We start from the raw sequence: 288358 nt of genomic DNA, 5'->3' as shown, positions 1-288358 counted from the left end.
TATCGGTCCATGTTTTGATATAGCTGCCATATAAACCGATCTTGGGTCTTGACTTCTTGAGCCTCTAGAGTGCGCAATTCTTACCCGATTAGAATGAAATTTTGCACGACGTGTTTCGTTATTATATCCAACAATTGTGCCAAGTATGGTTCAAATCGGTCCATAACCTGATATAGCTGCCATATAAACCGATCTGGGGTCTTGACTTCTTGAGCCTCTAGAGTGCGCAATTCTTATCCGATTGGAATGAAATTTTGCACGACGTGTTTTGTTATGATATCCAACAACTGTGCCAAGTATGGTTTAAATCGGTCTATAACCTGATATAGCTGTCATATGAACCGATCTTGGGTCTTGACTTCTTGAGCTTCCAGAGGGCGCAATGCGTATCCGATTTGAATGAATTTTTGCACGAAGTATTTTATTATGATATCCAACAACTGTGCCAAGTATGGTTCAAATCGGTTCATAACCTGATATAGCTGCCATATAAACCGATCTGGGATCTTGACTTCTTGAGCCTCTAGAGGTCGCAATTATTATCCGATTTGCCTGAAATTTTGTACGACGGATCCTCTCATGACCATACACATATGGTTTATTATGGTCTGAATCGGTCTATAGCCTGATACAGTTCCCATATGAATCGATCTCCCTTTTTTTACTTCTTGAGCCCCAAAGGGCGCAATTCTTATTCGAATTGGCTGACATTTTACACAGGTCTCCAACATATAATTTAATTGTGGTCCAAACGAACCACATTTTAATATCGCTCTAATAGTAGAGCAAATCTTTTCTTATATCCTTTTTTGCCTAACAAGAGATGACGGGAAAAGAACTCGACAAATGCGATCCATGGTGGAGGGTATATAAGATTCGGCCGGGCCGAACTTAGCACGCTTTTACTTATTTTTTTTTAGTTTATTTCTATTACAACTGAGTATAAAGTTCATCTAGTAATTTTACAATATTTGTATAGTCTGCTTAGTACTAATACTTATCAATAGTAAGCACAATAGTTGAGAAGTAATTCGACAATTACACTCTAATTTTTATGATTTGCTTAAAATTAGTTGACCAAATCCAACGGAACAGTCCTTTGCAGCCTCTTGTGGTGGAATAGTTGTTGTAAACATCTTTCAGATCCGAGTTTTCATGCATATTTAATTTATCTGCATGCTTTTGGGCATTGAGAGATATTTCTTCGACAATGGTTTTGATTTTGAGATCTTTATGAAGATCACTATTTCTTACGTACCATGGTGCATTAACTATGGTGCGAAGTATTTGGTTCTGAGTTTTCTGAATTCGGTTAATTTCGTCTCTAGCTGCACATCCCCAAAGTTGTATGCCATAACACCATATTGGCTTTATGATTTGATTGTAGAGAAGAAATTTGTTTTCTGTAGAAACTCTGTTGTCTGTGAGAATCCAGTAGATTTGACTGAATTTTATTTTTATTTCCTTATTTGTATACCCTTCACCATAGGATGGGGGTATACTAATTTCGTCATTCTGTTTGTAAATCCTCGAAATATGCGTCTGAGACCATATTTGTCATTTTAAGTCGATCTAGCCATGTCCATCCGTCTGTCCGTCCGTCCGTCTGTCTGACGATAGCACGCTAACTTTCGAAGGAGTAAAGCTAGCCGCTTGAAATTTTGCACAAATACTTTTTATTAGTGTAGGTCGGTTGGTATTGTAAATGGGCCAAATCGGTCCGATCTTGGGTCTTGATTTATTGAGCCTCTAGAGGGCGCAATTCTCGTCCGATTTGACTGAAATTTTGCACGTGGTGTTTTGGTATCACATCCAACAACTGTGCTAAGCATGGTTTAAATCGGTCCATGTTTTGATATAGCTGCCATTTAAACCGATCTTGGGTCTTGACTTCTTGAGCCAATAGAGCGCGCAATTCTTATCTTGTTTGACTGAAATTTTGCATGAGGTGTTTTGTTATGACTTCCAATAACTATGCTAAGTAAGGCGCAAATCGCTACATAATCTGATATAGCTGCTCTATAAACCGATCTGGGATCTTCACTTCTTGAGCCTCTAGAGGGCACAATTCTCATCCGATTTGGCAGAAATTTTGTACAACGACTTCTCTCATGACTTTAAACATACGTGTTTAATATGGTCTGAATCGATCAATAGCTTAATAGAGCTCCCATATAAACCAATCTCCCGATTTTGCTTCTTGAGCCCCTACAAGGCGCAATTCTTATCCGAATGAACTGAAATATTACACAATGATTTTTTATTCAGTATTATTTGTTTGCCTAAAAAGAGATACCGGATCGACAAATGCGATCCATGGTGGAGGGTATATAAGATTCGGCCCGGCCGAACTTAGCACGCTCTTACTTGCTCTTCTTCACATGTTCTATCCATTTGATTTTGGTATCGAGCGTCATACCTAGGTACTTTGCCGTATTTGGAAATGGCACAATTGTGCTATTTATGTATAAAGGGGTATGTGTCGTGTTTCTGTCCTAAAAAAGTATATGCATTGATTTATTTTTATTTAATTTCATGCGCCATCTGCTAAACCAATGATAGCTGATAACACTATTTGTAGCTTGTTGGTTGCTTCTGCTTCAGTTTTAGCAGTTGTAAGAATAGCGGTGTCATCTGCTATTTTAGCAGTAGGCGGATTAGTGATGTCGTTAATATATAGTAGATACAACACCGGGCCAAGGACACTTCCTTGTGGGATTCCGGCTTCTATTGGTTTTAAGTTTGAATACGCATTTTCTAATTTGACTCAAAAATATCTATTGTCGAGATATGACTCAAGTATTTCGTAATATTCTCTAGGGAAATCATTATAGAGTTTGAACAGCAACCCTTGATGGGTTGCTTTATCAAACGCTTGACCTGCGTTAAGAAAAACAGCAGAACAAACGTTCTAATTTTCCATAGCTCTTTCTGCTACGTTTATGATTCGGTGAACTTGTGTGATGGTAGTGTGCTGGTTTCTAAATTCAAATTGGTGACTTGGTATCAGCTGTCTTCTTTTTATTATAGGTTGCAACCTTTTCAGCAAGATTTTTTCAAATATTTTTAATAGAATTGGAAGCATTGATATTGGTCTATACCATGTTATTTCATGTTGTGGTGTACCTGGTTTGGGTAAATAAAATGATATTTGAGAGTAGAGCACGATTCTGATATATTTTTAGGGCTAAGTGTTTGGGGGACCACCACACTACCCAAAACACCCCTAAATCGGGCATATTTACCAACCACGTCAATGTGGGGCTCCAATGAAAATTATTGGGGAGTAGAGCACGAAATTGATACTCATTTCGGGACAAATTTTCTGGGGGTCTACCCCTTCCCAAAAGCACCCCACAAACAGCAATTATTTATTGACCCTCGTAAAATGGGGCTCAAGTAAAGATATTTGGGGGTAGAATACGAATCTGATATCCAAATGTGGGACAATGTATTTGGGGCACCGCCCTTTCCCCAAGAGTACAAATTTACCCAACAAATGAAAGGTATTTGAGATTAGAAAACAAATATGATAACCAATTTTAAGGCCAAGTGATTGGGGTACGCCTCATCCCTCTAAACAATGGCAATATGGGGTTAAAATAAGTGGTATTTGAGGGAAGAGCACGATGCGGATATTTTTTTCATCGCCCAGAGTCTGGGGACCAACTCACCCCGAAAACACCCATAAATCGGAGAAACATATTTACGGGTCAATATTGCCTTGACCTCAAATTAAAGGTATTTGGGAGTAGATCACGAAATTCATACCCACTTGCGGGACGACGTTTCTGGGGTTCCACACCACCCCCTAAACCCACCAACCGCCAACCCTGGGAGCCTTCTTACTCCCATAATTCCCAAGAGAATATCGGTCTCAACTGTTAGCCAAGCGATATACATACAAATACTATTTTCGTATCATGGTTATTCACTAAAAGCTCTCTAATTGTCGAAAATAAATATTAAAAGGATAATTTTGTTCGTATAAAGTAAAAGAACGCGCAGCGGAGCGGGCATGGTTCAGCTAGTTCGCATATATATTAAACAATTGCTCATTGGTTTCGTATCGGCTGCTATTTAAACCAATTACGTCGGCTTTTATTGAATCATGTGAAACCCGACGTACAACAAATGTGGGACAATGTATTTGGGGCACCGCCCTTTCCCCAAGAGTACAAATTTACCCAACAAATGAAAGGTATTTGAGATTAGAAAACAAATATGATAACCAATTTTAAGGCCAAGTGATTGGGGTACGCCTCATCCTTCTAAACAATGGCAATATGGGGTTAAAATAAGTGGTATTTGAGGGAAGAGCACGATGCGGATATTTTTTTCATCGCCCAGAGTCTGGGGACCAACTCACCCCGAAAACACCCATAAATCGGAGAAACATATTTACGGGTCAATATTGCCTTGACCTCAAATTAAAGGTATTTGGGAGTAGATCACGAAATTCATACCCACTTGCGGGACGACGTTTCTGGGGTTCCACACCACCCCCTAAACCCACCAACCGCCAACCCTGGGAGCCTTCTTACTCCCATAATTCCCAAGAGAATATCGGTCTCAACTGTTAGCCAAGCGATATACATACAAATACTATTTTCGTAGCATGGTTATTCACTAAAAGCTCTCTAATTGTCGAAATTAAATATTTAAAGGATAATTTTGTTCCATATAAAGTAAAAGAAGGCGCAGTGGAGCGGGCCTGGTTCAGCTAGTTTGCATATATAACACAATTGCTCATTGGTTTCGTATCGGCTGCTATTTAAACCAATTACGTCGGCTTTTATTGCATCATGTGAAACCCAACGTACAATTAAGAAATGCATATATTCTCCTCTGACTTTCATGCGATTTGTTAAAATATTCTTGTTGCCTTTTAATTTGTCCCTGGATGCGTACGGAAACTCATTATGACAAGATCTAACGAATCTTGCGAGCATGAACTCGTGGCAATCACATGGCAGCCGGTTGTATGTACCGGATCGACCCGATGGAGTCATCGGCAAGGACTGCCCACTCAGTGTACTACACACTGCTACGACAACGACGACAACCAGATGTGGAAAGTTCGGATGTCAACGAAAGGGGTGAGCTGCTTATCGAATATATTATAAGTTGTAACCTGGGCGATTTGCAATATTAACAGGAACTTTATTACCACAAACAAGCAGGACGTTCTAGATATTACATTTGTATCGGAATATGTAAGCGCAAGAATATGCGAATGGGAAGTTTTGGATGACCACAGCTTCTCTGATCATCGTTATATTAGTTTCAGCCTTGGAGAAAATACTGCAGAAGTGGTCCCTCGGCTTAACAGAAGAAAGGCGGGTTGGGATAAATTTCGGCGCAATTTCTGTACGCCTATCCCTTCTAGACCAGAAAATGAAGTGGCAACTGGGCAGGATATAGACATAATGGTCAAGCGGACCACGACGATCCTGAATGACTCGCTAGTGTCAGCATGTTCTAGTGCCAAGCCAAGGGGCAAATAGCGACAGCCATGGTGGACCCCAGAGCTGGTTAGCCTAAGGAAGGACTGCAGAAAACTCTTCAACAGAGCGAAAGCCACAAGAGCACAACACGAATGCGACGTCTATAAGGCTGAGCTAAGAAAATACAAAGGCGAGCTGATAAAGGCTATGAACAAATCCTGTGTAGAATTCTGTGGCTCTGTGGAGGATACCTATGAGACCTCTAGGCTAAGGAAGATTTTGCCCTTGATACCTATTACTGTGGGGTTTATCAGAAGTCGGAATGGACAATGTCTATTGAGGAAACACTAGAACTACTCTTTGAAACACATTTCCCGGGAAATTCTCTAACGGACAACGTGGCGCCAGCAGAGGTTGTCACTGGTATGTATTCGTCGGAGGTTATTAGAGAAATTGTGTCTGAGTTGAAAAGTTTCAACTTCATAAAGTTACCAGACCCTTATGATATATCACCGATTGAATTACAAGCTCTGTCCGATAGACTGGCTCCTTGGCGTAGGGAGATATACTCCGCTTGTATCAGCATGTCGTATATATCTGTGGGATGGACAGACACAAAGGTATTGTAGTTTTCATTCCGAAAGCAGGGAAGCCGTACCATACGAAAGCGAAAGATTTTCGTTTTATTAGTCCGTCATCATTAATGCTGAAGACTCTTGAGAGGTTGACAAAAAACATATCTTAGGGCAAAGATCCCTGGAGATCACCTGTCTCGGCAACAGCATGCATATAGTAAGAGCAAGAACACTGAAACAGCTCTTTATGGTCTAATCGCCCACGTAGAGGGTTCTGTCGCGGTTAAGGAATACACAATGGTAGTATTTCTTGACACTGAAGGTGCTTTCAATAATATAAATCCGGCGGAGCTGAATTTTAGTGGCCACCAAAGCGGCCTTACAATGGTGGAGATTTATCTGCAGAAGACGGAACGGATTCAGAATTTCCTACACAGTTGCGTTAGCCTCGTCTTCATCCTCACAAGATTCGTTTGATCTTGTAATGTAAGTTTCTTTACGCATTCAGGGGCAGTTGAAAAAGCAATGGAACTACTCTTCTTCAGGACACCGGACACTGCGGTGTGGACAATTCCTCTTTAGATGTTTCAAGTTGCTGCTGTCGAAGTACCTTTTGAGTTCTGCCCTTCCCCGCTGGCGCACACCTTCAGCTCAATCCAATCGGTTGATCCACCCACACAGGGCTTGTCGGGTCCCGTTTCGTTGCCTTCCTCTCCGGTCTCAATTCTGGCAGGGAGATTTTTTGTCTCTTGCAATCCGCCAGACTTTAGCGATGTGGACCTTTAGTCTTAACTTGTTGAATCCGTAGGATACAACTCCTTGAGAATTGTTGAGGTCTGCGAGGCAGCCGGAGTTTAGTACGAATACTGCATGTCTCCGGTCACCATCAGCTCGTCCAATCTACCAACCTTCCAGTCGGTGGTTGAAAGATTGAGATTACATTCTCTTAGTCATTCAAGTATCGATTCAGGATCTGAGGGAATCTCTGGTATCCAAGCATGCGCCATTAGTCGAGAAGGAATATCTTCATTCTTGACTAAATCTAGTGCTGCACCTGGCCAGATCTCACCAATCTTCTTTAGCGCACAATGATACATTTTTTTAATTGAGCATTGATCCCCGAAGGCAAATAGTCCGTATCGGCTCCGATACCAGCGTGCATCGCCACAAACTGGAGGAGACCCAGGAAATTCCGCAAGAACATCGGAGTATACTGATGACAGTCCATTGACTATCCCATTCCAATTATTCTTAAGTATGCAGCCCTGTTCTTCTTCCATGTTGACAACTGCCATCACCAAACTGTCCTTAGCGACATTAGCAAAAGTTCCTGCACCTATCTTACTATTGTTCGCCCTAGTTCTTTTAGGCATGGGTGCCCTCTAGGTGACCCCATCCTTTTGGCTGACTGCGGTGCAATTTCCGTATCTAGACGTGCAGGCCTGTGCAGCGAATTTACTAGCCCAATTTATAGTCTCTGTCCCTTTAAGTGAGAGTCTTAGGATCATTCGCACCAAGCCTCTCAATAAACCTGAGAGCGATGCATATTTTATTTTTCCAACATCTTGAACAGCGTGTTGGCTTGCCGGGGAACGCCCATGGTCTAGACAAATTATAGATATAAGAGGTTCGGCCTTGTCCCTTAGATTCGAACCAGGTGTCTTCGTTAAAATCCTCAGCTGACTAGTCGTCTGTCGGCTAGTGGAGCCTGGAGATGCTGCTCCACCAGTCGAGGTTTCAGTAGCAGACAACATACAACGGCCTGATACCACCACCGCAGCTGTTGGGCCTTTTAAGTTCATTGTAAGCCTACCCGCGGGCTCTAGATCTGCCTCTCCACTGAAAACAGACGCAGATCATCAACCGCCTAATGGAAACCACTATCGTAGCTATCCTTGAGTGACTTAAATTTTTCTTCCCAACACCTATTCCCAATGACCTATTACGAGTTACAGAAAAATTCTTGCAGAGCGAAATAAAAAAACGTCCGCTCCACTCAACGGTTCAAATAAGGTTCAAAGATAAAAGATTGCAGGTACCGAATTCTGCAGAAACTTTGATGGTATTGAGGAAACTATAGAATATTCTAATTGTAGAGTTATTTTCATACCTTTACTTTTAAAACTCCATCTCTCATAGAAAAAAACCTGGTATTTTTTTAAAACGCATGCCTCCATTATTTTCCTTTGATTCCGATAAGCAAAATAAGAAATATTATGGCGGTTGGTTACCGATGACCCGGGCCGCCACGACGCGCAGTGGGAGAAAATAAGAAAAAAGTTGTAAAAAATATGATGTGTGAAATCGGGTAGAGATATGTCTTTGAATTTTGAAACGGTTAGAGCTGAGGTGCTAGCGAGATCCAGTGCAAGAGATCCAGTAAAAAAGAATTTTGAAAATAGGACCACAAATGAAGATTTGGCAGCCCGAATAATTTTTCGAAATGCCGGGGTGTCCAATTTTAGGAGCCTGCCAAGAGGCGCCTAGATCACCCAGGGCCGTGAAATTGCACACGATCTTTCTAGCACCTCAGCTCAAATCATTTCAAATTTCAAAGACATATCTCTACTTGATTTCACACGGGAAATTTTTTCTACTTTTTTCGATTTTCTTCTACTCGGTCAAAAGTTGCGGCTTCCAGGGGCTCAAGAGGTCAAATCGGGAGATCGGTTTATATGGGAGCTATATCAGGTTATTATCTGATTTGGACTGTACTTGGCACAGTTGTTGTAAGTCATTACAGAACACTATGTGAAAAATTTCAGCTAAATCGGACAAAAATTGAGGCTGTTAAGAGCTCAAGAATTCAAATCGTGAGATCGGTTTATATGGGAGCTATATCAGGTTATTAACCGATTTGGACTGTAATTAGCACAGTTGCTGTAAGTCATAACAGAACATTATGCGCAAAATTTCGGCCAAATCGGAAAAATTGCTGCTTGTAAGGGCCCAAGAAGTCAAATTCGGAGATCGGTATATATGGGAGCTATATCAGGTTATAAAACGATTTGGACCGTACTTGGAACAGTTGTTGGAAGTCATAACAAAAAAAACACCACATACGAAATTTCAGCCAAATCTGACAAAAATTGTGACTTGTAAGACCTCAAGAAGTCTAATCCGGGAGCTATATCAGGTTATAAACCGATATGGGCCGTACTTAGCACTGTTGTTGAAAGTCATAACAAAACACAACGTACAAAATTTCAGCCTAATCGGAAAAAATTGCGGTTTGTTAGAACTCAAGAAATCAAATCGGGCGATCGGTTTATATGGGGGCTATATCAGGTTATCCACCGATTTTGACCGTACTTGTTACAGTGGTTGGTAGTCATAACGGAACACTACATGCAAAATTTCAGTCAAATCGGTGAAAAAATGCAGCTTGTACGGGGCTCAAGAATTTAAATCGGGCTATCGGTGTATATGGGGGCTATATCTAAATCTGAACTGATATGGCCTATATGCAATCCCCAACGAGCTACATCGATATTAAGTATCTGTGCAAAATTTCAAGCGGCTAGCTTTACGCGTTCGACCTCTACCGTGATTTCGACAGACGGACGGAAGGTGGGGTGGACGGTGGACATGGCTAGATTTACTCAGAACGTCGAGACGGTCAAGAATATATATACTTTATGGGGTCTAAGATGAATATTTCGAGGTGTTACAAACGGAATGACTAGATTAGTATACCCCCATCTTATGGTGTTGGATATAAAAATTGTGGTTATGCGTTTCTCTATTTGCAAATATTTTGTCTCCTTTATAGCATGGGACGGTCTAATGTATATATACAAGGAAAAAACAGTCTCACAGAAACTACTTCAACTATTGGTCGAGAGTAATTCAACATGTTTGTCCATGGAAGTCAAACTATGAGTAAATGCTACTTTGACTGCTTACGCAGATGCCTTGCTGAAATACCATAACTAAATGAAGGCCGACTTGACCATTATGAGGACAAATGGACAAATGCATTTGACTTCAAACTTCCATGTGAATGCATTTGAGTGAGTTGTATTTTGGGAAATAAATGTTGTTGCTGTTGTGGTGCATATTGGCTGTTGCAGTTGCAGTGAGCACTTTTGCCTAGGAATAAATGCAGCTATTGTAGGTATTTAGCCTATGCAGGCTTAGAATATGGGAGTTTTATTGGTGGAAATGATAAATGACAAAATTTAAACAGTTTTCACAGGCAATGGCTGGAGCAGGGCACGAGAAGAAATATTGAGCACACAGTAAGAAATTGGGAAAAAAAATTCAAATTCGGTTTCTTTAAAATACACCTCTAATCAATCAACAAAAACTCAAACACAAGTTAACCCAGTTGTTAAATTTAAGGAATATAATGAGGTTTTCAGGGAATCTAGAAGTCAAATTGGATAATTGGGTTTAACGGGAATAAAATCTATCAATTTGTAAAGTAAAATGCAATCAAATAGGATATAGATGAGAGATTATAGAGATCTAGCTTGGAGGCCACCTCAGTGCAGAGGTTAGCATGTCCGCCTATGACGCTGAACGCCTGTGTTCGATTTCTTGCGAGAACATCAAAAAGAATTTTCAGCGTTGGTTATCCCCTTTGAATGTTGGCGACATTTGTGAGGTACTTCATGTTAAATCTTCCCCCCAAAGAGGTGTCAAATCCGTCAATACCTTTAATGATAAATACATAAATAAACTACATGTCGTTCGGACTCGGCTTTAAAGAGAAGGTGCCTTATCATTGAGTTAAAACTTGATTCGGACAGCTCTCATGGATATTCGAGAAGTTTTGTCATTTGCAAATTTGTATACATATATGTTTTCTTCAAAGGTTTCATAATTAGCAAAGTTTTAAGCGGATATCGTTATTCCTCATATACTTAGGTATAATGAATGCGTATCCATAATCAGGTATAAATCTCATCTAATTCTTTTTGGAACCGGAGGAAAACGCAATTCTAACCCAATTCTAAGTGTATTCGCAACATTTTGTTCAGTATTTAACAAATATTCTGCTAGTCTGTCTTCTATGGATGGCGTTTGCAATTTCAATATACAAACCTCAATGCAATGAACCAAATCCAAAAACCAAATGAAAAGGACAACATCTCCCCAAGAATACACATCACATCTGATGGTGACAGAAAACATTCTTTGAACAGATCCCACTTCTACGAAGATAGCAATACGAACAAATACGCACACATACAATATGAAATCTATTGGTATCCTTAGTTAGTCAATAAAATAGATATTAGGGCAATGCGACCATAATTTTTCAAATTTCAAAACATTTGAGTCATAAGTTATAACTTGTAAAAGTGCTAAGTTCGGCCGGGCCTAATCTTGGGATAATCTTCTGCTAAAAATGTATGCAAAATAAATTTAGTTGAAGGGCATAATTTCATTCACATGCCAAACTTCTGTTAAACCAGCAAACATTAAAGCCCTAGGAATCAAACAAGGATGATCGAGAGATCGGTTTACATGGGACCTATATCAGATTATAGACCGATTTGGACCGTACTTGACACAGTTGTTGAAAGTCATAACAGAACTCCACATGCGATTAGTCATTTTAGTCAAATCGCACAAAAATTGCGGCTTGTAAGGGCTCAAGAAGTCAAATCGGGTGATCGGTTTATATAGGAGCTATATCAGGTTATAGACCGATTTGGACCGTATTTGGCACAGATGTTGAAAGTCATAACAGAGCATAAGTGGAGACGTTTCAGGACGCTTGAGTTACATGATGCCTTTCGCTCAGCAAGAGACCACATCAATAAGCTGAATAAGATAGCGAAGAAAGACTACTATTTCAGACGCTTTACTTCTGCAATAGGCTCCAAGAGAACGTGGAAGGTTATTCGAGACATAGGAATTGGGAAAGATACTAATAGATGTTCAACAAACTTGCACATCAATGGGCTTAATGATGCCTTTGTTAATGTCTCACAGATCCCAGTTGATCCCAATTTCTATGGCTGCAATATCTCCCCCTCTCTCGATGACGACTCTGGTTTTGGCTTCAACTGTGTTGGTCCCACCGATGTCCTTTAGTGCGTCGCGACTGTAAAGTCTAACGCTGTCGGATCTGATGGCATTGATCCTAGATTTGTAAGACTCTTGCTCCCCCTTATTATTCCTCATGTAACCTATGTTTCCAATAGGATTTTGACCACGAGTTACTTTCCATTAGCGTGGAAACATGCCAAAGTCATCCCACTGCCTAAAAATTCCAAGGAATATAGACCAATTGCGATTCTTTGTTACTTGTCAAAGGTCTTTGAGAAATTGTTGTATTTGCAAGTGTCGTCTTTTGTCAACGAGAACTCTTTTTGTTATATGTGAGACAGTCCGGGTTTCGACCTAACCATAGCTGCGTAACTGCCTTAGCCGAGGTCACTGAGAGGATCAGGGTCAATTTGGAGAATGACAAGATAAATTTCATTGTTCTTCTTGACCATTCTAAGGCATTTGACACTGTGGATCATTTCTTGTTATGTGGTAAGATGGGACATCTTTAAAATTTTTTTCTCTACGTCCGTTCGTTTTATTTTGTCGTACCTATCACACCGCACATAGTCCGTCAGTTTTAAGTCTTCTGTATCGTCACCTCTGCTTGTTTTTAAAGGTGTTCCTCAGGGATCAATTCTGGGTCCTCTTCTCTTTTCATTGTACAGTAACGACTTGGCGAGTCGATTGTCTTATTGTGAGGTACATTTGTACGCTGACGATGTACAAATATTTGTCGGCAGTCCGAGGGATGAGACTGCTGAAAACATACGTCTTCTTAATCATGATCCGTCAAAAGTCAGCACGTGGGCGAAAGCCAATGGCCTGTGTCTCAACCCTGTAAAGTCCAAGTGTGTGGTTATCAGGAACAGGCTGTTTCGTTTTTCATGTTATGTCGGTATATTCATTAACGATTCTAGATTGGAAATCATTCCTCATGCAAAGAACTTGGGCGTGGTTATTAACAGCACTCTGACTTGGAGTAATCATATCGACTCTGTCGTTGGTCTGGGATATTCAAAATTGCACGTAAGCTATACACCTTTTTATACCCACCACCGAAGGATGGGGGTATATTCATTTTGTCATTCCGTTTGCAACACATCGAAATATCCATTTCCGACCCTATAAAGTATATATATTCTTGATCAGCGTGAAAATCTAAGACGATCTAGACATGTCCGTCCGTCTGTCCGTCTGTCCGTCTGTCTGTTGAAATCACGCTACAGCCTTTAAAAATAGAGATATTGAGCTGAAATTTTGTACAGATTCTTTTCTTGTCCATAAGCAGGTTAAGTTCGAAGATGGGCTATATCGGACTATATCTTGATATAGCCCCCATATAGACCGATCCGCCGATTTGGGGTCTTAGGCCCATAAAAGCCACATTTATTATCCGATTTTGCTGAAATTTGGGACAGTGAGTTGTGTTAGGCCCCTCGACATCCTTCGTCAATTTGGCTCAGATCGGTCTAGATTTGGATATAGCTGCCATATAGACCGATCCTCAGATTTAGGGTCTTAGGCCCATAAAAGCCACATTTTATATCCGATTTGGATGAAAATTGACACAGTGAGTTGCGTTGAGCCCTTCAACATTCTTCGTCAATTTGGCCCAGATCGGTCCAAATTTGGATATAGCTGCCATATAGACCGATCCTCCGATTTATGGTCTTAGGCCCATAAAAGCCACATTTACTATCCGATTTTGCTGAAATTTGGGACAGTGAGTTGCGTTGAGCCCTTCGATATCCTTCGTCAATTTGGCTCAGATCGGTCCAAATTTGGATATAGCTGCCATATAGACCGATCCTCCGATTTATGGTCTTAGGCCCATAAAAGCCACATTTATTATCCGATTTTGCTGAAATTTAGGACAGTGAGTTGCCTTAGGCCCTTCGACATCTTTCTTTTATTTGGCCCTGATCGGTTCAGATTTGGATATAGCTGCCATATAGACCGATCTCTCGATTTAAGGTTTTGGGCCCATAAAAAGCGCATTTATTGTCCGATGCCGCCGAAATTTGGGACAATGACTTGTGTTGGGACCTTCGATATTTGTCTTCAATTTGGCTTAGATCGGTCCAGATTTGGATATAGCTGCCATATAGACCGATCTCTCGGTTGAACAATGTCTTGTACTTATAAGCATTTGGTCTAAATCGGATGATAGCTATAGAGCTGCTATGTGGCATAAGGTATGCATTTTTCACTGGATTTTGACGAAATGTGGTTCACATATATACCCGAGGTGGTGGGTATCCAAAGTTCGGCCCGGCCGAACTTAACGCCTTCTTACTTGTTTAATAGCGTATTTGGCTTGGGACGGCGCGATTCCATTTCTGAATACTCTTTATCCCTGTATGGCGTCCCCTTGCAGCACTTGTTGTACCTGAGATCGCTTACTTTCCTGCATAAACTGATCTACACGCAGGCACCACAATATCTGTATGGATTTATTTATTTCGCCAGATCTATAAGAGGAAAAACAAGTAAAAGCGTGCTAAGTTCGGCCGGGCCGAATCTTATATATCCTCCACCATGGATCGCATTTGTCGAGTTCTTTTCCCGGCATCTCTTCTTAGGAAAAAAAGCATATAAGAAAAGAGTTGCTCTGCTATTAAAACGATATCAAGATATGGTCCGGTTCGGACCACAATTAAATTATATGTTGGAGACCTGTGTAAAATTTCAGCCAATTCGTATAAGAATTGCGCCCATTGGGGCTCACGAAGTAAAATAGAGAGAACGATTTATATGGGATCTGTATCGGGCTATAGACCGATTCAGACCATAATAAACACGTTTGTTGATGGTCATGAGAGGATCCATCGTACAAAATTTCAGGCATATCAGATAATAATTGCGACCTCTAGGGGTCAAGAAGTCAAGATCCCAGATCGGTTTATATGGTAGCTATATCAGGTTATGAACCGATTTGAACCTTATTTGACACAGTTGTTGAAAGTAAAAATAAAATACGTCGTGCAAAATTTTAGCCAAATCGGATAAGAATTGCGCACTCTAGAAGCTCAAGAAGTCAAATCCCCAGATCTGTTTATATGACAGCTATATCAGGTTATGGACCGATTTCAACCATACTTGGCAAAGTTGTTGGATATCATAACGAAATACTTCGTGCAAAAATTCATTCAAATCGGATAAGAATTGTGCCCTCTAGAGGCTCAAGAAGTCAAGACCCAAGATCGGTTTATATGGCAGCTATATCAGGTTATGAACCGACTTAAACCATACTTGGCACAGTTGTTGGGTATCATAACAAAACACGTCGTGCGAAATTCCATTCTAATCGGATAGGAATTGCGCCCTCTAGAGGCTCAAGAAGTCAAGACCCAAGATCGGTTTATATGGCAGCTATATCAGGTTATGGACCGATTTAAACCATACTTGGCACAGTTGTTGGGTATAACAACATAACACGTCGTGCTAAGTTTCATTTCAATCGGATAAGAATTGCGCACTCTAGAGGCTCAAGAAGTCAAGACCCAAGATCGGTTTATATGACAGCTATATCAGGTTATGGACCGATTTGAACCATACTTGGCACAGTTGTTGGATATCATAACAAAACACGTCGTGCAAAATTTCATTCTGATCGGATAAGAATTGCGCACTCTAGAGGCTCAAGAAGTCAAGACCCAAAATCGGTTTATATGGCAGCTATATCAAAACATGGACCGATATGGCCCATTTACAATACCAACGGACCTACACTAATAAGAAGTTCTTGTGCAAAATTTCAAGCGGCTAGCTTTACTCCTTCGGAAGTTAGCGTGCTTTCGACAGACAGACGGACGGACGGACGGACGGACGGACAGACGGACGGACATGGCTAGATCGACATAAAATGTCACGACGATCAAGAATATATATACTTTATGGGGTCTCAGATGAATATTTCGGGTAGTTACAAACAGAATGACGAAATTAGTATACCCCCCATCTTATGGTGGAGGGTATAAAAAAACATTCCTAATATGTATTGGAGGCTTGTTTCTGAATGGCATATGTTCATATTCGCTGTACGTCAATTACTCAGTAACTCGGCAACATTTAAAACCAGACTTTGGATACATTTTACTGTATGAAGTTGATGAATGTTAAGACTCATTTATTTATTTATTTATTTTTATTCTTTTATACTTACCTTAATTTCTTTTTTTTCGGATCAACTAAGTCTATTAATTCCTCTTTAATTGATAAATTAATTTTTGTTTTTTCTTCTAAATTCAAATCTACAAAGCCACAAATGTCAGTTTTTTCCGTTTGTAAGTTATTCATTCAAAATCTGAGATGTATTGTATAGCTATAGATTCTTAGTTTTAAGTGTGTGTTTACTATGTACAATTGTTGGAGATATTACCCACACTTTAATTATAAGAATTTTATATTCTTGTTGTGCGGGTGTAAGTAAATAAATTACAAATTACAAATAACATGCAATATTTCAGACCGGTTTATATGGGAGCTGCATCCAAATATGTACCGGTATGGTCCATTTGCTATCAATAGTAAGTATCTGTGCAAAATTTAAAGTGTCCAGATTTACACGTTCGACCCCCTATCGTGATTTCGACAGACGGATGGAAATGGCTAGATCGGCTCAGAACGTCGAGACGCTCAAGAATACATATACTTTATGGGGTCTTAGACGAATATTTCGAGGTGTTGCAAACGGAATGACTAGATTAGTACACCTCTCGTCCTAGGTGGTGGGTATAAACAAGTAAAAATACATTAAGTTCGGCCCGTCCGAACTTTGGATACCCGTGACCTCGTATATTAACGTTAACCACCTTTCGTCGTAATCCGGTGAAAAATGCATCATTTATTAACCCATATCAGCTATATAGAAATATGACCCAATCTGGACCAATCCAGATGGAGGCCATATTGAACGCGGGTGTCGAAGACGTAACACTGTGCCACACTTCAGTGAAATTGCTGTTTTTATTGGCTCAAGGACCAAAATCGGGAGGTCGGTTTATATGGCACTTATATCCAAATATAAGCCGAAAAGGAACCACACAGAGCACGTATGCAAAGTTTCTGCAAAATCGAATAATAGATGCTTCTTTTATGGGCCCAAGGCCTTAAATCGAGAGATTGGATTATATGACAGCTATATCCAAATACAGGTCGATCATGGGCTCGGTTGGGATGTCGAGGAGCTTAACGCAACAGGTTGTTTCAAATTCCGGCGATATCGGATAATAAATGCGCTTTTTATGGGCCCATGATATATGGCCAATATATGGGATATATGGCAGCTATATCCAAATATTTATTGATCTGAACCATATAAGGCACGGATGCCGAGAAGCATAACATAGGTCACTGGGCCAAATTTCAGCGAAATGGGATCATAAATGCGCTTTTCATGGGTCCAAGAACCTAAATAAACAAATGTGGCTTTAATGGGCCTTAGATCTTAAATCGAGAGATCGGTATATATGGGGGCTATATCAAGATTTAGTCCAATAAGCCCATCTTTGAACTTAACCTGCCTATGGGAAAAAATAATCTGTGTAAACTTTCAGCTCAATATCTCTATTTTTAAAGCGTGATTTCAACAGCGAGATGGACAGTCGGACGGACATGGCTAGATCGTCTTAGATTTTTACGACGATCAAGAATATATATACTTTATAGGGTCGAAACTGGTTATTTCGATGTGTTGCAAATGGAATGATAAAACCAGTAAGGAAAGGCAAAAGTCGAGCCGTGTCGACTATATAATACCCTACACCTAACCTATAAATACAAAAGGGGGGCTTTAACTAAATCTGAACCAATTTTGATGGACCTTGGCGGATGTATTCAGATGGGTTATTAAAATTCCTGTGTCAAATTTTGAGCAAAGCAAATATGTTCAAAATGTAATAACTACGGTTGATAAATGACAACAAAGTGTCCAAAATCTCACGATATATGGGAGCTACATCAAATCAAAATCGATTTATTGTGGAAAGCGTTGTGCACAATTTTGGTGGGATTGGTCAATAAATGCCTTTGCAGTGGCTTTAGAAGTGAAAATCGGGCGATATATATAACTGACAGGTATATCTAAACCTGATAGAATTTCTATGAAATTCACCAATAATATTAAGAATCATAAGAAAATCATAATTTCCAACTTTCGAGATAATCGGTTAACGAATAACCATTTTATTGCAGTATTACTGCAAATCGGACGAACATATATATGGGAACTATGTCCAAATTTGAACCGATTTTTCCAATTTCAATAGGCTTTGTCTCTAGGCCGAAAAACATGCCCATACCAAATTTTAAGACGATCGGATGAAAATTGCGACCTGTAGTTTGTACACAAATTAACATGGACAGACGGACGGACATACAGACGGACAAAGCTAAATCGAATCAGACAGTGACTCTGAGTCGATTGGTATACTTATCAATGGGTCTATCTTTCTTTCCCTTGGGTGTTAAAAACAAATGCACTAAGTTATAATATCCTGTACTACAGTAGTGGTGTAGGGTATAATGAATAAACCCCATCCTTCAGTGGTGGGTCTAAAAAGGAAATAGAAAGACGTGAGTGTGTGCGAATCGAGTCAGGTATGAACGGGGTTCAGAATGAAGTCCGGAAATTTTACCAAAGAATCGAACATCAAACCTATAGTTTTGGTGCAGGAAAGGAAATAAGGAAATCTGGTAACTGATACAGATAGTGTACTGAGGATATGGAAAGAATATTTTACCCAACTGTTAGGGTTCGATGACGGCGGCGAAAAGAACACCGCAGAACCAATCCCTGATGATGGTATAGAATGTCTACCTCTTAGCCAGAATGAGGTCCAAGTAGCAGTAACCCGACTGAAGAACATTAAGACAGCAGGAGCCGATGAGTTGCCCGCTGAACTATGTGAGACCGGAGCCGACACGCTGATAAGGCGGATGGATCAGCTTGTCTATGCGATCTGGCTAGAAGATCGCATTACTGATGATTGAAACCTTAGCATACTATGTCCCGTACACAAGAAAGGAGTCAAGCCGAGTTGTGCAACTGCAGAGGAGAAAGTCTCCTCCACAATGGGTCCTGTCAATGCGGCTTTAGACCAGGTAAATCCACCATAGACGAGATATTCACACTGCGACAAATCCTGGAAAAGACCCAAGAAGGACAAATCAACACCTACCATTTTTTTTTGTTGACTACAAAGCCGCTTCGCCAGCCCTAAACGTTCAAAGGTATTCCAAGCCATGCCTGAGTTTGGTATCCCTGCAAAATTAATAAGACTCTGCAGGATGACACTTTTTGACACACGTTCCTCAGTAAGAATAGGAAAGAATCTCTCGGAACCATTCAATACAAAACGAGGTTTCAGACAAAGAGACAGACATTCGTGTGAAAATGGGTCTGGGAGTAAATCGAGATAATACGAAATGAATGGTTTCAACTCCCAAGACGCCTTGTACAACCGAGCAGATAAGGGAAATGGAGAAAGTTAGGAACCACAACTTTGAGATAGTCAGCAACTTTATCTACCTCGGCACCGCCGTAACCAAAACGAAAAACACCAGTTTAAAGCAAAGAATAATACTGGTAAACAGATGCTACTTTGGATTAAGTAAGCAGTTGAGAAACAAGGACACCTTTCGACAGACGAAGATTATACTATACAAGACACTGATACTACCCGTGTTGTTATATGGTTCTGAAGCATGGGTACTTGTGAAAGCAGAAGAGGCAGTGCTTGAAGTATTTGAGAGAAAGATTCTTCGTAAAATATATGGACCAGTTTGCGTTAATGGAGAATATAAGCGTCGTATGAACCACGAGTTATATGAGCTGTATGACGGCTGTCTTGGCTAGGTCATATGCCAGAATGGATGAAGAAGTTCCAGCGAAAAAGATTTTGAAGGCGAGGATTGTGGTAAACGCAAACCACAGCAACCAAAAATCAGATGGAAAGTCCAAGTGGCGAAAGACACTCGAAACTTTTGTGCTTTAGAAGGAGCGCAGAAGATCGAGGCACTTGGAAGCTCGTTTTAAGTTCGGCTAATGGGACAAATGTTCTGTTATAGCCAATTTAAGTAAATGGAAGAACTGATATGGTCCTATTGCAATCCCCAATGACCTGCGTCAATAAAATGCATATGTGCAAAATTTCAAGGGGCTAGCTTTATGCGTTTGACCGCTATCATGATTTCGACCGACGGACGGACGGACGTACATGGCTAGATCGTCTAGAATGTCCAGACGATCAAGAATATATATACTTCACGGGGTAGCAGATCAATATTTCTAGGTGTTACAAACGGAATGACTACGTTAGTATACCACCATAGTATGGTGGTGGGTATAAAAACAGCCTAAGAAAACGGTTAGTCGAAGTCGATAAACAACTGATCAGCTGCTGAAACCATCGACTAAATCATAAAATCTTATTTTGATAAAATTTTCTATGATAATCAAATATCAACAAAATGCCATTCATTCTTATTAGTATGTTCGCTGAAACTATCTTTATTACATTTATCGGTACATCCTATGGCAGTGCATGCGCAAAGTTAACCAATAAATTGAAATATTTTGTTATTATTGTATAAGTCTATCATTTTATTTAAAATTAATTTCGTTGTATCATGTTATTGGTTTGTCACCAAGCCATTGCAAAAAAAAGAAAGAAAGATACAACATATGGTTATCCAAAAATTGTGTTTCATTTCAGTGCACATGTTTGCCAATTTGTAAATGCTATGCAAATTAAAAATTAAAATGTTCAATCTTGTGGGTTTGTGACAGCATAGGTGTATTTCATCTATCAAATTTTAGACAAATCAGCAAAGATGCAGGCGTCAGGGGGCTGAAGAAGCCTTTTTATGGACCTTATGATGAAGCCTCAATCTTTTCCGATATCCGACTCAAATATGGTTAAGATCGGCCTGTGTTCAGATATGGCTGCCATATAAACGATCTGCCGATTAAGGGTCTCAAGTCCATAAAAGCTACAGGAGTTACTCGAATTCGCTGGAAATTGACTTGTATTAAGCCTCCCGTCATCCGACCAGCATATGATTCAGATAAGATTGTATTTAGATTTAGCTGCCATATAGACCGATCTTCCAATTTGGGGTCTTAATCCCGTAAAAAAGGATTTATTGCCCGATTTCGCTAAAACTTCGACTTGTGTAAGAGTTCTCGGAACCTGCATGAAATATGATCCATACCAGCCCCCATTTGCATATTATTATGGATATGGTAGTGGAGTTTTTATAAAAGAGGATGGTTTGTTTATCCATGGTGGTGGGTATCCAAAGATCGGCACGGCCGAACTTGTTTTTAGTTCAAATGTCCCCTAAACACATGTAAAAAAATTTTGCACCAAGCAACATTTGTAACCTCCTTATCAAATTTTTTAAAAAAGGCCGATTTTTAAAGTCATCTTTGCCCGAAATGGGTATTTTGTGGATTTTTCTAAAAAAAAACTCGGGCAGATTTATTTTTGGTTTTGTAAAATTGTAAAATTCAATAAGACTTATTAAGATATCTTTTTTCTTAAAATTTTTTCATCACCAAATCATGCATCAAAATGAAAATCAAACCACAAAGGTCTTCGTAAGTCGCAAAATACGAAGCAAATCTCGGCTAAAATTTAAAACAAGTAAAAGCGTGCTAAGTTCGGCCGGGCCGAATCTTATATACCCTCCACCATGGATCGCATTTGTCGAGTTCTTTTCCCGGCATCTCCTCTTAGCCAAAAAATGATATAAGAAAAGAGTTGCTCTGCTATTAAAACGATATCAAGATATGGTCCGGTTCGGACCACAATTAAATTATATGTTGGAGACCTGTGTAAAATTTCAGCCAATTCGTATAAGAATTGCGCCCATTGGGGCTCACGAAGTAAAATAGAGAGAACGATTTATATGGGATCTGTATCGGGCTATAGACCGATTCAGACCATAATAAACACGATTGTTGATGGTCATGAGAGGATCCATCGTACAAAATTTCAGGCATATCGGATAATAATTGCGACCTCTAGGGGTCAAGAAGTCAAGATCCCAGATCGGTTTATATGGCAGCTATATCAGGTTATGAACCGATTTGAACCTTATTTGACACAGTTGTTAAAAGTAAAAATAAAATACGTCATGCAAAATTTCAGCCAAATCGGATAGGCATTGCGCCCTCTAGAAGCTCAAGAAATCAAATCCACAGATCTGTTTATATGACAGCTATATCAGGTTATGGACCGATTTCAACCATACTTGGCAAAGTTGTTGGATATCATAACGAAATACTTCGTGCAAAAATTCATTCAAATCGGATAAGAATTGTGCCCTCTAGAGGGTCAAGAAGTCAAGACCCAAGACCGGTTTATATGGTAGCTATATCAGGTTATGGACCGATTTGAACCATACTTGGCACAGTTGTTGGATATAACAACAAAACACGTCGTGCAAAATTTCATTTCAATCGGATAAGAATTGCGCACTCTAGAGGCTCAAGAAGTCAAGACCCAAGATCGGTTGATATGGCAGCTATATCAGGTTATGGACCGATCTGAACCATACTTGGCACAGTTGTTGGATATCATAACAAAACACGTCGTGCAAAATTTCATTCTGATCGGATAAGAATTGCGCACGCTAGAGGCTCAAGAAGTCAAGACCCAAGATCGGTTTATATGGCAGCTATATCAGGTTATGGACCGATTTGAACCATACTTGGCACAGTTGTTGGACATCATAGCAAAACACGTCATGCAAAATTTCATTCCAATCGGATAAGAATTGCGCACTCTAGAGGCTCAAGAAGTCAAGACCCAAGATCGGTTTATATGGCAGCTATATCAAAACATGGACCGATATGGCCCATTTACAATACCAACTGACCAACACTAATAAGAAGTATTTGTGCAAAATTTCAAGCGGCTAGCTTTACTCCTTCGGAAGTTAGCGTGCTTTCGACAGACAGACGGACGGACGGACGGATGGACGGACGGACGGACGGATGGACGGACGGATGGACGGACGGACGGACGGACGGACAGACGGACGGACATGGCTAGATCGACATAAAATGTCACGACGATCAAGAATATATATACTTTATGGGGTCTCAGACGAATATTTCGAGTAGTTACAAACAGAATGACGAAATTAGTATACCCCCCATCTTATGGTGGAGGGTATAAAAAAAGCCAAAGTCGAATATTCCTTTTTTTTGTACGTATTTTTGAGCACTATCCAGGAAAAACTAAATTTTAAAAATCGGATCACAAATGAAGATTTGGCAGAACAAACAATTTTTCGAAATGCCGGGGTGATCAATTTTAGGGCCTTGCTAAGAAACGCCCGGACCACCTAGGGCCCTAAAATTCTGCACAGGATCTCGATACATACGCAAATCTAACCATTTTTTCTCATATGGCATATTTTTCATTTCATTTCTATGTAGGTCATTGAAGAATGCAAATGGGCCATATCGGTTCAGATTTATATATAGCTCCCAAGTAAACCGATCTCCCGATTTGACTTCTTGGGCCCGTGGGAGCCGCAATTTTTGTCCGAATTGACTGAAATTTTGCATGTGGTGTTTCGTAAAGTTTTCTGATAACTGTGACAAGTATGGTCCAAAATAGTCCATAACCTGATATAGCTCCCATATAAACCGATCTCCCGATTTGAATTTTTGAGCCCCTGGAAGCCGAAACTTTTGTCCGATTTGGCTGAAATTTTGCACATGGTGTTCGCTTATGACTTCCAATAACTTTGCTAGGTACGGCTTAAATCGGTTTATAACCTGATATAGCTCCCATATAAACCGATTGCAGAACTTGATTTCTTGAGGCCTTACAAGCCACAATTTTTGTCCGATTTGGCTAAAATTTCGTATGAAGTGTTTTGTTATGACTACCATCAACTGGGACAAGTACGGCCAAAATCGGTCTATAACCTAATATAGCTCCAATGTAAACCGGTCTCTCGATCATCCTATTCGGTTTATTTTCTATAAATTTTTAGCAGAATCCATGGTATTGGGTTCCCAAGATTCGGCCCGGCCGAAACTAGCACGCTTTTACTTGTTTTTACTAGTTTTTTTGTTCGATTCTATCCTATTGTGCGCAGCGGCGACTTTAGAATGGTGGAAATTTTTCTGCTGAAACTGGACCAAAACTTCAACTTCTACTTACTTCTTGCCTTGTCGGCTGTGTTCGAAAGGAGTCCATCTGCACACTACTCGCTTGATCTTGCCATAATAAATTTCCTTACGTATCTAGACGCCATTGTGAAAGCAGGTGTACCACTCTTCCTTAGGGCCCTACACACTTGCTGTGTGAGCGATTTTCCTTCCTTGCTATCACAGGCGCTGCTGCTGAAGTAATTTCTGAGTTCCCTTCCTACCGTAAGCGCATACCGTAAACCGAATGGTCTATCGATAAAGGGCTGTCGTATTCCAACACCGAGCATTGACCCTATTTTGATCGATGTAGGGCGATAGACACTAGTGGTGTGGACGGGTCTTCTCAGATGCTTTCACGGCTGCTGCTACCGAAGTACTTTCTGAGTTCATGACCTACACCTAAAGGGCGTCCCATCTTGGAGCATCCCCTTCTTTTCATGTAGGGAAATTTCCCCATTCCAGCAATTCGCTAATATTTAGTGATGTTTATGACAGTTTCGCAGTCAAATGTTCAGCGAGAAATTCAACCCACCTCTTCAAAATACCTTTAGCCACTTTTTATACCCTCCACCATAAGAGGGGGGGTATACTAATTTCGTCATTCTGTTTGTAACTACTCGAAATATTCGTCTGAGACCCCATAAAGCATATATATTCTTGATCGTCGTGACATTTTATGTCGATCTAGCCATGTCCGTCCGTCCGTCCGTCAGTCTGTCGAAAGCACGCTAACTTCCGAAGGAGTAAAGCTAGCCGCTTGAAATTTTGCACAAATACTTCTTATTAGTGTAGGTTGGTTGGTATTATAAATGGGCCATATCGGCCCATGTTTTGATATAGCTGCGATATAAATCGATCTTGGGTCTTGACTTCTTGAGCCTCTACAGTGCGCAATTCTTATCCGATTTTAATGAAATTTTGCACGACGTGTTTTGTTACGATATTCAACTACTGTGCCAAGTATGGTTCAAATCGGTTCATAACCTGATATAGCTGCCATATAAACCGATCTTGGGTCTTGACTTCTTAAGCCTCTAGAGTGCGCAATTCTTATCCGATTTGATTGAATTTTGGCACGACGTATTTTGTTATGATATACAACAACTGTGCCAAGTATGGTTCAAATCGGTTCATAACCTGATATAGCTGTCATATAAACCGATCTTGACTTCTTGAGCCTCTAGAGGTCGCAAATATTATCCGATTTGCCTGAAATTTTGTACGACGGATTCTCTCATGACCACCAACATGCGTGTTTATTATGGTCTGAATCGGTCGATAGCCCGATACAGCTCCCATATAAATCGATCTCTCTATTTTACTTCTTGAGCCCCCAAAGGGTTCAATTCTTATTCGAATTGGCTGACATTTTACACAGGTCTCCAACATATAATTTAATTGTGGTCCAAACCGGACCATATCTTGATATCGCTCTAATAGCAGAGCAAATATTTTCTTATATCATGTTTTGCCTAAGAAGAGATGCCAGGAAAAGAACTCGACAAATGCGATCCATGGTGGAGGGTATATAAGATTCGACCCGGCCGAACTTAGCACGCTTTTACTTGTTTCTTTTTACTTTAATTGGCTATGACAGAACGTTTGTTCCATTAGCCGAACTCAGAATAACCCTCCTAGCGCCTTGATGTTCTGCGCTCTATCTATAATCTATGACACCAAGTTTCGAGGTGTCTCCCACCACTTGATCTTTCCATGGGGCTTTTGGTCGCTCCATCTGCTTCCACGAGTACCAATGTCTCAGAACCATATTACAACACTGTAATATAGTTACGGCGGTACCGAGGTAGATAAAGTTGCTGACTATCTCTAAGTTGTGGTTCCCAACTTTCTTCATTCTCTTTATCTGCTCGGTTGTGCAAGGCGTTTTTAGAGTTGATACCATCCATTTAGTTTTATCTCGATTTACTGCCAGACCCTTTTTCACTGACTCTCTTCCCATTCTTGCAAAGTCTGCAGTTACTTCTTCCGGTGACCGAAATCTGATGTCTTTGTCGTCGACATAGGAAAGTAGCATGTGTTCTCTTGTGATTAGTGTGCCATATCTATTCACATCTGCATCTCGTATAATCTTCTTCAGCAGAATATTAAAGAGATCACACGATAGGCTGTCTCCTTGTCTGAAACCTCGTTTGGTATTAAATGGTTCCGAGAGATTCTTTCCTATTCTTACTGAAGAACGCGTATCAGCAAGTGTCATCCTGCAGAGTCTTATTAATTTTGCAGGGATACCAAACTCAGATATGGCTTCAAATACCTTTGAACGTAAAAGGGTATCGAAGGCGACTTTGTAGTCAACAAGGAGATGGTAGTTGTTGATTTGTCCTTCTCGGGTCATTGCCAGGACTATGAATATCTGGTCTATGGTGGATTTACCAGATCTAAGGCCGCATTGATAGGGCCCAATTACCTCATTCATTTTATCTTTCACACAGTACTCTTGAGGGTATCTTATATGCGATGGGATGGAGACTTATTCCTCTGTAGTTGGCACATTCCGTATTGTCTCCTCTCTTGTGTACGGGACATAGTATGCTGAGGTTTCAATCATCGGGTATGCGTTCTTCTAGCCTGATTGCGCCGACAAACTGATGCCTACGCCTTATCAGCATGTCGCCTCCGGTCTTAAATAGCTCAGCGGGTAACCTGTTGGCTCCTGCTGCCTTATTGGTCGTCAGTCTTGTCACACAGCTTTTTTGATCTCATTCTGACTAGGAAGTAAACATTCTATACCACAATCAGGGATTAGTTCTGCGGTATCCTCTTCGCCGCCATCGTCGGACACTAGCAGTTGGGTACAATGTTCTTTCCACACTATCTGTATCAGTTACCAGGTTTCCTTCTTTGTCCCTGCAGAAGGATGTGCCTCTACCAAAGCCATCGGTTTGGTGTTTGATTCTTCGGTAGAATTTCCAGACTTCATTCTGTCTCCTGTACATCTCAATTCGTTCACACTCACGTCTTTCCATTTCCTTCTTCTTTCTGCGGACAAGTAGTGCTTTCATCAAGCATTCTAGGCGCTCATAGAAAATATCCTTGATCTGCTTATCATTGTCTTCCGTCGGGGCATGGGCACAAATAAGGCTGATGTTGGAGAAGTTAGCTTTTATGTGGATTATGGCTAGCCTCTCATCCACCGGAGTAAAGCTGGAGACAAATCGTTTCAGTTTCCATCTAACCACAAATCCACAGCCAAATTCATGGCTCGTATTATGGCAGCTATAGTATAGTTTGTCACCTTTTGGTGTTGTTATGATGACATTCCCAGTCCATTGCACTTCTTGTAAGGCTGTATTTTCACCAGGGCGGATTAGGGGCTCAGCGCCCCGCATGGGGCGAGACGCTTTCTTCAGGATCCGACGCTCTGCTCCTGCCGCCTCTAACCTGGGAACATATGGTGATGTTGGCCATTGGTTATTTAAGGCGCCAATAACTCGCCTTGTGAACTGGAGTATCATTTACACTCAGTATTTAAATAAGAGTCAGTGACACCTGACCCCTCATTGAGATTGTCCTCTCGAAATCGCTGGCTGCTTGCGGCCGCATTTGCAGCTACTCGGCATAAAAAAAGCTTTCCACTATCAAAAAACCCAAAAAAAATTGTTGTTTGCTTCACTTGGTTACCATTTAGTTACCTTTTGCATACCCTCCACCATAGGATGGGGGTATATTAATTTCGTCATTCCGTTTGTAACACCTCGAAATATGCGTCTAAGACCCCATAAAGTATACATATTCTTGATCGTCGTGACATTTTAAATCGATCTCGCCATGTCCGTCTGTACGTCCGTCTGTCGAAAGCACGCTAACTTTCGAAGGAGTAAAGCTAGACACTTGAAATTTAGCACAAATATATCTCATTAGTGTAGGTCGGTTGGGATTGTAAATGGGCCAAATCGGTGCATGTTTTGATATAGCTGCCATATAAACCGATCTTAGGTCTTGAGCATCTAGAGGGCGCAATTCTTATCCGATTTGGCTAAAAATTTGCAAAAGAGATACCGCGCAAAGAACTCGACAAACGCGATCTACGGTGGAGGGTATATAAGATACGGACCAACCGAACTTAACACGCTCCTACTTGTTTAAATATTAATTTCGTAGGCTGAACACTTATCTATCATTCAATTATCTTATTCGGTACAAAAGATATGATTTTTACAACGAAAAAACTCAAACCGCGACATTGTGCAACTTCGAAGTATACCGACGACAGTTTATCGATTCCATATAATTTTGGTCAGCTGCCCTTCCTCGTGTCCAATTAAGGAAGAGTTTTATTGGTGAGACTCTTAAAAGCCGTTGCACCAAGCCTCTCGCAAAACTTGAGAGCAAGACCCTTTTATACCTCTTCGGGGACCCTATGTTTATGCCAATGAAGGGCGATGGTCTATATAAAGAACAGGCATGCAAAGATGAGATTGAATCGGTCTTGTCCTTAAGTCTTGTCTTGTACTAGTGGAGCTTTGTGTTCCACCTTGTTACTCCACTGACATCAGTTTCAATTTGTATTTCATCGAACCTATTGACACATTTTTCGCATTTACCTAGAGATTTACGTTATGTGGCAGTTCATTTCATTAGTTTCCCCTTTTTCTCTTCCACTTTAGTATCATTTCTGCTTTTTCATATGAGAATTCATAAAATCTGTTCCATTTCTCTGAAGCGGAAATAAGGCCTCACTCACATGAAGCTGTCAATCAAAACAACTCCAAAATGCAAATGTCAAATGAAAGTGACATAATCCCACTTGGGAAGTAAACTAATCTCCAAGGCTAAGCTGATGAGTGTTGCCCAAAATCATTGCAGAAGAATGATAAGCGCGAAATTCCACAGGGATTTAAACGATATGACCGCACCAAGGGACCCAGAAAGAAATGCACGCCGCACAACAGGGCAACACTGAGCCAAGTAACAAATGGCAGTATATACTGGGGAAGGATGAATGAAATCCGACTTTACCTTATGGTCCAAACCAAAATCGCTTAAATTCAATGAATACGAAATGGAAAAACAATGAGGGTGCTGCAAGGAAATCAAGAAAAATTTGCTAACAAAAAATCAAAAGGGTGCTAAATCCAAGCAGGCAGAAGGGCAGAAGGACAGACGGACGTGTAAAAGGTCACAAGGACTACTTTTGTGTTGGCAACGAGGGTGAATTATCGTCTTTTTTTGGGCCTTTGTAAATTGCATTAAACGGCTCTGAGGCCATATTTTGATTATTTATTTATGATGGTTCAATGACACCACAACCACCCCACTCTGTTGCTACTCCATACCACACCACACCATACCACTTCACTTCATTCGATTCCAATTGAGGAATTCAAACTCAATCATTCCATATCCCATTCACGCATCACTGCTGACAAAGTGAAAAGGAAGAAGGATGCCACTGCTTTTGGCGTTGTTGTTGCTATTGCTGTTGCTGTTATTGTTGCCATTGCCGTTTAATGCGTTGATAATGATGTTTAAATGTTTTGTTCAGCCACCGGAAGCAGAGAAGGTGTCAGAGATGCTCAAGGCACAAAACGATGTGAGGATTTGTGTGATGGTGTCTAGGAGGAGGGGGAGTTGGAGGAGGAAGGGGCAGCATATTTACTAAAAGGACTCTAGGTGCTTGCTGCGCGTATTACGACGACACATTATCGCCATGTGTGAATGTCATGGGCGTAGGAAAGGAAGATCCCACATAAAATTTCAATATGAAATAATTACTTATTGGAATTCTTATTGTTAGAATTACCCTAAATATGAATATTATGGAGGCCACCGAAGCGCAGAGATTAACATATCCGCCTATGACGCTGAACGCCTGGGTTCGAATCCTGGCGAGAACATCATGACAATTTTCAGCGACGGTTATCCCCTCCTGGCGACGTTTGGGAGGAGCTGTACTATTTGGTATGGCAGCCACGTAAAAACTTCTTCACAAAGAGATGTCGCACTACTGTACGTCCCTTATCATTGAGCTTAAAACTTGAATCGGACAGCACGCATTGATATGTGAGAGGTTTGCCCCTGTTCCTTAATGGAATGGTCATGGGTAAATTTGCATTTGCATGAATATTATCGAGGTTTATTTAATATTTAAGATCCAGACCGCAGGCAGGTTTAGAAAAATGCAATTTATTGAAGTTTTGTGCGGAATTGTGCGGCCTGAGGGAACTAGCCATGCTGAAGGAAGCAATTCCGAAGCTCCCTTCTGAGGAAGTTTTCAAATTACCTGGCACTGAAAACTATTCAAGATAAGATGTTCGGGATTTGCTTTCCCGAAGGAGTGTATTGGGAAGGATGCTGTGTTTGAGGAAGATGAGACCTCACTCTGCACTGTTGCTACCAACATAGAGTCATGGAGGGGATTGGGGGCCGAAACACTTGATATCGGTATGTCGTTAAGATCGTCGTCTGACAATTGTTGGAAATAAAGTTTAATTTTATTTGTCACGTAAAATTTTCAAACAAATGAATATAGCATCCCCTACAAAAAATTTCCCAACTACGCTCATGTTTATTGTTGAACAAATGGTATCGATGGTGCGTAATTTGGTTTGGCCTATGAGAGAGGGGGGGTGAAAGGCTAGGAGATGGAGAAAAGAAGATTACATTAAAGAGCCGTAAATTGAGTGTGGAAAATGTAACACCTGAGTCTAAGGATGTTGTTCTGGGCAACTGTTAATGTTTGTCAGTGTTTGGTTGTTGCTGCTACCGTTGTTGTTCTTGCAATTGTCATTAAAGTATTAGTGATGCACAACAACAAGTGCTATGAGTAATGATTTGCAGGCTAAAGATTAGGGCTTAAAATTCAAAATCCAATATACAAACAACAACAACAATAATGATAACAAAAAAGCTCAAAACCAACACAAATCCAGTAAAACATCATAAACAAATTAAGATATTTACACTTAAAACATGTCCTTTTTAATCTTTGATATGAAACATCGATTTGAATGAATGGACACTGGATGAAATGGCTTCAAGTTATAAGAAGGGAGTTAGGTTAGTCTGAAAAGAGGGTGCGGATAATAATCCGCCCTATGCCACTATGGATATATACCTAAAACGCTTGGCATGTTGTGCGCTCTAAATACTAAAAAGTAAACTCGAACAAAAACAAGTAAAAATGCATTAAGTTCGGCCGGGCCGAACTTTGGATACCCACCACCTGTGGTATATATGTAAACCCCCTTTCATCGCAATCCGGTGAAAATATGAATATACTCCCTATCCTACGGTTGTGGGTATAAAAATCTAACTCACGAGTTCCGTGCTACTAACAAAATGCCTAATTACGAGTATGTGTTAATTTCTCTTTCGAGATGAGCTTAATGATCGAAAATTTTTATACAATGGACCAATGAAAGCCACAGGAGATAAACCACACCAACCATGATTTGGCGCGTTTCGACCCCTTGGTAAAGTGGGGATCATCATCTTTAGATGTGAGGGCTTCAAAGGTCGTACATTGGTAGGTTGTATTTATGTCGAAGAAATTGCGAGAGAACCTCTATCAAATGCATACAGCTCACTAATCAATTCTGACACTTTGTCCTACTGGCTGTGTCATTTTTCCAAATGTATGTGTGTGTGTTTCATTGCAGCGTGGATTTCTTGGATTTCTAGATACCTGTAATTTTTTCCAGTTTTGGGCATCGTTAGGAAGTTGTGTTGATGACGTTAAGATGACGGCAATCGTTCATTGTTGTCCGAACGTAATGGATTCGACCCAAGACCTGACTCTGACGAGTTTTTCAATTTCTAATTTTATTTGCCCGTTAGGCCTAATTGTTTTCCATACCGCACCCCTAAGTCGGTTCATGTCTGGTATTGTGTCCGCACCTAAGTACCGATGTCTTGTCGCTGAACAAGCCCGGCAGTGACCCAATATCTAATCGTCTTCCCCACATGGCCTATACATGCTATACCCTGCTGCAGCTAATCGACATAAGTCAGCTCGTAGTCTTATGTGTCCCCTAATGATACGGAAAGCTATACTGATATCCTTCTTACTTCCTCTGAGTAATAGCCTCGTCTTCTCATGATCCGAATCTTCCCATAGGATTATCCTACCGACTGTTTCGCTGTTCCACAGTGTTAAATGAGCGTTTACCCACGCTCTAAACTTGAAAGGCTCGAAAGGCTTCGGGTTAACCAGTCCTATGTTTAGACTAAACGTCTTCGCGTTAAAACCACATCATCTGCCTACAGGACCGTATTATGGTCAGATAGTCGGAAACAGACCTCAGTTCCTGCGTTCTGAATGTAGTCCCCAGGCCCACTCCGTCCTTTGGCTATCATTCATTCGTGTAGCGTGAAAATTCCATAAGGCAATGCCAGAGTTCTGTCAATCCAAGACTGTGCCGCTGGCAGAAGTACCTCACATTCGACCTCAAGTCCGAACGAAAACATCTTGCATACCCCCCAGGTGGTATGAACTGCTCCTATCCTCTAATCATTCTCCCATCGCCTTAAGCCTCATTGCCGCAGTGGCTGACTCACACTAAATATGTATATGTCTAGAATAATCTCCAGAGCTGTAGTGGGTGTGGTTCTAATCGCCCCGCTTATGCCAACAACATGTTCTTGGAACCAGTATTATTATCCTTGTGTCGCATTTTTCACCATAGCAGTCCACCAAACTACTGAGGCCTTTGTAAGTATTGGTCTCATCACGCTATTTAAGAACCAGTGGACTATCCTCGGATTCAGGCCCCATTGCGAGCCTACGGAGTGTCTACATAGTACCAAACAGCTGTGAGCCTTCCCGGTAGGCTCCTGAATGTGACACTTCTAATTCAGTTTCCTGTCCACTATCACTCCTTAGTATTTGATCTTGTCAGAACAAGAGGGCTAAGAGCCTGTAGGAAATCCAGGCTCGAAAAGAAGTGTTCAACCATTATCCTATTCTCGTCGCAATTGCGGGACAGTGACACAACATGTGTTCGACCGTATCCAACTCCATTCCCTCCTCCTCATCGAACATCCTGCAGCCGTTTGCCTTTGCCTTCATCAGGGCGACGTCAAAAACCTGACGTTGCAATGACCAGTCAAGAACCCTATTAACAGTACTAGGTCATGCTTTTTCATCCTTAGAATAAGCGATGTCCAGTTTTTCGAAATACACGGCCACAGGGACTTTGATACCCTATAATCTAAAGCAGTAGTCCACGCCTTATTCGAGTAGTTGTGGTAGAAGGCGTCCACGCTATTAAGAAGCTCGTACAGTGGAGGTCTCACTGATTCCATAGGAAGATCTGCGGCAATCAGCGATCCATTCCTGCCCAACTCGTCTGTTGCTTCGTTCCCCGCCACACCTCGAATGCCAGGAACCCAGCAGAGCCTGACAGCCTTTCCCATGGTTCGATGAAGCTGTTCACATTTTCTAACCACTTTCGACCTCACGCAGCCCGACGCCAGAGCCTTCAGCGCCGCCTGACAATCCACGTATATCGTGACGGTCTGATCGGGCCGCCGCTCCCACATCAACATCGTCTACAGAGCCTTCCGGATGGCGAAGACCTCCGCCTGAAAGACGCTGCACCCTTTCAGACCTCAATAAGATTCCCTGATTCCAAGCAATTCCATGAAGATTCCTGCTGCGGTCCCCCATCTAATTAAGACCTATCGGTATATACATAGGATCCCGGGAAGACCGGGGGTCCTGGATAAAGAACCGAGGAACCAAACTGGCCACGTTGTAATAGATGGAAAGCATTAATCCAACGTGTAAGATGTACGATCGATCCGAGGAGCGAACATCGATTCGGATTATTACCTTGCTGCAGCAAAGGCTCGCACCCGTTTGAGCATGGCGAGAAAAGTACGATCTGACACTGCACGGAAGCTGAACATTGAAAAGCTGCAATCACAACATATGATAACGGCGTAGTAGCAATTCATTGTTAACTCCAAGGAAAATACCGTGAAATCCGTACTTGGATACAAAAAGCCTTCCAAGAGGAACCCATAGTGAGACCAAGAGCTTCGAAATGCTATTGAAACCAAGAATGCGGCATACAGAGCAACGCTTCATTCAGTAGCAGCGCACCAGATGATGGAGAGGTATCGGAAGAAAAGAAGAGAGTAGAGGAAACTGGAGAGACGAGAGTATGAGCAAATTGAGTCAGTAATGACACGGAGTCAGAGTGAAGTACGGAAATTTGACCATAGAATCAAACATCAAACTGATGGCTTTGGTGCCAGTACTTTCTCCTACAGAGACAAAGAAGGAAATCTGGTAACTGAGGATATGGAAAGAAATTTTGTCCCAGCTGCAAGTATCCGACGTTGGCGCCGAAGAGGATACCGCAGAATTAATGCCTGATGACGGTATATAATGTTTACCTCCTAGTCATAATGAGGTACAAGTAACAGTGACATGACTGAAGAATAACAAAGCAGCGGGAACCGATGGATTGCCAACAGAAGTATTTTATACCGGAGGCGACATGCTGATAAAGCGTATGCATCAGCTCGTCTGCATGATTTGGCTAGAAGAACGCATAGCCGATGATAGCAATCTCAGCATACTAAGTCCCGTATCGGAAGGAGATAAGACAGAATGTGCCAAGTACAGAGGAATAAGTTCCCTCCTCATCGCATATAAGATACTCTCGAGCGAACGATGTGAAAGATTGAAGTCATTAAGATACGTGGGCGCTATCAATGCAGCTTTTGACCTGTTAAATCGACCATAGCCCAGATATTCACTCCTCGACAAATCCTGGAAAAGACCCGAAAAAGGCAGTTCAACATTTACTATCCCTTAGTTGATTACAAACGCTTACGAGGGATCTATAAATGGAAAGAAATTTCAAGCCATGTTTGAGTTTGGCATACTTGCACAATTGATAAGACACTGTAGGATGACATTTGCTGATATACGTTCTTCAGTAGGAAGAGAAAGAGGAAGAGAACTCTTGCTACTAGCCTGTGGTATATGCAAACCAGGACGATTAAAACTGCGATGAGAAAATCAAGTGGTGAAAGACATTTCGAAACTAGGTGATTGATATTTGAATGCCACATTTTGGAAAGGGCAAAAAAGGCAAATCTTTCCTTAAACTTCTGCATTAGGATCACCAGCAAAAGTTGTGGGTTTACACCGCGTATTATCCATTGGATTTAAACCAATGAAGGGCAAATAAACACATACTTTTGCACGTATTTGTGTATGTGCACACGAACATAAGCCCATGGGCTTGGAATATTGCGCACACTAGCACATGTGTATAACACAGATGGTGTTGTAGTCAGGTGGACGGTGTTCGGCTAGAGTACCCCTACAGTTATATGCTCAGCCGGATTCAATGAATGGTTTGTTTGTGCGCCCAGCACAACACCATATACGACCACTGCTGTAAGGACGTCATGCTGCGGCTATGGACACTCTGATATTCTAGACAGTGGGGATAACACATTGCCCGAGCAGCTTTTTTATAAAAAGTAATGTACTACCATTTCAAATAGATCCGATCGGAGTTATAATAGGCTTGATGATAGAATGTACGTACCCTTCTATATGAAAGTTTTCTGACTAAACGGTCAGGTGGGCTTTAGAGAGTACTCTGAAGAACTAGCCCCGGAGAAGGTTACCCGACTACTGTTGTGAGTTTCAAGTGGATATCCTTACAATTAATGAAGTGGAGAAATGGCTCAGATATAATGTCATAACGACTATTAGCGTAAATATCTTCTATGACAGCCATTAAGTCTCTGGAAAACATATTTCGAATTCGAGAAATGCCTTGGACTACCGCAGATCTTTCAACGAGATGGCTGAACTGTTCAAAATTCACCTTGATATCTCCGTGGCCCCGCTCCCAGAGGGGCCACAGAGATATCCTGGGGAATTGTAAAGCAGACGAGCCTGCGAGACTAGGAACTACTTGACTCATTCCAAGGGTACTGAAATCTATGGGTATACCTCCATAAACATGCAATCTAAGTCTTCAGGATTGGGTCCGAAGGCAACGAATGACAGATGGTCACAAAGTGGGGGTTGTAAACACTCCAAAATTATGTGGCCCGTCTAGACTTGAAGAGGTCTACCGCTTTTCTGTCGCTGAGTAGAACAGATAGTTATTGTGTCATGCACAGACAGACTGAAGGTTGCAAACGACTTTTGCAGAAGCTGTGAGGACGTCGAAGAAGAAGAGACTATAGAACATCTGCTGTATGTGTGCTCCACACTGACAAGTGGAAGGAGTTCCCCATTAGGTTCTCATTGCATTAAGGACTTGTCAGAATTGACTCATGGGAATTTGTTGGACTTTTGAAAAAGATCTGGATGGTTATACGGTAGGAACTAGAAGGCAGATGCCTTCTCATGTTCCTGTGCTATCACAATGGACGAATACGTTTAAGTGTTATGGCAAACTGACACTTAAACCTAACCTAACCTAGACTTGAAGAGGTCTACAACTTTGCTGTCATTGACCGGAATGGAGGTCTCACTCACTATGTCCTTCAAGACATGTCACGGTCTGATGGACTGAATGTTGGAAGTAACTATTCCTGCAGAAGCTGTGAATATTCAAAAGTTATGAGGCGTTTTAAAACGATTTGTCTCATTCAAAGGTGGGAACTAGAAGGCATTCTCTTTTACCTGTTGTATCCCAGTTTAGTTTATGTTCTAAGTGTGTTGAATTGCAGACTGCCACAATAACCTAACCTCAACTTTAATTGAACATAAGCATCTCTACGATCGCAATAGTCCGTCACTACGCTCAAAGTTAAAAGCATTTTTCAAATGTATTTCGTTGCAATAACATGCGGATATGCAACCTCACATGTCCTTAATAGGGTGTTAAAGATAACATAATTGACGCCTTTTCTGTTACCAACAAACAAACGACGATGAAGATCATCAGTGAAACATACACTCCCCCGGTATGGTTGAGGCAACATTGTCATGCTGGACGTTTGCTCAAAAGGAAAGGAAGGCAACAAACACCATGGCAGTGAGTGATTGCAACGTGTCTGAAACTGCTAACATGCCTTTTCAACGGTTTGGGTTTGGCCAAAATGAGGCACATACAAAATAGCTGCCTACCATCTCAAGTGCTGATGATGATGGAAGAGAAACGAATAGCACAACATTTCTTAGGTGGTGCGACATGGACAATTGCCATTTCTCACCATCGATCTCATCATCGGCAGCAACAGTAACAGTTACAGCAACATGATCCAAAAACAAGAACAGAACCAGAAATTGGAAGAGCAGCAACATTGGGCATCAATAAAATCTTAAAAGCAACAAAAGCTAATAAGTGTTGCCATATGGAAAAATAAAATTTTTTTGAAACGGTTTTATCAAAATTGGTTTTTACAATAAATTTAGGTTGAAATCTGAAGCAAAGGAAGCGCAAGAACAAACAAATTTGCCAAAATTTGCAAAAAAATTTATTTTTTTAGTCGTGAGGCTAAAATGACTGATGACGAAATCGATAGCTGGGCAAATGATTTTTATGGCACACATCGAGAGGTCTTCCTCCACTTGATCTGCCCATCGAAAGTTTCTTGTATCTTGTTTGCGTGAAGCAGATAAATGACTTTCTTACTGGAGCAAAGCTGTAGGCCTCAAGAAACTTGGACCAACATTTCATTGTCAGATTCGTACTTAACTAATAAGATTTTTATACCCTCCACCATAAGATGGGGGGTATACTAATTTCGTCATTCTCTTTGTAACTACTCGAAATATTCGTCTGAGACCCCATAAAGTATATATATTCTTGATCGTCGTGACATTTTATGTCGATCTAGCCATGTCCGTCCGTCTGTCCGTCCGTCCGTCCGTCCGTCCGTCTGTCTGTCGAAAGCACGCTAACTTCCGAAGGAGTAAAGCTAGCCGCTTGAAATTTTGCACAAATACTTCTTATTAGTGTAGGTCGGTTGGTATTGTAAATGGGCCATATCGGTCTATGTTTTGATATAGCTGCCATATAAACCGATCTTGGGTCTTGACTTCTTGAGCCTCTAGAGGGCGCAATTCTTATCCGATTGGAATGAAATTTTGCACGACGTGTTTCGTTATGATATCCAACATCTGTGCCAAGTATAGTTCAAATCGGTCCATAACCTGATATAGCTGCCATATAAACCGATCTTGGGTCTTGACTTCTTGAGCCTATAGAGTGCGCAATTCTTATCCGATCAGAATGAAATTTTGCACGACATGTTTTGTTATGATATCCAACAACTGTGCCAAGTATGGTTCAAATCGGTTCATAACCTGATATAGCTGCCATAGAAACCGATCTTGGGTCTTAACTTCTTGAGCCTCTAGAGTGCGCAATTCTTATCCGATTGAAATGAAATTTTGCACGACGTGTTTTGTTATGATACCCAACAACTGTGCCAAATATGGTTCAAATCGGTTCATAACCTGATATAGCTGCCATATATACCGATCTTGGGTCTTGACTTATTGAGCCTCTAGAGGGCACAATTCTTATCCGATTTGAATGAATTTTGGCACGAAGTATTTCGTTATGATATCCAACAACTGTGCCAAGTATGGTTCAAATCGGTCCATAACCTGATATAGCTGTCATATAAACAGATCTGGGGATTTGACTTCTTGAGCTTCTAGAGGGCGCAATTCCTATCCGATTTGGCTGAAATTTTGCATGACGTATTTTATTTTTACTTTCAACAACTGTGTCAAATAAGGTTCAAATCGGTTCATAACCTGATATAGCTGCCATATAAACCGATCTGGGATCTTGACTTCTTGACCCCTAGAGGTCGCAATTATTATCCGATATGCTTGAAATTTTGTTTGACGGATCCTCTCATGACCATCAACAAACGTGTTTATTATGGTCTGAATCGGTCTATAGCCCGATACAGATCCCATATAAATCGTTCTCTCCATTTTAATTCGTGAGCCCCAATGGGCGCAATTCTTATTCGAATTGGCTGAAATTTTACACAGGTCTCCAACATATAATTTAATTGTGGTCCGAACCGGACCATATCTTGATATCGTTTTAATAGCAGAGCAACTCTTTTCTTATATCCTTTTTAGCCTAAGAAGAGATGCCGGGAAAACAACTCGACAAATGCGATCCATGGTGGAGGGTATATAAGATTCGGCCCGGCCGAACTTAGCACGCTTTTACTTGTTTCATTTTTATACCCACCACCGAAGGATGGGAGTGTACTAATATAGTCATTCCGATTGTAACACCTTGAAATATTCATCTTAGACCCTATTAATTATATATATTATTGATCGTCTCGAAGTTCTGAGTCGATCTAGCCATGCACGTCGTCCGTTCGTCAGTCGAAATTACGATAGCGGTCGAACGCGTAAAGCTAGCCGCTTGAAATTTTGCACAGATACTAAGTTTTAATGTAGGTCAATGGGCATTGCAAATGGGCCATATCGGTTCCGATTTGGATATAGCTCCCATATAAACCGGTCTCCCGATTTGACTTCTTGAGCCCCTGGAAACCGCAATTTTTTTGTCAGATTTGGGTATTTTTGGAAATTTTGCATGCAGTGTTCCGTTATGACTTCCAACAATTGTGCTTAGTACGGTCAAATCGATCTATAACCTGATATAGCTCCCATATAAACCGATCTCCCGATTTGACTTCTTGAGCCCTTACAATCCGCAATTTTTGTCCGATTTGACTAAAATTTCGCATGTGGTGTTCCATTATGACTTTCAACAACTGTGCCAAATGAGTCTATAACCTGACATAGCTCCCATGTAAACTGATCTCTTGATCATCCTTGTTCGGTTCCTCGAAGCTTTAATTTTTGCTGGTTTGACTGAAGTTTTGTATGTTAAAGCGTGCTAAGTTCGGCCGGGCGGAATCTTATATCCCTCCACCATGGATCGTATTTGTCGAGTTTTTTGTGCGGTATCTCTTTTTAGGCAAACAAATAATAATGGATAGGAATTGTTATGCTATTGGAGCTATATCAAGTTATAGTCTGATTCGGATCACAAATGCATTCAATGGTGAAGACCATAGTAGATGTCATGTTGAAGGCCTCTAGTGACTCAAGAAGTCATGATCCATGATTGGTTTATATGGCAGCTATATCAGGTTATGATGCGATTTCCACCATACATAACACAGTTGTATGGGGGGATCCAGATCGTGAGAAGACGAGGCTAATACTGAAAGGAAGCAAGAAGGAGGTCAGTATAGGTATTGGTATCATAACGGGATACATAGGACTACGAGCTCTCTTATGTAAAATCGGTGCGGCAATTGATAGAGTGTGTAGGGCATGCGGGGAAGATGATGAGACGTTGGAGCGTTTCCTTTGTCATTGCCCGGCTTTCGCGTCCAACAGATACCGGCACTTAGGTGTAGACACAATACCAGCAATATCGGATAGACGAATTGCGGCCTCTAGAGGCTCAAGAAATCAAGACCCAAGATCGGTTCATATGATAGCTATGGCAGGTTATGGACCGATTTTAACTTAACTAAGTATAGTTGTTAACTAAATCGGATAAAAACTGCGCCCTCTAGTGCTTCAAGAAGTATAGATCCAAGATCGGTTTATATGGAAGCCATATCAAAACATGGACCGATATGACCCATTAATGATCCTAACTGACCTGCACTAATAAGAAGTATTTATGGAAAATTTCAAGCGGTTAGCTTTACTCCTTCGAAGTTAGCGTGCTTTCGACAGACGGTTAATTACTTAGGTGTGATCTTGGACAGGAAACTGAATTGGAGGTGTCGCATTCAGGAGCGTACCGTGAAGGCTCACAGATGTCGGGAACTATGTAGACGGGCCGTAGGCTCGAAATGGGGCCTCAATCCTAGGATAGTCCACTAGCTCTACAGGACCGTGATTAGACCAATACTTACTTGCACCTCAGTAGTTTGGTGGACTGCTATGGAGAAAAAGTGCATCATAAGGACCATACAACAGGTTCAGAGAAAATGTGGTCTTGGCATAGGTGGAGCGATGAGGATCATGCCCACTGGGGCACTGGGGACTATTTTAGACTATTCCGACTTTAAGTTTGTGGCAGCCACTGCTGCTATAAGACTTATGGCGATGGGAGAATTGCTAGAGAATAGGAGCACGTTATACCATCTCTGTATAATCGAGGCGACGATTGAATACCTGGAAGAAGTGGAAGAGGTTTTCGATCGGATACCTGAGACGACACTTGAGGTCGAGCGCGAGGCACTGCTGCCAGCGGCACAGTCTTGGATTGGCGGAACCCTAGTATTACCATCTGGAAGATCATGTTACACGGATGGATCAAAGCTAGAGGACAGAGTGGGCCTCAATCCCATGGTAGCCGCCTCAGTGTACAACACACTGCTAAAACAACATTGAGAACGCAGGGACTGAGATCTATTTTAGACTGCCTTACCATAATACGGTCCTGCAGGAGATCCGGGCGATCACGGAATGCGTGAGGTGGTGTGGTGTTAACACGCGGACGTCGAGTATGAACATATTCACGGACAGTAAACAGGCCATAAGGGCAAAAAAAAAAACCAGGACGGTAAGACCGCTAACAGTCTTGGAATGTAAGAAGGAAATTAACTCTTTCTCTGAGGATCCGCATAGTTTGGGTGCCGAGCCATAACGGAGTAACTAGGAATGAAAAAGTAGACGATTTGGCAGACGATTAACTCGGATTGCTTCGACCCGAAAGGGTCCAAGGGAGTGGGCGACGACTGCTCATGCATAATTGTGGAACAGCGAAACGATCGGTAGGGTGGTGAGATCCCGGTATCGCGAGATCCAGAACGTGAGAAGACGAGGCTATTACTGAAGGGAAGTAAGAAGGAGGTCAGTATAGCTCTCGGTATCATAACGGGACACATATGACTACGAACTTACTTGTGTAAAATCGGTACGGCAAGTGATAGCATATACGGGGAAGTTGATGAGATGTTGGAGCATTTCCTATGTCATTGCCCCACTTTCGCGCCTAACAGATACCGGCATTTAGGTGGCATAGTGGCATGGAACACAATTAAGGATTTTGTAAGTAGCACGGAATTTCTTACTTAGATTTTTTTTCGAGGGTACTTTTTTAGTATTTAGAGCGCACAACAAGCCGGCAATGGCTATGCCCATAGTGGCACGCGGCGATTTAATATCCGCACCCTCTTTTTAATCTAACCTAACCTAACCTTATCCGATTTTTCTGAAATTTGAGAGAGTGAGTTGTGTTAGGCCATTCGACATACTTCTTCAATTTGGCCCAGATCGTTCCAGATTTGGATATAGCTATCATATAGTCCGATCTCTCGATTTATGTCTTGGGCTCATAAAAGGCGCATTTTGTGCCCGATTTTGCTGAAATATTTGGACAGTGAGTTGCGTTAGGCCCCTCGATATCCTTCTTGAAGACGGTTCAGATCGGTCCAGCTTTGGATAAAGCTGCCATATAGACAGATCTCTCGATTTAAGGTCTTGGCCCAATGAAAGGCTCATTTATCATCCGTCGTGTCTTATGTTAGGCTTTTCGACATCCATGTCATTTCCCATATGGTTCAGATCTATATTCGTCTATATGAGGATATAGCTGCCATATAGACTAAAATTGAACAGTGACTTGTATTATTAAGACCATTCAATATCCATGCCGAATTTGGTCCGAATATTTCGGTATATCTGGTGCATGAATAACGATTTTTTCACCGGATTATGAAGAAAGGTGGTTCACATATATACCCGAAGTGGATAGATTTTGACCGCAAAATGGCAACTCTGCTTACTATGCTTTTACATCAGCGTTGAATGAGTGACCAGTGTGAATGGGATGCATGATCTTGTTCTTATTATAGGTCTGCCAGGCCAGCAGACATTAGCAATGGTGGCGTCGACGCCGTCGAAATGAGAAAACATGCAACTTGCATTTGCTGTTGCTGTTGCCAGACATGGAGCAGTTGCAAGAATAAATCATTTGATCGCGCGCATCAATACGAGTGCCAACAACGCCATTTTAAGACATTCCTGGCGTGAGCAGCCAATATCGAATCCAATCCGAGTCATTTCAAGGAGGGAGTAATTGTGGTCAGTCCTCATGAGCTTTCGCCAATGCAGTGAGGCAGACAAACAGACATCATTGCCTCAGCAGTTGTATATTGCAAGCTGCACTATCAGGCGCCACTTCATGTTGTGATCTTTTTTCTGGGCTTCGTGGCTTCGGTTGCTCCTGAAGCCTCAGCTCGTTTTGCTGCTGATGTGTTCAACATCAAAGTGTTGCTCTTCGACTGACTTGATTTCATCGAAACTCCAGTCTAGCCATATAGACAGTCAGTTCGTCATTGTTTCACGCCATGTCATAGAAATAATGAAAAGTATTCCAAGATATGTTTTTGGGATTATTTCGATTTGTTTTGTTTACCTCCACTTGATATCCTCTTAGTTCCAGCTTAGTTATGTTGACTTATTGTTAGCAATTTAGTGCAATTAAACCATTTTCGTTTTGAGTTATCTTTGCGGTTTTATCATAGGAAAAATGCTGAAATGTTTTCATTTTGATCCAAAGCAACTTCTATTTTAGGCTATACGTTATTTTTTCAACCCCATCATACCTTCATAACTGAAGCGGGAATAGTTGAAATTTTAAATCTCAGCATGGAGTAATGTGATATTATTTCGAATTGAACTTTAGATCGGCCTTTTCAAGAGGGAAATCTTTAATTAAAAACGAATAGTATTTATAAGAAATATGTAAGCAATTGGAAATATATAGACATGAGGATATTTGTGAGAAAAGGGTTAAGTCGTTGTTCCATGCAACAACGATGGTCTGTTTCAGCAGAATATAAAAGTACTGACATGTACTAAAAATAAGTATTTTTGGGTTCTAAAATGTAATAGTCTCGATTGAGTGTCCAAATGTAGTGTTTAATGTGAAACTACAGGTATAGGGAGCACATGTAGCACATGTTCATCTCTTGTGTCTCTTTCATTTGACAGAGAGTGTGGGCGCGTAAGCTTATAAGGGCGAATGGTGATATCTGTTTTTTATACCCTCCACCATAAGATGGGGGGTATACTAATTTCGTCATTCTGTTTGTAACTACTCGAAATATTCGTCTGAGACCCCATAAAGTATATATATTCTTGATCGTCGCGACATTTTATGTCGATCTAGCCATGTCCGTCCGTCTGTCCGTCCGTCCGTCTGTCTGTCGAAATCACGCTAACTTCCGAAGGAGTAAAGCTAGCCGCTTGAAATTTTGCACAAATACTTCTTATTAGTGTAGGTCAGTTGGTATTGTAAATGGGCCATATCGGTCCATGTTTTGATATAGCTGCCATATAAACCGATCTTGGGTCTTGACTTCTTGAGCCTCTAGAGTGCGCAATTCTTATCCGATTGGAATGAAATTTTACACGCCGTGTTTTGTTGTTATATCCAACAACTGTGCCAAGTATGGTTCAAATCGGTTCATAACCTGATATAGCTTCCATATAATCCGATCATGGGTCTTGACTTCTTGAGCCTCTAGAGGGCGCAATTCTTATCCGATTAGAATGGAATTTCGCACGACTTGTTTTGTTATGATATCCAACAACTGTGCCAAGTATGGTTCAAATCGGTCCATAACCTGATATAGCTGCCATATAAACCGATCTTGGGTCTTGACTTCTTGAGCCTCTAGAGGGCACAATTCTTATCCGATTTGAATGAATTTTTGCACGAAGTATTCCGTTATAATATCCAACAACTGTGCCAAGTATGGTTGAAATCGGCCCATAACCTGATATAGCTGTCATATAAACAGATCTGGGGATTTGATATCTTGAGCTTCTAGAGGGCGCAATTCCTATCCGATTAGGCTAAAATTTTGCATGACGTATTTTATTTTTACTTTCAACAACTGTGTCAAATAAGGTTCAAATCGGTTCATAACCTGATATAGCTGCCATATAAACCGATCTGGGATCTGACCCCTGAAGGTCGCAATTATTATCCGATATGCCTGAAATTTTTTACGATGGATCCTCTCATACCATCAACAAACGTGTTTATTATGGTCTGAATCGGTCTATAGCCCGATACAGATCCCATATAAATCGTTCTCTCTATTTTACTTCGTGAGCCCCAATGGGCGAAATTCTTATACGAATTGGCTGAAATTTTACACAGGTCTCCAACATATAATTTAATTGTGGTCCGAACCGGACCATATCTTGATATCGTTTTAATAGCAGAGCAACTCTTTTCTTATATCCTTTTTAGCCTAAGAAGAGATGCCGGGAAAACAACTCGACAAATGCGATCCATGGTGGAGGGTATATAAGATTCGGCCCGTCCGAACTTAGCACGCTTTTACTTGTTTTTGGATGTTGTGTTCATTAAATGATGGTTTGTCAAACAATAGTCACACGCAAATCAAACTCGTTTGACATAAAGGATATTTTTGCCAAGTTCGTGACCTTACCGTCCTGGTTGTTATTGCTGTGATGACCAGTTTACTGTCGCTAAAGATGTTTACACTCGAAATCCCCACATTAACACCACATTCTTAGTCTGTCTAGCCATGTCCGTCTGTCTGTCGAATTCACGATAGCGGTCGAATACATAAAGCTAGCCGCGTGAAATTTTGCGCAAATACTTTTTTATTGATGTAGGTTGTTGGGGATTGCATATGACCCATATCGGTTAAGATTTGGATAGATCCCATATAAACTGATCCCCTGATTTGACTTCTTTAGCCTCTATACGATTTGGCTGAAATTTGGAAAAAAGGCTTCAATTATGACTTCCAACATCCATGTCAAGTATGGTCTCAGTCCGTCTATAAACAGATATAGTCCTCATATAAACCGATCCCCCGAGTTGACTTCTTGAGCCCATAGAAGCCTCAATTTTCATTCGATTTGGCTGAAATTTGGAACTTGAACTTGAGTTATGACTTCCAATATTCATGTTTAGTATGATCCGAATCGGTGTATAAACAGATGAAGTCCTCATATAAGCCGATCCCCCGATTTGACAGACTTGAGTTATAACTTCTAACATTCATGCTAAGTATGATCTGAATCTATCTTTAAACAGATATAACCCCCATATAAACCGATCCCCGGATCTGACTTCTTGAGCCTCTAGAAGCCTCAAGTTTCATCCAATTTGGCTGAAATTTGAAACGAAGGCTTCAGTTGTGAATTCCAACACCCATGCCTAATATGCTTGGATTTGACTTCTTGAGGCCATAAAAGCCTCAATTTTCATCAGAGTTGGCTAAAATTTGACCCAAAAATTATTTACAACATCAATGCCAAGTGTTGAAGCCAGTTCAACAAAACTATCCTTATCCTAACATGAACTACATACATATATAATCGAATTATTGTACATACATAACTGAATTACATTGAAATGAATCTTTGAAATTGTTTTAAGTATCTTTAGCTTCACTATTTTCCGCGGATTTGCTTATATTGTTCAGCTTGGCAACCCTTTTATGTATTCTATATGAAAAATGGTCAAAAGCTTTCACTCAAACGGATAAAAAGCGGCCATGTTGACCAGATTTCTAATTCGCCTTTTCCTAAATCTAAGAACTTTTCACTTTCTTGCACCGCCATTAAATCACTTGTGCAGCATCATCTCAAGAAGGCGGTAAGGGCTTGCTGAAACTGAATAAACTGTAACTATGAAATCTGATCTGTTGCCTTTTATTTCAACTGCTCTCTTATTCATATCTTACAATTTGGGAGCTTCAATAAAACCTACAGTCCACTTACAGCTACTTGCTATCCAAATTGTACACCAAGTTTTATCTGATCGGTTTATATGGTGCTACAAGCCGAACCGGACCCGCTCCGCAGCGCCTTCTTTTACTCTCTAATATCTTTTTGGGGTGGGGGACACTTCGCCCTGAATGCGGATATCGAATTGTAGCCTATGACGCTTAACGCGTTCGTATCTTGGCGATAACATCGAACAAAGCGGTGTTTATCCCCTCTTAATGTTGGCGACATTTCCGAACCTGCGAACCTGCCATGCACGGTCATTTAAAAAATGTTCCCCAAAGAGGTGTCGAACTGCGGGACGCCGTTCGGACTCGGCTATAAAAAAGGTCCCTTATCATTGAGTTTAAACTTGAATCGGAAAGCACTCATTGATGTGTGAGAACTTGCCCCTTCTCGGTTCCTGGTGGTAAAGTTCTTCCTTAGGGTAATGTTCTCATTAGGGGAGGGATGGCACCTCAAACATTTCGACTCAAATATGGATATTCGTGTTGCACTTTTAAATCCCTTTAATTTGAGCCCCATATTGCCATGGCCGGTAAATATGAACAGTTTGGAGGGTGTTTTGGGGCTGGAGCGGCACTTTTTACTGAAAGTAGATATCAAATTCGTTCTTTATTCCCAACGGAAATGAAGTTCAGTTTAGGCTGTGCTTAAGGGGCATACCCAAAACATTTGGCTCCAAAATTGGATATCAAATTCGTTTTCTACTCTCAAATACCTTTAATTTGAATCCCATGTTGTCATAATGGGTCAAATAACCCGTTTGACGTATCTATGGGGAAAAGCGCCACTTAAACTTGAACGCAAGTACCGCTGGGTACTTGGACCAACATTTTTAATACGATATTCGTTTTCTGGTCTCCAATAACTTTCATTTGATACCCTTATTGCGCCCATCGGACCACTTTCGGATATGGGTGGCGTTTTTGGGGTAAGGGGGAGGGTCCGCCTCCACCCGATATCTAAAAATTATATAGCTTATGTTTCCTTAGAAAAAAAACGTACACAATCTATGAACATTTTAAGAAAATCGGTTCAGCCAAGTATCACATAGTCATAATGGGTCTAAAGGCTTTTTTGAGGGGTGGCGTGACCCCCTATACTTCGATCTGATTTTGTATGCCAGATTCGAAATCTACTCCCAAATATGTCTGTTTGGGGAAGCTTTGGGGTTTGGGCGGCCCGATGGGTACATAGACTCAAATTTTAATACCATATTCGTATTCTACACTCCAATACCTTTCATTTGATACATATATTGTCCCAATCGGTCCACTTTTGATTTTGGTTTATGGTTTTGTCATAAAGAGGTGGGACCGCCCCCTTCCGATACCGAAAAATTATATGGCCTATGTTTCTTTCCAGACCAACCAATACAATATGCCAAAAATTTTGAGAAAATCGGTTCTGCCGTTTTTTAGTCTATACGAAACAAACAAATAGAGTCCCATATATCCGTGATTGGCTAAAGTGCCTATTTTGGGCGTATTTGTGGGGGTGGGGGTGAATTTGAATGGCAGATTCGTTATCTACTTCCGCATACTTTTCATTTGATACCCATATTGTCCCGATCGGTCCACTATTGATTTTGGGTGGTGTTTTTGGGGTAACGGTGAAGGGTCCGCCCCCTTCCGATATCAATAAATTATACAGCCTATTCCAACTTCCTCACCATATTCGCAATCTACTCCAGAAAACCTTTCATTTGAGTCCCATATTGTCATGATCGTCAAATAAACCTATTTTAAAGGGTTTTGGGGCTGGGGCGGCCCTGCAGGTACTTGGACCCAACTTTTATTATGAAATTCGTACTCTACTCTTCAATACCTTTCATTTGAATCCCATATTGTCCCGATCGGTCCACCTTTATTTTTGGATAGTACATTTGGGGAAAGGGGTGGGGCCCGCCCCCCTCCCGATATCAAAAAACTATATTGCCTATGTTTCCTTCCCGACCAACCTATATAATCTGTGAAAATGTCAAAGAAATCGGTTCAGCCGTTTTTGAGTCTATACGGAACAAACAAACAAACACAAATTGAATTTTATATATAAGACTAGCTGAACCCGGCCCGCTTCGCTGCGCTTCCTTTTACACCATATGAATTATAACTTTGTTTTCAATTACTCTTCTTTGCATTCACTAATTTACGCATATATTTTGCGGCCATGTTTTTAAAGAACTTTTGGACTATTGTGGAAGCTTGTCCCAGGTAGGAGGGTTAAACAAAAAATACCGAAACCAGTCAAAGTTTAGTTCGTTTATTCGAAGGACAGACTTGACAAAACAGTAGTAAAAAGCATATGATCAACTTTGAACACACTCTCCTGTACCTCTCGCGCTCTAAGCATCTTCGGCTTACCCATGCCAAAAATATCAGAAAAATTTGATCACTGCATATTCCTTCATAAATAGTTGCGACAATAATCATTATCCATTTATGACTTCAGTACAAAAACGTAAGGCCTATACCAATAAATTTTTTTTTCTTTCTATACCCTCCATCATGATCTAATTTCCTTATTCCGTTTGTAAAGCATCGAAAAAGTCATCTGAAACCCAACGATATATATTTTTGATCTTTTTGACATTCTAAGTCGATTTAGCCATGTCGGTCCGGATAAGGAATAAAGCTAGGCCCATTAAAATTTTGCACAAATACTTCGTATTAGTGTAGGTCAGTTGGGATTTTAAATGGGCCATATTGGACTATGTATTGATATAGCTGCCATATGAACCGATTCTTGATCTTGCCCTCTTGAGCCTCTAAACGCCGCAATTCCTATCCGATTTGTCTCAAATTTTGTATAAGATATTTTGTTATGACTTCCAACATCTGTGCTAAGTATACTTCAAACCGGTATAAAACTTGATGTAGCTCCCATATAAACCGATCACCTAATTTGACTCTCTGGGCCTCTAGAGGGCGCAATTCTTATGCGATTTGGCTAAACATTGTTTTAACGACTTCTCCTATGACCTTCCACATACGTGCCAAATATGGTTTGAATGGGTCCATAACCTGATATAACTCCCATATGAACCGATCGCCCGATTTTAATTCTTAAGCCACTATAGGGTTCAATTCTAATCCAATTTTTGCTGACATTTTCCGCAATGACATTTACTATGGTCTCCAACAGCCAAACCAAGCATGTTCCGAATTGGTTGATAACCTGAAATAGCTCCAATAGCTTTGCAATTTTTATCCATTATCGTTTGTTTGCCTATAAAGAGATATCGGGCAAAAAATGATAAATGAGATCCATGGTATATTTGACCCGGCCGAACTTTTCCTGCTTTAACTTGTTGTCACTCGATTCGTTCGTCAAGTCATTGAAAACAGCTATTTTCGCTTTCTAAAATCAGCTGTTTTCAATGACTTGGCAAACGAATCGAGTGACAAAACGAAAAAAAATGTGTGCTCATAAGCATGCCACTTGGGCTCGACTATAAAAAGGAGGTTTCTTATCTTTGAGGTAAATCTTCAATCAAACTCGCTCCACTGAGCTTTCGCTTTCAAGACGTAGACAAATGTTATCTCTGCAACGTAACCTACTCTCCAATAACTCTGATTCTGTGTACGTTCGTTGAGCCTTCCCCTCTAACAGTTTAACACAAACTTGAATATTCGCACTCTACAAAATAAATTTTTATCTATGGCAAAGATAGCCACCTAAACTACCTGAATTATCCATCTTAGGGTGGGAAATTTGAAAAAATACTACAGCAAACAACCGCAACGAAATTCCTAAATTTTCTTTATTTTACGGACCGATAGGTTGCCATAACAAAGATAAATGCTGCATGATCAATTTTTACCACTATGCCCTCTCTCTGATCGTGGTGGCGTCTTCATTCACTTGATCCATTTCCAAACATAATAGATGGCGTTTATTTAAATGTTAGTGTTGCCATCGATAAAGGAAAGGTTTAGACTTTAATACCCAAAATGTTAACAAAATAATTTAAAAGTTCTTCCTTCCATGTCGCCCTGGATGCTTAAGCAATCACATATAAACGACTGAGAATTTTACATTTCTCCCATCTGTTAGAACTTTTTCGAACATATGTTATGAATCTATAAATTTCCTTTGTTTATGCTACTCGCATGGAGCGGCTTAGTGCCTATAACATTGATCATCATGTGTTAATTGTTTATAACTGACTATATGGCTACCTGTTGAATAGTCATTATTTAGTCTTATTTTTTAATCAAATCAAATTGCCATATTAAACTATTCTCAGTGGTAGAGAACTAATTTGCCAGTCTTTATATACGGTGCGGGGGCGACAGTTTCTAGTAATTTAACCATGTAAAACTTTTCAACATGAAAGTGTTGCCCAGCAGCACGTTGTTTGGACTTGTCTAGGAAAAGAAGGCTCCTTGTCGATGAGCTAAATATGGCGGCCACCTTGACTTAAGGTTTGCAACTGCTCCTATCACACTGAACGTCATAACATTGGCGGTACGGCGGCAGTGTCCTATTAGGTTATTATAATTGATTAACTGTTTCGCTCCACTACGCTTTCGCTTTCAAAACGTAGAAAAATGTCACCTCTGTTACGTAACCTACTCTCCAATAGCTCTGATTCTGTGTACGTTCATTGAGCCTTACCCTCTAACAGTTAAGCACAAACTTGGATATTCGCTCTCTACTAAATAAATATTTATCTATGGGGAAATCTGTGGGAAATTTAAAAAATAATACAGTAATCAATCAATCCTATATATTATTTTTTTTTATTTGCCATAACAAAGATCAATGCTGCATGATCAATTTTTACCACTCTGCCCTCTCTCTGTTCGTGTTGACGTCTTCATTCAGTTGATCCATTTGCAAACAGATGGCGCTTTTCTAAATGTTAGTGCTGCCACCTATAAGAGAAAGGTTTAGACATTAATACCCAAAATGTTAATAAAATAACTTAAAAGTTCTCCGTTCCATGTCGCCTCGGATCCTTGCACAAACACATATAAACGACTGAGAATTTACATTTTTCTCATCTGTTAGAGCTTTTCTGAACAAATTGTTATGAGTCTATAGATTTCCTTTGTCTATGCTGCTACTCGCTTAGAGCGGCTTAACGACTATAACATTGATCGTCACGTGGTGTCTATAACTATAGACTACCTGTTGAATAGTAATAATTTAGTCTTTTTAAATCAAATCAAATTGCCATATTAAACGATTCTCAGTGGTAAAGAACTAATTTGCCAGCCTTTATATTAGGTGCGGTGGCGACAGACCTTAGTAATTAAACCATGTTAAACTTTTAATCATGAAAGTATCGCCCAACAGCACGTTGTTTGGATTTTTCTATGAAAAGAAGGCTCCTTGTCGATGAGCTAAAAATGGCGACCACCATGACGTCAAGGTTCGCAACTGCTCCTATCACACTGAACGTCATAACTCTGGAGGTATGGCGGTAGTGTCCTATTAGGTCATTAGAACTGATCAACAGTTTTGTGCTGAGGTGGTCCGCTAGATATATGAGCAGAATAAAGATTTCATATTTGCAGTCCACAAACTTATACTTTGAATAAAGATTGCATATTCGCAGTCCACAAACATATACTTTGAATTTAACCCCATATTGTCATAATTGGTGTATACAGCCGTTTGGTGGGGGCGTAGGAGAATTGTGCGCCTCACTCCATCTGCTACTTGAGCACATATTTGAATAACGCACTCCACTTAAAAATATCTATCACTTGATCCCCAATTGTTTTAATGGGTCAAGTAACTATTGGAGGCGACTTTTGGAAGTAAAGTACACCCGAGATTCTTGGACACAAAGTTTAATGTCATATTCGTAATCAGCTATCAAATACATTTCATTTGAGGCTCATCTAGCTATGATCGAATTATATTCTCATTTGGGGGTGGGGCGATCCCAATTACATGGACCTCATTTTTTTGTTATATTCGAAGTCTAGTCCCCAATACATTTCATTTGAGTCCCATATTGATTTTTACGTCCAATATGTTTGTTTGGGAAAGTTTTTGCAGTTGGACGACCCCTCGCATACTTCATCCCAATTTTTTAATACCATATTCGTATTCTATTCCCCAATACCTTTCATTTGATGCCTATATTGTCCCTATCGGTCCACTTTTGATTTTAAGTGGTGTTTTTAGGGTAACGGGGGAGGGACCGCACCCTTCCAATACCAACAAACTAAAGAGCCTTTTCCTCATTCCTGACCATTTTCGTAATCTACTCCCGAATACCTTTCATTCAATTCCCATTTTGTCATTATCGTCCAATAAACCTATTTTGGGGGGTTTTTGGGGTCGGGGCGGCCGCCCAATTACTTGGACCCAACTTTTAATACGGAATTTGTACTCTACTCTTGAATACCTTTCATTTAAGTCCCATATTGTCCCAATCGGTCCACTTTTATTTTTGGCTGGTACTTTTGGGGTAAGGGGGAGGGTCCGCCCACCTACCGTTATCAAAAAATTATATAGCCTATTGCTCCTTCCGGACCACTCCCCACAATCTGTGAAAATTTGACAGAAATCGGTTCAGCCGTTTTTGAGTCTATACGGAACAAGCAAATTTACAAACCCACAAACAAACAAACATACAAACAAACACAAATTCATTTATATATAGATAGATATGATTTCTGGAGCCCAAAATATTTGAAATACCAAATCAGTTAATAAGGGTATATTTTTAACAGACTTCATAGTCGTGGGTAAGATTCGACCCGGCCGAACTTAGTACGCTTTTACTTCTTGCGAGTTTTTAGGTGCGCAACATTTGCAGTAAATAAGCTTTAAATTAATGGCACAGAACTCCTTGATATGACAAACGTTATCCTCTGAATCCAATAAGACAAATACTTGCAAAATGCTTTTTTTAACCGAAAGTAATTTGATGCAACTCTTTGAAAATAACTAATCTAATCTATTTACCCAAATTACACTGAAAAAATTAATATCTTAATTTTAAAGATTCCTGCCAAAAATTTGCAATCTTAATTTAAAGGTGATCAATTTTCCAACTTTTTAAGGAGGTTATGTTACACGGATGGATCAAAGCTAGGGGACAGAGTGGACATGGGGTCTACATTGGGAACCCAGGGACTGAGGGCTGTTGTAGACTGTTTGACCATAATACGGTCCTGCAGGCAGGGATCCGGGCGATCACGGAAGGCGTGAGGTGGTGTGGTACTAACGGGAGGACGTCGAGTGTGAACAGTAAAATGAACATAAGGGCAATAACAACCAAGACGGTAAGGTCACGAATAGTCTTGCAGCGTAAGAAGGAGATTAACGCCTCTCTGAGGATGGCACAATCCTTATCGTTTGGGTGGCGGGTGATAACGGAGTAGGGAGGAATAAAAGAGCAGACGATTTGGTGGTGAAGGCCAGAGGCCTGGCGTCGATAAACTTGGTTAACCCGAAGCATTTCGAGTTGCCGCAGTCTGATTTAAGGGCATGGGCGACAAATGCATGTAATACTGGAACAGCGAAACAGTCGGTCATACGTCGAAAATCCTATGGGGTGATCCGGATCGTGAGATGACGAGGAAAGGAAGTTAACGGGGCACATTGAACTACGAGTTCACTTATGCAAAATCGGTATGGCAAATGATAGCACGGGGAAGATGATGAGACGATGGAGCATTTCCTATGTCATTGCCCGGCTTTCGCGTCTAGAAGGCACCGGTACTTAGGTGGGCACACGATACTACACATGAACCAACTTAGGGGAGTGGTATGGAAAACAATTTAGGTGTATTTCACAGTGGCCTGGGGCGGATTGATATCCGCACCCTCTTTTCAATTTGACGTAACCTACGGGTAAGGATCCGAATCAACTATGCAGAAAGGCCGAAATGGTCTTGGAGATGGCATACGACTGGGCTAGATCTAGGGGTCTCAATGTTAACCAAGAGAAGACTAAAACCTGCCTATTCACAAGGAAGACAAAGGGGGCCAATTTGACGCACTACGTTACCTCAACAAAACGATTTCTATATCTGACAACGTCAAATACTTAGGAGTAATTTTGGACAGGAAACTGCTTCAAATACTTAGGAGTAATTTTGGACAGGAAACTGCTTCAAATACTTAGGAGTAATTTTGGACAGGAAACTGACTTAGAAGTGTTACATTTAGGAGCGTTACGGGAAGTCTCACAGATGTTGGGCACAATACCTTAGGCCTTAGGCTCGAAATGGCGCTGAGGATAGTTCACTGGTTCTACAGTTGCGTGATAAGACCACAGCATACAAACGCCTCAGTAGATTGGTGGGCTGCAATGAAGAAAAAGTGCAACGTTAGGATAACAAAACAAGTTCAAAGAACTTGCGGGACCAAGCATATTCTTTTTGATAAATTACTATGTTGTCTTGTGATTATTTTGCAGTATAAATCATCTGCGTCCACCAGCAACTTTACGAGATAATGCATATTTTGGGAACAATGTCGGTGCTCATACGCAACATTGTGCAAGCCAATACAATTGGGTGATCGGCTTATATAGGAGCTAAATCTGGTTATGGATCGATTCACATCATAATTGGCACATAATTGGTCGTAAATACCCGGGTATTTACCCATTTATACCCAAAAGCTGGGTATCTAAAATTTGCAGATATCTTGGGTATAAAAATATTTTGCAAACAATTTTTGATGATTTCGTTTTCTTTTTATATAAACCAGATATTTTGATCTCATAAAATTGGATTTTAATTATATATAGCCGCAACATAGATCGATCTCCAGACTTAAAGTCTTGAGGCAATAAATTTGTATATATCGGGAGATCGGTCTATATGGCAGCTATATCCAAATATGGTCCGATCTGGATGATATTCAACAAAAGGGTTAAGAGGAGTACCAGAACTCGCTCTGCCAAATTGCATCGAATAGGGGAAAAAATTTTCCTTTTATTGGCTAAAATTACCAACTCAAGACTTTAAGTCTGGAGATCGGTCTATATGGCGGCTATATATAAAAAAATTCCGATTTTATGAGATCGAAAGGTCAGGTATTTACCTAATAAATACCCAAACATTGGGTATTTACTATTGAAATTATACAGCCGAGGTCTTTTAAACAGCAATTCGATTTTAATAGAATAAAATAATTTTTCACATAATTCAATGTACATGTAAATTCAAATATAACAAGATAAAATTAATACAAAAATACAAAGTACAAATTAACAAAGTATAAAATTTAACGTCATTCCAACACTCCTCCTCGTTCATTTTATATTGCATTCTGAACGCAGAAATTCGTGTTTTGATATTGGTAAAGGCTTTGTCAAAATATCCGCTATCATTTGCTCAATTGTACAATATTCGCATCTTATTATATCCTTCTTTACCAATTCCTTTGTATATTTGTATGTGATGTCCATATGTTTTGTTCGAAATGAAAATTTATCATCTGTAAGTATTCTAACGCAGCTTTGGTTATCATTAAAAATTGTAGTTGGTTGGCTTGGTGATTCGTCAAAATCTTGCAACAGTTGTCTTAACCTTTTTGCTTCTTTTCCAGTCTCAGACATCGAAATGTATTCTGCTTCACAGGTAGATGTTGCGACAACTGACTGTTTTTGACAGGTCCATGATATTGTTCCTCCGTTATAAAAAAATATGCGTCCACTAGTTGATTTCCTTTCTAATTGATCTTCTGCCCAAGAAGCATCCGCGTAACCAATTAAATCCAAATTTGTATTTTGAATATTACTCATATTTAATTTGAAATTAACAGTATGCATCAAGTACTTTATTACTCGTTTTCCTTGTTTCCAATCTTCTTCTGATGGGTTTGACACTTTCTGAGCGAGTATACACACTGCAGCTGATATATCAGGTCTGGTATTAACTGATACATAGAGTAAATGACCTATAAGTTTTCGATATTTGGTATTGTTTTCTAAATAACTTGTATGGCTTTTCTTTCCGTAACTGACATCCAAAGGTGATTGTAAAATTTCACAGTTTGTAAGACCAAATTCTTCTGCTATCTTTTTAATATATTGAAATTGACAAATTTCGAAATTTCCAAATGAGTCCCGTGTTATTTGTATTCCCAAATAGCTTTTTATATTTCCTAAGTTAGTCAATACGAAGCTTTTTGATTATAACTTGACTATATGTTGAATCTGTTCATTGGTTTCACATGCCAGAATTATGTCATCCACATATATAATAACATAACATCTTCCATTTAATAGATTACCAGAATAAAGACACGGGTCACTTCTGCTTTGCTTTAAGTTTGATAGTTTCAAGGTTTCATTCAACAAATTATTCTAAGATCTTGATGCTTGCTTTAATCCATATATTGCCTTCTTTAATAAACAAACATTTTGATCATTACCATCATCAAATCCCTTAGATTGCTTCATGTAGATTGTTTCTTCTAGTTTTGTGTACGAAACACTTTGAACCAAATATATGAAGGTTTGACATATCTGGTTTTTTACCATACCATAATTCATGAGGAGTTTTCTTGATTTTTTTCATTAAAACACGATTCTGAATATAGTTAGCCATTGCTGCTGCTTCTCCCCAAAAAAATTTTGGCAAATCTGCATCAAAAAGTAAACATCGGCTCATTTCAATGAGTGTGCGATTTTTCCTTTCAGCCTTTCCATTCTGCTGGGGAGAGTAAGGACTCGTAAGTTGAACTTGAATACCTTCAGATCTTAAGTAATTCTGAAGACTTTTTCCGGTATATTCACCACCTCTGTCAGACCGAATGATTTTTGGATTTTTACCAAACATGGTATGACAAAACTTGATGAACTCTTTTATGGTTCCTTCCACTTTTTCTTTTATTAAATTTTTCTTTTATTAAACGTATTAATGTAAAACTGGAGTAATCATCTATGAAAGTAACTATGTACCTCTTTCCACTAGCTGTTACTGTTTGCATTGGGCCGCAAACATCGGTGTGAATTAGATCCAAAGGTGCTTTAGATAATGTTTGTGACTCTTTGGGAAAAGGTAGACGACTCATTTTTCCTTTTAAACATATTTCGCATGCTCTTTAATATGGCAATCCACAATTTTCATGCCCTCAACTAATCCTTTGGCACACATTTTCCGAATTGCTACGGGATCTCGGTGACCTCGTTTTCTATGCCACTGGTGAATACAGTTCTCATTGTGTTGTGCCAAAGAACAAACAGTATCTGGTGTTCTCATTAAGTACATTTCTCCACTTATATCCGCAATTGCAATAGTTTTGTCCTTTAGAGTAATTTCACAAATTTCGTCTTTAAATTTGACTTTGTAACCCTCTTTTGACAATTGTCTTACTGAAATTATGTTTCCAATGAGACTAGGTACGTATAGAACTTCTTTAATTCTAATTTTCTGCTGATTACTATTTCCATACAGTACTTTCAGTTCGCCTGATCCTATGCCTTGAACAGAAATATTATCTCCATTTGCTAATTGCAAACAGCTTTTGTATGATTCATTTAGGGATCCAAAAAATTGTTTATTGTTGACAATATGTCTTGTTGCACCTGAGTCAATCAACCAAGACTCTTTATTTCGATTTCCAAAAGTAAATAGAAAATCTTGCACAGAACTTGGGGAATCTGGCCTTTCTTCTACGGCATGTACCTTATTCTTGACTTTACTGTTGACTTGTTTGCTTTTCCAATTTTTGTACTTTGCACAGCTTTTCTTTATTCGGATTGGCGACTGCTTCCATAACTGCATCATTAGAAACACCATTAACATGCAATTGTCTTTCATACTCGGCAATGACCCTTTGCTGGACAAAAGCAAACGTAATTTCCTCTTCTTTGCGGGATTCAAGTGAAGTTATTAACGTATCATAACTCTGTGGAAGGCTACTTAATAACATTGCTGCACTTCATTTATCCGTCAGAGCTTCTTCGCCAATGTCTCTTAATTTTGTGAACAAATTATTCATACTATTGATGTGACTTACCGCATCTGATTCTTCCTCAAGATTCAACGAACATATGGAACGCATTAAAAATACTTTATTAGTTAGAGTATTCCTTTCATGGTATTCTTTCAAAGCATTCCAGGTCTCTTTAGCGCATTTGAGATGCCTTATGTGACATAATTGATCATCCATAACTAGCAGTCCGATTGTTGCCCTAGCTTCGTCATCCTTATCATCCCATTCTCTTATTTCCGCTTGATTTGTACAAATACCTGATGCTTCGCGTATTATTCTTGGTCTTGACCCTTCAATAACTGTTTCCACAAATTTTGTTTCCTTAATAACAGTTCCATTCTGAATTTCCAATTTGCATAATTGGAATTATTCAATTTTGCAAATCTTGGTTTTGCCTTAGCCATTGCAAATTCCTTGCGTTGTATCCTTTATTTGACTATATCCTTAATTGACCCCAGTGTAGAATTCTTGAAGCTCTTTAGTGGCCCATAACCTATTGAAATTATATATGTAGCTGAGGTCTTTTAAACAGCAATTCGATTTTTAATAGAATAAAATAATTTTTCTCATAATTCAATGTACATGTAAATTCAAAGATAACAAGATAAAATTAATACAAAAAAAAAAAAACAAAGTACAAATTAACAAAGTATAAAATTGAACGTCAATCCAACATTTACCCGGTAGAAACCCATCTCTAGTAATTTGCAATAATTTTGTCATTTGTCAACCGTATTTATTACAGTTTGGACATATTTGCTTGAAATTTGATACTGGTTGTTTAATAACTCATCTGAAAACATCCGTTGAGGTCTATCAAATTGGTTCAGAATTAGATATAGCTCCCACTTTGATCTTATAGGCTATGTATGTTATACAGTCGACTCGGCCCGAATTTTGCCTTTTCTTACTGAGTTTCTTTACATGAAGAATTTTTTTATTTTAAATAGTATGTTAATAAATCCTTAACTTTGCGTCTTGTTATTGAAGAAAAAAATCTTAAATGAAGAACTCAAAACTCGTTGAAAGTTAGAAAAATGACTTTGGGACAAGGCAACAGTGAAGCGTAGTTAATGATGTAAAATAGGAGCGACTTTAAATGTAAAATTTTTTAGGTGAAGATGAAGTTTAGAAAAATAATTTTTCAAAAAATAATAAGTGGGCACGCAACTACGAAGTAAAATAAGAATCAACTAGCGATCAAAATTTGAAACGAATGGTCATGTCCGTTAGTACAGCGGTCAAAAAAAGTATTCATCATTAGCAAAATTGATAATAAATTCACTTATTTTGGGTAATTGAAGAAAATTTAAAGTAAACAAATAATGCAGTTTTATGCAATAGTTTATTTTTCGTAATATGTTTTGAAATAAATTCAAAAAATAAATTTAATTAGCGCAAAAAATGCAATTTTATATAATAACACCAAAAACAGAACAAAAAAAGTATTCATCATTGATGTGCTATCATCAAAGTCAAATTCAAATATTATTTGGGAATCCCCCTTTTCTGTTTTATTTAGTAAAGGAGGCTTTGCCCTTGACAGCAAATATTTAATTTCATTGAAAATATAGTTTTTGTCAAAATGGGTCGTAAGCAAAACGAGGTTTCTGATGAGGTAAAAGTTTTGATAATAAAACACCACAGGAATGGTTTAACTCAAAAAACTATCAGTGAAATATTAAATAGACCACGATCTACTATACAATCCATCATCAGAAAGTGGACAGAAATGAACACTGTTGACAATAAACCAAGATCTGGTCGACCAAAAGCACTTTTAGTTGGAGATGTGCGTTGGCTAGTGCGGCAAGTTCAGAAAACTCCGAAGACAAATGCGACCATTCTTCGTAAAAACACTATGGAATATTTAGGGAAGGAAGTTACTACACAAACAATTCGAAATACACTCAAAAGGCATAGTTACAGAGGAAGAACTGCACGTAAGAAGCCCTTTATAAATAAAATAAACCGAGTGAAAAGGCTAAACTTCGCAAAAATGTATGTAAAACAGCCCGAATCATTTTGGAAAACAGTCATTTTTGCAGACGAGAGTAAGTTTAATCTTTTTGGGTGCGATGGAAAGGTCATAGTGTACAGAAAACCAAATACAGAGCTTGAAGAACGAAACACAGTTGCTACTGTAAAACATGGTGGAGGTGGTTTAATGGTTTGGGGGTGTATGGCGGCTTCAGGAGCGGGAAATCTTGAAATTATTAATGGAGTAATGGATCATAAGTATTACATTGACATTTTAAAGAGGAATTTAAAAGATAGTGCTGTAAAACTTGGGCTTGGTAATAACTTTCAATATTATCAAGATAATGACCCCAAACATTCTGCTTTAAATACCAAGATGTGGATGCTGTATAACTGCCCCAAAGTCATTAAAACTCCTCCTCAAAGTCCCGACTTGAACCCAATTGAACATCTTTGGGAACATCTCGAACGCAAATTGAGAACGCGCAATTTTTCGAGCAAGAGTCAAATGCAACAGGTGATAATGGAGGAATGGACTAATATAGACCAAAATATAACCGCTAAATTAGTCCAATCGATGTCAAACCGTTTAAAAGAAGTTATAAGACGCGGTGGTCGAATAACAAAGTATTAATTTTTTTAAATTATGTTATTTATTTTTTTGTTTTTTTGCAATGATGAATACTTTTTATACCCTCCACCATAAGATGGGGGGTATACTAATTTCGTCATTCTGTTTGTAACTACTCGAAATATTCGTCTGAGACCCCATAAAGTATATATATTCTTGATCGTCGTAACATTTTATGTCGATCTAGCCATGTCCGTCCGTCTGTCCGTCCGTCCGTCCGTCCGTCCGTCCGTCCGTCCGTCTGTCTGTCGAAAGCACGCTAACTTCCGAAGGAGTAAAGCTAGCCGCTTGAAATTTTGCACAAATACTTCTTATTAGTGTAGGTCGGTCGGTATTGTAAATGGGCCATATCGGTCCATGTTTTGATATAGCTGCTATATAAACCGATCTTGGGTCTTGACTTCTTGAGCCTCTAGAGTGCGCAATTCTTATCCGATTGGAATGAAATTTAGCACGACGTGTTTTGCTATGATATCCAACAACTGCGCCAAGTATAGTTCAAATCGGTCCATAACCTGATATAGCTGCCATATAAACCGATCTTGGGTCTTGACTTCTTGAGCCTCTAGCGTGCGCAATTCTTATCCGATCTGAATGAAATTTTGCACGACATGTTTTGTTATTATATTCAACAACTGTGCCAAGTATGGTTCAAATCGGTCCATAACCTGATATAGCTGCCATATAAACCGATCATGGGTCTTGACTTCTTGAGCCTCTAGAGTGCGCAATTCTTATCCGATTGAAATGAAATTTTGCACGACGTGTTTTGTTATTATATCCAACAACTGTGCCAAGTATGGTTTAAATCGGTCCATAACCTGATATAGCTGCCATATAAGCCGATCTTGGGTCTTGACTTCTTGAGCCTCTAGAGGGCACAATTCTTATCCGATTTGAATGAATTTTTGCACGAAGTATTTCGTTATGATATCCAACAACTGTGCCAAGTATGGTTGAAATCGGTCCATAACCTTATATAGCTGTTATATAAACAGATCTGGGGATTTGACTTCTTGAGCTTTTAGAGGGCGCAATTCCTATCCGATTTGGCTGAAATTTAGCATGACGCATTTTATTTTTACTTTCAACAACTGTGTCAAATAAGGTTCAAATCGGTTCATAACCTCATATAGCTGCCAAATAAACCGATCTGGGATCTCGACTTCTTGACCCCTACAGGTCGCAATTATTATCCGATATGCCTGAAATATTGTACGACGGATCCTCTCATGACCATCAACAAACGTGTTTATTATGGTCTTATTCGGTCTATAGATACAGATCCCATATTAATACAGATCCCATATAAATCGTTCTCTCCATTTTACTTCGTGAGCCCCAATGGGCGCAATTCTTATACGAATTGGCTGAAATTTTACACAGGTCTCCAACATATAATTTAATTGTATCTTGATATCGTTTTAATAGCAAAGCAACTCTTTTCTTATATCCTTTTTTGCCTAAGAAGAGATGCCGGGAAAAGAACTCGACAAATGCGATCCATGGTGGAGGGTATATAAGATTCGGCCCGGCCGAACTTAGCACGCTTTTACTTGTTTTGTTTAATTTTTTGTGTTCAGCCGTAAAATGGCCCTTTTTGTTCCAATAAATACTATTTTTATACCCTCCACCATAAGATGGGGGGTATACTAATTTCGTCATTCTGTTTGTAACTACCCGAAATATTCGTCTGAGACCCCATAAAGTATATATATTCTTGATCGTCGTGACATTTTATGTCGATCTAGCCATGTCCGTCCGTCTGTCCGTCCGTCCGTCCGTCTGTCTGTCAAAAGCACGCTAACTTCCGAAAGAGTAAAGCTAGCCGCTTGAAATTTTGCACAAATACTTCTTATTAGTGTAGGTCGGTTGGTATTGTAAATGGGCCATATCGGTCCATGTTTTGATATAGCTGCCATATAAACCGATCTTGGGTCTTGACTTCTTGAGCCTCTAGAGTGCGCAATTCTTATCCGATTGGAATGAAATTTTGCACGACGTGTTTTGTTATGATATCCAACAACTGTGCCAAGTATGGTTCAAATCGGTCCATAACCTGATATAGCTGCCATATAAACCGATCTTGGGTCTTGACTTCTTGAGCCTCTAGAGGGCGCAATTCTTATCCGATTGGAATGAAATTTTGCACGACGTGTTTTGTTATGATATCCAACAACTGTGCCAAGTATGGTTCAAATCGGTCCATAACCTGATATAGCTGCCATATAAACCGATCTTGGGTCTTGACTTCTTGAGCCTCTAGAGGGCACAATTCTTATCCGATTTGAATGAATGTTGGCACGAAGTATTTCGTTATGATATCCAACAACTGTGCCGAGTATGGTTGAAATCGGTCCATAACCTGATATAGCTGTCATATAAACAAATCTGGTGATTTGACTTCTTGAGCTTCTAGAGGGCGCAATTCGTATCCGATTTGGCTGAAATTTTGCATGACGTATTTTATTTTTACATTTTTACAACTGTGTCAAATAAGGTTCAAATCGGTTCATAACCTGATATAGCTGCCATATAAACCGATCTGGGATCTTGACTTCTTGACCCCTAGAGGTCGCAATTATTATCCGATATGCCTGAAATTTTGTACGATGAATCCTCTTATGACCATCAACAAACGTGTTTATTATGGTCTGAATCGGTCTATAGCCCGATACAGATCCCATATAAATCGTTCTCTCTATTTTACTTCGTGAGCCCCAATGGGCGCAATTCTTATACGAATTGGCTGAAATTTTACACAGGTCTCCAACATATAATTTAATTGTGGTCCGAACCGGACCATATCTTGATATCGTTTTAATAGCAGAGCAACTCTTTTCTTATATCCTTTTTTGCATAAGAAGAGATGCCGGGAAAAGAACTCGACAAATGCGATCCATGGTGGAGGGTATATAAGATTCGGCCCGGCCGAACTTAGCACGCTTTTACTTGTTTTCTTTAAAAACAATGAAATTGTGTACATATATATCACACAAGCACTACTGCATCATTAGTTTAATATGTTTTTATTCCAATTGTCTTTTGTAGACTTATTAAAAAAAAAACATTGAATGATGAATACTTTTTTTGACCGCTGTATATAGGAAACTAGCAGGACCAAGCCTGCTCCGCTTCGCCTTCTTTTACTTTATATGGAACAAAATTTTCCTTGAATTATTTATTTTCGACAATGAAAGAGCCATGCTACGAAAATAGTATATCGCTTGACAAACAGTTTAACAATATAATTATCTGAATCCCATATGATCTTTATTGGTCTACGAATTTAAGTTTGAATGTAAGGTGTACTTCATTCTTAAAATACTTTATATCAGGCCGATATTCTCATGATGTCTGATTTAGGGGTGTTTTCGTGAATGAGTTGGTCCCCCAGACCCTTGGCCGTGAAAAAAATAAAATATCAGCATCGTGCTCTTCTCTCAAATACCATTTATTTATTGGTTTTGAGGGGAGTATACAGGATGAGGCGTCCCCCAAACACCTGGTCCCAAAATTGGTTATCAAATTCGTTTTCTAATCTAAAATACCTTTCATTTGAGCCACATACTGCCATGGTCGAAAAATTTTTATCCTTGGGGGGGGGGGGTGTTTTGGGGAAGGGGTGATGCCCTAAATACATGGTCCTACATTTGGATATCAAATTCGTATTCTACTCCCAAATCACTTTATTTGAGCCCCATATTGCGATGCTCAGTAAAAAATAGCTGTCTGTGGGGTATTTTGGGAAAGGGGTAGACCCCCAGAAAATTGGTCCCAAAAGTGGGTATCAATTCTTGCTCTACCCCCAATTCCTTTCATTTAAGCCCCACATTGACTTGGTCGGTAAATATGCCCAATTTAAGTGTGTTTTGGGGTGTGGGGTGGTCCCCCAATCACTAAGCCCTAAAAATATATCAGCAACGTGCTCTATTCTCATATATTTGAACCCCATATTGCCATTGGCCTCAAAATTGGATATCAACTTCATTTTCTAATCTCAAATACCATTCACTTAAACCCCTTATTAAAAAAGCCAGCAAATATGTCCGGTTTGGGGTATAGGCCCTAAAAACTATGAATATCGAGCTCCACTGTCTAGAAGACCCAAATTGTCTTGGTGAGCAAATACGTCCTACTTGGGGGTTATGGTGGTGGGACGTCCCCTAGACAATTGGTCCCGAATGTTGATATCAGATTCATGGTCTACTCCCAAATACCCTTCATGTTCTCGGGGATGGAGGGCCCCTCAAACACGTGGTCCCATATCCGGATATCAGATTCTACACTCAAATACCTTTTATTTAAGCCCCATATTGCCATGGTTAGTAAATAAGTCCTGTTTGGGGGGTGTTTTAGGGAAGGGGTGGTATCAGATTCGTATTTAACTGGCACATACCTTTCCTTTGAGTCCCATATTGCCATGGTCGGTAAATATGTTCGATTTAGGAGGGTTTTGGGGGTTAGGGGGTGCTGCCCCAAAACACAATTGGACATCAGAACTTAAATACCTTTCATTTGAGCCCCATATTGTCGTGATTGGTGTATATATATATATTTGGTAAGTTTTGGGGGTGGGGCGCCCTCTCTAGGTACCCCATCTGAAATTTGGATACCAAATTTTCGTTTGTAGGTTACTATGAGAGAGCACACAAAATTTCGCTGAAATCGCTCCACCCATCTCCGAGATCTAGCGTTAGGGTAAGGGGGAGGGTCCGCTCCCGATAAAGGGGATAAAGGTATAAAGCTAGGCGCATTAAAATTTTGCACAAATACATCGTATAAGTGTAGGTCAGTTAGGATTTTAAATGTGTCATATTGGTCTATTATTGATATAGCTGCCATATGAACCGATTTTGGATCTTGACCTCTTGAGCTCCTAACTGCCGCAATTCTTATCCGATTTGTCTCAAAATTTGTATAAGATATTTGGTTATGACGTCCAACATCTGTGCTAAGTATGCTTCAAACCGGGTAAAAACTTGATGTAGCTTTCACATAAACCGATCTCCTAATATGACTCTTTCAGCCTCTAGAGGGCGCAATTCTTATGCTATTTGGCTAAACATTGTTTTAACGACTTCTCCTATGACCTTCCACATACGTGCCAAATATGGTCTGAATGGGTCCATAACCTGATACAACTCCCATATGAACCGATCGCCCGATTTTAATTCTTAAGCCACTATACGGCTCAAATGTTATCCAATTTTTGCAGACATTATGCGCAATGACATTAACTATGGTCGCCAACAGCCAAACCAAGGATGTTCTGAATTGGTTGATAACCTGAAATAGCTCCAATAGCTTTGGAATTTTTATCCATTATCGCTTGTTTGCTTATAAAGAGATATCGGGCAAAAAATGATAAATGAGATCCATGGTATATTTGACCCGACCAAACTTTTCCCGCTTTTACTTGTTGTCACTCGATTCGTATTTCAAGTCATAGAAAACAGCTATTTTCCCTTTATAAAATCAGCTGTTTTCAATGACTTGGCAAACGAATCGAATGACAAAACGAAAAAAAATGTGTGCTCATTAGCATGCCACTTGGGCTCGACTATAAAAAGGAGGTTTCTTATCTTTGAGGTAAATTTTCAATCAAACTCGCTCCACTGAGCTTTCGCTTTCAAGACGTAGAAAAATGTTATCTCTGTAACGTAACCTACTCTCCAATAGCTCTGATTCTGTGTACGTTCGTTGAGCCTTCTCCTCTAACAGTTTAACACAAACTTGGATATTCGCACTTTACTAAATAACCTGCCTGAATTATCTATCTTAGGGTGGGAAATTTGCAAAAATAGTACAGCAAACAACCGCAACGAAATTTCTAAATTTTCTTTATTTTACGGACCGATAGGTTGCCATAACAAAGATAAATGCTGCATGATTAAGTTTTACCACTCTGCCCTCTCTCTGTTCGTGGTGGCGTCACCATTCATTTGCAAACAGAATAGATGGCGCTTATTTAAATGCTAGTGCTGCCATCGATAAAGGAAAGGTTTAGACGTTAATACCCAAAATATTAACAAAATAACTTAAAAGTTCTCCGTTCCATGTCGCCCTGGATGCTTGAGCAATCACATATAAACGACTGAGAATTTTACATTTCTCCCATCTGTTAGAGCTTTTTCGAACATATGTTATGAATCTATAAATTTCCTTTGTCTATGCTGCTAGTCGCTTGGAGCGGCTTAGCGCCTATAACATTGATCATCATGTGTTAGTTGATTATAACTGACTGTAGGCTACCTGTTGAATAGTCATTATTTATTCTTATTTTTTAATCAAATCACATTGCCATATTAAATGATTCTCAGTGGTAGAGAACTAATTTGCCAGTCTTTATATTAGGTGCGATGGCGACAGTTCTTATTAATTTAACCATGTAAAACTTTTCAACATAAAAGTGTTGCCCAGCAGAACGTTGATTTGTCTGAGGAAAAAAGTCTTCTTGTCGATGAGCTAAAAATGGCGGCCACCATGACGTTACGGTTTGCAATGGCTCCTATCACACTGAACGTCATAACTTTGGAGGTATGGCGGCATTGTCCTATTAGGTCATTATAACTGATCAACTGTTTTGAGGTGTGGTGGTCCCCTAGATATATGAGCAGAATAAAGATTTCATATTCGCAGTCCACAAACTTATACTTTGAATTTAACCTCATATTGTCATAATTGGTGTATACAGCCGTTTGGCGTCTATCACTTGATCCCCCATTGTTTTAATGGGGAGGTAAAGCACCACCTAGATTCTTGGACACAAAGTTTAATGTCATATTCGTAATCTGCTACCAAATGCCTATAATTTGAGGCTCATCTAGCTAGGATCGAATTATATTCCCATTTGAGGGTGGGGAGACCCGCAATTACTTGGACCTCATTTTTTATGTCGTATTTGTAGTCTAGTCCCGAATACCTTTAATTTGAGTCCTATATTGATATTTACGTCCGTTATGTTTGTTTAGGGAAGTTTTTGGGGTTGGACGACCCTTCGAATACTTCATCCCAATTTTTAATACCATATTCGTATTCTACTCCCCAATACCTCTCATTTGATACCCATATTGTCCCTATCGGTCCACTTTTGCTTTTAGGTGGTGTTTTGGAGTAACGGGGTAGGGTCCGCCGCTTTCCAATATCAACAAACTGAAAAGCCTTATCCTCCTTCCTGACCAATTTCATAATCTACTCCCGAATACCTTTAATTCGAGTCCAATAATGTGAATATCGTCCAATAAAATTTTTTTGGGGTGTTTTGGGGTCTGGGCGGTCCCCCAGTTACTTGGATCAAATTTTTAATATGAAATTCGTAGTCTACTCCTGAATACCTTTCATTTGAATCCCATATTGTCTCGATTTGTGCACTTTTATTTTGGGTTCGTGCTCTAAGGGTAAGGGGGAGGGTCCGCCCCCCACCGATATCAATAAATTATATAGCCTATTGCTCCTTCCGGACCACTCCCCACAATCTGAGAGAATTTGAAAGAAATCGGTTTATCCGTTTTTGAGTCTCTACGGAACAAAAAAATTTACAAACCCACAAACAAACAAACAACATACAAACAAATACAAATTCATTTTTATACCCTCCACCATAAGATGGGGGGTATACTAATTTCGTCATTCTGTTTGTAACTACTCGAAATATTCGTCTGAGACCCCATAAATTATATATATTCTTGATCGTCGTGAAATTTTATGTCGATCTAGCCATGTCCGTCCGTCCGTCCGTCCGTCTGTCTGTCGAAAGCACGCTAACTTCCGAAGGAGTAAAGCTAGCCGCTTGAAATTTTGCACAAATACTTCTTATTAGTGTCCATGTTTTGATATAGCTGCCATATAAACCGATCTTGGGTCTTGACTTCTTGAGCCTGTAGAGTGCGCAATTCTTATCCGATTGGGATGAAATTTTGCACGACGTGTTTTGTTGTGACATCCAACAACTGTGATAAGTATTGTTCAAATCGGTCCATAACCTGATATAGCTGCCATATAAACCGATCTTGGGTCTTGACTTCTTGAGCCTGTAGAGTGCGCAATTCTTATCCGATTGAAATGAAATTTTGCACGACGTGTTTTGTTATGACATCCAACAACTGTGCCAAGTATAGTTCAAATCGGTCCATAACCTGATACAGCTGCCATATAAACCGATCTTGGGTCTTGACTTCTTGAGCCTCTAGAGGGTGCAATTCTTATCCAATTTGAATGAATTTTGGCACGTAGTATTTTGTTATGATATCCAAAAACTGTGCCAAATATGGTTCAAATCGGTTCATAACCTGATATAGCTGCCATATAAACCGATCTGGGATCTTGACTTCTTGAGCCTGTAGAGGTCGCAATTATTATCCGATTTGCCTGAAATTTTGTACGACGGATTCTCTCATGACCATTAACATACGTGTTTATTATGGTCTGAATCGGTTTATAGCCTGATATAGCTCCCATATAAATCGATCTCTCTATTTTACTTATTGAGCCCACAAAGGGCGCAATTCTTATTCGAATTGGCTGACATTTTACACAGGTCTCCAACATATAATTTAATTGTGGTCCAAACCGGACCATATCTTGATATCGCTCTAATAGCAGAGCAAATCTTTTCTTATATCCTTTTTTTTGCCTAAGAAGAGATGCCGGGAAAAGAACTCGACATATGCGATCCATGGTGGAGGGTATATAAGATTCGGCCCGGCCGAACTTAGCACGCTTTTACTTGTTATATGTAAAGATAGATAGATAGATTAAACTTAAAGAATCATCTTTATTTTAAAGTTTTGTTTCTTGGGCTCATTGCTAAAGTAAAAACAAATCTTAAATTTTGCGCCAACTTTGTTTAAGTGTATTTTTATACCCTCCACCATAAGATGGGGGGTATACTAATTTCGTCATTCTGATTGTAACTACTCGAAATATTCGTCTGAGACCCCATAAAGTATATATATTCTTGATCGTCGTGAAATTTTATGTCGATCTAGCCATGTCCGTCCGTCTGTCCGTCCGTCCGTCTGTCTGTCGAAAGCACGCTAACTTCCGAAGGAGTAAAGCTAGCCGCTTGAAATTTTGCACAAATACTTCTTATTAGAGTAGGTCGGTTGGTATTGTAAATGGGCCATATCGGTCCATGTTTTGATATAGATGCCATATAAACCGATCTTGGGTCTTGACTTCTTGAGCCTCTAGAGTGCGCAATTCTTATCCGATTGGGATGAAATTTTGCACGACGTGTTTCGTTATGATATCCAACAACTGTGCCAAGTATGGTTCAAATCGGTTTATAACCTGATGTAGCTGCCATATAAACCGATCTTGGGTCTTGACTTCTTGAGCCTGTAGAGTGCGCAATTCTTATTCGATTGGAATGAAATTCCGCACGACGTTTTTTGTTGTGATATCCAACAACTGTGCCAAGTATGGTTCAAATCGGTTCATAACCTGATATAGCTGCCATATGAACCGATCTGGGGTCTTGACTTCTTGAGCCTCTAGAGTGCGCAATTCTTATCCGATTGGAATGAAATTTTGCACGACATGTTTTGTTACGATATCCAACAACTGTGCCTAGTATGGTTCAAATCGGTCCATAACCTTATATAGCTGTCATATAAACCGATCTTGGGTCTTGACTTCTTGAGCCTCTAGAGGGCGCAATTCTTATCAAATTTGAATGAATTTTGGCACGTAGTATTTTGTTGTAATATCCAACAACTGTGCCGAATATGGTGCAAATCGGTTCATAACCTGATATAGCTGCCATATAAACCGATCTGGGATCTTGACTTCTTGAGCCTGTAGAGGTCGCAATTATTATCCGATTTGCCTGAAATTTTGTACGACGGATTCTCTCATGACCATTAACATACGTGTTTATTATGGTCTGAATCGGTTTATAGCCTGATATAGCTCCCATATAAATCGATCTCTCTATTTTACTTATTGAGCCCACAAAGGGCGCAATTCTTATTCGAATTGGCTGACATTTTACACAGGTCTCCAACATATAATTTAATTGTGGTCCAAACCGGACCATATCTTGATATCGCTCTAATAGCAGAGCAAATCTTTTCTTATATCCTTTTTTGCCTAAGAAGAGATGCCGGGAAAAGAACTCGACATATGCGATCCATGGTGGAGGGTATATAAGATTCGGCCCGGCCGAACTTAGCACGCTTTTACTTGTTATATGTAAAGATAGATAGATAGATTAAACTTAAAGAATCATCTTTATTTTAAAGTTTTGTTTCTTGGGCTCATTGCTAAAGTAAAAAAAAATCTTAAATTTTGCGCCAACTTTGTTTAAGTGTATTTTTATACCCTCCACCATAAGATGGGGGGTATACTAATTTCGTCATTCTGATTGTAACTACTCGAAATATTCGTCTGAGACCCCATAAAGTATATATATTCTTGATCGTCGTGAAATTTTATGTCGATCTAGCCATGTCCGTCCGTCTGTCCGTCCGTCCGTCTGTCTGTCGAAAGCACGCTAACTTCCGAAGGAGTAAAGCTAGCCGCTTGAAATTTTGCACAAATACTTCTTATTAGAGTAGGTCGGTTGGTATTGTAAATGGGCCATATCGGTCCATGTTTTGATATAGATGCCATATAAACCGATCTTGGGTCTTGACTTCTTGAGCCTCTAGAGTGCGCAATTCTTATCCGATTGGGATGAAATTTTGCACGACGTGTTTCGTTATGATGGGGGGTATACTAATTTCGTCATTCTGATTGTAACTACTCGAAATATTCGTCTGAGACCCCATAAAGTATATATATTCTTGATCGTCGTGAAATTTTATGTCGATCTAGCCATGTCCGTCCGTCTGTCCGTCCGTCCGTCTGTCTGTCGAAAGCACGCTAACTTCCGAAGGAGTAAAGCTAGCCGCTTGAAATTTTGCACAAATACTTCTTATTAGAGTAGGTCGGTTGGTATTGTAAATGGGCCATATCGGTCCATGTTTTGATATAGATGCCATATAAACCGATCTTGGGTCTTGACTTCTTGAGCCTGTAGAGTGCGCAATTCTTATTCGATTGGAATGAAATTCCGCACGACGTTTTTTGTTGTGATATCCAACAACTGTGCCAAGTATGGTTCAAATCGGTTCATAACCTGATATAGCTGCCATATGAACCGATCTGGGGTCTTGACTTCTTGAGCCTGTAGAGTGCGCAATTCTTATCCGATTGGAATGAAATTTTGCACGACATGTTTTGTTACGATATCCAACAACTGTGCCAAGTATGGTTCAAATCGGTCCATAACCTTATATAGCTGTCATATAAACCGATCTTGGGTCTTGACTTCTTGAGCCTCTAGAGGGCGCAATTCTTATCAAATTTGAATGAATTTTGGCACGTAGTATTTTGTTGTAATATCCAACAACTGTGCCGAATATGGTGCAAATCGGTTCATAACCTGATATAGCTGTCATATAAACAGATCTGGGGACTTGACTTCATGAGCTTCTAGAGAGCGAAATTTCTATCCGATTTGGCTGAAATTTCGCAAGACGTTTTTTATTGTTACTTTCAACAACTATGTCAAATAAAGTATAAGTCGGTTCATAACCTGATATAGCTGCCATATAAACCGATCTGGAATCTTGACTTCTTGAGCCTCTAGAGGTCGCAATTATTATCCGATTTGCCTGAAATTTTGTACGACTGATTCTCTCATGAGCATCAATATACGTGTTTATTATGGTCTGAATCGGTCTATAGCCCGATACATCTCCCATATAAATCGATCTCTCTATTTTACTTCTTGAGCCCCCAAAAGGGCGCAAATCTTATTCGAATTGGATGACATTTTACACAGGTTTCCAAAATAATATAATTTAATTGTGGTCCAAACCGGACCATATCTTGATATCGCTCTAATAGCAGAGCAAACCTTTCTTATATCCTTTTTTTTTGCCTAAGAAGAGATGCCGGGAAAAGAACTCGACAAATGCGATCCATGGTGGAGGGTATATAAGATTCGGCCCGGCCGAACTTAGCACGCTTTTACTTGTTTTTGTTACCTCTGTAACGTAACTTACTCTCCAATAACTCTGATTCTGTGTACGTTCGTTGAGCCTTCCCCTCTAACAGTTTAACACAAACTTGGATATTCGCACTCTTCTATATAAATTTTTATCTATGGCTAAGATAGCCACCTAAACTACCTGAATTATCCATCTTAGGGTGGGATTTTGCAAACCTGATATAGCTGCCATATAAACCGATCTGGAATCTTGACTTCTTGAGCCTCTAGGGGTCGCAATTATTATCCGATTTGCCTGAAATTTTGTACGACGGATTCTCTCATGACCATCAATATACGTGTTTATTATGGTCTGAATCGGTCTATAGCCCGATGCATCTCCCATATAAATCGATCTCTCTATTTTACTTCTTGAGCCCCCAAAAGGGCGCAAATCTTATTCGAATTGGATGACATTTTACACAGGTTTCCAACATAATATAATTTAATTGTGGTCCAAACCGGACCATATCTTGATATCGCTCTAATAGCAGAGCAAATCTTTTCTTATATCCTTTTTTGCCTAACAAGAGATGACGGGAAAAGAACTCGACAAATGCGATCCATGGTGGAGGGTATATAAGATTCGGCCCGGCCGAACTTAGAACGCTTTTACTTGTTTTTGCTTAGAATTGACCTTTCCTCTTCACCATTTATGATGCAAGAGAAAACGAAATACCACTAGACATTTTTATAACTCCATTAAAAAACTATAAAAGTTTGCAAAGTTTTCCATTAATCATAGCATTAAAGATTTTATTTATATCTACGCATTAAAACTACATAAAAACTCGCGAACCAAAAGCAGCCATGAAAAATGTGACACTTTTTGAAACTACTAAGAATAACTACAGTGTCATCATATCCCATGTTGACGATGAAAAACCGTAATGAACTTATCCAAAGGAGGTGGTTATATAGCCTGGATGGGGGTGGACAGATTCTGCCACCTAGGTGGACGATACGCAGTCTGCTTTTACGAGGCTAAGCTAATAAAAGGCGAATTAGCCTATAAAAAAAGCCAGAAAACTAAAGGAAAAAAAAAGCAATATGTAGTGTGGTGCGTAAAACAGGAGGAGGTGATGGCAAGAGGTGGCAATGATGACAAAATGCAAAAAATGGAGGAAAAAAAAACGCTGAGCCACAACATGAGGTCTAAGCGGGCGGACCCTTAGAAACGACCTCCATGGCAAAAAGGAAAAAAAACCGACAGCAAACATATAAAACAAGTGAAAAACTCAATAGAAAAGGAAACCACAGAAAAAAAGAGGCATACTTACATACAACTAAAGCTTTGTTAAAAAGGTGTTTCTGTGTGGTGGTGTAACTCACATTGCCATTGTTGTTGCTGTTATAGCGGCTTGGTGTTTTATTATTTTACACAAATGAGAAAACATGTTATACAAAATAAATAACAAAATTTTCCACAAAACCACAAAATGGCATGCGGACACATTAAAGCTTCCACATGTCGTTTTACATATGTATATGCATATGTGCATATACATAAGCAATGGTAAATGACTACATATGTATATGTGCTACTTACATATACTCGTACTCGTAGAGACCTAATACCATTGCAATCACATACATAACGACCTATGCAAGGGCATTTGTATCAAAGCATTTGCTCGTAAGAGTTTTACATAGGTGTAAAACATGCTACAAATGACCACAAAAAAGTGTTGCTCACCTTCCGCAATGACATTCCATATTCAAATGTCGCCTTTCCCTCTTAAGTGTGGCAGAAATTATGGGAAATATTGCACAGTGGCATTTAACTTAGAACAAGGTGTCATTTTTATTTTAACACAATTTAAACAGTGGAGGCCACCTTATCGCAGAGGCTAGCATGACGCTGAACGCCTGGGTTCGAATCCTAGCGGGATCTGGGGTTGAACGGCCCATCAGCCACTGCGCACCAAATATATGTGTGAAATTACCATGGTCGGTAGATATGTCCATGTTGGGAGGTGATTTGGGCTAAAGGCAAACCCCGAGACATTTGGTCCCAATAGTTCTACTCCCAAATACCCTTCATTTGAGCCCTGTATTGCCCTGGTAGGTAAATACGCTGCTCTTGGGGGTGTGGCGCCTTTATGGTGCCAAGACTTTAAATCGAGATATCGGTCTACATGTCAGCTATATCCTAATCTGGACCGATTTTAGTCAAGTTGCAGAAAAATGTCGAAGAGCCTAACACAACGCACTGTCCCAAATTTCGGCGAAATCGAACAATAAATGCGCCTTTTATGGGCCCAAAACCTTAAATCGAGAGATCGGTCTATATGGCAGCTATATTCATATCTGGACCAATCTGCGCCAAATTGAGGAAGGACGTCGAAGAGCCTAACACAACTCGCTGTCCCAAATTTCCACAGTGTTACATGTGCGTTCGTCGTCCACGCCCTTAACTCGGACTGCGTCCCATATAAACCGGGCTAACCAAATTTATTGACGGTAGTTTTCTGGCCTTCGCTGCCAAATCGTCTGCCCTTTCATTTCCCATTACTCTGTAATGGTCCGCTACCCAAACCATGCGGATTGTGCCATCCTCAGAGTAGGTGTTAATCTACTTCTTACACTGCACGACAGTTCGTGACCTTACCCTCCCGGTGGTTATTGCCCTTATGGACATTTTACTGTTCACACTCGACGTTCTTCTGTCGGCACCAAACCACCTCACGTATTCCGTGATCACCCGTATCTCCGCCTGCAGGGGCGTATTAGGTAGGCAGTCCAAAACTGATCTCAGTCCCTTGGTTATAAATGTAGACCCCCAGGTCCACTCTGTCCTCTGGCTTTGATCCATCTGCGTGAGATGATCTTCCAGATGGCAATACTTGGGTTCCGTCAGTCCAAGACTGTGCCGCTGGCAGCAGTGAATCGCACTCGACCTTAAGTGTGTCGTGTCCGACTGGAAAACTCTTTCATTCTTTCAAGGTTTCCTATCGTCGATTATACTGCAATGATATGACCTGTTGCTATCCTTAATCCATTCTCCCATTGCCTAAAATCTAATAGCCGCAGTGGCTGACTCACAATTAATCTGTATATTAATGGGTCGGATATCTAGAATAGTCTCCAGTGCCCTAGTGGGCGTGGTGCCCATCTCTCCGCCTATGCCAAGCCAATATGTTCTCTGAACCTGTCGTACTTTTTCTTATGTTCCACTTTTTCTCCATAGCAGCCCACCAAACTAATGGGGCGTATGTTACTATTGGTCTAATCACGCTCCTGTAGAGCCAGTGGACTATCCTCAGATTCAGGTCCCATTTCGAGCTTGCGGCCCGTCCACATGGTTGTTGTTGTTGTAGCCACATATTCATGTGGAGGTTGTGATCCTCGTCAAGCTCTTGTAGGTGAGCAAGCTCATTCCGGTCCAAAGGACCGAACGCCGTGGGAACAGGGTGGCCATTGGTTATTCAAAGGCGCCAATAACTCGCCTTGTCACATCGAGCATCATAGGCAATCAGTATTTGCGCAAGAGCCGGTGCCGCCCGACAAATCACTGAGACTCTCCGCTCGATATCGCTGATTGTTCGCGACTGACGTTGCTGCTACTCCGTATGGAGCATTCCACTATCCGCAACCTGTGGACGAGCCCGGTAGCTCGCAGCTAAGCTTCTGGTGATAGCAATGAACACCACACAGATCGGACCTCAATGTTCCGGCCTATGTGAGCCTTCTCAGTACGCTCCTGAATGTGACACTTCCAATTCAGTTTCCTGTCCAAGATCACACCTAAATATTTGACCTTGTCAGATATCGAAATCGTCTTGTTGAGGAAACGTGGTGCGTTAAATTGGGCCACCTTTATCTTCCTCGTGAACAGGCATATTTCAGTCATTTCTGGGTTAACATAGAGACCTCTGGTTTTAGCCCAGTCATATGCCATATGCAAGACCCTTTCGGCCTTTCTGCATAGCTCGTTCCTTACCGCTTAGAAGTATTATAACATCGTTTGCGTAGCAGACGGGCTCAAATCTCGCCTCAGTCAGCATCCCTAAATGGTAATTTATGGTGGTCATCCATAAATGGAGTGGCGAATAAATGCCCCCCTGTGGCGTGCCTTGTGCCAGATTCTCCCTTATATTTATGTCATGGGACCCGCAATTTATCCACCTGTTCCTTAGCATATGGTTTATCCAGTCTCTAAGAACCGGGTCCACCCGGTATTGGCCTAAGGATTACATCAATGTGTCGGTCCGCACACTATTAAACGCCCCCTCCATGTCAATGCAAACCGCCAATGTGTACGTCTTGGCATCGAAGGATTCTTCTATTTTATGCAGAACCTCTTGCAGGGCAGTCTCCACCTACCTTTCCTTGACATAGGCATGCTGCTGTTTGTATTTGAGCAGTTCGCTGGATTCCTACTTATTATCATGGTGTCCACAATACGTTCCATGGTTTTGAGCAGAAAAGGGGTAAGGATTTTAGGTCTGTAGGCCTTTGATGTCGCATAACTTGCCTTCCAGGACTTGGGTATAAATACAACCCTTGTCTCCTGCCAGGCTTTCGGAGTATATGCAAGTGCTAGGCACGCTGTGAAAATAGTGGACAGATGAGGTTTGGCAGAATTTTGGTACTTTGAGTAAAATTATGCCGGTCAAATAAATTTATTTGGAGTAAATTTTTAACAGAATCCATGGTGGTGGGTTCCCAAGATTCGGTTCGCCTCAACTTAACAAGGTTTTACTTGTTTAAATTTGGCATATTGTCTTTATTTGGACAGCTAGCTCCGTATTTTATTTGTTTTTCATCCTCTTAACGGTCCATTTCATTGAATTGTTAGGACGTATGGGTCTTCGGTGAAGCAAAAGATTAAACTGTATTCTCGTCTTTTCTGCTAGCTGTGATTAAGGCGGCAAATGGGCCGCCTTCTGCAGTAATCCAGGAAGTAAGTCGTCCCTGGTGACTTTTAAAGTGCGGAACTATCTTTTGTCTCTATGTCCACAGTGATTGTGATGAATCCTGGCGAGATCATGAGAAAAAATTTTCAGCGATGGTTTTCCCCTCCTAATGCTGGCAACATTTGTGAGATGCTATGCCATGTAAAACTTCTCTCTAAAGAGGTGTCGAACTGTGGAACGCCGTTCGGACTCGGCTATAAAAAGGAGGCCCCTTATCATTGAGCTCAATCTTGAATCGGACTGCACTCATTGCTATGTGAGGAGTTTGCCCCTGTTCCTTAGTGGAATATTCATTGGCAAATTTGTAATTTTGCTAAAGATCTAGAACTGGTCATATCAAAAAGGTGACCCGATCACTGCAGTGTGTATCAAGCGGGGATCTTGCAATTATGGAAGTAGTGGAATGGCTAACGACGATTGCCAAAAATAATCTCTCAGACAGCCAGGCAGCCACCAAATCCCTTGAGAGTGTATTTCTGAATACAAAAACCGCGCTCGACTGTCGCAGATATCTCAAAGAGATGGCAGAACAGCTCGAAATTCACCTGGTCTGGGTGCCGGGCCACAGAGATATCTCAGGGAATTGTAAAGCGGACGATCTTGCGCGACTAGTGACTACCTTACACATTCCAGGGAAACTGGAATCTGTGGGTATGCCTCTAGCGAACTGTAAGCTAAGTTTTCAGGACCAGGCCCGAAGGACAACGAATGATTTATGGTCACAAAGAGGGGGCTGTGAGCATATGGCGTAATCTAGACTTGAAATGGTCTACCGCTTTGCTGTTATTGACTAGAACAAACATCTCAGTCATTGTGTCCGTCATGACAGGTCATTGTCTAATCGGAAAACATGCTGCCAGGCTGAAGGTTGCCAGCAACGACATTTGTAGAAGCTGTGCGGTCATCGAAGAAGAAGAGACTATAGAACACCTTCTGTGTGTGTGTCCCACACTAGTAGATTGAAGGAGTTCCACATTAGTTTCTCATTTCTTTGAGAACCTGTCTGATTTAGCGGATGTAAACATTCGCAAGTTGTTGGACTTTTTAAAGCGATCTGAATGGTTCAACGGTAGGAACTAGAAGGCATTTTCCTTCTTCTGCTCCTGTGGTTTCACATTGGATGAAAACGTGACCAACTTTAGAGGCCTGCCAAGAGGCGCCCGGACCACATAGGACCTAGGATTTTTGCACACAATTCCGATAGAAACTCAGCTCTAACCAGTCCAAATTTCAAAGAGATTTCTGATAGTGTATAAGGTACAACAATGTCACTGGTGAAAGATATTAAGTCAGCTACGAGTGGTACCAAATTAGATGTCCATGTTACCATTTAATTATAATCTAATGAACTGGGTCTGGACAAACACGGAAGGTTACTTTATCATAATGGAGATCCTTGTAGCTTTAAAAATTGCCACATCTCATATCCATAGAAAACTACTGTTCATCACTAAAATATTAACAACAAAACAAGTAAAAGCGTGCTAAGTTCGGCCGGGCCGAATCTTATATACCCTCCACCATGGATCGCATTTGTCGAGTTCTTTTCCCGGCATCTCTTCTTAGGCAAAACAGGATATAAGAAAAGATTTGCTCTGCTATTAGAGCGATATCAAGATATGGTCCGGTTTGGACCACAATTAAATTATATGTTGGAGACCTGTGTAAAATGTCAGCCAATTCGAATAAGAATTGAACCCTTTGGGGGCTCAAGAAGTTAAATAGGCAGATCGATTTATATGGGAGCTGTATCGGGCTATAGACCGATTCAGACATAATAACCACGTATGTTGATGGTCATGAGAGAATCCGTAGTACAAAATTTCAGGCAAATCGGATACTAATTGCGACCTCTACAGGCTCAAGAAGTCAAGACCCAAGATCGGTTTATATGGCAGCTATATCAGGTTATGGACCGATTTGAACCATACTTGGCACAGTTGTTGGATATCACAACAAAACACGTCGTGCAAAATTTCATTCCAATCGGATAAGAATTGCGCACTCTAGAGGCTCAAGAAGTCAAGACCCAAGATCGGTTTATATGACAGCTATATCAAAACAGGGACCGATTTGGCCCATTTACAATACCAACCTACCTACACTAATAAGAAGTATTTGTGCGGCTAGCTTTACTCCTTCGAAAGTTAGTGTGCTTTCGACAGACAGACGGACGGACATGGCTAGATCGACAAAAAATGTCACGACGATCAAGAATATATATACCTTATAGGGTCTCAGACGAATATTTCGAGTAGTTACAAACAGAATGACGAAATTAGTATGCCCCCCATCCTATGGTGGAGAGTATAAAAAAAAACTGAAAAGAAAAAACAAATATTCCCTCCATTTCCACTTCAAGCTGTGAAGTTCAAGTGTTGACTGTGTTATGATTTCTATCGGAGTGTATTCCCACTTGACGGCGCTCGAAATGGCTATACAGCGTGATGACCGTGATGGTGATGCTGATGGCGATGATAATCCTGATTCAGGGTTCGTTTTTTTTTTTCTTTATGTAAACGGTTTTCATAACTTCCAGCAAAGTCAGAGTAGATGCTATGGCATGGCCAAGTGAAAATGAAAACAATTTTGTGGTCTGTTGTCATTGATATCCTGGTGAGAAGAAACAAAAGGAGTCACTATGCTACTCGGGGGTTACGATTTTACTTTTTTTCACTCAAGTGTTTCATTTGTTTTTTTCGTCACATCCTCTTTATATGTCAACATATGGTTGATTAGTAAGTGGCATAAAGCATTTTTACTCACCGCCACGAAAACTTCACAGCTGGGAAGGTATAGTTAACCAATTCCAAATGAAAACATTAATCACCAAGCCAAATGATTTGCAAAATGGCAATCTTACCGCCCATTGTGATATGAAATTGCACACTTTTCTTCATGGTATGCCAATGTGTGATAAAATTTATAAAAATTTTGGTTTGTTTTATGAATGAAAATGTTAACATAAGTCAAATGAAATGATTTTTTTTTGGCTTTTGGACAATTTTTCAACAATTTTTTCACGGTACTTTTAACTGTTTTGTAGCACTATCAACTGACAGACCCTTAGGGTAAGCATGCTGAGAGGCGCATAGCAGTGAAGGTTTGAGATGATCAAGTTTATCTTAATATGACCTCCTTTTACGGCAGAGTTTGAACGGCTTACCGCTAGACAACAACTCATTACCTAATACCTGACAAATGTCGCCAGCATAGTGAGGGAGGGAGGGTTAGGTTTAAGTGGCAGTCTGCCATCAGACTCACTTAGACGTTTTCGTCCATTGTGATACCACAGGAACAGAAGAAGGAAGATGCCTTTTAGTTCCTACCGTTGAACCATCCAGATCGATTTTAAAAGCCCAACAACTTGCGATTGTTCACATCCGCTTAATCAGACAGATTCTCAAAGAAATGAGAATCTAAAGTGGAATTCCATCTGTCTGCCAGTGAGGGATACTTACAAAGCTGGTATTCTACAGTCTATTCTTTGTTAACGTCCTCGCAGCTTCTGCAGTAGTTGTTACTTGCAGGCTTTAGTCTGTTAGCATGTTTTCTGATCATACAGTAACCTGTCATGATGGACACAGTAACTAAGAGGTCTGTTTCAGCCAGCGATGTGGCGGTAGAGCTCTTCAAGTTAAGATTGGGCCACATAATTTTGAAGTGTTCCGAACCCTCGCTGTGTGACCATCTGTCATTCGTCGCTTAAAGGTATACTCACCGATTCCAGTTTCCATGGATGTGTAAGCGAGCTTGTCTGTTCTACGAATTACTGGGATATCTCTGCGGTCCGGCTCCCACAACATACACCATGCCACTTTGGACATACACCTATGCCAGTAATTGGCTTGTTGTGCGATTTAAAAAATATGAAGTAACCTCTAAAAAGAAAGATTTAAATTTGGAATTCCGTGATACTTACAAAAAATCCTTAATTGTTTTCAATACCACTACCCTAAGTAGGTTCATATCTGGTATTGTGTCTCCATCCACCTAAGTGCCGGTATCTGTTAGACGCGAAAGCCGGGCAATGACAAAGGAAATGCTCCAACGTCTCATCATCTTCCCCTCATGCTCTACACATGCTATCACTTGGCGCAGCGATTTTACAAAAGTGAGCTCGAAGTCCTATGTGTCCCGTTATGATGCCAATAGCTTTTCCGACCTCCTTCTTACTTTACTTTACTTACTTTAATTGGCTATGACAGAATATTTCTTCCACTAGCCGAACGTAGAATAGCGTTCCAAGCGCCTCGATCTTCTGCGCTCATTCTAAAATCTCTGACACCAAGTTTCGAGGTGTCTCCCACAACTTGATCTTTCCATCGGGCTTTTGGTCTTCCCGGTTTGCGTGTACCACCGTGTTTGCCTTCAAAAGACTTCTTTGCTGGAGCTTCTTCATCTATTCTGACAACATGACCTAGCCAACGCAGCCGTTGTATTTTGATGCGTGTAACTATGCTATCGTCGTCATACAGCTCGTGGTTCATACGTCGCCTATATTCTCCGTTAACGCAAACTGGTCCATATATTTTACGAAGAATCTTTCTCTCAAATACTCCAAGCACTGCCTCATCTGCTTTCACAAGTACCCATGCTTCAGAACCATATAACAGCACGGGTAGTATCAGTGTCTGGTAAAGTGTAGTCTTCGTCTGTCGAGAGATGGCCTTGTTTCTAAACTGCTTACTTAGTCCAAAGTTGCATCTGTTTGCCAGTATTATTCTTCGCTTTATCTCAAAACTGGTGTCACTCGTTTCGGTTACGGCGGTGCCGAGGTAGATAAAGTTACTGACTATCTCAAAGTTGTAATTCCCAACTTTCTCCATGTTCTTTATCTGCTCGGTTGTACAAGGCTTTTTGGGAGTGGAGACCATCCATTTCGTCTTATCTCCATTTACTGCCAGACCCATTTTCACTGACTCTCTTTCGATTCTTTCAAACGCTGCAGTTACTACTTCCGGTGACCGACCTATGATATCAATATCGTCGGCATAGGCAAGTAGCATGTGCTCTCTTGTGATTAGTGTGCCATATCTATTCACTTCTGCATCTCGTATAATCTTCTCCAGCAGGATATTAAAGAGATCACACGATAGGCTGTCTCCTTGTCTGAAACCTCGTTTGGTATTAAATGGTTCGGAGAGATTCTTTCCTATTCTTATTGAGGAACGCGTATCAGCAAGTATCATCCTGCAGAGTCTTATTAATTTTGCAGGGATACTAAACTCAGAAATGGCTTGAAATACCTTTGAACGTAAAGGAGCACGTCCTTCTTACTACCTTTCAGTAATAGCCTCGTCTTTCACGATCTGGATCCCCCCCATAGGATTTTCGCCCTCCTACCGACCGTTTCGCTGTTTCACAATGTTGCACTCCACTCCCTTAACTCGGACTGCGTCGACCCGAAAGGCTTCGGGTTAACCAAGTTTATTGACGGCAGTCCTCTTGCCTTCACTGCCAAATCGTCTGCCGTTTCATTTCCCCCTACTCCCAACACTCAAACGATACGGATTTTGGCATCCTCAGAGAAGGCGTTAAAGACGTATGGTCCTTATGTTGCACTTTTTCTCAAACTACTGAGGAGCCAGTGGACTATCCTCGGATTCAGGCCCCATTTCGAGCTTACGGCCCTACGTATTGTCCAACATCTTCGAACCTTCTCAGTACGCTCCTGAATGTAACACTTCCAATTCAGTTTGAGTGAGACGTTATTAGACGACAAGGTAGTGAGATCAGAGACAACGGAGGACATGCTGAATCTTTTGATGAAAACTCATTTTCCACGGGATACGAAGGGAATCACGGAGACACCGGCATCTTGAAATAATGGTGTTGATCGAAGGTTTATCATTACAGAATATATGATGAAGGAATACTTGAAGAGCTTCAAACCATTTGAGTCATCAGGACATGATGGAATATTTCCGCTGTTACCACAGAAGAAGGCAGACTATCTGGCGCCCCACCTGGCCAATATTTTCACAGTGTGCCTGGGGTTTGATTATACTCGGAAAGCCTGGCAGTTGTCAAGGGTGGTATTTATACCCAATGCCAGGAAGGCAAGTTTTACGACACCAAAGGCTTACAGACCTGTAAGCCTTACGTCCTTTCTACTCAAAGCCTTACGTCCTTTCTACTCAAAGCCTTACGTCCTTTCTACTCAAACCAGTACCGGATGGACCAAGTCCTTATAGACTGGATTAACCATGTGCTAATGAATTGGTTGATAAATTGTGGGTCCCATGACATAATGGCGAGGGAGAAAGTGGCACAGGGTACGCCAAAGGGGCGCATAAATAACCAAAAACGGATACAGACTGAGTAGAGATTTAAACTCGTCTGCTATGCAGACAATGTTATAATACTTCTAAAGGGTGAGGATCCGAATCAACTATGCAGTGGGGTCAAAAGGGTCTAACATATGGTATATGACTGGGGCTAGTCCTAGGCGTCTCAAAATTAACCCAGAGATGACTCAGTTCTGCCGGTTCACGGGGAAGATGAAGATGGGTCATTTGTCGCTCCACATTTCTTCAATAGAACGATTACGATATCTGACAAGTCCAAATACTTAGGTTTGATCTTGGAAAGGAAACTGAATGTGAAGTGTCACACTTAGGGGCGTACCGAGAAGGAATGAAAAAGAAGTCTTGGATTAACGGAACTTTAGTATTGCCATCTGGAAGATCATGTTACTCGGGTCGATTAAAGCTAGAGGACAGAGTTGGCCTGGGAGTCTACATTGAAATCCCAGGGACTGAGATCTGTTTCGACTGCCTGACCATAATACGGCCCTGCAGGCGGAGATCCGGGCGATCACGGAATGCGTGAGGTGGTGTGGTGTTAACGCGAGGACGTCGAGTATGAACATCTTTACGGACAATAAATAGGCCGGTAAGATCGCGAATAGTCTTGGAATGTAAGAAGAAGATGAACGCCTTCTCTGAGAATGGCACGATCCGCATCATGCCGGAGATCTGCTGTCAATAAACTTGGTTAAACCGAAGCCTTTCGGGTCGACGAATTCCGAGTTAAGGGCGTGGGCGACGAATGCGCATACAACACTGTGGAATTGCGAAACGGTCGGTAGGACGGCGAAAATCCTATGGGGGATCCAGATCGTGAGAAGACAATGCTATTACTGAAAGGAAGTACGAACAGGGTCAGTATAGCTTTCGGTAACATAACGGGACACATAGGACTACAAGCTCACTTATGCAAAATCGGAGCGACAAGTGATAGTATGTGTAGGGCATGAGAGGAAGATGGTGAGATGTTGGAGCATTTCCTTTGTCATTGCCCGGCTTTAGCACCTGACAGATACCGGCAGTTAGGAGGGGACACAATACGAGACATGAACCATCCTATGGGCGTGGTATGGACAATAATAAAGGTTTTGGTAAGCAGCAGGGTAATCTTAACTTATATTTTGTTTTTCGCGGTTATTTTTTAGAATTTAGAGCGCACAACAAGCCGTTACTGGATATGTCCATAGTGGCATGGGGCGGATTAATATCAGCACACGCTACAGCACACTACAGCGATCGGGTAACCTTCTCGATATGACCAGTCCTAGTTTTTTAGAGTACACTCTAAAGCCCATTATACGCATAGAAGTCTATGTAACATCTACTTTCAGGGATATCGTAGTTTCAATCGGTTCTATCCGGAATAGTGCTACATTACTTTCTATTAAATAGCGGCTCAGGCAATGTGTAATCCACACCACCTGGAACATCAGGCATTGCATCAAGGATAACACATGACAATAAAGAAGGCTGCCTTAGCCTCACAGCAGTGATCGAAACAATTTATGTTGCACACAATGTCCAGAGGCATTAAGTGTAGCATTAAATTCAGTGCATCCGATGGTGTCGCCCTCAGTGCAGCTGTGATGCACATACAAGCCATCCTATGGATCCGGTTGAGTATTAAACAGTAGGTGGACTTTTGAAGCGCCGTCCACCAGACCATGACAATTGCAGTACATACCCGTTGCATGACGCGCGGTCTAAACACCCAACTTTTGCCAATGGCTCTCTTGCAGGTGTATAGGGCAAATGTTCCTTTCCAAAATGTTGGATTTGAAGTTCAATTTTCTGTCCGGCAAAACACACAGTAAACGGAACATTCTTTCCTCTCAAGGAGACAGGTGCCAATGTAGGCATCTTGTATCTCCTGCTGAAAAGAACTACTATTGTCTTGCACGGATTTACGCCTAGACCACTTTTGGTAGCCCACTTCGCTGTTGCACGTAGAGCTTCCTAAAGTATATCTCTTAGAGTGCTGGGAAACTTTCCCCTAACCGTAATTGCCACGTCATAAGCATACGCGACCACTTTTACACCTTTTTCTTTCGGAGACAATAATATATTGTTAATGGCCATATTCCAAAGTAGAGGAGACAGTAAACCTCATTGAGGTGTTCTTTTGCTGACTCATCTTTTTAGATCCACAGATCCCAAGCCTGCCGTAATGCATCTTTTAGTAAATAAGTTATTAATAAACTTTCTTACAGTAGAGTTGATGCCTAGAAACTCCAACTCCTTCATGATTGACGTCGGATTTACATTATTGAAAGCACCTTCAATGACGAAAAAATGCTGCCATTGTTTATTCCTTGTCAGCGAGAAAACCCTCTATGTAGCCGACTAGGTCGTAATGAGCTGTTTCAGTGAACTTGCCTTTACTCTATGCATGCTGCTACCGCGACAGGTTATCGCCTGACATCTTTGCCCTAAGAAATGTTTCTATCAACCTCTCAAGAGTCTTCAGCATAAAGGATGACAGACTAATAGGACGAAAATCTTTCGCCTTCGTGAGGTAGGGTTTTCCTGCTCTCGGAATGAAAACGACATTCGTGTTCCTCCATCCCACAGGTATATATGACATGCTGATAGAAGCAGAGTATATCTCTCTAAGCCAAAGAACCAGTCCATCAGATACAGCTTGTAATTCAATCGGTGATGCATCATCAGGGTCTGGCGACTTAAAGGAGTTAAAACTTCTTATGGCCAAAAGGATTTTCTGCTCAGACCTAATAACCTCGGACGAGTGCATACCAGTGACAACCTCTTTCCCGGAAATATATATTGGGTTGCCCAAAAAGTAATTGCGGATTTTTTAAAAGAAAGTAAATGCATTTTTAATAAAACTTAGAATGAACTTTAATCAAATATACTTTTTTTACCCTTTTTTTCTAAAGCAAGCTATAAGTAACAGCTGATAACTGACAGAAGAAAGAATGCAATTACAGAGCCACAAGCTGTGAAAAAATTTTTCAACGCCGACTATATGAAAAATCCGCAATAACTTTTTGGGCAACCCAATATTAACGAGTATTTCTAGTGTTTCCTCACTAGACATTGTTCATACATTCTCTGACTTCTGAATATACCCCACCGTAATTGGTTACGAGGACAGAATCTTCCTGAGCCTAGATGACTCAGATGTTATCTCTACGGAGCAGCAGAATTCTACCCAGAATTTTTTCTGACCCTTTCTCAGCTCGCCTTTATATTTTCTTAGCTCAGCCTTATAGATGTCCCAATCGTGTGGTGCTCTTGTGGTTTTTGCTCTCTTAAAGGCGTTTCTGCAGTCCTTCTTTAGACCAACCAGTTCTGGGGTCCACCATGACGGTCGCTGTTTGCGCCTTGGCCTGGCACTAGGAAATGCTTACACAAGCGAGTTATTCAGGGCCTAAGTGATCCGCTTGAGCACTTTGCACATTTCCACATCCTTTTCTGGTCTAGAAGGGATAGACGTGCAGAATTTGTGCCGAAATTTATTCCAATCCGCCTTTCTTCTGTTTAGCCGAGGGACCACTACTTCAGTATTTTCTCTAAGGCTGAAACTAATATAACGATGATCAGTGAAGCTGTGGTCATCCAACACTTCACAGTCGCATATTCTTCCACTTATATCTTCCGATACAAAGGTAATATCTAGTACCTCCTGCATGTGCCTGGTAATAAAGGCCGGTTTATCCCCTTCATTACAAATCGCCAGATTGCAACTTATAATATATTCGATAAGCAGCTCACCCCTCTCGTTGACATTCGAACTTCCCCTCTTCTGGTGATGTACATTAGCATCACTTCCTACAATGAGGCTCTTCTTCCCTACAGATGCGGCTTCAATCAGCGACTTAAGGTTTGAAGGCGGCATCTCTGTGTGCCATATATATTAAAGCCAGCCACTAATGAGACTTGTTTATTTCAAGGCTGGCTAGTACTGAATCTTCAGTGCTTAGCAACGGAAGAAAAAAACATTTAGACTAATCATTGCAAGAATACAAGTTCTGTGTCTCCCATTCCCCGTACCCTTGAGTAGTTTGAATCCCGGAATTCTTGGTCCACTAACCATTCCTCCACACAACTACGGTTCCTGGATAAGAACCACGGAATATCCCCCTGCATTCAGAAAGACCTTTAGTGCCGCCGAAGCGGCCTTACAATGATGGAGTTTAATCTATAGAAACCGGACTATAGTCAGGAATCAGAACTTCCACCACTGTTGTGTTAGCCTAGTCATCTGATTACAACAGTAGTTCGCCCTTACAAGATTCGTTAGATTTTGTCATGATGAGCTTCCGTACGCATCCAGCGCGCAGGTGAGATAGCAGTGAATCACTCTCCCTCAGGACATTGGACACTTGCGGTGTGGGCGATTCCTTCTTAGATGCTTCACTAGCTGCTGCTATCGAAGTACTTTTTGAGTTCCGTCCTTCACCGTTGGGGCACATTTCGAGCCCAGTCCAATCGGATGACCCACTCACACAGGGCTTGTCGGGTCCAGTTTCGATCCCTGTCTCGATTGTGGATGGGGGATTCTCAGTCTCTTGCAATCCGCCAGACTTTAGCGATGTGGTCGATAGTTCCTCAGGCAAGTGTTCAGCAACAACTGCAGAGTCGTCTCCTGATTCCCCAACCCCACCGATTCCAAAGTAAAGGAGACAGTACACCTCTTAGAGGAGACCCTCTGCTCATCCATCTTTTTTAATGCTCTCCCTATCCAAATAAGTCCACCAAGTTAAACACTTATAAAGCAGACTTTAAACTTCAGCTAATATTCGTTAATTTTTCAACTGTATGTATATTGGCAATGTATAAAAACAAGGACTAAAACAACAACAACGAAGGGACCAAAACTTTGACAATGGTAACTATTTTGACAGTTGATGTGTCATGTGTCACTAAAAGAATTAATGTCACTTTTCAGTTTTCAGTTTTTTTTCAGCAATTCTGCCCATACACATTTATAGAGAGAAAGCGAGAGGGGGGAGAGAGTGAGGGAAAATGCACTCTAAAAATATGTCACGTTACGCAGAATGATTTTGCGGAACAACAAAACAAAAGTCGAATGAAAAGATCTAAGAATTCATTACCACAGTGTTGGTACATTTCATATTTATTACCATGCAATAGTTGATGGTTGTCCTTTGCACAGCCCATTCTGCTATGCCTATGCCTCTATTTTACTCCACATGCCAAGGACCGGTATCCTGTGCTCTGTTTTGCAAGGCAATTGTTTTCATATTTCGGTTACAGTATTTTAAGTGATATCGGTGACAACAATCGAGTGAGTGGTTGTCACATTCAACCATTCCACAGCATTTAGACAAACAGACAGACAGATAGACACTCTTCGATTTGCCCTAGCCTTAACCAATACTGCCAACACCACCACCATCCCTCATTCTCAAATGATCTGTGCAGAGATTTTCTGCTCTTAATTGATTCATATACCGCATTACAGGGCGTCATATGAAAACGGGCTAACAAACAGACAGACAGACGGACGGATGGAGTTACGGGCGAAAGAAAAAAACTAACTGAAGAACCATTTGGTCTGGGAATTGAGTCATTTTTATTCGCTTTTAATTGCAACATCTGTCACTGCGGTTTTTGTGTTACAGTCTTCGTAAAATTACCTTTTAAATCAAATGCATTCGCATTCAAAGGGCCAGCAAAAGGAGGAGAACAGTGGCAGAGCCCGTAATAAATAACAACATTTTTATACCTTGCAATTGTTGCCTTGTCAAAATATTGTAACTTTATTAGGGGATGCATTTTTAAATGGGTTACTACGGATCATCCATTTGTCTTAGGATTTTGTAAAAGGATTTTTGGGATTTATGTATAAATAATTATCGAATGGCATTGTCAAGGCAATTGAAATGGGATTGACTTTTATTATTGTTTTTTTGAATATTTTTTATGCTTGTGTAAGGAAAGAAGTAAATTCCAGTATCAGAGTCTTGCAGCATAACAAAAATGTTAAATTTTCTGAAACAGGAACAACAAATTTCGCATAGACAGCCTATGGTAGCCATTTTTCAATATTTCCAAAGTGGAGCATAAAGATGTGGCATCCTAAAGAAGCTTAAATATTCGTGAATACAAGTAAAAGCGTGCTAACTTCGGTCAGGCCGAACCCTGGGAACCCACCAACATGGATTCTGCTAAAAATTAGCTCGAGACGAGCTAAATGTTCGGAGATGCAAATGGAAAATGAAAGCTAAAGATAGCAACACACACCAACCACTATGGGACGCGTTTCGTCTTTGGTTAGAAGACTTTTCAACCATATTAGGTGTGATGGTTTCAAGGGCCGTGCGTTGGTATGTTGTATTTGAATCGTATTAATAGCGATAACGCATCTATGATACAATTACCAAACTAAATAAGCTCGACAACCGTGTCTATTAGCTGTACTTTTTCCCAATGCATGTATTTTTGTGTAATAACTGACATTCTTTCTGTGACAAATTACACTTCGTCCGTAATACACATGATTTTGTGCACCTGTTGCAAGTTATATTGATGGCTTCGAACGCTAGACTACGGGAACGGCTCTCGCTGTTGCTCCGTGTGCCCAGGTTCGAATCCCAGCCGGGCTCTGCCGAATTTTTTTACATTTTTCAAGTTTTTGCCTATTAGGGCGAAGATCATTACATACCAAACTTCTGTCATACCAGCAACATTAAAGCTTCTAGGAACCGAACAAGGATGATCGATAGACTGGCTAACATGGTAGCTATATCAGGTTAAAGACTGATTTGGACCGTACTTGGTACAGTTCCTAGAAGTCGTAACAGAACACCACATGCAAAATTTCAGCCAAATCGGAAAAATTGCGGCTTGAAAAGCCACAAGAAGTCAAATCTGGAAATTGGTTTATATGGGAGCTATATATAGACCGATTCGGGGCATACTTTGCACAATTATTGGAAGCCAAAACAGAATACCACATGCAAAATTTCATCGAAATTGGTCAAAAATTGCGGCTTTTAAGGGCTCAAGTTAAGTTAGTTAAATTGGGAGATCGGTTTATATGGGTGCTCGGTTATAGACCAATTTGAACCGTACCTGACACAGTTGTTGATAGTCTTAACAAAACACTTTATGCAATATTTCAGGCAAATCGAACTAACATTGCGGTTTGCAAGCGCTCAAGAAGTCAAATCAGGAGATCGTTTTGTATGGGAGCTCTATCAGGTTATAGACCAATTCAAACGGTAATTTGCGCGGTTGTTAAAAGTCATATACTTATTTCATCATTCCATTTGTAACTCCTCGAAATAGTCGTCTAAGACCCCATAAAGTATATGTATTCTTGATCGTCATGATATTTCAAGTTGATCTAGCCATGTCCGTCTCTCCGTCCCTCCGTCTGTCGAAAGCACTCCAAATTTCGAAGGAGTAAAGCTAGACGCTTGAAATTTCGCATAAATAATTCTTATCAATGTAGGTCGGTTGGGATAGGAAATGAGCTATATCGGTCCATGTTTTGATAAAGCCAAATAAACCGATCTTGGGTCTTCATTTCTTGAGCCACTAGAAGGCGCAGTTGTTATCCAATTTAGCTGAAATTTTGTACAATGACTTCTCCCTTGACCTTCAACAAACGTGTTCAATATGGTCTGAATCGATCTAAAGCCTGATACAGATCCCATATAAACCGATCTCCCGATTATGCTTCTTGAGGAGAATCGGGATATATATGCCATACAAACCCATCAGTGAACTAGACTTCTTAAGCCTCTAGAGGGCGCAATTCTTATCTGATTTGGCTGAAATTTTGAAATTTTTAACATACGTGTTCAATATGGTCTGAATCGATTTATAGCCTGATACAGCTCCCATATAAACCGATCTCCCGATTATGCTTCTTGAGGCTCTACAGGGCGCAATTCTTATCCGATTGGAGGGAAACATTACCCAAAGACTTCTACTATGGTCTTCAACATTCAATTCATGTATGATCCGAATCGGACTATAACTTGATATATCTCTAATAGCATAACAATTCTTACGTTGTAATCTTTGTTTGCCAAAAAAAAAAAGATACCGCGCAAAGTACTCGACAAATGCGATTCATGGTGGAGGGTATATAAGATTTGGCCCTGCTGAACTTAGCGCACTTTTACTTGTTATCTTTTTATACCCACCACCGTTTGTAGCTCCTCAAAATATTGATCTGCAACCACATAAAGTATATATAATCTGGATCGTCTTAACATTATGACTCGATCTAGCGATGTTAGTCCGTCCGTCTGTCGAAATCACGATAGCGGACGAGCTGGTAATCTAGCCGCTTGAAATTTTGCACAGATACTTCAAATTGATATAGGTCATTGGGGATTGCAAATGAGCCATATCGGTTCAGATTTGGATATAGGTCCCATATAAACCGATCTCCCGATTTGATTTCTTGAGCCCCTAGTCGTTCCGTTTGTAGCTCCCCGAAATATTGATCTGCGACCCCATAAAGTATATATATTCTGGATCGTCTTGACATTTTAAGTCGATCTAGCCATGCCCGTCCGTCCGTCCGTCTGTGCCTCTGTCTGTCGATATCAATATAGCGGTCGAACAAATAAAGGTATCCGTTAGAATATTTGCGCAGAGCCTTCTTATTGATGAAGGTCTTTGGGGAATGATAATGGGTTATATTGTTTCAGATTTGGATATAGCTCTCATGTAAACCGATTTCCTGATTTGTCTTCTTGAGACCCTGGAAGCAGCCATATTTGTCCGATTTGGCGGAAATTTAGCAAGTAGTGTTTAAATATAGCCGATTTACCTATGTATGTCCGTCTGTCCATAATAATTTGTGTTCAATGTACAGGACGCACTTTTCATCTGATCGCCTTCAAAATTTGCACATACATTGTTTTCGGCGTAGAGACGAATCCTACTGAAATTGGAAAAAAATCGTTTCAGAATTGGATATAGCTCCAATATATATGTTCATCCAATAATAATGCAACAAAATGGTCATTGTTAAAAATATTATAACAAAGTTAAGCACAACGGATTCTCTTGTGACTTTCGACACTTCGGGTGAATTTGGATATAGCTCCCATATATATTATCGCCCAATTTTACTTTAAAAGCATTTGTTAGAGCATTTATCCACCGATACTCTCAACATTTAGCAAAACGCTTTCATTTGCGATTAGAACAAAATGTTCGGATTCAGGTAAAAATCGGTTTAGATTTGGATATATTTCCCATATATATGTTCGTCCGATTTTCGGTAACAGTGCAATAAAATGGTCATTTGTTAACCGATTATAACAAAATTTGGCACTAAGGATTCTCTTATAGCTTTCGATATTTTGGGTGAATTTCATATGAATCGGTTCAGATTTAAATATAGCTCTTATATATGTCTTTCATCTGATATGGCCTTCTAAGGTTGTATGAGCCACAATTTTGTTCCTATCTTGAAAAACTTAGCATGAGGTGTTTAATATGACATCTCAAAATGTGTGCGAATTCTCATGAAAGTAGGTCCGGACTTATATATAGCTCCCATGAATAACTTCCAACCGATATGGAGTTTTAAGCTTTTGTAGTCAAAATTTTGGTCCAATTTTTACAAAACTTTGCATTAGGTGTTTCATTTGGCATCCCAACACATGTGCAAATTTCATTAAAATGGGTCCAAATTTACAAAAATCTCCCATGCATATATTTTAGCCGATATACGCTTTTAACACTGGAATAGCCAGAATTTAGGTCCTATCGTAAGAAAATCTTGCAAGGTTCTATTCTATATTTCAATAGGTATTCAACATTCCTTTCGAGCAAAGATGGTTTCGAAATCGGCATTTTTTCTATAATTTGATGTAGAGGCCACAAATACTGTTGAGTACAAACAATTACTTGCATGGGTTTAGGGTACATATGAAGTAAAAAAAAACGTGTGAAGTAAAAAAAACGTGTGCCTAATTGGGGGGATCTGAGATTTGGAAACTTTTTTGACCAAGAATGCAAAAAATACACTTTTTTGGACACTTAATGACTTCTAAGGTGTATAACCTTCAACTGAATAATAACGTGTGGACACTTTTTGGGACAAAGTCGTTGTAAATTTTGTCCCAAATCCAAATCTTGTATACAAATGAAAATCGAACCACAAATGCATTCGTAAATGGCAAAATACAAAGCCAATCTCGGCCAAAAATTCAGCAAATAAAAATTAAAACTCGTATTACCAAAATTAGTGGAGATATTGTGCACCTCAAGCGGATCTTTTTTAAGTAGGGATTTTTGAGCACTATCTAGCACAAAAAGTTTTGAAAATCGGACCACAAATGAAGATTTGGCAGCTCGAACAATTTTTCGAAATTCCGAGGTGACCAACTTTAAAGGCCTCCAACCAAATTTCAATAAGGTTTCTCTACCGTTCTCACACGGCATATCTTTTACTAGTGTTTTTTTTTTTTTCTTTTCTCTCACTGTGCGGCACTTTGATCCAATCTTTAAACCAGCACCAAGTTAACCACATGCTAAGGAATAGGTGGATAATTTGACATAAGTATAAGAGACAAAGTGGCATAGGGAACGCCACTTTTAAGGGTGACCACCATGATGCTAACTGAGGAGGATTTTGAACCCATCTTTTACATTATTAGGGAAATTGTGTCTCAGCCAAAAATCTTTTGGGCGATAAGAAGTTTCGATTCCTTTAAGTCGCCATTCCCATTCAGCGGTTGAATAACACGATGTGTCTGATTGACACATTGCCTTAGGAAGATATACTTTGCTTGTATCAGCATGTCATATATAGGTGATTTTCATTCCGAAAGCAGGAAAATCGAAAGATTTTCGTCCTATTAGTCTGTCAACCATTGTGCTGAAGACTCTTGAGAGATTGATAGAATCATATCTTAGGGCAAAGTTCCCTAGAGATCGCCTGTCTCGGCAGCAGCACGAATATAGTAAAAAGGCAAATCAACTGAAACAGTCGGACGGCGCATCAAAATCCCACCTTCTCAACCGGATCCAAAGGATGGCATGGTTGTGCATCACGTCCGCACTGAGGACTGCGCTATTTGATGCACTGAATTTAATGCTACACCTAATGCCCCAGTACATTGTGGCTAGACAAATTGCAGCGACCACTGCCGTGAGGCTAAGGGAGCTTTCTCTTTGGCCATGTGGCTGCTACGGATATTTTGATATCCTCGATACAAAGTCCGATGTTCCAAGCAGTGTGGATTACACCCTACCTGAACCGCTTTGGATAAAAAGTATTGTACCACTATGCTCGATAGAACCGATAGGAACTACGATATCCCTGGTAATAGAAGTTACATAGACTTCTGTACGGATGGTTCCAAACTAGATGACCAGATGGGCTTTGGGGTGTACTCTTAAGATCTAGAACTGGTCATATCGAAAAGGATACCCAACCACTGCAGTGTGCATCAAGCGAAGATCCTTGCAATTAAGGAGGTGGTGGAATGGTTAAGATATAATGTCATTGCATAAATATCTTCTCAGAGAGCCCTGGAGAACGTATTTCCGAACACAAAAACCGCCCTCCACTGTCGCAGAAATCTCAGCGAGATGGCTGAACAGTTCAAAATTCACCTGTTCGGGTGCCTTTCGAGCAAAGATGGTTTCGAAATCGGCATTTTTTCTATAATTTGATGTAGAGGCCACAAATACTGTTGATTACTTGCATGGGTTTAGGGTACATATGAGGTAAAAAAAAACGTGTGAAGTAAAAAAAAACGTGTGCCTAATTGGGGGGATCTGAGATTTGGAAACTTTTTTGACTAAGAATGCAAAAAATACACTTTTTTTGACACTTAATGACTTCTAAGGTGTATAACCTTCAACTGAATAATAACGTGTGGACACTTTTTGGGACAAAGTCGTTGTAAATGTTGTCCCAAATCCAAATCTTGTATGCAAATGAAAATCGAACCACAAATGCATTCGTAAATGGCAAAATACAAAGCCAATCTCGGCCAAAAATTCAGCAAATAAAAATTAAAACTCGTATTACCAAAATTAGTGGAGATATTGTGCACCTCAAGCGGATCTTTTTTAAGTAGGGATTTTTGAGCACTATCTAGCACAAAAAGTTTTGAAAATCGGACCACAAATGAAGATTTGGCAGCCCGAACAATTTTTCGAAATTCCGAGGTGACCAACTTTAAAGGCCTCCAACCAAATTTCAAAAAGGTTTCTTTACCGTTCTCACACGGCATATCTTTTACTAGTGTTTTTTTTTTTTTCTTTTCTCTCACTGTGCGGCACTTTGATCCAATCTTTAAACCAGCACCAAGTTAACCACATGCTAAGGAATAGGTGGATAATTTGACATAAGTATAAGAGACAAAGTGGCATAGGGAACGCCACTTTTAAGGGTGACCACCATGATGCTAACTGAGGAGGATTTTGAACCCATCTTTTACATTATTAGGGAAATTGTGTCTCAGCCAAAAATCTTTTGGGCGATAAGAAGTTTCGATTCCTTTAAGTCGCCATTCCCATTCAGCGGTTGAATAACACGATGTGTCTGATTGACACATTGCCTTAGGAAGATATACTTTGCTTGTATCAGCATGTCATATATAGGTGATTTTCATTCCGAAAGCAGGAAAATCGAAAGATTTTCGTCCTATTAGTCTGTCAACCATTGTGCTGAAGACTCTTGAGAGATTGATAGAATCATATCTTAGGGCAAAGTTCCCTAGAGATCGCCTGTCTCGGCAGCAGCACGAATATAGTAAAAAGGCAAATCAACTGAAACAGTCGGACGGCGCATCAAAATCCCACCTTCTCAACCGGATCCAAAGGATGGCATGGTTGTGCATCACGTCCGCACTGAGGACTGCGCTATTTGATGCACTGAATTTAATGCTACACCTAATGCCCCAGTACATTGTGGCTAGACAAATTGCAGCGACCACTGCCGTGAGGCTAAGGGAGCTTTCTCTTTGGCCATGTGGCTGCTACGGATATTTTGATATCCTCGATACAAAGTCCGATGTTCCAAGCAGTGTGGATTACACCCTACCTGAACCGCTTTGGATAAAAAGTATTGTACCACTATGCTCGATAGAACCGATAGGAACTACGATATCCCTGGTAATAGAAGTTACATAGACTTCTGTACGGATGGTTCCAAACTAGATGACCAGATGGGCTTTGGGGTGTACTCTTAAGATCTAGAACTGGTCATATCGAAAAGGATACCCAACCACTGCAGTGTGCATCAAGCGAAGATCCTTGCAATTAAGGAGGTGGTGGAATGGTTAAGATATAATGTCATTGCATAAATATCTTCTCAGAGAGCCCTGGAGAACGTATTTCCGAACACAAAAACCGCCCTCCACTGTCGCAGAAATCTCAGCGAGATGGCTGAACAGTTCAAAATTCACCTGTTCGGGTGCCGGGCCACAGAGGTATTCCAGGGAATTGTAAAGCGGACGAGCTTGAGAAACTAGGAACTAACTTACACGTTCTAGGGAAACTAGATTCTATGGGTATGCCCGCGACATGTAAGCTAAGTTTTCAGGACCAGGCCTGAAGGACAACGAATGGTCGATGAGCACAAAAGGGGGCTGTGAGCATTCCAAAACTATGTGGCTTGAAGAGGTCAACCGCTTTGCTGTCATTAGCTATAACACGTCTCAGTCATTATGTCCGTCATGACAGGTCACTGTCTAATCGGAATACATGCTGACAGACTGAAGGTTGCCAGCAACGACTTTTGTGGAAGCTGTGAGGTCATCGAAGAAGAGGCGAAGAGACTATAGAACATTTTCTGTGTGTGTGTGTCCCGCACTAGCAGATAGAAGGAGTTCCACATTAGGTTCCCATTTCTTTGAGAACCTGTCTGATTCAGCGGATGTGAACATTCCCAAGTTATTGGGCTTTTTAAAGCAATCTGAATGGTTAAACGGTAGCAACTAGAAGGCATCTTCCTTCTTCTATTCCTGTGGTATCACAATGGACGAAAACGTCTAAGTGAGTCTGATGACAGACTGTCACATAAACCTAAACTAACCTAACCATGACAAATAACGCAGGTCCCCGGCCGAGTACCAGTGTTAGCATAGAATAATTGGTTCAGTCCAGAAACTACTGAATTAAGGCAATATGAATCTTGGCCTTGCTGTTTTTCTCCCTCAGAGCGAGAGTAGCTTCCTCGCTCCGATGAGATTTATCTGGATGGGTTCAATCATTGGTCCTCCATTAGATGGGTTTCTTGGGAGTGAGTGATGGTCTCATCGTCTGCTCCCTGTTCTTTAGGCTGCATTGAGTTTCCTGTCACTGCACTATCTGATGTTTTAATATTAGGATCTTTGCATATCATAGTCTTTCGAATCTGTTCGTTAGGCTGTGTTGAGTCCACCGTTCCTGCACTGCTTGATGTTCCTATATTAGAATTTTTGCCTATACTAATCTTCCAAATCTTGAGTAAATGGGCTTCTTGGGAGTAGGTTATGGTCTCACCGTCGGCTCCCTGTGCGTTAGGCAGCATTGAGTTCTCTGTCACTGCATTGTCTGATGTTTCAGCATTAAGATCTTTATCCATCCTAGTCTTCCTAATCTCGAGAAAGTCGTCGATGGTTCCGTCATCGGGACCCTGTTCATTAGGATGTGTTGGTTTCTCGCCCCTGCATTTGGAGTTTTTGAGTGTCCCACCACTGCACCGCCTGATGGCTCAATATAAAGATATTTGCCTATCCTTGTCTTCCCAATCTTGAAAAAGACGGTCATGGCCCCGTAGTGCATCATGCCTTTAGTCTTAGCCAAACTTGTCACGAAGACTTGATCAATATCCAACACAAGGAGAGTTACTTCCTCCTTCTCCTCCCTGTGCTTGTTTAAGACTTCCATCATGAGTTTCGTTCCGATTTTGCCGCCCACATCCTTGATGAAGACCTTCGCCTTTGTGAGCTGTGGGATGTCCATCTTTCTCACAAGGTCGAGCTTTGCGGGGAGTGTGGATAACTCCAACGAGCTTTCTGAAGGTATCAATACATTTCGCTGATGCATAGCGCAGCGTTAAGATGTCCGCTCTATACTCACGGCTCGTGTGGGTGGACCCCCTTCAGAGATCAGTACATGTTCGATAACCCGGTAGTTTACCAAATTGCCTCACCTTAGACCGACGATCTGGTGAAATGCTACAGGATGCACAGCCGATATCGATGACTGCATAAGTCATCTCATCTCTGTTGTGTTTCCTTGCCACTCCGGCGTACTCTATTTTATTTTTATTTATTTTATTTTATTTTATTTTATTTTAATTTAAATTATTTATTTTTTAATTTTTATTTTATTTTACTCTTCCAATAAGAACCCCAAAAATGAAGCAGAAGATATAATCATCAACTAACAGACTTTTTAGCAGGCAGTCTGCTGGTCTGAAAAAGCAAACATTTTGCTATGAAAACAGAACAACTGCTGTAATAGCAGCAAAATTAACTACTTACAGTCAGCAGACTGTGTCTGCTATTATTAACAGCCTTTTTCTATGGGTGTTTGTAATCCCCAAAATTAAAGACAACGTGCAATATACAAAATTTTTTCTGCAAAGTTATTAAAAAAGATAGGTTAATACCAAACTTTTCATTTAAATTGTTGCTTTCGACATATGCTTGAACTCTTTAAATTAAATGTAGTTGTCTAAAGCTTACAGTTTTCACATAAATTTCGATTAAAAAATAACATGTAAACACACCATTTTGAAATCTAGTAAGCACACCAATGTGAGACTTTTTGAAAGAACGCCACAATTAATCATTTTTCAAATTTACCAATACACTCGACAAGATATGAGACTGTCAAAGTCTGGGAATCAACTTGGCTCGCTTACAAAGGCAATTATCTCATGTGGTGAAAAATTAAGTTTGTGTCTTAAATCTTTTGTTTGGCGCTAGACGCAAACGCTTCGATTACATTGTAGTCGTAACATATAATTACCAGCATGTTGTATTTAATATAATATTAATTATTTAATGTTAATTATTGTTGTTGTTATTATTATAGTTGAACTACAACATAAACTGCCATTATAAAAACATTCATCAAAAAACCACATGAATATATGTGTGTACAATATACCGATGTAAATATACATATATTCATCCAAAGCCTCAAACAGATACGAACTCACATGATAACCTATTAATCATTTGCTTGTTCATTACGTCTATCCTCCCTCCCACAGAAGAGAGGGTCTAGAATAAGTGGGGAAAAACGGAAGGAAATTGCAAAAACAAATGTTTTCATTTGTACTCGAATGAATATGAAATTAAACATTTTTCACAAAAAAAAAAAACAACCGAACACAACAGAATGGCTATTGTAGCCACAAATAAATTAACAAAACCGCACAGAAATTACAAAAGTCTGAAAACAAAAACAACCATGCCCTCCGCCGCAGCCAAACAAATGGGATAACAATAATAATTAACAAACTGTGAATTGAGAAAAACAAAGCAAAGAAAGATAGACAAACAAACAATGCGCTGACGACGATGACAAAACTTTTGTGGTTTCGAAATTCACGATGATGATGAAAAAGCTACAAATTTTCATTCAAAAGCGCTCGCATCATACGAAAAAAAACCGAACAAAACGAAAAAAAAACACCAAGCGGAAGGCGTGTCTAGCGTCTACCACATAGTAAAATAAACAACATCATCACTACAAAGACGACCACCAATACACAAGTTAGTCGACAAAATGTACGATTAACCCTTCTTAAGCTGGAAAATGTGGTTAAATTCATACACCCAACTCCCTACATAAATACACAAAGACTTGAAATGGCATGAAAAAAAGAAGAAAAAAAAAAACGAGAAAATACAACAACAAAAACCCCCTAAGCGAAAATTAATGGTTGTTCATCGTTGAATGCCGTCATTGCTTTGGGAAAGGTGAATGAATGAATGACAACAACATCAGCAGCTGTAGTAAACAAAAGAAACAACAAAAATACTGCAGAGTCACAACCACCCCACACATAACACACACACACTCACACGCTACTCTAAGTATACACACCTGTCTTCCGAAGGCAAAGAAAAGAAAACCTGCTTCGCTCACACAGAAGAAAAAAAATTAGAAAAAAGACAACAGCGACAACGGTGAAATGAGAGTTTCCCATTGGCTAGCATTATGAGGTGAGCAACAACAAATTGTAAAGAAAAGAGAGAGAAGAAACAATCAAAAGAAAAAACGAACAACACACAGCCATCAACTATTCCAGTATTTTTATTCACACACTGAAAAGGGGAAATACTATATGGCCAGCAAGTGTGAGTGAGAGAGCTAGAGAGCATCAATGAGTGTGAGTGGGTATTGAGCGTAGTACAATAACAGTGTTGCCACTAATTATCTTTTCTTAGATCTTAGATGATTAGTTTGCCATTTAGATTCTAAATTTTAATAGGCATGGCAATTGAAAAGTTGCTTGTTGGCATAACAGATGCTAGCCAAATAAAATATTTGAAATTGTTAAGAGAATGCATAATGTCGCTTAAATATTTTTATATCTATAACCATAGAGTGGGGGGTATACTAATCTAGTCATTCCGTTTGTAACGCCTCGAAATTCTGTTAGTCTAGTAGAGCTAGCTGCACGAAATTTTGCACAAATACTTCTTATTGATGTAGGTTGGGGATTGCAAATAGGCCATATCGATTCGATTGGACCGAAATTTTGTATGTAGTGTTCTGTTATGATTTCCGACAACAGTGCCAAGTACTGTTGAAATCGGTGTATAACCACATAGCTCGCATATAACCCGATCTCCCTATTTGATATCTTGAGCCCCTTAAAGCCGCAGTTGTTATCCGATTGAGCTGACATTTTGCACGTAGGGTTCCGACATGAATTCCAACAACCGTGACAAGCATGGTCCTAATCGGTGTATAACCTGATATAGGTCTATATAAACCGATTTCCTGATTTGACATCTCAGGCCCCTGGAAGCCTTAATTTTTATCCGATTGGGCTGAAATTTTGTACGTAGTGTTCTGTTATGACTTCCAACAATAGTGTCATGTACGGTCTTTTGTGTAAACTTTTAGCAGAATCCATGTTGGTGTGTTCCCAAAATTCGGCCCGGCTGAACGCTTTTTCTTGTTCTGTAAACGATGAGCAGAAATCTTGCTAGTAAAGGCACGTCAAGTTCGGCCAGCGTTGCTGTTTTTGAAATTACATATGGCATATTTTATCGTCTAATGACAGCTTTAGTAACACTGTGAGTGCGGAAAATTCCAAATGGCTATGGAAGTACTAGGTTAGTAGAGCAAAACCATAGAAAGGTTTTGAGTTTTCAGGTCAAACTTTTTTAGGGGCCTTTTAATATGGGCTCTGTGTGTACGCACGTCAGTTGTAATCACGCAGCAGCCTTAAAATATTGAGCTGAAATTTGGCACAGACGCGTATTTCTTTCATTCGCAAATTAAATTCTTGATCGGGCAAAATCTGACCCTATTTAGATATAGCTGCCATATAGTCCGGGTTTGCTGAAATTTGGAACAGTGGGTTCTGGGCTTTCTTGTTAAATATGGTACAGATTAGACTATCTATAGATATAGCTGCCATATTAGCCCATAAGTGACGCATACGCTTCGAGCGGACCCACTTCCTTGCCGCCTTTTTAAAAAACGCCAGGTCTCGAAGATGTGTGCACCAATTAACCTCATCCCAAAACCCATCTGGACGGACATGTTTACCGATTGGGACAATATGGGTATCAAATGAAAGGTATTTGAGAGTAGAGTACAAATTTGGCACCCTAATCGTCGGGACGTTCCCCCACCCCCAAAACACCACCCGACGGGAGGATCCTCCACCCCCTAAAACACCACCCGACAGGACACTTTTACCGCCTTGGGCTATATGGTTATTAAATGAAAGGTATTTAATGTAAAGTACAAATCTGGCATACAAATTTATTCCTCCCCACCTCCAAAAACCAACCAAAAGGACATATTTACCGATTGCGAAAACATGGGATTCAAATGAAAGGTATTGGGGAATTATAAAAAAAATTAAAAATTGGGTCCAAGTACCTAGGATGCTGCCTCAGGCCAAAAACCGCCCTAAAAGTAGCGCTCGAAAATAAAAACCCAAAATTAAAATTGCGTGCAAGTACCTAGGGAGCTGTTCCTCAAAAGTACTGCCAAAAATCAAAGTGGATCGATCGGGACAATTTGGGACTCAAATGAAAGGTATTCGGCAGTAGAATACAATATGGTGAAAAAATTGTATCGAAATACATAGAAAGTCGACCCAAGAGTACCGCCCCAAAATTAAAAGTGGACCGCTCGGAACAATATAGGACTCCAATGAAAGGTATTCGGGAGTAGATTACGAATATGACATTAAAAATGAGGTTCAATGATAGGAGGTTGCCTACCCCTTAAAACACATCCCAAAATATGAATATTTGTCATTCACAGCTATATCGGGATCAATTAAAGGTTTTTGGTAGCAGATAAACAAATTGTACTACCGAGATATATATGGTAGTAAGTAACAAATTTAGTTTCGCGTGGTGTGCGGCAGAGCGGGCCGGGTACAGCTAGTCATATAAAGGGTGAATTTTTAGCTATTCTCTTTTTGGAAACACAAGTTTCAACAACTCACACAGGTTTCGTGTTTTGTTTCACTGTCAAACATCTTAAGTTTCTTCTATAATTTAGCCATAAATCGTCTTGCAAATTATTGAATTTTATTTATGGCCGAAGATCCACTTTTTTTCGAAAAATAGTGCTCAACGACGAAGCTCATTATTGGCTCAATGGATACGTAAATAAGCAGAAGTTTGAAGTGAATTTTTGTAAATTTTGGAGTGAAGATCAGCCAGAAGCATTGCAAGAGCTACCAATGCGTCCAGAAAATGTCACAGTTTGGTGCGGTTTATAGGCTGGTGGCATCATTGGACCCTGCTTCTTCAAAGATGATGCGAATCGTAACGTAACTGTGAATGGTGAGCGCTACCGTGAGATGATATCAAACTTTTTTGCCCAAAATGCAAGAGCTTGACTTGCGTGACATGTGGTTTCAATAAGACGGTGCCACATGCCACACAGCACGCGTAACAATGGACTTTTTGAGAGGCGAGTTGGATGAACATTTTATTTCACGCTCAGGACCGGTCAATTGGCTGTCTAGATCGTGCAATTTAACGCCTTTAGAATATTTTTTGTGGAGCTATGTTAAAGTTCATGTCTATAAAGACAAGTGCGTTTCAATTGACGCATTGGAAGACATCATTGAAGCATTTATTAGTGAGATACCGGCCAAAATGTTGGAAAGAGTATGCCAAAATTGGACTAAGCGGATGGACCATTTCAGGCGCAGTCACGGTCAACATTTGCATGAAATAATCCTTAAACATTAAATTATAGGGACTGTACTATCGATTCAAATAAACATTTCAGGAATTTTTTTGCATTTTATGTTTTTTTTTTTTTTGAAAAACTTTCCTATATCTCTTAAAAAATCACCCTTTATTAGAAGGCTTTGAACCGCTGATATCAGGCCTGATGTAAGCAGGCCTTACTATTTTTCACCCTTAGGCCACCGTTAAGTTAACATGTCCGCCTATAACGCTGAACGCCTGGGTTTGAGTCCTGGCGAGAACGTCGGAAAAAAGTTTCAGCGGTCATAATCCCCTCCTAGTGTTGGCGACATTAGTACCATTTGGTATAGCAGCCATATAAAAACATCTCAACAAAGAGGTGTCGCACTGCTGCGTGCCGTTCGGACTCGGCTATAAAAAGAGGTCAATTATCATTGAGCTTAAACTTGAATCGAACAGCACTCGTTGATAAATGCAAAGTTCGCCCAGGCTTCATTAAGTTTTGTGAATACGACCGTTTTTATTTCCAGTAGACATTTAAGTCAAATAAACATACGGTAACACTACCACCATTTAACTGTTGTTTTAAGCATGCACGGGGGTTGTTGTGCTCCCTTATATATCGCAATGCGAGAGCAGAGAGCCTTTACTAGTTGCGAACCAACGAGTAGCTCATTTTAAATAAAAGGGCGGAGCTTAGGCGCCTGTATGAGAGCAGAAACTTGTTTCTGTACTGAGCAAATATCTTGACGAAAATCTAATTAGAATTAGCTGCTCTTCTTCTTTAGGCAGACTCTTTTGCATCGTAAGCATTTGTTGTTTTTGCCATGCAAGAGAAGAAAAGAGATAGCAAGTGCGATAACATTTGTTTTGTTTTGTTGTTGCCCCCTTTATGATGTCTTTGTTGCTTTTGTCTTATAAATTAACGTCATCTTTTGGGGCTATGTTGGCTGTGAGTCAACAACTGGGGCCATGCAACCAGTTCAGGTTGGACGGTCTATTGATAAACATCGTTAGTGCGCAGAAGCTGTGTCGGTATAGAGGCGCGCATATAGTAACGATAAAGCGACATTTTTGCGTATACAACGTGTGTCCTAAGGAATTTATTGCCGACGCATAAAAGGCATAACAACAACAACAACAAAACAAATTACGGTTACTTCACCACCCACCGCTCAGCTATAGAAACCAACTAAACCTTTGCTCTCATACAGCAAAAGGTTCATTCACAAAGTGCGCGCTTATTTATGTAGTTTTGTATGTGTGAGTGCGTGTGTGTATGGAGTGTTGCCAAGTGCCCAAAGTCTTAAGAGAAAAGTAAAGACTAACCACCCTGCCCACAATTCTTAAAAACATGTCTAAATAACAACAAACCCTCAACCGACGAGCAAATCTAAGCAAACATTCAACTTAACTGGCGACCTCTCAACTTTCAAACTTCGTTGTTTGTCGTTCCGTTCGATGTCAAACTGTGTTGTAACCTTGCATGCTTTAGCCAAGCCGTTGTTGTCTTTCGGAGCTGTTAGCTGTGAGCCCTGATGAACACTGGCCGGTTGCTGCGAGCTGCTAATGTGAATTTTTGTGCGTTTCAAGGCATTGCGACGTGTTACGTTGCTCTGGGGTCATTTCCAACTGCCGGCAAAGACACAATAGGATGATGATGATGCTTATGTGGATGTGTGCATTTGAGGTCGTCGTGCGTGCTTGTTAGCTGATGTAGAAGCAAAACGTGAATGTTGCTATTTTTTTGTTGGTGACAAACATTTATTTTTTGCCACAAAGAGAACATGGTTCTGTGCGAGTGTATCGGTGTGTGTGCTACGAAAAATAACAACAAACAAATCAGCTTAAACTAAACTAACTAAACCCAAAGTAATAAGAAAACAAAACATGTTTCTTTTTTTTGACAAATTTAACATTTAGTGCTCGCTCCATCTCTCGCTCTGTAAAGTTCTGATCTCTTCTCAACATCGAATACTCGTGCTTGTGTGTGTTTGTGAGATCCTTTTGGGACAAACGTATATTTGAAGAGGAAGAATAAAATGAATTCAAAACTGTTTGTTTACTAATTCGAGTCGTGCAAAAAAAGTAAACAAAATCAATACCCAATTCTTTTTGGTCAGCTCGTGACGTTGTTGTAATAACATGCATATTCAAAAGGATTACATTAAATCTCTCTAACTGTGTTGACATTATGGCTCAGTTATCAACACAAACCCAACACACAGACAGCAACCCACAGCAGAATGTGATGAAAAGCCCCATGTAAACATTGAGCTGTTGAATGCTGTAGACGAGATTAAACATGTCGATAACAAGTTTGTCTAACTAACCGTTGCTACGTTTTTTTTCTGCCGTTGTAAAAATTTAAATCAAATATCAACTTACCTATTAAGAAAACAAAAACAACAACGATTTGAGTAGACCAAACTGCAATAAATCAATAAATAAAATAACCAAAAAGAAACACATAAAAAGAATCAAGTGCAATATTAAATTTTTGGCGAAATTTAACCACATCAGAAAACCCTCAATGGCAGCTTATACACAATTTGGATATGGCGGTTATCCGTCGGCATCACAGGTGAGTGGGGATTAAAAAATTGTTTATGTATTGTCTGGGATACATTCGTCAATTACGAAGCTTATTAATTAAAAAAAAAAAAACAAGTGAAACGCGTTAAGTTCGGCCGTGCCGAACTTTGGATAACACCACCATGGACATCATCAACCTATTTTATTATAACTCTACTACCATATCCATAGTTCTATCTAAATAGGGGCTGGTCTAGATCATATTTTATTCGCGTCACGAGAACTCTTATATTTACAAGTCACAGTGTCAGCAAAATCATGCAATTAATCCGCTTTTTATGAGATTAAGACCCTAAATTGCAATATCGTCTAATCTGGTACATATTTGGGTCGAATGTTGGGGGGCTAAAAAAAACTCACTAGTTAAAATTTCAGGGTTATCGGGTAATATATAAAGCTTTAATGGCCTTCAGACCCTTTATCGGTAGATCGGTCTATATGGCAGCTCTATCTAAATATCGTCCGATCTGAACCATATTTGGGTCGGATATCGGGATGTTTAAAACAACTCACTTCTTCAAATATCAGTGAAATCGGGTAACGAATGCAACTTTAATGAGATTCAGACCCTAAATCGGTAGATCGGTCTATATGGCAGCTATATTTAAATATAGTACGATCTAAACCATATTTGGATCGGATGTCGGGAGGTTTAAAACAACTCACTTCTTCAAATATCAGTGAAATCGGATAACAAATACAGTTTTAATGGGTTTCAGACCCTGAACCAGCAGATCGGTCTATATGGCAGCCAGAGACGTAGCCAGGATTTTATTTTGGGGGGCCCACCACACATGTTTTCAAAATCGAAAGTTGCCAAAATTCTTGTTACTGTCAAATTGGTAAAGATACCTCAGATGTTTTCTTTTGAAAATTGTAGTAGTTATTGGGTGCAGGAACTGACACATCGGCGGTGACATTCGGTCATTAAGTTAGAGCTGAGTTTTACACTGATTGCCAACACAGTGCAAATATCTTTTGGAAGTTGTATTAATGACTTCGAACGTCATACAACGGTTCTTGCTACTGCTCCGTGTGCCCAGGTTCGCATTAACGACGAAAAATTACCCAAGAATAGCGCTGCCTTAGAAAAATTCTAGCTCAAGTTAGGAAAGAGATATAGTAATTAAATTTGGATTGGCGTAAGGAAGACGACTGAAACTAGTTAAAAAAATTTTCCCGTCATGTCTTGGGGGAAAATGGGCTTGTCAAAAGTCGGCAATTTTTTATATCCCAAAAATCAAACGAAAAATTTCTCTTCTTAGGAGTGAGATTTCTGGAATCCGTTTTTAAGTGTTGTTGCATTTGATGGTTAAAAAAAAAATAAATAAATTTATGGCAATAATCCCAAATTTTTTGACTGCTGGTTTTATTGTATGGCAAAATCATTAAATCCATTTTTCCTCGCCAAATGGTCATAAAATATTAAGAATTTTTTTTTTGTTGTAGGGGCTTAGAAATTACAAGTAAGAAGGCATAAGGTTCGGCCAGGACGAACTTTGGATACCCACCGCCTCGGGTATATATGTAAACCACCTTTCATCAATTTCATTCAATTTTGTACAACAAAATATTTGTCTTTTTGGTAACTATACCCAACTATTGAGCAATCTAAAACGTAAAGGACACTGATGTCGAAAAGCCTAGCATAAGTCACTGTGTCAAATTTCAGCGAAATCGGATTCAAATCGAGAGATCGGTCTATATGGCAGCTTTATCCAAATCTGAACCGATATGGGCCAAATTGAAGAAGGATGTCGAAGGGCCTAATACAAGGGCCTTACACAACTCACAGTCTCGAATTTCAGCAAAATCGACATTAAATGTGTCTTTTATGGGCCTAAGACCCTAAATCGGCGGATCGTTCTATATGCGGGCTATATCAAGATATAGTCCGATATAGCCCATCTTCGAACTTAACCTGCTTATGAACAAAAAAGAATCTGTGCAAAGTTTCAGCTCAATATCTCTATTTTTAAAGAATGTAGCGTGATTTCAACAGACAGACGGTCGGACATGGTTAGTCTTAGATTTTTACGCTGATCAAGAATATATGTACTTTATAGGGTCGGAAATGGATATTTCGATGTGTTACAAACGGAATGACAAAATGAATATACCCCCATCCTTAGGTGGTGGGTATAAAAAGGTTTTTTTTTTTTAATTCAAAATATTTTAAAAATGGCTACGTTAATATGAATTCTCTAAATTATGAATATACTTGCATATGCCCCGTCGTTTCGCTGCCCCCGATGGTACACCCAATATCACGGGGCAACTGTATTGCAATTTTAATAGCTTTAGGCTTATCCGTTAAGAAAGAAAAATTTGAAAGTTTTAGTGCCTAAATGTACTGATTAAAAAAATCTCTAGTCGGGCGATAGTCACTATTAAGGTGTAACTGTATGGCATTTTTGAGATTTTTAGCTCAATTCGTAAATAAACTACCATTCTGTAGGTTTTATTGGGTTGCCCAAAAAGTAATTGCGGATTTTTTAAAAGAAAGTAAATGCATTTTTAATAAAACTTAGAATGAACTTTAATCAAATATACTTTTTTACACTTTTTTTCTAAGCAAGCTAAAAGTAACAGCTGATAACTGACAGAAGAAAAAATGCAATTACAGAGTCACAAGCTGTGAAAAAATTTGTCAACGCCGACTATATGAAAAATCCGCAATTACTTTTTGGGCAACCCAATAGTACCTAAATGTACAAATTCCAAAACACCTGTATTCCTTTTTTCACAGATGTAGCTGAGTCTGTAAATAAAGTACCACTTTGTACGTTTTAGGATAGGACCTACCTACGGTCGGTGGCGTAAAGCTAGCCGATTGAAATTTTGCACAGATACTTTATATCGATGCAGGTCATTGGGGATTGCAAATGGACCATATGGGTTCAGATTTAGATATAGCTCTAACCGATCTACCGATTTGACTTCTAGAACCCCTGGAAGCCGCAATTTTTGTCTGATTTGGCTGAAATTTTGTGTTCCGTTATAACTTCCAATAACTCTGCTAAGTACGAAATCGGTCTATAACCTCATATAGCTCACATAAACCGATCTCCGGATGTGACTACTTGAGCCTCTGGAAACCGTAACTTTTGTCCGATTTGGCTAAGATTTTGCACATAGTGTTCTGTAATAACTTCCAACGGCTGTGTCAAGTATGGTCCAAATCGGTCTATAACCTGATATAGCTCCCATATAAACCGATCTCCCGATTTGACATCTTGAGCCCCCGAAGGCTAAAATTTTTGTCCGATATGTCTAAAGTTTTGCATATAATGTTCTGTTAGGATTTCCAACAAGTGTGTCAAGTACGCCCTAAATCGGTTTGTAACCTGACATAGCTCCCATATAAACCGATCTCCCGATTTGACTCATTGAGCCCCTGAAGGCAACACTTTTTGTCCTATATGTCTAAAGTTGTCCATGTAGTGTTCTGTTAGGACTTCCAACAACTCTGTCAAGTACGCCCCAAATCGGTTTGTAACCTGGCATAGCTCCCATATAAACCGATCTCCCGATTTGACTTCTTGAGCCCTTGAAGACCACAATTTTTGTCCTATATGTCTTAAGTTTTGCATGTAGTGTTCTGTTAGGACTTCCAACAACTGTGCCAAGTACGCCCCAAATCGGTTTGTAACCTGACATAGCTCCCATGTAAACCGATCTCCCGATTTGACTTCTTGAGCCCTTGAAGGCCACAATTTTTGTCCTATATGTCTTAAGTTTTGCATGTAGAGTTCTGTTAGGACTTCCAACAACTGTGCCAAGTACGCCCCAAATCGGTTTGTAACCTGACATAGCTCCCATATAAACCGATCTCCCGATTTATTTTTTATACATCAGAAAGCCGCAATTTTTGTCCGAGTTAGCTTAAGTTTTGGACATAGTATTCTGTATGGTCCAAATCGGTCTAGTACCTGATATAGCTCTCATATAAACCGATTTTCCGATAAGACTATTTGAGCCCTTACAAGCCGCAATTTTTGTCCGACTTTAGTTTGTATAATATTGTAGCAGAATCATGGTGGTGGGTTCCCAAGATTTTTACTTGCTTTTACTTTTATACGAACCATCATACGATGGGGGTATACCAATCTAGTCATTCCGTTTGTAAAACCTCGAGATATTGATTTGCACAAATTCTTTTTTTTTTGTCCATAAGCAGGTTAAGTTCGAAGATGGGCTATAACGAAATATATCTTGATATAGCCCCCATATAGACCGATCCGCCGATTAAGGGTCTTAGGCCCATAAAAGCCACACTTATTATTTGATTTTGCTGAAATTTGGGACAGTGAGTTGTGTTAGGCCCTTTGACATCTTTCTTCAATTTGGGCCACATTGGTCAAGATTTGGATATAGCTGCCATATAGAGCGATCTCTCGATTTAAGGTCTTGCGCCCATAAAAGGCGCATTTTTTGTCTGATTTTGCCAAAATTTGGAAATGTGAGTTGTGTTAGGCCCTTCAACATCATTCTTCAATTTGGCCTAGATCGGTCCTGATTTGGATATAGCTGCCATATAGACCGATCTCTCGATTTGAGGTTTTGGGGCCGTAAAAGACGCATTTATTGTCCGATTTCGCCTTAATTTGGGACAGCGGGTTGTGTTAGGCTCTTCGACACCTTGCTGCAACTTGGCCCAAATCGGTCCAGATTTGGTTATAGCTGCCATATAGACCAATATCTCGATTTAAACTCTTGGCTCCATAAAAGGCGCATTTATAATCAGATTTCACTGAAATTTGACACAGTGACTTATGTTAGGCTTTTCGACATCCGTGCCATATATGGTTCAGATCGGTTTATTTTTAGATATAGCTACTTAAAAGACCAGTATTTTTTTATAAACACGTGAAGAATGACTTGTACTTATATGTATGGTGCAAGTCGGAACATATTTCGATATAGCAGCTATGGGGCATAAGGTATGCATTTTTCACTGGATTTTGACGAAAGGTGGTCAAACTTAACGCCTTTTGGCTTGTTTCTCTTTTACTGGGTGTTTCTTTTCTATTGCGATAGGTTCTCAAAATTCAACCTTGCTATAGTATTTTTTTTACACCTGTTCTTAATTTTTATTTAAATTCCACTTCCTGAGTTAAATTTATGAAGAAATATAAAAGATAACGCACTGCAAAATTTTTAAATTCTCATTGATGTTGCTACAAAAAAAAAAAAAACCTTTAAACATAGATAATATAATCAGTATATACAAGATATAAATAATTATATTTGTTGTTGTTTACAAATAAATATGTTTATAATATTTGCAAAAGGTATTTGGGAATAATATTCGCACCATCGGACACATAAGCGAGTGTGAAATCATTAATCATGTTTTTAATTAATTATTTGACATATATACATACTCAAAGTATGCGCGAATAACAATACAAATATAATAAATAAATATGTCATGATGGTACTCGTATACGAGTACATAAATATAAATATGTATAAATAGTATCACACGCCAGACATGCGTTGGCATTTGCAAATATACGGGAGTATTTTTGTGGATGTGGCTTGGCATTGTTATATAAAATCATATACAGGTGCTATTTTTAATTGCAAAAAGGAATGCAAGAAGATCCAAAATATTCGAAGTGATTCAGATATTGGTTAAATGATGCCAAATGTATGATGCTATACATCGCGGTGGAGTGAGTTAAATGTCATTGAAATGTGATACACTAAAGAGATTTTAAACATGGGTAAATTGATTAATGAAAAATCTATTTACGAGCACACCCATCAATTGCTAATGTATATCCACATTCAGAAGCAAAGGCTCTTTTTAAAACAGAACAAATGTGGGGCAGCGTGGTCTATATAACACTCTAGCCCACGTGAAGAACACTGTGCCATTCTCGATCTTATAAATGCAAATCGGGCGACACATATATGGGAGATATAAGATAAATGCATATGAACTTATTTTTATTATACCCACCACCGAAGGATGGTGGCATATTCATTCTGTCATTCCCTTTGCAACTCATCGAAATGCAAATTTCCTACCCTATAAAGTATATATATTTATTTATTTATTTAATGAACACAACAGGATTAAATGTTATAGTTATAGTGCAGGCTTATAAAAACAGTCATGTATCCTTCTTAAGATATAATAAAACAAATTTTAAAGTAATAAACATTTTCAAATATCATTATAGAAAATAATTAAAATAAACTTTAGAATTTTTTGAAATAGTTAAAATAAACTTTAGAATAGCTTAGAAAATAATATTGTTAAAAAGAACAAGGAAGAGCGTGCTAAGTTCGGCCGGGCCGAATCTTATATACGCTCCACCATGGATAGCATTTGTCGGGTTCTATTCGCGGTATCTCTTTTTAGGCAAACAAAGAATATTGAATAAGAACTGTTATGCTATTGGAGCTATATCAAGTTATAGTCCGATTCGGACCATAACTGAATGCTGAACATTGTAGCAGTCATTGTGTAATATTTCAGTTCATTCGGATAAGAATTGCGCCATGTAGGGGCTCAAGAAGCAAAATCGAGAGATAGGTTTATATGGGAGCTGTATCAAGCTATTGATCGATTCAGACCACATTAGACATGTATGTTAAAGGTCATGAGAGAAGCCGTTGTACAAAATGTTTGCCAAATCGGATGAGAATTGCGCCCTCTATAGAGAAGTCGAGATCCCTGATCGGTTTATATGGCAGCTATATCATGTTACAAACCTATTTCAATCTTACTAACCACAGTTGTTTGAAGTGATACTAAAACACTACGTGCAAATCGGTCAAATCAGACGAGAATTGCGCCGTCTAGAGGCTCAAGAAGTCAAGACCCAAGATCGGTTTATATGGCAGCTATATCAAAACATAGACCGATTTGAACCATACTTGGAAGTGATACCAAAACATCACGTGCGAAATTTCAGTAAAATCGGACGAGAATTGCGTCCTCCAGAGGCTCAAGAAGTCAAGACCCAAGATCGGTTTATATGGCAGCTATATCAAAACATAGACCGATTTGAACCATACTTAGAAGTGATACCAAAACATCGCGTGCAAAATTTCAGTCAAATCGGGAGAGAATTGCGCACTCTAGAGGCTCAAGAAGTCAAGACCCAAGATCGGTTTATATGGCAGCTATATCAAAACATGGACGGATATGGCCCATTTACAATACCAACCGACCTACACTCATAAGAAGTCGGACGGACGGACATGGCTAGATCGACTTAAAACAACATGACGATCAAGAATATATATACTTTATGGGGTCTCAGACGCTTATTTCGAGGTTTTACAAACAGAATGACGAAATTAGTATACCCCCATCCTATGGTGGAGGGTATAAAAAAATAAAAATTTAAAACAGCTAATTTCGAAGAAAAATGGAAAGTCTTTGTTTTGGATGTTGTGAGGAAGAGTATTCCAAAGATGTATGGTACTCGTATAAAACTGTCATTCCGATACTAAGCTCCTTTTTCTAAAAGGGACACGTTTTTTACCCCTTCTAGAGCGGAAAAATATTAATTTGTCATAGAGGTATTTAGGTGTTTGCTTCCAAATGATTTTATGTAAGAATAGTAGAGATCTAGTCGAAGCTACAGCCATAAAGGGTAGTAGCCAAGTGAGAAACATGTTGAGTCCTTCTTATAACATAAACATACCTTATAATGCTGTTCAAGACTACATTCAATTTTCGTTGGTTTAGTAAATCGCGATAAGATCAGGAATTAGAAATGTCTTTGCTAACAGATTTCGATTGGTGTATAAGAGTGTGTTATACACAGTGCAGGCAACTTTGCATATGTCTGCCCGGCAATAGCATTTATATGATTTGACCAAGTTAAAGAACTGTTAAAAATCACACCTAAATTCGTAGCACTAGACACAATATAAATTTTCTCCTCATTTATAGTGACATTTAGGTCCCGCAAACTAAATCTTTTATTTTTGTAAATAACAATCACTTTCGATTTGCTGTAGCCCACTTAGCCCAGGTCCTCGTTGAGTTTTGCAACGCATTCACTAATGTTAGTAATAGCGCCGCTAAGGAAAAACTTAACGTCATCACCATAAGGATTTGGCTATGCACCAGCTGGGAAGAAAGATCGTTTGCGTAGAGCGAAAAAAGGATCAGACCAATTATTGATCCTTGTGGAACTCCCTTAGGCACTAGAATTTGGCAACCACTTCCCTCAAACGAAAATGTATATGGCGTCATGCCCCAAATATTTTTTCGAACTCGTGGAGTTAAAAGGGTTCTTGAGAATCTAGACGTAAATAAATCCCCGGTCCCTGATGGCGTATCAACACTTGTCTTACGCAAGTGTTCTTCGACGCTCGCTCGTCCATTACGCAACCTTTTCAACCTTGCCTACCGTTCGGGAATCTTCCCGGCGCGTTGGAAGATTGGGAACGTTCAGCTAATACCTACGAAGGATGAGGCAAATAACCCTGCGAATTTTCGTCCAATTGCGATATGCTCCGCTCTCTCCAAGGTCATGGAGAGCATGGTTAATCACCATCTTGTGAGGAATTTTGAGTCTAATAGCCTTCTTAGCTACCAACAATATGGGTTCAGTAGAAATCACTCTACGGGGGACCTCAAGGCAGGTTGTGGCTCTGGATATCTCCAAGGCATTTGATTGGGTCTGGCACGGTGCTTCGTTCGATTTATTTCGAGCTTTTTCAGTGAACACACAATTGGAGTCGTTATAGACGGGTTCTCATCCAATGAGCATAAATCGACCGCAGGTGTACCCCAGGGCTCTGTTCTTTCTCCTTCTCTTTTTCTTATTTTCATCAACGATCTGTTGCGTCAGACATCGAATCCGATCTACTCAATTGCGGATGACAGTAATCTCTGTCAAGCGTACTCATTCGACCATAGGCCGAGTCTTCGAGAGATTGAGGACAAGAGGCGGGTTATGGACGATACACTCTGCCAGGATTTGCTGGCCATTTCTGAGTGGGGGCGAGCGAATCGAGTAGTGTAATCGACTTCCGGCTAATATTTTTCCCACCCACTTTGACATCCAAAAATTTAAGACAAATCTCAATAAGCACTACATCGTTGACATGAGAGACATATTATATCGATTTCCGCATTTTCGAATATATACTTGAACTCATTAATCTTGTTTACTATACTTTGAGAATTTATGTGGCATATCTTCAAACCATCTCTTTGTGTTGTTAAAATATGCAGTAGATTTCGAAAAAGAATATTTATGCTTTCGAAAAAACATAAATAAGATAATTAAAGTTGTATGAAGAAAAGGAAAAAATAACCTTTAGTATAATAAGTTGTAAATTTGAGAATACGTAAAAATCAGCAAAATTATGAACATTCATATTGTAAGTCTAACTTCGAATTTCTGTATAAGGTATTCTTGATCGCTGTAAAAATCTAAGAGCATCTAGCCACTTCCGTCCTTCTGTCCGTCTATCTGTTGATATCATGTAACAAGTAAAAGCGTGCCCAGTTCGCATTTACCAAGTTCTTTGCCCGGTATCACTTTATAGGCAAACAAAGGATAACGGATAAAATTAGTCATGCTATTAAAGCTATATCAGGTTATGGACCGATTTAGGCCATGCTTGGTTTGGATTTTGGAGCCCATAGTGCAGGTAAGGCTAGGTTGAAAAGAGAGTGCAGATATTAATCCACCCCATGCCACTATGGACATACTCCTAAGCCAGTAATCGGCTTGTTGTGCGCTCTTAAAACTAAACAAGTAACCTCTAAAAAGAAAATGTTAAGTTACGCATTCCGTGCTACTTACAAAATCCTTAATTGTTTTCAATACCACTCGCCTAAGTTGAGAGACCATAGTGTAAGTCAACAGCAGTTACTACTTCCGCTTACCGATCTATGATGTCGATGTCGTTGGCATAGGCGAGTAGCATGTGTTCTCTTGTGATTAGTGCGCACTGAAATCAATAGCCGAGAACGGTTTTATATGGCAGCTATACCAGATTATGAACCGATGTGAACCAAACTTAGCACAGTCATCGGAAGTCATAACAAAATGCTATGTGCGTTTTCTTATGTGCCCTCTAGAGATTCAAAAAGTCAAGATCCGAGATTGGCTTATATGGCAGCTACACCAAAACATGTTTCGATTTGGTCCATTTACCAATCCAAACCGACCTGCACTAATAAGAAGTAGTTGTGAAAAATTTCTAGCGCCAAGCTTTATTCCTTCGAAAGTTAGCGTGCTTTCGACAGACAGACAGACGGACAGAATTGGCTAAATCGGCATAAAACGTCGTGAGGATCAAGATTATATATAATTTATTAGGTCTAATATCAATATTTTGATGAGTTACAAACCCGGAAAACGATCCGGGGCACGACGTAGAAGACAGAGGAGTATGTACGGGTAGCGCAATCGGGCGAAAATGCAGGTTGCTCGAAGGGGTAGAAGTAACATTCCAAGCACTTCTACGGAAGCTGGAACGAAAATCCGATCTCCCGAAGAGCATAAATCTGCAAAAATGCTGAAGAAGAAAAATAGCTCCCCGCTTTCAAATACTCTGGGTAGACCAATGCAGACCCGTCAAAAAGTTCGTTGGAAGTATCCACACTTCCTGGGGCGCATAGCTTGACCTGCAGGAGCGAGAGACCCAACACAGCCTAATGAACAGGGTCCCGATGGGGAAACCATCAACAACTTTCTCGAGATTAGGAAGACTAGGATAGATAAAGATCCTAATGCTGAAAAATCAGGCAGAGTCGTGACAGAGAACTCAATGCCGATAAACGCACAGGGAACCGACGATGAGACCATAACCTACTCCCAAGAAGCACATTCACTCAAGATTTGGAAGATTAGTATAGGCAAAGACCCTAGTATTTAAACATTAGGCAGCACAGGGAATGAAAACTCAATACAGCCTAACGAACAGGGACCCGACGATGGAACCATTACCGACTTTTTAAAGAGTCGGAAGACTAGGATAGGCAAATAACCTAATACGATGACATCTGGCAGCGCAGTGAAGGGAAACTCAATGCAGTCTAAAGAACAGGGAGCAGACGTTGAGACCATCACCCAATCTCAAAAAGCCCATCAAATGGAGGACTTATGATTGAGGTAATCCAGATAAACCTCCACCGGAGCAAGCCTGCTACACACGCTTTGATGGAGAAAATCAGCAAGGGCAAGATTCATATGGTCTTAATTCAGTAGCCATGGACGACCCGGAACCGAGATTCTGGGCTGAACCATATTAACTACCAATTATTCTATGCTAAAACTGGTACTCGCCCGAGGACCTGCGTTATTTGTCATAAAAATTTAAATTTTATATTTTCCCCAGAGTTGTCAATGTCGGATGCAACAGTGATGAGACAGAGACGGTGGATACCTGGCATCACTTAATCTGCCTTTCGACACCGCAGCTGCAACGGCTGGAGAGGAAGGCAAAACAGACAGGAGATGAGGTTCTAATAGGGTGCGATGCGGACTCTCACCACATTTCCTGCGGTAGTACCAACACTAATAAGTAATAACTTTTAATATTGGTAATACCGCTACCTTTGTTAATAGGATTAGGGAGGAGGTATTATATGTGACGATATGTTCGAAATATCTAATCGATGAGATTCAGGATTTGAAGGTCTCCATGGAGCATTCCTTCTCAGACCATTGCTACATTAGGTTTAGAATAACACGGCCAGCGGCGAATTCGATAAGCTTCCGTAATAAGTAGAAAACCAACTGGCCAAAATTCGGAAGACTACTCAGAATAAAACTTGGGCAAGATAATTTCGATTGTCTTCTATCATAGACGATAATGTCAACAGGATTATGACTGCACTGATGGGGTCCTTCGAAGATAGTTGTCCTCTTCGCGAAAGGAAATCAGCCCAAGAAAAACCCTGAATGACAGGGAAGTTTCGCAAAATTGGGAAAGAGGTCTGCAGACTTTTTAACAGAGCACGTCGTAAAAAAGCCGAAGTTTATTGGGATGTTTATTACACATGGCTCAAGGAATACAATAAGATAACAAGAGCGGCAAAATGTGCCTCCATAAGCTTTTCTGCGAACAGGTCGGTAGCGTTAACTTTGGATGGACGGATACGACGGGATTCAGGGAGACACCGGCATCTATGAATAATAATGTAGATCGAAGGTTTATCATTACAGAATTTATGGTAAAGGAAGCCTTGGGGAGCTTCAAACTACAATATTTAAGTCACCTGAACCTGATGGAATATATCTGGCTTTACTACGGAAGGAGGCCAACTAACTGGTGCCCAATCGGTCCTGTATTTTCACAGCGTGCCTAGGACTTGCATATACTTCGAAAGCCGGGCAGGAGGTATGGGTGGTATTTATTCCCAAGCCCGGCAAGGCAAGTTATGCGACACCATAGACCTACAGGCCTATAAGCCTTACGTTCATTCTATTCAAAACCATGGAACTCATTGTGGACAGCATGAGAAAGAGTAGGAGACACAGCGAACTGCTAAAATACAAACAGTATGTCTATGTCAAGAGAAGGTTGGTAGAGACTGCCCTACAGGTGGTTGGGTATAAAATGGAAGAATCCTTCGTTGACAAGACGTTCACAACGTGCCTACCGACACACTGATCTAATTCTTAGACCAATAACGAGTGGACCGGGTCCTTAGAGTCTGGATAAACCATATGCTATGGAAGAGGGGTATAAATTGTGGGTTCCATGGCATAAATATAATGGAGAAAGTAGCTCAGGGCACGCCAAAGGGGGCATTTTATCGCCACTTCTATGGGTGACCACCATAAATAACTTATTACGCATGCTGACTGAGGAGGGATTTGAACATGTGACAAAAAGTGACAAAAGAGTTCTGGAGAGGGAATACAACTGGGCTAGCCCTAGGGTTCTCAATGTAAACACAGAAAATACTGAAATTTTCCTGTCCATAAGGACAAGGGTGGGCCAATTTAACGCACCACGTTTCCTCAATAAAAAGATTTCGATATCTGACAAGGTGAAATGGGGCCCGAATACGAGGATAGATCACTGGCTCTACAGGAGTGCGATTAGGCCAATACTTTCTTACGCCTCAGTAGTTTGGCGGATTGCGATGGTGAAAAAGTGCAACGTAAGGATGAAAGAAACAGGTTCAGAGAACATGTCACACACATACAAACTAAGTGTGAGGCAGCTACTGCGGCTATGAAACTTAAGGCGATTGGAGAATGGATAGGGGTTAGGAGCAGGTCATACCATCGCTTTATAATAGAGGCGACGATGGGAAACCTGTTAGGAATAGAAGAGATAGCCGATTGCGTATCTGAAACAACATTTGAGATCGTGTGCAAGGAACTGCTGCAAGCGCACAGAGGGAGAAAATCGAAAAAAACCTAGTAAAAAATATGCCGTGTGTGAACGGGTAGGGATATCTCTTTACAACTTGGAATGGTTAGAGCTGAGATTTTAGCGAGATCGTGTGCAAGGCCCTAAAGTTGGTCATCTCGGTATTTCAAAAAAATTTTCGGGCTGCCAAATCTTTCTTTGAGGTCCGATTTTCAAAATTTAAAATTTTCAATTTTTATTGTTGGAGACTGGTCAAAAATCTCTACAAAAAAGTCCGCTAAAGGTCTACAATATCTCCACTGGTTTCGAGCGTACATGAGTTTAAATTTTTATTTGTTGAAATTTTGCCGAGATTGGATTCGTAATTTTGCAATTTATGAAAGCATTTGTGGTTTGATTTTCGTTTTTATACCCACCACCGGAGGAAAGGGGTATTTTGTTGTTGATCGTCGTAAAAATCTGAGACGATCTAGCCATGTCCGTTCGTCTGTTTGTTGAAATTGCGCTACAGACTTGAAAAATAGAGCTATTGAGCTGAAACTATGCACAGATTGTTTTTTTGGCCATAGACTGGTCAAATTCGAAGATGGGTTATATCGGACTATATATTGATATAGCCCCCATATAGACCGATCCACCGATGTAAGGTCTTATGCCTATAAAAGCCACATTTATTATCCGATTTTGCGGAATTTGGAATTTGGGACAGTAAGTTGTGTAAGGCTCTCGACATCATTCTTCAATTTGGCCTGATCGGACGAGATTTGGTTATAACTGCCATAAAGACCGATTTCTTGATTTAATGTCTAGGGCCCATAAAAGGCGCATTTATTGTTTGGTGTTGCCAAAATTTGGGACAGTGAGTTATGTTGGACCCCTCGACATCATTCTGCATTATGGCCCAGATCGATTCAGATTTGGATATAGCTGCCATATAGACCGATCTTTCGATTTAAGGTTTTGGCCCCCTTAAAGGCGCATTTTTTGTCCAATTTCGCCGAAATTTGGGACAGTGGGTTGTGCTAAGCCTTCCGACATTATTCCCCAATTTGCCCCAGATCGGTCAAGATTTGGTTATAGTATAGTTGCCATATAGACCGATCTCTCAATTTAGGGTCTTGGGCCCTTAAAGGCGCATTTATTGTCCGATTTTGCTGAAATTTGGGCCAGTGAGTTGTGTTAGACCTTTTGAAATTTTTCTTTAATTTGACCACGATCAGTTCAGATTTGGATATAGCTGCCTTATAGACCGATCTCTCGATTTAAGGCTTTGGGCCCATAAAAGCGCATTTATTGTTCGATTTCGCCGAAATTTGGGACAGTGAATTGTGTTAAGTCCCTCAAAATCTTTCAGCAATTTGGCCCACGTCGGTGCAGATTTGAATATAGCTGTCATATAGACCGATCTCTTGATGTAAGGTCTTGGGCCCATAAAAAACACATTCATTATCCGATTTCGCTGAAATTTGACACAATTAGGTTTTTGGACATCCGTCTCGTAAATGGTTCAGATAGGTCTATACTTGTTCTACAAAATTGAACAATGACTTGTACTTATTAGATCACTCAATGTCCGTGCCGAATTTGGACCAAATCGGACCATATTTCGATATATCTGCTATGGGGCATAAATTATGTATTTTTCGAGGTGGTGGGTATCCAAACTTCGACCCTGCCGAACTTAACGTCTTTTTACTTGTTATGCATGATTTAGATTTGCGACAAACTTTACAATGACTTTGGCGCATAAAGTGTTCACATCCGATTATTCAGTTAAAAGTTATACAGTTTGTTATACAAAAAAAAATCCACCTAACAATATTTGTAGCCTCCACCGCAAATTTACTAAAAAATATCGAAAAATCTTTCCCTAAAAGGGGTATTTTGGGGATTTACGTAAAAAGAAATCAAGCAAAATTGATTTTTTGTAGACACTTTTGTCTGGAAAATTCAAAAAGAATTATAGAGATATCGTTATTCGGTTTTTTTTGTCACTATTCAGCAAATTTGGTCACTATTGCAAAAATTTTAAAATCGGATCACAAATGAAGATTTGGCAGCCCGAACCATTTTTCGAAATACCGAGGTGACCAAATTTAGGGGCCTACCAAACGCCCGGACAACATGGGGCCTTGCAATTTTGCACACGTTCTTGCTACGACCTCAGCTCTAACCATTCCAAATTTCGGATTTGCATATATTTTAATAACGTTTATCGATTTTCGCCCACTGTGCAGCAGCTCAGTTTTGAATTGACTCTGTTATTACCATCTGGAAGTTCATGCTACACAGAAGAATCGAAGCTAGAGGGCAGAGTGGGCCTGGGTGTCTTTATTGAGAATCCAGGGACTGAGATCTGTTTTCGACTGACCATAATACGGTCCTGCAAGCGGAGATCCGGACTGTCACGGAATGTATGTGATGGTGTGGTGTTAACGCGATGAAATTCAGTGTGAACATCTTTTTTTAGGAAGTACTTCGTCCAACAGCGTAAAAGCGACCAGGACGCTTAGGTCACGAACAGCATTGGATGAGGATCTGAGGATGGCACTATTCTCATCGCTTGGGTGCCGCGCCGTAGCGGTGTAAAGAGGAATGAAAGGGCAGATGACAGACAAGTCGACGCAATACATGTTAAGGGCGTGGGCGACTGTGGAACTTCGAAACGGTCCCATAGGGAAAAACGAAAATCCCATAGGTCAACTTGGATTGTGAGAAGACGAGGTTATTACTGAAAGGAGGTATGAAGGAGGCCAGTATAGCTTTCGGTATCCTAACGAAATACATATGACTACGAGATCAATTATGCAGATTAGATGCGGCAAGTGATAGCATTTGTAGGGCATCTGGGGGGATTAGTTAGGGCATTTCCTATATCATTGCTCGTCTTTTACTGCTAACAGACACCTGTACTTAGTTGGGAACACAATACCAGACATGAACCAACATAGGAGAGCGGTATGGAAAATAATTAAGGATTTTGTAATTAGCACGTAATTGCTGACTTAGATTTTCTTTTTCGAGCTTACTTTTTAGAGCGCACAACAAGCCGTATTTTCAATCTAACTTAACCTAAGGCGCTAGTAAGCACTTAATCATGGGATGGATGGGAGGTACACAGGTTTGATTTTGCAGCACAAAAATGCTTATTACAATTTTTAAAAATATGTCGATGAAATGTTAACGGCCGTAGACACTTTCGAGCGTTTCGTTCACAAACAAATGTTGTTGACTTTTGAACATTTGTGGTCGATCTGATAACATTAGTGTGTTGGTTTACTTTTATGGTTATGACAAGTCCAATTGATTTGATTATTTTCTATGGGTGTAGGTGCCTTTTGAAGGTCTACAGACAATGTTTTTATAAATTTAATTTTTTTGTATTATATGCAGTTTTAAGTAGAAAAAGCCAAAAACTGAAGTTAGCAGCATTTGGTGGTATGCATGAAGTTTCCCCTCTTCTCCATAACTAAATGTTTGTGGAAAAATAAGAATGTCTGAAAAAATGTCTGAGTGCTTGCAACTAAAAACAATTAAAAAATTGACAAGATTTCAAAAAATTTTATGTACATAGAAAAAATCATCGCAAGCTGCAACTTATTCACATTTCCAAACACATATACAAACTGTTGTATTTATATGTATTGGTGTATGAATATTAATATCATAGAACATCATACATCCTTCCTTCCGTTACTCAGCTTGGGAAACAATCTTAGCTTACCATCCTGCATCTCACAAACGATGATTGGAAGAGCAAAGAAAACAAAAACACGGAATTATGAGGAATATGACAGGCCAGTCGACCATCTGATAGGTACAGATACAAGACAACATGGGCCCGAAGAAGGCAGCCTTACTAGCACTGGAGTAGAGCAAAAAAAAACCAAGTCACAAACACTGAAGAAATCCTTTTAAGGTAACACATGGTTCTCTGGTTGGATGACTGGCTTGGCAAATCCAAGAAAAGGAAGCCGAAGTTCCAGTGCTGCCAATTAATAATTCATGAAAAATCATAAGCAAAGCCAAGGAATTGAGTGAAACAACAGCCACCAAATGCTTAGCCATAAAGAACACGCACATTTAGAAAACCTAAATGCGTTTTGGTTATGCTTGGCTACGAATCAGCGACAGACGACATAAACCCACACCAAAAGTGCATCAGCAGAAACTTGAGTTGCAAAAAAACTTTGGTGGAAAAAAGAGGAAGACTAAAAAATATGTTGATAAAGATTCCCCCACGAAGATGCGGATTATATCTAACCGTTTTACAAGAAAAAGGCCCTTTTGGCATACGCCTAGATGACCAAGACGAAGAAGAACTTAGTACTTTCTTACTCAAGGAAAATAATTGAAAAATATCGTCTTCGAAACACATGCTATACTTTGATATTTGTAGTTCATGCATATGAAGTAAACAGTTTTTTTTTCGAAGACGATGTTTATTACTGGTAACAATTGCAGCTACATCACATAGTTCAAGCATCGTGTAGGTTTAGGTTGAATGCGTAGTCCACCCTTAACGGTGGACTACATTAGGAAAGAAAGAATAGCCAAATTTTTGATGTTCTTGCCAGGTTTCGAACCCAGGGGTTCAACGCCATAGGCGGTGGCCTCCTACTACTATGTTCAAAAGTTTGACAAGAGGCACGTGTGCAAGACCGGCCATAGGTGTGCCTGCCGTGGATGATCCCCTCATGGCATACTAGTCCGCCTTCTCATGTCCCAGGATACCAATGTGTCTCGAAGCCCAGACCAAGAAGATCTTGAAATTTTGCTCATGCACCCGTTTTCATATGCGATACTCTTTACTAGTTTTTTCATTTCTTTCTCACTGTGCGTTGTTTGAATATGTCTCCTCTTGGGTTATGTTCGAAGTACTATCTGAAACGATCTATGGGTCACGGCACTCGGTTGCAATGCAACTTCGCACCGCTTGGGTTCGAAATCCTAGAGGTTGTTGACTTTTGTGATACCAGATTAAGGAGTCTTGTCCGACCTCATAGCGGAAACTAGTACCAGTTTAACCCCAAAAAGTTCCGAACTGGTAACTTGAACTCCTCCAATCATTGGGTGGTCTAATAAATATAAGTCACTGTTCAACAAAATATTGGTACTTTTGGCAGCTATATCCAAATATAAGCCGATCTGAACCATATAGGACACGGATGTCGAAAAGCCTAGCATAAATTACTGCGTCAAATTACAACGAAATCGGATAACAAGTGCGATTTTCATAGTACGATCGAGAGATCGTTCTATATGGCTCCTATAACCAAATTTGGACCGATATGGACCAATATATAATAATATAATAATCATCCTTTCTAAATATAACTCCACTACTATATCCGAAGTTATATCTCAATAGAGTCTGGCCTCGATAATTTTTATTCAGGTTCCGTGAACTCATATACAAGTAACGTTTTCAGAAAATAAATCTGCTTTTTATGGGTTTAAGACCCTAAATTGGAAGATCGGTCTATTTGACAGCTGTATCTATATAGTCTGATCTGACTCATATTTTGGTCGGATGTCACTATTTCAAATTTCAACAAAATTGTGTAATAAATGCAGCTTTTTAGGTTCTAGACCCTTAAAAGGCAGATCAGTCTATACGGGAGATATACATTACTATAGGTCGATCTGATACATTACTATAGATACGATCGGATGTCGGGCGGCTTAAAAAAACTCACTGTTCCAAATTTCAGCGAAATCGGGTAATAAATGCAGCTTTATGGGCTTCAGACGCCTTATCGGCAGATCGGTTTATATGGCAGCTTTATCTAAATATAGTCCAATCTGAACCATTTTTGGATCAGATGTAGGGAGGCCTAAAACTACTCACAGTTTCAAATTTTAGCGAAATCGGATAAAAAAATCATTTTTGAGCATTAGACCCTTTATCGGCAGATCGGTCTACATGACAGCTATAGCTAAATATAATCCGACGTGAACCATATTTAGGTCGGATGTTAAGAGGCTCAAAACAACTCACTGTTTTAAATTTCAGCGAAATCGGGTAATAAATAAAGCTCTTATGAGCATCTGACCCTTTATCGGCAGATCGGTCTATATGGCAGCTACATCTAAATATAGTCCGATCTGAACCATATTTGGACCAGATGTCGGGAAGCCTAAAACCACTCACTGTTTCAAATTTTAGGAAAATCGGATAAAAAATAAGGCATTTTTGAGCCTTCAACCCTTTAACGGCAGATCGGTCTATATAGGAGCTATATCTAAATATGGTCCGATTTGACCAGTCCAAGAATGTAACCAGCGTGCATAAAAAAGACGTATCTGTGCCAAATTTCAGGTCAATATCTCAATTTTGAAGGCTGTAGAGTGATTACAACAGACAGTCGGACAGACACACGAACATCGTTAAATCGATGTGTTGCAAACGGAATGACTAAATTAATATACCCCCTATCCTATGGTGGTGGGTATAATGAGTCAAAGTGTGCCATATTCGGCCGGGCCGAATCTTATTTACCTTCCACCATGAATCGCATTTGTCAAGTTATTGTATTTGCACGGTATTTCCTTATAGACAAACAAAGGATAATGAAAAAGAATTTCTATGCTTTTGGGGGTTATGCACCGATTCGGGCCATACTCGTGAAAATTTTCAGCCAAATCGGATAAGATTTGCGACCTACAGGGGCTCAAGTAGTTAAATCGGAGGATCGGTTTATGTGGGAGTTATATTAGGTTTTAGGCACATTCTTGGCGCGTATGTTGGCACGCCATATGAGAAGCCATTATGTATAATTTCAGTCAAAACGAATGAGAATAGCGCCCTCTAGATTCTCAAGAAGTATAATAGGGAGACAGGTCTATATGGGAGCTATTTCAGGTTCTAGATCGGTCTATATGGCAGCAATATCCAAATCTGGGTCGATCTAGGCCAAACTGACAAACACAACTCACTGTCTCAAATTTCAGCAAAATCGGAGAATAAATGAGGGTTTTATGGGCCTAAGACCTTAAACTGGCAGATCGGTCTATATGGGGGCTATATCAAGATATTGTCCGATATAGCCATCTTCGATTTTAACCTGCTTATGGACAAAAACAGTGCAATATCAGGAAGCCACCGTAGCGCAGAGGTTAGCATGTCCGCCTATAATGTTGAAAACCAGGGTTCGAATACTAGAAAACATCCGAAACATTCTCCAAAAAAGGTCAGCTCAATCCGATAACCGCTGCGGCTTTTGGGGCCTCAAAATGCAAATTGGAAGATCGGTTTCTATGAGAGCTATAACATACACTATAATATATAACAACAGAAAAATTAAAGCTTCTAGGAACCGAACAGAGATGATAGAGAGACCGGTTTACATGAGAGCTATATAAGGTTTTAGACTGATTTGGAACGTATTTGCTACAGCTGTTGGAAATCGTAACAGAATACCGCATGCAAAATTTCAGCCAAATCGTACAAAAATTGCGGCCTGTGCGGGCACAAGAAGCTAAATCGGGAGATCGATTTACATGGGAGCTATATCAGGTTATAGACCGATTCAAACAGTACTTAGCACAGCTATTGGAAGTCATATCGGAACACAATGTGCAAAATTTCAGCTAAATCGGACAAAAATGGTTTCTAAGGGCTCAAGAAGTCAATCAGTCAAATGTGAACCTATGACCCACTTGCAATCCCCAACGACCTACATCAGTATTAAGCAACTGTGCAAAATTTCAAACGACTGCCATCGTGATTTCTACAAACGGACAGACGGACATGGCTAGATTGAATGTCAAGACGGTCAAGAATATATGTACTTAATGGAGTCTTAGACGAATATATCGAGGTGTTACAAATGGAATGATTAGATTAGTATACCCCCATCTTATGGTGTTAGATGGTAGATTAGTATACCCCCATCCCATAGCTCCCATATAAACCCATCTCCCGATTAGTCTTCTTCAGCCCATAGATTTTTTTCCGATTTGGCTGAAATTTTGCACGTTGTGTTCTGTTATGATTTCCAACAACTGTACCAAGTAAGGTCTGAATCGGTGTATAAGTTATACATGCAGCTGCACCAGGCTGCCCTATAAACCGATCTCCCGATTTGATTCCTGAGCCCTTACCAGCCGCAAATTTTCTCCGATTTGGCTGAAATTTTGCATGCAGTGTTCTGTTATGTCTTCCAAAATAGCTCCCATATAAACCGATCTCTCGATTTGACTTCTTGAGCCCTTACAATCCGCAATTTTTGTCTGATTTGGCTGAAATTTTGCATGTGGTGTTCTGCTGCGACTTCCAACAACTGTGTCAAATCCGGTTCAAATCAGTCTATAACCTGGTATAGCTCCCTTGTAAGCCGGTCTCTCTATCATCCTTGTTCTGTTCCCAGAAGCTTTAATTTTTGCTGTTTTGACAGAAGTTTTGTATGTAAAATAAAATTATGCCCTTCAACTAAATTTATTTTATATAAATTTTTAGCAGAATCCATGGTGGTGCGTTCCGAAGGTTCGGCACGGCCGAGCCTAGCGCGCTTTTACTTGTCCAAATTAAAAAATCTTCAACTAAATTTGATTTCTGAAGAAAAATTAATTTGGTAAACGTTTAAAATTTGTTTAAAAAATCATTAGTGTTAAATTTTATAGAAAATTTTACTCAACTTTTTATATAGAAAATGTTGATATTTTGTTTTTATTTTTTGTAGATTTTTGCTCAAATTTGATTTTCGTAGAAGTGAAAAAAATTGTTTGTAAAAAATGTTTCCAAAATTTTATTTTTGTAGAAATAGAAATAATCTTCAAAATTCATAAAACTTTTTTTTTCAAAATATAATTTTCCATACATTCTGGCTGCAGAGCATAAGGTAATTTGTTTCTATTACAAATCCTATCGACGAGTTTTGGTGGTTTCAAACGAAATTCCGATCTAGAACACCAGTCAAATGTCTATTTGCCTATTACAAGGCAAAAACACATTTTTCTGCCTAACTTTAAAAAACCATTTTTTTTTGTTTCCTATTTGTTTTAGAAGCAGATTATCTTGTAGTCTGCAGCCGGACAATAGCTAATTGTATGAATTATTTCAAGACCAAATAAATTTAGAGCAAAACATGCAAAAATCATTTTTCTTTGATTTTTGGAAATTTTTTTATTAATGTTGAATTTTACAGAAAATTTTGCTAAAACTAGATTTTTAGAGAAATTTTTGGTAAAAAATTCACATCTATTGAAAATGTTCTCAAAATAAGATTTTCATAGAAGTACCTGTAAGAGTGCCGGGAAACTTTCTCTTAATCGCAGTAGCCATGTCATCAGCATACTCAACCACTTTCTTATTTTCCCTAGTGCTGCTAGTGATTTCCTCCTACATTTTTTTTGTAGGGCCCTATGTAGCCCTCAATGCTGCAGTAGCAAAAAGACTCCAACAATTTTTGAGGAAAATTTAAGCGTATGAAAAATCCTTATCAGATGGGCAATCACAAATTAGATGCGTAGCGTTTTGAAAACTCATTTGTCCACGATCAAAGCAAACAGATGAAAAAGCCAGCCACATCAGAAATGGATACACAGTTTGCCTGTCTTGGAGATTTTGCGATATCAAAAACTAAACTCCCATACGAAAGGATTGCATCTAAACAAAAACAAAACCGAAAATTCAAGGCTTACTTGCCAGCAGAGCGTGATTGTTATCTGGAGTTGATGATAAAACATTACAAAAAGAAAACCCATAGCGCAATTGTTACCATTTTGAGAAGGCAAAACAAAAACTAAACACATGAAGACAAAAGATTTTACATGATAATTGCCATGATCAACAATGATCATCTTAGTTGGCTATGCATCATTCTCACCGTCATCTTTTGCCCCATAAGCATATCGCTAGCCAGTATTTGCCGATCATATCATTTTTCCAGAGCTACTGCAACTGGGCAGTTTAGAATTTCTCTTGCATTCCTATGCAGCTCAGCCGTTTGCTCAAATGGCTGAATACACTGAAAAGAAATAGCACCACATACTAGCTATCTGAATTGGCCATTCACGTAGTCAGCATTATTGTCGTCAACGCCATTGTCGTCACTATGTCACTCTGGAGCACGAATAACAAGCGCCATTCTATGCATAAGGATCAGGTTCAGCACACATGGCATTGCTGCATGGCTTTTGTGTTGCAGGCTGCAGGAATTTTTGTGGCTATCAGATCGATCTCCAGTGTATCTATGACGACGATGACAACGGCAATGCTGATCAACGTCCACATCATTGCCGTCACTGTAGACGTCATGAACATTTTTACGTTTCTTCAGGCCAGGCTTTGAAGAGAAAAAGGCAACAAAAAAAAACTTCCTCATATTTAGAATTTCAGTTTCATGTTACTTTTATCACTCTATTCTTTTCGCTATTTTGCAAAGACGCTAATGGATGGAAATAAAAAAAGCTTTTTTTCAATCACAAATGAAATGCTAAAAAAGCAATTTGATTGACAGATAACATAAACCCTGTTTTTTTTTCAAAAAAAAAGTTTTCAGCATGGTATGGCGGCATAATAATATTTTTTTGTTTGCCTTTGGAAAAATATCATCAATGAACTGATTGCTGTGCTCTATCCTTTTAGGGACAATTATTAATAAAAATTTTTGTGTCTGTACTTACTTGGTTACCTGTGAGAACATACTTGAGAGGCCATAGGACAGAATCTATTACTCCATAGCCGAACGAAGAAAATTTTCACAAGTCCTTCGTTTGTGGCGCGTATTTTTATACTCTCCAGTATAGGATGGGGGTATACTAATTTCGTCATTCCGTTTCTAACACCTCAGAATATTCGTATAAGCCCCATAAAGTATACATATTCTCGTAAAAATCTAAGACGATCTAGCCATTTCCGTCCGTCTGTCCGCCCGTCCGTCTGTCTGTTGAAAATACCCTACAGTATTTGAAAATACGCCAATAAAAGCCACACTTATAGTCTGATTTTGCCAAAATTTGGGACAATGAGTTGTGTTAGGCCGTTCGACACCTTTTTTCAATGTGGCTCAGATCTGTCCACACATTTGGATATAGCTGCCACATAGACCGAGCTCTCGATTTGAGGTTTTGGGTCCATAGAAGGAGCATTTATAGTTCCATGTCCCCGAAATTTGGGACAGTGAATTGTGTTAGACCCCTCGACATCTTTCTGCAATTTGGCCCAGATCAGTCCAGATTTGGATATAGCTGCCATATAGACCGATCTCTCGATTTAAGGTCTTGGCCCTTCGACATCTCTCTTCAATTTGGCCCAAATCGGTTTAGATTTGGATATAGGATTTAAAGTCTTGGCACCATAAAAGGCGCATTATAATTCGATTTCGCGGAAAGTTGACACAGTGACTTATGTTAGGCTTTTCGACATCCGTTTCGTATATGGTTCTGATCGGTCTATATTTGGATATAGCTACTAAAAAGACGAGTATTTTGTTCTGCGAAATTGAACAGTGACTTGTACTTATTAGACCACTCAATGTCCGTGCCGAATTTGGTCCAAATCGGACCATATTTCGATATAGCTGCTATGGGACCACATTATGAATTTTTCACCGAATTATGATGGATGGTTGGTTACATATATACCCGAGGTGGTGGGTATCCAGAGTTCGAACTTAGCACCTTTTTACCTGTTATATCTTGTCAAAATCTTTCTTGATCAAAAGTTACACCTCTTTAAAGTTGGAGAAATTGAAAGTGGTTAACTTTGACACCCTGTATCTCATCCTAATTAATGAAGACATAATCCAACCATTTTCCCGAAAGCCTATGTCATCCTCTTCAAACGTCTAGAACTTTTTTACCGCTCACATCAACAGGTAAAAAGTCGTGGACTTATTTTAAATTTTTCGCCGTCTGCCCCATTGTGCGACGATAGGAAGGAATATAAGAGGCTTCCGATCGTCCGGATAGAGAAAATACCAGGGACCGAATTACCGCATACATGATCGAGTGCGCTTTGGTATCGAAAGATATTTCAACTCGTATTTAATGGAAGTTATGCCACTTGTCAATACATACATTTTTACATAAAAGTTTTTAAAAATAATGCACGATTTAAATACTCGCGTTTTTAAATTTCAAAAATCCTCCCCCATGCCTTCAATTTCATAAACGCCAGATCTCGGAGATGGGTGCACCGATTTGAAATTTTGTATGCCACCTTATGGTATCCCAACATCACGAAATTGGTATACAACTTTGGGGTCAATAACCTGGGAGGACGCCCCATCCCAAAACCCACTCGCGCGGGCATGTTTACCAATCTGGACAAAAATACCTGGGTATCATATGAAGGTATTTAAGAGTAGAGTGCGAACATGGCATAAAAATGTCACTCTAAGTGACAGGGGGGTTCCTCACCCTCAAAAACGCCACCCAACAGGACACTTTTATCGCTTTGGGCAATATGGGTTTCAAATGAAAGATATTTAAAAGTACAAATCTGACATAAAAATGTATTCCTTGGTGTTCGAGGGGCCTCCCCACCACCAAAACCCCCCAGCAGGATATATTTATCGATTGGGGCAATATGGGTATCAAATGAAAAGTATTTGAAAGTTGAGTACACATCTGTTATAAGAATTTGATCCAAGGGCGGCCTACAGGCCCTCTCCATCCCCAAAAAACTCCAAAGCGGGCATGAATGTCCAACGTCACAAAATGGGTATCAAATGAAAGGTCTTTGGGAGTTGACTACGAATTTGGTATACATATTTGGCAGAGTCTGGGACCGGCCCACCCACTAAATACCATTCAATAGGACGTGTAGTTCGATGGGGATAATATAGAAATTAAAAGAAAGGTCTATGACAGTAGAGTTCGAATCTAGTGTTGATATAAGGATTCAATTAATAACAACACCAAACTGTTACGAAGGATGACCGAGAACATATTGTAGTCAAATAAAAGGAATTGTCATAGGGCAATCCCCCTACCTCCATTCTACCCAAAACAAAAAGAAATTAAAAATAATATATAAAGACCGCTCAGGGTAGAATAGTATGACAATAAAAGGTGTTTGGTAGTGGAGTATACTATTAGCCCTCAAATTAAGATAGACACAGGAAGGATCTGCGGATTTTTAAAAATGTGCTATCCCAAGTGGTAGCTTTGAAATATGATTTTCAAAGTAGATAACCAATACAAAAAAAAAAAAAAAAATAGTGTGGATCTGAACGAGACCCGTAGCTTTGAATGTCATGACTGCCAGCTTAAAAATGCTTAAAAATCCCTTTTCAAAAGGCCATTTTATGGTGGAGGGAGGCCATCGGCCAGCTAAAGTTAAAATGCTAAAGTTTTTTATGTTTTTATGTTATGATTCCACAATATATTGATAAAAAAATGCACTTTTCTTCTAAATTGGTGAAAATTTGCAAGTCTTCGGTCGGGCCCAACATTTTCTCCTCTCTCATAGGTCCAACAGTGCATAAAGTCAAAATTTTCTTAAAAAATAATTTCTATAAAGACAAAAGATTAAGAGATGAAACTGCTAAAGTTTTTCATGGATTCAACAGTATTTTGGGTAAAAACAAAAAAAAACAATGATTCTGCTCAAAATTTATACAAAATAAATTTTGTTGAAGGGCATAATTTTGTTCTACATACCAAACTTCTGTCAAACCAGCAAAAATTAAAGCTTCTAGGAACGGAACAAGGATGATCGAGAGAACACTTTACATGGGAGATATATCAGGTTAAAGACTGATTTGGACCGTATTTGGCACAATTGTTGGAAATCGTAACAGAACACCGCATGCAAAATTGCAACCAAATCGGATAAAAATTGCGGCTATGTAAGAGCTCAAGAATTCAAATCGGGAGATCGGTTTTTATGGGAGCTATGTCAGGTTAAGGACCGATTCGGATTGTACTCGGCACAGTTGTTTGAAGTCATAACAAAGCACTACAGGCAAAATTTCAGCTAAATTGGAAAAAATTGCATCTTATAAGGACTCAAGAAGTCAAATCGGGAGATCGGGGTATGTGGGATCTATATCAGGTTATAGACCGACTTGGACCGTATTTGGCACAGTTGTTGCAAGGCTTAACAGAACACTACTTGCGAAATTTCAGCCAAGTAATTTCAAGAAGTCAAATCGGGAGTTCGGTTTATATAAGAGCTATATCAGATTATATGCCGATTTGGACCGTACTTGTTGGAAGTCATAACGGAACACTAAGTGCAAAATTGCAGTTAATTCGGATGAAAATTGCGGCTTCCAGGGGCACAAGAAGTCAAATCGGGAGATCGGTTTATATGGGAGCTACATATAAATCTGAACCGATATGGTATTTTTGCAATGCCCAATGACCTACGTTGATATTAAGTATCTGTGCACAAACGGAGGTGTTACAAACGGAATTACTAGATTAGTATACTGCCATCCTATGGTGATGGGTATAAAAACCTCTTGTTATACCGTCCACCATAGAATGGCGTTATACTAATTTCATCATTCCGTTTGTAACACCTCGATGTAATCATCTAAGACTCCATAAAGTAAATATATTCTTGATCGTCATGACATTTAAAGTCAGTCCGTCTGTCCATCCGTCCGTCTGTCTGTCTAAAGCACCCTAACTTTCGAAGGAGTAAAGCTAGGCGCTTCAATTCATTTTCTGTTGTTAAAAAAAAGCAAAACAAATAGGTAACTGGAAATTTTTTATTTCCCACTGTTTTTAGATGTCTGTGTTTTTGTTTTGCCAAGCTTTAATATTTGTGCATGGTATACAATTACACACATTCACACACAAGTGTGAAATAAAAACTGTCATCATTATTTCTCTTGTATAGTGGTACAAATTTTACAAAGTTTTCGCATTAATTATGCTTAATTAGTTTTGAGATTATCTCTGTTTTTTCTGTGTGTATGTGTGTGTGTACCTCTAGTCAACAATCAGGCCTCAAAATCGCAGTTGGGTTATTAATCCACATGTGGTTTAACAAAAGAGTTACAGATCGAGATGGAGGCTCACAGGAGCCTAGAGTGCTATTGACATCATCAAGCTGTTGCAACATCAACATCCACACCAACATCATTATCATCCTCATCATCAGTATCATCGCCATAATTAAAGCATGCAATTTAAACCGCAATCGTGGCACAAATAGTAAATGTATTGTACATTTCAGTTTGCTTCATATGTTTCTTATGCTTCATATGTAATCCGCCACTCCTCCCCTTGGGGATTTTACTCATTTTCCAACGCTTTTGCAAGATTATTGTTTTTGTTTTTATATTTCAACATAAGCATTAAACTAACTGCCGTAAACAGTAACAAATTATAATGTTGTTAATGAAAATGTTGGCAAAAACAAAATAAAAAAAAATACAACAAGAAAACTACAAGAACGTTTATTGCTTTTAAGCAGTCAATATTTAATGCCACTTGCCAAGCTATGGCATCAACTGTATTCGAAAAAATAAAGAAACAAGTAAAAGCGTGCTAAGTTCGGCCGGGCCGAATCTTATATACCCTCCACCATGGATCGCATTTGTCGAGTTCTTTTCCCGGCATCTCTTCTTAGGCAAAAAAGGATATAAGAAAAGAGTTACTCTGCTATTAAAACGATATCAAGATATGTTCCGGTTCGGATCACAATTAAATTATATGTTGGAGACCTGTGTAAAATTTCAGCCAATTCGTATAAGAATTGCGCCCATTGGGACTCACGAAATAAAATAGAGCGAACGATTTATATGGGATCTGTATCGGCCTATAGACCGATTCAGACCATAATAAACACGTTTGTTGATGGTCATAAGAGGATCCGTCGTACAAAATTTCAGGCATATCGGATAATAATTGCGACTTCTAGGGGTCAAGAAGTCAAGATCCCAGATCGTTTTAATTGGCAGCTATATCAGGTTATAAACCGATTTCAAAATTATTTGACACAGTTGTTGAAAGTAAAAATAAAATACGTCATGCAAAATTTCAGCCAAATCGGATAGGAATTGCGCCCTCTAGAGGCTCAAGAAGTCAAGACCCAAGATCGATTTATATGGCAGCTATATCAGGTTATGGACCGATTTAAACCATACTTGGCACAGTTCTTTGATATCATAACAAAACACGTCGTGCAAAATTTCATTCTGATCGGATAAGAATTGCGCCCTCTAGAGGCTCAAGAAGTCTAGACCCAAGATCGGTTTATATGGCAGCTATATCAGGTTATGGACCGATTTGAACCATACTTGGCACAGTTGTTGGATATCATAACAAAACACGTCGTGCAAAATTTCATTTCAATCGGATAAGAATTGCGCACTCTAGAGGCTCAAGAAGTCAAGACCCAATATCGATTTATATGGCAGCTATATCAGGTTATGGACCGATTTGAACCATACTTGGCACAGTTGTTGGATATCATAACAAAACACGTCGTGCAAAATTTCATTCTGATCGGATAAGAATTGCGCACGCTAAAGGCTCAAGAAGTCAAGACCCAAGATCGGTTTATATGGCAGCTATATCAGGTTATGAACCGATTTCAACCATACTTGGCACAGTTGTTGGATATCATAACAAAACACGTCGTGCAAAATTTCATCCCAATCGGATAAGAATTGCGCACTCTAGAGGCTCAAGAAGTCAAGACCCAAGATCGGTTTATATGGCAGCTATATCAAAACATGGACCGATATGGCCCATTTACAATACCAACCGACCTACACTAATAAGTAGTATTTGTGCAAAATTTCAAGCGGCTAGCTTTACTCCTTCGGAAGTTAGCGTGCTTTCGACAGACAGACGGACGGACGGACGGACGGACGGACGGACGGACAGACGGACGGACATGGCTAGATCGACATAAAATTTCACGACGATCAAGAATATATATACTTTATGGCGTCTCAGACGAATATTTCGAGTAGTTACAAACAGAATGACGAAATTAGTATACCCCCCATCTTATGGTGGAGGGTATAAAAAAACTTAGATATGCCACAAATTCGTTCCATGCCACTTTGACAAGCAGGCGAGTAGTAAAACAATAAAAATAAAGTAAATACTTCATGTTATATAAGCTAATGTTAATGTCTTGTAATTATTTGCTTAACTTAGTCTTCAACTTACAGTTAATCAAGAAATGCTATATGATGATATACTTAAAGCCAGTTAAGATATTAAGATAATTAAATTAGTGTTTAAACAAAGTTTCTACATATTTTATGATTTTAATTTTACTACTAAGCTAAAGCAAACCTAACTGGGCAACAACGGATGTTGTAATTGTTTTAAGGAGTAGTAATCAGCTATGCAGAAAGGCCCAAAGGGTCATACCTTAAATATGGCTTCTTAGGAGGAAGATGAAGTTTGGCCAGATCAAGGCGAAACTTTTCTGAACCGAAGAACAAGTACTTGGAGTGCTATGAGATAGCAAACTGATTTAGAAGTCACAAACTCTAAATAGAGCAAGAATACCGCGGATAATTGACTGGTTCTGTAGAAGTGTGATTATACCAACACCAATTTGCGCCTCGGCAGTTTGGTGGTTGGCGAAAAAGAAGAAAAAACAAGTAAAAGCGTGCTAAGTTCGGCCGGGCCGAATCTTACATATCCTCCACCATGGATCGCATTTGCCGAGTTCTTCTCCCGGCATCTCTTCTTAGGCAAAAAAGGATATAAGAAAAGATTTGCTCTGCTATTATTATATTATTACATGTTGGAGACCTGTGTAAAATGTCAGCCAATTCGAATAAGAATTGCGCCCTTTGGGGGCTCAAGAAGTAAAATAGAGAGATCGATTTATATGGGAGCTGTATTGGGCTACAGACCGATTCAGATCATAATAAGCACCTATGTTGATGGCCATGAGAGGATCCGTAGTACATAATTTCAGGCAAATCGGATAATAATTGCGACCTCTAGAGGCTCAAGAAGTCAAGATCCCAGATCGGTTTATATGACAGCTATATCAGGTTATTAACCGATTTGAACCATACTTGGCACAGTTGTTGGATATCATAACAAAACACGTCGTGCAAAATTTCATTCCAATCGGATAATAATTGCGCACTCTAGAGGCTCAAGAAGTCAAGACCCAAGATCGGTTTATATGGCAGCTATATCAGGTTATTAACCGATTTGAACCATACTTGGCAAAGTTGTTAGATGTCATAACAAAACACGTCGTGCAAAATTTCATTCCAATTGGATAAGAATTGCGCCCTCTGGAGGCTCAAGAAGTCAAGACCCAAGATCGGTTTATATGGCAGCTATATCAGGTTATTGACCGATTTAAACCATACTTGGCACAGTTGTTGGATATTATAACAAAACACGTCGTGCAAAATTTCATCCTAATGGGATAAGAATTGCGCACTCTAGAGGCTTAAGAAGTCAAGACCCAAGATCGGTTTATATGGCAGCTATATCAGGTTTTGGACCGATTTGAACCATACTTAGTAAAGTTGTTGGATATCATAACAAAACACGTCGTGCAAAATTTCATCCCAATCGGATAAGAATTGCGCACTCTAGAGGCTCAAGAAGTCAAGACCCAAGATCGGTTTATATGGCAGCTATATCAAACCATTGACCGATATGGCCCATTTACAATACCAACCGACCTACACTAATAAGAAGTATTTGTGCAAAATTTCAAGTGGCTAGCTTTACTCCTTCGGAAGTTAGCGTGCTTTCGACAGACAGACGGACGGACGGACGGATGGACGGACGGACGGACCGACGGACGGACGGACAGACGGACGGACATGGCTAGATCGACATAAAATGTCGCGACGATCAAGAATATATATACTTTATGGGGTCTCAGATGAATATTTCAAGTAGTTACAAACAGAATGACGAAATTAGTATACCCCCCATCCTATGGTGGAGGGTATAAAAAAAGAAGGAATAAGCACAAAACAGATTCTGTTTTAACAAAAAAGAAGAGACATTTTTTGGGCGTCTACATTGAAGACCAATAGATCTCATCTGGGCAATAATGAATTGCGTAAAGGAACTGTAAGTGTGTGAACATCTTAAGGGACTGTTGGCAATGAAAACCAGGAAAGTAGATCAGGTAAGGTTAAAAGGAGGGAGCGGATCTTAATCTTCTCTATACCATTATGGGCATACTTGTTTTGTTTTTGTTGTTTTACGCTGTAAATACTAAAAAGTCACCTCGAAAAAAATTTAAGTCCGGAATTCTGTGTTATTAAAACCAAGATTCGGCCGGGCCTAATCTTGGAAACCCACCTACCACCCACAACTATGTGCAAAATTTCAGCCAAATCAGACAAAAATTGGGAATTCCAGAGGCTCAAGAAGTCAAATCGGGAGAACGGTTTATATGGGAGCTGTATCAGGTTCGTGACCGATTTAGACGATACTTGGCACAGTTGTTAAGGGTCATACCAGAACTGTACCTACCTAATTTCAGTCAAATTGGATGGAAAATCAGGCTTTCAGGGAGTCAAGAAGTCATATCGGGAGATCGGTTTATATGGGAGCTATATCTGGTTATAGATCGATTTGAACCGTACATGACACAGTTGTTGAGAGTTATAACGGAATACTATGTGCAAAATTTCAGCCAAATCTGACGACAAATGCTGCATCCAGAGGTTCAGGAAGTCAAATTGGAAATTGGGGTTTGTATGAGAGCTATATCCAAATCTGAACCGATATGGCATATTAGCAATCCACAATGACCTACATTAATATTAGGTATCTGTGCAAAATTTCAAGTGGCGAACTTTACGCGTTCGACCGCCATCGCGATTTCGACTGACGCACGGACGGACACGGCTAGATCGATGCAGAATGTCGAGACGATCATGATTTTATATATTTTACTAGCTGAACCGGGCCCGCTCCGCTGCGCCTTCTTTTACTTTATAGGGAACAAAATTATCCTTTGAATACTTATTTTCGACAATTAAAGAGCTTTAGTGAAATACCATGCTACGAAAATAATATATTCATATCGCTTGATTAACAGTATAACAATATAAGCGCCTTTATCTGAATCCCATATGATCTTTATGGGACCACGAATTCGCTCGGAGGGTTTAATGTCATTCAAACGACTTTTTTTCTGCCGGTATTCTCATGATGTCCGCTTTAGGAGTGTTTTCGGAGGCGAGGTGGTCCCCTAGACACTTGGCTCTGAAAAAATATCAGCATCGTGCTCTTGTCTCAAATACCATTTATTTAAACCCCATAATGCTATAGGTTTAAGTAGAGTTTATAAAGGGTGATTTTTTTGAGGTTAGGATTTTCATGCATTAGTATTTGACAGATCACGTGGGATTTCAGACATGGTGTCAAAAAGAAAGATGCTCAGTATGCTTTGACATTTCATCATGAATAGACTTACTAACGAGCAACGCTTGCAAATCATTGAATTTTATTACCAAAATCAGTGTTCGGTTCGAAATGTGTTCATTCACCGTAACGTTGCGTCCAACAGCATCTTTGAAAAAATACGGTCCAATGATTCCACCAGCGTACAAACCACACCAAACAGTGCATTTTTCGGGATGCATGGGCAGTTCTTGAACGGCTTCTGGTTGCTCTTCACTCCAAATGCGGCAATTTTGCTTATTTACGTAGCCATTCAACCAGAAATGAGCCTCATCGCTGAACAAAATTTGTCAAAATTTGAACACATTTCGAACCGAACACTGATTTTGGTAATAAAATTCAATGATTTGCAAGCGTTGCTCGTTAGTAAGTCTATTCATGATGAAATGTCAAAGCATACTGAGCATCTTTCTCTTTGACACCATGTCTGAAATCCCACGTGATCTGTCAAATACTAATGCATGAAAATCCTAACCTCAAAAAAAATCACCCTTTATAAGAAGATGGGGTCCCAGATCAATATTTCGAGGTGTTACAACGGAATGACTAGATTAGTATACCGCCATCCTGGTGGTGGTGGGTATAAAAAGAAAAAAGAAAAATCAATTTGTGTTTGTTTGTTTGTATGTTTGTGTGTTACTTATTAACTTAGAAACGCCTGAACCGATTTTCTTGAAATTTTCACAGATGGTGCACAATGACCCCGTGGTGAAAATAGGGTACTAAATTTTTTGATATCTGAAGGGGGGGCGGACCCTCCCCCTTACCCTAATTTTCAGAAACACCAGATTTCGGAGATGGGTGGGCGACTTAAGCGAAATTTTGCCGCCTCTCACCAAAAACACCCCCCAAAGGGGACAAATTTACGACCATAGCAATATGGGGCTCAAATGAAAGGTCTTTGGGAGTAAAGCACAAATTTGATATCAATATTCGGGAAAAGTGTCTATGGGGCTAATTCTCCAACTACAACACCACCCAAATAGTAAGTATTTTCTGACTATTGCAATATGAGGCTTATATAAGAGGGTTTTTAAAGTGGAACACAAATGCTATATATATTTTCAAGGCCAACTCACTGAGTGGCCGCCCATCCCACAAAATACCCCCCAAGCCGGTCATGTTTGCCGACTATGGAAATATGGGGCTCAAATGAAAGGTATGTGGGAGTAGACCACGTATCTGATATCAACATTAGTGGCCAACTGTCTAGCGGACGTCCCACCACCACAACAACCCCCAAAAAGAACGTATTTGCTCACCAAGGGTCCTAAAGAGAGTGGATCTAAATATTGATAGTTTTTTTTACCCATTTTCGGGACCAATTTTCTGGGGGTATACCCATTTCCTAAAATACCCCACAAACAGTAATTTTTTAGTGACCATCGCAATATGGGGTTCAAATAAAGGTATTTGGGAGTAGAATACGAATTTTATATCCAAATGTAGGACCATATATTTAGGCCATCACAACCCCAAAGGGAAAATTTTTCGACCATGCCAATATGTGGCCCAAATGAAATTTATTTTAGATTAGAAAACGAATTTGATAACCTATTTTGGGGCCATGTGTTTGGGGGACGCCTCATCCTGTAAACTCATCTTAAGCCAAGGGGTTTAAAAAAATGGTATTTGAGAGAAGAGCACGATGCTGATATTTTTTCAGGGCCAAGTATCTGGGGGACCACCTCTCCCCCGAAATCAAATTAAAGACAGATTTCGTAGAGCCTTACACAACTCACTGTTCCAAATTTTGGCAAAATTGGACAATAAATGCGCCTTTTATGAGCCCAAGACCTTAAATCGAGTGATCGGTCTATATGGCAGTTATGCACAAAACTGGACCGATCTGGGTCAAATTAAAGAAGGATTCGAAATGACTTTTGGCTTTGTTGTAATGTTTTCAGATTGCACTTCCTTTCCGTTACAATCGGTCAGGGCCAAGTATCTGGGGGACCACCTCTCCCCCGAAACACCACTAAATCAGACATCATGAGAATATCGGGACGAAATGAAGTATTTTAAGAATAGAGTACATCTTACATCCAAACTTAAATCCGTAGACCAATAAAGATCATATGGGATTCAAATAAAGGCACTTATATTGCTAAACTGTTAGTCAAGCGATATACTATTTTCGTAGCATGGTATTTCACTAAAAGATCTTTAATTGTCGAAAATAAATAATCCGAGGAAACTTTTGTTCCATATAAAGTAAAAGAAAGCGCAGCGGAGCGGGCCCTGGTCAGCTAGTTGAAAATAAAATTAAAAAACCGGAGCAACAGCGAAGTCCGTTGCCGTTTTCCGGCGTTTGAAGCCGTTAATACAACTTCCAAAAAATGCACTCAAATGACATGTTTATAAAGGGTGATTTTTTTGAGGTTAGGATTTTCATGCATTAGTATTTGACAGATCACGTGGGATTTCAGACATGGTGTCAAAGAGAAAGATGCTCAGTATGCTTTGACATTTCATCATGAATAGACTTACTAACGAGCAACGCTTGCAAATCATTGAATTTTATTACCAAAATCAGTGTTCGGTTCGAAATGTGTTCAAATTTTGACAAATTTTGTTCAGCGATGAGGCTCATTTCTGGTTGAATGGCTACGTAAATAAGCAAAATTGCCGCATTTGGAGTGAAGAGCAACCAGAAGCCGTTCAAGAACTGCCCATGCAACCCGAAAAATGCACTGTTTGGTGTGGTTTGTACGCTGGTGGAATCATTGGACCGTATTTTTTCAAAGATGCTGTTGGACGCAACGTTACGGTGAATGAACACATTTCGAACCGAACACTGATTTTGGTAATAAAATTCAATGATTTGCATACGTTGCTCGTTAGTAAGTCTATTCATGATGAAATGTCAAAGCATACTGAGCATCTTTCTCTTTGACACCATGTCTGAAATCCCACGTGATCTGTCAAATACTAATGCATGAAAATCCTAACCTCAAAAAAATCACCCTTTACCATGCCAGCTATGTAGACGTATAGAGAACAAGTAAAAGCGTGCTATGTTCGGCCGGGCCGAATCTTATATACCCTCCACCATGGATCGCATTGCTCACCATAACTTGACCGTAGTTGTCATAGCTGTTAGAAGTCATAGAAAAATATCACCTTCAAAATTTCAAGCAATTCGAGTAAAAATTGCGCCCTCCAGTGGCTCAGAGTGTCTACTTGGGAGATCGGTTTATATGGCAGTTATATCGGTTATCAACCGATTTAGACCATACTTGGCACAGTTGTTGGAAGTCATACAAAAAGACCTGTGCAAAATTTCAACCAAATTAGATAAGAATTGCACCCTCTAGAAGATCAAGAATTCTAATCGGGAGATCGGTTTATATGGCACCTATACCATATTATGAACCGATTTGAACCATATTTAGTACAGTTATTGGAGTTGATACCAGCACAGCACGTGCGAAATTTCAACCAAATCGAATAAGAATTGTGCTCTCTAGAGGCTCAAGAAAGCAAAACCCAAGATTGGTTTATATGGCAGCTATATACAAAACATGTACTGATTTGGCTCATTTACAATCTCAACCGACCTACTCTAATAAGAAGTATTTATGCAAAATTTCAAGCACCTTGCTTTACTCCTTCGAAAATTAGAGGGCTTCTCACCTATCAATGAGTGCAGTCCAATTCAAGTTTAAGCTCAATGATAAGGGGCTTCCTTTTTATAGCCGAGTCCGAACGGCGTCCCGCAGTGCGACACCTCTTTGGAGAGAAATTTTACATGGCATAGTACCTTATAAATGTTGCCAGCATTAGAAGGGGAAAGCCACCGCTGAAAATTTTTTCTGGTGGTCTCGCTAGGCGTTCAGCGTCATAGGCGGACATGCCAACCTATGCGCCCTAAAACCTTATCATTGTAGAAATTTGATTGTAATGTAAAATTTGATTTAAATGAAAAATCACCAAAAAAAAGAAATGAATTCGTTAAATGTATGATAGAAACTTCTATACATACTCATACTAAGCCAAGATGTCGTTATCTGAGAAGTAGCCCATTGTCCGGTATTACCAGTAGCTGTATGCATTACATCAAAGCTTGAAGGCAATACATGAAAGAAAAAACAGAAGAGGAAAACTAATAATCAGTTAAGGTGAGAGTGAAAACGCAGAAGCTTTAATCCTCCTATGTAAGTCATCGTCGTCATACTAAAGACCCTAAGGTCTACGGAATGAGCAGCACAACAAGCAAACGCTGCATATGAATCAAGCCAAGACGAGGAAGCACAATGGATATGGATGGACACGTATCATTAAAATTATTATGTACTCGAGTCTGCTCCAATAAAATACAATGGCCAAAAACAAAACAAAAACTTGGTAAAAGAAAACGCACCCGTGAAACAGGTATGAGTCGAAGCCTACAATTAGACGCCATTGAATAAAAATTTGCTATTAGTAGGTACAGGTTCGAGTGTTTTTAAGTTCGCTTGGCAGACGTTATACGCATGCATGTGACCGACTGGCTTCCTTGAGCTTAGTTTGCAGTTTGTTTATTGCATCACTAAAGAATTCAAAGAAAACAGTTGCTGTTTTCTGCACATCCAATGAAGCCTCTCCAATCACCAGTGGGCCAATCACTGTTGGCTGATAAGCTTAACAAAACGGTTGTGTCCAACCTAAGTTTGCTAGGGTGCAGGATTTGTGTCAATAAAAAACTGTTTAAGCTAACTGCTGGGATTGAAAGGGGGCACTTTGAAAAATTTTTCATTTTGATACTTTCCGACACTTGCAGTCAGAAGTAATGTGTCCTGGTTGGTCGATTACGGAACGAAGCTGCGCCTAGCCAGTCTACTTATAAAAGGGTTATTTTTTAAGAGCAAAGAAATGTTTTTCAAAAATTCATAAAACTCAGAAAAATGCATGAAATCTTTATTTGAATCGATAGTACGGTCCATATAATTTAATGTATGAAGATTATTTCATGCAAATTTTGACCGTGACAACGCCTCAAATTGTCCATCCGCTTAATCCAATATTGGCATACTCTTTTCAACATTTCGGCCGGAATCTCACGAATAAATGCTTCAATGTTTTCTTCCAATGCGATAATTGAGGCGGGCTTGTCTGTATAGACATAAGCTTCAACATTGCAAATTACAAATTGTAAATTTTGCCCATGACCATTCCACTAAGGAACAGGAGCAAACTTCTCACAAATCGATGAATGCAGTCCAATTCAAGTTTAAGCTCAATGATAAGGGGCCTCCTTTTTATAGCCGAGTCTGAACGGCGTGCCGCAGTGCGACACCTCTTTTGGAGAGAAGTTTTACATGGCATAGTACCTCACAAATGGACCGATCAAATCAAATTGAAGACAGATTTCGTAGAGCCTTACACAACTCACTGTCCCAAATTTTGGCAAAATTGGACAATAAATGCGCCTTTTATGAGCCCAAGACCTTAAATCGAGTGATCGGTCTATATGGCAGTTACGCACAAAACTGGACCGATCTGGGTCAAATTAAAGAAGGATTCGAAATGACTTTTGGCCTTGTTGCAATGTTTCCAGATTGCACTTCCTTTCCGTTGCAGTCCACTGCGATGCGTCCATTACAATCGGTCTGGCCACACTTTCCTTAAGCCTGTTGACCATATTGGGATTCAGTACCAATTTAATAAGTTTCCGAATGTTAAACCCATTGTATTAAACTCTACTTATTGAGGCGGTGATTATCCTAAAATATCTCAGTGTCTGATTCATATATTAACAAATTTGTTATCTAATAACATTGTTACTAATGGCAGAATATCGTGTGGGACACCTCTGTTATCACCGACAATAACCAAATATTTTGTGGATAATTAGTATGCAAAAACGGCAAAAGTAGCTAACCAACAGCAGATGACGACCAGACAGTGGTAAACGCCTTAAAATTTTATTTTAATCACATCAAGATATTGCGGCGATATTCTTCAGGTATTTTCAGAAATTTAGGCCAATCTTAAAGCTATGAACTCGCCAATACCACCACAAAGCGGGCAGTTTCTACTGAAAAAGAGCTTCTGAAAAAATGGCTCCAAGGCTGATGTCTGTGTTCTTGGGGTGATATCATCACAACACATGGCTGGCCCTATCACAGCAAATGCATTGAATAAATGCCCCTGCAGTAGCAAAAGCTATGGGTTTGCATAAATATTCAATAAAATTCACCGATGAAAGAAGGAGCGAAGATAATACCTCAAAGAAAATCAGAATATTATAACTGCTGGAATTTTGCAAGACGAAATGCAAAACCTATAATTAAGATAATTTCTTTCATTTATGGACATTATAAACAAAAACAAAAAAAAAAGGAAAGAAAATCCAACAAAAATGGCAAAAGGAAATAACGTCAAGTTGACTTTATTGATCGAAAGCTGTTGTTGCTGATTTGTGTCGAAGACAACCAACCATCACCATCACCACCAGCATCACCATCGTCAGCGTAAAGAAACAAAGCGAAAACAATGCAAAGGGCGTTACATTTATGTGGCCCACACTAAACGCCTCACAACTCAAAACCACAAAAGTTACTAAGCAAAGATGCTAAATTTTATCCTAAGGCTATTTTAAACATAGCTTGTGAGTCTTTGCACTCGAGCATTAGAGAAAATGATTTCGTTGAACGAAAATATCCTAGAACCATTAAAATTCTGGAACTAACATACTGCTAATACCTAATTTGCAGGCCCCTTGGGCATTTTGAATGGACAGTGTACGTACTCATAAGAGAAACTTTATGACACTAAGACTATATATTAAAATGTTAACTTCATAAAGGATTTATTTAATTTTTTAGTTTATTGGATTGAAGATATGGGAAAAATTTTGCATTATTTGTGTCAACAAGTCGAACGTTTTTGAACCATTTTGACCAAATTGAATTTTCCCTACAAAAAAGGTCGGAAATTGTTCAAAAATTTTTTTGTCTCATTGTGAAATTTAATTTTAGTTCTTTTAATTTGAATTGCAAAGCCTGCTTCCCTATGTCTTATTTTTCAATGGAATTAAATTTTCGTTTGCATAGTGCTTAAAAGTGAAAGTTCAAAGATATGGCCCAGGGCCCAAATGGCCCAAATTGACTGTGACAAATTACATTGTATAATCAACAAATCTTCTACAAACACATCTCATTTTTATATTCTATCATTATTTTTGTGATTTGTAAACATTAATAAGCGCGCTATGTTCGGCCGGGCCGAATCTTAGGTACCCACCACCATGGACTCCGCTACAAATGTACCCTTATTAACTGAGTATCCGAGAATAGTCCACTGGCACTACAGGATCGTGATTAGACCAATATTTGCTTACGCCTCAGTAGTTTGGTGGACTGCGATAGAGAAAAAGTGCAACGTAAGGATAATACAACAGGTTCAGAGAACACTTTGTCTTGGCATAGGCGGAGTGATGAGGACCACGCCCACTAGGGCACTGGATATCGGACACATATACATACGATTAAGTGTGAGGCAGCGACTGCGGCTATGAGACTTAAGGCGATGGGAGAATGGATTGAGGATGGGAGCAGCTCATATCATGGCGGTATAATCGAGGCGACGATAGGAAACCTGGAAGGAAGGGAAGACGTTTCCAACCAGATACCTGAGATGAACCTTGAGGTCGAGTGCGAGGCGCTGCTGCCAGCAGCACAGTCTTGAGCTGACAGAACCCTTGTATTGCCATCTGGAAGATCGTGTTACACGAATGGATCAAAGCTAGGGGACAGAGTGGGGCTGGGGGTCTACACTGAGAACCCAGGTACTGAGATCTGTTTTAGACTGCCTGACCATAATACGGTCCTGCAGGCGGAGATCCGGGCAATCACGAAATGCGTGAGGTGCTGTTGTGTTCACACGAGGATGTCGAGTATAAACATCTTTAAGGACAGTAAACAGGCCAAAATGGCAAAGGATACTTAGATCACAAACAGTCTTGGAATGCAAGAAGGAAATTAACGCCTTTTCTGAGTGTGCCGGGTGCCGGAATGTTACCATGTGGAACAGCGAAACAGTCGGTAGGACGGCGAAAATCCTGTGGAGAGATGAAGATCATGAGAAGACGAAGCTATTACTGAAACGAATTAAGAAGGAGGTCAGTATAGCTTTCGGTATCATAACGGGACACATAGGACTACAAGCTCACTTATGTAAAATAGGTGCGTCAAGTGATATGATGTGTAGGGCATGCGGGGAAGATGATGAGACGTTGGAGCATTTCCTATGTCATTGCCCGGCTTTCGCGGCTAACAGATACCGGCACTTAGGTGGGGACGCGATGTCAGACATGAACCAACTTAGGGGCGTGGCATGGAAAACAATAAAGCATATTGTAATTAGCCCGGATTTCCTAACCTTCTTTTTTCTATTTTATACCCACCACCATAGGATGGGGGTATACTAATCTAGTCATTCCGTTTGGGACACCTCGAAAAATTGATCTGAGACTCCATGAAGTATATATATTCTTGATCGTCTCGACATCCGTCCGTCTGTCGAAATAACGATAGCGGGCGAAGGCGTTGAGCTTGCTACTTGAAATTTTGCACAGATTCTTTATATTGATGTAGGTCGATGGAGATTGCAAATGGGCCATATCGGTTCAGATTTGGATATAAATAGCTCCCATACAAACCGATCTTCCTATTTTACTTCTTGAGCCCGTGGAAGCCGCAATTTTCGTCCGATTTGGCTGAAATTTCGCATGAGATATTCTGTTTTGACTTGCAACAACTGCGCCAAGTGCGGTTCAAATCGATATATAACTTGACATAGCTTCCATATAAACCGATCTCCCGATTTGATTTATTGAGTCCCTGGAAGCCGCAATTTTTGTCCGATTCGGCTGAGATTTTGCACATAGTGTTCTGTTATGACTTCCAACAACTGTGCCAAGTACAGATATAGATCCCATATAAACCGATCTCCCAATTTCTCAACATCTGCGCCAAGTTCGATCCAAATCGGTCAAGAACATGATATAATTCCCATATACACCAATCTCCCGATTTGACTTCTCGAGCCCTTACAAGCCTTGAGTTTTATCTAATTTGGCGGAAATTTTGCATATAGTGTTCTGTTATGAATCTCAACAACTGTGCCAAGTACGGTCCAAATCGGTCTATAACCAGATAAAGCTCTCATATTTTAGCAGAATCCATGGTGGTGGGTTCCGAAGATACGGGCCGGACAAACTTATTTCGGTACATAGGGGGGCCAATATCATCATGTTGAGCGATTCAGATAAAACCATGGCACTGATATTGTAAAGCACAAGATAGGATATTGTTCCTAATTTCTGCCAAATCGGATGAAAATTCAGGTTTCGGTTTATATGGGGGCTATATCTGTTTATAGACCGATTCAGATCATACACAAGCCTTTGCTCCAAATTTTAGTCAAATCGAATGATAATTGACGCTTCTTGATACTCAATAGTCAAATTTGGGGATTAGTTTATATGGGGCTATATCTGTTTATAATTCGATTAAGATCATACTTGGAATGGCTGGTGGAAGTAGTAACTCAAGTCCTTGTTCCAAATTTTAGCCAAATGGGATGAAAATTGAGGCTTCTAGATGCTCAAGAAATCAAATCGGGAAATCGGTTTATATGGGGGCTATATCCAAATCTGGACCGATATGGACGATTTGCAATCCTCAATGATACACAGCTATCGTGATTTCGACAGTGGGACGGACGGACATGGCTAGTTCGACTCACAACGTCGAGACGATCCAGAATATATATACTTTATGGGTCGCAGATCAATATTTCGAGGTATTACAAACGGAATGACTAGATAAGTATACACCCACCCGTCGTATGAACAACGAGCTGTATGACGACGATAGCATAGTTACACGTTCAAAATACAACGGTTGCCTTGGCTAGGTCATGTTTTCAGAACGGATGAAGAAACTTCAACAAAGAGGTCTTTTGAAGGCATACACGATAGTACACGCAAACCGGGAAGACCAAAAGCCCGATGGAAGGATCAAGTGGTGGGAGACACCTCGAAACTTGGTGTGAGAGATTTTAGAATGAGCGCAGAAGATCGAGGAACGCTATTTTACATTCGGCTAGTGGAACAAATGTTCTGGCATAGCCAATTAAAGTAAGAAAGTAAAAACTTGCCATGTCATCTCGAGTATCATTGGCACTCAGTATTTAATTAAGAGCCAGTACCACCTGACCCCTCACTAAGACTCGCCTGTCGAAATCGCTGACTGCCGGCGGTCGAATTGGCAGCTACTCTGCATAGAAACGTAGGTTTCCACTATCCGCAATGTGGGGACGCGCCCAGTAGCTTTCAGCTAAGCTTCTCGTGATAACGATGAACACCACACAAGTCGGACCTAACCTAAATACTACTTTATTTAGGTCACGACTCAGACTAACCCCTCGCAATGTAGCCTGTGACTCCTGCTGACCGACCTCTACTTTAGTGCCCAGTTATGACCCTCAATAGAGTAATCTATTATATCGGATTCTAACCCAACCCTGATACAGAGGTTTTTGCCATCATTATATACCTCAATTGCGCTTACTATCATTCAATTCTCAAAAGAAAAACTTTTTTTGCTCCTTTAGGAGTTTCGCCCTCTTTTACAGGAGAGTAAGTAATTGCCCGCAACGATGTCCAGTTGGGGATTTCATCAATCGGGTCCAGTCGAGGGAGCCAGACGTACATGGAGTCTGTGTGGACCCCTCGACGTTTGCCCACAAATTGTGATGAAACATTCGTTATTTGCTTTTGGTTCTTAGTATCAAACTGATCGATAGATGTCCCACTCCTGTGGTGTCCTTTGTGGTTTTTGCCTTTTTATACCCACCACTGTAGAATAGGGGGTATATTCATTTAGTCATTCCGTCTGCAACACATCGAAAAATTGAGATATTGAGCTGAAATTTGGCACAGATACGTCTTTCTGATGCACGCTGGTTGGGTTCTTGAACAGGCCAAATCGGACCATATTTGGATATAGCTGCTATATAGACCGATCTGCCGATAAAGGGTCTAATGCCCATAAATGCATTATTTTTTATCCGATTTCACTGAAATTTGATATAGTGAGTAGTTTAAGGCTTCCCGACATCTGACCCAAGTATGGTTCAGATCGAACTATGTTAAGATATAGCTGTCATATAGACAGATCTGCCGATAAAGGGTCTGAAGATCATAAAAGCTTTATTTATTACCCGATTTTGCTGAAATTTGAAAAAGTGAGCATTTTAGGCCTCCCAACATAGGACCCAAATATGGTTCTGATCGGACTATTTATAGATATAGCTGTCATATGGACCGATCAGCCGATAAAGGGTCTTGAGCCCATAAAAGCTTAATTTATTATCCGATTTCGCTGAAACAGTTAGTTATTTTGAGCCCTCCGATATCCGACCTTAATATGGTTCAGATCGATTTATATTTGAATATATCTGGCAAAAAAGACCAATATTTTGTTCTACAAAATTGAACAGTGACTTCTATTTATTAGACCATTTAATATCCGTGCCGAAATTGGGTGCTTAAGTTATCTAATTTTTATCGGATTTTGACGAAAAGAAGTTTTCACATTTATCCGAGGTGGGTATCCAAAGTTCGGCCCGGCCGAATTTAATGCCTTTTTACTTGTTGAAAAGCCTTCTGCCCCCTTTCCTTATACCAACTAATTCTGTGGACCACCATGGTGTTCGTTGACAGTCCCAAGGCTGTTTCCGGGACATGCAAATTTTTGCGAGGTTGTCCGTGATCTACTTAACAATAATATGACTGCCCTACCATATTTTACATCCATTTTCATGAAACCCTGAAGAATATGTGCCGAAACACAATGCAATACATCTTTCTTCAGTAGAGGGAATCTATATGCAAAGCTGAGGCTAATGTAACAATGATCAGATAAATTGTGGGTATCCTAAACTTACCTATCACATAATCTTTCCAACAGCAACCAATCCCATGGTAGCCGGTTGTACGTTGTACCGGATTGACCCGATGGAGTTCTTTATCGGCAGGGGCTGCCGCCTGAATGTGTAACACACTGCTACCACAACAACATAATCTTTCCATTTATATCCTCCGTTAAAAATTATATTTGACGTGCCTACTGCCATGCATCCTAGTTTCAAAATAACTTGTGATCAGTGTTGCCGTTTTTTTTAGGTTCCTACCAAAATTGGCAGGTTTTTCTCCTCCTGATAGGTTGGTAGGCTGACCTCAATTTTTGGTAGATTTTTCCAACATTTAAGTACCAAGTTATTTACTGAAAAAAATCCCCGAGGATAATTAAAAAATATTTCACTTCTTGTCGTTTCTGTGTAGTCGTCAAGAGTGAAGAATACAACCATGGATGTCGAGGAGCCATATACTGTTACAAAGAAAATTCTGAAATTGACTATAATTGGTACGAGTGTCAAGGAATCTCTTACAATTTTTTTTTTAAATCTGGGTAATTTGTAGGTTCAATGCCTTCAATCGGAAAACTGGGTTACAATGCGGCAGTCTACAAATATGGTCTGATCTGGTCCATACTCAGACGTTGAGGGGTTTATGCAACTCTGTGGGACTACGAAAATGGATAGTGAAAGCGCTTTGAAATTAAGTCTGTAGAGTGATTTCAATAAACAGACGGACAGACATGTCCATATCGTTTATTATTATATTGACGTTCTAGTATGCATACCTAGTAGGGTTGAAAATGTATTATTTGATGTCTTGCAAATGAAACGGTGGTGGATATAAAAGCATGCATATATCGGATTTTTGACTAGTAGAACATTTGGTATGTTTTGGTTAGGATTGGTAAGATTTTTCTTAAATTTTGGTAGGAAACAATTTTCTCGAGTGACAGCACTGCTGTGATGTGCATAGATATTGTATCACTTTCCAAAATCAGATTCTGTTTCCCTGTCATAGCTGATTTTACTAACAGATGTTGCTTCTACCAGCATTTGTGGAAATTTGTGTACATTTTAAGCTGCATTCATGGTGGAAAGTATTTGGGATTCGGTTTAGCCATACTTCGTCTCTACACACTAGATATATGTGAAGCATCGCTGATGGAACTCCTCGTTTCATCATTCCCAGTTTTAACACTATATATTTAAAATGTCTTCTGCCGTGCCCCTTTTATGTAGCAGCAATAAAAATAATAATACTTATTTCTAGCAACATGCTTTTAATTGCTGTTATTAGGCATAAATGCATTAATAGCAGTAGAAACTTCTTTGCTTTTAATGGGCAGAAATAATAAAAACAATAATTAATAACAAATATCCTCAGGTTAGAGGCCATGCTACTTAGGCTTAATATCAGCCCTTCCGTTACTGCTGCATTGTGGCAAGTAAAACTTTTGAATATTCAAGCAGGCACAACAAATCTTTGTTTGAAATCTGATTCACACCATTTGCATTTGCAAGCACACGATTTTCAACTTAAAGTTGAGGCTCACTCCCACCAATTGAATTCGTTAACAATTCATTTCATAATTAATTCACAAAATTTTAAAGAAAAACAAAATCGATACAATAATTCTTGAGTTTGGTGACATTTAACAACACGACACGATTAGCCAAATTAACTATTCAAATCAGGCGGTTATAAATGTGGCCGGCATTATCACTTGGAGATTGAGAGAATTGGGCGATCATCGACACGGAGAAAAAAAAGAGCCCACAATAAAATCCATATCAACAATCTTAACAAAAGGCAACAGCTATGATGACACTTTAGCCGCAAAAAGAGATGGGAGGAAGCCAAAAAGAACGCCAGCTTACCAGTTGGCTAGAGCCAGCCATCATGGCTAGCAAAAATCAAATAAAGAAAACAACTAAAAACAAAACGATCGCTTGGACAATACCTAAAAAACCAGCCCACCTCTCCGTGACTGAAAGAAAATACAACAGCAACACTCAATTGTTGGCTAACTGATATTTATCGCAGTTCAACAATTTCACACAAATTCAAGCTACCGAATCAGATAAAAGTCCATCGATACGTACCTCCTCGAAGATTTGTATAGATTTCCATAGATACGGGTTTTGTTCGTGTGAGATGCCAGTCATGGTGATAGGGTTATATATTTATAATAGATAATGGGTTTAGTGGCATAGGAGTAAGGCGAACAGTCAGGTGGGACGACAATGAGTTCCAATAAAAAATTATGAGATGAAAATGCTAAAAAATGCTTTAGGCAATTTGATTATTTTTAAGGCTAATAAGTAAGAAAGGTAATAGTTGGGTGGTGCCGACTATATAATACCCTACAATGTACATTTGCCCATGAAGCGAGCAGAGGTAAACTTCTCACATATCACATAGGGGGCCTCCTTTTTATAGCCGAGTCCGAACGGTGTGCCACAGTGCGACACCTCTTTGTGGGTGGGTCTGGCTGGGGAATTAAACAGGTATCGTGTGGTCCCTGATCACAGTTGGGACATACATCCTGCACGTTGGCATCAATCTGCAGGAGTTGGGACCGCTGCATCTGCCGGATCGTAATTGAGCCATAACTACTTTGGTTTGCCGGGGGAGGTCATTTTCTTTAAGTGCTCCCCAAGGAATATATTCATCCGGTAGCTATTTACCGCATCTGCTTGATCTAGCGGATATCTCTTGTAGTGCTGAACTTCACACTCTAGATCATGTAGATACCAATCCATAAGATGATGGTTTGTATGGTCTCTGCGATAACAGCCCAAAAGGTATTGCTTAGACAGCATGTAGTTATGTCTTCGCGGCTAGGATCTCTGTCTCCTGATGGAGTTGGTCCACATGAAAACAGAGGAGACAGCCCGTCGCAGTTCGAATGGCTGCATTCTGACAAATATGAATATTATCTCCCTGCGTGTCACCGAGCTGACGCGATCACACTGGCGCTACATAACTTACCACAGACCGTCAAATTGCTTTCTACGTGTTCAGCAAGGTTTCGTTGTCAGCACCCCGAATGCTGCCGGCAAATGACTTGAAGACCTTGTTTCTACTTCTGACTTTATCGCTAATTGCTGTGGCATATGGGAATATGAGAATAGGTAAAAGTTAAATAGTTCCACAGATATCACCCCGCTTTGGGGAACTCCCTGTTTAACTCTACGGTGCTTCGACTTCTTATCCCTAAATTCCTTAAAAGACTGGTGACCACACAGGCCGGACGTTTCAGGAGCGACGTGTTGGTGATGTTCTCAAATGGTTTGGCATGACTGACCATGTAGAATGGCTTCGATACAGTACCACTAGGACCGTCCTATCACATGGCCTGGGCTGACTGATGGCAAATGTGTGCGGTGATGGGATGCAAAGCAGTTGTTGTGCTATGCAGTCTTCGAAATCTATGTTGATGCTCGGCGAATGGAAATTCTCTAACGAGGCTTAGCAGGACCAGTGCCTTAAGCGTATTGGCTACTGGTGAAAGAAGGGAGATCGGTCTGTACGACTCCCCCAAACTCGAGTACTTTCCAGGCTCCAGTAGCGGGATCACTCAGTCCATCTTCCAGACATCGGGTACTACGAGTATAAGAGTGTTTAGAGATGTAGAGATTTCGCCGCGGCCCAACGCCTTTGATGATTTTGCGCCATGATGATATTTGTAACTTTGCCCACGGTAAATTGTGATGGCTGTCCATCAGCTCGGAGACTACGGATACCACGAATGGCTCTCCTCCTAGCCCTGTCACTCTCGAGATGCACAATATATTGACGGTTGAACAACCTAGCGCATCTCTTCGGATTAATCACAGTTGCGTCGCCAAAAGTGACTGAGCTCCTGTAGTCCTGTCTACAGGGGTTCGAGAGTGACTTAACAGTAGACTACAGCTTGCCTAAACCGATACTTAATCTACATTGCTACAAGTGTTCCAGCCACAAATTCCGCTTATGGGTGTTGACTACCCTGTCTATTTTCAGATTCAGATCGCTGATTCCGAGTATAGTGGGGTCTGTACAACGAATCCCATCACGCTCGTCTGCGAGTACCAGTGCCTGCGCCTAGAAATTAGGTCGCACTTGAGGTATTCGACCGGTTCGTATAAACCGAGCGGCTGCTGCGTCAATTATGTCTCGGAATTTCCTCTCGGCAACTAGCTCGTTTGAGGCGGGTGTCAGTCCACTGAGGCGGCGATTGGTGTACTCTCTGAAGCCGACACAATCGGCCTTCTTTTGATTGATAAACGTCTGGCGCTCAAAGGTTATGAAGTCGGATGGTCGGTGGATGGTGAGAATTATTGGGAGGTGGTCTGATTCCAAGGAAATAATGGCTTGCCACGTTACGTCTCTCAAGAGATCAGGGGATGCTATGGAAATATCAAACTATCTGCTACACCTCCTTATATTCCATTGGGGTATCCCCATTCAGGTGCAAAACGTGAAACCTTCAATCTGCTCTGGCAAAGCTATGACCCGCTGGTCGTTATTAAGAGGAAAATGCCATGAGACGTGATGCGCATTAAAGAACGCTAGAACGGTTGTGGACAGACAGTAGCCTACTTATGGCGGGCTTGTAGGCTTGGCCATTAACTGGGTCGCAACTCACTATCTCGGCAGTATCGGACCTGACTGCTATCGCCATACACTCCATGTTGGGGTCACTAGGGCCATGCTGCACGGAATGGTGTATCACGAAGGCCAATCCCATACCTCCATTCCTTGAGCGATCCTTAAGTAGCACATTGTATCCGTGACAACTGTGCAAGCTGCGGGTGTTGGTCAGCTTTGTCTCCTGGATCGCTGCAACCAATATGTTCTTCCGACTCATAAAATCCACTATCTCGTCGATCTTCGACTATTGCAATTCAATTGCAAAAAAGATACACTTCCCGCCACTGTCCTGGCAATATTGTGGCTAGGAAGCTGCTGTTGCGTATATTGCCGCACGGGAGATGTCGGGGGATCACATAGTCCGACGACGAGGACGCAGAAGGCGACGACGACGATGGCTATGACCCACTGCTGTCTATATTCGCAGAGCACCTTGCAACAGTTTCAGTAAGACTATACTCCCGTAGTGATTTAAAGCCGGAGAAAGATCGGAAATGTACCCACTCCATGCACCGATTACACCCCACCGTCACAGACCAGAAGCGTGCAGAGATGCCATTTCCGGATGTGTCCCTCCCAGAACGAAAAATGGACGAACACGTACACAGAGGCAACAGCCCTTGCCGATGAGGGTTTCATGGGGTCAATTCGGTGCGTAAAACCGACTGCCAGTTCTAGGAGAATCAAATGTGTCAATATTCGTGACAATTGACAAACACCATATAATTGTCAATTATTCGAAATCGGAGGCCATATATGTATATGGGAGTTGTATTTAAATCGATTTCGACCCAACTCTTTAGATATAGTGGTAGTCGTCGAGAAAAGCATTGCGCAAAATCTAGAAGTGAAAATCTAACGATATATATATGGGAGCTATATCTATATCTGAACCGATTTCCATGAAATACACCAGCAATTTTAAGAGTTATAAGAAAATGCTTCCTGCCAAATTTCGAGTGAATCGGTTTTCTTATGACCACATTATTGAAATATAAGTGCAAATCGGATGGACTTCCGTATGGAAACTATATCTAAATCTGAACCGATTTCAAAGAAATTCATCAGTAATATTGAGAGTTAGAAGAAAATTCTTCCTGCCTAATTTCGAGTGAATCGGTCTACAAATGATCACGAGGGAATTCGAGAAATTCCTGAGACTGGCCTGTGCTAGTGTAAAAGTGGCACTGAGATCCGCACCGCGGGCAGGTCTGGAAGCAATGCTAGATATGCAGCCTATTAGGGTCTATATTCGAAACTGCGCCGCCAAGGTCTGAGGGCTGAGGGAGCTCGGCATGCTGAAGGAGGATAGTTGCGGCCACAATTCAATTCTGGATGTTGTGGATGCGGAGTGTAGACTGGGGAGGATCTTCGATTACCTGGCACCGGTATTTAGGTGCCATTCAGGATTCGTTTTCCTGGGAGGTGTGAATGCTGTGTTTGAGGAATATGAGACCTCGATCTTCACTGATGGACCTCGGCATGCTGAAGGAGGACAGTTGCGTCCACACTTCAATTCTGTGTATTGTGGATGTGGATGCTAAGGGTAAACTGAGGAGGATCTCCGACTGCCTGGCACCGGTAGCGATTTGGATGAGGGCATTCAGGATTCGTTTTCTTGGGAAGAGTGAGTGGAGAGCGAATGTTGTGCTTGAGGAGGTTGAGATCTCGATCTTCACTGATTATTTCTAGATGGAGGCAGGGACTAGATTTGGGGTATACTTCGATGCACTCAATATCGGCATGTCTCTGAGACTGCCGGACGAATGTACAGAGAAAACAAATTTTAAGGAATTTTTTAATTTTTTTTTTATTAAATGTAATTTATGTATGAAACTTAGAATACATGTACAAGTTCTTATATTGAAGCGCAAGTCATTATGTTTCCGAAAATATGCAAGAATTTCTAAATTAAAAAATAATTTACTTTTTATATTTCCCACCATTGGATGGGATATACTATTCTAGTCATTCCGTTTGTAACACTTCAAAATATTGATCAAGGACCCCATAAAGTATATATATTCTTATATATTCTTGATTGTCTCGAAATTCTGATTCCAACTAGCCATGTCCGTCCGTCTGTCGAAATCACGATAGCGGTGGAACGCGTAAAGCACGCCGCTTTATATTTATGTAGGTCATCAGGGATTGCAAATGGGCTACATAGGTTCAGATTTGGATATATTGTAGCTCCCATATAAACCAATCTCCCGGTTTGATTTCTTGAGCCCATGGAAGCCGCAATTTTTGACCGATTTGGCTGAAATTTTGCACGTGGTATTTTGTTACGACTTCCAACAACTGTGTCAAGTACGGTTCAAATCGGTGTATAACCTGGTATAGCTCCCATATAAACCGATCTCCGATTTGAGTTATTGAGCCCCTGGAAGCCGCGATTTTTGTCCGAATTGGCTGAAATTTTGTATATTGTGTTCTGTTGTGACTTCCAATAGCTGCCCTAATATACGGTTCAAGTCAGTATATAACCTGATAAAGCTCCCATATAAACCGATCTCCCGATTTGACTTTCTGAGCCCCTGGAAGCCACAATTTTTTTCCGATTTGGCTGAAATTCTGCATGTAGTGTTCTGTTGGGGTTTTCAACAGTTGCGCTAAGTACGGTTCAAGTCGGTCTATAACCTTATATAGCTCCCATATAAACAGATCTCCCGATTTGACTTCCTGAGCCCCTGGAAGCCACAATTTTTGTCCGATGTGGCTGAAATGCATGTAGTGTTCTGTGCTAATTACGCTTCAAATCGTTCCATAACCTGACATAACTCCCATATAAACCAATCTCCCGATTTGACATCTTTAGCCATTGAATGTCGCAATTTTCGTCCGATTTCGTTAAAATGTTGCACATTCGTTCTGTTATGACTTCCATAAAAACCATAAAATTATGCCTTACAACTTAACTTATGGTGTATAAAATTTTAGCAGAATCCATAGTGGTGTGTTCCCAAGATTCGGCCCGGCCAAACTTAGCACGGTTTTACATGTTTTTCCTACTTCTTAACTTGTTGCGCTCTTTTTATACCGTTCACCGAAGGATGGTGGTGATGGGTATAAATTCTTGGGTATTCTAGGTCAGTATAAAAATTTAAGACGATCCAGCCATGTCGTCTGTCTGTTAGTCTGTTCGTTGACATCACGCTACATTCTTTAAAAATAGAGATATTGAGCTGGAACTTTGCACTGATTTTTTTTTTTTTTGCCATAGGCAGGTTAAATTCGATAATGGGCTATATAGGACAATATCTTAATATAGTCCCCATATATACCGATCCGCCGATTTAAGGTCTTAGGCCCATAAAATTTACATTTATTATCCGATTTCGCTGAAATTTGACACAGTGACTTATGTAAGGCTTTTCGACATTAGTGTCGTACATGGTTCATATCGGTCTATATGTGGATATAGCTAACAAAAAGAACAATATCTTGTTCTACAAAATTGAACAATGTCTTGTACTTATTAGACCACTCAATGTCCGTGCCGAATTTGGTTCAAATCGGACCAAATTTCGATATAGCTGCTATGATGGCATGAATTATGCAGCTTCCATTGGATTGTGATGAAAGTTGGTTTTACATATACACCCGAGGTGGTGGGTATCCAAAGTTCAGCCCTGCCGAACTTAACGCCTTTTTACTTGTTTCCTCTCTTCTCGGCAACCAAGTTTTGCACTTGCCTGCAAAAGTCTCTGTAGTACGGCTCAAATCGGTCTTTTACCTGATATAGCTCCGATCTCCCGATTTGACTTCTTGAGCCCCTACGAACCACAATTTTTTTCGATTTGGCTGAAATTTTGCATGTGATGTTCCGTTATGACTACCAACAACAGTGTAAAGTACGGTTCAAATAGGTCTATAACCTGATATAGCTTCCATGTAAACCGATCTCCCGAATACACTTCTTGAGGCTCTAGAGGACGCGATTCTTATTCTAGCATATAAAACACCCATTGGGATTTGTTGTTATGATTTCCCATTATCCTTTTTTAGTTTCTGCATATACAGAGAATCCATTCAAACTTTTTGACAAATGCGGTCCGTGGTGTGTAGGATTCGGATCGGCTTAGCACATTTTTACTTATTTATATTTTCATATAAAAAAGTGGGTATAACGGAATGACCGTTTGCAACGCCTCGAAATGCTGATCTGAGACCCTATATAGTATATATATTCTTGATCGTCTTGGTATTCAAAGTCGATCAAGCCATGTTCTACCGTCTGTCGGCCGATATCAGGACAGAGGTCGAACGAATAAAGCTAGCTACTTGAAATTTTGCTAAAATACTTCTTGTTGATGTACGTCATTGGAGATTGAAAATGGAAAATATCGGTTCAGATTTGGATATTGGTTCCATATAAACCAATCCATCTATGTGACTATGTGACGTTTTGGCTATAATTTTGCACAATGACTTCTCCTACGATTCCAATATATGTGCCAATTATGGTGGGAATGGGTTCATAACCTGATATTGCTCCCATATAACCAATCTGCCGATTGTACTTATTGAGCCCATAGATGGAACAATTCTTGTTCGACTAGGCTGATCTGCCTATAATCAATCGATTTTGGTCGTTTTGATTACCAGATTTAAACTTTTCTCGTATAAGCTTTTTCGACACTTGAACTCTAATATATAATCAAGATCGAATCATATTTGAATATTAATGTAGATATAGTGATTAATAAATACACATATCCAAGGTGGCGGGTATCCAAAGTCCGGCATTGCCGAGCTGAATGCGTTTTTACTTGTTTGATTTTTATACCCTACACCACTACTGTGGTACAGGGTATTATAACTTAGTGAAATTGTTTGTAACTCCCAGAAGGAAGAGAGATAGACCCATTGATAAGTATATCGATCGACTCAGAATCACTTTCTGATTCGATTTAACTATATCCCTCTGTCTGTCTGTCCGCCTATCCATGTCAATTTGTGTACAAAGTACAGGTCGCAATTTTTATCCGATCATCTTCAAATTTGGCGCAAGCATTTGCTTGGGCCTAGAGACGAAGCCTATTGAAATTGGACAAAATCGTTTCACATTTGGATATATCACCCATCAAAATGTTTGTCCAATTTGGACTAAAATTGCAATTTTTTCGTCATTTGTTAACCGATTCTCACGAAAGTTTGCACTAGCGATTCTCTTCTCGACATTATTGGTGAATTTCATGGAAATCAGTTCAGATCTAGATGTAGCTCCCATATATATGTTCGTCTGATTTTGACTAGCATTTGTAAATTGATTCACACTAAATTGGCATTCAGGATTCCATTATGACTACCGGTATAGCTATTGAATTTAATACAAATCGGTTCAGATTTTGATATAACTCCCATATATATTTTTGTCCATTTTGAATGATACTCAATAATTTAGTAATTTGTTAACCGATCTTCACAAAATTTGGCTCGAAGGTTTCTCTTATAACTCTTCTGATGATTGCTGAATTTCATAGAAATCTGCTGAGATTTAGATATAGCTCCCAAATATTGGGTTGCCCAAAAAGTAATTGCGAATTTTTCATATAGTCGGCGTTGACAAATTTTTTCACAGCTTGTGACTCTGTAATTGCATTCTTTCTTCTGTCAGTTATCAGCTGTTACTTTTAGCTTGCTTTAGAAAAAAAGTGTAAAAAAAGTATATTTGATTAAAGTTCATTCTAAGTTTTATTAAAAATGCATTTACTTTCTTTTAAAAAATCCGCAATTACTTTTTGGGCAACCCAATATATGCATCTCACGATTTGCACTTTTAGGGCTTCTACTAACCCATCTCGATCGATCTTCTCAAAAATTTCCACAACGATTTACTGAATGGCTTCTAAAATATGTACGTATTGGGATCGAAATTCTACATACCAAATTTTAAATTCGACGACTTAGCCTCCATATACAAGGTATCGAAAGGTCGGCTTCGCCCGACTTTAGCCCATCATTACTTGTTTTATATATTCCAACAAAGCCTAGAATAATCTTGGTTTAATCTTTCATTGCAGTTACTCTCCGCAAATCCCACGCAATCACCACAGACGGGTGATACAGCAAGTGGTCCAGCTGCAATGACTAGTCCTAATGCTCCTTCCTGTAGTCCAACGGGCGAGTGTCGATCGAATGTGGCGGCCAACGCACCAGTGGCTGCCAATTCTAGTGGCAATGGCAGCACTACAGAAATACCAACAGGTGCCCTCAGTCCAGATGGCCTATCACAACATTCAAACAATATCGGTGGAGGTGGCAGCGGTGGTGGTGGGGGCCAACAAAATCCTCCCTCAACTTCAAATATAGGCAATACACCTTTGGGCTCGAATAGTGCGGGATCTGTGGGCGGTGGTTCCTGCTGTGAAAATGGACGACCCATTATGACTGATCCGGTATCGGGACAAACCGTATGCTCTTGCCAATATGATTCAGCGCGTTTGGCACTATCCAGCTATTCGCGATTACCTGCTGCAAGTGTGGGTGTTTATGGTACACCATATCCTTCGACGGAACAGAATCCTTATCAGAGTATAGGAGTGGATAGTTCAGCGTTTTATTCACCTTTGGTAAGTTCAAAAATTCTAAAGGTAAAAAGTGCGTTTACATGTTAAGTTGGCACTCTGCCTATTACCTATTGGTGCATCTGTATTAATGGCTCTACCATGATTACAACATGGCGGACGGAGGGACAGATATGTAGATAGACATCAAACGTTGCAAACGGAATGACAAAATATATATAGCCCCCATTCTATGACGTCAATATTGGTCTCCATTTACCTTCCACCCATGTTGTATATGAATGTCGATCATTTTGATGACTTGTTTATTGAAAACAAAAGGCAACCATTACACTTTAATGCATTTAATGACAGCAGCAACAAGAACTACAACAAAAGCAAAAAACAAGTATCTAAACCAATTGAAGCAGAAACTAAAAATATCAAATTTCCATTTGATGCCAATAATTATGACATAAAATAAGAACAGACATGGCACAACCAAGAAAGTCTGCTCTTAAGTACGGCCAACCATTGCTATGGGCATTGAAATCATTTTAAGGTCTTCTCAGCCTGGCTTGGTTTATTTGTGGTTGGTTTTGTTGCAGAGCAGCCAGAAAATGAGCTCGAAGAGCCCGAACAGACAGTTTTCTTTGGTTTGAGTGACTTTTGAGTAAGTTGCAATCAGCCATGCTAATAATCAGATTTGCCATAATTATTTTGACATGACAAACAAATGGCTGAAAATGTCCACAGCAAATGGCCTCCTTATGAGGAGGGACATTTTTATCGTATCAAAGCAAAGCAAAACGTAAACAAAAAGGGAAATCAGGGCATAGTAGACTGTAGAAGACCCTTCTTCAAATAGACTGAAATGTGCTTTGAAAGGGGTGTGTTAAAGAACTATTTGATGATTAATTAGGTACCATTTGAAGTTGAGTCCGTTTCTAAAAAAGTTAAAGGAGTCATCTTGGAATTCGATCCCTGTCTTATTTTCTCAACGGAGGAGAGGGTTTCTGTTTTTCTCCTAGCTGAAAAGCAAAATATTCGGTTTCTTGTTTTAGTACTAGCAGATCATCAGAAGTCCATTGATGCAATAATTCAATACCATCTTATGACGAGACTGATATAGCATCTATATAAACTGATCTGTCTGTTTGTCATCCTGAGCTCCTTCAGAAGCAATGCTTATCTAAATAGGCATACATAAATTCATCCATGAGATTGCTGGTTTTCACCTCCCATTATCCTCTTTCGGTTTTTGCCCATGAATAAACACCATGCAAAGAACTGCACATATGCTTTCCTTAGTGGGGTGTATATAAGATTCGGTCCAGCCGAACTTAGTACATTTTTACTTGTTGTTTCGATTGCCAATGACTCAACCAAGTTAATAAACCTTGTATAGGGGACACCACCACCACATTAGTATAGGGGATACAAATAAATGTTTGAAGCCAATCATTAGACAATAACATTCTCAAATTTCTTAAAAACCCATATCGAAGTCTATGCAAACAAATGATAAGATTTTATATCTTAATTGGAGATTAGATCAAAGCGAACACAAAAAAGTGATATGATATGATTGAGCAAAAGGTAGTATTGTTTGAAGTACTGTTATAACTATTAAGTAAAAGGATTCCATCTGACGTTCGAATTGACCCGAAGAAAGGAGTGCTACTTTGTTTTAAGTGGAATATTCAATCTTGCCAGAAGAATGCATTCTCGATTTATATACTTAAACAAGTAAAAGCGTGCTAAGTTCGGCCGGGCCGAAACTTGTATACTCTCCATTGTGGGTTGCATTTGTCATGTTCTTTGAATGGCTTTTTCAAATGGAAAAACACCAGCCATAGAAAAACACCACCTCCAAAATTTCAGGTAAATCGAGTTATAATTGCGCCCCCAGAGGCTCAAAAACTAGAACTAGAAAAAACTAGAAACAAAACAATATACATATGCAAAATTTCAACCATATTGGATAAGAATTGCGCCTTCTAGAAGCCCAAGAAGTCTATTCGGGAGATCGGTTTATATGACGGCTATATCAGGATATGGACTGATTCAGACCTTATTTGACACAGTTGTTGGAAATCAAAATTAAACACTTTATGCAAAATTTCGGCCAAATCGGATAAGAATTGCGACCTCTAGAAGCTCAAGACTCAAGATCGGCTTATATGGAAGTTATATCAGGTTATGGACCGGTTTAAACCATTCTTAGCACAGTTGTTAGAAGTCATAAAAAAACACGTCATGCCAAATTTTAGCCAAATCGAATAGAAATTGCGCCCTCTAGAGGCCCAAGCAGTCAAATCGGGAGATCGGTTTATATGGCGGCTATATCAGGTCATGGACTGCTATAAACCATACTTGGCACAGTTGTTGAGAATCGTAACAAAACACTTCATGCAAAATTTTAGCCAAATCGGATAATAATTGCGCCCTCTAGGAGCTCAAGAAGTCAAGACCCAAGATCGGTTTATATGACAGCTATATCAGTTTATCAACCGATTTGGACCATACTTAGCACATTTTTTGAAAATCATAACGGAACACGCCATGCAAAATTTCAGCCACAGCCACATTATAATTATGCCCTCTAGCAGCTCAAGAAGTCAAGACCCAAGATCGGTTCATATGGCAGCTATATCAAAACATGAGCCGATATGGCCCATTTAAAATCCCAACTGACCTACACCTATAAGAAGTATTTGTGCAAAATTTCAAGCGTCTAGCTTTACTCCTTCGAAAGTTAGCGTGCTTTCGACAGACGGGCGGACGGTCGGACCGACATGGCTAAATCGACTTAAAATGTCATTACGATCAAGAATATATATAATTTATGGGGTCTTAGACTCATATCTCGAGGTGTTACAAACGGAATGACGAAATTAGTATACTCCCCATCCTATGGTGGAGGGTATAAAAAGTGCGTAAAATGGAAGACCAAAGGGTAATCATCAACAGCAGACCAATAATTCGAATAAACCTCGCTTACAAAATAATGTACGTTTAAGATATATAGGGTCAATCAGATACTTAGGCCCTACAAATTTGATTTAAGGCCTAATACATTCACTAGATCCCATCTATTATATAACAAATAAAAGTTTATTGGCCACGTGTTGCAGGGACGCCTCATGAATCTGATATCCGGGGCAAAGGGTTCAATCCACCACAAAACCAAGAGACTGAAGTAGGTCTAACATCCAAACTTTAATGGGCAGACCATACCCTTTCCATAATTTCGGTTTGTTTATAATAACAGATAAGACAGATATTTGGTATCCCTATTAAGGGTGGGATATCTAGGGGCTACCCCTTCAAAGCCTGCCAAATAAAAAAAATTGTAGACCAATAATGACAATATGGGGCTCAAATGAAGTGTATTTGAGATAAGAGCACGAATCTGATATCAACAACAGTTTTTTTTGAGCGAAAGTTCCCAACTGTCCCCAGGCATCCACATTCTATTTAATAACGCACAGTGGGAGAAAATCGAAAAAAAACTAGTTAAAAAAGTATACTAGTTTCGTCATTTCGTTCGTAACACATCGAAATATTGATCTGAGACCCAACAAAGCATGTATATTTTTGATCGTCTTGACATTCTAAGTCGATTATGCCATGTCCCTCCGTCCGTCGAAAGCAAGCTAACTTTCGAAGGAATAAAGCTAGGCGCTTTAAATTTTGCACTAACACTTCTCATTAGTGTGAGTCGGTTAGGATTGTAAATGGGCTATATCGGTAGTTTTGATTCAGCTGCCATATAAACCGATCCTTGATCTTAACTTCTTTAGCCTCTAAAGGGCGCAATTATTACCCGATTTGGCTGACATTTTGCATGAAATGTTTTGGTTTGACCATTAACAACTGCGCCAGGCATGGTTTAAATCGGTTCATAACTCCATATAGATCTCATATAAACCAATCTCGTGTCTTGATTTCTTGAGCCGCTAGAAGGCGCAATTATTATCCGATTTGGCTGACATTTTTCACGAAAAGTTTTGGTTTGACCATCAAAAAATGTGCCAAGCTTGGTCTAAATCAGTTCATAACCTGATATAGCTCCCATATTAATCGATTTTGAATTTTGACTTTTTGAGCCTCTAGAGGGAGCAATAATTATTTGCATACATTGCAAAATACAAAGCCAATCTAGCCCAAAATTTAAAAAAATTAAAATTAATACTCGTATAATCCCGAAACCAATGGAGATACCTCAAGCGATAAGTTTTTGGTGTGGGATTTTTGAGCACTATCCAGCAAAAAGAATTTTTAAAGTCGGACTTTAAATGAAGATTTGGCAGCCCGAACAATATTTCGAAATGCCAAGGTGACCAACTTTAGGGGCCTGCCAAGTGACGCCTGAACCACCTAGGGCTTTAAAAATTTGCACACGATCTCCCCAATGCCTCAGCTCAAACCGATTCAAATTTCAAAAAAAAAAAATCTCCACCCGTTCTCACACGGCAACGCTATTCGAGTTAAAACAAGTAAAAGCGTGCTAAGTTCGGCCGGGCCGAATCTCATATACCCTCCACCATGGATCGCATTTGTCGAGTTCTTTTCCCGGCATCTCTTCTTAGGCAAAAATGGATATAAGAAAAGAGTTGCTCTGCTATTAAAACGATATCAAGATATGGTCCGGTTCGGACCACAATTAAATTATATGTTGGAGACCTGTGTAAAATTTCAGCCAATTCATATAAGAATTGCGCCCATTGGGGCTCACGAAGTAAAATAGAGAGAACGATTTATATGGGATCTGTATCGGGCTATAGACCGATTCAGACCATAATAAACACGTTTGTTGATGGTCATGAGAGGATCCGTCGTACAAAATTTCAGGCATATCGGATAATAATTGCGACCTCTAGGGGTCAAGAAGTCAAGATCCCGGATCGGTTTATATGGTAGCTATATCAGGTTATGAACCGATTTGAACCTTATTTGACACAGTTGTTGAAAGTTAAAATAAAATACGTCATGCAAAATTTTAGCCAAATCGGATAGGAATTGCGCCCTCTAGAAGCTCAAGAAATCAAATCCCCAGATCTGTTTATATGACAGCTATATCAGGTTATGGACCGATTTGAACCATACTTGGCACAGTTGTTGGATATCATAACGAAATACTTCCTGCAAAAATTCATTCAAATCGGATAAGAATTGCGCCCTCCAGAGGCTCAAGAAGTCAAGACCCAAGATCAAGAATATATATACTTTATGGGGTCTCAGACGAATATTTCGAGTAGTTACAAACAGAATGACGAAATTAGTATATCCACCATCTTATGGTGGAGGGTATAAAAACATGATCCTGGCAAGACGAGGCGAATACTGAGGAAGATTGGAAAGGAGATCTCTACTACATTTGAAGCCATCACAGGACACTTAGGCTTACAGACGCACTTATCGTGTTTTTGTGTATGTTGAGGTTTTGTGTAGGGCATGTGGGGAGGAAGGCGAAGGCTTTTGAGAGAAGAAGAACCAAAATATTGCTATTGGTGGGACCTATTTTGGGATATGGAATATAATAGGATTGAGCAATATATGAAGGATAAAGAGCGTATAAAAAGCCGATCGTTGACTTAGGTGTATGCCCCCGAAGGGCATTTGTGGCTTAAATGTGGCAGCCTTTTTTATACCATCCACCATAGGATGGGGGGTATACTAATTTCGTCATTCTGTTTGTAACTACTCGAAATATTTGTCTGATACCCCATAAAGTATATATTTTCTTGATCGTCGCGACATTTTATGTCGATCTAGCCATGTCCGTCCGTCCGTCTGTCTGTCGAAGCACGCTTACTTCCGAAGGAGTAAAGCTAGCCGCTTGAAATTTTGCACAAATACTTATTATTAGTGTAGGTCGGTTGGTATTGTAAATGGGTCATATCGGTCCATAACCTAATATAGCTGTCATATAAACCGATCTTGGGTCTTGAATTCTTGAGCCGCTAGAGTGCGCAATTCTTATCCGATTGGAATGAAATTTTGTACGACGTGTTTTGTTATGATATCCAACAACTGTGCCAAGTACGGTTCAAATCGGTCCATGTTTTGATATAGCTGCCATATAAACCGATCTTGGGTCTTGACTTCTTGAGCCTCTAGAGTGAGCAATTCTTATCCGATTGAAATGAAATTTTGCACGACGTGTTTCGGTATGATATCCAACAACTGTGCCGAGTATGGTTCAAATCGGTCCATAACCTGATATAGCTGCCATATAAACCGATCTTGGGTCTTGACTTCTTGAGCCTCTAGAGTGCGTAATTCTTATCCGATTGGAATGAAATTTTGCACGACGTGTTTAGTTATGATATCCAATAAATGTGCCAAGTATGGTTCAAATCGGTCCATAACCTGATATAGCTGCCATATCAACCGATCTTGGGTCTTGACTTCTTAAGCCTCTAGAGTGCGCAATTCTTATCCGATTGGAATGACATTTTGCACGAAGTGTTTTGTTATGATATCCAATACATGTGCCAAGTATGGTTCAAATCGGTCCATAACCTGATATCGCTGCCATATAAACAGATCTGGGGACTTGACTTGGGATCTTTGCTTTTTGAGCCTCTAGAGGTCGCAATTATTATCCGATTTGCCTGAAATTTTGTACGTCGGATTCTCTCATGACCATCAACATACGTGTTTATTATGGTCTGAATCGGTCTATAGCCCGATACAGCTCCCGTAAAAATCGATCTCCATTTTACTTCTTGAACCCCCAAAGGGTGCAATTCTTATTCGAATTGGCTGACGTTTTACACGTCTCTAAGATATAATTTAATTGTGGTCCAAACCGGACCATATCTTGATATCGCTCTAAAAGCAGAGCAAATCTTTTCTTATATTCTTTTTTTTGCCTAAGAAAAGAACTCGACAAATGCGATCCATGGTGGAGGGTATATAAGATTCGGCCCGGCCGAACTTAGCACGCTTTTACTTGTTTATACTCACCACCGAAGGATGGGTGTACATTCACTTTGTAATTCCGTTTGCAAAACATCGTCGTAAAAATCTAAGACGATTAAGTCATGTCCGTCCATCTGTCCATCTGTCTGTTGGAATCACGCTACAGTCTTTGAAAAAATAAAGATATTGAGCTGAAACTTTGCACAATTTTTTTTGTCCACAGGCAGGTTAACTTCGTTTGTCGATTTAAGGTCTTGGGACCATAGAAGCCTCAATTATTATCCGATTTTGCTGCAATTTGAGACACTGAAATTTGTATTAGACCATTCGACATCCTTCTTCAGTTTGGCCTAGATTGGTCCAGATTTGAATATAGCTGCCATATAGACCGAAATCTCGATTTAAGGTCTTGGGCCCATAAAAGGCGCATTATTTCTCCAATTTCGCTAAAATTGGGACAGTTAGTTGTGCTCGGCCCTTCGACATATTTTTTCAATTTGGCCCAGATTGGTCCACATTTGGATATAGCTGTTATATAGATCGATCTCTCGATTCAAGGTTGTGGGCCCATAAAAAGCACATTTATTATCCGATTTCGTTGAAATTTGACACAGTGACTTAGGTTAAGTTTTTCAATATCTGAGTCCCACATAGTTCAGATCGACCTAAATTTGAATATGACTGCTAAAGAGACCAATATTGACCCAAAATTTAGCAGTGATTTGCATTTGTTGGACTACTCAATGTTCGTGCCGAATTTGGCCCACATCGGACCATATGTGGATATAGCTGCTATGGGTGCATATATAATGTTTTTTTCATCGGAAAGGTGGTTTACATATATATCTGAGGTGGTAGGTATCCAAAATTTAACCTGACCGAACTTAATGCCCCATTTACTCGTTGACTCTAACCTTTCCCATCTGCAACTTTTTCCATGTCCTTATTGCAAGTCCTAATTTCTATACCTAACCTTTTGGTTAGATACAACAGTTTTTTAGTAGATACCAAAAAAGAGCTAATAGAAAACGAATTAAGGCTATAAAGTAATCCATATCACCATTGGACAATTATTAAACAGCTATGAGGTAACGGCTCATCATACGCCAGTCAGCAATTCAAACATATAGACATCAACTCCATCTAAAATGCCCCGCACATTTGTGAATTGATTAGCAGGCTTCTCAAAGTCCTTCTAACTGGTTTTAAATAATAGTTGGTTGGGTAGTGGTCGGAAGGCCGTCACGTCGGATGACTGTCGACTTTGTTTGACTCCAAAATGCTATGATAGGTGATATCTTTTAGTTACCTTTCTCAGGATCCTTAGACAACATGGGAACATTTACACATACGCAGTCTTTTGTGTACATGATGTCACAATTTATGCACCAGCCATACCAAAAAATAACATCAACGGCATATTGGAACAGTATCAAAAGTCGGAATTGTTAGGCCTTTCATAAGGCCCAATGTTATGGCTCGCATACAAAATTAGATATTAGATTCAGAATCGAACTAGCCCAATAATCTCATGTTTTGATTTTTATACCCTTCACCATAGGATGGGGGTATACTAATTTCGTCAGAGGGCGCATACTAGATACTCGTATACTAGAGGGCGCAATTCTTATCCGATTGAAATGGAATTTTGCACGACGTGTTTCGCTATGACTTCTAACAACTGTGCTAAGTATGGTCGGTCAACAAACTGATATAGCTGCTATATAAACCGATCTTGAATCTTGAATTCTTGAGCCTCTAGAGGACTCATTTCTTATCCGATTTGAATGAAATTTTGCACGAAGTATTTTGTTTTGATATCCAACAACTGTCCCAAATAAGGTTTAAATCGGTCCATAGCCTAATATAGCTGCCATATAAACCGATCTGGGATCTTGACTTCTTGAGCCTCTAGAGGTCGCAATTATTATCCGAATTGGCTTAAATTGTGTACGACGGATCCTCTCATGACCATCTACATACGTCTGAATTGGTCTATAGCCCGATACAGCTCCCATATAAATCGATCTCCTTATTTTACTTCTTGAGCCCCCAAAGGGCGCTATTCTTAATCGAATTGGCTGACATTTTACACAGGTCTCCAACATATAATTTAGTTGTGGTCCGAACCATATCTTGATATCGCTCTAAAAGCAGAGCAAATCTTTTCTTTTATCCCTAATTTGCCTAAGAAGTGATGTCGGGAAAAGAACTCGACAAGTGCGATCCATAGTGGAGGGTATATAAGATTCGGCCCGGCCGAACTTTTTTACTTGTGAACATTCGCAAGATATTAAGTTGTTTAGAACTATCTGGCTGATTCAACGGTAGAGACTAGAAAATATGTTCCTTGTCCTTTTACTGAGGTATAACAATTGATTAAAATGTCAAAATGAGTCAGATTGTAGTCAGCCACTAATACATAACCTTACCTATGTAGCCGATTAGATCATGAAGATTTGTTACGGTGGACATGCTCTTGCTATGGCATCGGCATTGTCAATAAAAGAGATTCTTAGGAATCTTAGACCTTTGATACGAATCTCTTACCCTCTCCAGTGTCTTCAACACTCGTGACTTCCTTACAGGTATGCAAATCCTGAAAGTCCTGTTGAGGCGCCAAAACTTCCCCAATAACCCCATGTTCCGCTGCTGTAAGTTTTGTCACAATTTTTTTTGCTGGTGGTAATTGATGTTCGAATGGTTGTTGTTGCTGCTGCATTTTATTGTCGCATTTGAAGTTGTTAAACACAGGCATAAACAAGTTTGCATGTTGGCCATTTGATGATGCATGCAAATGCATGTGCCACCGCTGGGGAGGAGCAAGCGAACAAGCCTAATGGGAAACTAGCGGTGGCAAAATCTTTTATGTCAGCCTTTTCCTCATCCCAAGCCCCGCCATCCCGCCATCTTGTGGAAATGACAGCAAGGCTATCGTTAGACAACACAACAACAACGGTTTTAGCATACGTGGTATAAATTTTCATGCCAACGCACACACTCACACATAAACACACATATGAAAGAAAACTTTATATGGCAGCCATCCTTTTGGTGCTTCTGTCATATAAATTGTCATCATTAAATTTGAGTAACTAGTCCCTTTGTTTAATGACGTGTTTGCTAAGAAGATACAAAACAAAGAGAAGAGAGTTTAAAATGCAAATTTGCCATCCATAAGAAGGTGGGTGGGCAATTTTCAGAAAAATTTCTTTTGAATTGTTGTTAAAAATTTAATTCTCCATTCAATGTCTCATAGGGTATCCGTTTTTGAACCACTCCGCCCTCCGTAGAATGAACGAGAAGGTACAGGGCGCCGTTGAGGTGCTGATAATGTGCCCCGAGAGAGGCCTCGAATATCATTCTCAATCTATTGCTCTTGCACTTGTCTGTTGGGTTTATCTGTTACTGCAGATTCTCTGAAGTTCATTTCTGCATCATGTTGACGTAAATAAATTGATAAAATTTATATACTCCCTTCCTATGAGCCTTAGTAAAATTATGCCAAGATGAACTTTTCGAATTGCGCTAAATAAAAACAGCAAATTGTTAAAACTCTTCTGAGAATATTGGCGTTTGTTGCCAACAATGGTAGGACAAAACGGTAATGGCAGTAATAAAACGAAACTGCAATGTGTAGAGCGATTAAAAATTAACGCCGCCTCTAAGACAAAGAACGGCAAGACAAAGAAATTTTTCACAGCCAGACAATGACTACGATTGAGCGGGCGAAGTTGGTATTAAGGGAAGAGAGGGGGGCATATTAACAGGTAAACATTAAAACGCCACTTGCTAATTAAAACAAATGAGATCACAAATTATTGAGTTTATATATGCAACAGTTCTGAAAGTATGTACATAAAAATTAAGTTTTATGGGACATGGAGAAAAAGAGAAATCTTTTGCTTGAACTTGCTACAATGAAAAAAAAAATAAGAAAACAAATTCAGTCAAGTCGATTTCAAGTGGGAGGAAGGCAATGATTTTTGTAACATTTCTTAGGATTGCATTTGGGTTGGCAGCAGAGGTTATTTTTACTTTACAATACAAAAATTTGCGGTAAGTAAAGTAATTCAAACATTTTCCCTTCAATTTAAGTTTAGGATAAATGTCACAAGTTTTCTAGGAGCCTAACACAAGACGGAAAAATACCTTGATAGTACTAAAGTATTCTAAAGGGCATACCCATATTTGGATCTCTTGAGTCAGTCGTGCAGTAAATTAAATGTTCTAGGTTTACATGGAAAAAGTAAAAGAGAGCTAAGTTCAGCCGAACCGAATCTTGAGAACCGACCACCATGGATTCTGCTAAAAATTTACACAAAGGGTTTGGACTGACGTCACACGATTCTTGGAAGTCGTAACAGAACCCTACGAGCAAAATGTCAGCTCAATCGGATAACAACTGCGGCTTTTAGGGGCTTAAGATCGGTTTATATGGGAACTATATTAGGTTATACACCAATTTGGACCGTACTTGGCACAGTTGTTGGAAGTCGTAGCGGAAAATTGCAAATTGTTCCAATCGGTTACTAATTGATGCTTCTACGAGATCAGGGAGAAGTCAAGTCGAAGGACCATTTTATATGGGAGCTATATCCAAATCTGATCCGATATGGCCCATTTGTATTTCACAACGACCAACACCAATAAAAAGTATCTGTGCAGCTAGCTCTACCCGTTCGACCGCTATCGTGATTTCTACAGACGGACGGACACGAGGGCGGAGGGATGGACATGCCTAAAAATGTCAAAACGATCAAAAATATATAAACTTTATGGGGTCGCAGATCACTATTTCGAGGTGTTACCAACGGAATGACTAGATTAGAAAAACCCCAACCCACGGTGGTGGGTATAAGAAGACTTACAATTTTAGATTACAAATAGATATTTCGATGTATTGCTAACGGAGGCCACCGTAGTGAAGAGGTTAGCATGTCCGCTAATGACGATAAACGTCTGGTGACGCTAAACTGGGGTTATCCCCTCTTTATGCTGGCGACATTTGTGAGGTGCTTTGGCAAGCAAAAACCTCTCCCCAAAGAGGTGTCGCTCTGCGTCACGCCATTAGGACTCGGCTGTAAAAAGGAGGCCCGTTATCGTAGAGCTTAAATTTGAATCGTACAGCACTAGGTGATATGTGAGAAGTATGCCCAGGAACAGGGGCATGGCCAAAATTGCATTTTGCTAACAGAATGACAAAATTAATATACCCTTCATTCTATGGTGGTTGCTATAATTAGGACTAGGTTAGTTTAGGTTAGGTTGAAAAGAGGGTGCGGATATTAATCAGCAACATACCACTATGGACATACACCTAAGCCAGTAATCAGCTTGTTGTTCGCTCTAAAAACTAAAAAGTAACCTCGAAAAGAAAATCTGAGTTAGAAAATCCGTGCTACTTACAAAATCCTTAATTGTTTTCCATGCCACGCTCCTAAGTTGATTCATGTCTGGTATTGTATTCCCACCTAAGTACCGGTTTCTGTTAGACGCGAAAGCCGCGCAATGACATAGAAAATGCTCCAACGTCTCATCATATTCCCCGAATGCCCTAAACATGCTATAACTTGCCGCAGTGATTTTACATAATTGAGCTCGTAGTCCTATGTGTCCCTTTATGATACCGAGAGCTATACTGGCCTCCTTATAACTTCCTTTCAGTAATAACACTCGTCTTCTCATGATCTGAATCTCCCCATAGGATTTTCGCCGTCTTACCGATCGTTATGCAGTTCCACAGGGTTACATGCGCATTCATCGCCCACGCCCTTAACTAAGACTGCGTCAACCCGAAAGGCTTCAAGTTAGCTAAGTTTTTGCCGGCAGTTCCTTGGCCTTGACGCCAAATCGTCTTCTTTCTCATTCCCAGTTACTCCGCTATGGTCCAGCACCCAAACGATGTGAATTGTGCCATCCTCAGAGAAAGCGTTAATCTCCTTCTTTCATTTCAAGGTTGCTCGTGATCTTACCGTCGTGGTTGTTATTGCCTTTATGGCAATTTTACTGTCCGTAAATATGTTCATATTCGACGTCCTCGCTTTAACACCACACCACCCCACCCGCACGGAGCTCCGCCTGCAGGACCGTATTATGGTCAGGCAGTCTAAAACAGATCTCAGTCCCTGAGTTCTCAATGTAGACCACCAGCTCCACTCTGTCTTCTAGCTTTGATCCATCTGTGTACTATGATCTTCCAGATGGCAATACTAGGGTTGACGGATCCAAGACTGTGCCGCTGGCAGAAGTGCCTTGCACTCGACCTCGAATGTAGGCTCAGGTATCCGATTGAAAACCTCTTTTCTTCCTTCCGTCGTCTCGATTATACCGCGATGGTATTACCTGATCCTATCCTCTATCCATTCTCCCATCGCCTAAGTCTTATAGCCGCAATGGCTGCCTCACACTTCATTTATATGTCTATGGGTTGGATATCGAGAATAGTCTCCATTGGCCTAGTAGGAATGGTCCTCATCGCTCCGCCTATGCCAAGACAACATATTCTCCGAAGCTGTAGGATAATCCTAACGTTGCACTTTTTCTCTATCGCAGTCCACCAAACTACTGAGCCATAAGTAGGTATCGGTCTTATCACACTCCTGTAGAGCCAGTGGACTATTCACGGATTCAGACCCCATTTCGGGCCTTCATAGTGTCCAACATTTGTGAGTCTTCTTAGTACGCTTTTAAGTGTGACACTACCAATTTTCTTACCAAGATCACACCTAAGTATTTGACCTTGTCAGATATCGAAATCTTCTTATTGAGGAAACGTGGTGCGTTAAAGTGGCCCATCTTCGTCTTCCTCGTGAACAGGAATTTTTCAGTCTTCTCTGGGCTTACATTAAGAACTCTGGGTCTAGCCCAGTCATATGCCATATGCAAGACCCTTTCGGCCCTTCTGAGGTCCTTACACCTTAGAAATATTATAACAACGTCTGCATAGCAGACAGGTTTAAATCCCTCCTCAGTCAGCATCCGTAATGGGTCACTTATGGCGGTCACCTATGGGAGTGGGATAAAATGAAACCCTGTGTCGTGCCTTGTGCCACTTTCTTCCTTATATTTATGCCATGGGACAAAAAATTTATCCACCTGTAGCTTAGCATATGGTTTATTCAGACTCAAGGACCGGGTGCTCCCGGTTCTGGTGTAGGGATTTGATCAATATGTCGGTTCGCATATTGTTAAAAACCCCCTCGATGTCATTGCATACCGCCAGTGTGTATGTTTTGGCATTGAAGGATTCTTCTATTTTATGCACAATCTTGAGCAGGGCAATCTCCACCGACCTTGCGTTGACATAGTCATGCTGTTTGTATTTGAGCAGTTCGCTGTATATTATACTCTTTTTTTGTCATGGTGTCCACAATACGTTCCATGGTTTTGAGTAGAACGGACGTAAGGCTCCGGTAATTTAAATGGTTTGAAGCTCCTCAAGGCATCGATTACCAAAAAATCCGTAGTGATAAACCTACGATCAACATCATTATTCCAAGATGCCGGTGTCTCCGTGAGTTCGGTCATATTCTGTGGAAAATGGGTTTTCATCAAAAGCCTCAACATGTCCTCCTTTATCTCTGTTCTCACTCCCATGTCGTCTACTATGGTTTCAGTTTGGACATGTGTTTTTGAGAGAAACTTTTTCATCTTGGCGGCGTCATTAACGATATCGACCTGGTCACAGAAAAGTTTCCAGGAGGCACGTTTTGTCGCTCTTGAAGCACAATAAAATTGTATTCCTTGAGCCGTGTGTAATACACATCCCAATAAACTTTTTTACGACGTGATCTGTGAACCTCTTTCCCAATATTGCGAATTTCACCGGTCATCCAGGGTTTTTCTTGGGATGGTTTCCTTTCCCGAACAGGACAACTTTCTTCGAAGGACCCCACCAGTGCAGTCGTAATCCTGTTGACATGTTCGTCAATGTTTTCTATGCTTGGACAATCTAAATTATCTTGCCCAAGTCTTCTTCTGAGTAGCCTTCCGAATTTTGTCCAGTTGGTTTTCAATTTATTACGAAAGCTTATCGGATTCGGCACTGGCCGTGCTATTCTAAACCTAATGTAGCGATGGTCAGAGAAAGAGTGTTCCATGGAGACCCTCCAATCCTGAACCTCATCGATTAGATTTTCCGAACTTATCGTCACACCGCTACCTTTGTTAATAGGATTATGGAGGAGGTATTCTCCCTAATCCTATTTACAAAGTTGGCGGTGTTACCAATATTAAGTGTTATTAGGTCGTTACTATTCGTGAACTCTGCCAGGACTAGCGAATCAAATTTGGAAATAGGTTCAAGATTGATTGTGATTATAAGCCACTTATTCCCCCTCTGGAAGCTCAGAAAGTCAGAAAACTTTATTCTTAAGAAAATTTGCTTAAACATAGCTTTTATAGAAAATTTTGTTGACATTTTAATTTTTATGCAAATTTAAATTTCACTACACCTATGATATTCGGGGTGAATGTATTAACGAACTTCAAGGGTTATTAGTCACTTCACATGCTTTGATGGCAGTTTGATTTTTTTGATTCACAAAACAGGAACTAACAAGTAACAAGTAATCCCATGGCAGCTGGCTATTCCTACCGGATTGATCCGATGGAATGCTTCATTGGCAAAAGCGGCCGCCTCGATGTTACAACACACTGCTACAACAACAACAAGTAAAATCGTGCTGAGTTCGACCGGGCCGAATCTAATATACCCTCCACCATGGATCGCATTTGTCAAGTTCTTTGAATGACTTTTTCAATATATATATGAGTTACACGAAGTTATTGATCGATATTGATTGTACTTATCAGGGCTGTTAGAAGTCATAGAAAAATACCACCTACAAAAGTTCAGGCAAATCGTGTAAAAATTGCGTCCTCCAGAGTCATGGCGTCGTATGGGGTGATTGGTTTATATAGCAGCAAAATCAACCGATTTAGACCATACTTATGCAAAATTTCAATCAAATTGGGTAACAATTTCGCCCTCTAGAAGCTCAAGAATTCTGAACGTTAGATCGGTTTATAAGGCGGCTATATGTGGTTATGGACTGATGTTGTTGGATTATTAAAAGTCATTCCTCAATGATATGTGCAAAATGTCAACCGAATCGGATAAGAATTGCGCCCTCCAGAAGCTCAAGCAGTCTAATCGGGAGAACGTTTTACATGGCAGCTATATCCGGTTATGGACTGATTTAAACCATGCTTGGCACAGTTGTTGATGGTCCATCCAAAACACTTCATGCAATATGTCAGTCAAATCGGATGAAAATTGCGCCATCAAGAGGCTCAAAAATAAAGATCGGTTTATATGGCAGCTATATTAGGTTATAGACTGATTTAGACCATACTTGTCTAAGTTTTTGGACGTCATACCAAAACGATATATGCAAAATTTCAGCAAAATCGCATAAGAATTGCGCCATATAGAAGCTCAATAAAACAAAACCCAAGATCGGTTTAAATAGCAGCTATTAGAGCAAACTTTTAAGCACCTAGCTTTACTCTTTCGCAAGTTAGCGTGCTTTGTAAAGACTGACGGACGGACGGACGAACATGGCTAGATCGACATGACGATCAAGGGCCTTAGACGAATATTTCGAGGTGTTACATACGGAATGGCGAAATTAATGTAACCCCTTCCTATAGTGGAGGGTATACAAATGTGCTAAGTTAGGTCGGGACGAATCTTGGGTACCCACCACCATGGATTCCGCTAAAAATGTTCAATATTAACTGAGTTTATATTTGAATTATTTTGCTTCAATGGCCTAAAGAAGTCATAAGTCAGATTCGGATAACACTTGGCACTGATGTTGTAAATCATAAGATTGGTTTTTGAGTCGAATTTCAACCAAATCAGGTGAAAATTTTGCCATCTAGGGACTCAAGCAATCAAAACCGGGGATCAGTTTGTCTGGGGGCTACATCAGTTTATAGACCGACTAGGATCGTAGTTAACATGGATATTGAAAGTCATAACACAAATCCCTGGTTCAAATTTCAGCCAAATAGAATAAAAATTTAGGCTTCTAGGGGCTCAAGAAATCAAATCCGGGATCGGTTTATATGGGGTCTATATCAGTTTATAGACCGACTAGGATTGTACTTGAAATAGATGTTGGAAGTCATATCATAAGTCTTTGCTCCAAATTTCAGCCAAATCCGATAAAAATTGAAGCCTCAAGGGGCTCAAGAAGTTAATACAGAGGATCGGTTTACATGGGGGCTATATCTGTTTATATACCGATTCGGATCATACTATGCATGGATTTAAAGTCATAACACAAATCTTGGTGCTGAATTTCAGCCAAATCGGATGAGAATTGAGTCTCCTAGGGGCTCAAGAAATCAAATCGGGGGATCAGTTTATATGGGGGCTATATCCAAATCTGAACCAATATGACCCATTTGCAATCGCCAACGACCTACATTAATTAGCGGACGTCGCTAGATCGACTCAGAATGTCGAGACGATCCAGCATATATGTATTTTATGGGGTCGCAGATCACTATTTCTAGGTGTTACAAACGGAATGACGAGACTAGTATACCCCCATCCTATTGTGGTGGGTATAAAAAACCAATTTTTTCAATAATGCATACAAATTCATATTTTTTGATAATACCATAAATTTCGCACAGAAATAAAGTCATTTAAATAAAATCCATATAAAAATTAAGAAATTATTTTAAATGTCAAATGAAATTCCACAGCAAAACACAACGCAAAAAACAAACACCAAACAAATATCACTACTCACATGTCTGCACACACCACAGCAGTTGAAAACGTGAGAAAAATTTGAAATCGAGCAATAAGCCATATTTAAAACCATGTTTTATTGTAATGGCGTTTGTTTCTGTTTTGTTTTTGGAAATAAAATAAAACTGAGACAAAAGAAAGAAAAACGCAACAAATCAAAAACCCACTACCTACCAAAAACATGCATAAATAGCATAAACATAACGTTTAAATGGGTCCATTCAAAGCCAATAATAAAAAAGAAGGTGATTTGGAAAATTAATAAAACATTAATTTTATTCGATTTTTGTGTGTATTCGGCGACAGACGACATAATGTTCGAATAATTAAAAATGTTAATTATTCATAATAAATCAAATGATTGACAATGTACATAACGTTCGAATCAGCCAACCGAAATTCAAAATCGAAAAACCCACAACTCGATAAATAGTCATTCAGTCTGTTGCCTATGCTGAAATACCAAGTTTTTCAAACTAAACGTTAGACCATAAACATTATGTTTAAGGCGATACCAATACCACCATCGATGACCAATTCGATTGTAGCACCCGTAGCATTGCTTTGCTATATTTGGTAAATAATACAAAAGTACATACACCAGACAGCTTGTGGTGAATATTAAAATATCTAAAAGCTGAAGTGAGGGGAACTTGTGGACATTTTTGACTTGCTGATACCCTACACTTGAGGAAGTATTTTGAATTAAACAAAAAGTAACAAGAACAAGTAAAAGCGTGCTAAGTTCGGCCGGGCCGAATCTTATATACCCTCCACCATGGATCGCATTTGTCGAGTTCTTTTCCCGGCATCTCTTCTTAGGCAAAAAAAAGGATATAAGAAAAGATTTGCTCTGCTATTAGAGCGATATTAAGATATAATCCGGTTTGGACCACAATTAAATTATATTTATGTTGGAGACCTGTGTAAAATGTCAGCCAATTCGAATAAGAATTGCGCTCTTTGTAGGCTCAAGAAGTAAAATAGAGAGATCGATTTATATGGGAGCTGTATCGGGCTATAGACCGATTCAAACCATAATAAACACGTATGTTAATGGTCATGAGAGAATCCGTCGTACAAAATTTCAGGCAAATCGGATAATAATTGCGACCTCTTGAGGCTCAAGAAGTCAAGATCCCAGATCGGTTTATATGGCAGCTATATCAGGTTATAGACCGATTTGAACCATACTTGGAACAGTTGTTGAATATAATAACGAAACACGTCGTGCAAAATTTCATCCCAATCGGAAAGAATTGCGCACTCTAGAGGCTCTAGAAGTCAAGACCCCAGATCGGTTTATATGACAGCTATATCAGGATATGAACCGATTTGAACCATATTTGGCACAGTTGTTGGATATCATAACAAAATACTACGTGCCAAAATTCATTCAAATTGGATAAGAAATGCGCCCTCTAGAGGCTCAAGAAGTCAAGACCCAAGATCGGTTTATATGACAGCTATATAAGTTTATGGACCGATTTGAACCATACTTGACACTGTTGTTGGATATCATAACAAAACACGTCGTGCATTTCATTCCAATCGGATAAGAATTGCGCACTCTAGAGGCTCAAGAAGTCAAGACCCAAGATCGGTTTATATGGCAGCTATATCAAAACATGGACCGATATGGCCCATTTACAATACCAACCGACCTACACTAATAAGAAGTATTTGTGCAAAATTTCAAGCGGCTAGCTTTACTCCTTCGGAAGTTAGCGTGCTTTCGACAGACAGACGGACGGACGGACAGACAGACGGACGGACATGGCTAGATCGACATAAAATTTCACGACGATCAAGAATATATATACTTTATGGGGTCTAAGACGAATATTTCGAGTAGTTACAATCAGAATATATATATCAGGTTATAGACCGATTTCAACCATATTTAGGACAGTTGGTAGAAGTCATAATAAAATACATCATTCAAAATTTCTGAAAAATCGGTTAAGAATTGCGCGCCCTAGTGCTCTAGTGGCTCAAGAAATCAAGATCCAAGATCGGTTTATATGGCAAAATGCAAATTTTGCCCATGAACATTCCACTGAGGAACAGGGCCAAAATTCTCATATATCAATAAGTGCAGTCCGATTGGAGGCCACCGTAGCGCAGAGGTAAGCATGTCCGCCTATGACGCTGAACGCCTGGGTTCGAATCCTGGCAAGACCATCAGAAAAAAATTTCAGCGGTGGTTATCCCCTCCTAATGCTGGCGACATTTGTGAGGTACTATGCCATGTTAAACTTTTCTCCACAGAGGTGTCGCACTGCGGCTCGCCGTTCGGACTCGGCTATAAAAAGGAGGCCCCTTATCATTGAGCTTAAACTTGAATCGGACTGCACTCATTGATATGTGAGAAGTTTGCCCCTGTTCCTTAGTGGAATGTTCATGGGCAAAATTTGCAATTTTGCAGACCGATTCAATTGCAGATTTGTATGACATTTGTGTTTTGATATACCGATATGGCCCATTTATAATCCCAACCGACAACCAGACTTCTGAGAGATGCAAGAAATAGAGAAACCTTTGCTGAAGTGATGAAAAAACTTGAACAGATTTTAAAGAATAACTAATTGTTATTATGTTGGTCGCTAAAATTTTTAAAATCGAATTAGCAAATAGAGATGAAGGTATCAAAATACAGTTCGATCTAAACCATACTTAGTGCAGATGTCAAGGGATCACACATAACTCACTGTGAGATTTTTATGCTTCCAGGATCTAGAGATCGTTATATATGACAGCTATATCCAAATATTGTCCTATCTTAACCATACTCAGTGCGGATGTCGAGGGGGTGGTAATAAGTACACTTTTTGTGCGCCCCAGAGCTTAAATCGGGAAATCGATATAGTTAATGACAGCTATATTCAGGGGGTTGAGGGGCCTAATACAGGGTTGCCTTTATTATTTCGGGATTAGAGAACACAAAACCATATATTAATCATCGAAAATTGCTATTTTTGTTTTTCAAAACATTCTCCTTTATGATCTATACACGTTTGCATGCGTTTGAACCAATTGCCGAAGCACTTTTGCCACTCTGATTGAGGTATTTCCAAAACATGCATTCTGAACGCATCAACCGCTTCTTCTGGTGTCAAAAAACGTTGGCCTTTCATTTTATTTTTTACGTACGGGAATCAAAATAGAAGTCACTCGGTGATAAGTCAGGACTATACGGCGGATGACACATCAAATCGATGTTTTGAGTGCTCGAAAATGCAGTTGTTTGCGCCGATGTGTGCGAGCTGGCATTGTCGTGGTGAAGAGTGATCCGTCTTCGGCAGATGGTTTTCCTGATTTTTGGAAGACAACTGGCAAACAAATGGTAGTGTACCACTCAGAATTGACTGTTTCTCGTTGTTTTAGTGGTACGATTGCGACAAGTCCGGCTTTTCCGAAAAAATAGGTGATCATTTGCTTAAAAGAGCTTAGTGCGAGCAACTTTTTTTTGGATTGGGCTCATCTTGAAACACCCATGCAGTCGACTGCTGTTTACTTTCGAGCTCATACACTTTCATCCACGATTCATCATCTGTCACGATGTCATGGGCGTGTTTCGAAGCACCGTGATTGTATTTTGCAGTATTTCTTTTGACCACTCGACACGAGGCTTTCTTTGAGCGATTGACAAATTGTGTGATACTGCATAAACATTTTTACGGTCAAATGTTTATGCAGTATTGAATGTATGCTGGTCCCACTAATGCCTAAGGTTGTCTCAATCTCACGATATGTCACATGACGACCTTGCAATATCAGTTGGCGCAGAGCACCACTGGCTTTTGGAACAACAACTGATTTTGGAGGACCTTCACGAAATTCGTTTTGGAGTGAACTATGACCTCGGTTGAATTCACCGTACCAACGATAAACACCAAATTTAAATTGAGTTCATCGATGCACTATAGCTGAGTTAATCCACGCCGAAAGTTGTAAATAATCGCACGAAAATGTTCACGATTTAATTTAATTTCATAGGAATGAATCTTTAAAGTTACTGTAATCAACGCAAATAGCGCTCGTATGTCAAAACGTTCTGAGTACGTTAAACCTCTAAAATTTCAAACTTTACAATAGAGCTGTCAGTTGGCAGATTGCAACACAAAAGTTGTCCAATCCCGAAATATAAAAGGCAACCTTCGTACAAGTTCCCCAATCTTCCATACCACTCCCCTAAGTTGGTTCATGTCTGGTATTTTTTGCATAAGTGAGCTCGTAGTTATGTGTCGCTTTATGATACCGAAAGCTATTCTCATCTCCTTCTTACTTCCTTTCAGTAATAGCCTCGGCTTCTAACGATACTTATCTCCCTATAAGATTTCCTTCGTCCTATCGTTCGATTCGCTGTTTCAAAGTATTACATGCGAGTTCGTTTCCCACGCCCTAAACTCGGACTGCTTCGATCCAAAGGCTTCGGGTCAAACCATGCTTTTTGACGACAGTCCTCATTCCCCCTTACTCCGCTTATGCCCGGAGCCCAAACAATGGGGATTGTGCAATCCTCAGAGAAGGCGTTAATCTCCTTCTTACACTCGAAAGCTGTTCTTGATATTACCGTCCTAGTTGTTATTGTCCTAATGGCCAGTTTAGTGGCCGTAAAGGTGTTTACACTCGACGATCTCGCGTTAACCCCACACTACCTCACGCATTCCGTGATCGCCCGGATCTACGCCTGCAGGACCGTATTATGGTCAGACAGTCTAAAACAGATCTCAGTACCTGGGTTTTCAATCTAGACAGCCAGGCCCACTTTATCCTCTAGCTTTTATACATTCGTGTAACACGATCTTCCAGATGGCAGTGCTAGAGTTCCGTCAATCCAGTGTGTCGCTGGCAGCAGTGCCTCGCACTCGACCTTAAGTGTCATCTCAGGCATCCGATCAGAAAACTTTTCCCTTTCTTCCAGGTTTCCTATTGTCGTCTCGATTATACTGTGATGGTATGAGCTGATCTCATCCTCAATCCACTCTCCCACCGCCTTAAATCTCATAGCCGCAGTGGCTGCCTCACAATTAATCTGTATGTCAATGGGTCGGATATCTAGAATAGTCTCCAGTGCCCTAGTGGGTGTGGTCCTCATCGCTCCGCCTATGCCAAGATAATATGTTTTCCGAACCTGTTGCATTATTCTTACGTTGCACCTTTTCTCCATCGCAGTACACAAATTACTGAGGCGTAATTTGTGTACTAATCACGCACCTGTAGAGCCAGTGGACTATCCTCGGATTCAGGCTCCATTTCGAGCCTACCTAGCGCCAACAGCTTTCAGCCTTCCCGGTGCGCTCCTGAATGTGACACCTCCAATTCAATTACCTATCCAAGATCACGCCAAAGTATTGAACATTGTCAGATATCGAAATTGATCTATTGCGGAAACTTGGTGCATCAAATTGGCCCACCTTCGTCTTCCTCGTGAGCAGGCAGATTTCAGCATTCTCTGGGCTAATATTGAGACCCCTAGGTCTATCCCAGTCGTGTGCCATCTGCAAGGCCCTTTCGGGACTTTTGCATAGCTGGTTCGGAACCATATACCTTAGACGTATTATAATATCGTAGCAAACAGTTCAAATACCTCCTCAGTCAGCATTCGTAATAAGTCATTTATGGTGGTCACGCATAAGAGTGGCGATAAAATGCCCCCTTGTGGCGTTCCTTATGCCACTTTCTCCCTTAAATTTTGTAATGGGACACACAATTTATCCACCTGTTCCTAAGAATATGGTTTATCCAGTCTCTAAGGACCGGGTTCACCCGGTATTGGTCAAAGGATTGGATCAATGTGTCTGTCCGCACATTGTAAGGAGCGCCCTCGATGTCAATGCACACCGCCAGTGTGTACGTTTTGGCATCGAAGGATTATACTATTTTATGCACAATTTCATGCGGGTCAGTCTCCACCGATCTTCCCTTAAAATTGGCATGCTGTTTGTATTTGAGCAGTTCGCTGAATGGCCTAGCTTAATTCCTTCGGACGGACAGAAAGACGGACATGGCTAAATCGATTTAGAATGACAAGACGATCAAGAATATATATACTCTGCTGGGTCTCAGATCAATATTTCGATGTGTTACAAATGGAATGACGACGTTAGTGTGCCCCCATCCTATGATGAAGGGTGAAATACAAAGAGGATCAGCACTCTGACTTCCTCAGTCCGAGGGTAGTCTTCAACTCCGCGCACTCTACATACAACTCTAAAGGTCTCAGACCAAGTATACATCCAGTGGACCCTAATTGGCCTATGTTCCCAACTCTTACCTACCGAGTTGAGACATGTGTAGAGAGAATCCGACCCTCGTTTGTCTCTTTCCTCAACGTTTCTGCTCCAGTTATTTAGCCTCTTGATAGAGTGGCAATTCCACTCCCTTGAACTCGCCATATTTCCTCGTTCTTGTCAACAAAACCAGCTCTGCCTTTCGGGGGTTTTGCCAAGTCCATTGGCTCTAGCCCATCTATACAGCTTCCTTAGAGCCTTGAAGGATGTATGTGTAAATTAGGATGTATGTGTAAATTAGGAAGGATGTGTAGTAAATTGCCCCAAATATACCGGTCCTAAACTGGAGGATTTGTTATCTGACACAGGATATATCCTTCAGGGAAGCTTCAACTGTCATAACTTGTGAATTCTAGTTATTTTTTAAAAAGTCGCTTAATTACTGTTAAAAATTGCTTATCCATTAAATATATTTGCTAACTAATGTCATCTCCCTTAAAAATACTTGCAAAGTATACTCATCCGTTTCGAACTGCCCTAGGACCTATCTTACGTTATTAGAATGGGTTTTTTTCATGTAAGGGGACGAGAACTGGGACCGGTCCCTATCACCGGAGGACCTATCCTGCGACAGATTTGGGACCTGTCCCATTTCCCGTAGTGTAGAGAGAAAGCTACAACCAATCAATATGATGACATTATCAGCATCGGAAACCACTTTTTCTCGTTCCTCCTCGAAGAACCTGAGAATTCCATTGATAATACTAAGCCACCAGAGGAGGGATAATATCAGACTTTAGCAAGTAAAAACGTGCAAAGTTCAGCCGGGCCGAGTATGAGGGACCCACCACCATGGTTTATGCTAAAAATTTACACAAAATGATCTTAGTTGAAGGGTATAATTGTACTTTACGTACAAAATTTCTGGCAAACCATCCTTAGCGGGAGATCAGTTTATATGGGAGTTATATCAGGTTATATACCGATTTGGACGATAATCACCAGGAATGTTGGAAGTCATTATAGCATACAACGTGCGAAATTTCAGTCAAATCGGACAACCATTCCAGGGGCTAATGATAACAAATCGGTTCGAGATCGGTTTGTATGGGCGCTATATTAGGTTGCAGACCGATTTAAACCTTATTTGGCGCGCCTATTAGAAGTTATGACAGAACACTATATGCGTAAAATTTCTGCCAAATCAGATAACAATTGCGGCTTCCAGGGGCTCAAGATATCTAATCGGGAGATAGGGCTATGTTGGAGCTATATCAGGTATTGCACCGAAACGAACCATATTTGTCGCATTTTTTTGGTAGTCAAAATAGAACACTTCGTGCAAATTTTCAGCACAATCGGATAAAAAATGCGACTTCCAAGGGCTCAAGTAGTCAAGTTGAAAGACCATTTTTTATGGGAGCTATATCCAAATCTGAACCGATATGGGCCAGTTGCAATCCCCAACGACCTACACCAACGTGAAGTATCTGTGCATCATTCAAGTAGATGTCTTTATTTATCCATTTTATCATGATTTCCACAGACAGACGGACATGGCTGGATTGACTTAAAATGTCAAGTCGATTATGAAAACAAAGGGTGATGTTTTAGCTATTATGTTTTTGGCAACACTGGTTTAAACAGCTCACGCACGTTTCGTGTTTTGCAAACATCTTCAGTTTGGTCTATAATTTAACCATGAATCGTCTTACAAACTAACAACGCTTGCCAACTATTGAATTTTATTATGAAAATGCCTGCTCTGTGAATAAGGTTCATCGCGCGCTACTTTAATTCAGCGACAAAGCTCATTTTTGACTCAGTGGGTTTGTAAATAAGCAGAATTGTCGATTTTGGAGTAAAGAATCGCCAGAAGCATTGCAAGAGCTACCAATGCATTCAGAAAATGTCACAGTTTGGAGCGGTTTATGGGCTGGTGGTATCATTGGACCGTACTTGTTTAAAGATTATGCGAATGGTAACGTAACTGTGATGATGATATCCAAATTTTTCTTGCCCAAAATGCAAGAGCTTGACTTGCATGACATGTGGTATAAACAAGACATATGGTATCAACAAGCCACATGCCACACAGCATGCGTAACATTGGACTTATTGAGAGGCGAGTTCGGTGAACATTTTATTTCACATTTGGGACCTAGATCGTGTGATTTAACGCCTTTAGACTACTTTTTGTAGGGTTATGTTTAAGCTCATATCTATAAAGACAAGCCCGCTTCAATTGAAGCATTGAAAAACAACATTGAAGCATATATTCGTGAGATACCGGCCGAAATGTTGGAAAGGGGATGGACCTTTTGAGGCGCAGTCACGGTCAACATTTGCATGAATTAATCTTGAAATATGAAGTTATATGGACCACACTATGGATTCAAATAAAGGTTGCATGCATTTTTCTGAATTTTATGTGTTTTGTACCCTCTACCATAGGATGGGGATATACTAATTTCGTTATTCTGTTTATAACTCCTCGAAATATTCGTCTAAGACCCCATAAAGTAAATATGTTCTGGATCGACATGACATTTTAAGTCGATCTAGCCATGTTCGTCGTTCTGTCCGTCCGTCGGTCTGTCTGTCGAAAGTACGCTAACTTTCGAAGGAGTAACGCTAGCCGCTTGAAATTTTGCACAAATACTTCTTATTAGCGTAGGTCTTTTGGGATTGTAAATGGGCTATTTCGGTCCATGTTTTGGTATAGCTGTCATATAAACCGATCTTGGATATTGACAATTCCTATCCGATGTGGCTGAAATTTGGCATTACGAGTTTCGTTATGACTTCCAAAAACTGCATGGTTCAAACCTGATATAGCTGTCATATGAACCTATCTGGGATCTTGACTTTTTGAGCCTCTATAGGGCTCAATTATTATCTGATTTGGGTGAAATTTTGTACAACGGCTTCTCCCCTATAAAACGATCTCCTATTTTACCTTTTGAGCCCCTAAAGGACGAAATCCCTATTCGATTTACCTGAAATTTTGCACAATGACTTCTACTGTGGTCTCCAACATCCATTCCATTGTGGTCCGAATCGGACCATACCTTGATATAGCTCCAATAGCATAGCAATTCTTTTCTTTTATCACTTTCTTTCCTTTGTTTGCCTGAAAAGAGACACCGGGAAAAGAACTCGACAAATGCGATCCCTGGTGGAGGAATAAGATATATAAGATTCGAACCGGCCAAACTTAGCACGCTTATATTTGTTATACCCTCCATCATAAGATGGGGGGTATACTAATTTCGTCATTCTGATTGTAACTACTCGAAATATTCGTCTGAGACCCCATAAAGTATATATATTCTTGATCGTCGTAAAATTTTATGTCGATCTAGCCATGTCCGTCCGTCTGTCCGTCCGTCCGTCCGTCTGTCTGTCGAAAGAACGCTAACTTCCGAAGGAGTAAAGCTAGCCACTTGAAATTTTGCACAAATACTTCTTATTAGTGTAGGTCGGTTGGTATTGTAAATGGGCCAAATCGGTCCATGTTTTGATATAGCTGCCATATAAACCGATCTTGGGTCTTGAATTTGTGAGCCTCTAGAGTGCGCATTTCTTGTCCGATTGGGATGAAATTTTGCACGACGCGTTTTGTTATGATATCTAACAACTGTGCCAAGTATGGTTCAAATCGGTCCATAACCTGATATAGCTGCCATATAAACCGATCTTGGGTCTTGACTTCTTGAGCCTCTAGAAGGCGCAATTCTTATCCGATTGGAATGAAATTTTGCACGACGTGTTTTGTTACGATATCCAACAACTGTGCCAAGTACGGTTCAAATCGGTCCATAACCTTATATAGCTGTCATATAAACAGATCTGGGGCTTGACTTCTTGAGCTTCTTGAGGGCTCAATTTCTATCCGATTTGAATGAATTTTGGCACGTAGTATTTTGTTATGATATCTAACAACTGTGCCAAATATGGTTCAAATCGGTTCATAACCTGATATAGCTGTCATATAAACAGATCTGGGGCTTGACTTCTTGAGCTTCTTGAGGGCTCAATTTCTATCCGAATTCGCTAAAATTTCGCAAGACTTTTTTTATTGTTACTTCAACAACTATGTCAAATAAAGTACAAGTCGGTTCATAACCTGATATAGGTGCCATATAAACCGATCTGGGATCTTGACTTCTTGAGCCTCTAGAGGTCGCAATTATTATCCGATTTCCCTGAAATTTTGTACGACGGATTCTTTCATGACCATCAACATACGTGTTTATTATGGTCTGAATCGGTCCATAGCCCGATACAGCTCCCATATAAATCGATCTCTCTATTTTACTTCTTAAGCCCACAAAGGGCGCAATTCTTATTCGAATTGGCTGACATTTTACTCAGGTCTCCAACATATAATTTAATTGTGGTCCAAACCGGACCATATCTTGATATCGCTCTAATAGCAGAACAACTCATTTCTCATATCCTGTTTTGCCTAAGAAGAAATGCCGGGAAAAGAACTCGACAAATGCGATCCATGGTGGAGGGTATATAAGATTCGGCCCGGCCGAACTTAGCACGCTTTTACTTGTTTTTTTTTATACCCGCCACCATAAAATGGGGGGTATACTAATTTCGTCATTCTGTTTGTAACTACTCGAAATATTCGTCTGAGACCCCATAAAGTATATATATTTTTGATCGTCGCGACATTTTATGTCGATCTAGCCATGTCCGTCCGTCTGTCCGTCCGTCCGTCCGTCTGTCTGTCGAAAGCACGCTAACTTCCGAAGGAGTAAAGCTAGCCGCTTGAAATTTTGCACAAATACTTCTTATTAGTGTAGGTCGGTTGGTATTGTAAATGGGCCATATCGGTCCATGTTTTGATATAGCTGCCATATAAACCGATCTTGGGTCTTGACTACTTGAGCCTCTAGAGTGCGCAATTCTTATCCGATCAGAATGAAATTTTGCACGACGTGTTTTGTTATGATATCCAACAACTGTGCCAAGTATGGTTCAAACCCGTCCATAACCTGATATATCTGCCATATAAACCGATCTTGGGTCTTGACTTCTTGAGCCTCTAGAGTGCGCAATTCTTATCCGATTTGAATGAATCTTGGCACTACGTGTTTTGTTGTTATATCCAACAACTGTGCCAAGTATGGTTCAAATCGGTCCATAACCTGATATTGCTGCCATATAATCCGATCATGCGTCTTGACTTCTTGAGCCTCTAGAGGGCGCAATTCTTATCCGATTAGAATGGAATTTCGCACGACGTGTTTTGTTATGATACCCAACAACTGTACCAAGTATGGTTTAAATCGGTCCTTAACCTGATATTGCTGCCATATAAACCGATCTTGGGTCTTGACTTCTTGAGCCTCTAGAGTGCGCAATTCTTATCCGATTGGAATGAAATTTTGCACGACGTGTTTTGCTATGATATCCAACAACTGTGCCAAGTATGGTTCAAACCGGTCCATAACCTGATATAGCTGCCATATAAACCGATCTTGGGTCTTGACTTCTTGAGCCTCTAGAGTGCGCAATTCTTATCCGATTTGAATGAATCTTGGCACGACGTGTTTTGTTGTTATATCCAACAACTGTGCCAAGTATGGTTCAAATCGGACCATAACCTGATATAGCTGCCATATAATCCGATCATGGGTCTTGACTTCTTGAGCCTCTAGAGGGCGCAATTATTATCCGATTAGAATGGAATTTCGCACGACGTGTTTTGTTATGATACCCAACAACTGTGCCAAGTATGGTTTAAATCGGTCCTTAACCTGATATTGCTGCCATATAAACCGATCTTGGGTCTTGACTTCTTGAGCCTCTAGAGGGCACAATACTTATCCGATTTGAATGAATTTTAGCACGAAGTATTTCGTTATGATATCCAACAACTGTGCCAAGTATGGTTGAAATCGGTCCATAACCTGATATAGCTGTCATATAAACAGATCTGGGGATTTGACTTCTTGAGCTTCTAGAGGGCGCAATTCCTATCCGATTAGGCTAAAATTTTGCATGACGTATTTTATTTTTACTTTCAACAACTGTGTCGAATAAGGTTCAAATCGGTTCATAACCTGATATAGCTGCCATATAAACCGATCTGGGATCTGACCCCTAAAGGTCACAATTATTATCCGATATGCTTGAAATTTTGTACGATGGATCCTCTCATGACCATCAACAAACGTGTTTATTATGGTCTGAATCGGTCTATAGCCCGATACAGATCCCATATAAATCGTTCTCTCTATTTTACTTCGTGAGCCCCAATGGGCGCAATTCTTATACGAATTGGCTGAAATTTTACACAGGTCTCCAACATATAATTTAATTGTGGTCCGAACCAGACCATATCTTGATATCGTTTTAATAGCAGAGCAACTCTTTTCTTATATCCTTTTTTGCCTAAGAAGAGATGCCGGGAAAAGAACTCGACAAATGCGATCCATGGTGGAGGGTATATAAGATTCGGCCCGGCCGAACTTAGCACGCTTTTACTTGTTTTAACTTTCCTGTTGCTATAAAAAAACACCCTATATATACTTTATGGGGTCGCCAATGGATATTTCGAGGTGCTGCAAACAAAATGACGGGATTGGTAAACCCTTACCCCCCGTTATATGGTGGTGGGTATAATGAAATCATATTCGTTTCAGCTCAACACCACTGTTCATGAATCTTCGACTCCCTCAACTTGGAGGCCTAAACGAAACAATTAAATTGATTGTTAAGTCTTGGTTTTTATTTGTTTTACAAATCGCCATAATCTGGTCGTTATTTGGTATGGCTATTGTGACGCCAGTCAGCCTACATAACAGATTTGTTGGACATCGTTCAAATATTAAATATTCTACATTGAAACTTGAATGAAGACAAAATTGGAGTCAAAACTTGTCTATGTATGTATATACAGCTAAATGCAGACATTCATCAATGTTTGATGTTACACTTAGATACATACATGTAGATGTATATAATGTATACAAATAGCTTATAAGAAATAAATATGAGTAGATACATACATACATATTTATTACCGCGGATGATGTCTTCTAATTTGTTGAAGCATGTTTAGCGATTCCATGTTGATGTTGGTTTTGATGTTACTATGCGATTATGAGACAGGCGACATGTTTACAAAATTATCTCTGACAAATGTTATTGAAAAGCAACAACATTTTTTTACCACATTTTTATCTCGGAATTTTGTATTTTAAAAAAAGAAACAAAAAAAAAACATTTATTAATATTTATATGGTTTAACTTATATAAAAGTTAAGCGGTAAAAAGAAACAAAAATCATTGTGGGAAAATATCGCTTCTTCTTAGGTGTCTTACGAGTTAACACATGTTTCAATGATGTCTGTAAATAATGGCTTGAATCTTAATTAAGACTTTTTGAATTATGGAGAGTTAAAATTTTATTGATTGCTTTTTTTTGGTTTGCAGAGTAATCCATATGGCTTGAAGGACTCAGCAACAGGTACCGATATGTCAGCATGGACCTCAGCTGGTCTGCAACCAACACGGGTTATTACTCATACGATCCCATGTCCGCATATGGGTAAGTAAAAATTTAAACGTATACAAAGTTTTCTGATTGTAAAGGTATATAAATGCTAAAATTTGCTCATTCAATATCCATGTCGAATATGGCCCACCTTTGAATATAGATATCATATTAGGCGAGTTTACCAGAGGAGAATGGGAGTTTTGTCAGGCCAACTTAAAACATTATGTTTTTTGGTATAGTTTTTTTTTTATACACCCACCGCCATAGGATGGGAGTATACTAATCTGGTAGTTCCGTTTGTAACACCTCGAAATATTCGTCTGAGACCCCATAAAGTACAATATATATATTCAAGATCGTCTCGACATTCTGCGTCGAACTATTGTAGCTATGTCCGTCCTTCCGTCTTTCGAAATCACGATAGTGGACAAACGCGTAAATCTAGCCGCTTGAAATTTTGCACAGATAGTTAGTATTGATGTTGGCCGTTGGAGATTGCAAATGGACCATATCGGTTCAGATTAGGGTATAGCTCCCATATACCGGTTTGACTTCTTGAACCTTGGATGCCGCAATTTTTGTCAGATTTGGTTGAAAATTTGTACATATTGTTCTGTTGTTATTTCCAACAACTGTGCTAATTACGCTCCAAATGTGTTAAGAACCTGATATAGCTCCCATATGAACCGATCTACCGATTTGATTTCTTGAGCCCATACAAGCCGCAACAACTGTGCCAAGTACTATCCAAATCGGTCAAGAATCTGAATAGCTCCCAAATAAAACGATCTTCCGATTTGACTACTTGAGCCCTTACAATCGGTAATTTTTGTCCGATTTGGCTGAAATTTGGTTATGACTTCCAACAACTGTGCCAAGTACAGTCCGAATCGGTCTATAACCAGATATAGCTCCCATACTTTAGCAGAATCCATGGTCGAGGGTTCCCAAGATTCGGCTCAGTCGAACTTAGCACACTTTTACTTGTTGTTTTGTGATTTCGCTAATTTAATTTGTATACCCACTACCGTAGGATAGGGGGACATTTCGTTTGCAACACATCGAAATATCAATTTCCGTCCCTACAAAGTATAAATATTTCCAATAGTCGTAAAATTCTAAGACGATTTAACGATGTCCGTGTGTCTGTCCGTCCGTCTGTTGTAATCACTCTACAGCCTTTCAAAATTGAGATATTGAGCTGAAATTTGGCACAGATACGTCTTTTTGATGCACGCTGGTTAAGTTCTTGAACGGGCCAAATCGGACCATATTTGGATATAGCTACTATATAGACCGATCTGCCGATGAAAGGTTTGATGTCCATAAATGCTTTATTTTTTATCCGATTTCGCTGAAATTTAAAACATCTGGCCCAAATATGGTGCAGATCGGACTATATTTAAATATAGCTGTCATATAGACCGATCTGCCGATAAAGAGTCTGAAGCCCATAAAAGCTTTACTTATTATCCGATTTCGTTGGAATTTGAAAAACTGGTTTATGTTAAGCCTCCCAATATCTGATCTAAATATGGTTCAGATCGGACTATATTTAGATATTGCTGCCATATAGACCGATCTGCCGATTAAGGGTCTGAAGCCCATAAAAGCTTTATTTTTTATCCGATTTCGCTGAAAATCTAAGCAGTGAGTAGATTTGGGCCACCCGAGATCCGAACTAAATATGGTTTAGATTGGACTATATTTAAATATAGATGTCATATAGACCGATTTGGCGATAAAGGGTCTGAAGCCCATCAAAGCCTTATTTATCACCCGATTTCGCTGAAATTTGAAACTGTGGATTATTTTAAGCCTGCCGCCATCTGACCTAAATATGCATGAAATCGGGCTATATTTAGATTTAACTGCCATATAGACCGATATCCAGATAAAGGGTCTGAAGGCCATAAAAGCTTTATATTTTAACCGATTTTATTAAAATTTGAAACAATTAGTAGTCTTACGTCTCCCAACATAGGACCCAAATATGGTTCAAATCGAACTACATTTAGATATAGCTGTCATACAAACTGATCTCACGATAAAGGGTCTGAAGCCCATGAAATCTTTAGTTTTTATCCGATTTCGCTGAAATTTGAAACAGTGAGTTTTTCTGAGCCTCCAAACATCCGATCGATATATGATTCAGGTTGGACTAAATTTGGATAAAGCGCCATATAGACTGATATGCCGATTAAGGGTCTGAAGCTCTAAAAGCTTTATTTATTACCCAATTTTGTTGAACTTTGAAATACAAAATTCAACAGTGACTTATATTTATTAGACCACTCATTGTCCGTGCCGAATTTGGGTGCATAAGTTATCCAATTTTCACCGGATTGTGGCGGTTATATATATACCCGACGTGGTGGGTATCCAAAGTTCGGCCTCTTTACTAATTTTAAGTAGTTTATTGGGCATTGAAAATGAAGTACATACAATTTAATGAAATGATTTTTACTATGTGAAAGCGGAGCATAAAATTGCGTGCATCGTGCATACATACTACAACCATTTTGGTGTCACATAAGAAGGGAGGAAGCGTTATAAAAAAAATGCTTTTCATGTTCATAATAATCCAATAAAAGTTGCCATTTTCAAGTATTTCGTCAGTGTAAAAGTCCACGCAAGTTTAGAACAGTTTTATGGGCTGCTGAAAATTTGTGTTTAAAGGCCCGTAACTACTTTGAATGAAATAAAAGAGCGACTTTTTAATAGGTGAAATACAAACCAAAATCATGAGAATATTATAAATCCATAATTGCAAAGGCACATCATATAAAATTCTGTTGCATGTCGTTTTGACTGCCGCAATGGAGAGTCATTTTACATAAACTGGTACCATGCTGTAGAAAATTTTTTTGATGCAATCTAAGTGAATATTTGCGAAATTGCCTTTTTGCTACGCCCTGGAGAAGATAATAATAGCGTCTGACATGGTCACTGTGTGGACATGTTTTAAATGATAATTAAATTGTGGCATTATTTACACGCACCAAGCTCTATGTTAACATTTATGTTACACATATTTGATGTTGTGTTGAAATCGGAGACTTGGATAGCTTTGAACTAGATGCACAGTGAACTGAATTCCAAAGTTGTTAAAAACAGTTGGCAAAAACTCGGGGTTTCCGCTTATTGGAGCAGCTAAAAAGATTAAAGTCTAAAATCGAAATATATTGACCATGAGTTCATCGTGACGGACATATACAAGTCATAAAAGAAATAAAATGTTTTTCGTTGATTTAAGTAATCCCCAGAATCTAAGGGAATATTTCCGGCATTATTACAGAAGGCTCAGAGATACCTTCGATACTAAAATATGTACGTTGGCAGTGTATCTTGGGAGTTGTTATTTTATTCGGCTTTTGGCAACTTGGCATACCCACCACCTCGGGTATATATGTAAACCACCTTTCGTCATAATTCGGTGAAAATGTATAATTTATGCAACCATAGCAGCTATATGCAAATATGGTCCGATTTGGACCAAATTCGGTACGGACATTGAATCGTCTAATAAATACAAGTAACTGTTCAATTTTGTAGTACAAAATATTGGTCCTTTTGGCAGCTATTTCTAAATATAGACCGACCGGAACCATAAAGGACACGGCTGTTTAAAAGCCGAACATAAGTCACTATGTCAAATTTCAGCGAAAGCGGACAATAAATGCGAAAAAGGTTATCGAAGGGCTTAACACAACTTACTGTCCCAAATTTCAGGGAAATCAGACAATAAATGCGCTATTTATGGGCCCAACACCTTAAATCGAGAGATCGGTCTATATGGCAGCTACATGCAAATCTGGACCGATGTGGGCCAAATTGAAGAAGTATGGATGTCCAGCGGCGTAACATAACTCACTGTCCCAAATTTTGGCAAAATCGGACATCAAATGCGCCTTTTATAGGCGCAATGCCATAAATCGAGAGATCGGTCTATATGGTAGCTATATCCAAATCTGGACCGATCTGGGCAAAATTGAAGAAGGATGTCGAAAGGCCTAACGAAACTCAATATCCCAAATTTCAGCAAAATCGGACAATAAATGTGGCTTTTGTGGCCTTAAGACCCTAAATCGGCGGATCGGTCTATATGGGGGATATATCAAGATATAGTCCGATATAGCCCATCTTCGAACTTAACCTGCTTATGGACAAAAAAATAACCAAAGAAAAGTATCAGCTCAATACCTTTATTTTTAAAGACTGTAACGTGATTTCAACACACGGACGGAAGGACAACTTCCAGGGGAAGCTGAAATCTGGATGATCGGTTTATATGGGAACTATATCTAAATCTGAACCGATATGATCTACATCGATGTTTATTATCGGTCCAAAATTTCAAAGGGCTAGCTTTACGCGTTCGACCTCTATCGTGATTTCGGCAGACGGACGGACATGGGTAGATCGATTTAGGGCGACGAGACGATCAATAATATATGGGGTCTTAGATGAATATTTCCAGGTGTTACAAACGGAATGACTGGATTAGGTGGGTATAAAAATCTTAAATTTAGGAACAACTCTTTTTCAGTGAATATCCTCGTTACCATTAACTGAGGGATATATTCAGAAGTCCGAAATTGTGTGGACAATCTTTGGTGAGGAAACACTAGAACTACACCTTGAGACACATTTCCCGAGAAACTCCCTAACGGACAGCGTGGCGGCAGAAAAATTGTATTCTTCGGAAGCCTTTTAAGGAAATTGTATCTGAGTGGAAAATCCTTTGGGCGTTAAAAAGTTTGACGCCTCTAAACCGCCAGGCCCTGATGATGTAACTCCGTTAGTATTACAAGCTTTGTAATAAAGTCCCATTTATTATACGATTGCGCAGATATTTGGCCCACTGAGTTGTCTTGGGACCCTCCACATCCGTATCGAATATTGTTTAGATATGAAAATATCTTGCTATAGGCACAAGATAAAGAGTGATTTGTTAAGAGCTTGATAACTTTTTAAAAAAAAAAAAAACGCATAAAATTTGCAAAATCTCATCGGTTCTTTATTTGAAACGTTAGATTGGTCCATGACATTTACTTTTTGAAGATAATTTCATTTAAATGTTGACCGCGGCTGCGTCTTAGGTGGTCCATTCGGAAACTCCAATTTTGGGCAACTTTTTCGAGCATTTCGGCCGGAATAGCCTGAATTTCTTCGGAAATGTTGTCTTCCAAAGCTGGAATAGTTGCTGGCTTATTTCTGTAGACTTTAGACTTGACGTAGCCCCACAAAAAATAGTCTAAAGGCGTCAAATCGCATGATCTTGGTGGCCAACTTACCGGTCCATTTCTTGAGATGAATTGTTCTCCGAAGTTTTCCCTCAAAATGGCCATAGAATCGCGAGCTGTGTGGCATGTAGCGCCATCTTGTTGAAACCACATGTCAACCAAGTTCAGTTCTTCCATTTTTGGCAACAAAAAGTTTGTTAGCATCGAACGATAGCGATCGCCATTCACCGTAACGTTGCGTCCAACAGCATCTTTGAAAAAATACGGTCCAATGATTCCACCAGCGTACAAACCACACCAAACAGTGCATTTTTCGGGATGCATGGGCAGTTCTTGAACGGCTTCTGGTTGCTCTTCACTCCAAATGCGGCAATTTTGCTTATTTACGTAGCCATTCAACCAGAAATGAGCCTCATCGCTGAACAAAATTTGTCGATAAAAAAGCGGATTTTCTGCCAACTTTTCTAGGGCCCATTCACTGAAAATTCGACGTTGTGGCAGATCGTTCGGCTTCAGTTCTTGCACGAGCTGTATTTTATACGGTTTTACACCAAGATCTTTGCGTAAAATCTTCCATGTGGTCGAATAACACAAACCCAATTGCTGCGAACGGCGACGAATCGACATTTCACGGTCTTCAGCAACACTCTCAGAAACAGACGCAATATTCTCTTCTGTACGCACTGTACGCATTCGTGTGGTTGGTTTAATGTCCAATAAAGTAAACTGAGTGCGAAACTTGGTCACAATCGCATTAATTGTTTGCTCACTTGGTCGATTATGTAGGCCATAAATCGGACGTAAAGCGCGAAACACATTTCGAACCGAACACTGAGCATCTTTCTCTTTGACACCATGTCTGAAATCCCACGTGATCTGTCAAATACTAATGCATGAAAATCCTAACCTCAAAAAAATCACCCTTTAGATCTCCCGTTGAAGGTCTAAGTCTTGGTACAGTGAGTTGTCGTAGAGCCCTTCGCATTCTTGCCGAATATGGTCCAGATCGGAAAATTTCTTGATACGGGCGCCTTATAGTCCGAACTCCCGATTTGAGGTCTAAGGCCCATATATTCAGCATTTGTTACCTGATTCAGGTAATATTAAGTGCAGAAGGTTGTCTTTGGACCCTCGTTATCAATATCGAATACGGTCCAGATGTGGCAGTATCTTAATATAGCCCCCTATAGACCCAACCCCCGATTTTAGGTACCATATAGTAGCGCCCATAGTAGCACCATTTACTACCCGACTTCGATTAAATTTGGAACAGTGAGTTGCCTTGGAACCCTTAACATCCGTACCGGATATGATTCAGATGGGACAATGAATTGATATAGGCCCCATATAGTCCGATCTTCCGATTTAAGATCGAAGACACTAGCCGCATTGACAACCCTATAAATCTAATGTTTGGCAAAAAGAGCCTTAAGACCCTCGATATCGAAATCGAATATTATCCAGATATAAAAATATCTTGGTATAGGCCCCATAAGGTCCAATATTTGGCACAGTGAGTTGTTTTAGTTACTCCACATCCTCATCTAATATGGTCCATTATATATCGAACCCCTGATTTAAACTCTAACAGTGAGTTGCCTTGGAACCCTCGAAATCCGTATCGAATATGGGTCAGATCGGACAATATTTTGAAAAAGGCCTGATTTCCGGATTTTAAGGTCTAAGGCTCATAAAAGCCGCAGGTTTTGCCCGATTTCGCAGATATTCTAATGATATTTGTTCTAAAGGTCAATCAGCAAAAATATTTCGAGGGGCTTAACTTAACTCACTGTCCCGAATTTCGGCGACATCGGCCTTTTATGGGCCCAGAACCTTAAATCGAGAGATCGGTATATATGGCAGCTATATTCAAATCTGGATCGATTGGGGACAAATTGAAAAATGATATCGAAGGGCCTAACACAACTCACTATCCCAAATTTCGGCAAAATCGGATAATAAATATGACTTTTATGGGCCTAGACCCTAAATCGGCGGATCGGTCTTCATGGGGGCTATATCAAGAAATGGTCCGATGCAGCCCATCTTCGAACTAACCTGCTTATGGCCAACAAAAGAATCTGTGAAAAGTTTCAGCTCAATATCTCTATTTTTAAAGACTGTAGACTGATTCCAACAGACAGACGGACAGACGAACGGACGAACGAACGGACGGACGGACGGACGGACGAACGGACGGACGGATATGGCTAGATCGTCTAGATTTTTACGCTGAGCAAGAATATGTACTCTGTAAGGTCGGAAATGGATATTTCGATGTGTTGCAAACGGACCACCATCCTTGGGTGGTGGGTATAATAAATAGTTTAGAGTTGGGACATACAATTTTATTTATTTATTCAAAAAGCAATGCGGCCGCGGGCAGTCAGTGATTTTGAGAGGAAAGTCTCAGTGAGGGGTCAGGTGACCTCGGCTCTTAATTAAATACTGAGTGCCAGTAATACTACAGATGGCAAGGCGAGTTTTTGGCGCCTTCAAACAACTAATGGCCAACATCAGCGTCTGTTCCCAGGTTAGGGGCAGCTGGAGGCTAGCGTCGGATCTTGGATATATATGCGAGGGATATATGTGCGATCCCACAAAACCCACTCGGTTGGGGCGCTGGGCTAGTAACACGCCCCCGGAAAACTATAAGAATCACTCTGAGAAACGAAAGAATAGTAAAAACGGACTCTCTACCGTTGACGAGCCATGTAAACAAAAAAAGGACCATGATTTCCGGATCTGCACCTGAATTGTCCGGACTCTTTATAGAGAAGGCGCAGTCTATGCACTGGCGGATGTATTGGAGATATACATGAGAAATATAACCGTTTTACAAAAAGTGAGATGCACCGGGAATGGCGTCACTACAATTCCAAACGGTGACGAACTATACTATAGCTGCCATAACACGAGAGATGAATTTGGCTGTGAATTTGTTATTAGTCAGAGACTGAAACACCTTGTCTCCAGCTTTACTCTGGTGGATGAGAGACTAGCCAAAATCGCAATAAAAGCCAAGTTCTTCAACATCAGCCTTATTTGTGCCCATCCCCCGACGGAAGACGAAGACAAACAGACTAAGGATATTTTCTACTAGCGCCTAGAGAGAGAATATGACAAATGTCCCGCTCATGATATGAAAGTCGTTTTGGGAGATATTAATGCGAAGATGGGGAAGGAAAACATCTTTGGTCCAACAGTCGGAAAGTTTAGCCTCCACGAAATAATGTCCGATAATGGGTGGAGGCTAGCAGATTTCGCCGCGGCAAAAAACATGGTAGTTAGTAGCACCAGATTTCAACATCGAAGGATTCGCACAGCCCTATGGCTGTCAACCGATCAAAACACGAGGAACTAAATTGATCACTTTGTGATAGATGGAAGGCATTCATCCAGTGTGTTAGATGTACTATCGATTCATGGAGCGAATATAGGACCGGATCATTACTTTGTTGCAGCAAAGGTTGGCACCTGTTTGAACATGGCGAGGAAGCTTCGATCTGACACTGCAAGGAAGCTGGACATTGAAAAGCTGCAAACACGACAGATGGCAACGGCATACTCCACTCGACTGACCCAACTGCTTCATGAAAGCACTCCTTGTTCCGATGATATAAAGGCGCAGTGGCAATCCATTGCCCACACCATGGAAAATGCCGCGAAATCCGTACTTGGGTACTACCAAGAGTATCGATTTGCTACGGAATACAGATCATCCCTGCCATCAGTTGCGTCGCGCTAGTTGAACGGGAGGTATCGGGAGACGTGAGTGTGAGCGAATTGAGATGTTTAGGAGTCAGAATGAAGTTCGGAAATTCTACCAAAGAATTAAACGTCAAGCCTATGACTTTGGTGTTGGCACGTCATCCTGCAGAGACAAAGAAGGAAATCAGGTAACTGACACATATAGCATGCTGAGGATATGGAAAGCTCATTTTACCCAACTACTTGTGTCCGACGATGTTGGCGAAGAGGATACCGCAGAACCAATCCCTGATGATGGTATAGAACGTTAACCTCCTAGTCAAAATTAGGTCCAAGTATCTGTGAACCGACTGAAGAACAACAAGGCAGCTGGAGCCGACGGATTGCCTGCCTAACTATTTAATACCAGAGGCGACACGCTGATAAGGCGTATGCATCAACATATCTGCGCAATCTGGCTAGAAGAACGCATACCCGATGATTGGAACCTCAGCATTCTATGTCCCGTACACAAGAAAGGAGACAAGGCGGAAAGTGCCAAATACAGAGGAATAAGTCTCCACCCCATTGCACACAAAATACTCTCGAGCGTTATGTGTGAAAGTTTAAAACCTATATCAATGAGATAATTAGGCCCTATCAATGCGGCCATAGACCTGGTGAATCGACTCTAGACCAGATATTCACACTGCGCCAAATCCTCCCTAGAGGATCAAATCAACACCTACCATTTCTTTGTTGACTACAAAGTCGCTTTCGATAACCCTATACGTTCAAAGCCATGTCTGAGTTTGGTATCCCTGGAAAATTAATAAGACTCTGTAGGATGACACTTGCTGGTACGCGTTCCTCAGTAAAAATAGGAGAGAATCCCAAACCATTTAATACCAAACGAGGTTTCAGACAAGGAGACGGCCTAGTGTGTGATCTCTCTAATATCCCACTGGAGAAGATTATACGAGATGCAGATGTGAATAGATATGGCACACTAACCACAAGAGATCACATGCTACTCGCCTATGCCGATGACATCGATATCATAGGTCGATCACCGGAAGTGGTAACTGCAGCCTTTAAAAGAATCGGGAGGGAATCAGTGGTAATGGGTGTGGCAGTGAATGGCGATAAGACGAAATGGATGGTATCAACTCCCAAAACGCCTTTACAACCAAGCAGATAAAGAAAATGGAGAAAGTTATGAACCACAACTTTGAGAAAGTCAAAAATTGTTTCTACCTCGGCACCGCCGTAACCGATACGAATAACACGAGGTTTGAAATAGAACGAAGAACAATACTGGCAAACAGATGCTACTTTGGATTAAGTAGGCAGTTTAGAAAGAAGGCCCCCATTCGACAGACGAAGATTACACCATACAAGACACTGATACTCCGAGGCATGGATCAGAATGCAGACGAGGAAGTGCTTGGAGTGTTTGAGAGAAAGATTCTTTGTTAAATATATGGACCAGTTTGCGTTAATGAAAAATATAGGCGTCGTATGAAACATGAGCTGTATTACGACGGTATCATAGTTATACGTATCAAAATATAACGGCTGCGTTGGCTAGGTCATATAGTCAGAATGGAGGAAGAAACTCCAGCAAAGAAGTCTTTTGAAGGCAAACACGGTGGTACACGCAAACCGGGACGACCAAAAGCCCGATGGAAAGATCAAGGGGTGGGAGACACCTAAAAACTGGGTGTCTGAGATTTTCAAATGAGCACAGAAGATGGAGGCGCTTGGAAAGCCTTTTCTACGTTCGGCTAGTGTTCTGCCATTGCCAATTAAAATAAGTAAAGTCAATTGAGTTATAAAACTTTATAATAACATTTATAAAAAGTCTACAGCTGGGTTTTTATGATTGCAGATACACGCTAAATTAGGTGAAGTTTCCAATAAAAACAATAAAATGCGTTTTAGATTTCATGAAACTTTTTCTACCAACTTCCTTATTACGAATTTCTTTCAGTTGGAATCTAAGTGCGTTTATTGTTTTATAAAATTACGAATGCTAAGAAATAATTCCTATAATTTTGGCTTAGGAAAGGCAAACAATCAAAGAACGCCCCACAAATGCTTTAGTCCACACAGAAGTCTACAAATTGTGGGAGGTTTATAATTATAGACGCTATTCAATTGAATGTTTGACAAAGCAGAGAGCGCTATTCTTTACATAACGTTACAAATGGGGGTTTTGGTTAAAAAAGCGCTTCTTAAATCAGGCTCACAAGGTAATGCGGCAAAGATGTGAGTCGAATGAGCTTGCTGTGGTGTGTGAACATGGGTTTTGATTTGATAACAAGATTACAAAATTTTAAGCCAAAAAAAACAGGAGATTTTTCATAGTTGTCGCCGTTGGTTTTTACAACCTACGCTTGTTGTAGTTATTCACATTGCACAATTGCTAAACACTTTATGATTTGCTTTAATAACCATGGAATGTTATTATTTTTAATTATACACACACTCAGAAAAAATCGATTCAGCTTTATTACATGAATGTATGGTATTTTACATCCACATGATGGTTATTGAGAACGTCAGTGGGGTGCAACCTGCATACTTTAAGGTTTGGTCGGTGTAGACGACCCTCCGGGAAATTGAAACGTCTCTCCAACAAAGGAAGTACTCTACGGAGGTCTACCTGGATATTAAGGGACATTTTAAAACGTAGAGATGGGTCCGGTATCTCCCGGTAGACGGATTGTATGCTACGTGGAAGAATTATAGACGCAGAATTGGGAGATAGTGTGGTCAGAAGGCGGATGACAAGGGAGAGGTGTTCTTGCTGATTCTCTACAACCAATTGATTAACGGAATTCTATGGGATCTAATCAAGGATGATATACCATTGATACGAGGCAAATTTCTGTCAACGATCAACGATACCATGTAAAGATCATTGGGGATGCTGTCGAGATGGGCTACACTTTCTCGTTCGTTTTGCGCTTCTTTTGTTTGGTCACAAAATTATTTCATCTTATTGTTGCATTGATCCAGCTTAGACCAAGGGTCTTTGGTTTTATTTTTTGCTTTTATTTCTAATAGAAAAGCAAAATAACCAAAATTCTTCAAAAAGTCCCAGCTATGTGGTGTGTTCAATGTATTGCGGGCCAGGTAGTATGATCGCGATTTCGCCCTACCACAGAGTTCAGCAGATTGCTATGCCACCAAAAGATTACATGCTACCACTTACTCTAACATTAGTCAGCAGAGCAATGATAGATGCATGCCCTTCGAATAAAACGCTATGTCTTATTAGTCAATCCTTTCTTATGCGTAGTAAGAAAAACAACACAAAAACCAACAGCCAATATCTCTTCAATAAGTAACAAGTAAAAGCGTGCTAAGTTCGGCCGGGCCGAATCTTATATACCCTCCACCATGGATCGCATTTGTCGAGTTCTTTTCCCGGCATCTCTTTTTAGGCAAAAAAATGATATAAGAAAAGATTTGCTCTGCTATTAGAACGATATCAAGATATGGTCCGCTTTGGACCACAATTAAATTATATGTTGGAGACCTGTGTAAAATGTCAGCCAATTCGAATAAGAATTGCGCCCTTTGTGGCATCAAGAAGTAAAATAGAGAGATGGATTTGTATGGGAGCTGTATCGGGCTATAGACCGATTCAGACCATAATAAACACGTATATTAATGGTCATGAGAGAATACGTCGTACAAAATTTCAGGCAAATCGGATAATAATTGCGACCTCTAGAGGCTCAAGAAGTCAAGATCCCAGATCGGTTTATATGGCAGCTATATCAGGTTATGAACCGACTTGTACCTTATTTGACATAGTTGTTGAAAGTAACACTAAAAAACGTCTTGCAAAATTTCAGCCAAATCGGATAGGAATTGCGCCCTCTAGAAGCTCAAGAAGTCAAGTCCCCACATCTATTTATATGACAGCTATATCAGGTTATGAACCGATTTGAACCATTCTTGGAGTAGTTTTAAGATGTCATAACAATATCGGACAATCGGATAATAATTGCGACCTCCAGAGGCTCGAGAAGTCAAGACCCAAGATCGGTTTATATGGCAGCTACATCCGGTTATGGACCGATTTGAACCATACTTGGCACAGTTGTTGGATATCATAATAAAACTCGTCGTGCAAAATTTCATTCCAATCGGATAAGAATTGCGCACTCTAGAGGCTCAAGAAGTCAAGACCCAAGATCGGTTTATATGACAGCTACATCAGCTTATAGACCGATTTGAACCATACTTGGCACAGTTGTTGGATATCATAACAAAACACGTTGTGCAAAATTTCATTCCAATCGGATAAAATTTGCGCACTCTAGAGGCTCAAGAAGTCAAGACCCAAGATCGGTTTATATGGCAGCTATATCAAAACATGGACCGATATGGCCCATTTACAATACCAACCGACCTACACTAAAAAGAAGTATTTGTGCAAAATTTCAAGCGGCTAACTTTACTCCTTCGGAAGTTAGCGTGCACAGGTCGCCAATTAAATTATATGTTGGAGACCTGTGTAAAATGTCAGCCAATTCGAATAAGAATTGAGCCCTTTGTGGGCTCAAGAAGTAAATTAGAGAGATCGATTTATATGGGAGCTGTATCGGGCTATATACAGATTCAGACCATAATAAACACGTATGTTGATAGTCATGAGAGGATCTGGTGTACAAAATTTCAGGCAAATCGGATAATAATTGCCACCTCTAAAGGCTCAAGAAGTCAAGATCCAAGATCGGTTTATATGACAGCTATATAAGGTTATGGACCGATTTGAAGGCGTTAGTCTCCTTCTTACACTGCAAGACCGTTTGTGACCTCTTAATTGTTATCGCCCTTATGGCCATTTGACTGTCCGTAAAGATATTCACATTCGACGTGCTCGCCTTAGCATAACATCACCTCGCGTATTACGTGATATAGAACAGCTATGATCCATCCGTTTAACATGACCTTCCAGATGGCAATACTGGGGTTCCGTCGATCCAAGACTGTGCCTATAGCAGCAGTGCCTCGCACTCGATCTTATGTGTCGTCTCAGATATCCGATCGGAAACCTCTTTCCTTCCTTTTAGGTTTCCTATCGTCGCCTCGATTATACGGCGATGGAATGAGCTGCTCCCATCCTCAATCCATTCTCCCATTGCCTTAAGTCTCAAGGCCGCAGTGGCTGCCTCACACTTAATTTGTATGTCAATGGATCGGATATCTAGAATAGTCTGCAGTGCCCTAGCGGGCGTGGACCTCATCGCTCCGCCTATGCCAAGACAACATGTTCTCTGAACCTGTTGTATGGACCTTATATTGCACTTTTTCTCCGTGGCATTCCACCAAACTACTGAGGCGTATGTTAGTTTTGGTCTAATCCTGTAGGGCCAGTGGACTATCCTCGGATTTAGGCCCCACTTCGAAGATTCAGGCCCCAACATCTGTGAGCCTTCTCAGTACGCTCCTGAATGTGACACTTCCATTTCATTTTCCTGTCCAAGGGTTAACTGTCTGGGTTAACATTGAGACCTCTGGGTCTAGCCCAGTCACATGACATGTGCAAGACCCTTTCGGCCCTTCTGCAATGCTTTTTCGGATCTTTACCGCTTCGAAGTATTTTCCCTCCTCAGTTAGCAACCGCGGTATGTTATTTATGGTGGCCACCCAAAGGAGTGGCGAAAAAATGTCCTCCTGTGGCGTGCCCTGTTCCACTTTCTCCCTTATTTTAATGCAGTTGTACACATATAGTTAATGCAGTCTCTAAGGACCGGGTCCACCCGATAGTGTTGGTCCGCACATTGTTAAAATATTCTTCGATGTCAATGCATACCGCCAGTGCACAACCTCGTGTAGAGCAGTCTCCACCGACCTTCCCTTGACATAGGCATGCTGTTTGTTATTTGAGAAGTTCGCTGGATGTCCTACCCTTTATCATTGTGTCCACAATACTTTCCATGGATTTGAGTAGAAAGGACGTAAGGCTTAAAGGTTGCTTAAAGTTGATATGTAGAATATTGAGCACAATCCGTTCATATTGTGGTAAATAAGAAAAAAACAAGTAAAAGCGTGCGTTCGGCCGAGCCGAATCTTATATATATATATATGTGCACACCGATTCAGACCATAATAAACATGTATGTTGATGGCCATGAGAGAATCCGTCGTACAAAATTTCAGGCAAATCGGATAATAATTGCGACCTCTACAGGCTCAAGAAGTCTAGACCCAAGATCGGTTCATATGGCAGCTATATCAGGTTAAGGGCCGATTTGAAACATACTTGGCACAGTTGTTGGATATCATATCAAAACACGTCGTGCAAAATTTCATTCCAATCGGATAAGAATTGCGCACTCTAGAGGCTCAAGAAGTCAAGACCCAAGATCGGTTTATATGGCAGCTATATCAGGTTATGGACCGATTTGAACCATACTTGGCACAGTTGTTGGATATCATAATAAAACACGTCGTGCAAAAATTCATTCAAATCGGATAAGAATTGCGCACTCCAGAGGCTCAAGAAGTCAAGACCCAAGATCGGTTTATATGGCAGCTATATTAAAACATGGACCGATATGGCCCATTTACAATACCAACCGACCTACACTAATAAGAAGTATTTGTGCAAAATTTCAAGCGGCTAGCTTTACTCCTTCGGAAGTTAGCGTGCTTTCGACAGACAGACGGACGGACGGACAGACGGACGGACGGACAGACGGACGGACGGACAGACGGACGGACGGACGGACATGTCTAGTTCGACATAAAATGACACGACGATCAAGAATATATATACTTTATGGGGTCTCAGGCGAATATTTCGAATAGTTACAAAATGAATGACGAAAATAGTATACCCCCCATCCTATGGTGGAGGATATAAAAATGGATTGCAAAATAGTGAGAAGATCGGTTGATAATTGAGTTAGCAAAGGCATTTAATGTGAAAATCGGTAGACACATATATATGGGAGCTATATCTAAAACTGAACAAAATTCTATGAAATTTGGCTAGAAAGGACGTCTTAGTCATTGTATCCGTCATGACATGTCACTGTCTAATCGGAAAACACGTTTACTGACTAAAGGTTGCCAGTAACGACTTTTGCAGAAGCTGTGAGGACATCAAAAAAGAACGATGGAGTCGCTCAATTCACCAGTTTGGAGAGAGTAAGGTTGTGGCTCTGGATATCCCCAAGGCATTTGATTGGGTCTGGCACAGTGCACATCTCTCAAAGCTTGTCGCATTTGGTGTCGGTAATGGCTTCGTTCGATTTATTTCGAGCTTTCTCAGAGATCGAACTATACGAGTTGTTATAGGTGGGTTCTCATCCAATGAGCATAAATTGACCCCAAGGCTCTATCCTTTCCCTTTCTATTTCTTATTTTCATCAACGGTATGTTGAGTCCGAACTCGAATCCGATCTACTTATTTGCGGATGACAGTAATCTTTGTCATTCGTACTCATAGGACCATAGGTTGAGTCTTAGAAAGATTGAGGACAAGAGGCGGGTTATGGGCGATACACTCTGCCTGGATTTGCTGGCCATTTCTGAGTGGGGTCGAGTGCATCGAATAGATTTTAATGCACGGAAGACTCAGTGCTGTTTGTTGTCACACAAACGATTCACTGACCTATTACGATCACCTTGGTCTATCAACGGTATAGATGTTGTGCATTCAGAAGCTCTTGATATTCTGGGCATGAAAATACAAAGTGATGTCCGTTGGGCTAAACATGTATTTGAAGTGTCGAAAGAAGCATTCAAGTGCATAGGCTCCTTTAAACGGTGTAAGAATTACTTCACTCCTTCTGATCTTCTTAACATCGATACCACTTTCATAAAGCCGAAAATGGAGTACAACTCACATGTATGGGCTGGAGCCTCAAAATCATCCCTGTAGTTACTGGACCGTGTACAGAGCAGAGCGATGACGTTGATTGAGGACAGTATCTAACTCAATTGCCTCTCTTGAACATCGTCGCAATGTGGCTTGTTTGGCGCTGATCTATCTTGCTTTCATGGTGTGTGTTCGTCTGATATTCGTCATCTTGTTCCTGATGTAAAGATATTTGTCAGAGATACTAGACATTCCAGAACCTCACAGCCGTTTGTAATTGATGGGCCAGCGCACCGGACAATGCATTGTAGAGAGAATTCTTATTTCGCCCAAACTGTTCGTACATGGAATCGACTCCCGGCTTATGTTTTTCCCACACACTATGACATCCAGGGATTTAAGGCAAATATCCTAATGTCCCTTATTTCCTTTCGCCAACGCAATGCTCTGCATTCATAGGGGACGTCCCCTGAGTGTTGGTTGATAGAAAAAAGAAGGTTGTAGACGGTCGAGCACATTTTCTGTCACTAGATAATAAATAATGGGCGAAAGCCTCTTTCCGTGCCGGGTTTCTTTCCACACATGTAGTCATTCTGATATTCGTGAGTTCTGTAGGAGGCTGAATTCGCTGACTGGGCCATACCTTGGTTGATAAGTGTTTCTTCTTCTTATCGGTTGCTTTGCCTTAAATTTTTCTGTTTTTGTCGCTGTCTCGAACCGAGCTTTGATGTATCTTTATATGTTTTTCTTCAGTTTCTTTTTGTAACCACCACCAGAGGATGAGGGAGTACTAATCTAGTACACCCCAAAAAGTAGTGATATTCTTAATAGTCTTGACATTATAAGTAGATTTAACTATGTCCTTCTGTCCGTCATTCTGCGGAAATCACGATAGCGGTCGAACCAATAAAGCCAATCCCATGTCAGCCGGTTGTATGTACCGGATTTACCCGATGGAATCCTTCATCGGCAAGGGCTGCCGTCTCAGTGTATAACACACTGCTACAACAACAACGAATAAAGATATCCAATTGAAATTTTGCACAGCGACTACTTATTCGTGTAGATCATTGGGGACTGCAAAAGGTCCACATTTATTCAGATTAGGTTATAGTTACTAAATAAGGTGGTCCTGTGATTTGACATTTTGAGCTCCTTGAACCAGCAATTATTATCGGATTTCATAACTTTTTATCCCATATTGTTTGAGTGCCGTTGTGCTGAACGTAAAAAGAGGTTTTGTAGCTGATCGAGCTACAAGTCTTCTTGGGTGTTTTTGTGAGAGAGTGTTGTCCTTAGACAATTGCAAATTTTTTGCCCATGAACATTCCACTAAGGAACAGGGGCAAACTTCTCACCTATCAATGAGTGCAGTTCGATTCAAGTTTAAGCTCAATGCTGTCCTTAGACACTTGATTCTAATCTTAAATGTAAGATCCATTCTCTACTACAGTGATGGGCAAAACACTCATACTATTGCATATTATTGTATACATACACAAGAACATATCGCCAGGAGAGGTCCGAATGTGTGCTGGGGTTGATGTTGTTGTAGCCACGTTTGCATGTGGAGGTTGCGATCCACGCCAAACTCTTATAGGGGCCTCCTTTGTATAGCCGAGTCCGAAGGGCGTGCCGCAATGCGACACCTCTTTGAAGAGAAGTTTTACATGGCATAGTACCTCACAAATGTTGCCAGCATTAGGAGGGGAAAATCACCGTTGAAATTTTTTTCTGATAGTCTCACCAGCATTCTAACCCAGGCGTTCAGCGTCATTCTCGGACGTGCTAACGTCTGCGCTGCGGTGGCCTCCAATGGCCTCTCACTGAGTCTCTCCACTCAATACTGCTGATTGTCCGCGACTGCCGTTGCAGCTAATCTGTATGGAGCATTCCACTAAAGGTAACATGGGGACTCGCCCGATAGCGCCAAGCTAAGCTTTTCGTGATAACGAAGAACACCACACAGATTGGAGCACAAAGGTCAAAGGCTTATAGTTATCCCATGCCGGCCTTAGGTGTTTTGGGTCTGTGACTGTCCTTCAGACTCTTGACCACAAATTTCGGTGTAAGACGCGAACACAGTCTTTAAACCGTACTACATGCACGTTGTGGATTCCATCCTAGCGCAGTGATTAGCATGTCTGCCTATGACGCTGAACGGTCGGGTTCGAATCCTGGCAAGAACATATTTTTAGCGTTGGTTATCCCCTATTAATGCTGGCGACATTCGTGAGATACTAGGCCATGTAAAAACTTCTCCTTAAAGAGGTGTCGCTCTGAGGCAGGCCGTTTGGAATCGGCTATAAAAAGAAGGTCCCTTACGATTGAGCTAAAACTTGAATCGGACCGCACCCATTGATATGTGCGAAGTATGCCCCTGTTCCTTAACGGAATGTTCAAGGGCCAATTTCTATTTACATTTGCATGCCCGTTCATGGACCTGGCTGCATCTGGTTCAGCGGGAGACTTTTAGAGATATAAGGGCATATACTCAGGCTCTTGACCTCAAATTTTGATACCAGATTTGTATCCTTCCTTTCAATAGATGTCATTTAAATTCTATATTGCCGCATTCGTTTCGTTTAACATTCGGAAGTTTTTGGGGCTGAAAAAGTTTCCCAAATTTTTGATTTAGGTTCGTAATCTGCTTTTGAAAAACTTTTCCTTAAGGCACACTCCCTCATCAAACCAATTAAAATAGTATACATGGAACTTTGATTTAAAGTGGTTAACATATATAACAAATCAGAAAACTAAATAAAATTTGCTTGTAAAACCTTAAACTTGTAGAACTAAAAATTGAACCTAGTTTTTGAGAGTGTATTACACACGCGTGGAAAAGCTTAAAGCAAATTATAGAGCCTCATGTCAAATATATGGATTCGTGATGAATTAATTCTCCCCTTTTAGAAATGGTCCCGCCAGCCAAACCAGCAACCAATCACTCGCTGAGTGATTGTACAGTGGTGATTCGCCCGTTCAATGTTAGCAATGTTTTTGCCATTGACAAATGTCTGTCATACATGCAATATTTACCATGAGAGGCGCACCCAATGGTCATTATCACCATCATCATCGGCAACGCTGCAGTGGGCGTCCATGGGCCATAGTTTAGTTTACGCTGCAATAATTTCATCATGAAACAAAAAATAATAAGTCCATCGCGTTCAACACTTTAGCTTTGGTTTTTTTATTAAGCTTACTGTGCAGTTAGAAATAGTCGCAAAAACTTAATTATAGCTTAGAAATTGTTGTTATTGCTTTGGGAGTTTAATTGTCACCATAGATGCTATGCCATGCCGTGGTTAGTAATAACATACAAAAAATGAACTTTTGTTAACTTTTAGGAATAACAAAAATGTAACACGTTTTGGGAGTAGCTTTTTTGCTATCATCGCGTTTCAACTTCACAAATTGATGGAGAAATTAAAACGCTATGCCAATCAGGGACGGTGGGAGGTTTTTTATTGTTTTTCCTTTTAGCTAAAATGTTGTTGTTTTTTTAGCAAAACTAAAAAATCAACAATTAGACTAACATTCTATTTAAATGAGAAGTTATTAGCTCTGTGATTATCAGATTTAAATTGTGTTTGAATGTTGATGTATTTGCTTCGCATGGCTATTGAAGTGTATTGGGAGCGTATGACCATCGTATATTAGACTTACTCATACGCTCCCATGTGCTGAATATGAAGGCTAGATGCTGTAAAGATGCCAGGCGGAAACAAGCAAAAGCGTGCTAAGTTCGGCCGGGCTGAATCTTATATACCCTCCACCATGGATCGCATTTGTGGAGTTATTTTCCCGGCATCTCTTCTTAGGCAAAAAAAAAAGATTATAAGAAAAGATTTGCTCTGCTATTAGAGCGATATCAAGATATGGTCCGGTTTGGACCAAAATTAAATTATATGTTGGAGACCTGTGTAAAATGTCAGCCAATTCGAATAAGAATTGCACCCTTTGTGGGCTCAAGAAGTAGAATAGAGAGATCGATTTATATGGGAGCTGTATCGGCCTAAAGACCGACTCAGACCATAATAAACACGTATGTTAATGGTCATGAGAGAATCCGTCGTACAAAATTTCAGGCAAATCGGATAATAATTGCGACCTCTGGAGGCTCAAGAAGTCAAGATCCCAGATCGGTTTATATGGCAGCAATATCAGGTTATGAACCGACTTAAACTTTATTTGACATAGTTGTTGAAAGTAACAATAAAAATCGTCTTGCGAAATTTCAGCCAAATCGGATAGAAACTGCGCCCTCTAGAAGCTCAAGAAGTCAAGTCCCCAGATCTGTTTATATGACAGCTATATCAGGTTATGAACCGATTTGAACCATATTTGGCACAGTTGTTGGATATCACAACAAAATACTACGTGCCAAAATTCATTCAAATTGGATAAGAATTGCGCCCTCTAGAGGCTCAAGAAGTCAAGACCCAAGATCGGTTTATATGACAGCTATATAAGGTTATGGACCGATTTGAACCATACTTGGCACAGTTGTTGGATATCGTAACAAAACACGTCGTGCACAATTTCATTCCAATCGGATAAGAATTGCGCACTATAGAGGCTTAAGAAGTCAAGACCCCAGATCGGTTTATATGGCAGCTATATCAGGTTATGAACCGATTTGAACCATTTTTGGCACAGTTGTTGGATATCACAACAAGATACTACGTGCCAAAATTCATTCAAATTGGATAAGAATTGCGCCCTCTAGAGGCTCAAGAAGTCAAGACCCAAGATCGGTTTATATGATAGCTATATAAGGTTATGGACCGATATGGCCCATTTACAATACCAACCGACCTACACTAATAAGAAGTATTTGTGCAAAATTTCAAGTGGCTAGCTTTACTCCTTCGGAAGTTAGCGTGCTTTCGACAGACAGACGGACAGACGGACGGACGGACAGACGGACAGACGGACAGACGGACGGACGGACAGACGGACGGACATGGCTAGATCGACATAAAATTTCACGACGATCAAGAATATATATACTTTATGGGGTCTCAGACGAATATTTCGAGTAGTTACAATCAGAATGACGAAATTAGTATACCCCCCATCCTATGGTGGAGGGTATAAAAATGCACTTTACAGGGTGCACATCCGATTTCGCCGCTATATGGAATGTAGATGTGGGTTGACTCCAGGAACACGAATCAGAAGTCCGTTTTTGGGGCAAAGACCCCTGGACCTTTGAAGCGGGCTTGTCTGTATAGATATGAGCTTTAACATAGCCCCAAAAAATAGTCCAAAGGCGTTAAATCGAACGATCTAGGCGGCGAATTGACCGGTATCGTATGTGAAATAAAATGTTCACCGAACTCGCCTCTCAATAAGTCCATTGGAACGTGTGCTGTTTAGCATGTGGCACCATCTTGTTGAAACCTCATGTCATGCAAGTCAAGCTCTTGCATTATGGCCAAAATAAAGTTGGATATCATCTCACGGTAGCGCTCACCATTCACAGTAACGTTATGACTCGCATCATCTTTGAAAAACAACGATCCAATGATGCCACCAGCCCATAAACCGCACCAAACTGTGACATTTTCTGGATTCTTCTGGCTAATCTTCACTCCACAATCGACAATTCTGCTTATTTATTTTGGAGAAGCACGCGATAAACTTTTTTTAACAGAGCACACATTTTCATAATAAAATTCAAAAATTTGTAAGCGTTGTTCGTTTGTAAGACAATTCATGGTTAAATTATAGACCAAACTGAAGATGTTTGACTGTGAAACAAAACACGAAGCGTGCGTGAGCTGTTTAAATCAGTGTTGCCAAAATGATAATAGCTAAAAAAAATACCCTTTATATATGGTAGCTATATCCAAATATGAACCAATTTCTTCCAATTTCAATAGGCTTGGTCTCTAGACTAAATAAGATACATATACAAAATTTTTCATAAAATGACATGGACAGAAAGATAGACAGACAGACGGACAGCCATAGACTAATAGACTAACACACACTCAGACGGACATAGCTATTGGTATCATAATGGGACAAATAGGACTACAAGCTCACTTAGTAAAATATTTGCGGCAAGTGACAGCATATGTAGGGCACGCGGGGAAGATGATGAGACGTTGGAGCATTTCCTATGCCATTGCCCGGCATTTGCGGCTAACAGATACCGGCACTTAGGTGGGGACACCGCCTGGACATGGACATGTGTCCATAGTGGCATGGGGCGGATCGATATCAGAGCCCTCCTTTCAACCTAATTCATTCAACCCACGACAAATGGGAGGATTTGACTGTTTCTACATAAAAAAAATAATTTAATGGCGATAAGCCTACTACTTTTGAGAGGACGTGCGGTTTTATGTCAAGGTTATTAAAATCAACATTTCTTCCCAAAATGGTCATAAAATATTATGAATTTTTTTATGGTTTATAGTTTTAAAAGCATACTGCCTTAGGATAGAACAAATCTTGTGTGGATGAATTCCCGACGGACTCTGAAGACGCAACAGTGATGTAATTTCTGAATCCTGACAATGATCCGGCTCCAGCAGATAAATCTCCACCATTGAAAGGCGGCTTTGGCGGCACTAAAGGTCCTTCTGATGGCAGGAGGATTTGACGTGGTACTTATGCAGCTATGATGGACTCCATAGTCCCGGACTTAAACTACTCAAGGGTACGGGGAATGGGAGACACAGAGCCTGTCTTTGCAAGGTGTAGTCTAAAGGTTTTCCTTCTTCCATCGCTAAGTATTAAAGATTCAGTAGCAGCCAGCCTTGAAATTAATAGGTCTCATTAATGGCTGACTTCCCTATATATGACACACGATTCGGAGATGCCGCCAAACTTTATGCTGCTGGTTGAACCCGCTTTGAGGGAAAAATAGCCTCATTGCTGGAAGTGATGCTAATGCACATCACCAGATATGGGACCGGCACGGGATTGCTGTGAACACCACACAGGCTTAAACTTTGAGGTCCGATCTGTGAGGTGCTCATAGCTGGCACGGGAAACTTAGCTGCGAGCTATAGGGGGCGTCCACAGGATGCGGATAGTGGAAACCTCCATACGGAGTAGCTACAACGGCAGTCGCGGACAATCAGCAATATCGAGCATTAAATTTTAAAGGGAGGTCGGCGGCACTGGCTCTTGTCTAAATACTGAGTGCCCATGACCCCTCATGATATGACAAGGCGAGTTATTCGCGACTTTAAGTAACCAATGGTTCCAACGGCGATCGTTCCCTTGGACCGGAACGAATTAGCTCACCTACAGAAGCTTAACGAGAACGCAACCTTTACATGCAACGTGGCTATAACTACAACAGCAACCAGATATAATGAAGTTCGGATATCAACGAAATTGGTTAGCTGCCTATCGAATACATCTTGAAACACGTTTTTTTTTGTTATTTTTGTGCCAACCACCTTAGGATAGGGGGTATATTCTTTTAGTCATTCCGTTTGCAACACATCGCAATTGCACATAGTATTGTTTTCGACTTCCACCAACTATGCAAAGTATTGTGGAAATCGGTTTATAACCTGATATAGCTCCCATATAAACTGATCTTCCGATCATACTTCTTGAGTTTCTAAAGGGTGCAATTTTTATCCGATTTGGCTTTGCAATGACTTCTTCTATGACCCTAAACATATGTGCCAAATATGGTTTAAATCGGTCCATAACCTGATATGGCTTCCATATAAACCGATCTCGAATTTAGACTTCTTAAGTCGCTAGAGAGCGTAATTGTTATCCGTTTCGGCTGAAATTTTGTGCAGTGACTTCACCTATGATCTTAAACATACTTGTCAAATATGGTTTGAATCGGTCCATAACCTGATGTAGCTCCTTTATAAGCCGATCAGCCGATTTTACTTCCTGAGGCCCTATATGGAGCAATTCTATTTAGGCTGATATTTTTGACAGTGATGTCAACTATGGTGTTGACCATCCAATCTAAGTATAGGTTGAATTGGTCTATAATCTGATATATGTAGCTCCAATAGCATGGCAATTTTTACCCATTGTTCTTTGTTTGCCTATAAAGAGCTACCAGGCAGATAAATTTAAAAATGCGATGAATGGTGGTGGTTATGTAAGATTCGGCCCGGTCAAACTTAGCACGCTTTTACTTGTGGTGATATAAAATTTAAAAGGAAATATCGCTTAAATAATAATATTCACTTTACCAATCTCTAGATCCTTAACATTTCTCTTAAATTCAATTAAAATTCCTCGCCCAATTTCACCAAAAATGAAAAAAAAAAAACAAGTAAAAGCGTGCTAAGTTCGGCCGGGCCGAATCTTATATACCCTCCACCATGGATCGCATATGTCAAGTTCTTTTCCCGGCATCTCTTCTTAGGCAAAAAAAAAGGATATAAGAAAAGATTTGCTCTGCTATTAGAGCGATATCAAGATATGATCCGGTTTGGACCACAATTAAATTATACGTTGGAGACCTGTGTAAAATGTCAGCCAATTCGAATAAGAATTGCGCCCTTTGTGGGCTCAAGAAGTATAATAGAGAGATCGATTTATATGGGAGCTATATCAGGCTAAAAACCGATTCAGACCATAATAAACACGTATGTTAATGGTCATGAGAGAATCCGTCGTACAAAATTTCAGGCAAATCGGATAATAATTGCGACCTCTAGAGGCTCAAGAAGTCAAGATCCCAGATAGGTTTATATGGCAGCTATATCAGGTTATGAACCGATTTGAACCATATTTGGCACAGTTGTTGGATATCATAACAAAATACTACGTGCCAAAATTCATTCAAATTGGATAAGAATTGCGCCCTCTAGAGGCTCAAGAAGTCAAGACCCAAGATCGGTTTATATGACAGCTATATCAGGTTATTGACCGATTTGAACCATACTTGGCACAGTTGTTGGATGTCATAACAAAATACGTTGTGCAAAATTTCATTCCAATGGGATAAGATTTGCGCACTCTAGAGGCTCAAGAAGTCCAGACCCCAGATCGGTGTATATGGCAGCTATATCAGGTTATGGACCGATTTGAACCATACTTGGCACAGTTGTTGGATATAATAACAAAACACGTCGTGCAAAATTTCATTCCAATCGGATAAGAATTGCGCACTCTAGAGGCTCAAGAAGTCAAGACCCAAGATCGGTTTATATGGCAGCTATATCAGGTTATGGACCGATTTGAACCATACTTGGCACAGTTGTTGGATATAATAACAAAACACGTCGTGCAAAATTTCATCCCAATCGGATAAGAATTGCGCACTCTAGAGGCTGAAGAAGTCAAGACCCAAGATCGGCTTATATGGCAGCTATATCAAAACATGGACCGATATGGCCCATTTACAATACCAACCGACCTACACTAATAAGAAGTATTTGTGCAAAATTTCAAGCGCCTAGCTTTACTCCTTCGGAAGTTAGCGTGCTTTCGACAGACAGACGGACGGACGGACGGACGGACAGACGGACGGACATGGCTAGATCGACATAAAATTTCACGACGATCACGAATATATATACTTTATGGGGTCTCAGACGAATATTTCGAGTAGTTACAAACAGAATGACGAAATTAGTATACCCCCCATCTTATGGTGGAGGGTATAAAAATAAAGCAACAAATCTTTAAAAAATCTCAACAGCATCGCGTTTACCATACCCAATGGGTATAGCAATATTGCAGCAATGAACTCCCTGCAAAGCACAATAAGTGGCCAGTGTCCTTGCTAGGGTTTGGCGTTAACATGACCACATCATACGCCATAAAAAAAGAGTGCGAAAATAAAACGTGCAAAAACAAGCAGCTCTAGAAACAACATCTCCGGTTTTACGAGAATGTTAAATTCCGGGCACATACGTTGCGGTTCTTCTGGGTGTTGTAACGGACGGCTGAAGTGATAGTTAACGGGTGCCCGGCAAGGCCATAAAAATCCCATGAAAAATGAAATGTGTAAAAACGGTGGGAAAACAAAAACCAGAGAAAAAAGCCATGGCACGCAAAAAGCAAGCAAAACAAAAATTACAAACCTCATAAGGCAAAAACAATGAAAAAAGAGAAGCTTTAGTTGGTCCTGTACTTGTCCCAGGCAAAAATAAGGATGCACAAGCAAACAATGCAAAAAAGGGCACCAAAGTAACTGTTTATGTGGCAGTTCATGACTAAAGACAAAAATAAAATATTAAATTATAGAACTAAAGCAATGGCCAGGTCTTTAAAATTTAGAAAATCGTAGTTGTAAGTTGTGTTATAACAATTAGGCATATAAATCTGAGAAAAAATTGTGCTAATCGAACTTGGTTGAATACGATTCGCTGCGAATAGTTAAGGTTATGACAATCGTCAGCATACACCAACCAACCAACACGATCAATTTAGTCCATTGTAAACCGATAGGAACAAAGGACGGTTATGGATCTGGGGTTCAAATAGACTGTATTAATTATTTTATACCCACCAATATAGGATGGGGGAAGACAATTCGTCCATAATGATACAGGACAAAAAGGAGAAAGTTCGTATCGTTGAACAATTTAGTGGAACTCCTTCTGCTTGCCAGTGCGGGTCACACACACAGCAATTGTTATATATTCTCCTTTTCATCGATGTCCTCATATCTTCCGAAGAAGTCGTTACTTGCAATTTTTAGTGAACTAGCATGACTACCAATCAGACAGTGAGCTGTCATGACAAACACAATGGCTGAGGCCCCGGTTCTAACCAGCGAAAGCATACCGATGGACCTCTTCAAGTCTAGATTGTTTTGGAGTGTTCACAACCCGCCATTTGTGGCCATCTATCAATCGTGCCTGAAGACTTAGCTTACATGCCGCTAGAGGCATACACACAGATTCCAGTTTCTGTGGATGATTAAGATAAAGGGTGATTTTTTTGAGGTTAGGATTTTCATGCATTAGTATTTGACAGATCATGTGGGATTTCAGACATGGTGTCAAAGAGAAAGATGCTCAGTATGCTTTGACATTTCATCATGAATAGACTTACTAACGAGCAACGCTTGCAAATCATTGAATTTTATTACCAAAATCAGTGTTCGGTTCGAAATGTGTTCATTCACCGTAACGTTGCGTCCAACAGCATCTTTGAAAAAATACGGTCCAATGATTCCACCAGCGTACAAACCACACCAAACAGTGCATTTTTCGGGATGCATGGGCAGTTCTTGAACGGCTTCTGGTTGCTCTTCACTCCAAATGCGGCAATTTTGCTTATTTGCGTAGCCATTCAACCAGAAATGAGCCTCATCGCTGAACAAAATTTGTCAAAATTTGAACACATTTCGAACCGAACACTGATTTTGGTAATAAAATTCAATGATTTGCAAGCGTTGCTCGTTAGTAAGTCTATTCATGATGAAATGTCAAAGCATACTGAGCATCTTTCTCTTTGACACCATGTCTGAAATCCCACGTGATCTGTCAAATACTAATGCATGAAAATCCTAACCTCAAAAAAATCACCCTTTAGAACTATGTCTCGCTAGTTCATCTACTCTAAAATTGTCTGGCGTATCTCCCGGCACCCAGAAAGGCATCAAGTTCGGCCCGATATTGTTTGTCTGTTTAACTCAAATATGGCTGAACCGATTTTCATGAAATTTTCACAAATGGGATGTCGAGTTTGAGTATAGGGTTCTACATCTTTTGATATCCGAAGGGGGGTGGGGGCAGACCCTCTCCCATACAACAAATTTTTAAAAACCCCAGATCTCGGAGATGTGTGCACCGATTTACCATACCACCATAATTTTGAGATCATACCGATTGGGACAATATAGGTATTAAACGAAAGGTATTTAGGAGTAGATTACGAACTTGACATTAAAATGTTACCCTTATTGTCGGGGGATCCCCCACCACCCAGCAGGACACTTTTACCGCTTTGGGCAATATGGGTTTCAAATGGAAGGTATTTTAAAGACGAGTACAAATTTGACAAAAAAAAAAATTAATCCTAGGTGTCTGAGGGCCCTCCAAACTCCTCAATACCTCCCAGCAGAACATATTTACCGATTGGGACAATATGGGTGCCAATGAGGCACCCAGGGACGGGGACTCTATCCTGGAGCAGTCAGTGAAGTTTGAGGTTTTATACAACTCAAACACAGAATCTGCTTCCCACTCTTCCCTTCCCGGAAAGCTAATTCGGAAAAACCTTAATCGAATCGGTTTCAGCGATAGATAGTGCTAGACACCCTTGAGCAGCCTGACTTGACTTGCATACCAAACGTGTTATAGTGTATCAAAAGGACGGTTTTGCCCAACTCAAGTCTATTTTTACTTCTTTTTGAATATAGCACATATCTATTATATTGCCTTTTGCAGCTTGGCCCTTGGCCCTCACTACAATTGCCTTTCGCTTAATTACAATAGAAAATTTCCTATATAACCTTTCTTCCTTCTTTTCAAACTTTCAGTTATGGTGCCTCTTATGACTTGGCCGCTCGACGTAAAAATGCCACCCGAGAATCTACTGCGACACTAAAAGCCTGGCTAAATGAACACAAAAAGAATCCCTACCCCACCAAGGGGGAGAAAATCATGTTGGCCATTATCACCAAGATGACTTTGACTCAGGTTTCTACATGGTTTGCCAATGCTAGACGTCGCCTGAAGAAGGAAAACAAAATGACCTGGGAACCCAAAAATCGTACCGATGATGATGAGGATGGCATCAATTCGGATGATGATAAAGATGACAAGGACATAGATGATGCCAAATCGCAGAGTATGCACTCAACAAATCCTCAAATGAGCGGCCCTATGACAGTGAGAAAAGGTTAGACCATGTAACAAAATTAAATCCTATTGGCCTTATTCACAAAACTTTATGAAGCCTAAAGATAGGTTTATTTGACAGTTCTCTAAAAGAAATATGTCAAATAAACTTATTTCAAATTTGTCTAAACCTACTGTCATAAACAAAATTTAGTACAAAATACTGAGTTGTTGTTTTTTCGTCCACATTTCAGATCTTGAAAAGTCCGATTTGGCCGACGATGAACATCAAATGAAAAGCCTTAATCATCCGGGCGACTTGCGCATGAGTCTTAACTTTCCTGGTGCTGGATATCCCACCGGAGCCAGCCATCCTCATGGCTATCATCCCTATCATCAACATCCGGCTTATTATCAACACCAACAGCAATCCATGTTTCCATCAGGCTATTCACATGCGGCCGGTGAAAGTTTGATTGCGGCTGGCAAACACGAAGTCAGTGATTCAAAAAACCCCATGAGCCGGGACTGTGGCGTACCAATTCCAGCCAGCAAGCCGAAAATCTGGAGTTTAGCCGACACAGTCGCCAGCAAAACACCTCCACTACATTCGGCAGCTTATATGGCTCAGCAACAGCATCAACTACAGAGGCATCAGCAACAGCACCCCATGCAGCAGCTGCAGCAAATGAGCAGTTTAATACCGGTGGCTTCACCTCAAAACACCAACAGCAGCAGCAACAGCAACAACAACAGCAATATGATGAGTGGAAGCTACAACACAAATCCCTATACCCGGGCGCCTTCTACAGCCTACGAGAATTTTCTAGGAGTTATGGCTACCAACAATATGCCACCCTACAGCAACAACAACAGCAGCAACAACACGCCCAGCAGCAACATCACAAGTCTTCATTCAATCAACAACCGCCATCCCAACAGCACGCCGCCTATTACATCCCAACCAGCACCCCCAAACGCCCATCATATACCACATCCGCATCATCAGCAGCACCAGCGAACACCTACCATGAATCAACAACGGGGGATGGGGTTTCCCGAAGCCCAACCCGACACTCCACCCCAAACTCCACCGAATATGAAGGTGCCGAACGTCCAATTGGCCACGAACCTCTTGCTTACCGCTACTCAAGCCCATATGACCGCTACCTGCCACAACATCAACAGTAGCCATCATGCCCACCATAACGCAAATTCTTATGGTGCTGCCCCCGGTCACTACACCCGATCCTATGGCTATTCACCGCGTGATGAAAATTCATTGGGCAGTTCATGCAGTTCCGCCTCCGGTTCTCTACATGATCAAGATCCTCAGGAATATAAAATGGTCTTTAAGACGTAAGTACACCGCAATTTCGTATTCCCAATCAGAAATGGCCTCCTTGTGACAATATTTTGAAATGATTTAGCATCCCAAATCTAAACTAAGTCTATGTTGCATTTCTTACTATAAAAGTCAGCAAAATGTGATTAACCCTAAGCCGTTAGACCTTCGGAAAGTTATACTAAACAAAATATGTATGTACTCACATACAGATATGTAAAGAGTTGTAAAGGTTGGTATTATTTTCTAATCTAAGCTTAAAATAATGCTTGATTCAGTTGATAAACTGTAGAACTTGCTTTTAGTTTGTCTTTAGCTAGGCTAAACTATGTTGTAGACTAGTGTCCATATTCACAAAGCAGGCTTATTTGACAGATTTCCTTTATAGAACTGTGAAATAAACCTCCTTAAACACTGTTTTAAGTTTTGTGAATGCCGGTGTAAGCTTGTCTGTTAAACAGACATCAGGTCAGTACAACATAGGATGTGATCTGATTGATTTTGAAACTGAACTGTTCTACAGACTTCTTCAAAAGTTTTCCAATGTTCGTAGAGTAAAATTTGAAATTATTTCCTTCTAAGGAATGTTTAGTAATCAATCGACAAGCTGTTATAAATGTTGTACGATTTGGTGTTTTGATGTTTGTGATATACCGTTTGAGACTCTAGCCGAACTACGAAATAGTTTCCAACCGCTTCATCTCCATTTGCCCTTTTCATTGGAGTTTTGATATTCTCTTCAACGTTTGGCGATATTATTCACATTTAAATGACTTTTTTGATGGAGCTTCTTCATTCAATCTGAAAAGTAAGTAGTGGGAAAGATATTTTCCGATGCCGATGTCGATTCCCCGTTTGTACAATTCGGGTGAAATTCGATTTTTCACGGTAAGGCATGGTTCGGTAAAATGGCCAATCGATGGAAGGCCATCGCAGTGCAGATGTTAGAATGACGTCTATGACACTGAACGCCTCGCTTCAAATCGTGGCGAGAACATCAGAAAAAAATTTTCAGTGGTGGTTATCCCCTCCTAATGCTGGCGACATCTGTGAGCTACTTTGCCATTTAAAAACTTCTCCCCAAACAGGTGTCGCACTGCACTCATTGAAATGTGAGAAAATTGCCCTCAGTCTGAGCCGATTTCAACTAAAATTGGCAAACATATTCAAAGTCATAAAAGAAAATTTTGTGCAACATTTTGAGAATGTTAAATAAGAAAGTTATGAAAAACGCTGACAAGAACTCTTAAAGGACAAGTAACAAGTAATAAGTAAAAGCGTGCTAAGTTCGTTCGGATTCTGCTAAAATATGGGATCTATTTAGTTGTAGACCGAATTGGACCGTACTTGGTGCAGCTGTTGAAGGTCATAACAGAACACTATATGTAAAATTTCAGCCAAATCTGATAAAAATTGCGACTTTAAGGGCTGAAGAAGTCAAATCGAGAGATCGGTTTATATGGCAGCTATACCAAATTCTTGACCGATTTGAACCGTGCTTGGCACAATTATTGGGAGTCACAACAGAACACAATGAACAATATTTCAGCCAAATCGGACAAAAATTGCGGCTTCCAGACGCTCAGGAAATCAAATCGGGAGATCGGTTTATATGGGAGCTATATCAGTTTATAGACCGATTTGAACCATACGTAGCTGTATTATTGGGAGTCATAGCAGAACACTATGTACAAAATTTCAGCCAAATCGGACAAAAAATGTGGCTTCAATGGGCTCGAGAAATCAAATCGGGAGATCAGTTTATATGGGATATAAATAAGGTTATACACAGATTTAAACTGTACTTGGCACAGTTGTTGGAAGTCAAAATAGAACACTATGTGTAAAATTTCAGCCAAATCGGACAAAAATTGCGGCTTCCAGGGGCTTAGGAAGTCAAATCGAGAGATCGGTTTATATGGGAGCTATATCATGTTATAGACCGATTTGGACTATACGTAGCTCTATTATTGGGAGTCATAACACAACACTATGTGCCAAATTTCAGCCAAATCGGATGGAAATTGTGGCTTCCATGGGGTCGAGAAATCAAATCAGGAGATCGGTTTATATGGAAGCGATATCAGGTTTTTGACCAATTTGTTGTCGGAAGTTATAACAGAACACTATGAATTGTGTCTTCCATGGGTTCAAGAAATCAAATCGGGAGATCGGTTTATATGGGAGCTATATCCAAATCTGAACCGAAATGGCCCATTTGCAATCCCCAATGACCTACGTCAATAAGAAGCAACTGTGCAAAATTGCAAGTGGCTAGCACTACGCGTTTGACCGATATCGTGACTTCGACAGAAAGATGGATGGACGGACGGACATGGCTACTTTATGGGGTCCTAGATCAATATTTCGAGGTGTTACAAACGGAATGACTAGATTAGTATACACCCAGCCTATGGTGGTGAGTTTAAAAAGGTGTTAAGTTCGGCCGGGCCGAACTTTGATACCCACAATCTCGGGTATATATATAAATCAGCTTTCATCATAGTCCGGTGAAAATTGCATAATGTATTTCCCCACAGCAGTTATATGGAAAAATTGTCCGACATGGACTAAATTCGACTCGGACATTGAGTGGTCTAGTAACTACAAGCCATTGTCCAATTTTATAGAGCAAAATATTGGTAGTTTTTCTAACTATATCCAGATAAAGACCGATCTGAGCCATATACGAAACAGATGTCGAGGACCATGACATAAGTCTCTGCGTGAACCGATCTAGGCTAAATTTAAGAGGGATGTCAAAGGGCCTAACACAATTCACTGTCCCACAATACTGCGAAATCGGACAATAAATGCGCCTTTCATGGGCCCAAAACCTTAAATCGAGAGATCGGTCAATATGGCAGCCATATCCACATCTGAACCGATCTGGAACAAATTACAGAAAGATATCGAGAGGCCTAATTCAACTTGCAAAGCAAAGTTGCCCATAAACATTCCAGGAACAGGGGCGAACTTCTCACAAATCTACGAGTGCTGTCCGATTCAAGTTTAAGTTTAATGATAAGGTCGTCCTCCGAGTCCGCACGGCGTGTCGCAGTGCGACACCTTTTTGTGAAGAAGTTTTTACACGGCTGCACTACCAAATGGTACAGTACCTCACAAATGTCGCCAGCATTAGGAGGGGAAAACCACCGCTGAAAATTTTTATGAAGTTCTCTCCAGAATTGGAACCCAGGCGTTCAGCCTCATAGGCGGATATGATAACTTCTGCGCTACGGTGGCATCCGACGGACACAACTTATAGTCCCAAATTTCGGCAAAATCGGACAATAAATTAGTCTTTTATGGGCCCAATACTTTAAATCGAGAGATCGATCTATATGGCAGTTATATTCAAATCTGGATCGATCCAGGCCAAATTGAATAACGATATCAAGGTTTCAGCAAAATCGGATTTTGTGGGACTAAGACCTTAAATCAGCGGATCGGTGTGTAAGGGGGCTATATCAGGATATAGTCCGATGCAGCCCACCCTCGAACTTACCCTTCCAATGGAAAAAAATTATCTGTGGAAAGTTTCAGCTCAATATCGCAATTTTTAACGACTGAGCGTGATTACGACAGACGGACGGACATGGCTAGATCGTCTTAGATTTTTACGGCGATGAAGAATATATATTCACTTTATGGGATGGGAAATGGATATTTCGATGTGTTACAAACGAAATGAAAAAATTAATATACCCCCATCCTTCGGTGGTGGGTATACAAATCGGGTGATTCATACATGTGGGAGCTATATCTAAATCAGAACCAATTTTTATGAAATTCATAAGCGGTGACAAGAGTCATAAGTGTATTATTTGATCTAAATTTCCTGCAAATCTGCTAAAAACTGACTACATTACTGCACTATTAGTCGAAACCAAACGAACATATATATGGGAGCTATATACAAACCTGAAACTATTTATTTCATTTTCAAAAAAGCTTTGTCTCTATTCCAAAAAGGATTACTCTGACGAATTTGAAGAAGATCGGATAGAAATTGCGACCTGTACTTTGTAGGCAAATCAACATGGACAGACAGAGAGATAATAAGATTGACTGACAGATAGACGGATATACAGACAGACGGACAAAGCTAATTCGAATCAGAAAGTGATTCTGAGTCGATCCGTACACCTCTCAATGGGTCTATCTTCCTTACTTCTGATAGTTACAAAAACCGAAAAATGTTTGTCAAAATTTTAAAGATTCACAATTTAAAGCAAACACAATTTAAAGATGATTATTTTTCTACCTTTTTGCTGAAACCTATTTTACTTCATATTAAGGATTTTTTACATTCAGGTTGATAAATCCTTAACCTTGCGTTGTTGTTATTAATGACAGAAATCCAAAATGAAGATCTAAATATCGTTCATGGTTAGGATATTGACCTTGGGAAAAAACAACAGTGAACTCTAATTAAGGACGCAAAATAGCCTTACAAATAGGAGCGTGTTTAAATGTTTATTTTTATAACCACCATCATAGGGGTATACTAATCTAGTCATTTCATTTGTCAGACCTTGAAATTTTGATCTAAGACCCCATAAAGTAAAAATATTCTTGATGGTCTCGACATTTTGAGTCGATCTAGCCATGTCCGTCCGTCAATCCGTCCATCTGTTGAAATCACGATAGGTCGAACGCGTAAAGCTAGCTGCCTGGAATTTTGCACAGATTCTTAATATTGATGCATTTCGTCGAGGATTGCAAATGGGCCATATTGGTTTAGATTTGGATATAGCACTCATATAAACCGATTTCCTGATTTGACTTCTTGAGCCCATGGAAGCCAAATTTTTATTCGATTTGGCTAAAATATTGCAGATAGTGCTCCTTTATGACTTTCAACAACTGTGCCAAGTACGGTCCGAATCGGGCTATAACCTTATATAGCTCCCATGTAAACCGATCTCCAATTAGACTTCTTGGTCCCTGGAAACCACATTTTTTGTCCGATTTGGCTAAAACTTTGCACATAGTTCTCTGTTGTGACTTCCAACACCTGTACGATGAACGGTCTAAATCGGTCTATAACCTGACATAGCTCCCATATAAACCGATCTCCCGATTTGAATTCATGAGCTCCTACATGCCGCAATTTTCATCCAATTTGGCTAGAAACTCAAACTACGTGCCAAATATGGTCTGAATCCGTCCATAATTTGATATACTGGGTTGCCCAAAAAATAATTGTGGATTTTTTAATAGAAAGTAAATGCATTTTTAATAAAACTTAGAATGAACTTTAATCAAATATACTTTTTTTACAATTTTTTCTAAAGCAAGCAAAAAGTAACAGCTGATAACTGAAAGAAGAAAGAATGCAATTACAAAGTCACAAGCTGTGAAAAAATTTGTCAACGCCGACTATATAAAAAATCCGCAATTACTTTTTGGGCAACCCAATAGCTTCCATATAAACCAATCTCCCGATTTAACTTCTTGAGCCCCTATGGGGCGCTATTCTTTTCGGATTTGGCGGAAATTTTGCACAATGACTTTTACTATGGTCTCGATTAGCCAAGTCATGTATGGTCCGAATCGGTCTATAACCTGATATAGCTTCAATTGCATAGCATTTCAGGTCACCTTAGCTCAGAGGTTAGCATGTCCACCTACGCTTAACGCCTGGGTTTGAATCCAGGAAAAAGCATCAGAAAAAAGATTTCAGCGGTGATTAAATATATGTATTTGTTTAAAATTTTTAATAAACGTTATTTAATTTTTGTTATTTATCAACGAACGTATATTCATTAGATCGTCCCATTCTATAAGGGAGAAATTTTTATACCCAACACCACCACTATGGTACAGAGTATTTTAATTTTGTGCATTTGTTTGCAACGCTAAGTAGGAGAAGAGCTAGACCCATCGATAAGTATACCGACCGGATTAGAATCACTTCCTGATTCGATTTAGCTATTTCCGTCCGTATTCTTGTAATCAAGGTACAGGTTGTAGTTGTTGTCCGATTTTCAAAAAAATTTGCAGTAGCCTTTTTTTGGTCCACGGACGAACGTTATTGATTTTGAAAAATATCGGTCCAGATTTATATATGGCTCCCATATATGTCTTTCATCCGATGTGCCCTTTTAAAGCTGTAGAAGCCACAGTTTTGGCCTGATCTTTACACAATTCTGCATGAGATGTTTTATTTATGTTTCTATGAAAATGGGTTCAGATTTAGATGTAGATTACATATATATCTTTCATCCCATATGGCCTTTTAAGGTTGTAGTCGCCACAATTTTGGTTCGATCTTTATAAAACTTAGCATGAGGTGTTTAGCACGTGTGCTAAATTTTATTGTAGTCGGTCCAGATTTAGATATATCTCCTATATACCTTTCATCCGATATGGCTCTTAAAGTCTGTAGTAGCTACTATTTAAGTCCTATCGACAAAAACATCTTACAAGGTTCTATTATGCAAAATTAAAGTCTGACTGACTAGATTTCCAAATATGTTTCATATATTGAAAGTAGTATGTATGTTGACTCGTTGGTGTTGAGTATTTTATAGTCGGCTCCGTCCGACTTTTGCCTTTCCTTACTGGTTTTGTTTTGCAAATAGTGAGTTTCTCGCCCCATTATTATACCTTCCACCATAAGATGGGGGGTATACTAATTTCGTCATTATGTTTGTAACTACTCTAAATATTCGTCTGAGACCCCATAAAGTATATATATTCTTGATCGTCGCGACATTTTATGTCGATCTAGCCATGTCCGTTCGTCTGTCCGTCCGTCTGTCTGTCCGTCCGTCTGTCCGACCGTCCGTCCGTCTGTCTGTCGAAAGCACTCTAACTTCCAAAGGAGTAAAGCTAAGCTCTTGAAATTTTGCACAAATACTTCTTATTAGTGTAGGTCGGTTGGTATTGTAAATGGACCATATCGGTCCATGTTTTGATATAGCTGCCATATAAACCGATCTTGGGTCTTGACTTCTTGAGCCTCTAGAGTGCGCAATTCTTATCCGATTGGAATGAACTTTTGCACGACGTGTTTTGTTATGATATCCAACAACTGTGCCAAATATGGTTCAAATCGGTTTATAACCTGATATAGCTGTCATATAAACAGATCTGGGGACTTGACTTCTTGAGCCTCTAGATTACGCAATTCTTATCCGATTTGAATGAAATTTTGCACGAAGTGTTTTATTATGGTATCCAATAACTGTGCCAAGTATGGTTCAAATCGGTCCATAACCTGATATAGCTGTCATATAAATCGATCTTGGGTCTTGACTTCTTGAGCCTCTACAGGGCTCAATTCTTATCCAATTTTAATGAATTTTTGCACGAAGTGTTTTGTTATCCAACAACTGTGCCAAGTGTGGTTCAAGTCGGTTCATAACCTGATATATCTGTCATAGCTATATCAGATTGCAATTATTATCCGATTTGCCTGAAATTTTGTACTACGGATCCTCTCATGACCATCAATATACGTGTTCACTATGCTCTGAATCGGTCTATAGCCCGATACAGCTCCCATATAAATCGATCTCTCTATTTTACTTCTTGAGCCTCTAAAGGGCTCAATTTTTATTTGAGTTGGCTGACATTTTACACAGTTCTCCAACATGTAATTTGTCCATGTAATTTGTGGTCCAAAACGGACCATATCTCTAATAGCACTGCAAATCTTTTCTTATATCCTTTTTTGCCTAAGAAAAGATGCCGGGAAAAGAACTCGACAAATGCGATCCATGGAGGAGGGTATGTAAGATTCGGCCCGGCCGAACTTAGCACGCTTTTACTTGTTTTTTTTTTCCTTTTGGTCCCAATAAGCGAAATATGAAATTGAAAATAGTGAATTTTTTGAGACCCTTTGGAGGATTTTACATTTGAGAATTAAATTTGAGCACAAAGTAAACATTTATATGACACTTATTGTTAACAAAACACAAGTTACATCTAGAGTTACTATTTTGGCAGTTAATAGTGCGTAAATTGTCTCAGAATTACATCCTAGTTCGATCTATCCACGTCCGTCTGGGAGCGATTCTACCTGTATATCTGTTCGACAGTTTATTACTCATCTGAAAGCCACTGATTTCATCAAAATTGGTTCAATTTTAGATATAGCTCCCAGATGAAGATTGTAGCCGAAGATGAATTATTGAGCTGAAGTTTCTGGGGCTTGAAAACTATACTGGGAACTTTATGTAAATCTGAACCGATTTTGATAAAATTAAGCAGAGGCTTTCAGATGAGTAATACAACATTCCATACCAGATTTGATGCAAATGCGTTGAAAATTGTGGTAGCTAGGCTTTTATTAGTGTAAGTTGGGCGAATTTTATTTTGGAAGTTATATCTTAATTGCAAGACCAGTAAGGAAAAGCTAAAGTCGGGCGGGGATGACTGTATAATACCCTGCACCACTAGATGCCTCTAAAACTACTTTGAAATAAAAAGTAGTACTCAGTAAATGCTAGAACATAAGCTATTCATTATACCTTATTTCATATTGTGCAAATCGGGCGATACATATATATGGGAGCTATATCCAAATCTGAACCGAATTTGATGAAACATTTCATATCTGTTAAGATCAGTAACAAAATAATCCATGCAAATCGATTTGAAATCAAGATTACTACGGCCGTATGAATGTTAATCGGGCCATACATAGATATGGGAGCTATATCCAAATCTGAACTGATGTTTATGCAATTTTTCATATATGTTATGATCGATGACAAAACAATCCATTCCAAATTTCGTGCAGATCGGTTAAAAATTGCAGACTTATAAGTGCAAACCGGGCGATACATAAATTAGGGAGCTATATCAAAAGCTGAACTCATTTGTATAATAGCGTCCCGGGGCCACAAAAATGACATGTGCAAACTTTCGTGACAATTGGACTTCAAACACGACCTGTACCTTGCTTACAAGAATATATGGACTCATGGACGGACATGGCTTAATCGAATCGGAAAGTGATTCCGAGTCGATCGGTATACTTAGCAATGGATGTCGCTCCGCTCCTTCTTAGCATTGCAAAAAAATGCTCAAAGTTATAGTAACCTGTACAAGAGTGGTGGTGTAGGGTATAAAAACGACAGACGAACTGTCAGCACCGAAAGGAAATGAAGAAAGACGGACATGGCTAAGCCGCATCAGCAGAAGTTTCTGAGTCGAACAACTCATTATATCACAACCACACTAGTGGTGCACGGTAAAATTCATTTATTTATATTTTGTAATAAATTCCATATAAATGTAAACTTAGTTCACCAACCTCATGCTAGGACCTAAAATACCCAACTGTACTCCTTGGAAAGCGCTACATCCAACTTTTGGGCGTCGTGGCGGCACGGGTTATAGTTAACCCATCAACATAATATTATGTATTTTGCTTATTGGGATCAAAAGGAAAAGAAATGGAGGATATGCTTTAAAAAAACCCTTTTTGTTTTTTTGGTACGCTCTAATATTCATACATACATTTTACGAAAAAATATTATGAATATAAACAAATGTTCTTTTTTCGATTTGATTTAACATACGTACATACATTATTATTTCTTTTCAGTGAACATCTAAATGGTTTTGTACCACCAGTATAAAAGTTTCGCTACAAAAAATGTGGATGGTTAAACAGTATTTTCTAAAAAGAGCAAATATAAAGTAAGTATTAAATAATTCAATAAATACATACATTTATACACAAGAATCCGCTATGAATATAATTCCAGTCCCATATGAATATAAACTATTGGGTTGCCCAAAAAGTAATTGTCGGTAATATAGTAGTAATATAGTCGGCGTTGACAAATTTTTTCGACGGCTTGTGACTCTGTAATTGCATTCTTTCTTCTGTCAGTTATCAGCTGTTACTTTTAGCTTGCTTTTGAAAAAAAAGTGCGCGAAGTTTTGTTTACATTTGTTTGTTTGGCGTCAATTTGAATATGGGTACCACATGTATTGAAAGAAATTCATTTAACAAACCGAATCAACGCTTGTGATATGCACCTTAAACGCAATGAATTCGATCCGTTTTTAAAACGAATCATAACTGGAGATGAAAAATGGATTGTTTACAACAACGTTAGTCGAAAACGATCATGGTCCAAGCATGGTGAACCAGCTCAAACCACTTCAAAGGCTGATATCCACCAAAAGAAGGTTATGCTGTCTGTTTGGTGGGATTGGAAGGGTGTGGTATATTTTGAGCTGCTTCCAAGGAACCAAACGATTAATTCGTATGTTTACTGTCAAGAATTGGACAAATTGAATACAGCCATCAAGTAGAAGCGACCAGAATTGGTCAATCGTAAAGGTGTCATATTCCACCAGGACAACGCTAGACCACACACATCTTTGGTCACTCGCCAAAACCTGAGTGAGCTTGGCTTGGCCACCATATAGCCCTGACCTTGCACCATCAGACTACCATTTATTTCGATCTTTGCAGAACTCCTTAAATGGTAAAACTTTCGGCAATGATGAGGCTATAAAATCGCACTTGGTTCAGTTTTTTGCAGATAAAGGCCAGAAGTTCTATGAGCGTGGAATACTAAATTTACCATAAAGATGGCAAAAGGTTATTGAACAAAATGGCAATTATATATTTGATTAAAGTTCATTCTAAGTTTTATTAAAAATGCATTTACTTTCTTTTAAAAAATCCGCAATTACTTTTTAGGCAACCCAATATTTATACTATTTGATATGTAGTTATTTCGAGTTTGAAATCCGTATTTTAGAAAAGTGTAATGAGTAAATTCAAGCCGTATTTAGTATCGAGGAGACTTGTTTTTTTTTTGTTTTTTTTTTTAATCGAGTGATCGCTGTATATGAAAACTATTTCCCAATATTCTATGAAAACTGAACATGATAAGGGTATTGAGCAGAGCTGCGGAGTCTGACCCTCTCAAGTCGGGGTCGGAGTATTAAGCCAGAGTCGGAGAGCGGATCGGAGTCGGGGCAAGGGTGCTCAACTCTGAACCGTACTTCGACTCCTGCTCAGTAGTCCGACTCTGACTTCGACTGCGGCCGCTAAACCTCGACTCCGCATTCTTGGTGTTGATTGGTACAACCGCATTGAAGATGTTGTTGTTGTAGCAGTTCGTTGTGTTATATCTTTCGCCTGCTTGATTCTGTTGAGTTTTAAGACGCAGGAACTCTGCGGCTAAGATGGGGTGCCAATTTTCAATGCGTACCCGTGCCTCAGTGTACGTGTACGATTTGAGGATTGGTCTATAATACAGCTATGTTCAAAATTCGCCCTGTTTAGACCACATTCGGCGTGAATGTAGAGAAATCTTAAGCAGCTTAATGTTCGGGGAATCTGCTACAAAATAGACTTTTAAAATCTTTATGACAGCAATACCGAATTTTGACAAGTTCTGGACCAAATTCGATAGGGATTTTCAAGGTTTTAATACAATCAACACTTCTATATGGTTTTCTGGAGCTCAATCAGATATCAGCTCACTATGCCTTCATTCTTATACCCTCCACCATAGGATGTGGGAAAATTAATTTCATCATTCCGTTTGTAGCATCCAATAATATTCGTCGAAGACCCCATAAAGTATATATTTATTGATCGTCATGACGATCAAGGCATGTACGTTCGTCTGACCGTCCGTCCTTCTGTCAATCTGTCTGTCGAAAACACTCTAACTTTCGATGGAGCAAAGTTAGGCGCTTGAAATCTTGCATCCTGATATAGCTGGCATATAAACCGATCTCCCGATTAGACTTCTTGAGCCCCTAGAGGGCGCAATCATTATTCGATTTGCCTGAAAGTTTCAAGGTGACATTTTTCTATTACTTGTACGGCATGACAACTACGATCCATATCGGCCAATAACATCATACAGCTCATATATATTTGAAAAAGTAATCCAGAGGACTTGACAAATGGTGAACTGAGCATAAAATAAGTTTTCTATACATTTGTATAGAAGGTATAAAGTGATGGTGTACAGGGTGTCAAAGCTTGCCTTTTTCCACTTTTAAAAAAATTAAGGGACTATAATTTTTGACCTACTGAACCGATTTGCATAATTTAGGGCTCTAAATAAAAGGTGTTATAAATGGATTAATTTTAAAATATCAAAATTTTGCCTTGATGTTTGTACAACTGGCGAATGTATTGGAGAAATACAAGGCAGTCATTTCTGCCATGCGTATTGGAGAAATACAAGGCAGTCATTACTGCCATACACGAAGTGCAATGGCTCGGGAACACCAAGTGGTGACGCCCCAACAACATCAAGTGGTGACGCCCTATAGTATAGCTGCCGTGAGACAAGGCATGAATTTGGCTGTGGATTTGTGGTTAGTCGGAGACTGAAAAAACTTGTCTCCAGCTTTACGACGGTGAATGAGAGACTTGCCACAATCCAGATAAAAACCAAATTCTTCAACATAAGCCTTATTTGCACTACGGCAGACAAAGACTTACAGTCCAAGGATATTTACTACTAGCGCCTAGAAAGAGAATATTACCGCTGTCCCTCCCATGATATTTAAATCAATCTGGGAGATTTTAATGCGAAAATAGGGAAAGAAAATATCTCCTCCGATAATGAATTGAGGCTAATAGGCAATGAACAATGATTCCAACACTGAAGGATTCATACAGCCGCATGGCTGTCGCCCGATCAAATCACGAAAAACCAAATAGATAATGTTGTGATAGATGGAAGGCTTTCGTTCAGCGTATTAAATGTAAGATCGATCCGAGGGGTGAACATCGATTCGGATCATTACATTGGAAGATTCGCACCCGTCTCAGTGTGGCGAGAAATGTACGATCCGACACTGCACGGAAGCAGGTTATTGAAAAGCTGCAACTACAACCGATGGCAACGGCATACTCCACTCGACTGACCCATCTGCTTGATGAAAGCACTCCTTGTTCCGATGATATAATGGCGCAGTGGCAAACTATTTTCCACTCCGTACTTGGGTACCGGAAGCCTCCCCCAAAGAACTTAAGGTACGATCAAGAGTGTTGAAATGGTACTAAAGCCAAGAATGGGGCATACAAAGCGACCATGCCATCAGTAGTAACACCAGGTAATGGAAAGGTATCGGGAGAAAAGGAGGGAGGAGACACGTCTGCTCTGCCGGGCCGAATCTTTTATACCCTACACCATGCATCACAATTATTGTGTTCTTTGCGCGGTTTTTCTTTTTAGGCAAAGAAAGGATAATGGATAAGATTTGCTATGCTATTGGAGCTATATCAAGTTATGGTCCTACTCGGACCATAAATGAATTGAATGTTGAAAACCATAGTAGAAGTCATTGTGTAAAATTTAGCCAATTCGGGTAAGAGTTACGGAGTTACTCAAGAAATAAAATCGGGAGATCGGTTTATATGGGAGCTGCATCAGGCTATAGACCGATTCAGTCCATATTTAACACGTACGTTGAAGCTGTTGTACAAAATTTCAGCTTAATCTAGAGCGAGCCCTCTAGGGGCTTTAGAAGTATAATCAGGAGATCGGTTTATATGGGAGCTATATCAGGTTATGAACCTATTCAGACCAGGCAAAGTTGTTGCAAGACAAAACAAAACACTTTATGCAAAATTTCAGACAAATCGGATAATAATGCGCCCTCTAGAGGCTCAAGAAGTCAAGACCCCAGTTCGGTTTATATGGCATCTACATCAGATTATGGACCGGTTTAGACCACACTTAGCGCAGTTGTTGGAAGTCATAACAAAACACTTCACGCCTAATTTCAGGCAAATCGGATAAGAATTGCGCCGTCTAGGGGCTCAAGAAATCAAGATCCAAAATCGGTGTATATGGCAGCTTTATCAAAACATAGACCGATATGGTCCAATTACAATCCCAACCGACTTACATTATAAAATAAGTATTTGTGAAAAATGTCAAGTGCCTTGCTTAAGTCCTTCGAAAATTAGCGTGCTTCGGACAGACAGACGGGCAGATGGACGGACGGAAATGGCTAGATGGACTTAGAATGTCATGACGATCAAGAATACATATACTTTATTGGGTCTTAGACGAAAATGTCGAGACGTTATAAACGGGATGACAATATCAGTATACCCCCTTCCTATAGTGGAGGGTTGTTGTTATATATGTTCTTGATCGTCTAGACATTCTGAGTTGATCAAGCCATGTCCGTCCGTCCGTGTGTCAAAATCAGGATAGCGGTCGAACGCGTAAAGCTAACCGCTTGAAATTTTACACCTAATGTTCTGTTGTGACTCCCAGCAAGTGTGTCAAGTACGGATCAAATCGGTTAAGAACCTGATTTAGCTTCCATATAAACCGATCTCCCGATTTGACTTCCTGAGTCCCTGGAAGCCGCAATTTTCACCCGATTTGACTGAAATTTTGTACATAGTGTTCTGCTATGTCTTTCAATAACTGTGGCAAGTACGGTTCAAATCGGCCAACAACCTGAAATAGCTCCCATTTTAACCGGTCTCGAGCATCCTTGTTCGGTTTCTAGAAGTTTTAATTGTGTGGTTAATTGTGGTTTGACAGAAGTTTAGTGTGTAGAATAAAATTATGTCCTTCAACTTAATTAATTTTGCATTAATTTTTAGCAGAATCCATGGTGGTGAGTTCCCAAGATTCTGCCCGGCCGAATTTAGCACGCTTTTACTTGTTAAGGCTATAACGTGATTAGAATTGACGGTCACACCGACGGACAGACACACGCACATCGTTAAATCGTCGTAGAATTTTACAAGGATCATAAATAAATATACTTTGAAGGACCAGAAAGGGATATTTGGATATGTTGACTACTATTTATTTATTAATTAATTTCAATATGTTTTTCCTTCTATTATTGCAGATAATTGTAAAATCGTTCTCACCATCTGAGCGTGGTGAAGGGAGTAAGTGCAAATACAAATTTCATTGACTATGTTACATGGATAAATAAGATAATAACTAAGGAAACAATTAAAAAAAAACAGACAAACAACAATTTAAACATGTTTCTTCTTACAAATATGATGTGTGTGAGTGAATGTCCTTTATCTTAGTCCTTAAGTTAAGATGTAACGCAAATCAACCTTGAATTATTATAATTGATGTCTTGTAACTATAATGCACTTAAAATTAAATACAAGAAAAATAACAATGCAACAAAAACAGCAGCTATTTTACAGAAAATAAAAGTTTAACGAGTGTAATTAGCATTAAGTAAATTTATTACTGTGATAAATTCCTAATTTGAGTGTGTCTGTGTGTGTGTTTATTTTCATATTCTTTATCATTCATGCAAAGTTCATGGATTCCATTGTGAAATTCATAATTTCGCTCTCCCCCAATACTCCTCGTTTTCTGTGCAATAGTTCTCAACTTTTATGTTTCGATTGGCGGCATGCGTGCCTGCCTAACTGTCAGTCAGTACTTGGGCAGTCATGAGTCCAATAAATTGTATATAATTAATTAGATTTAATATCAAAATGTTACATCATTTAAATAAACCATGCAAAAACACATTCACACCCATACACACACATATGTGCAAAACACATTTTTAGATTACTCACTTATTACACACTTCCATACGTACATATACATGCAGCAATATCTAATTAAATCATTAATTTAATTTGAAAGTGAAGGCATTCGTGAACGCGTTAAATTCAAATAGTTCCAACTAAGCGAACATCTTAATTATTATTGCAATTTAATTTATGTATCAATAAATAATAAAAACAATTATGAAATAAAGAAAAAACAAACGAAACCCCTTACGAAACGAGCAGTAAGAATATTTAATAAATAAATTGTTGTTTTATTGCAATGCGATGATGCTCAAGTGGTTGGTATAGCAAATGTGAAAAACATGAGCATCTGCCTTAAGGGTGGGCGAGTTGTTAAACGATGAAAGGTATGTCGAATTGTTTGGCAAAATGGATGGGTAAGAAATTGATTTCTAAGGATTTCTTTGCTAATGTTGAGTGGAGTGCAGGTGTATCTAATTCGCTTCGTTATATAACAAGTCATATATTGCCACGTATGGTGGAATAGAATCGAAAAAAACTAGTAGCAACTAAACGCGTGCTAAGTTCAGCCGGGCCGAATCTTATATACCCTTCACCAAGGATCGCATTTGTCAAACAATCAATAATGGATAGGAATTGCTATGCTATAGAAGCTACAACAATTTGTAAACAGATTGCGGCCATACATAGTTTGGCAGTTGGAGACCAAAGTGAAAGTCATTGTGCAAAATTTCAGCAAAATCGCATAAGAATTGCGCCCTCTTAAAGAAGTATAATCGGGAGATCGGTTTATATGAGAGCTATATCAGATACACTCATAGAAAAAAGTTAGCTAAAAATAGCTAACACTGTCTGCTGAATATTAGTAGTAAAGTTTGCTGCTAATGAACCAGTTGTTCTGCTACAACAGCAGTGGTTATGCAATTTTATTGCAGCAAGCTTACTGCTGAAAAGTCTGTTGTTTGCTGGAAATGACTGCTGCCTAATTATGAAAGGGATGTTAGAAGAAACAAGTAAGCTAAGATCTTGGGAACACACCACCATGGATTCAGCTGAACAGTACTTGACACAGTCGTAACAGAACACTACATGCAAAATTTCAGAGAAATCGGACAAAAATTGCGGCTCAAGAAGTCAAACCGGCAGATCGGTTTATATGGGAGCTATGTCAGGTTATAGACCAATTTAAATCGTACTTGGCATAGTTCTTGAAAGACATAACAGAACCCTACATGCAAAATTTAGGCCAAATCGAACAATAATTGCGGCTTGTAAGGCCTCAAGATGTCAAATCGGTAGATCGGTTTATATGGGAACTATATCAGGTTATAAACCGATTTGAATCGTATTTGGTACACTTATTTGAAGTTATAGTACAACACTACAAGAAGTCCAATCGGGAGATCGGTTTATATGCGAGCTATATCAGGTTATAGACCGATTTGAGTCGCACTTGCCACACTTGGTCGAAGTTATAACAGAACACTATGTGTCAAATTAGCCACACTATCAGCCAAATCGGATGAAAATTGCGGCTTCCAGGGGCTCAAGAAATCAAATCGGGGTGGCACAGTCATAACGGAACATTACATGCAAAATTTCAGCCTAATCGGACAAAAATTACGGCTTTCGGCGGTTCAAGAAATTGGGAGATCGGTTCATATGGGAGCTTTGTCTAAATCTGAACCGATATCGCCCATTTGCAATCGCCAATGACCTACATCAATATCTGTGGGAAGTTTCAAGCAGCAATCTTTACGCGTTCGACCGCTGTCGTGATTTCGACAGACAGACCGTCTGGCGGGCGAACGGACATGACTAGATCGACTCAGAATGTCGAGACGATCAAGAATATTTAGATGTTATAGGGCCTTAGACAAATATTTCGAGGTGTTAAACTCGGAAAACCCCCATCCAATGGTGGTGGGTGTACAAATTTGTCATTACAGGACGTATGAAGATAACTCTTTGGAATTTTGTATGGTTGTATGGCTAAGTTGTTATCGAGATCATGTGAAAAATTTCAAAATGCTAGTTGACCCACGAAGATCGGGCGTTATTTATATATGCCACCTATCAGAACCGATTTCTATGAAATTCGCCAGTAATATTAAGAGTCATAAGCAAATCCATCCTGCCGAACTGGCATTCCAGGCATTTCAACGGAAGCTGGAAAAAGAATCTGATCTCCCGAAGAGCATAACACTGCCAAGACGCTGAAGAAGAAAGAGAGCTCCCCGCTTTTAAGTACTCTGGGAAGACCAAGCCAGCCCCCCGCAGTGGAGACAGTAGATAGTGTCCTGCGGAAGGAGACCGCAGTGAAGGAAGCGCGCACTGCCCCTGAGTCTTTATGGAGGACTGTGACTTCCAAAAGAATGCAACAACCAACCCGGAAGGGAAAGATTATCGCTGAGAGAAGTAAGCAGCCGCCCTTTTACGCCGGAGTGCCAAGGAAGCACACCAGAGATGAGATGACTTATGCAGTCAGCCTAAAGAACAGGGATCAGACGATGAGACCACCACCCACTCCCAAAAAGCTCATCTAAAGGAGGACCAATGATTGAGGTCATCCAGATAAATCTCCACCGATGTGAGATAGCTACTCACGATCTGATGACGGAACAAAGCTTCTGGACTGAACCATATCAACCAGCAATTATTCTATGCTAATACTGGTACTCGGCCGAGGACCTAACTTATTTGCCATGAAAATGTTAATTATATATTTTCCCCAGAGTTGTCAACGTCGGATGCAACAGTGATGAGACACGGAGACGGAAGAGTAGACCTGCTATCACGATTCTCCGGCACCGCCTTTTACGTCGGAGCTGCAATGGTAGCTGAGGAAAGCAAAACAGGAAGTGAAGTACTAATAGGGTCCGATGCGAACTCTTACCATATTTCGTGAGGTAATACTAACATTAATAAGCGGGGCCAAGTCCTAGCAGAATTCTTGACTACTAACTACCTAATAACACTTAATATTGGTATCACCGCTAACTTTGTTAATAGGATTAGGGAGGAGGTGTTAGAAGTGACGACATGTTCGGAAAATCTAATCGATGAGATTCAGGATTAGAGGGTTTCCATTGAGCATTCCTTCTCAGACCATTGCTACATTAGGTTTAGAATAGCACGTCTATCCGATAAGCTTAAGTAATAAGTTTAAAACTAACTGGCCAAAATTCGGAAGGCTGCTCAGATGAAGACTTGGGCAAGATAATTTAGATTGTCATTGACGAAAATGTCATCAGGATAACGACTGCACTGGTCGGGTATTCCGAAGATAGTTTTCGTCTTCGGGAAAGGAAATCAGCACAAGAAAAACACTGGATGACCGGAAGGATTCGTAACAATGGGAAAGAGGTCCGCAGACTTTATAACAGAGCACTTCGTAAAAAAGCAGAAGTATATGGGGATGTGTAATACACACATACACATAACAGACATAAAATTCGGAAGACTGCTCAGATGAAGACTTGGGCAAGATAATTTAGATTGTCATTGACGAAAATGTCATCAGGATAACGACTGCACTGGTGGGGTATTCCGAAGATAGTTTTCGTCTTCGGGAAAGGAAATCAGCTCAAGAAAAACACTGGATGACCGGAAAGATTCGTAACAATGGGAAAGCGGTCCGCAGACTTTAAAACAGAGCACTCCGTAAAAAAGCAGAAGTATATGGGGATGTGTAATACACACGGCTCAGGGAATACAATAAGATTACAAGAGCGGCAAAACGTGCCTCCTGGAAGTTTTTCTGTGACCAAGTCGAAAGCGTTAACGACGCTGAGGATAGTCCACTGGCTCTACAGGACCGTGATAAGACCTACACTTAGGACTGCTATAGATAAAAGTGCACCATAAGGACCATACAAAAGGTTCAGAGAACATGTTGTCTTAGTATAGGCGGAGCAATGAGGACCACGCCCACTATTGCACTGGAGACTATGCTCGATATCCGACCCATTGACATACAGATTTAGTGTGAGGCAGCCACTGCGGCTATGAGATTTAAGGAGATAGAAGCATGGATTGAGGATGGGATCACCTCATACCATTGCGGTATAATTGAGGTGGCGATAGGAAACTTGAAAGGAAGGGAAGAGGTATCCGATCGGATACCTGGGATGATAGCAAACCTGGAAGGAAGGTAAGGGATTTTCGATCAGATACCTGAAATGAACCTTAAAGTCGAGTGCGAGGTGCTGCTGCCATCGGCACAGTCTTGGATTGACGGAGCCCTATTATTGCCATCTGGAAGATCATATTACACGGATGGATCAAAACTAGAGGACAGAGTGGGCCTGGAGTTTTACATTGAGAACCTAGGGACTAAGATCTGTTTTAGACTGCCTGACCATAATACGGTCCTGCAGGCGGAGATCTGGGCGATCACGGAATTCATGAAGTGAAGTGGTGCTAACGCAAGGACGTCGGGTGTGAACATATTTGAGGACAGTTAAATGGCCATAGGGCAATAACAACTAGGACGGTAAAATCACGAAAAGTCTTGCAGTGTAAGAAGGAGATTATCGCCTTCTCTGAGGATGGCAAAATCCGCATCGTTTGGGTGCCGGGCCATAACGGAGTAAGGGGGGAATGAAAGGGCAGATAATTTGGTAGTGAAGGCCAGAGAACTGCCGTCAATAAACTTGGTTAACCCGAAGCCTTAAGCAAAATCGGTGCGGCAAGTGATAGCATGTGCAGGGCATGTGGGGAAGATAATGAGACGTTGGAGCATTTGCTAAGTCATTGCACGGGGAGCTATGTCTAAATCTGATCTGATTTTTGAAATTTTGCAAACGTATTGGGACGTCTAATAAAACAACTCAGGCAACACTTTGTAAAGATCGGACCAAATTTGTTTCTGCTGCAACCTTAAAAGACGATATCGGTTGTAAGTTATATATGGTAGCTAAATCTAAATCGCCGCACACGTGTTGCGACATTAAATAAAATATATTGTGCTAAATTTTGCGAAGATTGGACCGAAATTGTGGCTTCTAAAGCCTTTAAAGGCTAGATCAGACGAAAGGTATACATGGGATCTATATCGAAATCTGGGCCGATTTTTATGAAATTTTGCACACGTATTGAAACGTCAAATAGAGCATGTCATGTCAAAATTTTGTAAAGATCGGATAAAAATGCTGGCGACTACGACCTTAAAGGCAATATCGGATGAAAGATATATATGGGACCTATATCTAAATCTGATTCGATTTTTTTCAAAATCAACAACGTTTCCCCTTGGACCAAAAACAAAAAGACCGTGGACCATATTTCACGACAATCGGACAACAAATGCGACCTATACCTTAACCGGAAGAATACATGGATAGACAGACAGACGGACATAGCTAAATCGAATCAGGAAGTAATTCTAAGACTATCGGTATTCTTATCAATGGGTCTAACTCGTCTTCTTCTTAGCGTTGAAAATAAATGCACAACGTTATAGTACCCTGTACCACAGTAGTGGAGTGGGGTACAAATATAGGGGAAAAAGTTGCTGAGTTTATATAAAAAGGCCATGAAATATTTCATCGAATTTAGCTTGGACAGCTAATTCAGGACATTCATGTTTTTCAGGTATTAAGTAAAAAGAGGTATGAATTGTGTTACCTAATTTGGATCTTCGGGTTGTTCTTTAGGTTCTTACGGCTCAGAAATGTCAAAAACTGGTTGAATGACCCTTTCATGTAAGTACTGTTCTTCAACTTGGAGAAGGCTTGCAACTAACGTTTTTAGCGAAACTGGGAGCTATTTAGCCAAAGATCTTGTTAATTTTGGAGTAACTCACCCGAATTTCAAATTGTTCTACAGCCCAAAGCCTCTGAAAGTTTTTTAATGAATCCGAATACGGTGATCCGAGAGGATCAAACCAATAAATCTATATTTTTTATATAGAAACCAGGGCTTAACGCTTCTGGAGTCATGTTTTGGAGCTTAACGTCCATTATAACGAATGAAGTTGGCACATTGAGAAACACGAATGCTTTCATGGTATTTTCCGTTACATCTCTATGGAAATTGTGATCCATTCTTCGAGCATTCTTACGTTAAGGTACCAAAAAATTCCATGAAAAGGCACCCCAAAATCATAATGTTGTCTCCATCGGGATTTATAGACTTGAAAGTATACTGAGGGTCAAGTTTTTGGTTTGGAGTACGTCGCATGAATTTTTTTCAATGCAAGTCAAACAAGAAACTTGACCCTCAGTACATTTTAAAAGCCATAAATCCTGATGGAGGCTAAATAATGGGAACGGTGTGCTTTTCATGGTATGCTCCGGTTCCTAAAAGTAAGAATGTTCAAAAAATTAATTACCGTAGAGATGTAATGGAAAATGCAATGAAACCTGTCGTCCCACTGGGCAGCAATGGTATGCCGTCAGCTTTCCGCTGAGGGTATTGAAATCCCAACCCCATGGCAGTCAGAAGTCCTCAAGGCTTACGTCCTTTCTACTCAAAACTATGAAACGTATTGTGGACACCATGATAAAGAGTAGAACATCCAGCGAACTGCTCAAATACAAACAGCATGCATAAGTCAAGGGAAGGTCGGTGGGGACTGCCTGCACGAGGTTGTGCATAAAATAGAAGAATCCTTTAATGCCAAAACGTACACCCTGGCGGTATGCATTGACATCGAGTACCGGGTGGACCGGGTCCTTAGAGACTGGATAAACCATATGCTAAGGAACAGGTGGATAAATTGTGTGTCCCATGGCATAAATATAAGGGAGAAAGTGGCACAAGGCACTCCACAGGGGGACATTTTATCGCCACTCCTATGGGTTTCCACCATATATGACCTGACTGAGGAGGGATTTGAACCCGTCTGCTACGCAGACGACGTTATAATACTTCTAAGGGGTAAGGATCCGAACGAGCTATGCAGAAAATCCGAAAGGGTCTTGCATATGGCATATGACTGGGCTAGACCTCTATTAAACGATTTCGATATCTGACAAAGTCAAGTACTTAGTGTGGCCTTGGACAGGAAACTGTCCAATTGGAAGTGTCACATTCAGGAGCATACTGAGAAGGCTCACAGATGTTGGACACTATTTAGACGGGCAGTAGGCTTGAAATGGGTCTTGAATCCGAGGATAGTCCACTGGCTCTACAGGAGCGTGATTAGACCTATACCTACTTACGCCTCAGTAGGTTGGTGGACTGCTATGGAGAAAAAGTGCAACACAAGGTCCATACAACAGGTTCAGAGAACATGTTTTCTTGGCTTAGGTGGAGCGATGAGGACCACGCCCACTAGGGCACTAGAGAATATTCTAGACATACGACCCATTGACATACAGAGTAAGTGTGAGGCAGCCACTGACGTTATAAGACTTAAGGGACGATGGGAAAATGGATTGAGGATGGGAGCAGCTCATACCATCTCGGTATAATCGAGGCGTCGATAGGAAACCTGGAAGGAAGGGAAGAGGTTTCCGATCGAATACCTGCGATGAACCTTAAAGTCGAGTGCGGGGCACTGCTGCCATCGGCACAGTCTTGGGTAGACGGATCTCTAGTATTGCTATCTGGAAGATCATGTTACACGGATGGATCAAAGCTAGATGACACAGTGGGTCTGGGGTCTACATTGAGAACCCAGCTCACTTATGAACGAGGTCATTTATGTAAAATCGGTGTGGCAAGTGATAGCATGTGTAGGGCATGCGTGGAAGATGATGAGACGTTGGACCATTTCCTTTGTCATTGCCCGGTTTTCGCGTCCAACAGATACTGGCACTTTGGTGGAGACACAATACCAGACATGAGCCAACTTAGGGGAGTGGTATAGAAAACAATTAAGGATTTTATATCTGGCACGAAATTCCTTACTTAAATTTTCTTTTTAGAGCGTACTTTATAGTTTTTAGAGCGCACAACAAGCCGATTACTGGCTTAGGTGTTTGTCCATAGTGGAATGGGCGGATGCACCCTCTTTTCAACCTAACCTAACCTACTCGGGTGAAGGATTACTTGGTAAGCACACAGATGTGGAGCGTGCATTTTGATATCAAAGCAGAATCACGGAAGGACTCCAGAATGTGTTAGATGACTTCAACCTGTGGGTATCAATTGTGATTATTGTTACCGATTCAAGAAGCATACCGACAAAAAGACAGGTGTTGCAGTCTTGTGTTGCACAAAGTGAAAATCATTCTATATGCGTGAATTACTCTCCGTAATTTTTTATAATTCTCTCTTTGAATGAAAATTAAATTATTCGACAAAAAGATTGATGTTTTTCAAAAGATAACATAAAATTCAATGAAGTTATTTTTTCCTTCCTTATATACCGCTTAATCAGAAAACTACATTGTTATACCCTCCACCATAGGATGGGGGTATACTAATTTCGTCATTCTGTTTGTAACACCTCGAAATATGCGTCTAAGACCCCATAAAGTATTTATATTCTTGATCGTCATGTCATTTTAAGTCGATCAAGCCATGTCCGTCCGTCTCTCCGTCCATCCGTCTGCCTGTGGAAAGCATGCTAACTTTCGAAGGAGTTAAGCTAGCTGCTTGAAATTTTGCACAAATACTTTTTTTAAGTGTAGGTCGTTTGGAATAGTAAATGGGCCAAATCGGTTCATGTTTTGATATAGCTGCCATATAAACCGATCTTGGGTCTTGACTTCTTGAGCCTCTAGAGGGCGCAATTCTTATCCGATTTTATTGAAATTTTGCACGTAGTGTTTTGCTAGCACTTCCAATAGCTACGCTAAGTACGGTTTAAATCGGTCCATGTTTTGATATAGCTGCCATATAAACCGATCTTGGGTCTTGACTTCTTGAGCCTCTAGAGGGCGCAATTCTTATCCGATTTTATTGAAATTTTGCACGTAGAGTTTTGGTAGCACTTTCAACAATTACGCAAAGTATGGATTAAATCGGTCCATGTTTTGATATAGCTGCCATATAAACCGATCTTGGGTCTTGACTTCATGAGCCTCTAGAGGGCGCAATTCTTATCCGATTTTATTGAAATTTTGCACGTTTTGTTTTGCTAGCACTTCCAACAGCTACGTTAAGTATGGTTTAAATTGGTCCATGTTTTGATATAGCTGCCATATAATCCGATCTTGGGTCTTGACTTCTTGAGCCTCTAGAGAGCGCAATTCTCGTCCGATTAAACTGAAATTTTGGACGTAGTGGTTTGGTATCACTTCCAACAACTGTGTTAAGTATGATTCAAATCCGTTCATAATCTGGTATAGCTGTTATATAAACCGATCTTGGATCTTGACTTCGTGAGCCAATAGAGCGCGCAATTCTTATCCGATTTGGCTGACATTTTGCATGAGGTGTTTTGTTATGGCTTCCAATAACGGTGCTAAGTATGGCGTAAATGGGTACATAACCTGATATCGCTGCCATATAAACCGATCTGGGATTTTGACTTCTTGAGCCTCTAGAGGGCGGAATCCTCATCCGATTTGGTAGAAATTTTGTACAACGGCTTCGCTCATGTTTTTCAACATACGTGTCTAATATGATCGGAATTGATCGATAGCTTTATACAGCTCCCTTACCGCTCGATTTTGCTTCTTAAGCCCCTACAAGGCGCAATTCTTCGGCCCGGCCGAACTTAGCACGCTTTTACTTGTTTCCTTCCTTATATAGCGCTTAATCAGAAAATGGCATTGTTTTTAAAACGAGAACCCAAAAACGATTCGTACACCCACGCGCATGTTCGTTCGTTGCTGTCCCAACCGCGACTGAAACCAAGAGATTAAGAATACGTGTAAATTGAGCATAAACGCGAGCATAAATGGAATTTTCATTTTGTGCACCACTGTGGTAGTTCGACTGCAGCAAATTAGTTAGATGAGAAAGGTCACCCCACACCCAAGTTCATCAGTTGCCATGTGCTTGATCGCATTCTTCACCTTGTCATGGCCGATGAGCTCCACGAGTTGACTAAATCACCAAACATTGAGTACTTCTTTGGACATGATTTGAACAAAAATTATGATCAACTGAAAGCAGCATTCATCAATGGCAAAACTAAGATTAAGGAAACTGGACGCTGGAGAGATGACTTCATGTTGCTTTTCCACGTCACTCGGGTCTTCCTCACTTCACTGAGAGGAGTGAGATCCCATTTGTAACGTAATTAAGCAGATCCCAAATATCTGCAATACACTTTGGAACTGTCTTGACATTTTAGCTCTTTCTTTGTTTGTTCTGATGTCTGGTGGCCGAAGCAGGCTGCTTAAAATCTGTTCATAAATTTCTTACTCATGAACTTATCATTGGTTGAGTAGTCAGTTGTTCTGAACTAAAAACTTTGTAGAACTATCAGTAGCTCTGAATGTCTACCCAAAAACTCTCAAATGCTTGAAGACCCATTCGAAAAAGGATGAGTCTACAATTAACATTGCCCGAAACAAAAAAGACTGTTAGCGTGCGATTAAAGTTATGCAAGACTTATACAACTGCCGCAACAAGGACAAGCTCCCATTAAGATTCATGATCTCCAATGACAACGTGAATATCTAACGTCATTGTGTGTTGGATAATGCTAAGTAATGTTACATGTATGTGGCTCTAAAGCTTGTGCTCATTTTATATATGTGCAAAAAATTGCCCAAAATTCAGAAGTAAATATTTGAAAATCATTTTGAGCATGGGGTTTTTTTTTATCGAATCACCTTTAGTTCTCCAATGGACAAAGTGGCGCCATAAGAGGTTGTCACTGGTATGCATTCGTCGGCGGTTATTAGGGAAATTGGGTCTGAGCCGAAAATCCTTTGGGTGATAAGAAGATCTGACTCATTTAATTCGTCAGGCCTTGATGATGTATCACCGGTTGAATCTCAAGCTGTGTCTGATAGTCTGGTTCCCAGTCTTAGAGAGACATACTCTGCTTGTATCAGAATGTCATATATACCTGTGGGATGGAGGGACACGAAGGTCACTTTCATTCCGAAAGCAGGAAAACCCTGTCACACGAAAGCGAAAGATTTTTGTTCTATTAGTCTGTCATCGTTTATGCTGAAGTCTTTCGAGAGGTTGATGGAGACATATCTTAGGACAAGGATCCCTGTTTGCCTTCAAAAGGCTTCTTTGCTGGAGCTTCTTCATCCATTCTGACAACATGACCTAGCCAACACAACCCTTGTATTTTGATGCGTGTAACTATCTATCGTCGTCATACAGCTCGTAGTTCATACGTCGCCTATATTATCCATTATCGCAAACTGTCCAAAGTACCATCTGTTTGCCAGTATTATTCTTCGCTTAATCTCGAAACTGGTGTCATTTGTTTCGGTTACGGCGGTGTCGAGGTAGATAAAGTTACTGACTGTCTCAAAGTTGTGGTTCCCAACTTTCCCCATTTTCTTTAACTGCTTGATTGTGCAAGGCTTTTTGGGACTTGAAACCATCTATTCCGTCTTACCTCTATTTACTGCCATTTTCACTGACTCTCTTTCGATTCTTTCAAAGGTTGCATTTACTACTTCCGGAGACCGACCTATGATATCGATGTCGTCGGCATAGGCGAGTAGCATGTTTTCTCTTGTGATTTATTATACCCTCCACCATAAGATGGGGGGTATACTAATTTCGTCATTCTGTTTGTAACTACTCGAAATATTCGTCTGAGACCCCATAAAGTATATATATTTTTGATCGTCGCGACATTTTATGTCGATCTAGCCATGTCCGTCCGTCTGTCCGTCCGTCCGTCCGTCTGTCCGTCCGTCCGTCCGTCTGTCTGTCGAAAGCACGCTAACTTCCAAAGGAGTAAAGCTAGCCGCTTGAAATTTTGCACAAATACTTCTTATTAGAGTAGGTCGGTTGGTATTGTAAATGGGCCATATCTGTCCATGTTTTGATATAGCTGCCATACATACCGATCTTGGGTCTTGACTTCTTGAGCCTCTAGAGTGCGCAATTCTTATCCGATTGGAATGAAATTTTTCACGACGTGTTTTGTTATGATATCCAACAACTGTGCCAAGTATGGTTCAAACCGGTCCATAACCTGATATAGCTGCCATATAAACCGATCTTGGGTCTTGACTTCTTGAGCCTCTAGAGTGCGCAATTCTTATCCGATTTGAATGAATCTTGGCACGACGTGTTTTGTTGTTATATCCAACAACTGTGCCAAGTATGGTTCAAATCGGCCCATAACATGATATAGCTGCCATATAATCCGATCATGGGTCTTGACTTCTTGAGCCTCTAGAGGGCGCAATTCTTATCCGATTTGAATGCAATTTCGCACGACGTGTTTTGTTATGATACCCAACATCTGTGCCAAGTATGGTTTAAATCGGTCCTTAACCTGATATTGCTGCCATATAAACCGATCTTGGGTCTTGACTTCTTGAGCCTCTAGAGGGCACAATTCTTATCCGATTTGAATGAATTTTAGCACGAAGTATTTCGTTATGATATCCAACAACTGTGCCAAGTATGGTTCAAATCGGTCCATAACCTGATATAGCTGTCATATAAACAGATCTGGGGATTTGACTTCTTGAGCTTCTAGAGGGCGCAATTCCTATCCGATTAGGCTAAAATTTTGCATGACGTATTTTATTTTTACTTTCAACAACTGTGTCAAATAAGGTTCAAATCGGTTCATAACCTGATATAGCTGCCATATAAACCGATCTGGGATCTGACCCCTAAAGGTCACAATTATTGTCCGATATGCCTGAAATTTTGTACGATGGATCCTCTCATGACCATCAACAAACGTGTTTATTATGGTCTGAATCGGTCTATAGCCCGATACAGATCCCATATAAATCGTTCTCTCTATTTTACTTCGTGAGCCCCAATGGGCGCAATTCTTATACGAATTGGCTGAAATTTTACACAGGTCTCCAACATATAATTTAATTGTGTTCCGAACCAGACCATATCTTGATATCGTTTTAATAGCAGAGCAACTCTTTTCTTATATCCTTTTTTGCCTAAGAAGAGATGCCGGGAAAAGAACTCGACAAATGCGATCCATGGTGGAGGGTATATAAGATTCGGCCCGGCCGAACTTAGCACGCTTTTACTTGTTTTATAATCTTCTCCAACAGGATATTAAAGATATCACACGATAGGCTGTCTCCTTGTCTGAAACCTCGTTTAGTATTGAATGATTCGGAGAGATTCTTTCCTATTCTTACTGAGGAACGCGAATCAGCAAGTGTCATCCTGCAGAGTCTTATTAATTTTGCAGGGATACCAAACTCAGACATGGCTCGAAATTACTTTGAACATAGAGGAGTATCGAAGGCGGCTTCGTAGTCAACAAAGAGATGGTAGGTGTTGATTTGTCCTTCTCGTGTCTTTTCCAGGATTTGGCGCCGTGTAAATATCTGGTCCAGGGTGGATTTACCAGGGAATAAAGCCGCATTGATAGGGCCCAGCATGTATATAGTAAACAGCCCTTCACGACCAAGTCGAATACATATAGGGTTCTCCTGCTGTCAAGAAATATACAATGGTAGCATTTCTTGACATTGAAGGTACTTTCAATAATGTAAAACCGACGTCAATCATGAAAGAGTTGAAGTTTCTAGGCATCAACACTACAGTAAGAAAGTTTTTTAATAATTTACTTACGAAAAGATGCATTACTGCAGGCTTGGAATCTGTGGATCTAAATAGATGGATGGGTCGGCAGAGGAACACCTCCAGGAGGTGTACTGTCTCCTACACTTTGAAATATAACCGTTAACAATATATTATTGTCTCTGGAAGAAGAAGGTGTAAAAGTGATCGCATATGCTGATGACTCGGCAATCGCGGTTAAGGGAAAGTTTCCCAGCACTCCGTGCAGCACCATAAATCCATGCAAGACAGAAGTAGTTATTTTCAGCAGGAGATGCAATTTGGCTACAGTGGAGAGAATGTTTAAATTACGGAAAGCGCAAAATATCTGGGTGTTTTGCTGGACAGGAAATCGAACTACAAATCCAACTTTTTGGAAAGTGCAAGGAAGGCCACTCTTGCCCTATGTACCTGCAAGAGAGCCATAGGCAAAGGTTGGGGGTTCGTGGGTATATACTGCAGTTGTCAGACCTGTTATGCTATATGGTGTTCTGGTCTGGTGGACAGCGCTTTAAAGTCCACCTACTGCTGCTACTACAACTCTAAAGATCTAGAACTGGTCATATCGAAAAGGTTACCCGACCACTGCAGAGTATATCAAGCGGAGATCCTTGCAATTAAGGAAGTGGTGGAATGGTTAAGATATAATGTCATTACGACGACTGGCATAAATATCTTCTCAGAGTATATCAAGCGGAGATCCTTGCAATTAAGGAAGTGGTGGAATGGTTAAGATATAATGTCATTACGACGACTGGCATAAATATCTTCTCAGACAGCCAGGCAGTAGAGCTGGCAAAATATTGATTGCACTATCGATATTTAATTTTTTGATGGAAACTATCTCAAAAGTTAAATGTTTTGCAAAACTAAGCAATCCGACACTGAATGTATATTTTAAGATACATTGCACCTATAGAGGGCGCATGCACGTCACCCGCTAGACTAATATTTTGTAAAATGATTTCTCTCATGACTTCCACCTGACTTTATTAATCTTGGTCTTATTTGATATATATATATATATATATATATATATATATATATATATATAGAAGCGCACCCTCCCCCTTACCCCTATTTTCAAAAACGCCAAATGTCAAAGATGGGTGGTGCGATTTAAGCGAAATTGTTTGTGTTTTTTTGTCCTTCAAACAAAAATTTGGTATCCAAATTTCGGTTACGGTACCCAGGGGGTGTCCCACCCCCAAAATCTACAAATATATATATATACACCAATCACGACAATATGGGACTCAAATGAAATGTATTTTAGATTAGAAAACGTATCTGATATCCAATTGTCGGACCAAGTGTTTGGGGGACCACACCAACCCCCAAAACACCCCTAAATCGGAAATATTTACCGACCATGGCAATATGGGACTCAAATAAAAGTAATTTGCGAGTAAAATACGAATCTGATATCCAAATGTGGGACCAAGTTTCTAGGCGTCCACCCCTTCCGCAAAACACCCCCAAACAGGAATTATTTGTGGGCCAATATGGGGCTTAAATAAAAGGTATTTGAGGGTAGAATACGAATCTGATATCCAGATGTGGGACTAAGTGCTTGGGGGCCGTCCATCCCCGAGTACATCCCCCAAAGAAGACAAATTTACGACCATAGCAATATGGGGCTCAAATGAAAGGTCTTTGGAAGTAAAGCGAGAATCTGATATCAACATTCGGTATATGATGGGAGCTGATAATTTTTAGGGCTAAGAGCTTCTGGGTGTCAAATGACAGGTATTGGGAAGTAAAGCGCAAAATATATACCTACTTTGGGGACCAATTTTCTAGAGGTCTACCCCTGTCCCATATGGGGCTCAAATAAAGGTATTTGGGAGTAGAATACAAATCTGATATCAAAATGTTTGACCATGCATTTGGAGCACCGCCCCTTCCTCAAAGAGTACAAATTTACCGACCATGGAAATATAACCAATTGTTGGAGCCAAGTGTTTGGGAACGCTTCATCCCATAAACTCTCCTTAAGTCAATGGCAATATGAGGTTTAAATAAATGGTATTTGAGAGTAGAGACCGATGCTGATATATTTTTCAGGGTTATGTGTCTGCGGAACCACCCCATCCCCCAAAACACCCCTAAATCTGACATACATATTTTCCGACCATTGCAATATATGGCTCAAATGAATGGTATTTGAGAGTAGAGCACGAAATTGATATTCACTTTCGGGACCACGTTTTTGGGTTTCACACTACATCCTTAACCCACCAACCACCACCCTGGGTGCCTTCCCACTCCCAAAATCCCCATGAAAATATCGGGCTCAAATGAAGTCTTTTAAGATTGGCCCTAATCCCTCCGAGCGAATTCAGAGACCAATTAAGATCATGTAAATTCAGATAAAGGCAATTTTATTGCTATACTGTAAGTCAAGCGATATACCATTTTCGTAGCATGGCAATTCCATATTCAAAGGAAAATTTTGTTCCATATAGAGTAAAAGAAGGCGCAGTGGAGAGAGCCGGGTTCAGCTAATCTCAAATAAAAGCTTATCAAAATATGGTATGGTAAGTCTCCTCAAACGGTCATTCACGACCTAGTGGGCTATATAGAGGATTCCCTCGCTGTCAAGCAATACACAATGGTAGCATTTCTTGAATTTGAAGATATTCTCAATACTGTAAATGTATAAAGAGCTGGCGTCTCTAGACACCACTATTACAATAAAAAAATCTATTATTAACATATGAAATGAAAATTCTTGCCATAATTTACAATGGGAAATGAGAAAATCTTTTTTAAAAGTTAATGAAAATCATGTTTTTTCCTATCATTGCCATTACAAGAAATAGAGAAAAACTAGGTAATCTCTGCAACATTTTGATTTTTAAATTAATTAAAGGAAATGCATTTCATTAGTAGACATTCTTAGTTGATTCTTGCTATTTTTCAATTGTACTTTTTGTATACTCTATTCTTTTGGTTTTTTTTTTGGTTTTTTAGCTTTTGTAATTAATTAAGTTGGGATTTCATTTGGAAGTTTTTGCTACCATTCTTCCTTCTTTTCAGTTCTTATTGTTGTTGCAGCTGTAGGCTGTCTTGACTTTCATGTTTTACAATTTCCAAACCAAGACCGACATGCATCCGAGAGATGTTTTTCCCTAAGGGGGGAACAAAATTCTTCGCCTTGTTTCTTGAGTTTGTTTCCCTAAGTTTGGCTAATTACTCCTGATTTGGGAAGCCTGCCTTGCAAAATCACTTTGACATGACCAGAAAAGATGTTATGGAGGAAATCTTCATTGCTTTGTGTTCTTAGTTATTTATTGCTTGTTCGACGGCATTAGGAACAGAAGGAAACAAATATCATTTTATTTAGTTTGCTTTCGCAAAAACGAAAACAACAAAAAGAATACATCAAAAGGAAAAACACGCAACAAAAGAATATGCCCAAATTCAAATCTCCTTTGATTTTTATGGAGGCAAAAAACATGACAGTTGTCTTGGGGAATACAAATTGAAATTTATTTCTATGTTCGAGATGAACTGAAGCTGAATTAATTACAATACAAAGAGTTTTAATAATAATGGCAACAATAATCTCGAGATACTGGATTACATAACACTGAGATGGAAATTTAAAAAGCCCATAACCTCCAGTAAGAGCAGGTAACAGCTTGTAAGTTATGTACAGTAAGTCTATTCAGTTTTAGTATAAGGGTAAGGATATCAACCAGCTATGCAGAAATGCCGAAAAGGTCTTGCATATGGCATTTGACTGGGCTAGACCCAGGGGTCACAATGTTAACCCAGAAAAAACTGAAATATGCCTGTTCATGAAGAAGACGAAGGTGGGTCAATTTGACGCACCACATTTCAAAACGAATTCGATATTTGACAAGGTCAAATAATAAGAAGTGATCTTGGATAGGAATCATAATTGGAAGTTTCACATTCAGGAGCGTACAGAGAAGGTTCACAGATGTTGGGCACAATTAAATGGGGCCTGAATCCGAGGATAGTCCATTGTCTCTACAGGAGCATGATTAGACCAATACTTACTTACGGCTCAGTAGTTTAGTGGACTGCAATGGAGAAAAAGAGCAACGTTAGGATTATACAACAGGTTCAGGAAACATGATGTCTTAGTATAGGCGGAGCGATGAGGACCACGCTCACTAGGGCACTGAAGACTATTCTAGATATCCGAGTGAGACTAGGGGTCTACATTGAGAACCCAAGTACTGAAATGTGTTTTGGACTGCCTCACTATAATACGGTTATGCAGGCGGAGATCCGGAATGCGTGAGGTGCTGTGGTGCTTGCACGAGGACGTCGAGAGTGAATGTCTTTATGGACAGTAAGCAGGCCCTAAGGGCAATAACAACCAGGACGGTAAGTAAGAAGTGCACAAATACTTCTTATTAGTGTAGGTCGGTTGGGATTGTACATGGGCTATATCGGTCCATGTTTTGATATAGCTGCCATACAAACCGATCTTGGATCTTGACTTCTTGATGCCACTTTAGGGCACAATTCGTATACGATTTCGCTGACATTTAGCATGAGGTGTTTTATTATGACTTCCAACAACTGTGCTGAGTATGGTTGAAATCGGTCCATAACTGGTTATAGCTGTCATATAAACCTATCTGGGGTCCTGACTTCTTCAGCGTATAGAGGGCGCAATTTCTATCCGATTTGGCTGAAATTTTGCACGACGCGTTCTGGTATTACTTCTATTACTTCCAAAAACTGTGCTAAGTATGGTCTAAATCGGTCCATAACCTGATGTAGCTGCCATATAAACCGACCTTGAATCTTGACTTGTTGAGCCACTAGAGGGCGCAATTCTTATCCGATGTGGCTGCAATTTTGTACAACGGCTTCTCCCATTCCCTTCAACATACGTGTTGAATATTATCCTAATCGGTCTATAACCTGATGCAAATGCAAATTTTGCCCACGAACATTCCACTAAGGAACAGTGCAGTGCGATTCAAGTTTAAGCTCAATGATAAGCGGCCTCCTTTTTATAGCCATGCCCGAACGGCGCGCCGCAGTGCGACACCTCTTTGGAGAAAAGTTTTACATGGCATAGTACCTCACAAATGTTGCCAGCATTAGAAGGGGAAAACCACCGCTGAAAATTTTTTTCTGATGGTTCGCCAGGATTCGAACCCCGACGCTTTGAGTCGATCTAGCCATGTCCGTCCGTCCGTCTGCCGAAATTACGATAGCGGTCGAACGCGTAACGCCCGCCGCTTGAGATTTTGCACAGATACTTTATATTGATGTAGGTCGTTGGGGATTGCAAATCGACCATATGGGTTCAGGTTTAGAAATAGCTCCCATATCAACGGATCTCCCGATTAGATTTCTTGAGCCCCTGGAAGACACAATTTTTGTTCGATTTGGCTGAAATTGAGCACGTAGTGTTCTGTTACGACTTACAACAACTGTCTCAAATACGCTCTAAATCGGTCTATAACTTGATATAGCTCTCATATAAACCGCAATTTTTGTCCGATTTGGCTGAAATGCATGCGGTATTCTGTTACGACTTCCGACAACTCCGCCAAATACGGTTCAAATCGCCTATAACCCGATATAGCTCCTATACAAGGTGGTCTCTCGCTCATTCTTCTCGGTTCCTAGAAGCTTTAAATTTTGCTGGTTTGACAGAAGTTTGATGTGCCCGTCATCTAAATTTATTTTGTAAAAATTTTTTGCAGAATCCATGGTGGTGGGTTCCCAAGATTCGGCCCGTCCGAACTTAGCCCGCTTTTACTTGTATAGTTTTTAGAGCGTATAACAAGCCGATTACTGGCATAAATGTATGTCCATAGTGGCATTGGGCGGATTAATAGCCGCGCCTTTTTTTGTACCCACCACCGAAGGAAGGGGGTACATTCATTCTGTCATTCCGTTTGTAACATATCGAATACCCATTTCTGACCCCATTAAGAATATATATATTCTCGATCGTCGTAAAAATCTATGACGATCTACTCATGTTCGTTCGTCTGTCCGTTGAAATCACGCTACAGTCTTTAAAAATAGATATATTGCACATATTCTTTTTTTGTCCATATGCAGGTTCAATTTCAAGATGGGCTATATCGGACTATAATTTGATATAGCTCCCATGTAGACCGACCCGCCGATTTAAGGTCTTAGGCCCTTAAAGCCACATTTATTATACAATTTTGCTGAAATTTGGGACAGTGAGTTGTGGTAGGCTACTCGACATCAATCTTGAATTTTGTCCCGATCGCTTTAGATTTGGATATAGCTGCCATATAGACCGATCTCTCGATTTAAGATCTTGAAACCATAAAATGTGCATCTATTATCCGATGTCGCCGAAATTTGGGACAGTGAGTTGCGTTAGGCCCCTCCACATCCTTCGGCAATTTCGCCCAGATCGGTCCAGATTTAAATATAGTTGCCATATAGACTGATACCTCGATTTAGGGTTATTGGCTCATAAAAGGCGCATTAATTGTCCGATTTCGACGAAATTTGGGACAGTGAGTTGCGTTAGGCCCTGCATTGTCCTTCTTTAATTTCAGCTAGATAAGTCTAGATTTTGATATAGCTGCCAAACAGACCGATCTCTCGATTTAAGGTTTTGGGCCCATAAAAAGCGCATTTACTGTCCGATGTCGCTGAAATTTGGGACAGTAAGTTGCGTAGGGGCTTTCGACATACTTCTTCAATTTGGCTCAGATCTGTTCAGATTTGAACATAGCTGCCACATAGACCGATCTCTCTATTTAAGGTCTTGGGCCCATAAAATGCGCATTTATTGTCCGCTTTCGCCGAAATTTGGGTCAGTAAGTGCTGTTAGGCCCTTGGACATCTCTCTTAAATTTGGGCCATCTCGGCTTAGATTTGGATATAGCTGCCATATTGACAGATCTCTCGATTTAAAGTCTTGGCCCCATAAAAGCTAGATATGTTGTCCGATTTCGAATTGGGGACAGTGAGGTGTTTTAGGACCTTCGATGTTCTTCTTCAATTAGGCGTGGATCGGTCCAGATATGAATATAGCTACCATACGGACCAATATCTCTATTTATGGTCTTAGGCCCCTAAAAGACTCATATATTGTACGATTTCGCCGAAATTTTGGACAGTGAGTTGTGCCAGACCCTTCGACATCCCTCTTTAATATGGCCCAAATCGGTTTAGATTTGGATGAAGCTGCCATCTTGAGGGGTGAAGCTGCCATTAGTCCAATGAATTTGAAAGCCAAAATTTCCAAAAACTTTTCTACAAAATTTAAAATATTACTGGAAGTAATTTTTATGGGCTCGGATTACTGCAATTATAGTAGCGCAGGGTATAATCATTGAAGTTTATTTTACTTCTTGCCGAGATTCAAACCAAGTGGTTATTTGGTGAACCTGTTTTTGTTGTTCTTACTACTCATCACCTGCCAAGAAGTCTCACCCTGAATATGCAATGTTTGCCTTAAGACAAAAGGTGGCAGAAACCAACGTTTCACTGACAGTATATCAAAAGGCACATTTATCCATTTTAGGTCATTTAGCCATGCAATCTTTCAGTTATCAATAGTTCGTTTGTTTTGCCATTTTCATTTGAGAGCCTTTTAGAAAAAGAAATTTATTGCATTGTGTGGGTACTTAATGTTGCATTGAAACGAACAAACAAACATTTCACGCCTGTTATCGAAACCATTTGTTTCTCAGCTGTGAACTGTGTTGCTCTTTGGGGCAGTAGCATTGGGAATTATAGGCATTGAAACCGCAGCAAATGGCCAAGCCTCCAAAAAGTCAGAGTAGAATTATAATCTAGCATAGGAAAACTATTGTATCTACACAATGTGTTTTTACAGTGGTTTAGAAAAATGTTCAATCACTTACGACAATAGAAAATGCAATATTTACTTCTGCAGAGAAGTTTATTTCAAAATTATTTTAATTGCGAATTTTGTTGAAATCGGATTTTCAAAACATTGATCATCTTATTTTTCTTAATATCAAAATTCGTCAACATATGATTTCCTTAGAAAATTGTGCCACGCATTGATTTGCTTGGAAATTTCTTCGTGGATGACTGTGCATAGGAGAACTTATCTGGTGGAGTTCAAAGTGACCTGAGTCGAGATCACGGGATGGCTAAGGTCATAATTAAAAGGTAATTTTGAAAGCAATGCTGAATGTACAGGTAATTTAAGTCTACAGACGAAACTGTGCCGCCAAGTTTGGGATTAGTAAGGAAAGGTAAGGTCACAGTTCCCTTTTGGTTACCATGGATGGTACCGTTTTCACACTACCTGACACGGGTAGAAATTCAATACATTTGGCGGCGAATACTCGGAGATCGACGAATCATGGATCTACCAAGTCGGGAAGGGAGTGACGCTATTTCGTTCATAAGCCAACGCAAATATGATTACCGCAATCAAAATTTGAAAATTGCTAATTTTGCCCATGAACATATATCATATCAATAAGTGCAGTCCGAGTCAAGTTTTTAAGCTCATTGATAAGGGGCCTCCTTTTTATAGCCGAGTCCGAGCGGCGTGCCGCAGTGGGACACCTCTTTGGAGAAAAGTTGTACATGGCATAGAACCTCACAAATGTTGCCGGCAGTAGGAGGGGAAAACCACTGCCGAAAAAAATTTTTTTTCTGATGGTCTCACCAGGATTCGAACCCAGGCGTTCAGCGTCATAGGCGGACAGGCTAACCTATGCGCTACGGTGGCCTCCAATCAATAGAAGAGTAGGGCGGACATTTTTTTTAATTCGGCGGCTGATAATCTGGAATCCAAAGACCCAACGGCTGCGGTGGTGGTATCAGACCGTAGCATGCTGTCTGCTGCTGAGACCTCGACTGGTGGGGCGGCTGCACCAGGCTCTACTAGCCGACAGATGTCTGCTTAGCAGGACCGATATGGATGTTAGTTTAGGTTAGGATTATGCCAAGACCTAGTCGCCTAGACATCCACGTTAACCTGATAAAGTCCAATTGTGATTCGTCCCTCTTCTCCCTCCGATGAATTCACTTACAAAGCAAACTGTCCTTTGACGCACTTTCTGCAGCAGTCCAGATAAAAAAGCAAACGCCTTGATCCTGCTCAAAAGAGCTAAGGCGAACAATAGTATTATGGGTCCAAGAAACTTTGCTAATGTCGCTAGGAACAGCTTGATGATTGTAGTTGTTGACAAATACACGGATACTAAGGATTCCCTCAGACTTTGAATCCATACTAGGGAGACTAAGGAAATGTCGTAATCCCAATCATTCAACAATCGACTGAAAGATTGAATGATGCTGATGGGAAAAGAGGACATGCAGTATTCGTACTAAGCTCCGGCTGTCTCGCAGACCTCAATATGTCTGAAGGAGTTGTATCCTAAGGATCCAACAAGTTGAGACTGTATACTAAGGATCCAACAAGTTGAGACTGAAGGTGCAAAGAAGCGGTGGTGTTGGGGAATCATTAGACCACTCAGCATTTGTTGCTAAGCACTTGCCTGCGGAAATATTAACCTGAAATCTGGAGAATAGCAGGAGTTTAAAAATCCACGTCACGATCAAAACAGGAGGGGAAGGCGTCGAAAATGAAACCGTCTAGCCCTGTGTGGGCGGGTCATCTGGTGGGATTTAGCTCAAGACGTGCACCAGCGGGTAAGGACAAAACTCAAAAGTTTTCTATGAAGGAATTATTCACACAGCAAATGTCAAATTTCCTGAGGAGGAGTGGTTCTACTGCTTTCTCAACTGTCCCTGCGGCTGCTTAGTTAACCTCAACAAGTCTGAACGAGTTATATCTAACAGATTCAACAAGTTGAGACTGAAGATGTAAATAATCTGTGGGGCTGGGGAATTAGGAGACGACTCAGCAGTTATTGCTGAACACTTGCCTGAGAAAATATCACCCACATCTCTGGTCCGGTTTCTGAAGATTAATTTCCACCATAGTAAGGCCGCATCGGCGGCACTTAAGGTACTTCTGATGGCAGGAGGATGTCATTTAGAAATATACTTCAGGAAGCCCTAAATGCGACATCGAAGTGGGCTGCCAAAAGTGGTTTAGGCGTAAATCCGCTCAAGACAGAAATAGTTATTTGCAGCATGAGATACAAGTTACCTAAAGTGACACCTGTCTTCTTGGGAATGAAATCGCAAAATACCTGGGTGTTTTTCTGGCCAGTAAATTGAACTTCAAATCCAACATTTTGGATAGTGCAAGAAAGGCATCTCTTGCCCTTTGCACCAGCAAGAGAGATATTGACCGAATCCAAAGGATGACTTGTTTATGCATTAGAGCCGCACTGAGGACTGCGCTATTTGATGCACTGAATTTAATGCTACACCTAATGCCCCAGGACATTGTGGCTAGACAAATTTCTGCGATCACTGCCGTGAGTCTAAGAGAGCTTTCCCTATGGTTATGCTACGCCTACGGACACTTTGTTATCCTTCATGCAATGTCGGATGTTCCAGGCAGTTTGGATTACACACTGCCTGAGTCGCTTTTTGATAAAAAGTACTGTACCACTATTACTGTTGGAACCGACTGGAACTACGATATCCTTGGGAATGGAAGTTACATAGACGAGATGGGCTTTAGGATGTACTCTAAAAGTCTAGGACTGGTCATATCGAGAAGGTAATCTGATCACTGTAGTGTTTAATATACACAGTGTATCAATCGGATATCCATGAAATTAAAGAAGTGGTGGAATGGAATATTTTAACAGACGTCGATCGACTCTCTCAGATCATCATCGAGATGGTTGTACAGTTTAAAATTAATCTATTCTGAATGCCATGAAAGGAATGGAAGAGGTTTTCCATCGGATACCGGAGACGACACTTGAAGTCTAGTACAAAGCACTGCTGCCGGCGGCACATTCTTGGATTGACCGAACCCTAGTATTGCCATCTGGAAGGTCATGTTACACGGATGGATCAAAGGCAGAGGACACAGTCGGCATGGGGGTCTACATTGGGAACCGAAGGACTCAGATCTGTTTTCGACTGCCTGACCATAATACGGTCCTGCAGGCAGTGATCCGGGCGATTACGGAATGCATGAGGTGGTGTAGTAATAACGCGAGGACGTCGAGTGTGAATATCTTTACGGACATTAAAATGGCCATAGGGCAGTAACAACTAGGAGGGTAAGGTCACGAACATTCTTGCAGTGTAAGAAATAGATGAACGCCTTCTCTGAGGATGGCACAATCCACAACGTTTCGGTTGATGCAGTCCGAGTTAAGGGCGTGATCGACGAACGCTGTGGAACACAAAACTGCCAGTAGGACGGCAAAATTTCTATGGGGAGATCCAGATCCAAAAGACGGGGTTTTTAATGAAAGAAAATAAGAAGGAGGCCAGTATAGCTTTCCATATTTTAATGGGATACAAGGCAAGAAAAAACTTAGGGCGTGCGTGAAAAAAGGCAAAAGATCATAAAAAATTAGGAAATTGACTTTGAGACCAGACAACAGTATACTTTAGTTAAAGATGCGAGATAGCCATAGAAATTGCTAGCCATTTGTGAAGTAAAATAAGAATCAATTAGGGATCGAAATCTGGAAAGGGTGGTAGTGTCTGTTTGTAAAAGGATTTAAAGAACACGATGGCGATGATGATGGGCCCCTAACCGAAAACGCCCCCAACTGGTGTGTCCATTCGGCCTGGTGATTTCTTTTCTGTAATAGGTAAAAACCTTTCAACATGGTCAACAGCGCGTATCCCTTCCCTTTGGAAGATTAATAAAAAATAAAAACAAGTAAAAGCGTGTTAAGTTCGGCCGGGCCGAATCTTGAGAACCCATCACCATGGATACTGCAAAATATTTATACAAAATAAATTATAAAGAATTTAATAAAAATATTAAATTCTTTCAAACCAGCAAAAATTAAAGCTTCTAGGAACCGAACAAGGATGATCGAGACTGATTTATATGGGAGCTATATCAGGTTATAGACTGATGTGGATCGAACTTGAAACAGTTCTTGGAAGTCATAACGGTACACCACATGCAAAATTTCAGCCAAATTGGACAATAATTGCGGCTTGTAAGGACTCAAGAAGTCAAATGGGGAGATCGGTTTATATGGGAGCTATATCAGGTTATAAACCGATTTGGAATCGTACGTAGCATATATTTAATTTTGGAATGCTCACAGCCCCCTCTATGTGACCATCTATCATTCGTTGCCCTTAGGGTCTGGTGCTGAAAACTTATCTTACACATGTCGCTAGAGGCATACCCACAGATTCCAGTGTCCCTGGAATGTGTAAGATCGTCCTAGTCTCGCAAGCTAGTCTGCTTTAGAATTCCCTGGGATATCTCTGTGGCCCGGCACCCAGAACAGGTGAATTTTGAACTGTTCAGCCATCTCGTTGAGAGATCTGCGACAGTCGAGGGCGGTTTTTGTGTTCAGAAATAGGTTTCCAGGGATTTAATGGCTGACTGGCTGTCTGAGAAGATAATTATGCCAATCGCCGTAATGACATTATACCTTAGCCATTCCACCACTTCCTTCATTGCAAGGATCTCTGCTTGATACACACTGCACTCTGGTCGGGTAACCTCTTCGATATGACCAGTTCTAGATCTTTAGAGTACACCCCAAAGCCCACCTGGTCGATTAGTTTGTAACCATCCGTATAGAAGTCAATGTAACTTCTGTTACCAGGGATATCGTAGTTCCAAACAGTTCTATCAGGAATAGTGGTGCTCAGATCCACACTGCCTGGAACATCGGATATTGTGGTCGCTGCAATTTGGGTAGCCACAATGTCCAGAGGCATAAGATGCAACATTAAATTCAGTGCACAGGTAATGTCGTCCTTAGTGCGGCTGCGGCGGCACAAAAAAAGCCATCCTTTGGATCCGGTTAAGTATTGATCAGTAGGTGGATTTTTGAAGCGTGGTCCACCAGACCACAACACCATAAAGCATAATAGGTCTGACAACTGCAGTATATGCTCAATGCATGACACGCGGTCTAAGTCCCCAACTTTTTCCAATGGCTTTCTTGCAGGGGTATAGGGCAAGAGTGGCCTTTCTTGCTCTTTCCAAAATGTTGGATTTGAAGTTCAGTTTCCTGTCCAGCAAAACACCCAGGTATTTTGCGCTATCTGTAAATGAAACATTCTCTCCAGCCACGGAGACAGGTTCCACTGTAGGCAACTTGTATCTCCCGCTGAAAATATCTACTTCTGCCTTGCACGGATTTATACCCAGACCACTTCGTTAGCCCACTTTGCTGTTGCACGTAGAGCTTCCTGAAGTATATCTCTTAGAGCGCTCGGAAACTTTCCCCTAACCGCAATTGCCACGTCATCAGCATATGCGACCACTTTTACGTCTTTTTCCTCCGTGAAAATTTTCAGTAAAATCGAACAAAAATTGCGGCTTGAAAGGGGTTAAGAAATATTAAATTCAAAGAGAGCATCTTTATTTTAAAGTCATTGCTAAAATCCCACAAATAAGGTAAAATCTTAAATTTTGGGCCCAAATTTTATTCTGTGTACCTATTATACTGCAAATCTCCACACACAGACGTTGAAAGTCTGAGTTCAAACCCTGGCGACATGGCGGCTTTTTTTAAGAAAATTTTAAATTTTTGCATAAAACAGAAAGACATTTTTATTAGTCCACCCTTTCAATGATGAAACAAATTTATGGTCACTGTAAGCCTGCAATGTGTTTTTGTTCTACTCAAGGTGTGCGTATGTGTGTAACAATGATTTCCATACTCTGTTCAGAACTATTTGCAGAAAACGCTATCTAAAAAATGGGTAGAAATGGCAAAAGTGTTAGAACGAACAAATCGTTGTCATGTCCATATGTTCAATTTAAAACAAATTATTCAATACACAACCGATACAGATACGGATGCGGATAAATGCACGCCGAGTCACAGAATCGCGTAGACCACCTCTAGTTATTGAATTTTTGCAACTTACAGGCGCACAATGCAATGCCAATACTTTTGATAAATTAGAAGGAATTACGAGTGGCAGCCAGACTGTTTGCAGTTGCAAAAGGGACAGAGGGAGCTGGTCTGACAGCAGACAACAATTGCTGGCCGATAGCAGGCAAATGATGGACAAACGCAACTTAGTTGGACTTGAGTCTGTCTGCATGTGGGTGGATGGAAGTAGGTGCTGGAAGTGGACGATGCAGCAGCGTCATCAGCTGCATTTTTAGTTTGCAGTTGCTGCTACTTGTGGTTCATTGTTGACGTAGCCGTTTAATGGTAAATTGTTTGGCAATTATTATTTGACATGGCAATGACGACAGCCACGAATTCGATGACGGTGATTAGCGAAGGTTTCAATTTGTGATTAAATGTCTAATTGACATTTATGATTATGAATCGAAATTCGCTCAGTTTGCCAGCGTAGTTTATAATAGTTGATATGTCGTTTTGTATTGAAATTGAATTGATTATGAACACACTTACTTGCATACTAAAATTTGTAGTTTCTGATCATTTTTAAATGCCAACAGATGTTTTTATATCGCAAGATAATTGTTTTTAAATTTGTTTGAAAGATTAGATTTGAAATTTGAATTTGTAACTGCAAAATTTGGATTCGGAAGGAAACTAAGGTAACAGTATAATTTATCTAGAAACTAAAATTTATGCGCGTTAAAGAGCCAAACCTATGCACGTTATAGTTGGGTGTAGTTTTTTCAGTTGAATGGCCTAACATTTGGGTTATGTGCGGCATAATTGCTACGTCACAGTCCAATTGCTCACAACAAATAACTAGTATCTTAATTCTACGTTGATGTCTCTAGACAAAAACAAGTAAGAGCGTGCTTAGTTTGGCCGGGCCGAATCTAATATACCCACCACCATGGATCGCATTTGTCGAGTTCTATGCGCAGTATCTCCTTTTAGGCAAACAAAGAATATTGAATAAGAACTGTTATGCTATTGGAGCTATATCAAGTTATTGTCCGATTCGGATCATAAATGAATGCTGAACATTGTAGAAGTCATTCTGTAATATTTCAGTTCATTCGGATAAGAATTAAGCTTTGTAGGGGCACAAGAAGCAAAATCGGGAGATCGGTTTACATGGGAGCTGTATCAAGCTATTGATTGGTTCAGACCATATTAGACACATATGTTGAAGGTCATGAGAGAAGCCGTACTACAAAATTTCTTCCAAATCGGATGAGAATTGCGTTCTCTAGACGCTTAAGAAGTCAAGATTTCAGATCGTTTTATATAGCAACTATAAGAGGTTATGTACCGATTTCCGCTATACTTAGCACAGTCATTGGAAGTCATAACAAAACACCTTATGCGAAATTTCAGCCAAATCGGATGACACTTGCGCTATCTATAGGCTCAAGAAGTCAAGATCCAATATCGGTTTATTTGACAGCTATATCAAATTATGAACCGATTTGAATCATACTAAACACAGTTATTGGAAGTAAAACCAAAACACTACGTGCAAAATTTCAGTCAAATCGGACGAGAATTGCGCCTTGTAGAAGATCAAGAAGTCAAAGGACCAAATCGGTCAAAACATGGACCGATTTGGCCCATTTGCAATACCAACCGACCTACACTAATAAAAAGTATTTGTGCAAAATTTTAAGTGACTAGCTTAACTCCTTCGAAAGTTTGCGTGCTTTCGACAGACAGACGGACGGACATGGCTGGATCGACTTAAAATGTCATGACGATCAAGAATATATATACTTTATGGGGTCTCAGACGCTTCCTATGGTGGAGATTATAAAAAAAACTCCAAGACTCAAGGTTTAGGACAAATATATCGTGGAAGGCTTTAGCGATTAGAAAGTCAGGACTAAGGAAGTTTAGTTTCTTTGTATTTCCTTTAAGCTTCTGAACAACATATGTTAGGCGGTGGGAAAGACATAAGCAGAAAATATAATCCACACATGAGACATTCTCTGGAAAAAGAGCCACTTACAAAACGAGAGCTCATATTTTTTTTTTGACAACTATATATGTCTTAGTTCTCGTAAAAACTAAAAGAAAGAGTACTCCTATGATTTTAGGTCCGTGTAATGTATGTATTAGAGAAGTACAAGGCAGATATTATTGCCTTACAGGAAGTGCGATGAACTGCGAATGGCGTCACTACAATACCAAACGGTGACGAACTGTACTACAGCTGCCATAACACGAGGCATGAATTTGGCTGTGGATTTGTGGTTAGTCGGAGGCTGACACACCTTGTCTCCAGCTTTACTCCGGTGGATGAGTGGCTAGCCACAGTCCGCTTAAAAGCCAAATTCTTCAACATCAGCCTTATTTGTGCCCATGCCCCGACGGAAGACAAAGGCGAGCAGACCAAGGATATTTTCTACGAGCGCCTAGAGAGAGCGCCGAGCGTCATGATATTTAAATCTTTCTGGGAGATTTTAATGCGAAGATAAAGAAGGAAAACACTTTTGGTCCAACAGTCGGAAAGTTTAGCCCCCACGAGATAACGTCTCGTAATGGGTTGAGGCTGATTGATTTCGCCACGGCAAAAAACATGGTAGTTAGTAGCACCAGATTTCAACATAAAAATATTCACAAAGCCACTTGGCTGTCACCCGAACAAAACACGAGGAACCAAATTGATCACGTTGTGATAGATGGAAGGCATTTATCCAGCATGTTAGATGTACGATCGATCCGTGGAGCCAAAATATATTCGGATCATTACCTTGTTGCAGCAAAGTTTTGAACCCGTTTGAACATGGCGAGGTAAGTGCGATCTGACACCGCACGGAAGCTGGACATTGAAAAGCTGCAAACACAACAAATGGCAGTGGCATACTCCACTCGACTGACTTAGCTGCTTGTTGAAAGCACTCCTTGTTCCGTTGATATAATGGCGCAGTGGCAAACTATTGCCCACTCCATAGAAAATGCCGCGAAATCCGTACTTGGGTACCGGAAGTCTCCTCCAAGAAACCCATGGTACGACCAAGAGTGTCGAAATGCTACTGAAGCCAAGAATGCGGCATATATAGCAACCCTGCAATCAGCAGCACCGCGCCAGATGAAGGAGAGGTATCGGGAAAAAAGGAGAGAGGAAAAACGTCTATTCCGCAGAAAGAAAATGGAAATGGGAAGACGTGAGTGTAAGCGAATGAGGTCAGCCTACTAACCTACCAAGAATATAAAAACCTACCAATTTTGGCGGGAACCTGCTAAAACGGCCAGTGGGTTACGACTCAAATGTTAACCAATGAATAGATTCAAAAACGCTCAAAGAGTTTCTTCTGCAGAATTTCCTAAATTTTAGAATTATGTACGCAGAAAGGCGAAGGTTTCCTGTTGATAGAATATGACTTGGTTAAAAACTTGCCTGTTCATAAGGAAAACGAAGATGTTTGACCCTCCACGTCTCTTCAACTCAAATATTTCGATATCCGACAAGGTCATATACTTGGGTTAGGTTGAAAAGAGGCTACAGTTATTAATCTGCCCCATGCCATTATGGACATACACCTAAGCCAGTGATCGGCTTGTTGTGCGCTCTAAAAACTATAAAGTAACCTCTAAAAAGAAAATATTAAGTTGGAAATTCCGTGCTACTTACAAAATCCTAAATTGTTTTTAATACCACTCCCCTAAGTTGGTTCATGCCTGGTATTGTGTCTCCAACTAAGTGCCGGTATTTGGCGCGAAAGCCGGGCAATGACAAAGGAAATGCTCCAACGTCTCATCATCTTTCCCGCATGCCTCACACATGTCATCACTTGCCGCACCGATTTTACATAAGTGAGCTCGTAGTCCTATGTGTCCCGTTATAATGCCGAGAGATATACTGACCTCCTTCTTACTTCCTTTCAGTAATAGTCTCGTCTTCTCACGATCTGAATCTCCCCATAGGATTTTCGCCCTCCTACCAACCGTTTCGCTGTTCCACAGTGGTGCATGCGCATTCGTCGCCCACTCCCTGTACTCGGACTGCGCCGACCAGAAAGGCTTCGCTTCAACCAAGATAATTGACGGCTGTCCTCTGGCCTTCACCGTCAAATCGTCTGCCCTTCCATTTCCCCTTACTCCGTTTTGGCCCGGAACCCAAACGATGCGGATTTTTCCATCCTCAGAGAAGGCGATAATCTTCTTCTTACACTGCAAGACTGTTCGTGATCTTACCGTCCTGGTTGTTATTGCCCTTATGGCAATTTTACTGTCGGTAAAGATGTTCAGACTCGACGTCCTTGCGTTAGCACCACACCACTTCACGCATTCCGTGATCGGCCGGATCTCCGCCTGCAGTACCGCATTATGGTCAGGCAGTCCCTGGGTTCTCAATGTAGACCCCCAGGCCCACTCTGTCCTCTAGCTTTGATTCATCCGTGTAACATGATTTTCCAGATGGCAATCGAGGGTTCCGTCAATCCAAGACTGTGCCGATGGCAGCAGTGCCTCGCACTCGACTTTAGGCCTCGCTTCGACAAGGTTTATCTCAGGTATTCGATTAGAAACCTCTTCCTTTCTTTCCAGGTTTCCTATCGTCGCCTCGATTATACCGCAATGGTATGAGCAGCTCCCATCCTCAATCCATTCTCCAATTGCTTTAAGTCTTATAGCCGCAGTGGCGGCCTCACATTTAATCTGTATGTCAAGGGGTTGGATATCTATAATAGTCTCCTGTGTGCTAGTGGGCGTGGTCTTCATCGCTCCACCTATGCCAAGGCAACATGTTCCTGTTGTATTGTCCTTATGTTGCACTTCTTTTCCATAGCAGTCCACCAAACTACTGACTCGTAAGTAAGCTCGCTCCTGTAGAGCCAGTGGACCATCATCGAATTCAGGCCCCATTTCCGTCAACATAGTGCCCAACATCTGTGAGCATTCTCAGTATGCTCCTGAATGTGACACTTCCAATTCAGTTTCCTGTCAAAGATAACACCTAAGTATTTGGCCTTGTTAGATATCGAAATCGTCTTATTGAGGAAACGTGGTGCCCACCGTCGTCTTCCCCTGTGGCGTGCCTTGTGCCACTTTCTCCCTCATATCTATGCCATGGGACACACCAGCTGTTCCTTAGCATATGATTTATTCAGTCTCTAAGGACCGGGTACACCCGGTTCTGGTCTAAGGATTGGATCAGTGTGTCGGTCCGCACATTGTTAAAAGCCCCCTCGATGTCAATGCATACCGCCAGGGTGTACGTTTTGGCATCGATAAATTCTTCTGTTTATGCACAACCTCGTGCAGGGCAGTCTCCACCGACCTTCGTTTAACATAGGCATGCTGTTCGTATTTAAGCAGTTCGCTGGATGTCATACTCTTTATCATGGTGTTCACAATACGTTCCATTGTTTTGAGTAAGAAAGACGTAAGGCTTATGGGTCTCGCATAACTTGCCTTGCCGGCCTTAGGTATAAACACCACCCTTGCCTCCTGCCAGGCTTTCGGAGTATATGCAAGTCCTAGGCATGCTGTAAAAATATTGGCCTGATGAGTCGCCAGATAGTCTGCCTCTTTCTGTAATAACGCCGGATATATTCCGGAAATAAATTAAACTGATATATTTCGATATCCGGCAAGGTTACGGATACCAGGGACGACAATTGAGGTCGAGTGCGAGGCACTGATGCCAGCGGCACAGTCTTGGATTGACGGAACCCTGGTATAGATGACAATACCTAAGTTCCGTCCGATTTCCGAAGATCGAAGATGATACATATATTGATCAAAACTAGAGGGCAAAGTGGTCCTGGGGGTCTACATTGAGATCCCAGGGACTGATATCTGTTTTCAACTGTCAGACCATAATACGGTCCTGAAGGCGGATATCTACGATGAACAGACTTGGAGTGTAATAATTAGATAAACGCCTTCTCCGAGGATGGCACAATCGACATCGTCTGGTAGCCGGAACATATCGGAGTAAGGGGGAATGAAAGAGCGGACTATCAAGCAGTGAAGGCCAGAGGTCAGCCGTCAATAAACTTAGTTAACCCGAAGCCTTTCGTGGCCACGCACAGTGGGTTAGTACAAAAAAATGAGGACGGGCTAAAATCGGGCGAAGCCGACCTTTTGATAACCCATTCCGCATTGGGTATACAAGTTATTTCGTCGAAACTAAAATTTGCTTAAATTTGCAATGTAGAATTTCGACCAAAATCCGGATATATTGTGGGAGCTATATCGTGGTGCAAAATATTGAGAATGCTTTAGCAGAGCCCTTTAAAGTGAAAATCGGGAGATATATATATGGGAGCTATGTCTGTATATCAACCGATTTCTATCAAATTCACTAGTAATATCGGGACTAATAAGAGACTCCTTTGCGTCATATTTCGTGAGAGTCGGTTAACAAATGGCCATTTTATTACGCTGAACGCCTGCGTTCGAATTCTGCGTTCTAATTCTGTCGAGAACACTGGAAAAAATTTAAATCGCTGGTTATCCCCTCTTAATGCTGGCGACATTTGCGAGTTACCATACCATACAAAGTCATGTACAAAATTCTCCCCAAAGAGGCGTTGCACGCCGTTCAGACTCGGCAATAAAAAAAGGTCTCTTATCATTGGGTTTAAACTTGAACCGGAAAGCACTCAGTGATGTGTGAGAACACTGGAAAAAATTTAAATCGCTGGTTATCCCCTCTTAATGCTGGCGACATTTGCGAGGTACCATACCATACAAAGTCATGTAAAAAATTCTCCCCAAAGAGGCGTTGCACGCCGTTCAGACCCGGCAATAAAAAAAGGTCTCTTATCATTGGGTTTAAACTTGAATCGGAAAGCACTCAGTGATGTGTGAGAAGTTTGCCCCTGTTCGGTAACTGGGAAAATTTTTACTCTACCCCCAACTGATCTTCTTTTGAGTCCTATATTACCATGTTGGTAAATTTTCCGGTTTAGGGGGTATTTCGGGGGTGACATGTACACCCAGACACTTGGCCCTTAAAGTAAATATAAGCTTCGTGCTCTTCTTTCAAGTACATTTTATGTGAGCCCCATATTGGCATCATCGGTAATTAAAGTAAATATAAGTTTCGTGCTCTTCTTTCAAGTACATTTATGAGGGCCTCATACTGGCATGATCGGTAAATAAGTTCTGTTTGAGGATGAGGTGGATGGACCCCAGTGTCTTTGTCCCGAAAATGAGTATCAAGTCACATATAACCATGGTCGGTAAATACAGGGTGGCTGATGAATATTGCTACAATGATGAATATTGCTACATTTTTTTTTCGGTGTATGGAATACATTTTTCTTTTATTCATGTTAAATTAAATTATTAAATTAATTATTAAATTATTATTAATTAAATTAATTAATTAATTAATTAAATTAATTATTAAATTATTATTATTAAATAGAAAAAAAGTTATTACATTTTTTTTTGGTAGCGGCTTTCATCAGCCACCCTGTATGTCCGATTGGGGAGGTATTTTGGGGTGGGGCGTCTCCTCAATCGCCCAATTGAAGAGCCAATTGGATATCATATTTGTTTTTCCCCACATGCACTTTCGTTTGAGTTCTATATTGTCGTGATTGGTCTATACATCCATTTGGCGGGTCTTGGGCGGCCCCCGTGGCACCCGACCCCAACAATAGAAACCATGATTCGTTTATGGTGATTGTAAGAGTGCAAACAATTTCGAGCAGATCGCATTAGAATTCTCCGAGATTTTGTGTTTTTAAAAATGAGAAGTGCTTTTTAATTGGTTTGGCACTTCAGACATTTCGACTCAAATATTGATATCAAATTCGTGCTCCACACTCAAATCCCTATAACTTGAGCCCACCGGCACGTATCAGCTCTCTAATTGTCGGACCAAGTGTTAGGGCGACCAACCCAACCCCATAAACCCCCCTAAATCGGACATCTTTACCGACCATGGCAATATGGGACTCAAAAAAAAGGTATTTGCGAGTAGAATACGAATCTAATATCTTAATGTGGGACCAAGATTCTGGGGGTCCACCCCTTCCCCAAAACACACCCCACACAGGACTTATTTACTGACCATGCGAATATGGGGCTTAAATAAAAGGTATTTGAGTGTAGAATACGAATCTGATATCCAGATGTGGGACCACGGGACCGCCCATCCCCGAGAATATCCCCCAAAGAGGATAAATTTACGACCATAGCAATATGGGGCTCAAATGAAAGGTCGTTGGAAGTAAAGCACGAATCTGATATCAATGCTCGGGAAAAGTGTCTATGGGCCACCCCACCCCCATAATACCACCCAAATAGGAAGTATTTGCAGACCATTGCAATATGAGACTCAACGAAATTTTGTGCGCTCTCATATAGTACCCTAAAAATAAAAATTTGGTGTCCAAATTTCGGATGGGGTACCTAGGGGAGCCGCCCCACCCTAAAACCTACCAAACATATATTTAGACAAATCACGACAATATGGGGCTCAAATGAAAGGTATTTAGGATAAGAAAACGTATCTGATATCCATATGTCGGACCAAGTGCTAGGGGGACCACCCCAAGCCCCAAAACACCCCTAAATCGGACATATTTACCGACCATGGCAATATGGGACTCAAATGAAAGGTATTTGCGAGTAGAATACTAATCTGATATTCAAATGTGGGACCACGTTTCTGGGGGTCCACCCCTTTCCCAAATCATCCCCAGATGGGGCTCAAATGAAAGGTATTTGGGAGTAAAGCACAAATCTGATATCAATATTCGGGAAAATTGTCTATGGGGCCATCCCACCCCCACAACACCACCCAACCCCCAAAACACCCCTTAATCGGACATATACCTATCATGGCAATATGCGACACAAATGAAAGGTATTTGCGAGTAGAATACGAATCTGATTTCCCAATGTGGGACCACGTTTCTGGGGGTCCCCCCTTCCCCAAAACACCCCCAAACAGGACTTATTTACTGACCATGGGAATATGGGGCTGAAATAAAAGGTATTTAAGAGTAGAATTCGAATCTGATATCCAAATATGAGATCAAGTGTTTGGGGGGCCCCCTTTCCCCGGAAAGGTCTTTGGGAGTAAATCACGAATCTGATATAAATTTTTGGGAAAAGTGTCTATGGGGCCACCCCACCCCCACAACATCACCCAAATAGTAAGTATTTGCTGACTTTTGCATTATAAGGCTCAAATAAGAGGGTTTTTAGAGTGGAATATGGAAATATGGGGCTCAAATTAAAGGTATTTAGGAGTAGATCATGTATCTGATATCAACATTAGGGACCAACTGTCTAGGGGACGTTCCACCACCATAACAACTTCCAAATAGGATGTATTTGCTCACCAAGACAATTTGAGTCGTAAAGAGAGTGAAACTAAATATTTATAGTTTTTAGGGCCAATACCCCAAACCGGACATATTTGCTGACTTTTGCAATAAGGAAAATTTGATATCCAATTTTGAGGCCAATGGCAATATGAGGTTCAAATAAATGATATACAGATATATGAGAATAGAGAACGTTGCTGATATATTTTCCGGGCTTAGTGTTTGGGCGACCACTCCAATCCCCAAAATACCCCTAAATCGGGCATATTTACCGACCATGACAATGTGGGCCTAAATGAAAAGTATTACGGGGGTAGATTAAGAATTGATACACATTTTCGGAACCAAATTACTGGGGGTTTACCCCTTTCCCAAAATACCCCACAAACAGCAATTTTTGAGTGACCATCGCAATATGGGGCTCAAATAAAGGTATTTGGGATTAGAATACGAATTGTATATCCAAATGTAGGACCATATATTTAGGGCATCACCCCTTTCCCAAAACACCCCCAAAGGGAAAAAATTTTTCGGCCATGCCAATGCCAGATTAGAAAACGAATTTGATAATTTATTTTGGGGCCATTTCTTTGGGGGACGCATCATCCTGTAAACTCCTCCTAAGCCAATGGCAATATGGGATTCAAATAAATGGTATTTGAGAGGAGAGCACGATGCTGATATTTGTTCAGGGCCATGTATCTGGGAGTACACCTTACATCCAAACTTAAATTCGTAGACCAATAAAGATCATATTGGATTCGGACAAAGACACTTATATTATTAAACTGTTAGTCAAGCGATATACTATTTTCGTAGCATGGTATTTCACTAAAAAATCTTTAATAGTCGAAAATAAATAAATAAAAAGTAAAAGAAGGCGCAGCGGAGCGGGCCCGGGGCAGCTAGTCTGATATATATTTTCAAAGCCAAATCACAGAGTGGCTGCCCCATTCCCCAAAACACCCCCCAAACCGGTCATGTTTGCCGACTATGAAAAAATTAGGCTCAAATGGAGGGTAATTGGGAGTAAACCATGAATCTTGACATCAACATTCGGGACTAACTGTCTAGGGGACCATAACAACCCCTAAGTAGGACGTATTTGCTCACCAAGACAATTTGGGTCTTCAAGATAGTGGAGCTCGATATTCATAGTTTTTAGGGCCCATACCCCAAACCGGGCATATTTGCTGGCTTTTTCAATAAGGAGTTTAATTGAATGGTATTTGAGATTAGAGAGCGAATTTTATATCCAATTTTGAGGCAAATGTCAGTTAGGGTTCAAATATATGAGAATAGAGCACGTTGCTCATATATTTTCAGGGCTTAGTGTTTGGAGGACCACCCCACTTCCCAAAACACCCCTAAATCGGGCATATTTAGCGACCATGTCAATGTGGGGCTTAAATGAAAGAATTGGGGGTAGAGCAAGAATTGATACCCAATTTCGGGACCAATTTTCTGGGGGTCTACCCCATTGCAAAAATAACCCACAAACAGCAATTTTTTACTGATCATCGCAACATGGAGCTCAAATAAAGCTATTTGGGGGTAGAATGCGAATTTGTTATTCAAATGTAGCACCATGTATTGTATTTTAGGCATTATCCCTTCCCCATAACATCCCCCGAAGGGTAAAACATTCTCAAACATGCTAATATGTGCCTCAAATGAAAGGTATTTGAGATGAGAAAACGAGTTTGATAACCTGTTTTGGGGCCATGTGTTTGAGGAACCCCTCATCGTGTAACTCCCCTAAACCAATGTCAATATGGGGTTTAAATAAATGGTGTTTGAAAGAAGACAACGACGCTGATATTTTTTCAGGACCAAGTGTTTGGGGGTCCACCTCACCCCCGAAAACGGACAGACATCATGAGAATATCGGGCTGAAATAAAGTATTTTAAGAATGGAGTACACCTTACATATTAACTTAAATTCGTGGACCAATAAAGATCATATGGGATTCGGATAATTATATTGTTAAACTATTTGTCAAGCGATATACTATTTTCGTAGTATGGTATTTCACTAAAAGCTCTTTAATCGTCGAAAATAAAAATTCCTAGGAAAATTTTGTTCCATATAAAGTAAAAGAAGACGCAGCGGAGCGGTCCCTGTCCAGCTAGTTGAATATAACATTAGTTTTCTACTCTCATTTACCTTTCCTTTGAGTCCCCTATTGTCGTAATGCGTCAATTAACCTATTTGGCTTATTTTTGGGAGGAAAAGCGCCACCTAGACTTGAACGCAATTTATAATGTCATATTCGTAATTTGGGATTGGGGCGACCTTCCATTACTTGGACCTAATTTTGTATGCCATATTTGTAATCTACTGCAGAATACTTTTCATTTGAATTCCATATTGACATGAACGTCGGTCAGAAATTCCGATTTCGGTAGTAAATTTTTATGATTTGCCTACGTTGTTCATTCGCTTACCTTACCATATTGAAAATTTTGAGCTTACTGAATAAATTTACAGTGACAGTTCGATGATTAGTGTAAGAGTGCGTTCACAAACTAAATTTAAAGCTGTCAACTTTCTATTGGGTGTTGATTAATTATCAAACTTTGTTCCAGACTGCTAGTAAAATTTTGAAATAAGTTACTGGGACATATTTTTGAATTCCCAGTAACTTATTTCAAAAATTTCCAAATTCAAAATAGTATTCCACCTACCGCATACCAATTTGTGATTTGATAGATTTTTCGGAGACCTAAAACATAGCAAATTGTAATAATCAAACCAGGCTGGGAATGGTAACATAAAAGTCGATTTAATATATTCCAAGTGGCTGTTAGAAATTCCTGCTGAGTTTTCCAGTATTTCAAATTTTGAAATCAGTCAAAAACATTTTCCTAATTATGTTCATGTTTTGTGATTTTATGGTACAAGAGCCATTTGAATAATAAGCCTATAAACTTCAAATTTACATGGGAATTTTACATGTCCCCAGTTTATCCCAGCTGTGTGTGTGCTGTGCGACAAGTGCCCTCCTGGCCCATTGGCCATTTCGTTGATGGGAATCAAGATTTTATTGAACAAAAATCATCAAAATGATTAATTTGTGTTTTTTTTTTTCTTCATTCATATGAGCCTTTGCTTCTGTGGTCCACCAGTGGCAATAGCAAGGCGGTGTGGCAGCAACATTTTGTTCCCAAAGAAAACAATTGAATTGATTTATGACACCGAGACGCTAAGTAGACATAAGATTATGTTCAGTGTTCAGAGTCGAAATGTTAAGAGGATGTGGTGACCAACAATAATGGTGTGGGCCATTTGAGGTTGGCTTACGCGACGACGACACTCCTGGCCACATATCGTGAAGCAGAAACGATTCGCTAGGAAACCTCCAATGTCTAGTTGCTGTCCTCTATGGTATCCTCGTCTATGGAAACTCATGTGAGAAAAGGTCCAAAGAGAAAAATAGTTTCTTCTTGTTTTCTGACATTCATTTGTTTTGTCAGCATTTAGAGGGGCATTAATGTGGCTGTTTATGATCTTACAAAAGGTTGCGCTTGGTGGTCTTTTTTTTGATTTTGAGATCTGCAATTTAACATTTCTTACTGGCTGTTGTAAGCGCGCAGCAGCATCAGGTGATGCTTTCCACATGTTGCATATACAATGGAAAATAAACTATGGGAAGCAGAATCTCTGAAGTAGTTGCAGATGGGAAGGAATTGAAATTATTGGAGATTAATTGGGTTGCTTTTGACTTGTGGTAGTTTTCTAATTTTTGTGGGAAAAACAAAGAGCTTAGACCTTAATTTTCAATTGAGTTTGAACTGAAGGAAGTGGGTATAGAGAAGGTGGTCCGCGGACTTTATAATACTACAACTAGAGGAATGTAACTGGATAATCAGGGCGGCAAAACGTAACTTCTAGAGCATATCTGCGAACAGATCATCAAGATGAACAAGTTTCTGTTAAAACCCCATATCTAAACTGAGGTATAAATAGACGTTTCGGAAGTGAAAGGAGACAACGAAGATATGTTGAAGGTATTGATGAAGAACATTTTCCACAGAACACGGAACAATGAGATTAATCGAAGGCTTATCATTACAGACATAAGTAAAAGAAGCTTTTAAACTTTTTTAATCACCAGGACCCGATGGATGAATTTTTGACATTACTACAGAAAAAGGTTGCCCCCGTAGCGCAGAGGTTAGCTGGCAACATTTGTGAGGTACTATGCCATGTAGAACTTCTCTCCAAAGTGGTGTCGCACTGCGACACGCCGTTCGGACTCGCCAATAAAGAGGAGAACCCTTATCATTGAGCTTAAGTTTTAATCGGACTGCACTCATTGATATGTGAGAAGTTTGCTCCTGTTCCTTAGTGGAATGTTCATGGGCAAAATTTGCAATTTGCACAGAAAAAGAGCGAACTATCAGGCGTCGCATCTGGCCAATTTTTTCACAGCGTACCTACGACTGGCATATACTTCAAAAATCTGGCAGTAGGCAAGGCAAGTTATGCGACAGCAAAGGACTACAGACCCTTAAGCCCAACGTCCTTTCTACTCAAACCCATGAAACGTATTGTGGATACCATGATAAAGAGTAGGATATCCAGCGGACTGCTCAAATACAAACAGCATACCTACATCAAGGGAAGGTTGGTGGAGACTGCCCTGCACGAGATTGTGAATAAGATTAGAAGAATCATTCCATGCCAACAGGTACACATTGGCGGTATGCAATAACATCGAGGGGGATTTTAACAATGTGCGGACGCACACATTGATCCAATCCTGTCCACCAGGTACTGGTGTGGACAGGCTCCTTAGAGACTGGATCAACCATATGCTTAGGAACAGGTGGATAAATTGTGGATGCCATGACATAAATATAAGGACGAAAGTGGCATAACGCACTCCACAGGGGCCATTTGATCGCCACTCCTTTGGGTGACTACCATAAATAACTTACCACGGATGCTGACTGAGGAGGGACTTAATCCCATCTGCTACGAAGGCGATGTTACTTCTTAGATCTAAGGATCCGAATCAGCTATGCAGAAGTGCCAAAGGGGTCTTGTATATGGCATACGACTGCGCTATGCGCTAGACACAGGGGTCTCGGTGTTAACCCAGAGAAGTCTGAAATCTGCCTGTTCAGGAGGAAGGCGAAAGTGGGACAATTTGACGCACCTGGCTTCCTCAATAAAACGAATTCGATATCTGACAAGGTCAAATACTAAGGAGTGATCTTGGACAGGAAATTGAAATGGAAGTGTCACTTTCAGGATCGTACTGAGACGATTCACAGTAGCTGGACACTATTTAAACGGGCCGTAGGCTTTAAATGGGGCTTGAATCCGAGGATAGTTCAGTGGCTCTACAGGAGCGTGATTAGACCAATACCTATTTATTCCTCAGTAGTTTGGTGGACTGCGATGGAGAAAAAGTGCAACGATAGGATAATAAACAAGTAAAAGCGTGCTAAGTTCGGCCGGGCCGAATCTTATATACCCTCCACCATGGATCGCATTTGTCGAGTTCTTTTCCCGGCATCTCTTCTTAGGCAAAAAAAAAGGATATAAGAAAAGATTTGTTCTGCTATTAGAGCGATATCAAGATATGGTCCGGTTTGGACCACAATTAAATTATATGTTGGAGACCTGAGTAAAATGTCAGCCAATTCGAATAAGAATTGCGCCCTTTGTGAGCTCAAGAAGTCAAATAGAGAGATCGATTTATATGGGAGCTGTATCGGCCTATAGACCGACTCAGACCATAATAAACACGTATGTTGATGGTCATGAGAGAATCCGTCGTACAAAATTTCAGGCAAATCGGATAATAATTGCGACCTCTAGAGGCTCAAGAAGTCAAGATCCAAGATCGGTTTATATGGCAGCTGTATCAGGTTTTGAACCGACTTGTACTTTATTTGACATAGTTGTTGAAAGTAACAATAAAAAAAGTCTTGCGAAATTTCAGCCAAATCGGATAGAAATTGAGCCCTCTAGAAGCTCAAGAAGTCAAGTCCCAAGATCTGTTTATATAACAGCTATATCAGGTTATGAACCGATTTGAACCATACTTGGCACAGTTGTTGGATATCATAACAAAACACGTCGTGCAAAATTTCATTCCAATCGGATAAGAATTGCGCCCTCTAGAGGCTCAAGAAGTCAAGACCCAAGATCGGTTTATATGACAGCTATATAAGGTTATAGATCGGTTTATATGACAGCTATATCAGGTTATAGACCGATTTGAACCATACTTGGCACAGTTGTTGGATATCATAACAAAACACGTCGTGCAAAATTTCATTCCAATCGGATAAGAATTGCGCACTCTAGAGGCTCAAGAAGTCAAGACCCAAGATCGGTTTATATGGCAGCTATATCAAAACATGGGCCAATATGGCCCATTTACAATACCAATCGACCTACACTAATAAGAAGTATTTGTGCAAAATTTCAAGCGGCTAGCTTTACTCCTTCGGAAGTTAGCGTGCTTTCGACAGACAGACGGACGGACATGGCTAGATCGACATAAAATTTCACGACGATCAAGAATATATATACTTTATGGGGTCTCAGACGAATATTTCGAGTAGTTACAATCAGAATGACGAAATTAGTATACCCCCCATCTTATGGTGGAGGGTATAAAAAGGTACAAGGAACATATTATCTAAGCGTAGGCGGAGACTCCAAGCCCACGTGGGCATTGGAGACTATTATAGATATCCGAGCCATTGACATACAGGTAAAGTGTGAGGTAGACAGTGCGGCTATGAGATTTAGGGAGATGGGAGAATGGATAGAGGATAGGAACAGGCCATACCATCGCAGTATAATCGAGGCGACGATAGGAAACCCGGATGGATTAGAAGTTTTCGATCGGAGGCCACCGTATCGCAGAGGTCAACATTTTCGCCTACGACGCTGAACGCCTGGGCTCGAATCCTGGCGAGACCATCAGAAACAATTTTCAGCGGTGATTTTCCCCTCCTAATGCTGGCAACATTTGTGAGGTACTATGCCATGTAAAACTTCTCTCCAAAGAGGTGTCGCACTGCGTTGAGCTTAAAAACATGAATCGGACTGCACTCATTGATATGTGAGAAGTTTGCCCCTGTTCCTTAGTGGAATGTTAATGGGCAAAATTTGCATTTTTACCTGAAATGACACTTGAGGACGAGTGCTAAACACTACTTCCAGCGCTGATCTAGTCATTACGTTTGTAACAGCCAAATATTCGTTTAAGACCCTATATATAGTATATATATTTTCTTGACCGTCTCAACGATCTGAGATGATCTAGCCATGTCCGTTCGTCTGTCGAAATCACGATAGCGGTCGAACGCGTAATGCTAGCCAGTTAAAATTTTGCATAGATTCTTAATATTGATGTAGGTCCTTGCGAATTGTAAATGTATATGGGTTCAGATTTAGATATAGCTTCCATAAAAACCGATCTCCCGATTTGACTTCTTGAACACATGGAAGCCGCAATTTTTGTTATTGTAGAAATTTTGTTAGTAGTGTTCAGTTCCGACGTCTAACAGCTGGGCTGAGTACGGTTCCAATCGGTCTATAACCTAGTGAAGGCCCCAGAGAACCGACCTCCCGATTTGACTTCTTAAGCTGTTACAAGCCACAATATTTGCCCGATTGGGCTGAAATTTTGGTATGACCTCCAATAACTGTGTTAAGTACGGTCTAGATCGGTCTATAACCTGATATAGCTCCCATGTAAACCGATGATTTCATCATTTTCATGATGATTGTATGATAAATGCGATCTCTACCTTAACTACAAGAAACAAGTAAGAGCGCGCTAAGTTCGGCCGGGCCAAATCTTATATACCCCCCACCATGGATCGCAATTGTCGAATTCTATGCGCGGTATCTCTTTTAAGGCAAACAAAGAATATTGAATAAGAACTGTTATGCAATTGGAGCTATTTCAAGTTATAGTCCGATCCGGACTATAAATGAATGCTGAACATTGTAGAAGTCATGTAATATTTCAGTTCATTCTGATAAGAATTGCGCCTTGTAGGGGCTCAAGAAGCAAAATTGGGAGATCAGTTGATATGGGAGCTGTATCAAGCTATTGATCGATTCAGACCATATTAGACACGTATGTTGAAGGTTATGAGGGAAGCCGATGTACAAAATTTCTGCCAAATCGAATGAGAATTGCGTCTTCTAGAGGCTCAAGAAGTCAAGATCCCAGATCGGTTTATATGGCAGGTATATCAGTTTAGGTACCGATTTAAATCATACTTAACAGTTGTTGGAAGTGATACCGAAACACAACGTGCAAAATTTCAGTCAAATCGGACGACAATTGCGTCCTCTAGAGGTTCAAGAAGTCAAGACCCAAGTTCCGTCTTATGGCAGCTATATGAAAACATGGACCGATTTAAACCATACTTACCGCAATTGTTTGAAGGGATACAAAAACACCTCGTGCAAAATTTCAGTCAAATCGGACGAAAATTGCGTCCTCTAGAATTGCGGCTCAAGAAGTCAAGACCCAAGATCGGTTTATATGGCAGCTATATCAAAACATGTACCGATTTGGCCCATTTACAATCCCAACCGACCTACACTAATGAAAAGTATTTGTGCAAAATTTCAAGCAACTAGCGTTACTCCTTCGAAAGTTAGCGTGCTTTCGACAGACAGACGGATGGACGGACATGGCTAGATCGACTTGAAATGACATAACGATCAAGAATATATATACTTTATGGGGTCTCAGACGCATTTTTCGAGGTGTTACAAACAGAATGATGAAATTAGTATACCCCCATCCTATGTTGGGGGTTATAAAAATGACAGATTGACCATCAGCCCAAGGGTTGCATTGCACGTTTTTAGAACATTAGCTTCATTATCTCGAATTCATTACTATTTACTTTCTTCGTTATTGAGCATAAAATGCTAAAAAGAGAATGGCCTTTGATTTGATGTATGACACGGGCAAATAGTGGCTCAGAGCGCCAAATTGGAAGGTCGGCTCAGAGCGCCAAATTCATCCAAGTCTGCTCAGCATTGCTCCCCCTAGAGGCCCACGAAGTCAAGACCCAATATAGGTTTATATGGCAGCAATATCAGGTTATGAACCGATTTGAACCATACTTAGCGCAGTTGTTGGAAGTTCTTCAAAAACACTACTTGCAAAACTTAAGCCAAATCGGACGAGAATTGCGCCCTCTGGAGGCTCAAGGAGTCAGAGCCCATGATCGGTTTATATGGCAGCTATATCAAACATGGTCCGATTTGGCCCATTAACAATTCCAACCGATTTACACTAACTAAAGATATTTGTGCA

General features: G+C 40.2%; 1 protein-coding gene across 1 annotated transcript; it reads left to right on the top strand.

Moving 5' to 3' along the window:
• Positions 1 to 106072: 106072 nt before the first annotated feature.
• Positions 106073 to 236384, top strand: LOC106092349 (homeobox protein araucan). The gene is given in 8 exon segments (XM_059360564.1): positions 106073 to 107676; positions 163911 to 164459; positions 195795 to 195870; positions 195873 to 195909; positions 225089 to 225450; positions 225644 to 226748; positions 226867 to 226966; positions 236300 to 236384. Coding segments are annotated over 7 exon segments (2268 nt in total). The 5' UTR covers positions 106073 to 107625; the 3' UTR covers positions 226955 to 226966; positions 236300 to 236384.
• Positions 236385 to 288358: the final 51974 nt, after the last annotated feature.

This window comes from Stomoxys calcitrans, chromosome 1, assembly GCF_963082655.1.
Source record: "Stomoxys calcitrans chromosome 1, idStoCalc2.1, whole genome shotgun sequence".
NCBI lineage: Eukaryota > Metazoa > Arthropoda > Insecta > Diptera > Muscidae > Stomoxys > Stomoxys calcitrans.
The sequence above is the reverse complement of the archived record's forward strand: the minus strand, read 5'-3'. Positions and strand labels throughout refer to the sequence as shown.